Here is a 288,358-nt window from a genome sequence, read left to right as displayed (position 1 = left end):
ACCACCAATATCAAGAAAACACAAGCCCTTTTAAAAAAAGTTCCTTATCATACCTTTTTCTATTTCTTTTATAAACTCTTTTTGCTATAAAAATATAATATATATATACTATTCAAAGGTATTTATAATAAATAGTAAAATAACAAATTATATTGAATAATTAGCTTCTAGTTCGATAGAGAAAAAGAAAGGAAAGATGGGTAATATATCTTAAAGATAATAAACAACATTCTGTATTACAATTGAACAATTCGTATAATTGTGGTAAACCCCCTATAATAAGCATACAATATCCCAATCAATATTTCTAATAACAAAGAGAACAATAATAATAAGGAAAAGGAAAATAAACCATCGACTACATCTTTAAGAAAGTGAAAGGCAATAAGGAAAATAGAGGAAATAATAATAATGAAAAAGGAGCCTAGATCTTTAAAGATAAAGAAGCAAAAGAAAAGAATAAGAACAAACTTGAGAGTAAGCTATTTCTCAAAGGAAAAGTAATATAACAATCTAGTCTTAGGCCTAGATTAGTTATTCATTTGCCTTACCTGACAGATCAAATCTCGCTTCACTCTTGGTCCCCTCCTGATCCCTCCGGATCTATAAAAGCCTTTTACAGATTCACTCTTTATACAATAGTTTGTTATTCTCTAGTATCAATAATTGATTCATTTACTATCATGCCGTGAACCTGTTGTCGTCACAGATTAGCTTCTCTTTGTTGTTTTTTCTTTCAAGGATTCTATTCTATATAGTAATAGCTTTTGCTTTATTGATTTAGGATTATATTAGGAACCATTTGTTATTATATACTGATAGAAGTAAAGAATAATAAAAGATAAGAAAGATTTATATATTCTTTAATAATTGAATAAAACAAGATTGTGGGTAAACTTTAATGATTTTATAAGATCTGATTTATTTATCATTTAGTTTCTTTATTTTTCGAGAGATTTTTATATTTTTTATATTAACGAATATCTTTTATTCTATATAATATCGGGGCGAGTCGGTTTGGTATCGATTTGTATACTTTTTGTATATATCTATAGCTTGTTTAGCGAGTACTTAAAGTTAATTCAGAATCTTCTCTATTCTATCCACTATTTTATTGTCTTTAAAGAATTCATATTTTTGAGCTAATATTATTTCTGATAGATAGAATTTGCTTGGCTCTATACTAATACTTGGGTTAAAACTGTAATTAGCAAAGAATGGAGAATATTCTGTAATTTCCGAAACCATATTGTTAGAGGCAAACTCTGCTAATAGTAGCTATTCTATCTAATCATTTTAATGAAAGTTGACGAAAGCGTGTAGATATTATTCGAGAACTGAGTTGATATGCTCTATTTGCCTATCCGTTTGTGGGTGGAAGGCTGAAGAGTGTTTTAAAGTCACTGCTAGTCTTTCTGACAATTGCATTCAGAATCCTAATACGAACTGTATGCTTTGATCTGAGATAATATTATCTGATATACTATGTAGAATATATATTCGATTAATAAATATACTAACTAGTTTTTCTGTAGTTAAGGTTCTTATATTAATAAAGTGATATATTTTTGTTAATCTATATATTATTATTAGGATATGCTTATATATCGAATTGTAGTATTTATTCTCTAGAAAAGGTATAATATAGTCAATTGATATATCAGATTATACTCGAAATGGGACTGGGAGAGGTTTTAAGAATCCTGGTGGAGCTGATTTTGATAACTTAGTATAAATACACAATGTACATGCTTATATATATGCACCAATCTTCTGGTACATATTTGGCTATTAATAGGTTCGGGAGATGATATCGATAATCTTGGTACATCCAGGATAACCAATCGGACCGGAAAAGTGCATTCTATAGATAATTTGTACTTTCAGTTTATTATCAGGCGGTATCCAAAGCTTGTCATAATAATATATTCTATTATTGGATACTCTACAATCCTGTATAACGATTCTTATAATCTTTCGGAATTCTGCTGGCCATTTTTGTATATATGGATCTCTAATTATTATTAATAATTATTGTATTATATCGGATTTTGTATAAGTATTGTTAATCAATTCATTGATAAGCTTATTTTCTATAAATATTGTTAAATCTATAGATATCAGTATTACTTTTCCTATTAATTCTTTATATAAATCAATATCAAACCTTTGTACTAATAAGATTATTCTTTCTCTATTCTTCAACCGCTTGTTGTCAGGATTTGAAAGATCTGGTCTGTCTTCCCGCTTATAGTTTAAGGTATCCGGATGAATAGCTTTAGTACCTGATCTGTATACAATACAAAAGTTATATTGAAATAGAAACTTGAATCATTTAACTTGTTATTGATTGAGGGCCTTTATTGTAATAAAATATTCTAAGTTCTTGTGATTTGTGAAAACCTCGAATTTCTGTTGCAAGCTCTAAAGTTCAGATTACTATTCTTCCATTAACTTGATTATTGCTAGAAGCTTTTTATTATAGATTTTGTAATTACATTTTGCTGTTAAATGTTTCGATAAAAAGTAGATTATTAATTATAAAATATTCTTATTATCATATTGAGAAAGCACTCCTTCAGAAACTCAATTCGAAGTATTAGTTTCTAAAACCATATATTTGTTATAATCAAAATACACAAGGATAAATACAATTATAAAAATCTATTTTAATATTTCGAAAGTATCCTTATACGTTTAATCCTATACCCAAAAGATATTCTTGTATAATAAGTTATTTAAAGAACAATAAATCTTCAAGAAATCTTTTATAAATTGTCAATAGAAATTAGCAAATCCTAGAAAACGCTGTAGATCCTTTACCGAAAAGGATTGCTCCCAAGATATAATCGCTTTGACTTTATCGGCATCCATTTTGATACCATTTGTAATAATAATTAGGCCTAAATACTGTATAAATATTATCTCGAATTCGTATTTACTAATATCGATCTATAAACCTGCATCAATGAGTTTTTGGATAATTATTTGTATATACTCCCTGTGTTCCGTCTTATTATTAGAATAAATAAGAATATTATTAAGGTATACTATATAGTATTTATCGAATTCATTGAAAAGCATATAGTTGATATAATACTGGAAAGATACTGGCATATTGTATAATTCAAAGAGTATAATAAGGGATTCAAACAATCCAAAATATATAATGAAAGCTGTTTTTCATTTATTCTTTTCTGTAATATACAGTTTGTTGAAGGTAGCGATAATATCCAGTTTGAAGTAAATCTTAGTATTGTATAATGTATCAAGAGTCTTTTATATAATAAATAAAAGGTAGCGATTTTTTATTATAATATTATTTAATCCTTAATAGTTTTAATAAATACGGATTCCGCCTCCTAGCTTTGCTACCAAAAAGAGTAGTACTGTATTACAAGATCTTGATTTCCAAATAAATTCTTTAAAGAGATTGTCATTAATTTACTTTCAAACTACTTCGAGTTTCAATGGTAATAATGGCTGGTTTTTGAAATAAGATGGTTCTTTGTCTGGCATTAGTTCGATTCTGTGGTCCCAAGCTTGTTGTGGTAGTAGTATCTCAGTGTTTCGAGGAAGGAAAGCTGGTAATTTGTCTCGAAGCTAATTAGGGAGTATATTTCATATCTCTTTATTACTGAGATCTGATTTTCCTGCTAAGAACTTTGATATATCAGCTTTAGAGATCCTTTATAGGTAAGCCGGTTTATAGTAATTTTGAATAAAGTCATATAAGTATAGTAGCATTATAGAAAGTACTTCTGTCAGACTATTACATCCCTGAAATATATCTTTATAACTTTGCTCATTTTTGGTAAAGTTGTTTATAGAGATATAATCAAGCTTATATTTGAATACTATAATCTGATCTAACTCGTTTTAGATAACTTGTATTGTATGAACATTGTCTTGTTAACAAAAAGAAACAAAGCTCGAGGTATATAACCATCGAATATCCTCTATATTTAGGCTTGTTTCATATTCTCGAATTGTTGGTAATGGTACCAAAAGGGATAATAATGGTTCCCTTATTGGATTTAGTTTTCTTCATCTTTATCCTACAATCTTATTCATTACTACTAGATATATCTTCAGCTGGTTTTGTATTATCTATGCTTGTATATCCGTATTCCTATTATAAGCCCTTATACAATAATGATTTATATTAGAAATAAGTATTACTTCAATAAACATATCTTATTCTATATCAGAGTCTTCAAATCTATAACCATTATCAAGTTTATTATTGTCCTCTATATATAATAACCAATAATCTTTTGTTTTATAAGCTTTTTGGAAACGATCTTCAGTGATAATAACATATCCAAAACCCTTTTGATCTTTGGATTAATACTTTAAAAAGTTGAGGTATTATTAGATTGTTATTAGATCGATTTGATTATAGATACTTGAGGGCATAAGCTCTTTTTGTAATAATATTATATTGCATAATATCAAGAAGTAAAAGAAAATATTATATTTACCCAATCTATATGCAGATTGTAGCATTATAATTATAGTAAGCCAAAAATGATTGATTATCGGGGAAAAGTTTTATAATAAGAATATTCAGGTTTCTAAATATAATCCTATCGCTATAGGTATAATAAAGTATTCCATAATAATATCTATTATATTGCCATCGGCTAAGCAAAGCTATTAGCGATGGGGTAAAAGTTAAATATGAATTTTATATTAATTAACAAATAATTGGTTAGCAAATGCTTTATTGAAGTACTTGCTATCAATCAGACTAGTTATATTAAAGGAGAAGTGTACATTGGAAATATAGTAGTTTGGATAAGTAGAGATTTGTTATTTATAAAGCTAAATTATAACAGCTTAATATTATCTACAGTATATCTTATCTATTTCTTGTTTCTTAATAATCTCCATAGCCGATTTATTGCAAAAATAATATATTTCCCAGGAACTTGTATATACTATTGGATAGTAATAGTAATATTGTACTATTATGTAGAGAGATATTAAAGATACTTTTCGAAAATGCTAAAAAACCATTCTTAACATAGCTATAGATTATATTAAACTATTATTGTATATAAAGCTATTGTTAATAGCTATATTTCCGAAAGTTATTTTGATTGTAATTGTTATTACTTCGATATTGTTTGTCTCAACTGAATTGTTAATTTCCTTTTCCGGTATTACTGTAATTATATTCTGATATCCTTCTTGGGGATTCTGTATTGTATCCTCTAATCATTTACTATATCAACTTGTTTTTTTGTATTGCAATTCTAAATAGAATAATCTAATTTTTTATAATAATGGTAAAGATCGAAACAGTATTCCTTTTTGTATTATTATATCTTGTTTTAGAATTTGATTGTATCGAATTTTATAAGGTTATTATATAGAGTAATAACAAATATAAAAAGGATTATATTAAATCAAAATTGATTATAATTGTTTTTTAATAAATCTATATTATAATAATCATTCTTCCGGCAATTCTGATTCCAAATTATAAATTTCTTTTTCCACCCTTCGATATTATCTAATACACAAAAACTTGAATCTATACAAATTATAAGTTTTAGTTCTTTAGAGACTTTTTGCTTTAAAGTAAGAATCATTTTTTAATCAGACTTGTGATATTAATTATCTAAATATTCCAATTATATATAGAATATTACAAAAACCTGTTTCTCCAGTATCTTGAGTTTATCGAACTGAATCATTGTTTTCTATTTGGAGTTGATTGTAATATAAAGATTATTAAGCTTTTTAAAAACGAATCGGTAATTATATGAACTGAGTTATTTTGTAAAATATTATCAATATTTTTTAATCGTTTTTGATATACATATTCTTTAATAAAGGAGACTATATACAAAAGTTTCTTTTTCTCAGTATCAAATACAATAGCATCAAACATTTAATAGATTTGTAATCCTTATTTCCAAGCTAGATATTTGTTTTATTATGCTATTACACCAATCTTTTTTTCTTTAAAGGTTTCCAGGTTTTTGGAGATTTGTCGTCAAACACCAACAAATGAGTTGAGAGTCTGAACTGGTGTGTTTTGCAATAATTGGGAAAACTGGTTTTATAATACTACATTCAGTTGTATCTGGATTTATAAGTAGGTTTGTATATCAGCCAAAGCTGTGCACTCATTGCTCAGATCTACATCTATCCTAATCTATATATTATAAAGTAACTCCAATAAATTATTAATAACACTACATAAATAATATAAATATAATTATTCATCCTCAAAAAACTAAACACTGAATTTCGAAAATCAGGATCGAAAACACTTAAAAGTTCACTCACAAGCCATTACCATTCAGCAAAAAACAGTTCGAATACTTGTTCTAAGATTGTCAAGTATTTGAACTCCATCTTCTACAAACAACAAACCAAATATATCCGTCATTTTAAAAACAAAGATAAAGATAAAGACAAAAACGAAAACAAAACGAAAACGAAAAACGAAAACAAAAACGAAAACAAAGACGAGAACGAAAACAAGGGCGAAAACGAAGTCTCTATCAAAATATTATTGTCAAGGTCGGATTACTATTGACGTATAGCAACGGAACCTTTAAAAAGATAGAATATACTATCACAGTACAAGAGATAAATACTAGATTAGATATATGATATTCTACAAAGAGGTTGAAAGTGGTACGATATAACTTTTGCCATATAATGGCAAAGATGACTAAGCATCCACTACGCTAATATACTACGCTAGTGAACCCGTGACACTTTCAGATCTATCAAGATAGAACTTTTTGAATCTTCTCAATACTAATATTATTATAATGATTAGATTTCAAAAGCTATTTTTAGAATAGTTATTGGAATAAGGAATGTGTAGTAGAAGCCGTTATTGCTCAAAAGCAGTTGGATAGGTTACAATGTCGAACTTATCGGATTCCTATTTATAATATAAGAATATCTCCAAAAATCCTATAGGAATTTTTCTTTTAATTAAGATATATAATAATTCTATAGCCTTTTTTGCTTCCAAATAAGATTGAGTGTTAGGGTAAAAGATCCGGAACCCTTGAATGATGGGATTAACCCTATATTCGAAATATAGAGATTACTTGTGAAAGGAAAACTCTTTAATAATACTGATTATTACTTAAATAAAAATATCAAAATAAAAGCCATTTTTCAGTAAACTATAGGGAAAGCCTAGAGATACCTTAAGCCCAAAATGATGAAAAAAGACTTCAAAATATCTACAAAACCTTTAAACTACCTTAAAGGTATATACTTAGTATCTAATTAGCTGGAATTAATTATTAAAGAGTTTTGGGCCTTGAAAATAAATAGTAATATATTCTATCAATTCTATATCCAATTTCTAGAGTTAGCTATAGAATCAAATCAATCAAAGGAAAACCTTTATAAAGAATTAGTTATAAAATATTCTTATTATTAAAAAAACATAACTATTATTATTATAAATAATTACCCCGAATTTCAGAAATATATTTTTTATTTAATTAATATAAATGCGAGAATACAAGCTAGTTACCTAAGAAGCTCGATAATATTCAAGTAAATATTCTAATATTCAAGTAAATATTCTAATATTCAAAAAGATTATTTTCAAATTCTTTATAATCTGATAAAGCGTTAAATCGAGAGAAAATTGCTTTTATTGAATCTATTAGGGAGAATTTTATAATTCCTGAAGTTTTATTTGTCACGGATCGCATTCAATCGTAGCTGCGATCGCTCATATGCACGTTTGCGCATATGTATGATTATGTGTATATAGCTAATATATAAAAGTGTTCTACAAGCGTTTTGCTCTTAATTCTATAGTTATAGATTTTAAGAATAAATTGTACCTTACTCTTACAGTTTTTCTAAAGCAAAATATCACATTATCTATAACTCATTATACGATTATACGGTTATCTAATGGCCAATCAAATAATACCTTATAATTATAATACCTTTTTAAGTATATCAAGGATATTCAATATTACTTATAGGAAGAGAATTGATTTTAAATAAATCTACTTAATAAAAAATAACAAACCCCTAATATATAGAGTTACAAGTATTGCTATTATATCCGACTTATTTATTTCAAAAAGACTCCATCGCTTTCCCCCTCTCACCAGCCAAACGCCCCCAGCCAATGATAGTCAATTTTAATGGAGCGACGGTTATAGTCCTTATAGTTTTAATGTAAATATTGGTAAACATGGAAAGGATAAACAATCTGGAAACAACTTCTCAATCGAGGTATTAACTTTTAAGGGTAGTATGTCGATGTATATTCTTTTGTTATAGAAAGAACAAGTACCGATTCTTAAAAACTTTGAAGACTTACAAAACGAAATTGTAAAACTCAAAGATGAATTGCTATAGTATAGTCTTAATACCATTTATTCATCTCAATCTCCAAGATACCGATAACAATATTATGTAGATTCCCTTGCAAATCGCGGAGTCCAGACTCCTAATATTCCAGTCGATTCTATTGAAAGGGTATCTCCTATTATCAGAAAAAGGAAAAAACAAAAAAAACCCCTACTCGCGAAGTTAGTCCTTCACAACGATCCCTTTCGAGTATTGATAACAAACCCCTCTCAAACCTGGTTGCTTTACCAAGCAACCTACAAATTCACCAAACACCCCATTCTCATTTATTTATTACTACAATAAAGCATCCGTACATTCCAAAGCCCACCAATCTTTTATCCAAATTCAAAGATAATATAGAGCCGAAAGCAAGCCTTTGATAGCTATTAGTTATCGAGCGATTTGAATTTTATGAAAATTCGTTTATCTCGGAAGTGCAATGGTAATTTTATATAATAAATCAAATAAAAAGAAAAGTACAAAAATATATATTCTTGTTGTATACTCAAGTCCCCTATTTGATAGGATAGTAATTGATTAATCAATTCACAGTCATTTATAAGAACCCTACTGAAGCCGATTATATACAAACTGAGTATGAATATTGGGTTATGTTTAATAACATTTAATAAGAAAACTTCCTAGTATAGTATTACAGGTTTAGATTATTAGCTATATAAACAGAAATCACTAATCCAATAACTCTCCTCCACAATCTGAAAAGAAAAATATCCGATTTCCTTTGACAAGCTATTAACCTCTATATCAATAAATGCTATATTATTGAAAACCTAGCTATCAAACTTATTAAGATTGACAAACTCGAAGTTATACTTCAAGAATATAATTGTTATAAAACAATTAAAAAAATATCTCTTAAAAAGCTGTTTAGTAATATCAACTCATCAACTATTCCTAGAAGCATTCTTCGTTTATTAGATAATTCGAATCTATCTATTCAGTTTTATATCCAATATCCTTCTTACACTCCTATTAGCTATATAAGAATCTTTAAGCTAAACAATACTCTATTTCCAGAAAACAATTTCAATTGTAATACTACCGCCTCTGTATCGGAAGTGAATTGTAGTTTTATGTTATGTATAGATAATGTAAGCGCTATGGTTGAGATTCAAGAGATTGAAGAAAATAAAGAGTTCTACAATATAAAAAAGAATACTGAAGAAAATGTAAATCAAGAAATACAAGTGGAAGCTATCGAGTCCGCTCGTATTACCAAAGATTAATATTTAAATCAATATGCTTAAATAGAAGTTTCCTTTTAAGCGCGATTCGGAATATAAGATTCCTCGATTTGATAAAACTAATGAAAAGTGATTCTATAAATCTATTATACACACTTTCGAAAAACGGATATTTATATAATACTCAATCTCTCATAAATTCCAAAGCAAATAGCTTTGTTTTTATCAACAAAACACTCCTTTTATTATTATTCCCTATATTTAAACCCTACTTTATATTATTCAAACTACCGATTGAAGTCAAAAGCTATAATAGTGTATAAAGTGAAGCTATCATTTATTTCATATTTCTTAATTTTATGATTAATGCTCGATAACAGTTTTATTTGTTATTTCTTATTATCGATTTGGGTTTATATAGTATAATCCTAAATCGCAAATAGTTAGTAGAGATTTGAGTTAAAGTCGATTGTTTTAATCAATACTTCGAATAACCTTCCGAGTATCCTTTTACTATTTTTTATCAAAAAATATACTTTTAATTAGAGATAGTCTTTAATAATCCAGAATCAGTTACTTGAGATAGAAAGATATTAATAATCGGAATACCCGATTGAAAGAGATATACTATTGATTTGATAATAGACAACCGATTATAGTATCGATTATACCTGAGATATTTATTATCTCTTCTCAAAAGATTAATATAATAATCCCAGATGTGATTGAAGCTCAGGTTCTAGTTAATCTGAAGAAGAAATCTATTTTTGGTCAAATCTTTATTTAATCTATTTACAAATCCCTTTTACTTCATATCTTTAATATGTTCGATATTTATGCATTTAAGCCAATTTAATTTTAATTTATTTGTAAGAGAAGTAAGGATTATAAGATCTTTATAGTTATATGTATAGAAATTGATGATATCATTTCGATTTATAAATCTAATCAAGATAATAATTATCGAATCTCAACTACAGTTGTTGTTTTAAATAGTTTTAAATCAGAAACTATTACTACTCTCAATCGTGTTATTGTAAATATCGAAACAGAACCTTCAATTCTTAAAGCTTACCAGCAATATCACCAAGCATTCTCCAAGCGCAAATCCGATATCTTACCTCTTTCCCAATCGTACAATCACAAGATTATATTTAAAGGAGAAGATAAAAAAGCTTTTAAATATAGTCCTCTGTATAAAATATCACTCAAACAGTTTGAGGTTATTAAAGAATACATTATAGAAAACCTTGTTAAAGGATTTATAAAATCCAGCCAAGCACTATTCACAACGCCGATTCTTTTTGTGAAAAAGCCAAATGAAAGTTTAAGGTTTTGTATAGACTTCCAACTATTTAATTCTTTAATACGTAAAGATAGATATCCTTTACCTTTTATTAACGAGATACTCGCACGACTTGCTGATGTGAAGGTGTATATCAAATTAGATATTCGATAAGTGTTTTATCGTATTCGCATAAATCTAGCTTCTGAAGAATACACTACCTTCCATATTTAATATAATTCCTATAAATGCAAAGTTTTACTTTTTAAACTAACAAACAGCCTTGTAATTTATCAACAATATATAAACAATATCCTATTTGACTATTTAAATAACTTCTGTATTGTTTACCTCAATAATATTCTTATATATTCTGAAAACGAAAATAAACACAAGAAATACATCAAATACATCCTCGAACAACTTGAGTCCACTAACCTCCAGGCAAATTTCAAGAAATACAAATTCAACGTCAAACATATAAAGTATTTAGGTTTTATTATTTCTATAAACAGTATACAAATCGATCCAGAAAAGATTAAAGTGATTGCTATTTGGATTTATTCTATTATTGTAAAGGATATCCAATCGTTCTTAGGTTTTTATAACTTTTATTGCTGATTTATTAAGAATTATAATATAATAGCAAAACCTTTTTATGAATTTACAAAAACAAATATCAAATTTCATTTCGATAAAATCTATCAAATTACATTTGATATATTCAAAGATAAATTTATCTCTGTTCCTCTCCTACAGTATTACGATTATACACTACCCTGTATACTAGAAACTGATACATTCAATGGTATAGTCACTAATATGCTATCTCAGAAGCATAGTAATAAATGGTTATTAATTACCTACTTTTCGAAAACAATAGTTGCCGTTAAACTAAACTACAAAGTTCATAATAAAGAAATACTTGTAATCATCAAATCCCTAAACTACTAGAAAACCAAACTTACCGGATTCTTGTATTAAATCAAAGTGTATATCAATTATAAAATGCTCGAGTACTTTATATCAACTAAACAATTGAATACTCAATAAGCATGCTGGGCAGAATTACTCGCTGATTATAACTTTATTATTATATACCATACTAGAAAGAATAATCTATTTACAGATGTGTTTATATATTATATTAATGAATTGGATTAACAGAATAATATTAAGAAGAAAAATTGTTTTTAATAATTTATAAAAGATGATTAGATGAATATAAAGATTATGCATAAATCTTTACAATAAGATCTAGATATAATCGCAAATATTGATATATATATAATCATACTATTTTTCGATATTGTAAATTGTATTATTAAAGCAAATAGATTCTATTCGAATTTAGAAGCTCTATATATTCAAATTACCAAATTGTATAAGTATTTTATGCTCGAAAAAGGACTTTTGTTTTATAATAATCAACTTTATATACCGGATATTGAAAATCTGCGAACCTATTTGATTTGCGAAGTTTATAATTCAATCTCCATTATATACCCTGGTATTAAAAAGATTTATGTTTTTTTGGCTAATTAATATTATTGGAAAAACATAAATAATATAATCAATTAATATATATGGAATTGCTATAAATATAAACACAACTTTATACCAAGAGATTGTATTTCCGATCTCCTTTACCCGCTCCTGATCCCTATATAAATATGGCAATATGTCACCATAAACTATTATAGTTTCAATAAAGATAAATATAATTACAACAATGTATTTATCATTATCGACCGATTGATCAAACAAGCTATTTCGATACCCTGTTATAAATCAATCGATTCAAAAAATCAGGTTCGCTTATACCTATATTATGTATACAGATATTACAATACCCCGAAAACTATAATCTCTAATTGTGATCCTTAATTCATATCCAAATTCTGGTAAGAATTCAATAATATCTTAAAAATGTAAGTTAAGTTATCTACCGCTTATTATCTACAAACTGATGATCAAATTGAGATTTATAATTAATATCTCCAATAATACTTATAATCCTTTATAAGCTATTATCAAGATAATTAATCTGAATTCCTATTAATAATGGATTATGCTTAATTCACACTTCTCTATAAATCATTAGATAATCAAACTCTGTATAAAACCTTATATAGCTATCTACTCTGCAATCCCTAGGATTAGAAACTCGATTCCATTACACCTATCAACAATTTGAATATAACCGATACTAAAGAGTATACTAAATATAATAAACTAGCACTCGATCGAGTAAAAAAAAATATCTTACGTGCACAAGAAAAGATATCTCGATTAATCAACTTGTATTACTACTTAGTTGATTTCGATATGGAAAATTATATATAGTTTAATATAAGAGACTTTCCAATATAATAACTATCCAAAAAACTAGATTACCCTATTCAAGGTAGATTTAAGATTATTAATTAGATTAGAGATTTCTTTTAATTGGATTTATTGCTTATTATAAAAATCCATTTTGTATTTCTATCTAATAAGTTTTATAAAGTGGTAAACAATCTATTTTCTGAACAAATCTTCGAATTACTGCCCTTAATAAATATTATTAGTAATATCGAATAGAAAATGGAGTGTATTCTAGTTATAAAGAAAGTATGCCGATAATTTAAATATAGAGTATTATAACTGAATACCAATAATAATCTTATTTGATACCCCGTTTTTAATTTAAAAACTGCTTTGTATTATCTCTGTGATTTCTATTTATAAAATCCTATTCTGCTAGGATCCCTTGTGCACTTATCAAAATGGATTTGTTTTTATAAAAATAAAAAGAATAATTACAATTTTATAGATAATAATTAATATATAAATAAAAAAGACAGAAAGAATTTCTTTAATTTATTATTGTAATAAAGAAAATCCTAATTGTATAAAAGACTGAAAGTAATTGGATAAAGATAAAATGTCAATAAAGAAAATCTTTTTTTCTGTCTGGTAGGTTTAAATCAAGTCAGAAAGAAAGTCCCTACGGGTATCAACAGTTACAATCGAACAAGGTATAACAGTAAAGACTGGATGGTTTAAATCAAAATATTAGTTAAATCCTTAGCTAATAGTAACGATAAGTATATATAGGACAACTACAAGTTGAAAGATAAAACAACTATTAGCTGTAGTATATGTAACAATAAGGCTAAGTCTATATTCAATCACACTCAACTGTTTGTGAGCTATTGAAAGCTCTACTTCTATTTGAGTTAGGACAAGCTGGTACTGCTATTCCAATTTGTTTTTCTGTGTTGTAATCTCCGTTATGCAATGCTTCATAACTTCTCAAGCAAAAATAAAAGGAAGTATTTCTTTCGAAATGCAATTCTTTAGCTTTTTTTGTATATCAAATTATCTTAAGAGTTAACTTTATTAAAAACTAGCAAAATTGTAACTTATCTTTACCATATTGCTGTACTTAGTAACAGTTAATCGGTATTGGAGAAATATCTTGTGCATATCCCTGTCAGGCAAACGTTTACATTTATATTTACTAGTTAGATAAAGCAGATAGCGAGATTAACTAAATAATTATTCAGAAAATTGATAGCAGACATTATTTCTCTTATCGAAAACATAATTGTGTATACAGCCAGTACAAATCCAGTTGTTTTTTTGAATGCATTGTTCCCATTATGGTACCATCTTTTTTGGTAACCTTTTGTTTAGAGATTTCTACTCATCAACATCAACGAAGCTAACGTTTTTGTGACAGGGTATATCGAATTTGCAACCAGATTGACTTTAATATAAAACCTTTAGAATATCTTCCTCAATTATCTCATTATCATTTTCGAGATTATAAAAATGATGTATTGCTATAATCAATTTATTAGTGAACTTCTTTTTGTAATTGTCAATACAATTGATCAAAGGATTATATTCTTTTTCCAAATTCTATTTCAAAAAACGATAGAATAGATATATCCAATAAGCATATCGAAAATCAATTCTATCTTTAGGTATATTACCTTTAATATCTGTAATCACATTTGTTAAACAAGCTAATTATAAGCTGGAGATACCAAAAAAAAGTCTTATTTATATGTATCTTTATTGTCCAACTTATCTTCCTTATTATCCTTCTTTTTACTAATAGAATCACTACCATTTCCACTACAACTCGACTTTTTCTTTTCCTTAACAAAACACTTGCTTTGTGTAATAGAAAAGACAAACACTTTTTTCGCTGTAAATTATAAAAAAGTATATTAATAAAGTAAATGCAAAAGAAAAATAAACAACTTATTGCTGTACACACATCCTCTTGCTATTTTAATTATATTAGTGACAATTTGCTCTTGCTATTGTATTTTTTTGATAATGTGGAAGGTATATTGATTATTGATTGAGGGATATGAAAAAGGTAAGTGACTAAAAAGATTTGGAAGAGAAAGGGAAATTCGGGTAATCTATATGTTTCGAAGGCTTTGTATTGTTGCTAGGCTATAGAATGGTTTCTTTTGTTTTCTATATGCTTTCCTATCGCGAAAAAAGCAAAATTTGTATATATATCTGTTTATTATGCTATACTACAATGTAAATAACAATACCTTATTGAGATCGCTAATATATCTATAGATTAGGTAATTGTGAAGCTTAAAGGCAAGCTTTTTCGAAAGGGGGAGTAGTATTACAGATCGCATCCAATCACAGCTGCGATTGCTTATGTGCACGTTTGTGCATATATACGATCATGTGTATATAGTTAGTATATAGGAGCGCTCTACAAGCGCTTTGCTCTCGATTCTGTAGTTGTAGATTCTAAGGATAAATTGTACCCTGCTCTCGCAGTTCTTCTAAGGCAAAGTGTTACATTATTTAATTGGAAATCTTATTTCCCTGAAGTTCTAGGAAAATGCTTTATATATAGTACTTTTAATTAGAGTAAAAATCATAAATATTCAATTAAGATTAATAAGGTTAAAAAAGTTGAAAAAAACTTTCCTATTAAAAACAATCAATCAGATTCGAAACAAATCTCTAATATCAACTCATACAAATCGGGAAAAGATTAATTCTTGAAAAAGTCTTTATTCAAGGATTTCAATATATAAAGAATATTGATCTCAAAAGCTTTATAGGAAATAATAGCTTTACTATTATCTACTATTTATAAACTTATAGTTTTCAAATCTGTTACTATATATTAACAGATATTAATGCAAGTGCTTATTTTCTTATTAATATTCAATTTGTACAACAAATCTCTAAATATATAAATATTCCTATATTTACCTTGAATTATTATATCAATATTCAAGATTACAATAAACAATTAGAGGCCTTTGTTATTCAAACTATATATCTAACTCTATAACTAAATAGTAGAATCTTTCTTCAAGTATTATTCTTAATAATTGATATGAAAAGAGATATAATTCTAAACAATAAATAGTTTAAATCTTATAACATTATCCCTCGATTTTATAACCATATACTTATATAGTTTACTAACCTACCAATCATACCCAATTTCTCTAGTGGATTCAATATTCCTCATAACTTTCTGAATAATCTTAATATTGTTAATTATAAAGATTATCAAGTAAATACTAAATAAAAAGATTAGCTTTTTGATATCAATTTTATAAACTTCTTTATAATACTTTAAACAAAGTTTATTAATCAATATAACTAGGATATTAAAAATAACCTTAAAAAGATAAAAAGATTGATTGAGTAATATAAAGATAAGAAATTTTGGTCCTCTTCGAAAACATCAAAACCAATATTTTAATCTTCTTTAAAAATACTAAAACTAATATTTTAATCTCTTCCACAGGTACCAAGATTATTATCCTTAACCATATTCTTACCGATTTCGCTCCTTTTAATTTTTCTTTATATAACTCAATAGATATTATTATTATTATTACCGAAGCCTTTAAACTATATACTTGCCATTGCAATAATATAGTTTTTGGTATTAGTATATATAAGTTTAATAGTATTTTTAAAGATTGTTTAGAAAACATAAAATCTATTGAATTTGAAGAATTACGCTTTCGAGTTTCTGCTGTATATTACAACTAGATTAATGTTTTTTTTAAAACTATATCTACCCTCCTACAGGTCGCTGGAGAGGCTGATATAGATATCATCTGTGTTCAAGAACCCCGACTGTACGATAACTTGGCAACCCAAAATCATGCTGTATATGATTAATACTAGTTGATCGATATTTGGGGGGCGGCTGATGGTTTTGAGTGTGGGTTACGAGTGATTATCTATATACGAAAAGAAAGCAATTTGAAGATCAGACAAATAAGGCAAACTGAAAGTAGGAATCTATTTTGAATCAATGTTAACAGATATTTGATCCTCAATGTTTATTATGTTTTGCTTGATTTGCTGATAATAGAATATATATTCGGATTAGAGATTGCTCCAGGAATTGGTATGGTTATTGGAGGTGACTTTAATGTTAAGTATGATTTGTGAGAACCTGAAGTAGTAATTGTTAATTAAGGTGATATATTTGTATAATGAGCTGCTGAATAGGGAATGGAGTATATCGGGATTTTTGGTGTTCTTATGTATGTGAGGGGATACATTCTGGATCTGACTTTTTCCAATCTGATTATCATTACGATGGTGATCGATAATGACTTGTATAGCAGCTTCGATTATATTATTCAAGTTATTATTATTTCGAATAAAGGAACCTTTGAATATGAGTAAGTGTATATCCGGATATATGATTCAGATTTATTTTGTTTGGTAGGCATAATGGCTAATCGCTTAGCGAATCTCTAAAACCCGAACCTTTGGTCTATTTATGATGTTGATAGACTGATCGCTAGATTTACAAGTGTACTGAGTGCCTTTGTAGTAGTTGTGGGGCAGAAAGGCTATAAACCTTATTGATTATTCTTGTGATGGATTTACAAATATAAGGAGATATATTGAATATATATATAAGTTAAAAGAATTGGAATTGCTGATGGAATAGCAATTGTTCAATAGGATTTATAGAGGATTGTGTGAATATCGAAACAAGTCTATTGAATTAAGTGCTTGAACAATATATAGAATAATCAGGAATTATATAAAGTTATAAATTAATATAAGCTGATCCTAAAAACAGGCTTTAAGGCTTTTTCTTTGATAATTGAAGGTCAAAAGATTATTGATACCAGGAAAAAAGCTGAAGTATTCTTTATAACAATATTCGACTGCTTTAAAGTATCGAACAATCTATAGTACAACCTTTTATAGGAATAGGGCTGTTAAACAATCTTATTATAAAAAAGAATAATTATTGTAGAGAAAATGGAAAAACATATAATAGGAATTAGAAGTATATCACCCGGAGTCGATTAGATAATTGTTCGTTTCCTCAAGGTGTGCTGACTTAGTATAAAGAATATAATATATGAGATTTTCGTGGTTTGTCTTAGATTTAGTTATTATTCTAATAAATGGAAATTCGCTAAAATAATTATACTACTTAAGGTTAATAAAAAGAATAGGATATTCCCGAGATTGTGGAGGCCGATTGTATTGATATTGTATATTGGAAAAGGATTAGAAAGGTATATTGCTAATCAAATTGCATGAACAGCTATAAAATATAATATTATTAGTTCTTAATATTATAGAATAGTACCGAAAAGAATCAGTATTGATTTCACAACTATCTTTACCCATAATACCAAGCTTATTTTAATAGTTGGTAAAGTGATTATACTAATAATAATAAATATACAAGATACCTATAATATATTCCTTAAAAGACGGCTTTTACAATATATAAAGAAATAGGGTTAGCTTATAGCATTCTTATAACTCATTGATTTATTCCTGACTAAAAGATATACATATAAGGCTTGAGGGAATTATAATACAGGATTTTCTGGTTATATATAGTACCCCCCAGAAATCATTACTTTTCTTTATTCTATATACCCTTTATCTTGCTAAGCTTTTCAATCAAAATAAAGCATAGTGTTTTGGATATACTGATGATATAGCTATATATCATATATCTAAGAATCTATTCATGAATATATATATACTCTATTAAACTATTTAATATATTTTATAATAAAAGATCAGAATAAAGTCTTTTTTGCTTTAAAAAAGTTTAAGCTATTTTATATATCAAGAAAACATAAAATTATAAATCTAGTTATGAGAATAAGTTAGGATCTAGTTATTATGCTAATCTCTTTAAAACTCATTAACAAAATATAACCGACCTTATACTAGCTTAATGTTTTTTTGATTAATATTTAATATTTCTATAGTATATCAAAACGCATATTGCAAAAGCTATGTGTATTGTATTCTATATCCGATTAATAGTTTATATAGTCTATGAACCATTTATAGCTGTTTGTAAAAGCAATTATTATTTATATATTCTCTATTACCCTTTTCAGCTTTGAAGTATAATTCGATAGATTATACAAATAATACTTAAATACAGGCTATATTCCAATTGATATTAGGATTAAGAAATATATTGATCTAGTTAGTAAAACGATTCATAATACGATACAAGAAGTTTTATTTATTTATAAGATAATCTTAATGATTATACTTCTCATAGAAATTAGTCTCCTAATTGGAATTGTTATATTAAAGCAAGCCAAACTGAGATTCGCATTTCAGCTTTAGATAATAAATATATAATATCTATTTATAAATCAATTGAAATTATATATTAAGAAGAGAAAATAAAATATAAATACTCTAAAAGATTTCAATACAAAACTACAAGAATAAAACAAGTAATCCTTGTTACCGAATGCCCTAAACTCTTACAATCTCACTTCTCTTTTAGATATTATATCAATTTAATAAATAGTATAAATAAAAAGGATATTGTGAAATACTTCAAGAAATAATAGGATTTAATCCTTTAAAAAAACTATTTCTATAATTTTCAAATAGATCTAAACAATATAACAAATACAATTACTACATAAATACAACTTTGTAATTTATTATAGCAAATCACAAATCAATAGCAACATAAGCCATATATACAATAGTCATATTTTTGATACTGAGACGATTAGCATATAGTAAGAATTAGCAATCTCTTCTGAACATTATTAACTTGTTTCTATAGGAATGAATATAGATATATATTGATAACACCTTAATAATCTAAGGAATACAAAAAAGCATTATTACCTTCTTTTAATAGATATATTATAAGTATTATTAATGATACAATATTATGATATTGTAATCAAATAGTTTTTTAAATATATTGAAATTGAAAATAATAAGACAGCTGATCACCTTGTTGATTAGGGTATAGCTGGGCTACTTGATCCTGGTTTATTCTGTTTTCTTATAGTTAATAGCTCTTGCTTTATTTTATATCAAATATCGATATTCCAAAAGCAAATAGTGAAAAGAAAAAAAAGATTGATTTTCGAAATATATAATATATAAAAACCGGTATATAATACCTCAAAGCTAGAAAACCTTAAGTTTCCTTGTAGAATATTATATAGACTTATAACAATACAAATTGAATACAATAACTTTATAGCTTATTATATCAAATTCAATTACAAAAATAATACAAATATCTATATATATAGAATTGAGAAAAGCCCATTATATTTCTTTTAATATTTAATTAATAATCAGATGTATAACAATTAGTTATTGTATCAAATCAATTTCAATTCAAATAGAATGTAATAATATATATTAATCATATCCTATAAACACAATATAACTTTATTAATCTTCTTACTAGATTCAGATTCTATATTAGGATATATTCAAACTATACAAAACTATTACAAATTCCATCTACTTTAATACTTCGAGGATGAGCTCTCTACTCCAATCAATTTAAACCCACATCAACTAGTTATAAATACTTTGAGTACTTTCCCGATTAATAATGATCGACCTAATTATTCACTAATATTTGAATAATATACGAAACAAAGTTTTCTGAAACAAAACCACAAACCCTTAAACAAAACAACCACAGAATCACCATAAACAATACTGAACAAGAAAACACCAGAAACAACAAAGCCCCTGATTAGCTAACATTACATTACTATAAGCAGCTGAAATGCTAACAGCCTATAAGCCTACTCCTTAGTACATCTAGAATACCCCTTGAAAGATCAGATATTAGACGTTAATCACTATAAATAAATAATAAAATAAAACTATATCTAATGAATTATCAAAACACACCCAATACAATCACTATATCGAAATTCCGAAAAATACAATCTTAAAGATAAGTCTAATCTATAATATATCAATTAAAGAATTTCTAATTATCAAAGACTATATTACGGATAATCTAAAGAAAGGATTTATCAAAGCCAGTTCCTTTTTATTTGTAGCCCCAGTCTTATTTATCACCAAATCTAATTAAAGACTACAGTTCTGTATAAACTATCAATATTTTAATACAATTATTAAAAAAAACGAATACTCCTCTACCCTTTATTGATAAAATGTAATCTGTATATCTAAAACTAGAATCTTTACTAAACTCAATATTCACCAAACTTTTTATCAAATTCAAATATATCCCGAATCAAAAGATCTTATTATTTTTTGTATATAATATGGAATATATAAATACAAGGTTCTATTCTTCAGTTTAATAAATAGTCCTGTTATTTATTAAAGATATATAAATAATATTTTATTTAATCTTCTTGATATTATTTATACTATCTATTTAAATGATATTCTTATTTACTTTGAAAATAAAAAAGAATATAAACAATACATTATCCAAATCCTTAATTGTTTATAAAAAGCTGATCTTCAAGCTAATATAAATAAATATGAATTTGAGATTATTAAGACTAAATATCTAGAGTTTATTATTAGTATCAATAATGTAAAAATCGATTCTGAAAAGATTAAGGTAATTAAGAAATAGAAACTATCAATCAATATTTGAGATATATAATCTTTCTCAAGTTTTATAACTTTTATATTGATTTATTCAAGATTTTGATAGAATTACTAAACCTTTTGTTTAGTTAATTAAAAAAGACATTAAGTTTTTATAAAATACTAAATGTAATACTGGTTTTGAGGAATTGAAAAGACAATTAATGAATACCTCTATTTTAAAGCATTATTACACTGAGAAGTAGATTATAATTGAAACTGATACCTTTAATAGAATAATCAATGGAGTTCTCTTCCAATTTTAGGAAGATAATCAATAGTACTCTATAGCTTTCTTTATCAAGATTATACTTTCGGTCAAAATAAACTATATTATTTTTGATAAGAAAATGCTTGTTATTATAAAAATATTCAAAATATAGTATACTGAATACATTATTTTACTCTATTGTATTAAAATCTATATTAACTATAAGGCACTAGAATACTTCATAATAAAAAGAACTTTGAATTAAAAATAAACTGGATAGGCTGAAATTCTATTGAATTTTTAATTTGAAATTATATATTGATTAGGATTTAGTAATATAGCTACAAATACTTTAAATTATAAAAAACAAATATTGTAAATCAAGAACTTAAATACTTGGAATAATATTGTCATGGTACGGGTAAAGACTTATATTGTACCATAAGGGTAGAAGAGCTATGGAAGAGTGAAGCCCTACTTATAGGAAGTAGAGCGCACTAGTATTCTGTACTTGAGGCACAAAGACAACTACAGATCATATAGTTGACACTATGACAGTACCTCTTGCTCAAAGTAATCAGTCTACAATCGCAATACCAATTAACCTTCTAGAATATAAAATAATATTAAAATACTCTAATTCTATTATTAAATTAAAATAAACTTTTTAGGAGTAATAATCAATTGATAGAGCTTTTTAAATCTATTTCAATCTTGATTCGGGGGTATACTTGGTATAAGTACTAGTAGGGGATTAGGAATAGTAGATCTTTTAAAATCTATTTAAATGAGTGGTTTTGATTTATCTGGATTTGTTAAGTGAAAAGCGATAATTGTATTTTCCTAGTTATAAAGGTTTTTGATAGATTATCAGGATATTGGGTAATGTTTCTATTTGATTTAATAATGAAATCCGTTCTCATTATAATAATCGAATAGTTTATTGAATTCCCATTGCTCGATTTCTTTATTTGTTTTGTTATCTCTTTTTAGAATACATTTTTGGTTCCAATGGGATTCAATATTATTGATTGTTTTTTGACTAGTTAATCTGAGTGAGTAATAGAGTGATTGAAGTAATAAATTATAAAATATTAAAAAGATCTTGAAACTAATAAAAAACTGGAGTAGATAGGCTTGTTTGTAAATTTTGATAATTTTATAAAGATCATTCTATTTGTTATCGCTTTTTTTTATTAGTCGATTAATTTTCATATTCTTAGTATTAATCTATATTCTGTTATTTTCTTTATATAGAAAAATATTAATACAAGTCTTATTAATATAATCTTCATATTTCTGAATAGACTAAGTAATTAAGGCTTTCAATTTTATTAAAATAATATCAAATCGATTCGTAATCTCATTAGCCTTTAGAAACTTGTGCCTATATTAATATAACAAATTCAAGGGAATAGGTGAAAAGGGCTCAATATCAAAATATAAATGAAAACTATACTTAGCGAAAAATAAGGATATATTAGTAGTCTTCAAGATTATATTATTGAGTGCAAATTCTGTGAGTGAAAGCTAATCGTATCAATTGTTTTAATAAAAGTTTATAAAAGCTCGAAGGTATTGTTCTACTATAGCATTTATTCTCTTTGTTTATTTATCAAATTCAAGGTGAAACAAGAAGAACTGTTTCAAAGTGATCAATAGGCACTCGGATAGATGTTTCCAAAATTCTGATACAAATTGCAAACCTCTGTTGGATATAATGTTATTAGGTAAGCTATATAAATAATAGACTTTCTCAATAACTGATTAACAAGCTTTTCTACAAAAAGTCCTATAACCGGAATAAAATAATATATTTTTATTAGGCAGCAAATGATTATAATGATATATTAATACTTTTTATTATAACGTTTACTAATTGGTAGTAATATGATGTAGTTAATAAAGATATCGAATTAGGGGCAAAATGGTATAAGCAAAGGTTCTAGAAATCCGGGTATGGCAAGGCGGGAAGCTTTGATTTGGAAATAAAGTTGATAGACTTATATATAAGTTTCGATTTCTTTTGATATATTGAATTACCAGTATATATAGGAGATAAGATTAATAGTCTTAATTCAGTTAGAATATCCAGCAGGTTTAATGAAATGTATTTAATATATAATCTGGGTACAAAGTTTAATGAAAAGAAAGAATAAAAAGGTAATTATAATAAAAGATTTTATTATTAATCAATCTATAATCTTAAAAAGCAATTCGAAAATATTTTTGAATAAATAATAGCTAATAATAGGCGGTTGAGTTTTAAAGGATTTTGTGTATAATAATAATCAATTCAGATAATTGTATACTATATCAATGAAATTGTCGATTGGCTTTTCGGTATTGGGAATAATTATATCTATAAGAATGTAATAAGATTGATATTATTATTAATTTATTAAATAAGGTTTTGAGTATAATATTATAAACAACTTTTTCTGAAAGAATTGTTTGTAGATGATTTTTGATCCGATGTTGTTAGGATTGATATAAATAGAATGGTCTTTTGCTTTTTGGTTTAATATATTAAAGCAAATTGTTTTATAATCAGGACAGTATATAATACAAAAGTTGAAGCTAGATAGGAATTCAGTTTATCTAGTTTGTTTTTGATTCAATATCTTTATTAATATAAAGTACTTTAAATTCTTATAATCAGTAATGATTTCAAATAGCTTTTGGGTTTTATATAGTTTGAGTTTTCATTTTTTTAAAGATTTGATAATAATTAGTAATTCCTTATCATAAATCTTGTAATTATATTTAACTGTATTATATTTCGAGAAGAAATATATAATCAAATATAGTTAGCCTTTATTATCATATTGAAAGAGTATTCTGCTTATAGCCCAGTCTGAAATATTTGTTTTCAATAATTGTATAATAATGATAATCAAATATTATAAGAATTGAAATGAAGGTAAAGATATACTTCAGGTTTTCAAAAGCATTTTTTTAATTAGTAGTTTAATTTCATATATTCTTTTTTTTCAATAAATAGTTTAAAGATTTTGTGATTTTAGAAAAGTTGTAAATAAAATGTTAATAGAAGTTAATAAATTTTAGAAAATGTTAGAAATCTTTTAATTTAATTAATGATTTCTATTTAAGGATAGTTTTAATCTTATCAGAATTTATTTCAATATTATTAGGAATAATGATTAGATTGAGATATTTTGTTTTTTTTGTTTCGAATTTGTATTTGTTAATATTAATTTGTAATTTAATATTAATAAATCTTTGAATAATTTTGTGAATTTGCTTTTAATAATTTGTAATATTTTCAGAGTAAATCAAGATATTATTTAGGTATATTATATAATTCTTATTCAGGAGATTAAAAAGAATATGATTAATATAATTCTGAAACGAGATAAGAGTATTGTAAAGATTGAAAGATATTATTAGGAATTCGAATAAGCTGAAACAAGTTGTAAAAGTAATCTTCTATTTATGACTTTTTGTGATTCGTAGTTTATTGAATATGGCGATGATATTTAATTTGGTATAAACTTTAGTATAGTATAAGGTATCGAGGGTTTCTTTGATTAGTGGTAGTGGATAATGGTTTTTAATAATAATATTGTTTAGTTTATGGTAGTCTTGGCAGATTCGAATATTTCCTTTAGATTTTGTAGCTAGAAGGAGTAGGATGGCTGATCGGGAATGGGATTTGTAAATAAATTCTTTATTTAGATTATTATCAAGCTATTGTAAACGATTTAGAATTTGACTGGGGATATTAAGTAATCTTTGTTATACAGGGACTCTTTGTTTGGTATAATCTCGATCTTGTGATTTTAAAAATATTGTAGCAAGAGTTTGTTGGTGAGGGAGGGTAAGAATTTAGTGAACAGATTGCAAAGCTAGAATGGTAGTTTGTTTTGAATCTTTGTTGTAGATGGTATAGGTTGGTCGGTCTTTTCCATGAACTTCTTGATATCATTTTTTATAATACTATAATATAATTGAATAGGATTATTTATTATTATACAGTATAATTTGTAAGCTCTATCTAATTTATTCCAGGTTACTTTTGTGATATAAGCTTTCTAATCTTTATAGAATTGAATAAAGTTATTAGCTGTAAGGAACTTTATATTGTTCATTTTCTATCAGATATTTCGTAAGGTATTAGTTGGTTTCTTAAAAGGCTTTTGTAGTAATAGGAGGTTCAATGGGGGTAAAATGTTTTTGTTTTGTGATAGTCTTTTATATATCCTAAAGTCTGCAATGATCTGCGTTGGGGCTAGTTTTAGGATCAGTTGGTTTGATATTATCTTGACACGAATCTTTATTTTTTTGTTGATTTAGTAAGTGTAGTAGTGATTTGAGTTAAGTAGTATTGGATTAGCAGGATTTATATTATAGAGGTTTTTATCAATATTCTTCTTTATAATTGGAATTGAAGGATTGTATTTCAAAAGTATTAATTGGTTTTAGAATAAGAAGGAGGAAGTCTAGAGACTTTTATTCGGCGATTTCGAAAGCTATCACCAACGATTTAAACACGAGGAAGCAACAATCCATTACTTATGTGGCGTATATAAATCCCCCAAGCACATCGTATATTGCTGCAAAATCCTCGCGACCTACGAAACCTGGCCCCCAGATATCAGGCTCAAATACCTATCTTACAATTGGACGGCTTAAGAACAACTACTGAAACAGTTAATGTACATACTAGCTAAGTTTGCTGAATTTATTGTTATAACAGACTTCTACAAAAGCATATGCCTTAAAACGCTACCAGAAGAATAAAAAGAGGAAATGGAATGGATCGACCGATCCGGGTGAACACAAATACAGAATAGAAGGCGACCGATATAACAAAACTATAAAGAACAAAATCGATATATACAATACACTACACTGCACTAGAATATATACAAAAGCTACCCTTACAGAATAAAGCAGCTTTCAATCAAAACATTATATAAAAGATCGGAAAGCGTGTATAGAGACGCTCAGAGGATCGGAGACAAAAGCGCAAGTGCGCTAGCTATCGCTTGGAAGGCTACTGAGGGTATTGAGACCCTACTCTTAGAAGAGGGGGATCATGTAAATTAGAGATTATCCCGCAGTTAGCCCAACCGTAATGCCCCCTGGAGGTTCGCCTATACGGCCCGGTTGAAAATTACTAATAATAATAATAATAATAATAATAGAGACTTTTATTAATAATTTCTTTAGTAAAAATATGATATGGGATTGAGGTAGATTTCTTTAAAGTAGATTTCAAAATAGATTTTCTAATGAGTGTATGTAGTATTGGATTGAATATTGTGTTTGCTGGAATTAGTATATTGTTATAATCAGGAACGATAATTGCAATAAAATTAATTAAGCAGTAATATCTAGAGCAATATGTAATGTGAATTAAAAATCATTATTACCCAATTAATGGTAGGGTTATAGCACTGAAGCTATGGAAGACCAAGGATCATAGGGTCCGCGTCGAAAAGATTAGTAATATAGAATAAACCAATTTCTTTATAATTGTTAATCCATAAATCTAATAGTATATATTGAAATAGAATATCAGAAGTCCTTTTGTCTGCAAGTAATAGATTACGGGTAATAGGAAGGGATGTGTAGGGATATTAAATTTGGATATAAGGGTTCTATTTATAAATCTATATTCTGTGGCTTTACTATTTACTAAACCAATAAGTAGGATGATTATGTTAGGCATAAGGAAAATTTCTATTGAGATTTTAAGAGATTTGCTATTTATTATTCTAAAATATAAAGAATCCCTAGATATAATCAATCTTTTAATCTATAAAGACAAATTTTCCACAAAAAATCTCGATTTGTAATTATAAATCGAAATTAATCTTTTAATATATTTAACTAAGAAATTGAATTTCTATTATTATTCAAATATATAAAGCCTTTAACGAATCTGCCCAGATCTCTGTTATCAATAGGGACTGAAAAGGTATATCGAAATGATACTATGATAATTGGGAAATGATTAGTAAATAGAAATGTATTCTAGTAAATAGAGCTATAAGTATTGTGATAGGATCTGGGATTATAATAATAATTGGTAATAGGAAAACAGTGGATATTCGAAGTATATTGATTTGTAGTAGGGGGATGATTGGGATATTATATAGTTCCTAAGTTAGTATTATATTTTGTATTGTTGCGTTGCTTTTTTTTGTAATTGAATTTGATATAATCGGGCTTTTTGTAATAAAAACAAAGGCTAAGATCTAGATATTATTCTTTATTATAATATAATAAGGATTATTAGCCTTAGCGAGTAGTATTCAGTTATATAGAATCTTTAGAGGGATTAGGTGTAGATATTATAGTAGTGATAATAGGCTTCTTTTATTAGGTTTTTTCTAATTACTGAAGTTGATATCTTGGTTTTTGTATTAATTATTAAAATTAATCTTTTTCTTTAAGTTATTATAAATATCTTGTTATTAGATTATTTATATATCGTATTGGTAGTAGAAGGTTTATTGGGGTGATTAATTAAAGTATTAATTAATTCTTATAAGACTTTGAGTTTAAAATCAGCAACTTGTTATTCAATAGTTTTTTTATATTTGATAGTAAATTGCTTAAATTTAATAATAAAATTACTAAATAAATCTTTTTCATTTTATATTTATTATAATTTATAAAAGCTTTGTATAAGAGATTTAGAGTTTGGTATTATTTGTTTAATTTATATCAGATATCTGTTATAATATACTATCCAAAGAACCAAAGATTGGAATTATATATATTATCTGTGATTGTATCAAAGTGTATCTGATTATTTGTATAAATAGGATTAGAAAATAGACTAGCAAGAAATATGATTTTCTGAAATTCTAATTCATTTTTGTAATCCGCAATCAAATAGTAATTGATTATATTATGAAAAATCGTGTATTGATCTTAATGCTTTATGTTGGTTCAATAATGAGATCAGGAATACGGGAGACGTGGTTCCCACTATCAGTAGGCCCCTAAATGTCTGTATTGTATTCTGTCTAAAGAGCTAGCTAATGAGGGGAAATAGTAGGCCTTATATAGGCACTACTGAAAGAGCTAGTTTCCTTCGCATTCGCCTAAATACCTTTGATACAGTAGCCATTGTATTGAAGTCATTCTTTTGAAGTGAATTCCCTTGTCACACACTTTACAATATCTTGTTTATCATTATTGAACTTTTAAAAGTAACGAAATACTTATAACAAGATAAAACTTGCGAATTATTGTAAACAATAATCTTCAATATTTTAATTGTATTTTTCAATTTGATAATTTTTGATTGAATATTGATAGCTTGAATTTGAACAATAGTAGCTTGGGCTTGTAATAAGTCTGTAATCGATTCGATCGATTCAAATATAGTTTGAGTGGTAGTGAAGTGTATAGTATTTGGATTATTGAATAGATCTATAAAGAGAGAAATATCAATTTCAATAGAATTGAGAATATGGTTCAAGAAAAGGAACTATAGAGATAGACCAAATACAGGTGTTTCTGGTGCAGATGCTTGTTTATCTATCTTTGATGCTTTTTGAGGCTCAAAATATCGGCAATAGAGTGTATAATGGATCAATAATGGATATAATCAATGTGATCGGGATAGGTGTTGATAAGACTTTGGAAATAAAATAGGAAATAAAGCTGTGATAGTTTATTTGATAATAATACAAACTATTATAATATAGATAAAGACTTATATTATACCATAAGAATAGAAAACTATAGAAAAGTGAAGTCCTATTTATAGGATATAGGGCATACTAGTATTCTGTGCTTGAGGCATAAAGGCAACTACAGATCATGTAGTTGGCGCCGTGATAATTAAAGATCTTATTTTTTGCTATCTCTAGCTTGTTGGAATTTTCAAAGATCCTACAAATCTCTATTTTAAAAATCTTTAAAACTATTAAAGATTGTTTAGATAGATTATATACGATCTGTATTGTTATATTCGAAATAATTATGCAAATATAATTAACGTGTTTTATCAGTGTGCGGGTCATATCAGTATGCGGGTCATTTCGAAAAACCATCTAAATCAAGCTTTTTAAAATATTAATATTTTAATAACCAATCATTATTTTCTTGAATAAAAGATCTTAAAAAATAATTAAAATCTAGGTTTTCTATTTGATCTAATTTTATAAAATAATTTCATTATTTTCTAAAAGAAAAAGGAAATTGTCACGATTTTCGTTACAAAAAAACTATTTTTATAATAACAACTTTATAAATTCGAATTTCTTAAAATTGATTAGATTTTTAAAATTTTTATATATTCAAATATTTTGTATCAAATTTTCAGAAGATTATATCCATAAATAAAGAAAGTGCACGGTTACGCACAGACGATTTTGTATGTAAAATAAGTGACCCGCATACTGATATGACCCGCACACTGATAAAACACGTTATATGTTAAAAGGAATAGAAGTTACCGGTGCTAAGCACGTGTAGTGATTAGTAATACGGTTACCTAAACGGGCTAGATTAGACGAACCATAGACAGGCATATTGATCCCCTCATATAATACTACGGGGAGATCAATATGCTTACACGTATAACTATATAGTCAATATAGAGGCCTCTTCCACCCAATCTTCTAATAGGTTATGAGACCCAGTTAACATAACCTCTGGATAGAATTGATGTGATCAATATTATATCCAGCTCGTGGAGCTGAAGAGTGTGTGGCATTATCTTATATCTAGTTTGCAGAGTTGAAGAATATATAGTATTATCTTACAATCAATACGCAATACTACAATCGATCACTATTACTAACTCATAGAGTTAAAGAGCACACAGTGCTATCTACATTTATATATTTATAATTACAAATCTGTATAGCATTGTTTTATCTATTTATTTATTTATTTATAGTGATTAATGTCTTGTGGGGGACCTCCCTAGGGGTATGAAAGACGTGGCTAGATCTAGAGTTACAAATACAGAAAGGCGCTGATACACACGCTAATAAAACCTCATAGGGTAAACCAGTTCCTTCTATATATCCTAAACAAGCCAGTGTAATGTTCGCAAATAGGGCCGTTTGATCGGCCCTATATTCCTAATGTTTTCTGCTATTTGTAAAGAGGAGTGCTGTGATTGTATAATTACTCCTATTATAAAACCATATAACAGGAGCAATATATACAGATATGTTGCTTCAAAGAAGCAGATATATGTGTGATAGTACTCCATAGGAGTGGAGGATTTGGCTATTGAGCCGTTCGAAAAGAAGCAACCGGAATGATGGTTCTGCTGAGTAGCGGAGTGGGGTATAACCACAATGATAGCAGCTGGAAAGAGGATCAGTTTTTTCTTCAGCATTCGATTAATTGTTTTTTGCAGCCCATTGTGACGATCTGGCCTCAGGCCTAGATTAGTCATAGATTTGCCCTACCCGGCAGGTCTGAATCTCGCTTCGCTTTTGGTTCTCTCCTAGTCCCCTCGTAGTCTCCTCCTAGTCTATAAAAACCTTTTATAAATGCACTTTTTATATAATAATTTAGTATTCGTTAATATTAATAATTAATTCAATTTATTATTATATCTTAAATCTATTGTTATTATATTATAACAAACTCTTAATATTCTAAAAAGAATAGAATATCTTCTAAGAAGGTTATAATATTTAGCTAGTTTATATTTACTCCGAGTTTTGAATTAATAATCTATTTTAATTCCTATTATCGTATTGTTATCAATTCACGATATTTTCCTATCTATATCAATATATTAATAACCTAAGGAAAGCCAAGATCCAAATCAGTAACTTTATTAAGAACAAGAAGTTAAAACCGGAAATGTATTATATAAGGATAACGAAAAGATAGAATTCTATCAACCCAACCCTCTCTTCAGATTTATTAAGACAGAATCTCTGAATCTCCTTAATACTAATATTATTATAATAATTAAACTTTAAAGCTACTTTTAGAATAGTTATTGGAATAAGGAATATATAGCAGAAGCTGTTATCGCTTAAGAGCAGTTGGATAGGCTATAGTATCGAACTCATCGGATTCCTATCTATAGTATAGGAATACCTTTGAAAATTCTATAGGAATTTTTTTCTTTAGTTGAGATATATAATAGCTTTATAGCCTTCTTATTTTCAAAATAAAATTAAGTATTAGAATAAAAGACCTGAATCCTTGAATAATAGGATTAATCCTATATTCGAAGTATGGAGATTATTTATAAAAAGAAAACTCCTTATATAATATCGATTATTACCCAAATAAAAATACCAAAGTAAAAGCCATTTTCCAATAAACTACAAAAAAAGCCCAAAACACCTTAAGCCCAAAATAATAAGAAAAGACTTCAAAACAGCTATAGAACTTTTAAACTATCTTGAAGGTATATACTTAATATCTAACCAACTGGAATTAGCTATTAAAGAGTTTCGGCCTTGAAAATGAACAACAATATATTCTATTAATTCTATATTCAATTTCTGAAGTGAGCTGTAGAATTAGATTAATAAAGGAAATCTCTATAGAGAACTAATTATAAAGATATCCCTATTATTAAAAACCACAATTATTATTTTATAAATAATTATTCCGAATTTCAGAAATATATTTCTCACCTAATCAATATAGATGTGAGAATACAAGCTAGCTATTTTAAGAAGCTCGATAATATTCAAGTAGACATTTTGATATTCAAAAAGATTATCTTCAAATTCTTTATAATCTGGTAAAGCATTAAGTCAAGAGAAAACTGTTTTTATCAAATCTACTAAAAAGAATTCTACAATTCTCAAAGTTTTACTTAATCAGAAATCTTACCCCCCTAAAGTCCTAGGAAAATGCTTTATATATAATATTTCTAATTGAAATAAAGATTATATTTTATTTATTTATTTATTTATAGTGATTAACATCTAATATCTGACCTCCCAAGGAGTATTCTAAACATACTAAGAAGTGGGCCTACAGGTCGCTAGCGTTTCAGCCGCTTATAGTAATGTAATATTAGCTAATCAAAGGCTTATTGCCTTTAATATTCCCTTGTTTAGTATTGCTTATAGCAATCCTGCAACTATTTTGTTTAAAGGTTTATGATTCTGTTTTAAAGAGCCTTATTTTATATATTATCTGAATATCAATAAATAATTAAATCGATTATTATTAATCGAAAAAGTATTCAGAGTATTTATAGTTGTTTAGTGTAGATTTTAAATTGATTAGAATAGAGAGTTTATCCTTAAAATATTAGAGTAGATTAGAATTTGCATAGTTTTATATAGTTTGAATATATTCTAATATAGAATCTGAATTTAATGAGAAAATTAATAAAGTTATATTGTATTTACAAAATGTAATTGATATATACTATTATGTTTTATTCGAATCGAAATCGATTTGATATAAGCAACTAGTTATTGTGCATTTGATTATTGATTGAATATTGAAAAAAATATAATAGGCTTTTCTCAATTCTATATATATAGATATTTATACTATTTTTGTAATTGAATCTAATATAATAAATTATAAAATTATTATATCCAGTGTTATATGGATATATATATAGTAGTAAGCTATCAGGAAACATCCCTGATATTGTGCCTTTTGGACAGATTGCGTGTGTGGCGTAGTGGTAAAGCTTACAACTCCTATTGTGTCCGCTTACGTAACATCCAGTTTATATTGCTATGAATTTGTATAATATTTTACAAGGAAGCTTAAGGCTTTTGGTTTTAAAGTATTATATATCGATTTCTATATATTATATATTTCAAAAATCAAACTCCTTTTTCCTTCTATTATTTGCTTTTGGAATACCGATATTTAATATATAGAACAAAGCGGGAGCTACTGATTATGAAGAGATAGGATGGGCTAGGGTTAAATGGTCTAATTGTATCCTGATTAATAAGACGATCAGCTGTTTTGTTGCTTTTCAATCTCAGTATACCCAAAGAATTATTTGATTATAATATTATAATATTATATTGCTGGATGATATTTGTAATATATTTATTAAAAGGAGGCAGCAGTGTTTTCTTGTATTTCTTAGATTACTGAGATACTATTAATATATAACTATATTCGTCCCTGGTAGGAATAATTAATAATGCTTAAAAAATAGTCTAGTTCTCGCTATACACTAATTGCCTCAATATCAAAATATATAATTATTTATATATATAACTATAGCTACTATTAATCTATTACTTACTATAATAAATTATAAAGTTATACTCTATACAATAACTATATTCGTTATATTGTTTAGATCTATCTGAAAATATAAAATAATCTTCTTAAGAAATTAAGTCCTATTATTCCTTGAATACTTTTGTAGTATTCTTTTTATCCATATTATTTATTGGATTAATATAGTATTTAGGAAAGAAGATAAGATTGTAAGAGTTTAGTGTTTATATGATATATATATAGTAGTAAGCTACAGGAAACAATCCCTGATACTGGTGCCTTTTGGACAGATTACATATATAGCATAGTAATAAAGCTTACAACTCCTATTGTGTCCACTTACATAACAGAGTATCAGGGATTTTACCTTATGGATATCGTTCTGGGATCTCTGATTCGGGCTTTTAATTGAAACTAGGTTAACAACCAATTGAAAAGTGGATCGAATTAGGGACGAGGATGTATCTGCTTAATGATTGGATATTCTGAATTTATTAATAATGGATTATTAATGATGAGGGTATTAGATAATAGAAAAATATTATTCTATTATTACAATCATATGGTTGACTATAATATAATATAATAGCCCCTGTACTAGCCTTTTCGGGACGAAAGATTAAAGAGGAGGACTCTGTTATATGGATATATATATAATAATAAACTATCAGAAAACAATCCCTAATACTATACCTTTTGGACAGATTGCGTGTGTGGGCGTAGTGGTAAAGCTTACAACTCCTATTGTGTCCGCTTACGTAACATTTAGGATATTTAATAATAAGAATCGCTTATTCTATTCTTTATAGTTTTGTATTAGGATTTTTCAAAATATCTATATCTCATTCTCTCTTTTTGATATATAGCTTTAATCAGTTTACAAATAAATATTGTATATCACTATCTAAAGCCGAAACACAAATCTTAGTCTGGCTTATTCTAATACAATAATTTCAATTGGGAAACTAGTTTCTATAAAAGTATAATTATTGGGATCGTTTTGTAACGGGTAAAGCTCCTTATATTATATTGTGAATCGTCTTACTAACTAGATTGATATATTTCTTGATCTCAATACTGATCAGAATATGACCTGTATTTGAATATTGTTTATATAGCTTATTGAATCATACTTCAAAGCCGAAGAAGGCGATAGAGAGTATATAAATAATAATTACTTTTTGCAAACAGGCTGCAAATAATCTATAGATTATATAAACTATTAATTGAATATTTATTTATTTATTTATTTATAGTAATTAACATCTATTATCTGACCTCCCAAGGGGTATTCTAGATATACTAAGGAGTGGGCTACAGGCCGCTAGCGTCCAGCCGCTTATAATAGTGTAATGTTAGCTAATCAGAAACTTATTGCTTTGATATTCCCCTATTCAATATTGCTTATAGTGATCCTATGGTTATTCTATTTAAGGGTTTTATAATTCTGTTTTAAAGAGCCTTGTTTTCATATACTATTCAAGTATTAGCAGATAATCAGATCGATCGCTATCGATCAGGAAAAACACTCAGAACACTTATAACTATTCGATACAGGTCTTAAGTTGATTGGGATAGAGAGCTTATCCTTAGAGTATTGGAGCAGATTGGAATTTGTATAGTTTTGTATAGTTTGAGTATATCTTAATATAAAATCTGGATTTAATAAAAAGATCAATAAAGCTATATTGTGTTTACAGGATGTGATTGATATATACTATTATATCTTATTCAAATCGAAATCGATTTGGTACAAGTGGTTAATCGCTGTACATTCGATTATTGATTGAATATTAAAAGAAATATAATAAGTTTTTCTCAATTCTATATATACAGATATTTGTACTATTTTTGTAATTAAATCTAATATAATAAACTATAAAGTTATTATATCCGGTCTATATTATTATAAGTCTATGTAGTACCCTGCAAAGAAGCTTGAAGTTTTTTGATTTCGAGATATTATATATCAGTTTCCATGTATTATATATTTCAAAGATCAGGCTTCTTTTTTCCTTTTATTATTTGCTTTCGGAGTGCTGATATTTGATATATAAAATAGAGTGGGAGCTACTGATTATGGGGAGACAGGATAGGCTAGGGTCCAAGCAGTCCAGTTGTGCCTTGATTAGTAAGGCGATTGGCTGTTTTATTACTCTCAATCTCAATATGCCCAGGGGATTATTTGATTACAATATCATAGTATTGTATTGTTTGATAGTACTTGTGATATGCTTATTGAGAGGAGGTAGTGGCATTTCCTTGTATTCCTTAGATTACTGAAATGCTATCAATATATAACCATATTCATTCCTAGTAAAAGCAATTAATGATACTCAGAAGACATTCTAATCCCCACCACACGCCAATCACCTCAACATCAAAAACATACAATTATTTGTGTACACGGTTATAGTTAATATCGATCTGTTATTTGCCGTAATAGATTGTAAAGCTATATTCTATGCAGTGATTGTATTTATTATATTGTTTAGATCTATCTAAAAATATAGAGTAATTTTCTTAGGAGATTAAGTTCCATTATTCCTTGAATATTTTTGTAGTGTTCTCTTTGTTTATACTATTCGTTAGATCGATATAATACTCGGGAGAGAAATGAGGCTGTAAGAGTTTGAGACGCTTGGTGGTAGGGATTGCTTGTTCCATTCTTTGTAGTTTTGTATTAGAACCTTTCAGAGTATCTATACCTTATCCTTTTTTCCTAATACACAGCTTTAATTGATTTACAAATAAATATTGTATATCCATTATTTAAAGCCAAAATGCAAATCTCAGTTTGGTTTGTTTTAATATAACAATTCCAGCTAGAAGACCAGCTTCTACAAGGAGTATAGTCATCAGAATCGTCTTATAGACAGATAAAGCTTCCCATACCGCATTATAAATCGTCTTGCTGACTAGATCGATATATTTCTTGATTCCAATGCCGATCGGAATATAGCCTGCATTTGGGTATTGTTTGTATAGCCCATCAAACTATATTTCGAAACCGAAAAGGATAATAAAGAATATACAGATAATGATTGCTTTTCACAAGCAGGCTGTAAATAGTTTATAAGCTATATAAGCTATTGATTGGATATGGGATACAACACACATAGTTTTCGCGATACGCGTTTTGATATACTATAGAAACATTAGACGCTGATCAAAAAAGACGCCAAGCCAGTGTAAGATCGGTTGTATTCTATTGGTAAGTCCTAAAGGGATCGGTGTGATGACTAGGTCCCGACTTATTCTTATAGCCGGGTTTGCAATTTCATGTTTCCTCGATATATGAAGTAGCTCAAACTTTTCTGGAGCGAAAAAGACCTTATTCTGATCTCCCCATCGTAGGATGCGTCGAACGGTTCGGCGGAGCATACGTGTATTCGTGGATAGGTTCTTAGATGTGTGGTATATAGCTATATCGTCAGTATATCCGAAGCGCTGTGCTCTATCTTGATTGAGAAGCTCAGCAAGATAGAGGGTATACAGGATAGGGGCAGAAATGAATTATATTATAACTACTTTCTAGAATATATTATAACACAAAATAGGTTCGCTACACCTACAAACGCTTTTCCGGCTCACTTGTGATAAAGCCACTAGTACTAGACTTCTATAAAATCTTCTGATTACGTTAAACTATTTATTATATGATTACCTTCGAAAATTCTGATTAGAATCAAAACCATTCCTTTACGCCTTTATTCCTGTTTACTCCTTAAGTTTATCTGATACCTCCATTATACCCTCTACCCTATAGTATCCAATTATAGACCAACACACACATCCATCCTCTCAAGTCATATAAACAGTATTGCTATTGCTGTCATTATATACTACACCTTGCAACTAATAACTATTTCGCATTACCTTACCAGATCTCTCCTACACAACAAGGCTGACTATATCTTGTAGACTTATTATTTCAGATCTCTAACCAAACAGTTCTTTTATAGTATTTCTAATCTACTAACCAAAACTCTACTTGTAAAATCCATTCCCCTAATATATAATTTATAATTAAAAGTAGAATACTAAAAGTGTATTGTATATATATATTATAGAATTAGCCTTTACTTGAGATCCTTTATTATTATAATACTAATCAAGCATTATCGAATATGGTTTGCTAAAAGCATTCTTTCTATACTGGAACTCCTTTGTTGCTATATTGCTTTTGTATACTTAGAGGTAAGATATTAAAAATATCCCTTCTCCTACTCTATATATACTCCTACCAGTCTTAGTAGACACTATCCTAGCCTTTATATACTTTCTACTACTCCCCTTACCATTTGTAAATATCCAATCCGGTATACCCGCGGATCGTACATATTATTGGATTGTGAAAACTCTGTACACTAACACCCCAGAAGTGTTCTGTCGATTTTCGTTTGTCAAGTTAAGGATATCAGCCCTACTCCTAATATAAACTTCAGTTAGATTTAGCTATATTATAAAAGTTTTATTATTCATTGTTTCAAAAGTTAGTTCTGTTTTGTAAACACTCTACTGCAATATGCTCTGGTTTTGCTTCTTATACCGATTTGTAAAGGTATGGTTTTATATCAATTTTGCTTTTATCTCCCTTCCATTATCAAATGGTTTTTATCTTTGTTTTGTTAGTAATCCTTTATTTCGAGCATTTTTGCGATCACCCTCTGGTGATCAGTTGTATGTATCTTTGCTCCCAGTATGGCCTTCGATTAGTGTACAACTACTACCCGGTTTCAGCTGACTTTACTTAGCTCTCCGATCGCATGATCGAAGGTTTGTAGGATATATCACGTACAGGTGAGAGTCATCGTATCCCTATTGATTGAATATGGGATATAATATATATAGCTTTCATAATATATATTTTGATATACTATAGAAACATTAGATATTAATTAAAAAAGATACTAAGTTAGTATAAGGGTTGGTTATACTTTATTAGTAAGTTCTAAGGAATTAGTATAATGATTAGATCCCGATTTATTTTTATAACTGGATTTGTAATTTCATATTTCCTTGATATATAAAAGAGCTCAAATTTTTCTAAAGTAAAAAAAACCTTATTCTAATTTTTTATTATAAAATACATTGAATAGTTCAGCGGAGTACATATATATTCGTAGATAGATCCTTAGATATATAATATATAGCTATATTGTTAGTATATTCGAAGCATTATGCTCTATCTTGATTGAAAAGCTCAATAAGATAAGGGTATATAGAATAGGGGAAAGTAATAATCCCTAAGGGGTATTGTATATAACCAAGAAATCCTATATTGTGATTCTCTTAAACCTTACATACATATATATCCTAATCAGAAATAAATCAATAAATCACAAGAATGCTATAAGCTAATCCTATTTCTTCATATATTATAGAAGCCATCTTTTAAGGAATACATTATAAACGCCTTATACATCCATTATTACTAATATAATCACTTTGTTAGCTACTAAAGCAAGCTCAGTATTATAAGTAAAGACAGCTATGAGATTAATACCGGCTCTTTTTGGTAGCACTCTGTAATATTAAAGGCTGATAATATTATATCTTATGGCTATTTATATAATTTGACTGATAATATATCTTTCTAATTCTTTTTCAATATATGATATTAATACAATCAGCCTTTACGATCTTAGGGATATCCTATCCTTTTTATCAATCTTAAGCAGTATAACTACTTTAGTGAGTTTCTATTTGTTAAGATAATAATTAAGCTTGAGATAGATTGTGAAAATCTTATATATTATATTCTTTATACTAAGTCAGTATGCTTTAAAGAGGCAAACAATTACCCGATCGACTCTGGGTGATATGCTCCTAACTTCTATTATATGTTTTTTCATTTCCTTTACAATGATCGTTCTTTTCCATAGTAAGGTCGTCTGGCAGCCCTGTTCCTGTAAAGGGTTGTGCTGTAGATTGTCCGATGCTTTGAAGCGGTCGAGTACCGTTGTAAAGAGTGCTTCCAGAAATGAATTATATTATAACTACTTTCTAGAATATATTATAATACAAAGTAGGTTCGCTACACCTACAGACGCTTTCCCGGCTCACTTATAATAAAGCTACTAGTACTAGGCTTCTGTAGAATCTTCTGACTATGTTAAACTATCTATTGTATGATTACCTTCGGAATTCCGGTTAGAATCAAAAATCATTCCTTTATATCTCCATTTCTGTTTGCTTCTTAAGCCTATCTGATATTTCTATTATGCTCTTTGCTCTATAGTATCCGATTATAGATCAACATACATATTTGTCCTTTTAAGCTATATAAATAGTATTACTATTGCTATTATTATATATTATATCTTGCAGCTAATAACTATTTCGCATTACCTTACCAAATCTTTTCTATATAATAAGACCGACTATATCTCACAAGCTTACTATTTCAGATCTCTAGTCAAACAGCCCTTCTATAATATTTCCAATCCACTAACTAAAGCTCTGCTTATAAAATCCATTCCCCTAATATATAGTTTGTAATCAAAAATAAAACGCTAAGAGCGCATTGTATATGTATATCGTAGGATTGGCCTCTACCTGAGATCCTCCGCTGCTGTAATACCAATCGAGCATTGTCGAGTGTGGCTTGCTAAAAGCGTTCTTCCTATACCGGAGCTCCTCCGCCGCCATACCGCTCCCGCGCACTCGGCAAAAATGAATTATATTATAACTACTTTCTAGAATATATTATAATACAAAGTAGATTCGCTATATCTACAGACGCTTTCCCAACTCACTTGTAATAAAGCTATTAGTACTAGGTTTCTATAGAATCTTTTAATTATGTTAAACTATCTATTATATAATTACCTTTGGAAATTCCAGCTAGAACCAAAACTATTTTTTTATACTTTTATTTCTATTTATTCTTTAAGTTTATTTGATACCTTATTATATTCTCTGCCCTATAGTATTCGATTATAGATCGATATATGCATTTATTCTCTCGAGTTATATAAATAATATTACTATTGCTATTATTATATACTATGCCTCGCGACTAATAGCCGTTTCACATTACCTTACTGGATCTCTTCTATACAACAAGGCTGACTATATTTCGTAGGCTTACTATTTCAAATCTTTAGTCAGATAGTCTTTCTATAATATTTCCAATTCATTAATCAAAGCTTTATTTGTAAAATCCATTTCCTTAATATATAGTTTGTAATCGAAAGTAGAATGTTAGAAGCATATTACATATATATATTATAGGATTGGCCTTTATCTGAGATTCTTCGCCACTATAATACCGATCGAGTATTATCGAATATAGCTTACTAAAAGCATTTTTTTTTATACCAAAACTCCTTCACCACTATATTGCTTCTATATATTCAAAGATAAAGTATTAAAAATATTCTTTCTTCTATTTTATATATATTTCTATTAATCTTAGTAGATATTGTTCTAGCCTTTATATATTTCTTATTACTCTCTTTATTATTTGTAAATATTCAATCTGATATATCTATAGATTATATATATTATTGAATTATGAAAACTCTATATACTAATACCCCAAAGATATTCTATCGATTTTTGTTTATCAAGTTAAGGATATCAGCCCTGCTTTTAATACAAATTTCAGTCAGACTCAACTATATTATAAAAGCTTTATTATCCACTATTTTAAAAGCTAATTCTGCTTTACAAATACTCTATCATAATATACTCTAGTTCTATTTTCTATACAGATTTATAAAAGTATAGTTCTATATCAATTCCATTCTTATCTTCTTTTTATTATTGAATAGTTTTTATCTTTGTTTTGCTAGTAATCCTTTATTCCGAGTATTTTTGTAATTATCTTTTAATGATTAGCTATATATACCTTCGCTCCTAGTACAGCCTCTAATTAATGTATAACCATCACCTAGCTTCAACTAACTCTACTTAGCTCTCCGATCGTATAATCGAAGGTTCGTAGGATACACCACGTACAGATGAGAGTCATCATATCCCGAAATAAAGATTATAAATATCTAATTAAGATTAATAAGATTAATAAAGTTGAAAAAAACTTTTTTATCAAAATAATCAATCAGATTTGGAATAAATCTTTAATACTGATTTATATAAATCAGAAAAAGACTAGTCTTTAGAAAAGTTTTTACTCAAGGATTTCGATATATAAAGAATATTGATCTTAGAAGTTTTATAGAAGATAATAGCTTTATTGTTATTTATTATTTACGAATTCACAGCTTCTAAATTTATTGTTATATATTAATAAATATTAATACAAGTATTTATCTTTTTATTAATATTTGGTTTATATAATAAATCTTTAAGCATATAAGTATCCTTATATTTATCTTGAATTATTATATTGATATTTAAGGTTACAATAAACAGCTAGAGGTCTCTATTATTCAAGCTATACATCTAACTCTATAACTAGATAATAGAATCTTTTTTCAAGTATTATTCTTAATAATTGATATGAAAAAAGATATAATTCTAGATAACAAATAATTTAAATCTCACAATATTATTCCTTGATTCTATAATTATATATTTATATAACCTACTAATCTATTAGCCATACCTAATTTCTTTAGTGGATTCAATATTTCTTATAACTCTCTAAATAATCTCGATATCGTCAACTATAGAAATCATTAAGCAAATACCGAATAAAGAGATTAGCTTTTCGATATCAATTTTATAAATCTTTTTATAATATCTCAAGCAAAGTTCATTAATCGATATAACTAGGATATTAAAAATAATCTTAAAAAATAAAAAGATTAATCAAGCAATATAAAAACAAAGAAATTTTAGTTTTTTTCAAAAATACCAAAATCAATACTTTGATTTTCTTTAAGGGTATCAAAACTGATATCTTAATTCCTTTTGTAGATACTAAGACTGCTATTTTCAATTATATTCTTATCGATTTTGTTCTTTTTGATTTTTCTTTATATAATTCAATGGATATTATTATTATTATTATTATCAAAGCCTTTAAGTTATATACTTGCTATCACGACAATACAATTTTTGATACTAGTATATATAAACTCGATAGTGTTTTTAAAGATTATTTAGGAAATATGAAATCTGCTGAATTCGAAGAACTGTACTTTCGAGTTTCTATTGCATATTATAATTAGATTGATATTTTCTTTAAAATTATATCTAATGAATTATTCAAATATATTTAATACAATTATTGTATCGAGGTTCCGAAAAACACAATTTTAAAAACAAGTTCAATCTATAATATGTTAATTAAGGAATTTTTAGTTATCAAAAATTATATTACGAATAATCTAAAGAAAGGATTTATTGAAACTAGCTTCTCCCTATTTGCAGCTCCAATCTTATTTGTTGTTAAATCTAATAAAAAGCTATGATTTTGTATAAACTACCAACATCTTAATACAATTACTAAAAGAAATAAATATCCTTTATTTCTTATTAATAAAACATTAGCCTTATTAGAAGATTGGGTGGAAGAGGCCTCTATATTGACTATATAGTAACGCGTGTAAGCATATTGATCTCCCCATAGTATTATATGAGGGGATCAATATGCCTGTCTATGGTTCGTCTAATCTAGCCCGTTTAGATAGCTGTATTACTAATCACTACACATACTTAGCACCAATAACTTTTATTCCTTTTAACATTCCCCTATAAGAATTACCACCTTTGATCTCCCTGATCTTCCGTATCTCTATTATCTCAATTCCAATATGTTTTTGAACCTTTCGAATACTATTCTTACTAAAAATTTAATCATCCCATCTATTATTATATCCGATATATTAATATAACTAATTATCACCTTTTCTTTTTCAATAAGATTCTTGATAAAGTGATAGTATATATCGATATACTTTGATTGTTTATATAAATATAGATTCTTGATTAAAGCAATTATTCCTTAATTATCATCTAACAGTTAAACAGTATCTCTGTATACAGATATATATTCAGTCTTTCCAAAATCTTTAAGTACTTAAACTAATTATTTTTTTTGCTTAATAAATATTATTATTAATATATATTCAAACTCAGTATTTGATATTATTACTGAATTCTGCTTCTTATTAGCCTACGATATTAGTCTATTATAGAATATAGCAACTCCCCTAAAAATACTTTTTCGATTATATCGATCATTTGTTTAGTTTGTATTAATAAAGATTTTTATAGTATCTATTGATAGATTGTATTCCTTTGTGATTTGATATTATACTCCCTTAGGTTCATATTTGAGTTTCTAAGTAATTATAGCTCTCAGATATTGCATTAAGTTCTTTATTCCTATTCCATAGTATTTCACTAGCTTTGCCATATACTATAATAGTCGGTCTAATACAAAGGAGATATTTAGTCTTATATATACTATTAAATGAATAAAACTATTTATAGCTTATTGATATTCAGTAATATTAATTAGTTTATTGTTTTTTATAATAGGTTGTAGATATAAGTAATCAGTAGTAGGTATCTTCTTAATATAATACTAAGTATATGAGATTCCGAATTTTGTAAATATAGTTTCCAGATATTCTTTTTGATCCAATATAAGAGATCTATTTGCTCAATCTTTTATAACCCTAATATTTAGAATCTTGCTAATTTCCTTTAGGTTCTTAGTATTGAAATATAATGAAAATATTATAAAAAACTAATTAAATTGATCTTTTAAGGTTAAGAAAGTAATTATATTATTAATATATATTAGTAAATTAAATTAATAAGCAATGTACATATAGAAATACAAATTAACAAGATTTTGAATAAAGTCCCAATTAATTAATTGAGATTTTAAAAATTGACTTTAATTTTATTTAGCTTATTTAAGGTTATATAAGCTTTTCAATATATATAAAATATATCCATCTAATATCTTGAATCCCTAAGATAATATAAGGTATATTTCTTTTTTAAAATAGAATTCTATAAAAATATTCTTTATATCAAAATATTAATATTCCAAATTCTTTTTTATAATGATTGTTAAAAATAAATGGAATATATTGAATCATATTATAGAAGCAAAGGTTTTGTTATAATCTTTTCTAAAAATTTGATTAAAATCTTTTATTATTAATCATACCTTAAACCTCTTGATCTTATTATTCTTTATTTTTATTGTAAATATTCATTTTGTTAAAACAAGATTCCCTTCTTTCGATAAAATATACTTTTTTTAAATACTATTTATAATCAATAAATTAATTTCTTCTTTAATAGCTTATTTCCATTTTTCTTTATATTTAAAGTCCAAAACCACTTAATAATATATAGTAGGAATAAGAATTTCTAGAATCTGTTCTGCAAGGAAGGTTATATTCTCATTTGTAAAGTTTCCTAAGATTACTTATAGATTTTCGGATAGTTTTATTTTAATACTCATATCGATCCTTAATGTAAGTGGTATGAAGATTATAGTATATTCAATAACATTTCTATCTGAATTTACTATAAGCATTGCTATTATTACTCTAATCAGTTTCTGGATATACTTATCTAATCCATTATTATCTCATTTGCATTTTCGAAAAGAGTATTTTTTAGAAATATTTATATTTATAGGTATAATCAGGGTTTCAATTGAGAATTGAATTGTAAATACAGTATTTAATATCTCTACCTCTATTATTTCTAGAGATAGTATTAGATCTTTAGATAAATTGATCTCGATGATATTCCTTTTACTATTTTTATTAAATTCCTGAATATTATTTATCTTAAATGCATTAAGGATTATTATCTTTAGAATCTTGAGAATAATAGTATTTTGTAATGAATTAGATAAGCATTCTGATTTCTTTTGTACTTTGTAAGATTTATTTTTAGGTTTTTTATTAGAAATAATATTCTTTATATCTTAAAAATCTAATATTGAGTTTCTTATTTCAAATCTAGATCTTCTTCCTTTTTGGATTTATCTATAATTATTTAGCTTGTTTATACAGTGTAGCCTAGTTTTAATGAATATATTTTAATATGTTTATTAGTTATAATCGAGTATTCTATAAAGATATCTTTTTAAGTTGTATTTTATAACTTATTATATTATTAATCCTTTAGAATTATCTTTGAATTGATATATATATAGTATTTGCTTTCCCATATTCTATAATAATTAATATTCAAGATTGATTTTATAAACATTTCAATCAAACTGATTATATTATTATCAATAATCAATCTAATATTTGTTCTGTTTCTATAGTATGCATTATATTCAATAGCTTTGTTCTAGAATTCCAATGGCAATTCGAACTCCTTTAGTATAACTCTTATATCGGCTTTGACAATACCAATATTTTTTTTGGTAATTTTATTCTGATAAAATGATACTATAATTGTTAATTCTAATTGAATCCCAAAATTCCATTTTTTAATAGTTTAGATTAGTTTTGGTATATTATTATCCAAGCAGCTATTATCTTATTACTAATATCGAATTCCAATTTGATTTTCTATTTCTTTAATTTTAATATAGCTTTATCTTTTGTTTTTAGGGTCAAAATCCAATTCACTTTATTCAGCTATTTATAATCAATAGGAAATAGTGATTTCCTTATAATGATTTTGGGAATAGGTTAGTAATATTAAAGTAAATAAACTTTAATCTTTTTGTCTTATAAAAACTAAATTGTTTTGAAATTAGATTCTTCATTTTAATAAGTATATAAACTTTATATATAAAGATCTTAAATAAGATTTTAATTAACTTTCCTAATATAATAATTTTATAAAGATTCCGTATTTTCTTTAAATCAAAATAATTAAATCATTTATATTATAATAAATAAATTTCTAAATCCTTTTAGTTTTATTTAAAAAGATATCTAAAATAATCTCATTTAACTTAATATTATTAATAATCTCTATATTCAATAAAGCAATATCTTTATATCCTTTTGCAATATTCGAGATCATATAAATTCCTTTATTCATTTTATTTTAATAATATTTATTCTATTCTTTCGAAAATATATATAATCTGAATTGAATCTACTCTTGAATCTAGCTTTATAGATTTTCTTATTAAAAAGGAGATTAACTTCTAATTTTAATATATACAATATTTTTGAAAATAAAACCATACCCCCATTTTCCAATTCCATTATAATAATATTTATTCAATTACAATATATAATTTCTCCATCAACTTTTATTATTTTTCTCTTTATCTTCTTAATATTCTAAAGAAAGAAAGTTAATTAAATATATATAAGGAAATATTAATATCTATATATTAATAAAAAGAGATAATCTTATAATAAGTTCTTTAGATATATAGCACTTTTTATTATTAAATTCTTTTTTGCTTTCTAATAAATCAAGATCAATTAGAAAACTCTTATTATTTATAAGATAAGCTTAATTATTTTTTTTAGAAAATAATACTTTAATTATCTTTTTAAATATTATTTTCTATTATTAGGCTTTATAATATTTGTAGATTAGAGTTTATATAAATAAAAGATTTTTATAATTATATAAAAAGTATCCTTCTTATTTATATAGATAATAAACAGAGGATTTTATATCATTATTTTATTTTTACTTTTTAAATAAGCTTAATCCTTTTGTATTCTCTTTATGATTTGGATTATATATTTCTTTCCACTAATAATATAAACTTATTCTATCTTTTAATACTAAGTTCTTTAATTATAAAAATTTGATCTTATTTTCGATTTACTAATATATTTTAAATACTTATAATATTAATTATTATTTGATAATCAATTAATAGGCTCTATAAGAATTAAAAAAAGAGCTTAATTTTTATATAAATCTTTAAATATTAGAATTAGCTGTATCAAGTTTGTATTGATATTTCTTAAGCTTATTCTAAGCTTCAATAATAATTATTCTAATTGATTTGAGAATTGAAAAGTAAATGTTTAAGATTATTGTTAGGTATAAGTTTACTGTAATATTATTTATTTTGAATATTTGGATTTTAGATAATTCTATAATATATATACTTATTGTATTTATCGGCTAGCGGTTTATTATTATCATTAAAGCGATCTGTATATATATAAAAGTATACTAAACTTCATCTTTAAATATACAATTTTCTTTTCAATATTGAATCTAATATACATTATTGTAATATCTTCAGTAATCGAGAAGATCTCAATGCTATCGATCTCCATCCCAAGTTCTCCGATCCTTATATAATCCTGAAATATAAATTTAATTATATAAAATCAATCCTTTCCTCTCAATTGTATTTTCATTTGCTAAAATCATTTTTTGTGAATTTCTTGAATAAGAATTGGGATATACTTAGCTTGCTTTTTGATATTATTCATTTGATATTTATATAGAGAATTTGTAGAGTTTTTTTCTTTTTTTTTTTTTTTTTTTTTTTTCTTTTTTTATATAAATAATGCTATACAGATTTGTGATTATAAATATATAAATATAAATAGCACCACATACTCTTCAACTCCACAAATTAATAATAATAATCAATTATAATACCGCATACTAATCGTAAGGTAATGCCATGCACTCTTCAACTCTACAAACTGGATATAAGGTAGTGCTATGTACTTTTCAGCTTTATAAGCTGGATATAATATTGATTATATCAATTCTATTTAAAGGCTATATTAATTGGATCTCATAACCTATTAGAAGATTAAATGGAAGAGGCCTTTATATTGACTATATAGTAATATGTATAAGCATATTAATCTCCCCATAGTATTATATGAGGGGATCAATATGCCTGTCTATAGTTCGTCTAATCTAGCCCGTTTAGATAGCTGTATTACTAATCACTACACGTGCTTAGCACCGGTAACTTCTATTCCTTTTAACAAGCCTGTATATTTAAAACTAGAATCTTTACTAAACTCAATATCCATCAAGCTTTCCATTAAATTCAAATGCATCCCGAATCAGAAAATCTTACTATCTTTTATACACAATATAAAACATACAAATACAAGATTCTACCCTTCAGTTTAATAAATAGCCCCGCCATTTATCAAAGATATATATCGACAAAAAGACCATTGTCCTCCGCAAGGAGCCTGGCTGGTTCAGTGGTAGAGTGATCGGGTCACTCTCCTACTGTTCTACGACTTATGGCTATAGCGATCTGATCCACATGGATCCACCCTATATGCCGCCTCATAGGCCACCTTAGTGTGGACCTCCTGACACAGCTCCACTGAGCTCCGACAATCTACCGCTAACCCTAATAGAGCTTTTCTATTATGGGCCGCAAAAGCGATCGATCGAATGCTGAGGGGGAACTGATCCCCCCTCCAGCCGCCACCACTGCGCCTATGCGCCATTCCGCTACTCAGCGGAACCATCGTTCCGGCTGCTCCTCTCGAGCGGCCCAATAGCCGAATCCTCCGCTCCTCTGGAGCACCATCACACACACACCCGCTTCTTTGAAGCGGCACACCTGTACACACCGCTCCTGTCCATAAAACATGGTTCTATGACAGAAGTAATTGTACAATCAGAGCGCTCCTCTCCATGAGCAGAAGGAAGCGCTAGGAATATGGGGCCAATCAAAAACGGCCCTATTTGCGATCATTACACTGGCTTGTTTAGGATATATAGAAGGAACTGGGTTTACCCTGTGAGGTTTTACTAGCGTGCGCATCAGCGCCTTTCTGTATTTGTAACTCTAGATCTAGCCACGTCTTTCATACCCCTCGGGAGGTCCTCTACAAGACGTTAATCACTATAAATAAAATAAATAAATAAAATATCAAAGATATATAAATAATATTTTATTTGACCTCCTCAATATTATCTATACTACCTACTTAGATAATATCCTCATTTACTCTAAGAATAAAGAAGAATATAAGCAATACATTACCTAAGTTTTTGATTATTTATAAAAAGCCAATTTTCAAGCTGATATAAATAAATGCGAATTTGGGATTACCAAGACTAAATATCTAGAGTTTATTATTAATACTAATAGTATAAAAGTCGACCCTGAAAAGATTGAGATAATTAAGGAATGAAAACCACCAACCAATATTCAAGGTATATAGTTCTTTCTTGGGTTTTACAATTTCTATTACTAGTTTATTCAAGACTTCAATAGAATTGCCAAACCTCTTATTTAATTGATTAAAAAAGATATCAAGTTTTTATAGAATACTGAATACAATACTGGTTTCAAGGAATTGAAAAGACGATTAATGAATACCTCTATTTTAAAGCACTATTATGCCGAAAAGCAGACCATAATCGAAACTAACACCTCTAATAAAGTGATCAATAGAATCCTCTTCTAATTTCAGAAAGATAACTAATAATACTCTGTGGCTTTCTTTATCAAGACTATACTTCCGGTCGAAATGAATTATACTATCTTTGATAAGGAAATGCTTGTTATTGTGAAAGTATTCAAAATATAATATACTGAGTATACCACTTTGCTTTATTGCATTAAAATCTATACCAACTATAAGGTATTAGAATATTTCATAATAAAAAGAACTTTGAATCAAAAACAAACTAAATAAACTGAAATCCTATCGAATTTCTGATTTGAGATTGTATATCGATCAGGACTCAGTAATATAACTGCGAATACCTTGAATCACAAAAAATAAAATACTACAAATCAAAAACTTAAACACTCGAAACAATATACTCAAACCCTTTTACCAAATACAATTCTCGATAAAAAGATTGTTAACAAACTTAATATAAAGAGAAAGGAAATAACAAAATTATTAGCTATTGATACCAAAGACATAAATTTAATAGACAAAATTCTAATAGTTAACCGAAATCACCCTTTTCTATAAGCAGAATGCAATTTGGCAATATACCTGAAAAAAGAATACTCTATAAGAAACGGTCTCCTTTTATACAAAAATTGTTTTATTGTTTCTGATATAGATTATTTATATATTAGCCTTATAGAAAAAGCTTATACCCAAATCTCTTCAGTATATTCTGGAAAAACCAAGACGAAGCTGATTTTTCGAAAAAGATATTTCTGGAAGGGAATATTAGAATTCATTGATCAATATGTTGATAATTGTACTACTTATTATAACTTCTATACTTCTAGAGCAACTATCGGATATGCATACAATTACATTGTTTATCATCAACACAAACAAGCTCATAACAATCATATCTACGAATATCCCGAAATCATATTATACAATACATACCAGCGCAATCGCTATAGTGCTCCAAGCTGCTTGGCTCGAGAATGCTGTTGTAGTAGAATCAGAGAGAGCCGGCGAGCCAGCTGTCATTTATAGGGATAACAGGCTCCCCAATCAATCTCGATAACTGCTTTTTAATTATTATTTTGAAAAGAGTGCGGATTAATAACAAAAGCACTAATCTCTTTTCAAGCTTATTCAAAAGCAATCAGAACATTATTGAAATAGCTGTGAAGATAGTTATTCAGAAAAAGATCGATATACAATAAAAGCGTATTGTAGATAAGGCTCTAGTACTCATTAGCTTTAAGACAATCCTTGTATAGTTTACAGTGCAATTTGCGGAATAGGATTTGAGCTGATTGGTAGGAGAACTGGTATGTAGAGTATTAATAATCATTACAGATGGTATAAAAAGGATCTTCAATTTGAAGTTAGTAATAAAAAGCATGAAGCCAATTATACAAATGTATATAGAGATACTTCAAATCCCTAAAACTGCGATTACTATTCTCTTCGGTTCAACAATGAAAACAGGGGCTATAAATAGGCTTAAGTAAGTGATTAATAAAATACCGAGATTAGAATATATAAACAAAAGATTTTTTCTCTAACTCAACAAACAAATCAAAATAGAGTTATCCTTATGGGGGATCAGACAGGTGTTAGTAAAGGTAGTTTTAGAAATTGTTATTTTAAAGGCTAAAACTATTACGGCAGTAACAACTACCCGAACTGGATGGGCAGTTATAGTTTCCCCAGAAGCCTGTATAGTCCTTTTTGTGAATAAGCAATAGGCTATAGCAGCTACTAAAATTACAGATCTTGCAATCAATGAGCTATAGTATATATATATAGCATTAGGGATTCTGATAATTATTATCGATCTTCTGGGAATACTTACAGAAATTGGGAAAAAACAAATAAGGGAAGAAATCTGGTATCAGACGGAACTATATCTAGTATGGGTAATAAAATCCAAGTTCGGAGTAGATAAACAGAATCGGATTATCTGGATATTATCTTTCCAGAAGTAGTTATTTTGTTGTAATTTATTCAACGAGATTTGAATGTTTCTAGTAAATAGAAGACGAGCCTTGGGAAGATACGATCTAGGGTGTTAGCAATATTATGAAAGCTGGAAATACAAAAGAAAAGCGGTATACAGAAAGTGCATATATTTGTTATCTATTTATAAATCAATTAGGGATTATAATTATTTAATATAATGTACAGAATACTGCGGGCCCTTTCTAGTGGATTATAACAACTACTTCATCAAGCCCTAGCGGGTGAATGGCAAGACAATATGTTCGGATCGAAAGCAGATCCAGATTATCCGATGAGTAGGGGAGATCAATATTATTATTGTCTTAGCACTAACAATAACAATTCAAATACCAATGATAGTGTAAGGAAGGAAAAGGAAATTTAGGATGGATGCAGTCTTTCGATATGAAGATAATAGTAACTCAAAAAGCGATACTGAAAGAAAGCAAGTAAACGATATCTCGGGGAGCTCAACAAATAAAGAGCGGGATGCATAAGGCCAATATATCACCTATAATAGGGTAGTAAAGATTAATAAGAATCTCAATCTTGAAGTTCTAAGTAATCAGGTTATAATTAGGGGATATGATATAATAATGGAAAATCTATATGAATAGATCGAAGCTGCTATCTATTATCTGAATAAACATATAGAAAAGCCTTATACTGTATATAACAGCATTATAGCAAGCATTTGAAGAAAAGATCAATATAATATGTATACAAAAGCCCTGAATATCTAATACATACATTCAAATATATAACGAATATCAATACCTATCCCCAATGATCTTCTGGAGAGGGAGCGGGATGTGTGAAGAAGGGTAGGAATGTTTACGAGTAATGATATATATCAGAATTAAGATTAGATTATAAGTGCTATAATTAGTAGGAGAAAAGTATAGAAACTATATATAGTTTTCTATAAATGGAATTAAACTACTAAACCTATACAGGGAATTGAATACCTCAGGAGTCCTGGAGATGATCCTTGATCTAATATCAACTGGGGACATAATCATTAGGGGAGACTTCAATGCTCATTACACACTATTCAAGCTAAATGTGAATATAGTACATGGTGGTAATAGACTTGTGGAATGGTTTAGTAATAGAAGCCTTAAGTTTACAAATATCCTGGGGCAAGCGATATATAGAGCAGGACATGTAATCGATCTAGTCTTTTCCAATATCCTAGGAATATATACAGAAGTCAGGGCTGATATATATTATAGATTTGATTACAATACCCTTTTTATTATTATACAAAGAGCAAGCTTAGTATTAAGATTCCAATATGTGTATCACATTAGGGAAGAAGATCTATCTCTATTTCAAAGAATGATATCAGTTAACATAATAGGAATCAAACAGAAGGCACAAACAACAATCACAAGTATAGTCCTGGATCGAGCTGTTGAAAATATGCAGAAGGTATTACAATAAACAATCAAAACAACAGGAAAACCGGATCAGAAGATAGAAAAATCAGTCTTCTGGTGGATACCCAATTATACGATTACTCGAGATATATATCTCCAGAGCTGTACAACCAATAGCGATTATTTTACAGAATGTAGAGTATTTCTATTATATATACAATAAGCCAAAAGAAGGTATTAGAGGAAATTCCTTAATGAGATGAAATCAGATTGAAACCTATATAGAGTGATTGGATAGTATAACCTAAACCTTACATATCACTCTCCACCGATTATAGTAAGCGAATACATTGCTATATCGGATAAAGAAAAGGCCAAATTGCTATACTTAGAGATTTTGTAGCGCTTCAAAGCTATTGATAATCTCCCGGACTCTGAACACAATCAAAGTGGGGAAAAACTACCCTGAAGGAAGCTCATCTTTATAAAGAAAGTGGAATATAACATTATAAGGGTCTCAAGTATATCCCCGGGACAGATTAGATTACAATGAGATTATTGAAAGCTATCTGAATGGAAATAGGCCTAGTTCTATATACCATTTTCAACAAGTATCTACAGCTCAATCACTTTCCTATAGTATAAAAGCAAGCAAAGATAGTTATACTACTAAAAGTGGGGAAAACAAACCGAACATCCCTACGATCATAGCGGCCTATCGCCCTCCTCTCCTATATTGGGAAGGGCCTTGAAAGGATTATAGCAAGATATCTAGTGTGAATAGCTCTAACATAAAAAATACTCAGCCCATAATACTACAGTGCTCTTCCGAAACGATCGGCTATGGACTTAGTAGCGTTGTTCGTTCACAATGCAGAAATAGCGCTCAACAAAGGCTATAAGATTACAATGGTTATATTAGATATATAAGAAGCGTTCAATACTCTACTTAAAAACAGACTCCTGAAACGAATAAGAGGACAGGGATTCCCACAAAACCTGATCGTTCTGATTGACTCCTTTTTAACCCAAAGGCAACTCAGGGTTAGACTTAACGAAGCAATAACTGGCTACAGTATAATGGAATGCGGTACCCCATAAGGCTTACCCCTTTTGCTAGTTTTGTATATGCTTTATCTTGCAGAGCTACTCCAACAAGACTCTAAACTCTGATTCGGGTATACAGATAACATCTGTTTATACCGATCATCGGCAAGCGTTCAACAAAACGTTGCAATACTAGCAAGAGATGTGAAAAGCATATTCCGCTGAGAAGTTAGGAACAAAATAATCTTTGCACTTGAAAAGATGGAGATGATTTACATAACACGGCACAAGCATTCTATCAATCCGGTATGCGAAATAAACCGCGATTGCATTATCTCACCGATCACATCAGGATCGGCTCTACGATAGCTAGGCGTATGGTTTAATCACAAGCTCACATTCAAACAGTATATCGAAACGCAAGCAGCCAAAGACCGGAAATTGGCTTATCATATTCAAGGGCTAGCTTGGATCACAAATGGATCTCCAGCAGTATCCTTATGGAAAGCAGTGATCACTTGCTTATACCCAGCCCTATTCTATGGGGCAGAGGTATGGTATGCAGGACAAACAAAAACCACTGGATAGCATCGAGATGGGACACTAGTAGTAATGAGCGTTTGATTAGGAGGAGCGATTTTAGTTATCAATAAGGTCCTATGAATAGCAATCAGAGGAGTCCTTTTAATCTAGCGAACAACCCTGAATATAGTAATAATGAGGAACAGCGCTCTCCCATTAGCAGAAGTAGCATTAGAACAAATAAAATGGAGAGCAGCCTTCCATGCCCAAACTATTAATCCAAAACATTTGCTTTATTATTGAGGGATAAGAGTCACCTATTCCTCTGGTAGTAGGGAAGGCCAATTACAGCCAGCCAGAATAAAGGTCCAGGTGATCAGTTAGTGCCTTTCCCGAATCAAGGAGACAACTTTAGTAGAGCCTTATTATACATTAGGGTGTCGAACGGATCCCATTAGAGGTTTTACGAAAGAGGTAGTGGCAGAGCAGTTTCAGGAATAATGGAACAAGTGTATACACAATTAGATCACTATATTCTTTGATGGATCGGAACAGACTGATAAGGATAGTAGGCGAGTAGGATATGGATATGTTGTATATAGAGGATAGATGGTAGTATGTGAAGGAAATGGTGGATTGCATTATAACTCTTATGTATTCGATGCGGAAGCGATCGGGGTATACCGAGACCTCCAAGCAGCGATCAGAAATATTATTGGTATAAAACAAATGGAAATCTGTATATGTATTGATAGTATATTGGTGATATGGGGAATGAGAGGTATAGCCTTTATCATATCGCAATGGGCTTTCCTCAAATACCACAAACTAATGTAAATGCACTCAATTCAAATCAAATAATCGTTAGGCTATATAAAGATCAAAGGAAATAAGCATACAGATGTATTTGCTAATAAAGGAATAAGAAAATCAGCCTCAGGGTATGTAAATCGATCTATAACAAGTGGTATTTGTTTTATAACAAAAACTATTATAGAATTAGTAATACAAATATAATAAATCAAACAGATATCAACACTCTCCAAACAATACCAAAAATAAAATCCAAAGAATACAAACAAATACTCTAAGAAACTAGAACTCTCACAAACAACTTTCCACCACATACTAGCGATCCGCTCAGTACATAGCAATTTCAAAAGCTACCACCAACAATTTAAATACAAGGAAACAATAATTCATTACTTATACAAAATATTCAAATCCCTCAAGCATATTATACATTACCACAAAATCCTTGCGATCTATAAAACCTGGCCTTCAGATATCAAGCCTAAATACCCATTCTGCAATCAAGTAGCTCAAAAACGACTACTGAAACAGTTAATGTATACACCAACCAAATTCACTAAATTCATTACTATAACAGATTTCTATAAAAGCATATACCCTAAACACTATCAGAAAAATAGAAAAAGAAAAGGAAAGAGATCGATTAATCCAGGCGAACATAAGTAGGGAGTAGGAGGGGATAAATCTAGAAAAGCTATGTGGAAGAAAATTGAAGTATATAGCATACCATACTGCAATAGAATATATACAAAAGCTACCCTTACAGGATAAAACAGTTTTCAAATAAATACTATATAGAAGATCGGAAAGTGTGCACAAAAGCGCTCAGAGGATTAGAGATAAAGACGCAAATGCGCTAGCTATCGCTTGGAAGGCTACTGAGGGTATTGAGACCCCATCCCTAGGAAAGGGGGATCATATAAACTAGAAGATCATCCCGCAGTTAGCCCAACCGTAATGCCCCCTGGGAGGCTTGCCTATACGGCCCGGTTGAAAATTACTAATAATAATAATAATAATATACTTCTAGAGATAAGACGCTAGGATTTCTATAACTATTATCTATATTCTCAAGACCCTGGGCAGATATATCTATGGATTTCAAAACATTTCTTGTTGATAAGTTTGATTACAACAATATTTTTATTGTAAAAGAGTAGAAGGTGGTAGGGTCGTAAAGTAGTCCTTCGCAAATACCACAGATAAGTCACTGAGACGTAGCGCCTCTGGCGGAGGAGAGGAGGAGAAGGCTCTACATAACGTGTTACAAAATGTATGAGAAGATGGGTGGAAACTAACTACTTTCTCTAAAACTATACAAAAAAAACCTATAAATACTAGCTACAAAAAGAGGTCACGTGACCAATACCAAGTTTCGCTTACATTCCTCTTCACATAGAAAGGTTGATCATCCCGATCAAGTTAAAAGAAAAAAAAAGTATATCCTGAAAGGAAGAGAAACAAGAAGAACAAGATGAGGAAAAACACAGACACTGATACTCCTAAAAGTAGTAATTCGTTAATCAGCTTTTGATATCAATCGATATAATTTTACTGAATTTTAGTAAAATTATAATGAACTAACAGTTCAATAGCTTAAAATCGTTTCCGGGACCCTTTGTTAAACCCAATTGCTCTATCGATTTAAAGTTTCAATACTTTTGTTCTATTTGTATTACTAAGGAATTCTCTTTTGTATTTCAAACTCCAGTCCTTTCTCTATCTCCAGGATTCTATTACACTTAGGCCTCCTGTATCTTAGAGTACTCGAGGGTCCAGCTTTGCCTTGACCTGAACCTGGATCTGGGTTTTCATCCAAATCTTCATCTGAATCTTGGCCTGGATCAGGATCAGAGTTCTTGTTATTACTAAACGGAATAAATCCGATTTCTTTTTTATTATCCAGTTCAATGTATATGTTTTCATACTTATTCTTTGAAAGATTCTTAATGATTTCAAAGTAAGATTTGTTCCTATAGCTTCTTTTAACAAGTTTAATATCGTTAAATACTTGTGTAAGAAAAACTTTAATAATTTTTGTGTACTTTTTATACCACTAATCGAAATCCTGATCATTCATAATGAAAAGTCTTATCGTCTCGTTGAGGATAGATATATTATTCTAAAAAAATTCACCAACGAGAACTTGTTTAATAAGGTTTTGTAAAGTTAAGTGATATTTAACCAGAAATCCGGGAATTTCGTATTGTTTATTACTAATAACGTATTTGTTGAAGATAGATTTCAAGTTGCGGTAGGCTTTTATAACGTTTTTGTATTTCATTCTATTTCTGAGAATAGGATTTAAGCTACTATCAGGAGTTAGTTTTACTATAGTATATAAAATGATGGATACAATAAGCAGTCTATTTCTTTAGCTATTCATACTCCGCCTAAAGCTCATTGGGTTATTACCAACAATGAAAGCCCAAAACGCGTTACTCACTTTATCGAATTATCTAGACTTGATTAGTTTAGTATAGCCTGTATACTTCTTTTTCAAGGTTATATTTTAAAAGTACTTCTTTTCGAAAAGCCTATTAAACTTCCCAAAAGTTTTCTTAGCAAGTTCACACTACATCACATCTTACTCGGTTTCCGTTTTTACCCTACCATAACGAACTTTGTATATCGATTTGTTAATACCTTTGTTTGTTGAATGGATAATGTACGCGGTAGATTATTAGCATACATTGTATTGTCTTTTACATACAATTCTTTTACATTGTTATACACAAAGATATAATTAAAAACTTTGTTAATTTGTACAATAACTACAGGAAAAGGAATAGAGATCAAACAGAACTCTTGATCTATACGTTATAGCACAATATTTCGCTAAATTTTTAAATCTTGTTGGAAGGTTTACTGCCAGAAGAAATAATAATAATAGTAAACAAAGCTGAAGCTTATCTTTTCGTAACAATTATAATAACAATATATTTTTATAGATTCTTGAATTAATAGTGCAAAAGTCTTCTTATAAAATAGAAATATTATTTTTTAATATATAAACACCAATCTTATGAACATCAATTAACCCAGTCAGAGAAGTTTATACCAATACTAGTACAATAGCATTTCGATTAATAGATTTGAATTTGAGAATATCAAAAAGTTTATCTCTTTATTCTTTACTAACTACAAGGTTTTTTTGAACTAATAGAAATACTTTTTGTGAATACAGATATTATCAATTCGATTCTGGTTTTTATACATATATCGAAGGTATTTGAATAATACCTTTTGGTTGATACGGACCGCTTTGAGACCAAGAATACTAGTAAATTAATAAATATAATATCTATAAAGATTAGAAAGCATTTGATTAATTAGTATTATCATTACTTACTAACCGATTTGCTTTGCAATATACTTCTTTTTGAATACATAAAATCAATTCTAGGAGTTTAGTACCTTCTGGCTATACTTATAGACTTTGGATTAGACGATATCTGTCTTTTTTTTATTCTTTGATGTATCATTTTCCTTTTCTGAAAGATTATCTTATCGAGGTATAATCTTGTCCATTAGGCATTTCTAGAGAAACTCGGTATTTTCATTAATTATTAGTATACCAAATCTCTTCCACCTTTCCAGGTTGGTGATAATGTTTTCGAAAAGTGGAGGAGGTGGGATATCTTGAAATTCAATGATAGAATTTCCAATAGATAGGGTATCCTTAGAGTAATCTATACTAACCTCTTTCAGTATACTAATTATGTTATATTGAAGGTTGAGTTTATATTATTGCTTATCATCCTATTCAAAAGTAATATCGAAAAGATCTTTATTAAGAATTCTAAGGGTACTTTTGAATTCAGAAAGCATTAAATGTTTATTAACCCAAACACCTGCTTTTGGTTTTGCTGTCAGCCTACATATAAGTTCTCCATTGACTAATTCCAGTACTATCTCAGGATCGGCTATTCTAGCCAGCTTGAAAAGCTCATTCTAAAATTTAGTTTTGTAAATCATAATAAGGATTGTGATAAATATGATGTTTTTTGAGAGTAATCTTAATATATATTAATCTTGCTAATAGCCTTTTACTTCAATTTACAGGATTTTTCTATTTGCATAAGAATGTTTTTATTATCAATCTTCATCTGCTTTGTTGTTATATACACCTTAATATATAGATTGTCTCATAGGATTAGTACCATAGCCATTTCCATCAGAATATCAGCTTCGCCTTTTGCATTTCCACTTAGACATTAAATTCCATAAACTTTGTGTATTAAAATTCCTTAGAAAGTTTTCAAATAATCTCAAAAGCATTTAATATATTAGTTAATTAGATATTACCGATTATTATTATTACATTATGTTGTATATATTGTAATTAGATATTCGAATATTGAATAACTAAATCCATATCTTCAGATTACTCTAAGACATTGTTATCTTTGGGTTAATCCGTTATTATAAAGGATTTTTATATAAAAGGTAACTTTACCAAAAAATAGTAAAATTATAAAAACTCTTGAAATAACTAAAAAGAAAGTCGCTTTGAAGTAAGTAATAAATATCTTTTCTTAGGTAAGATAAAGGGTTATGATTAAGGAGAAAAGAAATTGTGAAGAAAAAAGAACTAATACAATATGAAAAGAATGAAGTGAATATAGATAATCAATCTTAAAAAAAAGAAAAGATATTTATTTCTTTGTAAAAAGCATTTTTATTTAGTTTTTCCAATTCTCCTTATTCTTTTATAGAATAAGAGAGAAGGTATACTCAAAGGTGAATTCTGAAAAAAAAAAAAGATTTTGAAATTTTCAAACAAAAATAAGGACAAACACTTTTCCCTATCTAAATTTTTGATAAACATTTATTTTTTCTGTTATACAAAGAAAAACACTGTTCTTGTTAATGGACTGATAACCGGAATTTCCATAAATATATGATTAAAACCTCCTGAAATAATTATCGAGGCTTTAGGAGTTTTGTTTGTTTATATATAATCTATTATTATTTCTATATTATTAAAGCGTTAACCTATTCGATTCAATTAATATAATTCCAACAAAGCTTTTAATAAATCCTTGTATTCCAATTGATTGTCCTTTTCCTTATTTTTTTCTTCGGAAATAGATAGATATTTTCTTTCTCTTTTGACAAATTTCTTAAGACGGAAATTTGTATAAATTCCATCAATTGGAATGCCATCCATTTCTTTTAGCATGCGAATGCACTCGCTAACAAAGGGACAAGAAATCAGCCTCAGGGCATACAAATCGACCTACAGCAAGCAGTATCCGCTCTATAACAAAAACTGTTATGGAATCGGCAGCACAGATATAATAAATCAAACAGATACCAATGCTCTCCAAACAATACCAGAAATGGAACCCAAAAAGCACAAATAAATGCTTTAAGGAATTAGAACTCTCACAAGCAACTCTTTATTGTATATTAGCGATCCGCTCAGTATATAGCGATTTCGAAAACTATTATTGATGATTTAAACACAAGAAAACAACAATTTATTATTTATATAGAGTATTCAAATCCCTTGAGTATATTATGCATTGCCACAAAGTCCTTGCGATCTATAAAATCTGACCTTTAGATATCAAGCCCAAATATTTATTCTGCAATTAAGTAGTTTAAGAACGATTATTGAAATAGTTAATGTATATATTAGCTAAATTCACTAAATTCATTATTATAACAGATTTCTATAAAAGTATATGCCCTAAAACACTATTAGAAGAATAAAAAGAGAGAAGGAAAGGGATTAATTGATCCAGGTGAATATAAACAGGGAGTAGGAAGGGATAGATCTAGAAAAACTATATGGAAAAAAATTGAAGTACACAGTATACCATACTATAATAGAATATATATAAAAGCTATCCTTACAGGATAAAATAGCTTTCAAACAAATATTATATAAAAGATCGGAAAGCGCGTATAGAGGCGCTCAGAGGATTGGAGACAAAGGCATAAGTGCATTAGCTATTGCTTGGGAGGCTACTAAGGGTATTGAGACCCCATCCCTAGAAAAGGGGGATCATATAAACTAGAAGATCATCCTGCAGTTAGCCCAACCGTAATGCCCCCTGGGAGGCTCGCCTATACGGCCCGGTTGAAAATTACTAATAATAATAATAATAATAATAATAATCCATTTCTTTTAGGATATAAACACTTTTGTTCGGGTTAGCAGTCATTATTCGGTATAGCCCAAGCTATCGGTATACAAACTTCCTTTCTTGTGATATATCAATTTTTGACTGTAGGTTGTATTGGAATATAATATCCCCTGTTATGATATTTTTATTTGTTACATTATTATTTTTGTTAAAGTACACTTTCCCGTTCAAACAGTAACACTTTTTCAGAATACAGCTTTTTTTATATCAATATCCCGTGTTTCCAGGTGTCAAAGGCGTAATGCTAATAATTCCGTTTGGATTGTTACAGATTCCTAATTAAGGATTCTCCAGATATAGAACCTTATTTTAATAGATAATATTAATAGCAGCCATAAATTATATAGAATAGGGTGAGATTAGTTAATCGATATATTGTAACCCTGTTAGCAAATAATATTATATCAAGATATCTAAGCCAATCTCCCTTCCTATTTATTACTTTAAATAATCTATTAGCAATGGGTTAGTGTTCTTTCTCAATTTGGTTGTTTGCTTTAGAGTTGTATGCGGAAATTTGTATTTGCTGTATATTATATTTTTTCAGGAAAATATCTATATATACTTTGTTCTCTAGTTCTCTGTCAATCAAACCTTATCAAAAACGGAATGTTGATAAATAATATTCCAAATGAAAGTAGTTATAGCTTGTGAAATCGTATTCCGAAATACCTTTTCTTTTACCTATCCTAATAAATTATTTCTCAAAAGTATAAGATATTTATAATTATTATTAGGAGATATATATATAATATCTAAATTATATTTTTGCTAATATATACTTATTTATATAGAATGTAAGAACTCTTCTTGAAGGTTCAATTATTGAAATTGATAGTTTGGATAGGAATTAACAAATTTCTTGATAGTTTCATATATCCCTATCCAGTAATATAAATGGAATACCCTTGTCAAAAGTGCTTTCCACACTTTTGTGGCTTATACGCCTTATGTAGATTTCCGATAAGCTTATTTTGTTCTTTCTGATCATTAATCACCTTCCTTAAAAATAACTGTTTTGTACCAATCTTGAAAAGACAATTATTGCGGATACAGAAACCAAAAACTCTCTTCTTGAAATTTCTGAAGGCCTTTTTTATCATACCTTCAGGCTTTTGCAGCGTATTAGATATTTAGCTATTTCTTAACTATCCTCATTGTAAATCAATTCCAATATATAACTTTACCGGTTTTTAGCAAAGTTATAAGGAATAAGGATATCTTAATATTATTTAGCTCATCGATAATCCATTTATTAATATTATCGTCTTAAGCTTTTTTCTTGTTGAAGTTCGAATAGAATACTCGGTCTACAGGAAAGTCTATTCACTACAATATGGATTGTCCCTTTTATGTATCGAACTTTAAAGTCAAAGAGCCTAATCTATACAATCCATCTTGTTACTAACGCCCTTGGGAAGTCTGTTATAGCCCTATTCAATTAAGCAACAAGAACTTTAGTATTGGTTTCGAAAATGAAATAAACTCTGTACAAATCGTATCTACATTTTCGAAGGGCTTTAAATATCCCTTTACACTCTCTTTTTGTAGTATTGTAGTTCTTTTCCGTATCATTCCATAAATCACTTTCAAATCTAGCTATTATACACTTACCATTAAATTCTTAACCTAAAGTTACATTCTAACCATCAAGACTAATATCTACACCTAAAATAATCATTCCGATGATCAAGACATCTCCGTAATTTAATAGCATTAGGGCAAGGGGTTTGGTTAATTCAGCTTTCAATAACTCCATAGCTCTTGCTTGTTTTCTTATCCAGATAAACTCCCAATCTTTTTTCAATAAGTAATATAATAGTTCAGCTTTCTAAGCAAATTTCTCGATCCATATACGATAATACACATATACTCCCAGAAATATTCGTATTTCGATAATATCCTTAAGTTTAGCTAATCTATAATCCAGGCGATCTTCAATTGTTATAAAATCCGCCCCTTAGAACTAACTATATATCCAACGATTTTTATATTGTTATAACACCATTTTGATTTGTATTAATCGAATATTCTGCTTTTTTATATATTCTAAAATTTTATTGATTCTTTGAATATATTTGAGAATAAATTTTTGTACTCCAAAAACTACTTTTTTGTTATGAAGTTAGTTTTAGATTCCTTTATCCCTATATTGTTTAGAAACGGTATTACTGTTTTGGATATTAGATTACCCAAAATTTTTATAATGATTTTGTAAAATTAAACAACAGAATTTGTAATATCTTGAGATAATATGATATAACACAGTAATCCGAGAGGTATTTGAAATATAATTATATTACGACTTTCTATAGCTAATAGAATCTGATTATAATCTGAGAAGAAATCGATTAAAGATGTAATTCGATATCCTGTGAAATTTTCTGTGAAGGTGTTAATATTTGGAGGTAAGTTAGTATTTTTGATTGAGTGTTTATTGAATTCTATTATTATATTTATCAGTTGATAAGCACCAGAAGTCTTTTTTTAATCAAAAACCATAGATTTCTATAAAGACTATTTGTATACTTGAGAACTTCTTGGTTTATTTTTTTACAAAGCATTTTCAAAACAATTTCAATTAAAGCTTTTAGAATTGGAAAATCAGGTATCTGCTATACTTTATAAGGGATAATCCAGATTTTCTGTGAAAGGGCTATTTCTTTTGTACACATCCTATATAAATCTAATCAAAAGTAAAAGCTTTTTTTTAGTTTAGTAAACATACAAACAGTAATTTTTATTCCTAAACAAAAAGTATTTCCCCAAAGTCAATCTTTTTCCGTTTTCTGAAATTAATCGATAGTTTTTCGGTTCTTTGTTGAATCGAGGGATAAGGTAATCTTTCCATTTCCCTAACGGATACAGATAAGGATTCTATTCCCTGTATCTTTCTAGCTAATTGCTTTTTTCTTCCGGTTCTTTATCTGTTAGGTTCCCAGATTGATTTAAAGAAAGCACCTTGGTCACCTTATTTTTGTATAGAGTATTGATATGTAACTTAATATAACTTTGTTAGATTTTAGTAAAGTTATATTTTAATGAGGAACTTATATCCACTTTGATATACTGCCTTTTGAAAGTATTAAACTCTAATTTCTTATAAAGCGAAAAGAAACGGAAGTCTTTTGCTTAATGTATTATACACTCATTTGATTCTCTCTATTGTTATCTATAACCGTAATGTATTAGCTTCCATTTTTGTATGTAAAGGTAACTTCACCCGCAATAATCTATAGCATTCCTAAAAGCAAATCATTATATATATTCTCCATTACGAATAAATTAACAATATTTGACATGTCACTAAGAGATACTTGTATGTCCTTATAAAATCCTTTGATACTTGTTTCTATAGGGCTAATATCAATAACCATAACTTGTATTAGGCTTATCAGGAGGTTCAGCTTTATTGCTAGATTAGTATCAATTAAGTTGATTGTTAATCCGGAATCTGGGATTGCTTTAATAGATCCATAATTATTAAGAGATACTCTAATATGAGGAAGGTTTTCTTTGTCATTCTGAAAGAGTATATTTACCATATTGTAGATAGCTTCCGGATAAATTATCTCTAAAGCTCCAATGTGTTCTACCGGTTTGAAAGGAATAGGAAGTTTATTGATTATCTTTATCGTGAAATTATTAAATACTGAAGATTTTATTAAATTGTCTACCTTCATAGTCCATCTCTTTTATATATTGGGGCATTCCTTGATAATAAAATCTATAGTAACTGAAATCTCGATTGAAAGTATTTTTTGATTGATAATTTCCATTATATTATAACCATTATTCATTATATAAAAAATCATTTTTCGCTTTGATTTTTTTGGTTTTATCTAATATCTTTTCAATCATAATCTTTATAATAAAGTCTTCTATATTGTAAGGTTAAATATCCCTAGAACTTTCTTGTACAATATTTTATGATAATATATCAATGATAGGTTATTAACAATTAAATTTAAGGATTTTATTTGTAAATGAAAGTAAAAGGTTTTTGAAAAAATATTTGGGTATACTTTTGTTATCCTATTTGAATTGTTATATAATAATCTGCCTTACCTTTTTTGTGTATCTTCTGTGGTATTGATATATTCTTGGACTATATATATCTTATCATTTATTAGGGTATTGATTAATTACCCTTTATATCCACAAATTATATAATTTCCTTATTTTCCTCAAGCTTTATTCAGTTATTTTGAAAAACTTATATTCTGATTTTTTTGACTAGATTTGAGCTGCTTCTACTATTATACATAACTGGAATAGGATTATTTGACTTGTTCCTAAGTTCTCAATTCAATTAATCTATTTTGTCATAATATACGAATTCTCTTTCAATATATTTTCGAAAGATTAAATAATCTTTTTTAAAATTGTATTCCTTATCTCCAGATTATTCATTATTGCAATTATAATATATCTTCTTGTAGACTGAGTATACAGCTTTCAATATTTCGAGATTGGTAATGGTATTGTCGGTAACTGTATTAACAATAGCAGGGGGGGAAACCTGAATTGGCTTATGGATTGTAATCTGAGGTACTTCTATAGTACTAGGATCAAAAAGAATCCTTCTTGTCTCAATCTTTTCTCTAGCTCTAGATCCTGCTATAACTCGTTCCTTCAGAAAGAATGTGAGATCTTTTAGAGTCTTAGTTATTTTTTCTATCTTATTTACCCTTTGAACTATTGGAACTTTCTTTCTTTCTCGTGTCTTCTTGATTGGAGTAGCAGATTCCAGCAATTCATTGAAATTAGAATCCTTGTTATCGCTGGTATTAAGGAGGATATATTGAGATTCAGATTCTGTATATTGTATTACCTAATTATATATTCTATCCCAATCCATTGTATTAGATTGTTTTATGTTATATTTGACTGTAGTGATATACCTTCAAAAAACTTTGGACTGTATATTCTTGAAAAAGAGTTTAATAACTTCACTCTTTATTGAGGCTTTGTTTTAATAAGCTGTTGTATAATTTGATTAAATTGTTGAGTGTAGTAATTGAGGTTCTCAATTTCTGTACCTCCCTCTTTTTTATACTTTTTGGTAAGTTTTTGTAAATAATCGTGGGAGTATATCTTTTGAATAAGGTTGTTGTTGAGATACTCTTTAAGAAAGGTAGGTTTGAAACACTTCTCTCAATTTTATTTTTTTGCCTACTATTTCTTTATAGCTTTAACCTTTTCTTGAAGTGAGTATTCTATTTAAAAGATATGTGTATTCGAAAATCTTTGGTTTGTATTCAATAATTTCGAAGAAGGTGTTTCATCCCCTTACATTATTCAGTAGTATTGGAACCTTTGAATTATGGCATTTTAGTTATTTCAGGAGGAGAAAACTGGAGGTACAAAAGCTTTGAAGAAGTAATTTAAGCAGGCCGTGAGCTGTTCGGTATTGAGGTTCCCTTTTATTTGTTTTGGGTCAAAACTTTTGTTGGGTTTCTTGCTATCACTTGTTTTTCGATTAGCTGAAACTGTACTTGGTTCCGAAGAATTCTTTTCTTAATTATCAATACTGATAATATCAACACCGAGTAATAAGTTTGAGGATTCAGATTTTGCAATAGATAGATTATCATCCCGAAACTTAATTCCAAAATCGGGAATAGATATATTATTAATTGATTGTTATTTTGTACAGGACTATATTGATATAATATAAGGAGTGATTGAGTAGTTGAATAAATAGTATTTCTGAATACAATATAAGTACAGATTCTCTTATTCTCTTTTCTAATAACTTTATCAAATTTAGCAAAATTACATTCTTTATAATTTTTATTCTCTCAAATCTTATAAAAAAAAAAAATTAAAAAAATATAATTTGGCATTTTTGTTATGAGAAGCCTCAACTACAGGTTTCTCTCGGGAATACTTCTGGATATTCTGATCTTGAGCTGAATAAGTCTTTTCTATGAGTAGTCTTTTATTTAGATTAAATAACAATTCTCCTTCAACCTTACTATGAATTATTTTGAATTTCTTGGAATAATCAGGTTTTATTTAAATATAAGTGATATTGGAGGGCTAGAAGGTTTCTTAGAGAATTCAAAATTTTCCATATCTGAGTACAGGGAGTGAATCTTGTTTAATTCTTTTTAGATTCATTTTGTGAGAGAGAACTTTCCTTTTCAAATCAAATTGTTTATTCAGGTTTTTGTAAGTATTGTTGAAAAGATTCCTATGAATTGTTCTTGTAGTCTTTTTGTAGTGATAAGATATAATCTATTTAAGGATAACACTATCCTGTTTTAAGCTTATACAAGGCCACAAATTGGTTTTGAAGAGGGGGTTGCTTTTCCCCTCTCTATCTGTTATTGGACTAATATTGTCCGACTTTTTCGCAATACTGGATAACTCCTTGTTTCCCTATTTCCTATCGACTTTTCCAAATCAGTGACTTTCTGTTTTTTGAAGTAATTCAAGAGTTTAGGTTTGTATACACTTCCTAACCTTTTAATATTCTTCTTCCTATATAGATTATTAATATAAAGAATAAAAGGTAATAGAATTATAAAATAGTCTTTTGCAAATATTATAGATAAGTCATTAAAATGTAGTACCTTTAACGGAGGAGAGGAGGAGAAGCTTTACATAACGCATTACAAAACGTATGAGAAGATAGGTGAAAACTGATTGCTTTCTCTAAACTATACAAAGAAGACCTATAAATACTAGCTACAGAAAGAGGTCACGTGACCAGTACCAAGTTTCGCTCACATTATAGTAATAGATAGATTATCGAAATAATCCATTTCTATATTATATTATAAGACTATTAATACTAGAGATATAACAATAATATATCTAAAACAATATCTATCAATAAAAGGGTACTTCAAAGATTATAACCTCCAATAGAGACTCTCAATTTATATTTCTCTTTTGGAAAGAATTTATTCGAATTTTGAGTATTAAGCTGAAACTTTCTATAGTATACTATTTTCAAATAGATAGCCAAATAGAGATTATAAACTAATATCTAGATTAACGCTTATATCTTTATATAAATTATTATCAGAATAATTATTAGAGCTTTTGTATATTATAGATTATATTCAATTTATCCTTTTATATAAAGCCTAGGAATATCCCTCTTCGAACTTCAAAATGGGTATGGACTGATTATTTCTTTCGATTAGAATAGGTTTTTTATTGTTTTTATTATTCAAGAGAAACTTTTTTAAAGAAAAGTATAAACTTTGCTTCTAGAATATATAAAGTCTAGAAGGTAATCAAAAAAATCATCCTTAAGTTTTAAGACAAGAAAAGAAGGGATATAAATAAGTATAAATAGACTATTAACTTTAAGGTTGGTGATAAGGTTTTATTATTATAAAGAATTTTGTTATTAAAAGATCTAATCGAAAGCTTAATCTATAAATAACTGATTTTTATATTATTTTTTCTAAGGAAAGCTATTTATATCTTTTGATTTATTAGATAATATAAAAATATATAAGGTATTCTCTTCAAATAAACTTTGAAAAGTATTAGACAATTCTATACTTAGTTAAAAAGTCGATCCCTTATCTTTAATTGTAATTATTATATAAACGCTGAATTCAAGATCTAAGATATATTAATCTCGAAGATTATTCGAAAAGAGGTTCGTTATAAGATAAAATAAATAGACTATAATAACGATTCTGTATAATACTACTACAAAAATGTAATATATATACCCTACAAAATTAAAAGCTTTTATACACAATACCCACACGCCACAAATCCTCCTGAAAACTTATCAAAGTAAATAAAAAGCTAGAAAAATGATATCGACAATTACAATAATCTATTAAATGGAAAACCTATGAATATAGATAAGAAACAATCTATTTAATCTATTTATCTTGAAAAAAGTAATCTAATATATAGACCTTTTTTTATTATCACAAGAATATATTTGCTTTATATTTATTTTTATTTGAATTTTCTATATTTTCTCTTACTATACATTTTACTTTTATAAATCAACTTTATCTAAACCAAATCAACTCTTCGATTCAACTCAAAAAAGAAAAATTATTAATAATATTTCAAGCTCTATACAATATCTTTAGCTTCCCCACACATTTTATTGAACAACAAGCTTAGATAATGTTACTACAATCCCCCTTGCTCTTTTAATTATACTTAACATCAAATAATGAAAAACAAGAACTACTAAATTAACAATTGAGAGCTACAACTTCTATTTCGTTATTTATAAACTTGTTTATTCTTACTCTCACTTTCAATAAATCTATTTATTTATTAATATCCTTTTATATATCGATTTATATTCAAATTTTCTAAAGTTTCAGTAAGCTGAAATAATCGAATTCAATAAAAAATAATCTATAAAGCTCGGGTATTAGTTTGAATAACTTTGTTACTAAATTATAAGCCTATAAAATAAAAAGAAAATTTTATAAATATTTGAATATAACAAAAAAGAATTCAAAGGTTAAGTATACAGTTTTTTATAATTATAGCTGTTTATAACAAACACTTATAAAAAGATATTGAACTTGTTATCAAATAACTAAATAGCCTTGTAAACAAGAAAAGTCGATATCTAGATTAATTTATTTGAAATAATACCAGGTGAAAGAATAATATAATTGGAATTATAGTCTTTGCTTGGTTTCTAAAAGTTACTCCAAATAGTCTCACTGTTTACTATATATTAAATATAATAGTTATCAAACGATTTGAGAAAATCAAAAACCACTAATAAGATAATGTTCGATTTCCAGGACTCATTATTACCAATATCAAGAGAGTATAAGCCCTTTTGAAAGATATTCTTTATCAAGTTTCTCTTTGTTTTTTTTGTAAACTCTCCTTATTATAAAAGTATGGTATATATATACTACTTGAAGATATTTATAATAAATAGCAAAACAATAAACTATATCAATAATTAGCTTTTAATTCAATGGAAAAGAAAAAAAGGGAGAATAGATAGTATATCTTGAAGGTAATAAACGATATTTTGTATCATAATTGTATAACTTCTACAATTATAATAAGCTCTTTGTGATAAGTATACGATGTTCTAATCAATATCTTTAATGATAATGATGATAATAAGGAAGAGGAGAATAAGCCGCTTGCTATGTTTATTAAAAAAACGAAAATTAATAAGGAAAGTGGAGGAAATAATAATAATAATAAAAAAGAAGCCTAGGTCTCCAAAAACAAAGAAATAAAGGAAAGAATAAGAATAGATTTGAGGGTAAGTTGTTTCTCAAAGGGGGGATAATATAACGATCTGGCCTCAGGCTTAGATTAGTTATACATTTGCTTTACCCGGTAGGTCTAATCTTGTTTCGCTTTTGGTCCTCTTCTGGTCCTCTCCTGGTCCCCTTCTGGCCTATAAAAACCTTTTATAGGTTTACTCTTTGTATAGTAGTTTGTTATTCTCTAGTATCGATAATTAATTCAATTCATTATCATGCCTTGAACCTATTGTCGTCACACTCATAATAAAAAAGCTTTATTAGAATTAGTGATAGATTATTAGAGCTTAGTGGAATTGTATCAAGAGGTTTACATTAAAGTGGCTTATAAGACAATATATAGAGTGGATCTATATGGATCAGATTGCTATAGTCTTAAGTTGTAGAATAGTGGGAGAGTGGCCCGATCACTCTACCACTGACCAGCCGGGCTCCTTGCGGAGGACAATGGTCTTTTTGTCATAGCATTGTTTATATAGAAAAAGAGAAGGAAAAGGAAAAACTCTGTAAATTCTCTATATAGATACCAAAATGGATAATATCAAGGAGCAAGCCAAGCATATCCCAACTTTTATTTAAAAGATTTACGAAAAATGATTTTGATAAATGAAAATACAATTGAGAAGAAAAGATTGGTTTTAATAATTGAATTTATACTTCAGAATTATACAAAGATCAAAAAAAAACTTGGAATAGAGATTGATAACATTGAGGTCTTCTCAATTACTGAAGATACTACAACAATATATATCAAACTTAATATTAAAAAGAAAACTGTATATTTAAAGAACAAAATTAATGCATTTTCATATATATACAGATTGCTTAGTGATAATAATAAAGTGCTAGTTGATAAATACAATATAATATATATATTATAGAATTATCTGAAATCTAAATACTCGAGAATAAATAATATTATAGCAAACTCATACCTAACAATAATCTAGATATTTACCTTCAAACTCTCAAATTAATTAAAGATAATCATTATTGAAATCTAAAACAAGCTCAAGGAATATGATATAAGCTCGGCGCAGTTAATCTGTATTCAAAGATTTATATAAAGATCAAGTTCTTTTTTTAGTTTTTATAAGAAGCCTACCAATTGATTATTAAACAATAATTGATATTATAAACATTCAAAGTATACTAATAGTTGAAAACAAGATTAAGTATTTTATAATTAAAAAACCTCAGTATCAAAAAAATAGAACAAGCTTATATCGCTAATAGAAAGTATATGATCCCGGATCGATAAAGAGAATATAAAGGATTAAGTTTATTTGAAAAGCAAAATAAAATGATAATATAAATCCTCTACTTATCACCTATATAAACAAAAAGAACACTTTTTATATAATTACAAAAATCTTTTACTTGTATAAGCTTTGATCTGTAAATATTATAGAGTTTAGTAATAGAGAATAATACTTAAAAAGATAATCAAAGTGTTATTTTCTAAAAAGAGTAATTAAGCTTATCTTATAGATAGCAAGAGCCTTTCAATTGATTTCGATTCATCAAAAAGTAAAAAAGAATCTGATAACGAAGAATATTATATATTTAAAAAGCTTATTTATAAAATTATCTTTTTTTATTGGTATATAGATACCAGTGCTTCTTTATATATATCTAATCAACTTTCCCTTTTTAGAAATATCAAGAAGATAAAGAGAAAGACAATAAAGTTAATGGGAGAGTTATATATTGTAATTGGATAGATATTGTTATAATGGAGCTGGAAAATGAGGGTATGGTTTTATTCTCAAAAACATTGTATATATCGGGATTAGGAATTAATCTCCTTTCTAGCAAAAAGATCTGTGAAGCTAAACTTAAGGGCAGGTTTAATTCAGATTGTATATATTTTTGAAAGAATAGAATAAATATTATTAAAACAAAAATGAATAGAGAAATTTATATGATCTCGAATATCACAAAAGGATATAAAGATATCGTTCTATCAAATACAGAGATCATTAATAATATTGAGTTAAATGAGATCACTTTAGATATCTCCTCAAATAAGATTAAAAAGGATCTAGAAACTTATTTATTATAGTATAAACAATTTAATTATTTTGGTTTAGAAAAATACAGAATCTTTATAAAGTATTATATTGGAAAAGCTGATTAAAGTTCTATTCAAGATCTCTGTATACAAAGTTTGTATACTTATCAAGATAAAGAATCTAATTCCGAAAACAATTCAGTTTTTACAAGACAAAAGACTAGAGCTTATTCACTTTGATATTGTTAGTTTATTCCCAAGATTATTACAAAGAAATCGCTATTTCTTATTGATTATAGATAACTGGACAAGAGTGAATTGAATTTTGATTCTAAAAACAAAAAATAAAGTTATATCAAGATTGAAGGGATAGAAAACCGAATTGGAATTTGATATTGGTAATAAGATAGTAGCTGCTTGAATTAATAATATATTAGAATTGATTCAAGCCATTAAAGAATAGAACTCTGGGATTTGATTAGACTTGATAATTATAGTATTATTTCATCAAAAACGGAGCTGTCAAAAGAAATATTGGTACTGTCAAACGCTGATATAAGAGCTATACTAAAGGAGTCTGGATTACCACTGGAATTCTAGAATAAAGTTGTTGAATATAATGTATACTATAGGAACAAAATGAATATTAGATTGATTATCAACGATAGCATAATTAGTCCAATCAAAATGTTTACAGGATCAACTCTGGATATCAGTTATTGTAGAATATAGGGAAACAAATGCTATACATATATCAATCCAAAGATAATCCTAAAGGATCAATAATATAAACACTTTGTCTTAGAAGAACTGTGAGAGCAGGGTACAATTTATCCCTTAGAATCTATAATTACAGAATCGGGAGCAAAGTGTTTGTAAAGCACTTCTATATACTAGCTATATATATATGATTGTATATATACACAAATATGCATATAAGTAATCGCAATTGTAATTAAGTGCGATTTGTAATACTATCCCCTTTTTTGAAAAAGCTTGCCCTTAAGCTTTATAATTATTTAATTTGTAGATGTATTGGCAATTTCAATAAGGTGTTATTATTTATATTGTAATATAATATAATAAATAAGTGTAATATACAAATTTTGCTTTTTTCGTAATAAAAGGTATATGGGAAATGGAGAAAACCGTTCTATAGCCTAGCAACAGTACAAAGCCTTTAAAGTATATAGATTACCCAAATTTCCCTTTCTCTTCTAAATATTTTCTAATTACTCATTTCTTTATATTCCTTAATCAATAATCAATATATCTTTTATATCATTAAGAAAATATAGTAGTAAGAGCAAGTTGTTGCCAATACAGTTAAAGTAGCGAGAGGATGTGTATACAACAATAAGTTGTTTATTTTTTTTTGTATTTGTTTATTAATATACTTCTTTATAATTTATAGTGAAAAAAGTATTTACCTTTTTTATTGCACAAAGCAAGTATTCTGTTGAGGAAGAGGAGGAGTCGAGCTATAATGGGAATAGTAGTAATTCTATTAGTGAGGAGGAGGATGATAAGGAAGATAAATTAGATAACAAAGATATATATAAATAAGACTTTCTTTTGGTATCTCCAACTTGTGGTCGGCTTGTCTAATAAATGCAATTATAGATATTGAAAGCAATATACTTAAGAGTAAGATTGATCTTCGATATACTTATTGGATATATCCATTCCATTATCTTTCAAGGCAGAATTCGGAAAAAGAATATAATCCCTTGATTGATTATATTGACAATTACAAAAAGAAGTTTGCTGATAAGTTGATTGTAATAGTATATTATTTTTGTGATTTTGAAAATAATGGTGAGATAGTTGAGGAAGATATTCTGAAGGCTTTGTATTAAAATCAATCTGATCACAAATTCGATATATTTTGTTGTAAAAGTATTGGTTTTGTTGATATTGATAAATAAGGATTTCTAAGTAAGAGATTATCAAAAAAGATAGTATTACAATAGGAATAATATATTTGAGCGGACAGCTGGGTTTATACTGGTTGTCTATACAATTGTGTTTTCAATAAGGGAAATAATATCTACTATCGATTTCCTGGATAATCGTCTGGTCAATCTCGCTATCTGCTTTATCTAGCTAGTAAGTATAAATATAAGCACTTGTCTAACAGGGATACACATAAGATGTTTCTCTAATACCGATTGGCTGTTGCTGAGTACAGCAATATGACAGAGGTAAGTTATAATTTTACCAGTTTTTAGTAAAATTAACTCTTGAGATAGTTAGATATACAAGAGGAATTAAAGAATCGCATTTCAAAAGAAATACTTTCTCTTACCCTTACTCGAAAAGCCGCAGAGCATTGCATAACAGAGGTTGCAGTGCAAAGAAACGAATTGGAGTAACAGTATTAGCTCATTATAACTCAAATGAAAGCAAAGCTTTCGACAGCTTGCAAGCAGTTGAATACAACTGAGCACAAGCTTAGCCTTGTTGTCACACATACTATAACCAACAATCATCTTATCTTTCAGCTTATGATTGTCCTATATATACTTATCGTTGCTATTGGCTAGGGACTTGGCTAGTATTCGATTTAAACCATCCAGCCTTTACTGTTATGCCTCGTTTGACTGTAACCGTTGATACCTGTAGGGGCTTTCTTTCTGGTTTAGTTTAAATCTATTGAATAAGGGAAAAGACTTTCTTTATTGATATTTTATCTTTATTCGATTGCTTTTAGCCTTTTATACAATTAGGATTTTCTTTATCACAATAATGAATTAAAGAAGTTCTTTCTATCTTTTCATTTATATATTAATTGTTATCTATAAAATCATAATCGTTCTTTCTATTCTTATAGAAACAAATTTATTCTGGTAGATATACAGAGAATCCTAATAAAATGGGATTTTGTAGATAAAAAGTTACAAAGATAGTACAGAACAGTTTTTAAATTAAAGGCAAGATACCAAATAAGATTATTATCAGCATTCAGCTACAATATTCTATACTTAAGCTATTGATATACTTTCTTTATAACTAGAATATATTTTACTTTCTATTCAGTATTACCAATGATATTTATTAGAGATAGTAATTCAAGGATTTGTTTGGAAAATAGATTGTTTGTTGTTTTGCAGAACTTACTAAATGAAAATACAGGATAGACTTTCATAATAAGCAATAAGTCTAATTGAAAGGAATCTTTAGTCTGACTAATAATCTTGAATCTACTTTAAATAGAGTAATCTAGTTTTTTGAATAGTTGTTGTATCGAAAAGTCCTTTATACTGAGCTATACATAGTTTTCTATATCGAAATCAATTAAACAGTGATATAAGTTGACTAATCAAGATATCTTTTCTTGTATATACAAGATATTTTCTTTTACTCAATTGAATACTAGTTTATTGTATTTGATATACTTTTTAGTATTAGTTATATTCAAATTATTGATAAGCGTGGTGGAGTCGGGTTTCCAATCCTAGGGATTATGGGGTAGATAGTTATATAAGATCTCATACAGAATTTGATCACCTAGTGATTTATAGGAAAGTATAAATTAAGTATAATCCATTATTAATAGGAATTCAGATTAATTATCTTGATAATAGTTTATAAGAGTTGCAAGTATTATTGTTGGTATCAATTTGATGTTGATTAAAGTGTAAAGTACTTCAGTCTTATTAATATGATTAATTGTATTATTTGTCTTGATCATTATTAATTATGGAAGCTAGTATTTAATATAGTAGAAGTGCTAGCGCTAGTGTATATGCTAGTATATATGCTAGTGTAATACAGTGCCCTCTTAGATCATATGATCGATATCCCGACACTGGCAACTCTTAAGTTGAATGGATTATGTGCTTTAAGCCTAAGTTTATTATTCAATCTTAAGTATAGTGTTCTATTCCTATTCTTTTAGCTCCCCTTTTACTATTCTTTTTCCATTTAATGTGTTATTTTAATGACTATTTTATTAATATTAATCAAATCTTTTAAAGCTTGATATACATTGTTTTTAGTTATGGTATCCGTAGGATTCGATTTCCTGTTAATCTATTTAATTTCTGTGATTTTTCTATTTTTGTAGTATTGTTGTAGAGCTATAATGTCGATTAGAAGTCGTTTTTCCGTACTTGTACCAAGTTTAGTTAATAGGTTATATAGTGACTTAGAATCTATATAAAGTATAAATGGTATTTGCTTTTTAGGTTTGAGAATAGTATTGATAGTATCCTTAATAGCAGCTCCGATATCAAAATCTAGAATTAGTGCATATAGCTCAGAAGCTAGTATGTTCCTAGTGATTCTCTTGCATTTGACCAATATCCAATGGATGATATTAGTATTGCTGTACTTGTCTATAAGGCATATAATATAGCCGATTTACGATGATAGATCAGTATTGTTAGTAAAGGATGTGTTGATAAAGACAACTAAGTCAATAGAATCTATATCGAGAGGTATAAAGGTTAATCCTCTTCTTGGATTGTTCATTTGCTATTTGATAATCTTATTGAGCTTAATAGTATCTTCTTCCTTTGGATCTATTACCTGGGTAATAACTGAAAGATGATATAATACCTCTAGTTGATATATTATTGTAATATATACATCTCTCGCATATTGAATAACATATTGATTCTTCGAAGTGATATTCTTTCAAATCTTTCCTCTTGTTCTCTGCATATCAATATTCCCCAGTATAACCATTTGGAGATTATTGTATTGTTTCTTTTGATTCAAATAAATTCTATTATCCTTAAGAGTAATTAAACTATTATTAAACTTAAGTGAATAATCTTTAGTGAGTTGTTCTCTGTTTTTAGTCATAAATCCGGCTTTTTCCAATTACTCTTGTTCTAATTGTGCAAATCTTTTGTTTGCAACTATAAGAGTATCATCAGTTTGTAGTTCTACAATATTAATATTGTCATTAAAGTAAAGTAAACAGGGATTGTATATAGATTGTGTTATATTTAGCTTATCCCTATGGTGATTGTAGTAAATTCCAAATCAATGATTTCCTGCTTTTGGTATATCATATAAGGGCTTTATAATGTATAGTATATATCCGAAATCAAGTCTGACTTTTTCTGATGCTTTTATATAAATAGATCTGTTTAAAGTTGTGGTTGATTGGATGTATATCTATATGATGTTTTGTAAATAGACCTGAATATGTTTGTTTGATACTTGCAAAATAGCGATAAGTGTAAATATAATATACTAATTAATATATTGAATAGTCAGTGATTGTATTAAAACAATGATTTTGCCTGTATTTTGGTATATCTAAATCATTAGTTGTGATTTCGCGTATATTTTATCAATACCTTCTTCTTTTATTTCGTCAACAAATCGTGATTTAAATAGTTGTATTCTAGATAGTATATTAGCTTTTGAGATGATTTTAAAGACTCCATTTTCTATTAGTCTGTTAACTTCCTTGTGTTGTAATTCCTTATATTGTGTAGGTATATTATCTTACAAGAATACAGTTAATTGTAGTGATGGTAGCTTAATATCGATATTTGTTAAATTAATTATATTAATCAAGTTGCTTTTTATATAATAATGTAATTGTATATCTGGTTGTATTACTGGTAGTGGTGTTTATGATTGTAGTATTTTTATTTGTGATGTATTAACTATTATAGTGTCACTGTTGTTGTTACTATTTGTATTATTACTATTATTCGATTCGATTTCTTTAGGTTCTTTATAAAAAGGTTGTACAGATATAGATCGAAATTTAGTCGGTCCACTGGTGAATTTCACTTTACATATTTCCCTATCTATTCTAATCAGAGTGTATAGTCCAGTTTACTTGCTTGATATATTATTATCTTTTTCTTCTTTTTATACTAAAATTTATAAATTAAGCAGTAGAATAAGGATTGATATTGTAGATAGTCCATTCCTTAATTTAAGTATTTCTATGATCTGTCTCTTAGTTTGTATATAACATACTTTTACTATAGTTTTCTTTGTAGCTTTCATGTATTGAATGATTATCGGGTTGGTGGGTTAATATTATTTAATCTAGGGTATATCCCATAAACTAGCAATATAGGAACAAGCCTATTCGATCCGGCTATATCATTCACAGTTTTCACTGCTATTTGCAGGATCATTGCTTTCGTCAAATTGTTATCTTCAAGTTCTTTAGTCAAGATCTTGTATATACAACATAGAGGGTGATGATATCTTTTCACTATGCTTATAGAGTTATATACTTCAACTGATACACTCTTAATGATGATTAATATAGATTTTGCATTTTAAACAAACTCTTTACTTACAAAATTCTTTTCTATATTATAAATAATATAATCTGGTAATTCTATATATATCAATCTAGCATTCTCGAAAGTATTGAATATATACTTAGCTGAAACATTTTTAAGGAACCGAGCTGCTTAATAGCATGTTACCTTATCAATAATATACAGAATTGGTTTGCCTGTAATATATATAACATCAATGTATATAGTATAATTAAATTCAGTATCCTTTAATAGAGTAAACCTGAAACGTCCAAATGACTTGCTATATATTTGATAGTACTTACAGTATTTGATGAGATGTTTTATAGCATCATTGCTCTCGTTATAGCCTGCACGTTATAGTACATTATAAAAGTGTTGTATAGATAGATAACCGAATTGTCAATATAAACACTATAGCTCAATAATCGTTAAATAGCAGTCATTCTAACAAATAGACTCTTGAATAAACTGATTCATATTCACTTTCTATATCAAAAATACATGCCCGCATCTCCTAATAACAGAATATTGATCGGTTGGATTAATGAATTTGTTAGTAATATTGTTATAAAATGCTTTAAGCTAATCCATATCCTCAAGTCCCAATAAAAATGGAATATCGGCATCTACAATATAAAAAACAATATATCTAAATAGTATATCGACATGAAATAATCTATTGACATCGCAGTCCCCTTCCCAAAACATACATTCACCACTCCCACTATTTATAGATTATAATCACTAGGCATACCTGTTGCTATATATGATATTATCCAATCCCAACTATAGATTTACCTGCACAAACTGTATCGATATATATACCAAAGAACTCCTTATTGTGTAATTTGCGTAAAAGATGTCTATTACACTTTCTGCTGGTAGAATAGCTTCAATAGGGTCTCTAATTAATATATATCATATTGTATGACTAACAAATTGATTGAATATCTCTTAGTTATTTACAGATCTAAAACTGACGAAAAATGCTTCTTCTTCAGTATTATCAATATCAAGATCTGCAAAGAACTATTCCATTTCGATTTCTAAATCAGAGTCGCATTAGTAACTTCTCTCTCATATTCGATTAACTATTGATCGTAGTGTTATTAAACATATTATTATTATTATCCTTAATCTTTTCCTGATATTCATATCGGTTTTTATTCTATTCCTTTTAGGAATACTTTATTAATCGATATTTCTCTTTCTTGTATATCTAATAAACGATTTTGTTGATTTGAAGAATTAGATTATTGTCGAAACCTATTAGTATTGCCCTTGAAGCTGTTGTTTCTGAAATTACCGCTTCTAAAAACCTCTAGAACTATCTAAATTATTCCAATTATTATTACTACAAAATCTTTTATTAATGAATAATACTATATCTTCTTTCTTATATAATCTCTCCTACATATTAATAGATTATCGCAATTGATTGATTAAACCAAATATCTTCTTTTTGGGATCGAAATAAGCTAGATTATATATCTCAATGTCTTCATATACCAGTATAAACTTATTGTATAGATATGACATCTGTTATATAGTAAGATCAAGTTGATACTGTAGCATATGTAGCTGCTTGATTATGATAATAAGATATTTACTAAATAGCTTGTTTTTATATTCCTTTTTATCGATTTGAGAATAATACTGTTCCATTTAGATAGTATATTGTGTTGATACTTTTCTCCCTTAAAGTTACTCTGCAGATAAATGCAAAGCTCTTTGAATATAGATAGTAGTGTTTCGTAATTGATATAAAAGAATTCGAGCATGTTGTTCTTTAATATAATTAGGAATATCTTGTATTACATATCCATAGGCATCTTTGCATATCATGAGATTTCATAGAATATCGAGAGTTTGAAGTCGAAATTATTGTCATCCCCGTTATATTTCTTTTTATTGATATAGAATTTCGATAAACTAATAAGAGATTATATATTAGAATATATCGATAGTTTTTATTTCTATTGCATCGACCTCTATTATCCTTCCTATCATTATTATCATTATCGTTATCATCAGAATCTCCTTCTTTATTATTCTTTTTATTATCTTTTCGATTATCTTTATTATATTCGAAATTATTATCAATAAATCTGTTGATTATTCCAGATTTAAACTTAGATTCTTTAAGATTATAATCTTTAGAACTTTCTGAACTTGGTTTTTCGTCTATATATTTATAATAGATCTACGTGATTGGTTGTATAAAGCTATAAATGCTTTTTAATACCTAATTCGATATTTATACCCCTTGGGCATATAATACTATTTGTAGTTTTCATATATCCAATAATGAATCTCGCGAATGCCTACTTATGAATATAGTGAAATTATTATAAAAGATTTTAACTAGCTCGTTATCATTAATATCTTTATAATTATATTGCTTGTATTTGAATTTGATATATTTAGTGAATTCCTTAGAGTCAAAATCAATAATTCTATTATTAGTCTGTTGTTTCTTTAATAGGCTTAACTATTCTTTATAATGCTTCTTTTCCTTTTTCGTGTATAATTCCTTGCTAATAATCTTAGAGATAATCGGGGTGTTGTCGCTGTCCGATATGATAGGGTGTGTATAGGGTATTTCGAAGGCTATAGGTATTTTGAAGATTATAGATAGGTTATAGGTATTTCGAAGGTTATAGGTATATTATAAATATAAGAAGTATGAGAGAATATATAAAAGGTATTTAGATAAAAGGTTTACCTTATACAACATACAGTATAAAAATGAATACATGATGAATACAAAATCGATTCGTTATATTTGACTAATCGATTCTTTTGAATATATTTTCCTGATACAATTATCCAGAGTATATTCTTTAGTACAATAAAAAGAGAAAGCGTATTGTACCCAATACAATGATATCTTTCTTTATAGTTTCTTCAGAATTTCTATCAATCCTGTCACGGATCGCACCCAATCGCAGCTGTGATCGCTCACGTACGCGCTTGCGCATATACACAATCACGTGTACATAGCTAGTATATAGGAGCACTCTATAAGCGCTTTGCTCCCGATTCTATAGTTGTAGATTCTAAGGATAAATTGTACCCTGCTTTTGCAGTTCTTCTAAGGCAAAGTATTATATTATCTACAACTCATTATACAATCGCACAGCCATCTAGTGGCCAATCAAATAATATCTTATAATTATAATATCTTCTTGGGTATATTAAGGATATTCGATATTATTTATAAGAAAAAAGCTGATTCCGAATAAATCTATTTAATAAAAGACAATAAATCCTTAATATACAGAATTACAAGTACTACTATTATATCCGATCTATTTATCTCAAAGAAACTCCATCGCTCTCCCTCTTTTACCAACCGAGCATCCCTAGCTGATAATAATCAATCTTAATAGAGTAATAGTTATAGTCCTTATAGTTCTAATATAAATATTAGTAAATATAAAAAGGATAAATAATCTGGAAACGATTCCTCGATTGAGGTATTAATTCTTGAGGGTAATATATTAATATACATTTTTCTATTATAGAAAGAACAAATACCAACCCTTAAAGACTTTGAGGATTTGTAAAACAAAATTGTAAGATTTAAAACAAATTGCTATAGTATAATCTTAGTATTATTTATTTATCTCAACCTTCAAGATATCGATAATAATATCATACAGATTCCTTTACAAATCATGAAGTCCGGACTCTTGATATTCTAATCGATTTTATTGAAAGGGTATCTCCTATTATTGGAAAAAGAAAGAACAAGAAAAACCCCTGTTCGCAAAGTCAGTCCTTTACAACAATCCCTTTTAAATACTAATAACAAATCTCTCTCAAACCTAGTTGCTTTACCAAACAATCTACAAATTCATCGAATATCTTATTCTCGTTTATTTACTACTACAATAAAGTATCTATATATTCCAAAGCCTATTAATCTTTTATTCAAACTTAAAGATATATAAAATTAAAAACAAGCCTTTAGTAGCTATTAGTCATTGAGCAACTCGAACTTTACAAAAATTTATTCATCTCGAAAGTGCAACAATAATTTTATATAATAAATCAGACAAAAGGAAAGATATAAGAATATATATTTTCGCTATACATTCAAATCCCCTACTTGATAGAACAGTAATTGATTGATTAGCTTGTAATTATTTACAAGAACCCTATTAAAGCCAATCATGCACAAATTGAGTATAAACATTGGGTTATGCTTAATAACACTTAATAAGGAAACTTTCTAGTATAGTATTACAGATTTAGATTATTAGTTATATAAATGGAAATCACCAATCCAATAACTCTTCTCTACAATCTGAAAAGAAAAATATCTGATTTCCTTTAACAAGCTATTAACCTTTACATCAATGAATACTATACTATTAAGGATCTGGCTATCAAGCTTATTAAGATCGATAAACTCGAAGTTATACTTCGAGAATATAATCGTTATAGAATAATTAAAAAAACACCTCTTAAAAAGCCATCTAGTAATACCGATTTATTGATTATCCCTAAAAGCACTTTCTGCTTATTAAATAATTCAAACCCATCTATTCAGTTTCACACCCAATATTCTTCTTGTACTCCTACTAACTATATAGAAACCTTTAAGCTAAACAATACTCTATCTCTAGAAAACAATTTTAATCATAGTACTATTACCTCTATATTCATACTACATCACATATATCATATCACTGCTCATCATATCAATACATCAGCGAGCTTAGATCGCACTAAGCCGCACCTTCCGACTACGTAAGCTCTAGTATCAAATACAGCTATAGTCGTTGCCAATAACGTGAACGCTATAGCGACTATTCTTACAAAAGCACTAATCGTAACCGATTCCCGGTTCACTCGCGATCGATTATTACTTTTACCCTTACCATTTTAACTACAACAGTATAAATACTTATAGCGCAGAAATTGCGAAAACTGTTATATCAAGCCTATAGGTAACAAGAGGATTCTTTATTGTAATACAACTCAATGCTTTTGATGAGCAAGTACGATTCAAATACAAGATCTACAAAGTATTCGAAATAATACTTTATCAATTCGAAGCTAATAGTATATCAAAGAAAGCAGCCTTTAGTAAAGAAGTATACAATATAATAATAAACAATATTAAAGTCAGATTATTATAAAGTACGATATAATCTATAACTAGAAACAAAACCAGCAACAATCTAAACCATATCTACACGGATATTATAAAGATTCCAAAAAACTCGAGTGTGTTTACAAATGCGAATGTGTATATGTAAGGACAGATTAATAAGTGGAGATCAATCAAACCCTGGAAAATCAGAATGGATACCCGTTTATTAACAGTAGGAATTGCTATACTGATAATAAGCCGTCTAAGTGTCTATATATTAAGAAAGGCGATTGATAAAGTTATTCCTAGTCTAAAAGTAATCGATATAACAGCTATTATCTCTATAGCTATTAATTGGGCAGTATGTGCTACCAGCAACACTATACACAATAAACTCCTTAAAGCCGAGAATGCGAAAAAGATCAAGAAGATCCTAAACTATAATAGCCTAGAATGACCTATAACCTGGTATCGCTATATACTAAAGGAAATTCCAATTTCTCTTGATAATCTAAATAGAGATAGAATACTTGTTACTAAGGAAATAATAACCAAAGAAGTATTAATACAAACAAACACTTCCCCAATCAACTATTAAATTACCATCCGAATAGCCAATTTCTATAAGCAGACCTGGATTGTTAGCCTACCGAAAGAAGTCTCTTTCTTCAGGCTCTTTGATAGCTCCAAATGAGCTCGGTACATTAAGCCCAAACAGCGTATCATTTACCATAATCCAAGATACCAGAGTTTCTATAACCCAACAATATACAAAAGCATCCCAAGATACAATAACTACAGTATTCTATAAACAAATTACAACAGCCTGTTTAGGCTTGAATATAAGGCCAAAACTGAATATACAAACTATATAAAACCATTCTAGATCAGATATAACAGCTATCCTGCGATACCACACCGAGTCAATGGGAAAGTTATACGCCTTACGAAATCCGAAGTTTATGAGATTAAGAAATACAGCCGAAAAAACTTGTCTGATCATTGAGGCATTAGTCAACAAAACACCTGCCTTGATTACAACAGCTTCTTGAAGTGTTATAATAGAGATCCCCCCCCGATCTACGGAAATGTATTATTGTATATAAAAATCTGAGCAGCTCCCAATATACCCCTCAGAACACCTCCTCAACTAGCAGCTTACCCGAGAATCCCTATCGCCCTAAAAGAAAGTGCTTAAATAAGGGTAGCCTGAATAAGAAGATACTCTTTAATATTATGTTATTATAGTATACTAGTATAAATATCGATTATCAACCTGAATGAATAGCTATTCCTTTCGGTACTACGATACCAGCCGCCAAACAGCCACAGCCTGATTCATACAGATCAACTGAGCAAATGTATAGAAAAAGACAGGAGTGTATATTGCAATACTACAAATGGCATACAAACAAGACTTGGAGATTCTATGTATATAGGAATCCTTCATATACCCTGGAACTCGGACCCAGAACCATTCGGGATATAATCTCTTTGCACTAATAGATAGCTGGAACAGCCTGGATAGCTTCAAAAGAGAAAGAGAGAGACCAAGAATAATGATATATATATACAAAAGCAAGCAACTACATGTTTTAACAAAAATATATTTAATTATACCAGAATCTTCTCTAAATAGAAGTAAACGGCATACAGATTATTAATATATATCAATAGCCAGATACCAGGAAAATGATGGATCTAATAATCTCTATAGTATTCCCTGATCACATAGTAATAGACAGTAACTTTAATGCCAAGTATGATCTATTCGAGTTTGGTATAGCTTTGGCCAGCTAAGAAGTTCTCCTTACAGAATGGTCCATTTCGAGTGGGATGGACTTTATTGGGATCCTAGGAGTCCCTACCCACAAAGCAGGTTATACAATTGATCTAACCTTTTCTAATATCTTTTTCGCTAGTACTGTTGTTGATATTAATCTGAAAAGCGGCTTTGATCATGAAATATAGGTAATTATGATCCCAAACCCCATCTCATCCATTACTAAGCCCTTTAATTATATAATCAGCAAAAAAGGCCTTTTAATCTTTTAGGGGATTATAAAGAATAGAATTCCCTATTTTCCAAACTCAGTGAATATACCTACCAGGCAGATCAATGAATTAATAGAAATACTGGATTTTTTATTTGAATCGGCAATTTACTTAGCAGAAAAGGAGAAAGGCGTCTTTGGACACTCTGCCCCCTGGTGGACGAGCAAATGCAGAACGGTATATCAAAACTATAGAATAGCTAGAGCTGAGGGTACCGATCAGGCAGAACAATGGCGGTGGGGATTGATAATTATGATCAGAAAAGCGAAATGCTAATACTGGTATGGGATCATTGACGGGGTAAGCTGTGATAGAGATCTATACAAAGTGATTGGCTGTATAAGCTCGCTGTTAACCTCAGAGTGCTGCCTCTGATCATCAATGGCATAGCGATTGAAGACACTGTGGAAAAAGCCTGGGTTTTATAAAAAAAGATCCTCGAACGCTTCGATAGCAGCGACAATCTTATGATGGACTCACTCCGGCTAGGCTGCATATTTAACGAACTCTTATAGAGTACAGAAGTGTTCTTCGAAGAAATGGAAAAGAATATTATAGAAGTTTCGAGCACCTTATTAGAGCCCAACCAGGTTATTGTTCACCTTCTAAAGGCTTGCTGGAACTCCATTGGACTAATGATCGCTGGGATCTTCAATAAATGCCTGCAACTTAGCTACTTCCCAGACAGATGGAGACAGACAGAGGTGGTAATAATCCCTAAGACCAGAAAGAAAGACAAATCGTTAGTACGATCCTAGCGACCGATAGCCCTACTCTTATGCATCTCGAAGGGTCTGGAATGTATAATCGCTCGACGCATCTCATGGATCGCAATGATAGCAGGTATACTCAGCCCCCAATACAGTGGAGCGCTCCCCAAGCGAGTAGCAATAGACCTAGTCACTTTGTTTGTACACGATATTGAAGAGGCCTTTGTTTGTAAATAAGAAGTCATGATGGTTACACTGAATGTACAAGGTGTATTCGATGTACTCCTGCCGAACAGGTTATTGGAATGTATACACTAATAAGGGTAGCCCCGTTCCCTTCTATAATTAATCTAAGCTTTTTTAAGCAATCGTTTAATAAGAGTTTGACTGAAAAACACAATTACAAAATATAGTTACGTCAAGTGTGGTACCTTGCAGAACTTTCTACTTTTACCTATACTATATATTCTATATCTTGCTAAACTTTTGAATCAAAACACTAAGCTGTACTTTGGGTATACTAACAATATCTGCATTTACCGCACATCCAAAAACGTTTGCAAGAATATTGATTTTCTCAAATACAATCTCCATTAGATTTTCCAATAAAATAAACGAAATTGTATAGTGTTTGTACCAGAAAAGCTAAAGATAATATATCTCTTTTGAAAAAGAGAAATGTATACCCCGTATTTGGAGATAAATGATGAAATAATGATCCGCTTAATCAGTAAAACGGGTAATGAAATTGTTCAACCAGCCCTATACTGGCTAAGAGTCTAGTTTGATTGGAAGCTTACTTTCAAAAGATATATAACAAAACGAAAAGCGAAAGTCTACAAGGTTGTGAGGTATATTAAAGGGTTCGCACAGATATGTTACAGCCCACCAATTGCAAGTACTACACAAAGGGGTGATTATTTGCGTTTTTCTTTTTGCCCTTTATGGATTCGAGATATAGTATACAGGCCGAATAAAACTAAACCAAATAGGGGGAACCGTCTGTGATACAATAATAAGTATAAGATTAAGCAATCACATCACCAAAGTCGATCGAGCGATTATCCTAACAACAAGAAAAGTTCTATCCACTTGATACACAACTTTGATCATTGCGATCCTAAGAGATTCTGGACTACCATCCGGTAAGCTAGTATTCAAACAAACACGAATAAGATTCGCACTCCGACTCTGCAAGGTAAACGAAAATCACCCACTAACAATTCGTTTAGCACGGACATTTCAACACAAGATAAACAATATCAACCTTCGCAGACTAGCCGAATTGATCCCGAAAGCATCAAGACTAATACTCTCCCCACCACACTTCTCCACAGGGAACCACAACAACCCTACAAAAAGTGTGAAAAAAGAAGCAACCACGTTTGAATTCACATAATGGTGGAACTGTCTGTCTGACAGCTATATCACAATCTTCTCGAACAGCACTGAATAGTACTACCGAGAGCAAAAGATAGTTAGCTATAGCTACACAATCTACCAGGAACAATTTCCAATAGCATCCAACCATAAACGATCAACCCGCTTTCATATATCTTCAACGCTGAGATAATAGGTACTCTAAAAGATCTAAAGCACACTATCCGACTAGAGCCGGCTGGATAGATTACTATATGCATCGATAGTATTTCAGTTATTTGGTATATCAGAGGCAACACCTCCAATTTATCCTAATAAACGTTTTTATACTATCATAAGATTATAAGAAACAAGCAAGTAGCAATCCGATAGTCGTTTGGATATATTAAAATCCTTGAAAACAAAAAGGCTGATTGGCTTGTTAATCTAGATACTTGTAGTAATCGCATCGAAAACAATAACTCATTATTCCCTATTATCAATAGGATAAGTTCAATAGCCAGAACTCTCAGATAAAAAGCAGAACAAAAATAATGAAAATGAAATAAAGTTACCCTCACCAATCGATACTGTTGCTAATACCTCAGTTATCAAGTTAAAGAACCTAAGGAACTTGCTTTCCCCCGCTTTATTCTTTAGTGATTAGTAGTATTCAGAATTGGACATGGAAACTTTGTATTCTACCACCAACACTTTCAGCATGATAATATCATCTTAGAATACTCCTGTGGATACAATAAAGAGCCTAAATATCTAATACTTTGCTGATATTCTTATACTTAATTCAATAATTAATTAAACAAACCCGGCTCAATTCTGTAAGATACAAAAAATGCAATCGACTATTTCTCTTTTCTTTTGAAAACCTTAACAGACTTTACAATCTTCCTAACGATTACCAATCACTTCGAACAACTACGCTTAGTCTCTCTGAAGATCCTCTGATCTCCCACTTTCATATTGCCAACCAGGGCTGCACCCCCTTCTGAAGCCGCTTTCCCCCTTCTATTACTATATACAAACTGTACCAAACAAAAACTGATAATATAGGGCCCTCTAGCCAGCCGCAAACCTGAGCTACCCAGCATGAAGTGAGTTGAACAGCACCGACATTATAAGCAGAAGACAAACAGCAGAAACACATACAACACTCCTAGCCGCTTCTCCCCGGCCTGCATCACAACCATAGAAGAACAGAACGCGTGACTATACCAGCACCCCCACTAGCATAGTCCATCCCTAGTACCCCCTGGGAGGTCGTGGCGAGCCCCTGCGGCTTACCCCCTGGATATAAATTAAAATAAATAAATAAATAAATAAATTACCTCTATATTAGGAGTGAATCGCAGTTTTATACTATGTATAGATAATATAAATGCTATAATTGAGATTCAAGAGATTGAAGAAAACGAAGAGTTCTATAATATAAAAAAAATACTGAAAAGGATATAAACCAAAAAATGCAAGCGAAAACTATTGAATTTATTTGTACTGCTGAAAACCAATATTTAAATCAATATATTTAAATAGAAATTCTCTTTTAAATGTAATCTGAAATATAAGATTTCTCGATTTAATAAAACTAATAGGAAATGATTCTATAAACCTATTATATATACTTTCGAAGAACGGATATTTATACAATACTCAATCTCTTATAGATTCCAAAGCAAATAGCTTTGTTTTTATTAACAAAACATTCCTTTTATTATTATTCCCTATATTCAAACCCCGCTTTATATTACTCAAACTACTAATTGAAATCAAAAGCTATAATGATATATAAAGTAAAGCTATTATTTATTTTATATTTTTTAATTTCACAATTGATACTCAATAACAGTTTTATTTGCTATTTCTTATTATTGATTTAGGTTTATATAATATAATCCTAGATTGTAAATAGTTAGCAGAAACCCGAATTAAAATTGATTGTTTTAATTAACATCTCGAATAACCTCCCGAGCATTCTTCTACTGTTTCCTTATCAAAAAATATACTTTTTATTAAAGACAGTCTTCAACAATTCAGAATCAATCACTTGAAATAAAAAGATATTGATGATCGGAATGCCCGATTGGAAAAGATGTACTATTGATTTGATAATAAACAACTAATTATAGTACCGATTGTACCTGAGATATTTATTACCTTTTTCTAAGAGACTAATACAGTAATCTCAGATGCAATCGAAGTTTAGGTTTCAGTCAATCTGAAGAAGAAATCTAGTTTTAATCAAATCTCTATTCAATTTATTTATAAATCCCTTTTGCTTTATATCTCCAATATATTCGATATCTATATACTCAAGCTGATTCAATTTCAATTTATCTATAAAAAAAGCAAGGATTATAAGATTTTTATAATCATATATACAGAGATTAACAATATCATTTCGATTTACAAATCTAATCAAGACAACACCATCGAATCTCAACCATAATTACTATCTTAAACAGTTTTAAATCAGAAACTATTACTACTCTCAATTACATTATTGCAAATATCGAGACGGAACCTTCGATTCCCGAAGCTTACTAGTAATATTACTGAGCATTCTTTAAGTGCAAATCCGATATCCTACCTCTTTCCCAGTTATACAATTATAAGATTATATTTGAAGAAAAGATAAAAAAGCTCTCAAATATAATCCCCTATATAAAATATCGCTCAAATAGCTTGAGATTATTAAAAAATATATTATAAAGAATTTTATTAAAGGATTTATAGAATCTAGCCAAATATTATTCACAATACCAATTCTCTTTATAAGAAAGCCGAATAAAAGCTTAAGGTTTTATATAGACTTCCAACTACTTAATTCTTTAATACATAAAAATAAATACCCTCTACCTTTTATTGACAAGATACTTATATAACTTACTAATACAAAGGTATATATCAAATTAGATATTCAACAAATATTCCATTATATCCGCATAGATCCAGCTTCCAAAAAATACACTACCTTCCATACTCGATATAATTTCTACAAATACAAAGTTTTTACCTTTTGAACTAACAAACAGCCTTGCAATTTACCAACAATATATAAACAATATCCTATTTGATTATTTAGATAACTTCTATATTATTTACCTTAATAATATTCTTATATATTCTAAAAACAAAAATGAATATAAGAAACATATCAAACACATTCTCGAATGACTTAAATCCGCTAGCCTCCAGGCAGATCTTAAGAAATATAAATTCAATATCAAATGTACAAAGTATTTAGGTTTTATTATCTTTATAGATAGTGTACAAGTCAATCCAGAAAAAATTGAAGTAATCACTATTTGAACTTACCCTATTATTATAAAGGGTATTTAATTATTCTTAAGTTTTTATAACTTTTACTACTGATTTATTAAGGATTACAATATAATAGCAAAACCTCTTTATAAACTTACAAAAACAAATATCAAATTCCATTTTAACAAAATCTATTAAATTATATTTGATATACTCAAAAACAGATTCATCTCCATTCCTCTCCTACAATATTATGATTATACACTATCTTATATACTGAAAACTGATATATCTAATAGCATAATTGCTAATATACTATCTCAAAAGTATAATAATAAATGATTATCAGTTATTTACTTTTCGAAAATAATAATTGTTGTTAAATTGAATTACAAAGTTTATAATAAAGAAATACTTGCAATCATTAAATCCCTAGGCTATTGGAAAGCTGAACTTACTGGATCCCTGTATTAAATCAAAATGTATATCAATCATAAAGCACTTGAGTACTTTATATCTATCAAATAACTAAATGCTCAACAAGCATATTGAGTAGAATTACTTGTTAATTATAACTTTATTATTATATATTATACTGAAAAGAATAATCTATTTGTAAATATATTTATATATCATATTAACAAATTGGATTAACAAAATAATATTAAAAAGAAGAATTGTCTTCAATAGTTTATAAAAGATAATCAAATAAATATAAAGATTATATGCAAATCTCTATAGCAAAACCTGGATATAATTACAAATATTAATATATATACAATTATATTGTTTTTCAATATTATAAATTGTATTATTAAAGCAAATAGATTCTATTTGAGTTTAGAAGCTTTGTATATTCAAATTACTAAATTGTATAAGCATTTTATGCTTGAGAAAGGATTCTTGCTTTATAACAATCGACTTTATATATTAAATATCGAAAATCTATAAATCTATTTGATTTGTGAAGTTTATGATTCAATCTTTACTATATATTCTAATATTAAAAAGATCTATATTTTTTTGGCCAATTAATATTATTGGAAGAATATAAACGATACAATTAACCAATATATACAGAATTACTATAAATGCAAGTACAGCTTTGTATCAAGAGATTGCATTCCTGGTCTCCTTTATTTGCTCCTAATCCCTATACGAGTATAATAATATATCACTATAGATTATTATAATTTCAATAAGAATAAATATGGTTATAATAATGTATTTATTATTATTGATTGATTAATCAAATAAGCTATTTCGATATTCTATTATAAATCAATTGATTCGAGAGATCAGGTCTGCTTATACCTATATTATATATATAGATACTACAATACCCCGGAGACTATAATCTCTGATTGTGGTTCTCAATTCATATCCAAATTCTGACAAGAATTCAATAATATCTTAGGAACACAAGTCAAGTTATTTATTACTTATTATTTATAAATTGATAGTCAAACTGAGATTTATAATCAATATCTCTAATAATACTTGTAACCCTTTATAAACTATTATTAAAATGATTAATCTGAATTTCTATTAATAATGAACTACGCTCAACTTATACTTTCTCATGAATTATTAGATGATCAAACTCTATATAAGACCTTATATAACTATCTATCCCGCAATCCCTGGAATTGGAAATCCGATCTTATTATGTTTATTAATAATTTGAATATAATTGATATTAGAGAGTATACCAAATATAATAAATTAGTATTTGATCGAGCAAAAGAAAATATCTTATGTGTATAAGAAAAAATATTTTGATTGGCTAACTTATATTATTATTTAGTTGATTTCGATATAGAAGATTATATATAGCTTAATATAAGGGACTTTCTGATATAATAATTATCCAAAAAACTGGATTACTTTATTCAAGGGAAATTCAAGATTATTGATCAGGCTGGAGATTCCTTTCAATTGGACTTATCATTCATTATAAAAGTTCACTCTGTATTTCCATCTAGTAAGCTCTACAAAGTAATAGATGATTTACTTTCCAAATAAATCCTTAAATCATTGCTTCTAATAAATATTACTGGTGATATCAAATGAGAAGTGGAATATATTCTAATTATAAAGAAAGTATACTGATAGCTTAAGTATAGAGTATTGTAACTGAATGCTAATAACGATCTCATCTGGTATCTTGTTTTTGATTTAAAAACTACTCTGCACTATCTTTATAATTTCCATCTACAAAATCCTACTCTGCCAGGACCCTCTGTGTATTTACCGGAATGGATTTGTCTCTACGAAAATAAAAAGGATGATTATAATTTCACAGATAATAATTAATATATAAATGAAAAAGATAAAAAGAACTTCTTTAATTTATTATTATAATAAAGAAAATCCTAATTATACAAAAGGCTAAAAGCAATTGAATAAAGATGAAATATCAATAAAGAAAGTCTTTTCCTTTATTCGATAGATTTAAATCAAATCAGAAAAAAAGCCTCTATAATTATCAATAATTATAGTTAGACAAGGCACAACAACAAAGACTAGATGATTTAAACCGAAATATCAGCCGAGTCCCTAACCAACAGTAATGATAAGTATACACAGAACAACTATAAGTCAAAAAACAAAACGATCTTTAATCACAGTATACACAACAACAAAACCGAGTTGACACTTAGTTGCACCCAATTGTTCGCGAGTTGTCGAAAGCTTTGCTTTTATTTGAATTATAACGAGCTGGTACTACTATTCCAATTCGTCTCCTTATATTGCAACTTCCGTCATGCAATATTCCACGGCTTCTCAAACAAAGATAAAAAGAAGTATTTCTTTTGAAATATAACTCTTTAGCTCTTTCTATATATCAAACTATTTTAAAAGTTAACTTTACTAAAAGCTAATAAAGTTATAATTTATTTTTGCTATATTATTATATTTAATAATAGCTAATTAGTATTAGAAAAACATTTTATACATATTTCTATTAAATAAGCACTTATATTTATATTTGCTAGCCAAACAAAGTAAATAGTGAGATTGACTAGATGATTATTCAGAAAGTTAATAACAGACGTTATCTTTTTTACCGGAAATACAATTATATATATAGCCAATACAAATCTAATTATCTTTCTAAATATATTGTTTCTATTATAGTATCATCTTTTTTAATAATCTTTTATTTAAAGATCCCCACTCATCAATATCAACAAAGCCAACACTTCTATAACAAAATATATCGAATTTATAACCAGATTGACTTTGACACAAAGCCTCCAGAATATCTTCCTCAACTATCTCGCTATCATTTTCGAGATTACAAAAATGATATATCACTACAATTAACTTATTAGCAAACTTCTTTTTGTAATCATCAATACAATCAATCAAGGAATCATATTCTTTCTCCGAATTCTGCCTCGAAAAACAATAAAACAAATATATCCAATAAGTATATCGAAAATCAACCTTACCCTCAAGTATATTACTTTCAGTATTTATAATTATACTTATTAAACAAACCAACCATAAGCCGAAAACACCAAAAGAAAGCCTTACTTATATACATCTTCATCGTCCAATTCATCTTCCTCATCATTCTCCTCCTCACCAACAGAATCACTACCACTCCCACTACAGCTCAACTCCTCCTCTTCCTTAATAGAATACTTGCCTTACACAACAAAAAGACAGATGCTTTTTTCATTACAAACTATAAAAAAGTATATTAATAAAACAAATGCAAAAGAAAAAATAAACAATTCACTACTATACACATATTCTCCCATTATTTCAATTGTATTAACAATAACTTGTTCTTGCTATTATATTTTCTTAATAATATAAAAGGTATATTGATTATTAATCGAGGAATATAAAGAAAATAAATAATCAGAAAAGATTTAGAAAAGAAAGGGAAATTCGAGTAATCTATATACTTTAAAGGTGTCACGGGGTGATACTAAGCCCTTTCTGTCCTGTCCTGTCCTGTCCTGCTATATATGTGAGAGTAAGGTAGAACTTCCAGTTCTACCTCCTAGTCTTTTGGGCGTTTAGCTCAGCGGTAAAGCTTCTGAATACTCCTAGAAGTGATCCCGTGACAAAAGGCTTTATACTATTACTAGGCTACAGAACAATTTCCTTCGTTTCCCATATACCTTCCCATCGCGAAAAAAGCAAAATTTGTGTATATACCTGTTTTACTACGTTATATTACAACATAAATAACAACATTTTATTGGGATTGCCAATATATCTATAAATTAGATAATTGTAAAGCTTGAGGACAAGCTTTTTCAAAAAGAGGGGTAATGTTACGGATTGCATTTAATCATAGCTGTAATCGCTTATATACGTGCTTATACATATGCACGATTACATATACATAGCTAGTATATAGGAACACTCTACAAACGTTTTGCTCCCAATTCTGTAATTGTAGATTCTAAGGATAAATTATACCCTGCTCTTGTAGTTCTTCTAAGGCAAAGTGTTATAAATCCTAAATACTACTTCTAAATACCTAATACTTTCTAATAGAATTCAAGGCCCTAATTTGTGATATCACTAATTAGTGTTGATATCAATTTGATATTGATTAAAATATAAAGTACTTCAGTCTTATTAATATAATTGATTATATTATTTGTCTTGATTATTATTAATTATGGGAAGCTAGTATTTAATATAGTAGAAGTGCTAGCGCTAGTGTATACGCTAGTACATACGCTAGTGCAATACAGTGCCCTCTTAGATCACATGATCGATATCCCGACAGTTATTAAAGATATTGATTATAAATCTTAGTTTGATTGTTAGTTTGCGGGTGGTGAATAGTAAATAACTTGACTTGCATTTTTAAGATATTATTGAATTCTTGCCAGAATTTGGATATGAATTGAGGATCATAATTAGAGATTATAGTTTTTGAGGTATTGTAATATCTATATATATAGTATAGGTATAAACAGGTCTGATCTCTTAAATCAATTGATTTATAATAGGGTATCGAAATAGCTTGTTTGGTCAATTGGTCGATAATGACGAATATATTGTTGTAACTATATTTATTCTTATTGAAACTATAGTAGTTCATAATGATATATTATCATACTTATATAGAGATTGAAAGCGAATAGAGAAGATTGGGAATACAATCTCTTGATACGGAGCTGCGCTTGTATTTGTAGTAATTCTGTATATATTGGTCGATTGTATTATTCATGTTCTTTTAATAATATTGATTAGTCAAGAGAGTGTAGGTCTTTTTGATATTAGGATGTATAATGAAAACTAAATTGTGAACTTTGCGAATCAAATAGGTTTACAGATTTTGATATCCAGTATATAAAGTCGATTGTTATAAAGCAAGAGTTCTTTCTTAAATGTAAGATATTTATATGATTTGGTAGTCTGAATATACAGAGCTTTTAAATTCGGATGGGATCTATTTGCTTTAATAATGTGATTTATAATATTGAAAAGCGGTGTAATTATATATATATCGATATTTGCAACTATATCCAGATCTTGCTATAGAGATTCGTGTATGATCTTTGTATTTATTTGATTATTTTTTATAAACTATTAAAAACGATTCTTCTTCTTAATATTATTCTATTGATTCAATTTGTTAGTATAGTATATAAATATATCTACAAGTGGATTATTCTTTTTAGTATGATATATAATGATGAAGTTATAATCGGCGAATAGTTCTGTTCAGCACACTTATCAAACATTCAGCTGTTTAATTGACATAAAGTACTCAAGTGTTTTATAATCAATATACACTTTAATCTAATACAGGAATCCAACAAGTTCGGCTTTCCAGTAGCCTAAGGATTTAATGATCGCAAGCATTTCTTTATTATAAACTTTGTAGTTCAGTTTAGCAACGATTATCGTTTTCGAAAAATAAGTAATTGATAATTATTCATTATTATACTTCTAAAATAGCATATTAGCAACTATATTATTAAATATATCGGTTTCTAGTATACAGAATAATATATAGTTATAATACTACAGGAAAAAAACAGAGATAAATCTATCTTTGAATATATCAAATATAATTTAATAGATTTTATCAAAATGGAATTTGATATTCGCTTTTATAAATTTATAAAGAGATTTTGCTATTATACTGTAATCCTTAATGAATTGATAATAAAAGTTACAAAAACCTAAAAACAATTGGATACTTTTTATAATAATAAAATAAGTTCAAATAGTAACTATTTCAATCTTTTCTGGATCAACTTATATACCGTTTATAGAGATAATAAAATCTAAATACTTTGTATGTTTAACATTGAATTCACATTTTTTAAGATTTGTCTGAAGGTTAGCAAACTCAAATCGTTCGAGAACACACTTGATATATTCCTCGTATTTATTTTCGTTTTTAGAATATATAAGAATATTATTAAGATAAATAATACAGAAATCATTTAAATAATCAAATAGAATATCATTTATATATCATTAATAAGTTGCAGGGCTGTTTATTAGTCCAAAAGGTAAAACTTTGTATTTATAGAAACTATATCGAGTGCGGAAGGTAATATATTCTTTGGAAACTAGATCTATATAGATATAATAGAATACTTATCAAATATCTAATTTGATATATATCTTTGTATCAACAAGTTATACAAATATCTTATTAATAAGAAATAAAGGGTATCTATCTTTATATATTAAAAAATTGAATAGTCAGAAGTCTATATAAAATCTTAAGCTTCTATTTGGTTTTCTTACAAAAAAAATCGGTACTGCAAATAATACTTGGCTGGATTTTATAAATCCTTTAGCAAGATTCTTTGTAATATATTCTTTAACAACCTCAAGCTATTTGAATGATATTTTATATAAAGGATTGTATTTGAAAGCTTTTTTACCTTTTCCTTCAAGTATAATTTTGTGATTATACAACCAGAAGAAAAATAGAATATCGAACTCACACTTGAAGAATGCTTAATGATATTGCTAATAAACTTTAGGGATCGGAGGTTCCGTTTCGATATCTGCAATGATATAATTGAAAGTAGTGATAGTTTTTGATTTAGAATTATTTAAGACAGCAATTGCGATTAAGATTTGATGATTATTATCTTAATTAGATTTATAAATCGAGATAATATCGTCAATCTCTGTATATATAATTGTAAAGATCTCATAATCCTTACTTTTCTTATATTTATTTATTTATTTATTTATTTATAATGATTAACATCTAATATCTAACCTCCAAGGGGTATTCTAGATATACTAAAAAACGGGTCTACAGGCCGCTAGCATTCTAGCCACTTATAGTAATGTAATGTTAGCTAATCAGGGGCTTATTGCCTCTGGTATTTCCTTGTTTAATACTGCTTATAGTAATCCTACAGTTATTTTATCTAAGGGTTTGTGATTCTGTTTTAAAAGGCTTTGTTTTGTATATCATTCAAATATCAACGGATAATTAGATCGATTGCTATCAATCAGGAAAGCGTTCAAAACGTTTATGGCTGTTCGGTGCGGGTTTTAGATTAATTGGAATAGAGAGTTTATTCTCGGGGTATTAGAGTAGATTGGAATTTATATAGTTTTGTGTAGTTTGAGTATATCCTAATATAGAATTTGGATCTAGCAAAAAGATCAGTAAAGCTATATTATATTTACAGGATACGGTTAACATATACTATTACATTTTATTTGAATTAAAGTCGATTTGGTATAAGCAGCTAGTTACTATACATCTGATTATTGATTAAATATTGAAAGAAATATAATGAACTTTTCTCAATTCTATATATATAAATATTCATATTATTTTCGTAATTAAATCTGATATAATAGACTATAAAGTCACTATATCCAGTCTATATTATTATAAATCTGTATAGTATTCCGCAAAAAAGCTTAAGACTTTCCAGTTCCAAGATATTATATACCGGTTTCCATACATTATACATTTCGAAAATCAGGCCCCTTTTTTCCTTCCATTATCTACTCTCGGAACACTGATATTTAGTATATAAAATAAAACAGAAGCTGTTAACTATAAGGAGACAGGATAAGCTAGGATCAAGTAGCCTAGCTATACTCTAATCAGTAAGGCGATCGGCTACCTCGTTGCTTTCAATCTCAATATATTCAGGGGATCATTTGATTATAATATTATAATATTGTATCGCTTGATGGTACTTGTGATATATCTATTGAGAGGAGGCAGCGACACTTCCTTGCATTCCCCAGATTACTGAGGTGCTATCAATACATAACTATATTCGTTTCTGGTAGAAGCGATTAATAATGTTTAGGAGGCATTCTAGTTCCTGCTATATGCTAATCGCCTCAGCGTCAAAAATATGTGATTGTTTGTGTATACAGCTGTAGCTGCTATCGATCTGTTACTTGTCATAATAGATTGTAAAGCTATACCCCACACAGTGATTGTATTCGTTGTATTATTCAGACTCATCTGAAAATACAGAGTAGTCTTCTTGGGGGATTAAATCCTATCATTTCTTGAATGCTTTTGCAGTATCCTCTTTGTCCATACCATTCGTTGAATCGATATAGCACTCGGGAAAGAAGTAAGGCTATAAAAGTCTGGAGCACTCGATAACAAAGATTGCCCATCCCATTCTTTACAGTTTTATATTGGAACCTTTCAGAATACCTATACCTTATTCTCTTTTTCTGATATACAGCTTTAATTAATTTACAAATAGATATTATATATCCATTATCTAAAGCCGAAACACAAATCTCAATCTGGTTTACTCTAATACAACAATTCTAATTGGAAAATCAGCTTCTATAAGGAATACAATCATCGAGATCGTTTTATAAATAGATAAAGCTTCTTATACTATATTATGAATCGTTTTACTGATTAGATTGATATATTTCTTAATCCCAATACTAACCGGAATATGGCCTGCATTTAGACATTGTTTGTATAGCCCATCAAACCATACTTCGGAGCCGAAGAGAGCGACAGGGAGTATACAGATAATGATTGCTTTTCGCAAGCAGGCTGCAGATGGTCCGTGGGCTGTATGCAGAAATGAATTATATTATAACTACTTTCTAGAATATATTATAATACAAAGTAGGTTCGCTATACCTATAGACACTTTCCCGGCTCACTTGTGATAAAGCTATTAGTACTAGGCTTCTATAGAATCTTCTGATTATGTTAAATTACCTATTATATGATTATCTTCGGAAGTTCCGGCCAGAACCAAAACCATTCCTTTACACCTCCATTCCTATTTACTTCTTAAGCTTATTTGATATCTCCATTATGCCTTTTGCCCTATAATATCCGATTATAGATCGATATACGCATCCATCCTCTCAAGCTATATAGATAGTATTACTATCGCTATCATTATATACTATGCCTTACAACTAATAATCATTTCATATTATCTTATCAAATCTCTCCTATACAACAAAACTAACTATATCTCATAGACTTGCTATTTCAAACCCTTAGCCAAAACAGCCCTTCTATAATGTTTCCAATCCATTAATCAAAGCTCTATTTATAAAATCTATTCCCCTAATATATAATTTATAGTCAAAAATAAACGCTAGGAGCATATTGTATATATATATTCTAGGATTAGCCTCTGCCTGAAATCCTTTATTGCTATAATACTGATCAAGTATTGTTAAGTGTAGTTTACTAAAAGTATCCTTCCTATATCGAAGCTCCTTTGCCGCTATATTGCTCCTATATACTTAAAGATAAGGTACTAAAAACATTTCTTTTCCTACTTTATATATACTCCCACCAATTCCAATAAATATTGTTCTAATCTTTATATACTTTCTATTACTTCCTTTATTATTTGTAAATATCTAATTCAATATACTTACAAATCATATATATTATTAGATTGTGAAAACTCTACACGCTAATGTTTCAAAGGTGTTCTATCGATTTTCGTTTGTCAAATTAAGGATATCGACCCTACTCCCAATACAGACTTCAGTCAGACTCAGCTATATTATAAAAGCTTCATTATCCACTGTTTCAAGGATTAATTCCATTTCACAGATACTCTATTACAATATACTCTAGCTCTACTCTTTATATAAATTTATAAAAATATAATTCCACATCAATCCTATTCTCATCTCCCTTTTACTATCGAATAGTTTTCATCTCCATTTTGCTGGTAATCCTCTATTCCAAGCATCTTCGCGATCACCCTTTAATAATCAACTGTGTATACCTTTACTCCTAATATAGCCTCCGATTAGTATACAACCACCACCCGGCTCCAGCTGACTCTACTTAGCTCTCCGATCGCATGATCGAAGGTTCGTAGGATATACCACGTACAGATGAGAGTCATCGTATCCCTTACTTTTCTTATAGATAAATTGAAATTGAGTTGGTTTGAATATATAGATATCGAATATATTGGAGATATAAAGCGGGAGGGATTTATAAACAAATTAAATAGAGATTTGATCGAAAATAGATTTCTTTTTCAGATTAATTGGAATCTGAGCTTTGATTATATTTGAAATTATTATATTAATCTTTTGGAGAGGGGTAATAAGTATTTCAGATATAATTAATGCTATAATTGGTTGTTTATTATCAAGTCAGTAGTATATCTCTTTTAATCAGGTATTCCGATTGTCAGTATCTTTCTATCTCAAATAACTAATTCTAGATTGTTGAAGACTGTCTTTAATTAAAAGTATATTTTTTGATAAGGAAACAATAGAAGAATGCTCAGAAAGCTATTCGAAGTATTAATTAAAACAATCGATTTTAATTTGGATCTCTGCTAACTATTTGCAATCTAGGATTATATTATGTAAATCCAAATCGGTAATGAGAAATGGCAAATAAGATTATTATCAAGCATCAATTGTGAAATTAAGAAATATGAAATGAGTAATAGTTTTATTTTATATATTATTATAGCTTTTGATTTCAATCAGTAGTTTGAGTAATATAAAGCAGGGTTTAAATATAGGGAATAATAATAAAAGGAATATCTTATCGATAAAAATAAAGCCATTTGTTCTGGAATTTATAAGAGATTAAATATTATATAAATATCCGTTTTTCGAAATATGTATAATAAATTTATAGAATCACTTCCCATTAGTTTTATCAAATCAAGAAATCTTATATTCCGGATTGCATTTAGAAGGAAACTTCTATTTAAGCATATTGATTTAAATGTTGATTTTTGGTAATGTAAGTGGACTCGATAGCTTCCGCTTGCATTTCTTGATTTATATTCTTTTCGGTATTCTCTTTTATATTATAAAACTCTTTGTTTTCTCCAATCTTTTGGATCTCGGTTATAGTACTTATATTACCTATATATAATGTGAAACTGCAATTTATTTTCAATACAGAAGCGATAATATTATAATTGAAATTATTTCCTGAAAATGAAATATTATTTGACTTGAAGGTTCTTGTATAGCTAATAGGAGTATAAGGAGAATATTGGGTATAAAACTAAATAAATAGATTCGAATTATCTGATAAGCAAAGAGTGCTTCTAGGGGTAATCGATAAATCGGTATTATTAGATGGCTTTCTAAGAGGTATCTCTTTAATTGTTCTGTAACGATTATATTCTCGAAATGTAATTTCGAGTTTGTTGATTTTAGTAAGCTTAATAATTAGATTCTCAACAGTATAGTATTCGTTAATATAAAGGCTAATAGCTTATCGAAGGAAATTGGATATTTTTCTTTTTAGATCGTAAAGGAGAGTTGTCGAATTGATGATTTCTGTTTATATAGCTAATAATCTAAATCTGTAATACTATATTAGAAAGTTTTCTTATTAAATATTATTAAATATAACCTAATATTCGTATTCAGTTTGTATATAATTGGCTTTAATTAGATTCTTATAAATAATTATAAACTAATCGATTAATTGCTATTTTATCAAATGAAGAACTTGAGTATACAACGAGAATATATATTTTTATACCTCTCCTTCCATCTAATCTATTATATAAGATTGCCATTGCACTTTCGAGATAAGCGAATTTTCATAAAGTTCAAATTGCTTGATAATCAATAACTATTAAAAGCTTGCTTTCAACTTTATATTATTTTTGAGTTTGAATAAAAAATTAATGGGTTTTGGAATGTATAAATACTTTATTGTAATAATAGGTGAATGAGAGTAAAGTGTTTAATGAATTTGTAGGTTATTCGATAGAGTGATCGGATTTGAAAAGGGTCTGTTATCGATATTCGAAAAAAATTATTGTAAAGACTAACTTTGCGAATGGGGGTTTTTCTTATTTTTCCTTTTTCTGATAATAAGAGATATCCTTTTAATAAAATCGACTGGAATATCAGAAATCCAAACTCTGCAATTTACAAGGGAATCTATATAATATTACTATTAATATCTTAAAAATTAAAATAGATAAGTGATATTAAGATTACGCTATAATAATTCGTTTTTGAATTTTACAATTTTGTTCCACAAATCCTTAAAGTCTTTAAAAATCGGCACTTGTTCTTTTTGTAACGAAAAAGTGTATATCAGTATGTTACCCTCGAAAATTAATATTTTGATCAAGAAATCGTTTCCAGACTGTTTACTCTTTCCACGTTTATCAATATTTATATTAAAACTATAAGAACTGTAACTATCACTTCATTAAGATTAACTATCATCGGCTAAAAGCACTCAGTTAGCAAAAGGGGAAAAGTGATAGAGTTTTTTTGAAGTAAATAGATTGGATATGATAATAATACTTGTAACTCTGTATATTAAGGGTTTATTATCTTTTATTGAATAGATTTACTTAAAATCAACCCTCTTCCTATAAGTAATATCGAATATTCTCGATATACCCAAAAAGGTATTATAGTTATAAGGTATTATTTGATCGACTATTAGATAGCTATACAATCGTATAATGAATTATAAATAATGTAATATTTTGTCTTAAAAGAACTGTAAGAGCAGGATACAATTTATCCTTAGAATCTACAATTATAGAATCGAAAGCAAAGCGCTTGTAGAGTACTTCTATATACTAGCTATGTACACATGATCGTGTATATACACAAGCGCGCACATAAGCGATTGCAGCTGTGATTGGATGCGATCCGTGACAAATAATATAACAAATTACGAGATATAACTTGAAAAAGGTATCTTTATAGGATATTTAGCTACAACTAATAAATATATTAGAATATATTTATTGAAACTAGGTTATATTGTATGAGCAAACTGAATGATTATAAATAAATCTAAAAAGAAAGGAGATCTAGACTTGAAAATAAGAAATTCAGTATTAGATCCTCAAGGTATAGAGAATATTATTTTTAATAAAAGATTTAGAGATAGATCTTACAAAATGTAAAAGAAACCAAAATGTTTATCTGATTCATTATAAGATACTACTATCCCCAAAACCCTAAAGATAATAATTCTTAGTATACTTAAGATAGATAATATCCAGAAATTCAATAAAAATAGTAAAGAAAATATTATCAAGATCAATTTATCTAAAAATCTAATACTATCTCTAGAAACAATAAAGACAGAGATATCAGATACTATATCTATAACTCAATCCTCAACCAAAATCCCGATTATACCTATAGATATAAATATTCCTGAAAGATATTCTTTTCGAAAATACAAACGAGATAACAATGAATCAGATAAGTATATTCAGAAACTGATCAGAGTAATGATAGTAATACTTATAGTAAATTTAAATAGAAATATTATCGAATATATTATAATCTCCATACCATTTATATTAAGAATCGATATAAGTATTAAAACAAAACTATTTGAAAACCTTTAAGTAATTTTAGAAACCTTACAGATAAGGATATAGCCTTCCCTGTAAAACAGATTCTAGAAATCTCTATTCCTATTACATATCATCAAATAATCTTGAATTTTAAATATATAAAAAAATGAAAGTAAGCTATTGAAAAAGAGATTAATTTATTAATTACAAATAATACTTAAGAAGAATATATTCTATCAAAAGAAAAGAACCTTATTTCAACAAAATAAATATTCATAATAAAAACAAAGAATAATAAGATTAAAAGGTTCAAGACATAATTAGTAATAAGAGATTTTAATCAAATTTTCGGAAAAGATTATAATAAAACCTTTGTTTCTATAATGCAATTCGATATATTCTATTTGTTTTTAATAATTATTACAAAAAAAAACTCAGAATACTAATATTTCAATATAAAAAATACTTTTATAAAATTCCATTTCAAGAAAAAGATATATCTCATATCACCTTAGAGACTTAAGATATCAGATGGATATATCTTATATATATTGAAAAGCTTATATAGCCTTAAACAAACTAAACAAGATTGAAATCAATTTCTAAAATCTCAATTGATCAATTGGGACTTTATCCAAAGTCTTGCTGATTTATATTTCTATATATATATTGCTTACTAACTCAATCTACTAATATATATTAATAATATAATTATTTTCTCAATCTCAAAAAATTAATTTAATTGGTTTTCTATAACATTCTTATTACACTTTAATATCAAGAATCTAGGGGAGATTAATAAGATTCTAGATATTAGAATTATAAGAGATCGAGCAAACAAATCTTTTATATTAGATCAAAAAGAATATCTGAAAATTATACTCACAAAATTCGGAATCTCATATATTTAGTATTATACTAAGAAGATATCTATTACTAATTATTTATATCTATAACCTATTATAGAAGATAATAAACTGATTGATATTATTGAATATCAATAAGCTATAGGTAGTCTTATTTATCTAATAATATATACAAGACCAGATATCTCCTTCATATTAGGCCGACTGTTACAATATATAGTAAAGCTAGCGAAATGCTATAAAATAGAAGTAAAAAACTTAATATAATATGTGAAAGCTATAATTATTTAGAAACTCAAATACAGACCCGAGAAAGTATAATACCAAATTGTAAAGGAATACAATCTACCAATAGATATTATAAAAGTCTTTACTAATACAAACTAGATAAGTAATTGATATAATCGAAAAAGTATTTCTAGGAAAGTTGCTATATTCTATAATAAACCAATATCGTGGGCTAATAAGAAACAGAATTCAATAGCAATATCAAATACTGAGTTCAAATACATATTAATAGCAATATTCATTAAGTAAGGAAAATAGTTAATTCAAATATTTAAAGATTTTGGAAAGGCTGAATATATATCTGTATACAGAGATACTATTTAACTATTAGACAATAACTAAAAAGTAATTGCTTTAATCAAAAACCTATACCTATATAAATAATCAAAGTACATCGATATATACTACCATTTTATTAAGAATCTTATTGAAAAAGAAAAGGTGATAACTAATTATATCAATATATCGAATATGATAATAGATAGAATAACTAAACTCTTAGTAAAAGTAATATTTGAAAGATTCAAAAACATATTGGGATTGAGACAATAGAGGTGCGGAAGATCAAGGAGATTAAAGATGATAACTCCTATAGGGAAATGTTAAAAGGAATAGAAGTTATCAATGCTAAGTATGTATAGTGATTAGTAATACGGTTATCTAAACAGGCTAGATTAGACAAACCATAGACAGACATATTGATCCCTTCATATAATACTACGGGGAGATCAATATGCTTACACGCGTAACTATATAGTCAATATAGAGGCCTCTTCCACCCAATCTTCTAATATTATATCTATTTAATTACTTTTCCTTGAAAATATGATATAGTTTATATATTCTTGAATTTCTTAATAATGAATTTATCCTTATTGAATCTGAAATAGATTTCAAGTTGTAAAAGAAAGGTATCAAGTTCTTGTTGACTATCTTGATATTGTTTGATAAGGCTATTTTGAGAGTTTTGCTGATAATGATTTCTTTTAAAATATCAATCATCTTGATATTGTTGGTGTTTCTGGTAGACTATCCGGTAATAGGGTTTCTGGATATTATATTTAACAATTGATTTATTGAATCGATATTTAAAATAGAAAAGGTGCTCAAAGTATTACGAGAGCTGTCTTTAGGGTTACATGAAAGTGGTTAGAGATTTCTCAAGATAATTTAGACTAAATTTCAAATAGAAATTCAATAAGATTATAATTGATTATAATTCTCATAACTATAGTAATGAAATTAATAATTGTTTTTGAGCACAAAGCTCTATATTGTAATAAAATCTATTCCCTTATATAGATCTTCGTTTTATTTGAATAACTAGGACAACCGATTGTTCCTAGAGCACTATCGTTTCTGAGCTATTCATCATAGGATACTAATCCCGTGACTCTTGGTATCCTAGCTTATTCTTTTGTCCTAAGACTAATCCCCTGAGATATTATTAATCCTAATGAAGCCTTCTTGCTTACTGTATTCTATCTTTCCTAGGATCTATTGTTCTAGGAACTATGTTCTAGATTTCTAGAATATCCTATGATTAATACTATATATATACCTAAGGCTTTCTGTTGGTTCAATAATGAGATCAGGAATACGGGAGACGTGGTTCCCACTATCATTAGTAGGCCCCTAAATGTCTGTATTGTATTCTGTCTAAAGAGCTAGCTAATGAGGGGAAGTAGTAGGCCTTATATAGACACTACTGAAAGAGCTAGTCTCCTTCGCATTCGCCTAAATACTTTTGATACAATAGCCATTATATTGAAATCATTCTTTTAAAATAAATTCCCTTGTTTACACACTCGGAACTTTCTTTTATGGCTTCAAATACAATAACTGAAAAGAAATTCGTAAAATCATAAAAATCCTCTATCTGCTGGCTAAAGTCCCTGACCTCTTACCAGCAGAATCAATCCCTTCCTTTAATCCTATTCCACTTACTTCATTGCCTTAATATCGATCTTATTTGTATTAATCAAATCAGCAAAAGCTTGATATAACTTTCCTTTTGTTATCGTATTGTCGGGATATCGATCATGTGATCTAAGAGGGCACTGTATTGCACTAGCGTATGTACTAGCGTATGCACTAGCGCTAGCACTTCTACTATATCAAGTACTAGCTTCCCATAGTTAATAATGATCAAGACGAATAATACAATCAATCATATTGATAAGAATGAAGTACTTTACACTTTAATCAACACCAAATTGATACCAACACGTATCAACTGGATTAATCGGATTATTAATCCAGATCACTTCAACGATCTCCCTCCGCTTATAGGATTGATATAGTACTATGATGTTGATCATTAATCTTTTTCTTTCTAGATTTCTTATACATAATAGGATTCTTAGGATCAGCAGCAAAACATTCGGGGTAGTAATCTTGTATATGAGCTTGAATCTGAGGTATGACTACTCGCAGGAAAGATGTTGATATAGGTATTTGGTCGTTCTTGGATAAATCCAAAAGAGGTTCCTCTGGATTCATTGTATATATAATCGCTGTTCCTAAAGGAGGTGATATAACTTTGCCGGAATTTGGCAAAGTTACCTCAGGATCAATATCATAATCCCTATCCCTACCACCTCTACCACTACCTTTACCGCCATTACCATTGCTTTTACTATTATTACCATCTTGACCACTATCCCAATTATCATCATTATCCAGATTATCATTATCACCAGGTAATCCTACAAAAGCATTTCGTATATCCCCAGAGCCATAAAATAGAGAGAGTCTATATGCCTCGAGAAGAGCAGATAGAACAGCTTTGCTGGTATTTGATAAAGTTAGGTAACCAGCTGAATTACCGTTCAGAGGTTTGATAGGAAAATCGGCAGGGAGTTCGACTTGTGGTTTCGGATCGAGTCCGACAGAAAGATAGGCTCATTTTGTAGATATAAATAGTTGTATCTCATTAATTTGGTATTTCAGAAGCTGATCCGCAGTCCAATCGTAATACTCTTTGTGGAGAAATGCTTTTATTAAAGCATTATCGAGATTTATATTCATATTGATATAAACTCCATAATATTACAAGATCTTGCAAAAGTCATATAATATCAACTTATCAATACTCCTAAATAGAGCTCATCGAATAAGCTCGAAATCGAATGTGACTATATTCTGAAAAGATACATTAATAATCCTTGTATTCGAGTATACAGCCATTCGAAAAAGAAAGTATTCATTGATCTGATACTCTATTCCCATCTTGAATATATATCCTTTGTAGAACTGTTTAGCTTTATTGAAATCTTTTGAAAAGGAATAGTTCTGAGATTCTCTTTTGAACTTCAAATCCTTAGTAGTTTCCTGAGTTTTTCTTTCTTTAGTTATTACTTTGTTAGGAATATAGGGATTGAAAGGAGTAGGAGAATAAGGAGGAATATTGGTTATATCTTCATAGAAAGAAATCTTGAACTTTTGTTGTAAAGGATTGGTGTTATTAGTTATTGTATCAATAAATCCTTCTATACTGATGGATTGATTGGATAGAACAGGTTTCTTGCCAGTATTGGGTTTCTTGCTAGCTTGCTTAGAGCTAATATTAGTGTTTGCCCGGGATGTCATAATACTGATAACAGGAAATAAAAGAAATAAAAGTAAGAAGGTATTTCGAATAAGTAAGTTAAGTAATTTGTGATATCACTAATTAATGTTGGTTCAATAATAAGATCAGGAATACAGAAGACATGATTCCCATTATCATTAGTAAACCCCTAAATGTCTGTATTGTATTCTGTTTAAAGAGCTAGCTAATAAGGGGAAGTAGTAGGCCTTATATAGGCACTACTGAAAGAGCTAGTCTCCTTCACATTCGCCTAAATACCTTTGATACAGTAGCCATTGTATTGAAGTCATTCTTTTGAAGTAAATTCCCTTGTTCACACACTTTCCTTGGGTGCCTAGTGTCCCCCGGTATACTGCAGCTGAATCACTGAGGCCTATAATACCATTATAGCCTATAAGTCAGTGATTCTACAGCCTGTTACTAATCCGTTGTAACACTAGGCTACAGAACGGTTTCCTCCATTTTCCATACGCCTTCCCGTCGCGAAAAAAGCAAATTCGCACATACACCTGTTTATCATACTATTTTACAATATAAACAATGATATCTTATTGGGATCGCTGATGTATTTATAGATTAAGTAATTGTAAAGCTTAAAAACAAGCTTTTTCGAAAAGAGGAATAAGAGGAAGGTGCTAGCCTAAATAGGCATATATCATGTATTATAAGTTCGATGCCAGAGCCCTAAGGGGTATGGCTGGTCCAATGGTAACCATGTCCATTAAAATAAAATCCATTTTTCTGAATAGTATTATGGATTGCACTCAATTATAGTTGTGATTACTTATATATATACTTATATATATATACGATTATATATATATACTTATATATATATACGATTATATATATATAACTAATATATAAAAACGTTTTACAAGTACTTTGCTTCCGATTCTGTAGTTATAGATTTTAAGAATAAATTGTACCCTGCTCTTACAGTTCTTCTAAGGCAAAGTGTCACAATAGGGAAGTATCTTCTAGTCGATATTATAGTAAGTATGGAAGATCAGATCATAATTCAAGAACTTGTCAAATCAATGTAATAGATTTTAGATTATTAGATTCTTAATAGTTTCAATCAATTGATTTGATAGTTGTGGAATAATATAGGTTTAAATACGATAATTGAGGTGAAAGTGGCCCATATGATGATATGGCCCACATGATGATAAACCACGTTAGTTCTTTTATGTAATTGTTGATCTTTGAAGCTATTCTCATATCGCCTCTTGTAAAGCGCGTGACATATACATATATATACAAAACATTACAATATATACTGTGTGAACAAGGGAATTCACTTCAAAAGAATGACTTCAATACAATGACTACTGTATCAAAGGTATTTAGGCGAATGCGAAGGAGACTAGCTCTTTCAGTAGTGCCTATATAAGGCCTACTATTTCCCCTTATTAGCTAGTTCTTTAAACAGAATACAATATAGACATTTAGAGGCCTATTGATAGTGGGAATCATGTCTCCTGTATTTCTGATCTCATTATTGAACTAATACTAATTAGTAATATCACAAATTACTTAACTTACTTATTCGAAATACTTTCTTACTTTTATTTCTTTTATTTCCTGTTGTTAGTATTATGATATTTTGGGTAAGTGTTAGTATTAGTTTTAAGCAAATTAATAAGAAACTTAATGCTGGTAAGAAACCTGTTTTATTCGATCAATTCATTGATATAGAAGGATTTATTGATACGATAACTAACAATACCGATTCTCTATAATAGAAATTCAAAACCTTTTTCTATAAAGATATAACTAATGCTTTTTTTTATTTTTTTGTTTCTTTCAATCCCTATATTTCTGACAAAGTAATAGCTGAAAAAAGAAAAACTCAGGAAACTATTAAGGATTTGAAGTTCAAAGAAGAATTTCAGAATTATTTCTTTCCAAAAGATTTCAATAAAATTAGATAGTTCTATAAAAGATATATATTCAAGATGGGGATAGAGCATTAGATCAATGGATACTTTCTTTTTAGTTATTGTATTTGAAGTTATAAAAGAGAGTTTCGAGTATGTGAACAAGGGAATTCACTTCAAAAGAATGATTTCAATACAATGGCTACTATATCAAAGGTATTTAGGCGAATGCGAAGGAGACTAGCTCTTTCAGTAGTGCCTATATAAGGCCTACTATTTCCCCTTATTAGCTAGCTCTTTAGACAGAATACAATACAGACATATACGATAACTAAGTCTCTAATATCTTATATTTCATCGATTTCATCTATCTATATCTCTTATAAATCAAAGAAAATGAAAATAAAACGTAAAATTCGACTCATTACTTGATTTCTTCTTTTCTGCAAAATTTAAATCACAAATCTTACACCTCTTCCCCTTCCTCCTCTGGCTTCCCTTCCCCCTTCTTTACCTTGATCTCTCGCTTCATTTCTCAACCCACCATTGATACTATATTTCCGTTTAATTCGTACTTCTCGCTCTATTTCCTCGGAAGTGTTACCGGAAGTGGAAGTGCTCGATGATGTGTCCCTGCGTTTATGTTTTCCTCTAATCGTACTCCCATTCCTCCCTCCATCACCGCGAGCAACATGAGAAACACGAGGGAGATAGTAAATCGTTTTTTTCTTACTCGTACTCGTACTTTTATCTTTTTCTCTACCTCTCAAACTTGATCTCGACCGCGATCTTGACCTTGACCTTGACCTCGACCTCGACTGTAATAGTGGTCCATCTCGAGGAATATCAATTATCCTTGTTATATATCGAGTCCTCTCTTTAGTGTTCTCTATTTCTTCTTCTCTTGATTTGGATTTGGATCTAGATCGAGATCTGGATCTTCTCGGACTTCGGTTCCGATTTCGACTCCTGAAATTCTGAGATCTCCCACTCAGTCTTGATCTTGAAACTGCATCTCTGATGGGTATTGAAATCGGAGAGATATAATTATATTCCAGCACTCTCTCGCTCTCTACATCCCTCTCACAACTTCCCCTTCTCCTTTCTTCTCTCCTTTCCCCTCTTCTACTCCAACTCCCCGTCCTCCTACATCCACACCAACATCCATCCCTACACCTACACCTAATAAACCCCTCATAATAAGGCGTGGGTGTTCGATTTCTTATACTTTTCCACCCTTCTCTTTCTCTTCCTCTTCCCCTCTTTTCCCCCTCACACCCTCCTCTCTCACATTTCGTTTCTCTTTCCCTTTCCACAGAAACTCTAACATCTGCTTCTCTTTTGCTGTTGTGTTGAGTATTGAGATCGATGTTTCTATTTTCGTTGTCTTTGACGTTTTTGATATGAACTCGGGTTGTGTGGGTTGTTGGTGAGGGTTGCGTTGATGATGATGATTGTGATGGTTGATAGATACGATAGGTATATCTCTCATACCCATCACATTCACACCTCCCATCCCTATCCCTATCCCTATCCTCATCCCCACACCTCACACACCTCCCTTTCATTCTCTCATCCCTACTCCTACTCCCATTCCTACTCTGACCCCTGGCATCATCATACCAATCTTCCCCACTTCCAGAATTCGAAGTTCGATATATAACATATGGAACATCCTCTCTGTATGAATATCGAATCTTTGGACTCAGACTTCTGGGACTGATGTAAGAAATCGATGTTTTCGGTTCTCTTTTTGGCGCTTTAATATCCTCATCCCCATTCCGATATCCTCGATCATACCCTTGAACATTTATAGGTCTAGGTCCACTTCGCAGTATCGATACAGAGCGAGTTCTGCGAAGACGTGGCGGAGAGGGGGAGGCAGATGAAGATGGAGATGGAGATGAACTAGAAATATAACAATCCTCCCCTTTCCCTCCTTTTCCAACTTTCCCAGCCTCATACCCAGGGCGATGAGAAGTGGTATCGATATACGTGTATTTATATCTAACTGGAGAAAGAGATTTCATTGGCGATGGAGATGAAAAGTAGTGTCGGTCCGAGTCTCGCAATGGAGAGGGAGAAGGAGAGCAATATCGACGTGTCGAACGGGTTTTGGTTATACGGGACATGGTTTTATGATGTGGGGATCTGAGTTACGAGTTGAGAGATGAGGATTGGCTGGGTTGTTTGATCTAAAAATTGGTTTGGGGATTTGGTTTGTATCTGAAAATTGATTTTGGGTTTTAGGACTTGGATATGGATTCATATATCTTGCCCTTCCGAAGTGCAAAAATAATCTCCTCCTATCGGACTACTTCTTATCTTCCACGAGAACAGAAGAGAAAAGAAGAGAGAACACTATGATGAATCTAATTCACGATATATGGAGATAAAACAGAGTGAGGACAACAGCAGAAGAAGAACTAGAATTCATGATTATACGCTCGCTTCCTAGTTACTAGCTAGGAATAGGCCGATGAAAATTATCAATGGTTCGATTAGAGGGAGTGAATAATCTCGGATCAGAAAGGGGGGCGAGATGAAAGGAATATTTGATGGTGGTGTGTGTGTGTGTGTGTGTGTGTATGTATTTTTCGATATATCTATAAAAGTAAAAGACTTTTAACAGAAAAAATATTACAACAAAAGAAAAAAAAACCCAATACCATAACAAATGAGAACCTATCTCGAAATTCTATAAACTCCTCCAATGAAACATATGAAAAATGATATATATGCGATGAATCTTCATCAACTCCCTCGCTATGACATCCTATCCTTGACTTTTCCTCAAATACTCAATCGCACATTTCAGATCGCATATCCCCATCCCCATCTCGATCGCTATCTCCATCACCTAAACATTGACCCTCTTCAACTTAACCCACAAATCCGGTTTCTTCCACGACCCATAAATCCGATTCCTCTCCAACCAACTTTCACTATCCCTCGCCCCCTCCAAATCAAATCCCCATACCACATTCCCCAGCAAAATTCTCATTTCGGCATACGCCAAATTCTTCCCAATACAATTTGCGGGTCCCGTACTAAACGGTTGACGAGCTTTCTTATCATCACCCTCAAACATTTTCGGATCAATTAGCTTCATATCCGGGAACGCTGATTTCAATTCCACGATATCTGCGGCACTGAGCCATCTCTCAGGATGGAATTCATATGGGAGATGGAAATTCTTTGCGGAAAGTTGGGAACTGATGGGATTGACACCGACGGTTGCTCCGGTAGGAACGTATTGGCCAGCAACTAGACTTCCACCATTTGGGACTATACGGGGGAGAGTAGATGGGGCGGGAGGATACATGCGGAGGCCTTCTTCGAGGACTGCGTTGAGGTATTTAGATGAAGCGAGAGCGTGGAGAGTAAGATCTTCTTGGGTTTGGAAGGTAGTTCTTAATTCGATAGCAAGGTTTTGGAGAACGGTGGGGGTTTTGAGGAGATGGTATGTTAAGCCGTTGAGAAGGGATGCAGTCTTAATCGTGTTAGTAAGGTTATTCAAATCAATGAGATGGAGATATTAAATACCGTTTCACTACCAGCAAGGATTAATATAGTTGCATTTTCTCCGATTTCCTCACGAGTCATTCCTTTATCTGTATCATTGTGCTTAATGATATAGCTCATGAAATCGGGTACAACTCTCGGTGTATCGAGTCGTCGATACGCTTTTTCCCTTGTGAGTTGATTAACACGTGGAAATCTACCAATTATATCTTTCGGAACCAAAAAGAGCGCGATAGCCCCAATAATTGGGTATTTTTTTGCCTCATTGACCAAAGTGTTGATTTCGAAGGCTTGAAAGATTAAGTCAATCCAATGATGTGTTTCTCCAGTCCTGACACAATCAAAAGGCTCTCCGAATGCAAGGTCACCAATCAAATCGAAGGTAGCAAAGTTATACCATTGACCGATGTTAATGCTATTGTCTGAATTGAGAGAAGAAAACTTGATAAGTCCAGAGATAAATTGTCGAGCATAATCTTGGATAAGAGGTTCCTGTGATGTGAGGGCTTTGTCGGAGAATATATGTGATTGAAGGCGACGAAATCTTCGATGATTTTCTTCGTCTGCTGTTATTCTTTCAATCACGAACATTAGCTCTTACAAATCTAGTACGTCGGAATGATAACTTACATATTTTGGACTTGATTATTTACCGTGGAAGTTCGTTCCGTGAGATTCTTTGGGAAATTCTTCTTGTGATTCTCTTTCACAAAACCATAAATGTCTTCCCAGGCGACAGATGAATCGTAATCTAAATAGTTGGGAGCAACTCTAACCGCATCACCATATTGGTCATGAAGTTCTTTGATCTTGTATGGAAGAATACCCTTGAATTTCCAATATGAGAGAGGTATTCTGGAAGCTGCCCATAGTCTTGGCCCTGGGAAGGATTTCAAAGGGTGAAAGAATAGGTTATAAATGCAACAACCGAGAAAGTGTAATAGGGGTGCTATGACCACTGTGATGATAATAACGATGAAATGCATTTTGTATCGCTCAAGCTGGATTATCTTAAAATGTAAAGTGATTTAACTATTTTATATTTCAAGATATCACCAACTTATATACGGCACTTAGTGATATATCAACTATAGCCCCTGGTTACAACCACGGATACGGAGTTTGTTGATATCGGCAGTTTTCCACCATTTGTAAGTCCGCGCCGACTTTCCGTTACACCTTTCAAACGCCGCCTCGCCGATTGACGAATTAGATGTTAAATAAATACGGTTGTAAAGACGGTTATAACACAACGTTCCGTCTCTTGCTGAGGGTGCATAGCCATGCAATTTCTGATATCTCACCGGCTTCTTTCATATCCAGCAGTGATTTATGCATTTTTTGGTGCAATGTGCCTCAAGATAATGATGGATAGCCAACTTTGACATTCAATACACATAATTATGCAAGACTACTGCATTTCTCCGCTTGAACAATGACCAATGAGACAACAAACGAGAAAGGTATGTACGATGATATGAAGATCACTTCATCGTGCATTTCGGCATTGAAGATCAATCCCACCTTGCCCATGTCCATAGGAACCCTCATCTAAATCCAATAGTATTGGGATTTCCCGGCACTGAGCGCGCGAAAATGGATCGATGGTAAATGCGCCATCAAGTACAAGATATTACCTAGTCTCGTGTAATTCCTGTATATTATATCCTCATGGCAAAAATCTTTTGCGCCTCATCCAATAGTACAATATACAGTACTAGGGCACTTCTACTTGGTCGACAGCTATTTTGCACCAAAACTCATTATCTAAATATATATAGTTTTAATAAAAATAAAATATTTATTATAAAGATATTTATATTTTTATAATATTTCTATACACTATTTTAAAAAAAATTATTCGAATTATTTTTAAAGAATTTATGTGTTGTAAAATCTTGATTTATTATTTATTATTTTATTTATAGTGATTAACGTCTTGTGGAGGACCTCCCGAGGGGTATGAAAGATGTGACTAGATTTAGAGTTACAAATACAAAAAGGCGCTGATGCGTATGCTAGTAAAATCTTATAGGGTAAATCCAGTTCCTTCTATATATCCTAAACAAGCCAATGTAATGATCGCAAATAGGGTCATTTGATTAGCCCTATATTCCTAATGCTTTCTTCTGCTTATAAAGAGGAGCGCTTTGATTGTATAATTATTTCTATCATAGAATCATATTTTATAAACAAAAGCAATATGTATAGGTATACCGCTTTAAAAAAGCGAGTATATATATAATGGTGCTTTAGAGGAGCAAAAAGTTCAGTTATTAGACTGCTTAAGAAGAGCAGCCGGAATGGTGGTTTTGCTTGATAGCGGAGTAGTGTATAGGCGTAGTGGTGGTAACTGGAGGGGGGATCATTAGTTCCTCCTTAGCACTTGATCGATTGCTTTTGCGGTTTATAATAAAAAAACTTTATTAGGATTAGCGGTAGATTATCGAAATTCAGAAGAGCTGTGTTATAAGATTCACACTAAGGTGGCTTATAAGACGGTATATAGAATAAATCTATGTGGATCCCAAAGATAAGGATTAGCCTATATATACGAAAATTTCGTTGCTATAGTCTTAAGTCGTAGAACAGTGGGAGAGTGGCCCGATCACTTTACCACTGAACCAGCCGGGCTCCTTGCGGAGGACAATGGTCTTTTTGTCTAAAATCTTGATTTAAAGTTTTAAGATTTTGGATTATTAAAATTTATAGCAAAAATAAGCGAATTTTCAAGAACTTTTTGATATCAAGATTTCAAAAATATATATCATATTTTGTAATAACTTTAAATAAAATTGGATTTTATATTTATTGTTTTTATATAAAAAATAATATAATAATATATCTTTTTATATAACGTAACTTATGGTGAACCGGGTCATATGGGGGACCGGGTCAGGTACCTTTACACCAAAATTTGTATGTAAAGGTACTTAGAGCGATTTTTTATAACTCTATAAATACTAGAGATATAGTTTCGATATTTTGAAGTATGATATATTCAATATAAATATTTAATATAACAAAATTGGATAGAGATATAATCTTTTTAATAAAGATATTAAAGTTTCTTTCAAATTGTTGTTTTTGTCTAACAAAAATTACTATGAGAATTTTTAAAATCGTATTAATTCAAGAACAATATTACTAAAAAGTGTTCTGTAACTTTAATACTACATTTTTATTAGATGTTAAGCCTAATTATCAAAAAAATTAAAATTATCTTTAATATCCATAGAGATATAAAAAGTCGCTCTAAGTACCTTTACATACAAATTTTGGTGTGTAAAGGTACCTGACCCGGTCCCCCATATGACCCGGTTCACCATAAGTTACGTTATATATAGTTCTATATTCATATAGTATACTAAGAGCGAATCACAAGATCACATGATCAAATCACATGATCGTCGCTTAAGAGAGCTCTTAGCCCAGAACGGCCTGAAAATCAATTCTTTATTAGCTCTTTATTAGTTCTTTCAATCCATTCGTAGTAAGATCGACATAGTACTAGCGAAATCGAATAAGGAATAAGAAAGAAAAGCTTTATTTGATGGAATGGCCGGATTAGGAAGAGATCTACGAGAGATAAACGAAAGTGGAAAGCTAGATTAGTAGGAAAAAGCATAAAATAAGGCCTTTTCCCCTCGAATATAGAAAAAGAAAATAAGAATATCATATACTGTTTCATGAAAATCACGTGTTTCATAGCTATTTAGTTATTAATACGAGCCAGCTTCTCATAATAGACTAATATTAGTCTATTCCCTCTTATATACTATATACTCATATACTAGCTCATGACCTACGATAATATTCAATTTTATTAATTTATAAATTATCGATTTCATAAATTACAATATAATAAAATTATTCAAAAGAATCATAATCTATTTATTAAAAAGTAATAAAATGGCTTTTGTTGGTGTATTTTTGAGATCGACCAAGTAGAAGTGCACGGTCACTGTAAGCCTGGTATATGCCATGATATCCTTCCAACGCCGATGCTCGTGAAATATATGCAGTTCATCATAAATGTTGCGGATCGAGTTTTCCCCGATCATAATCCCATATCTTCGTCCTCACTATCTCCGTCACCTCCACTTCCGGCACCTTCTTGTTCTTTTTCCCGTCTGGAAACTTCCCTAGAAGCTCCTAATTTGCGTAGTCCATCCATGACACCTGTGATGAATCCTCGTCCCTCACTAACCTCCATTGCGCCAACACCTTGTAGACTGGTGAGCCCACCCCCTTCTACCACCAAAGTACTGCTTCTCATTTTTGCCATCCTCACTTCCCGTAGATCTCTAAGTAGTTCCCGAACTTTATCTGGGTCTTGTATATCATCACTTGCAGCTTCCAGTAGAATTTCACCCATATCAATCCAATGATATGGTAAATAACCAGGCTCTGAGTCTGCGGTATTCGACGGTAGAAATGGCGGTGATACTGTAGATGATGTGCTATGGTCGAGTGGTGGTGGAGGAGAAAAGCTCTCAGGATTATCAGTCTCCATTTTGAGTATTCTGTCAAGGGAATGAGGATGAAGCCATGGTGGTGGTATGATATTGGCACGACGTTGTCGTTTGAGAAGTAGAGCTAGCCATAAAGGTAAGGGAGCACGATGCGGCGGCCTTAGAGAAATTGTCTTGCCCTATAGATACCAAATTGATATAAGTTTTAAGTTTTGGTTACTGTTGTTGGAGGGGTAATGGCGGGGTAGCTTACACCTAATAAATCGAGGCTCTCAAGGCGTTGCCGAGGAACGACTGTGACCATTTCCATTTCGCATAGAAATGCAACCTCCATTGGCGTTAAACCAGGTGGTAAAGGTAGAGCCATATCGAGTGACTTAGGTATGTTCCTCTGTTGACTCCACCGAGTTACAAACATTGCGATCAAAAGCGGACGCGCCTCGAGCTTGGAGTATTTGATGCCTCAGGCATCAAGAGCTTTAGTTCCACCCTGAAGTCAGCTTGAGGACATCATTACCTACCTAATTACTTCAGGAGAACTTTCTCACCACGTTCACTTCAATTAGAAGGTCACAGATGTAACTCATTGCGTACTTTTACTCCGAAACCCTATCTATACTTTATTTGTCTCTTCAAAAATGACAGCTCGATTGGTTTCACAACTTTCCATGCATTTTTAATCACGAAGCAAGGGTGCAGCAAGTGCAGCACAAACTGTCATTGGGACATGTCTCAAGATGATCGATATTCGGTATATCTTGGTTCGAAAGATGGTTCATCTTATTCTTTCTCGCCAGAGGGACCACTGTGTATTCATGTCACACATTATATTCAAGCTGAACCTTTTGTTGTGCAGTAGTACGTGGTGTGTACAGGCATTTCCAAACCATTTTCGTCGCTAAGATGTTGAAGGCTCCATGATCATACTAGTATCTCACGTAGGACCTTTTTCATTCTCGTGGCAACCTGAAACCTGATTCGCTTTTTTGTGGTGAATTTCCCTCGAGATACTCGCCCCATTTGGATGACTTTATCTTCATCATGTCGTCCCAGCCGCTGGTTACATCTGTCGTTGGACATTTGATATCTTCTCTGTCACGTTGTATCCGGATGCTTCCGTAATTGAAATTTTAAAGAGCATCTCAAAAATCAAAGCTCTCTTCCATACGCTCGTGTCCATAAAGAATATTCTTTATTTCATGTGTTTGTTTTTCACAACAATCATCGAGTAGCGTTGGACTCGCGACCTTCTGAAGGTTCATTAGTGTTCCAAATGAGTTGTCTATATGGCAGTTTCGAAGACTCAATGGACACCCAAGACGCAGGTGAAATACTTGCAGCTTATAAGGTCACTTCACAATCTGCCTGCATACTAATTCACGATGTTTACGTCATTTTTCTCTTTCACTACAGTAATGTGCACATGCACTCTGTTGCGTTGCATGTTGCTATATTTTATAACTTGTGTTGAATCTCATTTAATGTGGTTGGTTGCTTGGGGTTGCGTATGTTCACTCAGTGCGCCCCCACGGTGCCACTTTATGCCATATCAGAAATCTATTAATACTTCATAAAAACCCTATGATACCGGAGATCTCATTCCATACCTAAAATTTAATCTTGAACCAATAAGCAATATGTCGACTGCCCTTCACAGAATAAGTTCAGGCGTCCTTGCCGGACTACAATTTTACGATGAGGAAGAAACAATTTCAGAAGGACACGATAGAATGAGTTCTAGAGTGCCTGATGGAGTTCAAATTTATGTGGAAGAGAAGATGTCTGAGTCCCATTCTGGTGACTCTATAGCTGCTACAGGATTTGATGATGCTGCGACGAAAAGCCTGGTTCGGAAGCTTGATATACGTCTCATCCCAATTCTTGCTACTATATATCTGTATAATAATTTACCAATTTGTCTAGTTTTACTGATTACTAACACTGGGCAGAGTATGCTTTCTTGATCGTGCCAATGTTGGCAATGCACGACTTGAAGGACTGGAAAAAGACCTTCACATGACCGGCCTCGACTACAACATCGCGTTGTCTGTATTTTTCCCATTTTATATTGCAGTCGGCGTTCCTAGCAATATGATAATCAAGAAAGTTCGTCCAAATATATGGTTGACGGGAATTGTATTATTTTGGTCAATTGTTATGGTATGCACGGGCTTGGTGCACGACTATGCGGGCTTTCTGGTTGCCAGATGCTTTTTGGGCGTCGCAGAAGGTGGCTTGTATCCAGGTGTAGTATATTATATCACCATGTGGTATCCTCGAAATGAATGTGGCTTTCGCACAGCACTATTCTTTTCTATGGCAACAGCAGCAGGAGCATTTGGTGGGTTATTCGCCCGTGGGATTTCCGAAATGTCTGGAGTAGGTGGTAAAGATGGATGGGCATGGATATTCATCGTCGAAGGGCTTCTTACCTTTTTTGTGGGGTGCATATCATACTGGGCCATCGGAGATTACCCAAATAAGTATATGACAAGTCCCCATGTCATTTTTCATGCATATCGTTGGGTGTAAAACTTACGTGAACTTAGTGCAAAATTCCTCTCGGAAACGGAGCGAAAAGAGGTTACGAGACGACTTGCGATTGATCGAAATCTTCTCTCTGATGACTGGAATTCAAAATTCGTCTGGCAAGCTTTGAAAGACTGGAAAATATATGTCAACATGGTGTTGAGCTTTTGCTTGTCCACGCCAGTATATTCATTGTCTTTGTTCTTACCCACAATTGTGAAAGATATGGGATACACCAATAATGCTGCACAACTGATGACTGTTCCTCCTTACGTCGTCGCATGTTTCTTTACGATCTCTGCCAGCTTTTTTGCCGACAAGATGCAACACAGGGGTTGTTTTATTCTAGGGTTCTTGGCTGTGGGAATAGCTGGCTCCGCACTACTTATCACCAGTAATAAGACACCTGTTCAATACACGGGCACTTTTTTTGCAGCGCTTGGTAAGCAAAGCACCATAACCAAATCAAACTATATACTTATGTCAATAATCGTGTAGGTGTCTTTCCAACTCTTTCCCTTCTTACCACTTGGGTAGGAAATAATCTAAGTGGAAGTCTAAAGAGAGGAGTCGGTTTCGGTATGGTCGTTGGCTTTGCCAACTTCGGGGGTATCGTAGCAGCTTTCATCTATCCGCTCCGTGGATGGTCCTAGGTAAGATTTTATACCACTTTAGTGCATCAATTCTACTGGCAGCTTCTCAGTTCTCCAATGATTCATCTATACTGACTATTAGTTTTAGATTCATCGAAGGACATACAATATTCATCAGTCTATTGTCTTTGGCTTTTGTTTTGACAGCTTTCATGATGACCTATCACAAGATGGAGAACGATCGTAGGGACGCTAGAGATGCGGAACGAGGCTTAACAGCGGATACCTATACCCCGGAAATGAAGCTTCAGCAAAAAGATGAGGGAGATGATGCAACGTTTGGAGATACACCATATAATATGGGAGACGAGCTAGACCATGAAGCTCGAGGATTACCCCCAAGAAATCCTGATGGTATCTGTATGATATCAAAAGTACTATAGCTTGCCTTCCTTTTAAGGTCTCATATCTCGTTCTTCTCGATACATGGATACAAGCACGAGCGAATCTAGGTAGAATGTGCAGATCTAGCTGAATATTAAAGATGATCTACGCCAACTTAGCTAAGCATGCTAAGCGTCTATACTTTCAAAGTCTGATTCTAATTGGATCACACATTCGCGCTTATTCTTCTTCGACGTCTCCAATAAAATTCCAGCTGCTAGTACTCCACTTCGTCATCTCTGTTTATATATCGTTATCACAATCAAGTATTAAATCTTGTCTTAATAACTTTAGTTGCTACTAACTCGAATGTATAGACTGGAGCTGAATAATATAGAATTAACCTTATCAGATACTTAAGGTCGACTGTCCCCATATTTGTGTGGGATAATACAAGACTAACGATTAGCACTATACAATGCCTACAAGCGCGTTACTACGGAGAAAAATGCAGACAGGAAGATCGTACTACCATATATACAAAACTAATCTATTTACATCTGACAACCAATCGAAAACCTTCAATGACAGTCTCTCTGGCCCATAATTTAATCTACAAGTTAGGCTTGGGCACCATACCCCTCTCTTTAACAATCCTGGCTCCTTCGCTTCTCAACTCAAACTTCTTAACCTTTCCACTACCCGTCTTTGGGGTTTCCATTTTCAATCCCTCCTCTCCAAACCAAAATACATGGTGAGGAGCTTTGTGCCATCCCAACTCTTTTCTTGTCCATTCTCTTATCTCTGCATCCGATAACTTCTTTTTGACGGCGGCTGAATCTTCTTCAATATCTAGGAATGCACCAACAACTTCTCCATATTTGGGGTCTGGAATCCCAACGACAATAGCTCGAGAGATGGCAGGGTGAGCATCGAGACGAGTTTCGATTTCAAGGGGATAGATATTTTCACCACCTAGTCAATGATTAGTTTCATAAGAAGAATCGTACAACGGGAGGATAACTGACCTCGGATAATAATATCCTTGAAACGTCCAGTGATGGAGCAATATCCTCTCTCGTCGAAGGAAGCTTCATCTCCTGTCTTCAACCACAGGATTCCATCTTCATCTCTAACCATTACTTCTGCCGTCTTCTCCTCATTATTCCAATATCCTTTTTGCAGCGAGTATCCAGATATGCAAAGCTCTCCTCTTGCACCTTGTGGGACGATATTTCCATCTCGGTCGATAATTTTAGCACGAAGATGTGGAAGGATCTGTCCAACGGTTGCCAGACGAGTGTCGATAGTATCATATGTATAGGCATTGAAGCAAGTGGGCGAAGTTTCCGTTAATCCTATCGAATATGTTAGTCATTTGCGCTTCCATCATGATCTTTATAGCTTACCATAACTAGAAGTGTATTCTCTCATATTGAGTTCTGTCAACAATCTCTTCATTAAAGGTCTTGGTACTGGAGCACCTGCTATTATTCCTGTTCTCAGACTGTCACAGTTAAAGCCCTCTGGTCGTGGAAGACTCAAAATCTCCTCGAACATGGTTGGGACACCATGGAGTGCAGTACACTTCTCATCTGATACCGCGCGCAGTACCGCAGAAGCATCGAATGTTTCCGCTGGGAGAATGATTTTTGCGCCATGTGTGATAACTGCCAATACTCCAAGTACGAGACCAAAGCAGTGAAAGAGCGGTGGTGGACAGCACAAGATATCTTGTGGTGTGAAGGCCAATCGGTCGCCGATTGAGTTGGCATTGTTAACTAAATTGCTGTCGAAAACTGTCAGGATCTTTTTCCCGAATCCAGATAAAATTATACTTACAAGTGTGTAAGCATTGCAGCTTTTGGACTTCCAGTCGATCCGCTTGTGAATTGCAAGTTTACGATATCGTCCGGCTTTACCATACTCTTTACTCTCTCGAATTCTGCCATTGAACTTTCTCGGCCTTGACGTTTCAGTCCATCGTAGTTCATAAATCCATCTCGAGCACCCCTCAACATCACGACCTTATCCAAGAATTCAGAAGTGCCATTGTGCTTTGGCAATGGCCCTAAATCAGAGATAAGTCTTTCGGTGCTCTGTTTTCCAATCTTTGGTACTGTAAACAAGACTCGACAACCTAACGTTCATCAGCGGCAATGTTCAGAAATCTGAGAAGCCGCCTTACCAGCATGCTTCAGCCCGTTCTTGGCCTCTTGAGTTGTGTATGTATTATTCAAAACCACCAATATACATCCCGTATAAGCCGCGGCGAAGAACACCGAAATATATTCCGCACAGTTACCAGCTAGTATTCCAATTCTATCGCCCGATTTTATACCTAAAGATATCAATCCACGAGCCACGGCAATACTCTCTTCCTGTAACGTCCCATAGGTCCACCTCGTTCCCAGTGAAGGGCAGACTAAACATTCATTTCCAGCACGAATTCTTGTTTGTTGATCAAGCAAATCTCCTAGAGTAAGTGATAACAGCGGAGGACTTGACGCTCCCTGAACAATCGACAAACGAGGAGTCTCATTCTCAACTTCGTAGAGAGATTGCATGGTGAAAGAGAAGCTGAAAATCTACTAATTGAATTGCAAGTACAAAAGACACACAAAGAATAGATCAAAAAGATCAGATAAGATAATAAAACCAAGATGCATACAGGAACTAAACAGCCGCCAAATGCCTAGGTTGCCCCACGGGACAGAACATACGGTATGAGCCGTGCATTGGCATGACTAAAAAGCTTCGTCGGGGAGAATCTAGATGAGGATTCGGAGTTCCGCAAGAAGCGGAACCATTGATTGTTGAGCAGTTTTGCTATAGCGGACGAAATTTCCACATGTCAAATGAATATGCATTTTGTGACGTAACGAGGCAGAGAGATCCACTGCATCCGTAAGTAACTCAGGCAAGGGTTCAACACGAAGGTTAACTTGGTGTGAAGTACGCCTATAGATCAGCACCATCTTCGAACCGAGCAGCTTCCTGATATGGGAGAATCCAACCATGAGTCGTATAGCAACCATTCACCCCGAGGGAACCGTTCATGCGTCGGGAGTATGTATCCAACTCGGAGTTCTCGTAGGAAAACAACAAAGTCCGCTCGGAATCTATCACATCATCCGCGAAGAAAAAACCTTTTCCACCTCAAACTTGGCTCCATTGAAAAGATCTCAGATCGTCACTCATGCAGTAATAAAAACTAGCCAGTGAGACCCAAAATTCCACCCGTATGAACCCCGAAATATATCCCAATGCTCCTCTATCATTCGTTCAATTAAGTCTCAAAAACGAGAATCCCCATCAACTCCGTCATCTAAACCCAATGCGGCAGCTCAATTCCACCATATGCATTCAAACTCTGCATATGATATCCCGGACGTGAAAATTTTCATCTGATTAGATCGATTGATAAGATTAAGCGTTACGAAATGATCCACTTTATTTGCGCTAGTCGATTTTTGCCGGGAATATACCACAGAAATGATGTTATCAGATTGAAAATTCCGGGCTCGGAGAAGAGATTATGAAATTGACGGGTGTTTGATTTAGTGAGTGGGTAGTTATTATGAAAAGGCGGGCAAGGTTGCCCCTGATATTGGCCGGGGCGTCCTGCAAGACGATGTGGAGACTTATTTTTTGAGATTTGTGCTGCGTGAGGTGTTGAGATATTGAGAGTGCATTCAGCCTGAAAAGATTTTGGTAAGCTTGACAACTCTTGAAAGCTGTCAAGCTTCTCGGCTTTGGCACTTGGTTTTGATGCGAGTTTACAATGTCACGTGAGAATGTACTTTTCCTTCTTTGGGTTCCAGCAAAATTATAAGGGGGGGCTTCAAAATCCTACCACTCAGCAAGATGATGTTGTGATATCTCGAGGTAAAAGTTGAGAATCGAGATATGGTTCAGAGCGTGCTTTGTGTACTACCTGTATGAGGCATGAAGCCGTCCCTTGCGCTTGATCAATCTCATTCACAACATCTCTTCTCGAGACCTAAGATACCTACCTATGTGCTGTTCTCTCTGAGCAAGGCTCCTCTTACGCATAATCTTCATTTCAGTCTCCTTTTGCTGACTTATTTTTTACCGCAATTTCGATCTGTTTGACTCATGCGTGAGGGTTTCCTGCAAAGCTAGCATTTTGCCGGTATCTCTCAAGAAACAGTTGGAAGAATGACTGGATGAATTTCCAACTTCTAAATAAGATCAAGGTATATTTATATGGACATCAAATGTTCACACACACCCCTCTGCAATCAACAAAGAATCCAGGAACTTTTATTGAGACTTCCCTCGGATCATCCCCATTATTCACGTCACAAAATAAGCATTGCATACATTTAAATGACACTACTCCACAAATGCCACTGTCCCTGGTACACGCTCCGCGCATTCATATTGATGAGCTTCGTATTTACCCCCGCAAGATGTAGGGAGAGATTATTCCCCTCTAACTTACTTGTTTCATGACTCAGGTTATGTTCAGAGTCGCCGATCTCATGTACTTGATTTATTCTTTGCAAGGATTGTAAGAATTGTTCACAGCACATGCGAGGTTCAAAACGGAATCTAGTTGGATAGGAAGGAGAAAAATTAAAATGCTATTGGCCCTTGTGTTTAGCTACGGGGTGCGATAATGATGATAAGCATGGAAATCTGGTCAACTTTAGTTTGAATAACAATGACTATAGCCAAAGAGCGTGGCCAGGGTTTTCCTCAACAGTTGCTTATAGTAGTTGGGTTAGATCAAAATCACATCCTGAAGCTTATCCGAATTCCATTCCTCACCATCCATTATTCCATGCACATAGCAGTCTCCAATTATCTTATATTCCTCCTCACCTTCCATCCGACGTAATATATACGGTAGTTTCCCGCCCTCGAGTAGGAACAATCGATCGCCAATCTGCGCATCCATTGGTACAAGACCTATCCACCTGGGCTCTTTGGCTATGAAGAATCTTCTCATATGAGTAGCGAAGCAAACCAAACTATGAAAGCGAAGGATATCAGAGTCTGCGTTTTCGGCGTTTAGCAGCTGCTTCCCTCCGAGACGAGGAGTGCCCTCGATCTCCGATTCCCACCAAGAGTGGTAACTTTTGCGCGCTTGCAAATCGTTCGAAACTCTTCTAAAATAATACTCGCATGCTGAATTATTGCTTTGGGATAACTCAAAGCTTAAGGCTATTGACATACAGAGAGTTTGAGAAAAGGCATCCGAGTAGGTCATAGCTCGCGAGGAATTCGGATACCGCTGATCGAATTGGGTCTCACTCTGCGCCAATTGCCTCCACTCTCTATATGTCTCAGCCATTTCCTCGTCATTATCAACCTCAACATCGTTTGCTCTGCCGAGAACCTGAAGAGAGTTCAGAAACATGCCGCGTAGTGTGATTCCTGATTTTCGTCTTTCTTTCACTATGGCAGAGCTTTTGCCGGAGGCTGAAAATTTAGGAAACAATCTGTGACGCTCGCTTACAGTATCCACTAAAACATGAGAGGGTCTTTCTGCAGTCCAGTCTCGGATCCAAGAAGGGCCTTTACCAGCCAAAATTCCCGTGCAATGCCACTTTCTTGGCCACAACTGGCTAAGAATATCGAGATTCCGCGCCTCATTGATTATATCCACTACTGTATCTCCATACAATAGGGCAATATCAATGTCATAGTCTGGGTGGATAGAATCGACTTCTTTAGTCGCAAGAATACCTAGTAGGCCGTATATCTTGTCTCGCGGATCTGAACAACGCCGTTCCCCAAATACATTGAGAAGTCCTTCCAGACTACTTGATGCACTGCCATCTCGATATTCACGGAGAAACCTCATCTTCATAAATGAAGTCGTAATGAACCCACTTTTGCGTGGATTACAACCGTCTTTGGAATGTGCAAGTTGACTAGTGAAAATAGCCGACAGGTCATTTTGCAATATGCTTCTCCGTCCTGATATCAAGAGGGTATCTTTCCCTAGAAGAGCCTCTTGAACCGTCCACATTCGGTCCCACCAAGGGTTCTCGAAAAGTCGAATGATCCCGGCGCCTGTACGCAAGTTTTGAATTGAAAATGAGGCAACGTCATCGTTATCACTTTCCCAGTGAGCTTCGAGATCTTTTAACATCATTTCAAATGTATCGAAAACCAAATCGTTATCCCTCTCCTCGTCAATGACATCTCCTTCCGGTACCAATTTATCCATCCATCCAGCTGTGAGGCTTGAAGTCAAGCATTTGTTCGTTTTTGGTTCCCCCAGCCAAGCAAGGACGATTGATGATTTTGAGTAAATTGTGCCCATGTATTTGACCTGTGAGTTGCGCTCGGGTATATCTTCTTGGTTGATACAGATTGCGTCAATCCACAAAATTCTTGGTAGGTCGTAATACCTCAGATGCCGAAGTGCAGACTCCAAATTGGTGGTTATTGGAAATGACACGCCTTGAAGGTTGATATCGCATTTGTTCATCGGATTCCCCCAAACATATGAGAGAGCCTCGTAGAATGGCTCATCTATCAAGGAGACTGTTGTGAGAGTACAAAAAATATCGTTTGAAAAGTCTCCAGGTAGCAAAGTGACGAGTCTCACTTCTTTTTTGGAGACCTCAAGAGTATGATATAGCTGCGTTTCTTCCATCATGATGGAAGTCTTTCGGTTTTAGAAATTGGCCTTTCGATAAAAATATACCTCTTTTCCTCAAGAAAGGGCCTTTTATTAAGGGAGATCCATCTCATGGTGTGGTAGCAGATAACTTAAGATGACGAGAACTGTCGTGTTACCATATTCACAATGTAGTACAATCATCAGCTTCTCGAGTAGCGTCTGGGCATTTATCACGGTTAACCAATCAAGCGCAGGCTGCTTTGCCTTCTGGATATTTTTGCATCTTGGCGACGACGCCCTGTTATAAAGAGCTGAGCTTATCGGAAGCAGTTTATTCCGAGAAAAAATTATATCGCAAAATAAGCAGAAAATTAGAAACTGTAATAAGAATTGTGAGCCACATCAGGGATCGTCGTTCCTACGCGTCTATAGCCGCCTCATTCAAGCACAACTACTAGGTAGCTACCATATTTACAACTTCCTTCTATAATGGTACTCTGCACTTCATACAGTTTGAGTATCTTCCAAGTACTGGTTGCAGTAAGACAAGATGAGAATGATATACTGAAATAAAGCAATGCTACCTTGGTCCAAATTTAAATTTAGTAATCACCCCCTCCAATCGTCAGTTTACGAAGGAGATTCGGAGGGACGATGTATACAGAAGATATATATTGCTGCGAAGCTTCTTTGATTTTAGGAATTGATCTCCTCTATAAGTGACTACGATATCCATAACTTTGACTTTAGAGTTCCCAGGTGGTCATTGAATCAGAGTGCACTCCAATTCCCCTATTCACAAACTCATGCTGCAAACATTCTAGCATCTACAATTACCTGATACTTTTGTTTTTAATTTGTCAGATCGATGTCCATTGAATTCTCTTTCATTCATCTTAACTGCCGAATCCGTTTTTCTACGAACGCAGCGCCCATTAGGTGCGGATCTTACCAAAATTCGCAGTCTAAATATTTCAGAGACCAACTTCCGTCGATTCATTCCCATTTCTGATTCAAATACCTCTCCACGACACTTTGCAACTATACCATGTGTGTACAACGCAACACTGTTTACTTGGGATGCGGTGACGCCACATTCCGGATCTATGGCTGCATTAGACAACTACAGCTACGATTTAGTCCTCCAAATTGCCCTCGGTTTCAGATACAAGTGGTGGAAATTCCTGGAGTTTGTTCTGGCTGTGGTGATGGACGTCGTCGTCGTGCCCGTTGTAAAAGTCAGGATTCTGCTTGAGGGACTGAAACTTTGGGCGAGAATGGGATTTTTGACAGAAAATGCTGGATGGGAGTTGAGATATTAGTTGTTTAAGCCACGGATTTCCTGGCGGGGGCGACTCTGGACTGACTGACCGTTAATCTGCATATAAAGTAACGGAATCTGAATCCGAAATAGCTATAGTATATTCACGGTTCTTTCCCCATTTTTCTAGATTCATTCCCGTGTGTGCACTGGGTAAAAAAAAGAAAATCAGCGTCCTTCTCAAATCAAATTATTCATATCACGATTTCGTTTCGTATTTCTTTGATAAATGATGAAATTCATGAAATAATTGCCAAGTGATAATGTGAATGAGCGAGTTATAACTTGCAATCCATCATATAACTTGAATGGCGGCATTTCCGTTAGTGTTATTGTTCATGTGAATCTTCTTCTGAATTTCATTTCAAACTAGTTTTTCCGGCGCCAGATACCAAGTGTCAATTTTAACTATCTAGGTAATTAGGCAGTTATGCGATGCTTAACTTGACATGCATTCACTCAGTCTTGTATGAATGAATCGTAAACGCCACTCCAATCAAACTTTTACCACATGCCTCCTATAAAAAGACACTCCAGCCCTGCTCTTTTCTTTTTCAACCACAGAAACTCTTCCACAGCCTAAACTCTCACATTCCCCGGGAACTAAATTCTCAAGTCATCAAAATCACTCTCAAAACACGGCAGCAATGTGCATAGAACAGTGGACAATCTTCCCATGTGGGCATAAATCCATTAGCATACAAGGATGTCTCCAGCAGCAGCAGACAAATTGCCATCCTCCTCTTTGTCCGTTTTACCAAATAACTTTTTTCAATGCCCCCATGGTCTTTCAACCAGTGCCGGATCAACAAAATGAGGGACTAAACCTATCGAGCTCATAGTTTCTAGGAATTGATGGTAATAGGATCGAGGGTGTAACTGAAGTATAATCAGAGACTAACGAGAAGATGGCGAAGGATGGGTAGATGGAGATATAACAGATGAGAATCTTGGGTTCTAAGCCATCGTCCAGAGAGCATTTTGACACTGGTGGCTGAATGCCTTGTATCAAAAAAATTTCTTCTGCGACACTTTAAGATAGATAGAATCAAAAACGTTGCATTTTAATCTCTGTAGATATGTGGTGTTAATATCCGTGTGCTCGCTCTTTTACAAGATTCTCCCTCGATGCTTGAAATGCCGTACACGAGTGAAGCAGACAACCCATTCATGATTCACTGGAATGTATATCAGATGCCAATAATCTTGATTGCTAATTTCGGCATGCTGTAGTAGATGAACACTAATTATCAAAATCAAAATTAGAAACATTCACCTCAACATTTGCAATTTCCCGTGCTGATTGACATACAGCTACCCCCATCAGCCATCTCTATATCAAGGTTAGAATCCATTCTTGAATCATAATTTTCCATCCCCAAGAACACGAAGATTCAAAGTCCCCAAAGTCAAAAGGTCCAAAGTCAAACTTCAACACCTTCAAACAACGCCTCATCAAGCAAGGGTCCTGATCACTTCGTCAGCTTCGTCAATACCTTCACATTTCCTCACAGATAAATCGTCGAATATCTCAATTCAATCTACCTCACCATGTGTTCAAGCTTGTTAACACACTTCGCCTGCGGACACGCTGGCATGCGTAACACCGAGAAATGCCCAAAATTCAGCCAACTCCAGCTCAATCATGTAGCGGCCTGTCCAGACTATAAGGCATACCACCAAGATCAAGCTGGAAAGTGTTTGGATTCCAAATACAATTGTCACTGAATGGATTTTGTGATGAGTCATCGAGATTGTGGAGGAAATGCTGTCAAGAATGGGCGAGAGGTTAGATAGAAATGGCGGAGTTGGATGACAGGATAAAGAATGGGAAGTGAAAAGGGCAAAGATGCTGATCTGATTGATATTTACAAAGAGGGCTGGGACCTGGAATTTCTGGTGGAGAGACGATGAGACGACGACATCAAGGGGCAGCTATTCATCTTCAAATCACAGAGCAGGAACTCTACGAACCTGGAAGAAGGGTCGAGATTGAATCAAAGTGAACATATAGCCAATAAAAAAACATGCCAATCACAAAGCACTAGCTCATAGATCACAAAGCAAGACTGGAAGTGACTTTGATGACCCCACAGTCCCCATATGTTGAGAATCCACTTCCCCACATCAAATCCATTCAAATCATTGTACTCGAGTGCTCTCTTGTACATCTGTTTTTCTCATAATCGCCCTTGTACACTTGAACTTTGTCTACCTCAGCTAGTCTAGAGGTATGGAGCTGATTACACTATGATCGCCACTTTTCTCTCCCCCCATTCCCTCTCCTTTCCGACCACTTACAACGAGATAATCTGGGAAAAGAGGCTAGAAACTCTTCTTGGGAGAGTTTGAGAATGCATGCAGTCAGTTTCCATCTTCAAAAATGTACAAAACTACCAAATATCAAAAGTAATTGCCTACTACTGGAATCGAACCAATGATCTTAGCATCGCTGAAATATCTTCCATACAAGTGCTACGCGTTACCACTGCGCCAAGCAGGCTAAACTATTAATTTCCATGGCGTGAATTCAGTATATGTTACTGCTAGACAAGACGTTTTCCCAAACCCTCGGCAAAGCCACCGAAACAGGAATCTCACGAGGAATTAAATCAATTCCTTTTACCATACCATGAGAAGCTGCATCGAAATCTCCAAGTTTCTCACCGCTGAATGCGTGACCCAGAGGTTTGTGCGTGTTGACAGGCGTACGTCGAAGTCGATGGATCAGCAACATGCGATCTAGTACCCTGAATTCCCGTTGAGATTGTAACGGCCCTCCACGAGGTCACTATTCCAGGTACGGAAATGCAATCTGGTAATGACAGAAACCGCCGATTTTGAGAATGTGACCTTGTTAATGTCAGAGAAACCTGATCTTGTTATGAAGCGGCGTCTAATATTCAAGCCTTCTGGATGTCAAAAATGCAGAGAAAATGTCTTGACTTGTATGTCTCGTTCGAAGGACTTTCTAATACATCAGTTTCTCCAACGCCAGAATTTCGACCATGTATATACGTTCGTCGTTCCACAAACTCCTTCCCAGGATCCGGATGAAATTCATCTATCGCATCCCGCACAATTGCAATCTCAAGTTCATAAGAATTAGCCCCTAGACAGAGATACGCCATCGAAACTCTTTTGTGTAACCGGCAAAAGTATCTCGGATTGGGCTACCATTAACCACTGCAAATTATCCCAGATGACGAGTTCTACCTTCCTTCTTTCTTTCGTCCTGAGTCAAAACTCTTGACTCGGCAGTTTCACCCCACATAGAAGCAGGGGAGGAACGGAGCGATCCCACCTGCTCCACTTACAGCGGTATCGGGAAGGTGGGGGTTTGATACAGAGACACCCAGCTTCGAGCTTCCCAGCCAAGACCTTATTGCAGGATAAAGCTTTCAAGGACGAAGCTTGCTCGTCGGCTGTCTGAGCTGCATGCATGGCTTGATATGTGAATCGTTGTCATACATGATGCATCGTGTATCCCTTCCGGATTTGTCGAAAACAAGTCGGCAAAATCTTTTTTTTTTCTCGAATACGAGTTTTGAGCGAAATTCGTGGCCAGAATAATAGAGTAAAAGGGAAAAACAGTGCTAAATTGTTAGGACGTAGATGTTTCAAAGCAAAGCTAAGCATCAATAATTTCCATACTATGTACATTGATGTTTTCAAAATCTAAAAGTTCTACTGGTATTTGCACCAGAAAATGCGCCGAAAGGAATCAAATGAGGTCCCTGAACACCATCCATCTATCATTCAAAATCGTAATAATTGAGCCAGCCCGAATAACTACAGCAGTGCTCTGACCATTCTGCTTGCTTGTTCTTTCTCGTATTGAGATAGTAACTTCTCGTTTTGTGTTGTGAGTGCCGCTAGATTCTATTGGAGACATGTTAGGCACAATACGCAGGAATATCTGAAGGAAGAAGGTAAACTTACAGAAGATGAAGCTGCCGCGCACAAGTTTTTGCCAATGCATCTGTAGCTTGGAGTAGGTCTAAGTCCTCACTTTCATTTGCAAAGGTCATAGACTCTTCACTCCTATCCAAAATTCTATCCGCCCTGAACATCTCTCCAGAAACCATAAGATCAATGGCTCTTCCATTTCCTCTTTGCTCGGCTCCCTCTACGCTACCTTCAGAGAAGTCAACCCATCCTTCTTCCCTAACAACCTTGGCACACCATCTAGCATATTCTGTCACACTCTTTCCACACTTGGATTCATTTCCCCTCTGGTCATCCATTCTCCCAACATCCCCTCCTCGCTCAGATAATTGAGGAATGTATATCGACAAGTTGGATCTAAACTTGTGGCAAAATCTTGCATGAAGACAGCTTCATTTTTCAAGCCCCCAAGATCTAATTCAGGAGTTTGACTCAGGAATAAGATTGACAACGGACTCCGTTTCACCGTCGCGATGATAGCGAGACTGAGTTGGGCGATGGAAAAGTTTGTCGAGATGATGTCGTATGCGCGCGTGCGGTTTGTGAGATGGGGATGGGGCCGAGGAAGGGATGTTTGAGGGGGATCGTAGCTGGGGATTTGGAGAGACATTATGCTTTTGTTCTTGTTTCTTGTTCTCGGTCTTCTTTTGCGCTGATGGTGACTGAGTCGTTGGAAGTTTTTGGGAAGTTTTTAAGGATTTCGAGGGCAACGAGACTTGGAATGGGGTGGTGGAGGTGGAGAGAGGTATGATGTTAGATGTTGAAACAGAAGAACAAACTAGCATAGCAGGAGATTCGGTCAAGTAGAATTCTAGATGGGAGGAAATTAATGTTGAAGATTATTTGTCCGATCAATATCTACCAAGTCGGAATCGTGAAGGCGGTCAAAACATCAATTAGCTTTAGGTAATCTAACAATAAAGTTTGATAAAGCAGGGTACAATTTTTCCGCTGGGAAAGGAAGGGATTAGAGAGAGAAACAAGAGTCATGCCATTTTATCACATGAGATGGCAACAGCTCCTCGAGATCCCTACCTGTTGAACTGTTAGTTGATGATGTAGTCGCCAGTATCGGGACCGATGCCTAATCCATCATGATTCTTTTCAGACAGACTAGATTTCAGGTGCTCGCTGCGGTGATCATGCCATCGTGGTGGCTAAACTGACACTAGCCGGACTACGTCCAATGATTTTCAATCTGATAACTTAATACGCTCCACAATTTTAGGGTTCCAAAACCTTGCAGGAGAATTTCCATCTGATAAATATCCTTGGTTTTCTAGCCCACTTCCAGTCTTCTACCATTATTTGTCCTGGCTTGACACTTACTTTCCACCAAGACGATGCGGTCAGTACGATAAAAAGCTTGAGAGCTCGCCTGAGCCCGATTGAGTTCTATCTCCGAGGTTCAAGAAATACATGTAAATTTTTCAATGGTTCTCATCTGATAAGATCAACTTCTGCTTGCGTTGCAGTGGTTGCACCACATTACCCACAGGCAAAATGCATGTTCCTTGTAGATGCATCTGGCTCTGAACCCTGCTCATAAGCAGTAGACCCGCCATCGGCCCGGTACTGAGGAAAAATCGCAACATAAACCTCCATAACATAAGCTTCTGTACTCATGGAACTCGACATAAGAGAATGACAAGATCCGACAAGCCTCGGGCCCAGCTTTTCATAGAAAGAAACTTGTACCCGAGCTTTCTTTTCCAGGAAACTTGGTGCTTTAGGTTATATATTAGATAAACAATCACGTCCTCTTTGCCAGTACAAGCATTCAATGAAGGGATTGAACACCGTTTGTAGGTAGGCTCAATGTCTCTCTAGGTTCGAGTAGTATTGCGGCTGTGGTTGTCATGAAATTTGGAGGCTGAGTTTGTATGACTTGTTCAAACAATCGACATTTGAAAATGTTCCAACTGAGAATAATAGCCGCGAAATTGCTATCTGATAAGATATGGACGCAAGTCACGTGGTACAGTTCCGGCTTGAAATGTGCTGCACTTAGAATCGGTCCTCTGCAACGTTAATATATCGTATTATTATTGGCCATGCCTATGCAAATGAATACCGAATACATCAACACGTTCAGATGGCTTCGTGATGATTACACAAGACTAAGAGATGGAACTGAACTGTTTGAACGGGTAAACGAATGCTATGCAAACGCAAATTGTGATGGTCCAGGCAGCAGTGTGGCGCAACAAGATCCGAGCAGTCTGAGGAGCGGCGACCACGATTTTTCCATAGATTCAGAGTCTGCTGGCAGTTGTAGTAACACTCGTCTGGTGGACAATATTACTGTTAGCCAAGATTCCTCTACAGGATGGCCAAGTAACGGCACGAAGCAAGATGAGCCCCGCAGACCTCGCAAAGGGCACAAAAAGTCGAGACGTGGATGTTACAATTGCAAGAAACGTAAAGTAAAAGTATAGGTCTCACTTCATAACATGGAATCTATTTATGTTAATAATTCTAGTGTCAAGAACCCTACCTTCATGTCAAAATTGTGCACGAAATCAACTGTCTTGCAGCTACCCTACACTTCCACCTCCAATATTACCCTTAAAGCCTCGCCAAATGTCTAATCCAAGCCCGGTCCCGTATGGAAACTTGCAAGCTACACCTACGATATTCTCTCTAGATGACATGTTCATTTTTCATCATTTTTTGATGCATGCTCACCCGTATTTGCCCGTAGGGAGCAAGGAAAAGTGGGTTCGTCATGTTCCAGTTCTGGCTCATCATGTGAGTAGTTTCGCTCCCTACACTTTTGAACGGATGTGGCCTAACAGACTATCTCTCGCAAGAATTCTTTCTTACTACACGCTATTCTTGGCTTATCAGCATCCCATATTTCGAGCAATTCACCTTTTTCTCCCTTTGATTCTGCACTCGACTCAGGAAGTCCTGCCAAAAGCTATTACATACTGTCACTCCATCACCGCATACTCGCCATCTGTGGGCTGTCCGCACTGTTCACCAGACTCGATCTCTTGACCGCGACGGAATTCCAAAGACAAACAATACAAGCAACTCTCTACTTGCTGACGTTTCAATCTTGCTATATGTCTGATCTGTCTGGCTTTTTTGAACTCTTATATTTTTTCCGTGGCTGTAGCATTCTACGTGATAGCCTTCTCCTCGTCAAGCAAGACAACAAAGGGATAGAAATGTGCTTTGATGGGGATGGAGATCATTGGCAACAGATGGAGGGGCGACTTGTTGATCTGCCTAAAATTCCCAATAATTCCACCCAGGATGCTAAAAGATCGTTGAATCTCGTTAAAGATATATGCCAGAGAAGTAAAATCAATATGGAATTCTTTGGAATGCTTTCAGCCGTTGTCGAGCAATGGGAAACCTCTTCTCTATCTGGTATTCTTCTCCTCACTATAACTTCTCCTTGTTACCTCTTTCGTGGCATATTATGACTGTCTAACACCTCAATAGCGTATTTCAAATTTGTTCAAATCTATCTTGCGATCAGTAAGATGAGTAATCGTACCTTCTGCGCTTTTATAGATGAAGCAAATCAAGTGGCGAGGGTATTAATTGCTCATTTTTTAGCAGTACAGAAGATTATGGGGCCTATTCTTTGTCGTGAAGCTGAAATCAGTAATCCTAGTAGTTCAAGCAGTGGCCTTGGAGTCGGGGGTGAGATCAGAGGTCATCGAAAATGGGTGGAGGGAATTTGGAGTCAGTTGACCCGGGACGGTGAAGTGAAATGGAAGGAGTCAATGGAATGGCCAAGGAAAGTTTTCCGGAGTGAACAGTCGGATAACCTTGAAGATTCACGAGGTTCGTGATGTGAAATTCACACAAATTTTTAACTGTACTGTATCTGTGCATAGACATACGTCGATAGATTATAATTCTTAGGGTTAGCAGGCGAACTATTTTAACACCACTACTACGGAATTAGTAGAACATGGTCAGATTCTTGTACATGCCATTGGCGGTTGCACCTGATTATTCTCTCCAGAAACTATATGACAATTCTATCTTGCGCAATTACTTCCTTGTGAGTTGCATTCTAGATCTCTCTTTAGAAACTTCAGTAAAATCAGAATCATCCCTCTATACAGAAAGCACACAGATTACTTCTTCTAGTACCGACGCATTCAATTTATTCTCGAATGATAGTCCTTGTACAATTCAAAAGCCTATGTCACTTACTTCAACATAATAATGCTGTCAAACTCAGATGCCCGACAAGCGAAGCAATTTAGATTGAAGTAGAAGAAATTTTTTTAATGCATGTAGTCGTGTATTGATGATTCCGAAGGAATTTGCTAGAATGTGCCTTCTTAAGTTCACTTAGATCATCGTTAATAGCCACTTAAATGTTCTTAAACTAAAAGGTTTATATCTATAGTCTCAGGTGCGAACCTTCTTTATTCTTACCTTGATAATAGAACTCAGCTTATATCATGCAAGCAACATGTCAGATGCTCAGACTATAAAATTGTTGATGCGGGTATGAAAATGATTGATTATGTTGATGTTAAATGGAAATATTGTAGTATAAGTTGAGTCAATTGAGCAAACCAAAACCTTCTTTATTCAAGTCTATGCCTCACCGAGAAGCGAAATATTCAGCATTGAGAATTCATTGTGTATACCTAGATATCAAATGACCTGAAATGGTTAGTGTAACTAATTAAATCATTGAGGTTTCGTTGTTTAAGCCTGAAGAAGATCTAAAGAAGATCATCTTGAGTGCTCATAACGAATGCTACCCAGCCCCCACAAACATCAGACAAGAACCCCTGAGTCTCGCTTATCCTATCAAACATCTAACAATATCAAAAGCAGTAATCATCAGATGAGAATCACTTTAAGTTTTTGTCTTTTTCATCTATCGGTAAAGTCCATTTGTTCACCTCCGCAACTCATCTGTCTTATCAATTCACCTGTTAACCTTACCCACATGACTTCCAATCTCCGAGGCTCAAAGCAGGTAAGGATCAGAATCTTCGAGGTCCGTGTGACTTGTTTAAAGGTTACCTACTGTATACCAGGTCAATTTTGATTCTAAAGAATTCGAAAAACAATTAACTGATATGTCACAAAATGTTTCATTAACTATCAACCCTTCACCATCGTTTATCTGATTTGAAAATTCTTTCATGCTAATGTAACTTTGCACAGTACAAAAGGCGCGCGTCTTATTATAAGATACAATGGAAGAGGAATATCAGAATCCGTACTACCCTATCACCGACCATCAGCGGTATCCTTCTTTTCCTCCCGAGAACGGAGAAGTCCATGCTCAGTCTGGCCAAAATGTTGATCTCCAATTTCAACACCATCAACTTCAATATCAGTGTGATCAGCTTCAAATCCAAAATGAGCAGGTTCAATCTCAATACAACCAACTTCAAATGCAGCATAATGACCTTCAAACTCGGCACGGTAACCTTCAGAGTCAGCACAATGGACTTCAATCAAAGTATAACCTACTTTACCTCCATGTCCGCCGTGACCCAATTACTCTCGCACGTGTCCACCACTCTTTGAGCCAAATTCGTGGTGCCAGTTTCTTCAAACGTGATAATGAGCATGAAGCGCCTGCTGAGAAACACTGCGCCTGCTGAAATCACTGCGCCTGTTGGCGTTCATCGCTACATAACAAGGAGCACTCAAAAGACCCAACCTGTTGTCATGGGAGAACGTAAGATTCGATTCAACCCACCATTTTATTACCTTTACTGATTGTATATAGCTGTCGAAGATGACCACTCCAATCTTACACCTGATCGTGAATATACCCCAGCTCAGCAGGTTCCTCCGATGAAGAAAGTAAGATCAGATTACACATGACAATGGAAACTCTTGACTGATAACTTTCCATAGTGGACGATGAAGATTACGAACCTACTCCCAAACCAGTTGCACGTCCAGTTGCACGTCCAGCTACTGTTGCACATCACGAGGTTAGTTCACCGTGAAGAGGGATCGTGAACAGAACATGCTAATATACCATCGCCAGTAGTTTGCATATTGCGAAGTCTTAATGACGAGAGAAGAATTGTACCATGTTAGAGGAAATAATTATGTTGCTCCACAAATCCTTCTACGCCAGATAAAAATGATAATATTGAGGATCACAAGCGCCTTCGAATCACCTGGGCTGAGAGGGAGAGACTTAATGCGTAAGTCTCATTTCATATTCGATCTAATTACTTATGATCTGAGCTAACACATCAAAGTTGGCGTGTCAGACATGGACGCAAGCCACATGAAATCCGCGAAGGTACCAAGAATGCTACTACCAGAGAGCTTTTGGTATGCCAGTTCTGTCCACAGTTCGAGATGATTGTAAGGATGACCCCAGAGGAAAACAGGCGAGAAAATTTTGGAGAAATATAAAAGATCCCCTAGTATTTTTTAATACTGATATGATATTACTTCTATTTCTATTTGCTTCTGACATATTACCTGTTGTGAAGCTTGTTTGATGAAGCATACTTACTGTAGATTTCTATACCCAAGCACGAAACAAGTAGAAAATAATGACATCGAACTACATTTTGATTCTCGTTATATCTCAGACGGCACAAGATAGAAGAGTGATTAAATGATGGAAAATAATACTTGTATACTGATATGTTCCATATTCGATTACAGTAATGACATCTTCCTCGAAAGCTTAGTGATTTCTTCTTTCTGTTCCAAAGAATTTCTCAAATAAGAGTTCATTCTTTTGCTTTGTGAATCTAGAAAGTATAATTGGTCTTCATAGCATCTCATACTATTTCGCACTTTGAACTTCATATATTTATGATTCACGCAATCAAAGATGAGATTTTCTGCTTCTTTTCACGACAGTAATCGAACATCCATAGCTTTCGATTTTGTCTCCAATCCAAGGTTATGCTACTGTTTTCTGGCTTCTGGATCGAACCCTTGGCCTGTATTGTCTTTCAAGTTAGATCTACAGCAGTATTGATGATATCCTGATGCTTTAGAGGCATCAGCAGCCTGAATACATCATAAAGAACTTGATCGTTTCTGACACAGGAAGAGGACAAGCATGCAATTCTGGAAGCCAGGGCCTGGATTACTTGGCAAATTATGGGACTGTGTATACTTTGATGACCTTTTTCCTGGAGAGCGTTCATTAATCTATCTGATTTTTTCGCCCTACAAGTTCTAACTGTGATTGGTAATCCAATGTGTGGTTCTTATGTCTTAGGAGTGAAATGGTGGTGGCGTTTGGTCTTTGGCTTGAGCAACAAGTTCATCACACAGTGACAACTTCGAACGATCTTCTTTCGCATATTTCCAAGTCAAGTGCTTTCTCTCCTGCTGATCCAAAATCACCATTCATATGCGGTGATCTTGCAGAGTGAGACTCTCGAAATCAGACCAAGAAAATGATTAGTTTTTTATTGAGAATGTCTAGCTTCCGAATCTTCCGAATTGGATTTTCATTTCATTTCTCTACAGATCTGCTCCGGGCATCGCCTGGTCTCCTGTACTGTAGGGGAAAATCAAAATCGCATTTCTAGATCCAGGATTGATCATTCTGTATTGGTTTGGAGAAATAGTAAGCAAGCCACTGCCTACACACCCCGCTATTTATGCACGGCATATAACCCCCAAATGTCTTTAAATTCGTCACGAAAAGGCGAACGTAATATATTTTCAGCCGGATAGACATCCTAGTAATAATTCAGGAGTCAATAATTTACGAGATTTATGCCCATTTATGGATGCCTAACTTGCATGTAAGGGGCAATCGACGCGCAAATCAAATGGTAATCCAATTATATTAGCTAACTCATGGAAGTGTAATCGGTTTATGATGCTCTCGCAATAGTAATCTGACAACGATGATCGCTCTATGGCGTCTCGTATTGGAGTATCGTAGAGTGAATGTTGTCTTCCACGCGAAACCCTTACCTCATTCGGAGTACGTATAGAGTAATCTTTAGTGTTGAGTAACGTGGAAGTGAAAATAAGCTTTTGTCTTCCCTGCAGAAATGTATCAGAATCCATATTAGACGACTTGCATAAGATGTCTGCGCTAGTATTAAATGAAGAATTTATAATCGGAGTTAATGTGGAATGATGATGCAAAATTGCCATTCTCGACTGAAACCTCAGCTTACCCTCGAACAAGTGGAGTTGTGATCTTATACCTGTCAGATTATATCATCACTCAATTTCCAGATTAAGACAATCGTAAAATTATTGCATTACTACCTACCGAGGCAGTTTAAATGAGCCTGTTTCGTAGGTACATCAAAAATCAATCTTTGTAAATCTGCTGTTCTTCAGATATCTCGATATTTATTTATCCAACTCAATTGAATCACAAACAAGCTACGAAGATACTAGAACTATTTTGGTTGATTTGAATATAAAGAAAATATCAACAATATCATATTTGAAGTAGACCTTGCAATTGTAAGGATAAATTAAAGTGAAACAGGTGAAGAATGACGATATTTGGTGTTTCTTGGGCTTCTTTCAATCGTTAGCCACTGAGCCACTATAGGTAATAATCTACACTTGCTGGTTTCTTTCTCTTAAGTCGATATTAGGAATGTGAAAAGGAATACGGTACGGCGAAGGTACCATGGTCTCTATCAACTTCGAGCAATATCTTGCTAATCTTCATGTCAGTGCTCTTGAGTGACTGGCTGAATCACCGACATTTAGTCCTATATCAATATACATCATTGACCGTGATTTGCAAGTTCGGCGATCATATGCTTATGCTTCAGCCATGTTGACTAAACGTTCACTGCGCCAACAATGCATCGCTAACGTGTTGACATGTCAAGAATATGGATGAGACACACTCAGTTTTCGATCCGCTGACACTTGCGGCAGCTAATCTCGGACAGGCAAAAGATTGATACGCAATTAGCTTTATCAATAATCAGATTGCGAGGAACGAGGTTGAAAGCAAGATTGCAAATCGTCAAGACCCCTCATTTAATAACCGACGGCGAAAGCATCCTTGCTCCTAATCTTTAGAAATTCTATAAAGAGATCATGGATGTCCCCCTCTAGAGAATCACTTCACCAGCGAACATCACATCTACACATCTCCAATCGATCAAGCCTCCCACAAGAAGGAAACCCTCAGATATATTTATACTAACAACTAATTTCAAAATGAAGTTCATTTACACTACCAGCATCATCACCGCCATCTTGGCTGCTGTTGTACCAGCTCTCCCTGTCGCAGATGCCGAAGCTAATGCTGCCATGATTCTCGAGAAGAGAGGCAGTACTCAATTCGCAGTCTACACTGATTCTTGTATGTCAATCTCACGATAATTTTCCTCCTTATCACCCTAACTAACTCTTGAATGACAGCTTGTGGTGGTGGTGCCGTTATCTTTACTGATGGAGCTGCTACTACGAAAGGCAATTTTGGCGCCACTCAACATAGCATCAAGATCTTGAGCTTGTCCCCAAACTACCACGTCACCTTTTATACTGGTATCAACCAAGGAGGTGACAGTTCCCAGTATGGAACTGCTTCAGTTGGAAGCTGTGTTGCAAATGTCGACTTTCTGAGTTACGGATTCTACTCCGGAGCTTAAGTGAAAGGTCTGAGAGGACATAAACGAAGGCTAGGATTGGAAGATGGTGTTAAAAAAACTTGAGGGAAAATGAAGGAAATAGAGGATTGAAGAAGTAGCGATTTAATCAGCCATTCATTTATTTGGCTGGGAATGTCTGTCTCCGAACTGCAGCGGGGAACCTGCAGACTTCTTATGTCCATCTAACCACTCTTTAACGAAATCATATAACAGCTGTTCACTCTATCTGTCTTGTTGCAACTGATTGTAGGAAAAGTGAGATGTGATTCAATTCTTCCTCTTCCTCTTCCTCTTTCTTATATCGAATCCAAAACCATCAAAACTCATTCCAGTATTTTGTATCTTTTGATACCTTGATTATTTTGATGATATTTACTCTTACTAGAAGTGTCTTCAATGCAATACATGTCTATCATTAGATTCGGTGCTTTATTCCCTACATTCATCAGCCTTCCACCTATCTCGTTTCTTAGTCTCGTCAAAGTGAGAGGTTTGAGGTGTGAATAGCCCTCGTTGGGTACTGGGTGGTTGTGTTTGAATCGCTGCGAATCCGTCAGTATCCCTTTCACAATCTCGTAGTGCAAAACAGATGGCGTCAGTACAACAAAGGGAACACTGATTAGAGCTCTCAGCTTGTTTATAATCTGGCATATCGAACTTCCATTAACCTGCCTTCCTCTGTGTATGTGGCTCTAGCGTCATTCCTCTTATCCATCCTCCACGCCGGTCAATGATTTACCCATATCTTACATTCTAGCGCACGAAAGCCCCACTGCGACCATTGTAATTCTTACCTCTTCCACCCCAATAGTTTGTTAGAGTAATATTTTGTAAGAAAACCTGGATTCCCAACAAATCAGCAATCTTTGATGGTCCTTTTTCGACTCCCCGTCAGAGAGTCACTTGTGATCCTGAGTCCATGCAACTTCATTCATCTTTTTATGTTTGTGAAACTTCCCATACGTTTGCTTGAGCCCTTTTGGTTCGCCACAGGATAAATGAAGGGGGGTAAAATTACCGAGGCCGATTGAATCATTTAGCATAAACCCCAAAAATAGATTTTTACCTGAGCTACAAACGTATTTAGAATTTAGTGATGTGCTTTTATACTAAAAGTATTCAAATCAGTATAAAACTTTAAAGGAATTGATAAATGAAAGAGGGAGAAGGATAATCAATAATTAGAATTCAAGGAATCGATTGATATAATTCTTTTTGAATTATCTCAAAAATTGAAATTTATATTCAATATAATAATATTCAAAGAATAAAGGACTTGATATTGAAACTTACCTAGGTACAATTAAAAATGAATCGCAATCATGGTGGTCCTCTCGGCGCTCACACAAAACCCACTTGTCACGGAGTTTATATGCAGCACGATAAGTGAGTGCTGCGATGAGGACCACCATGATTGCGATTCTTTTTAATTGTAAGTCTTTACTGGACACATTCTAAAGACTACATCTACTTCATTTTCTATGAGGCTGATATCTGTAAGCTCTACAGGTCTTATTTCCAAAACTCGGTCCCAGAAGTGATGGCGATGGCGATCGTTCTTTGCGGCACCAGAGAAAATCGATTGTCACAATTTGATTCCGTGGAGACTTTCTCATTTGTATCGACATGTATAGATACAAGTAAGTTCCAACTCAACACCACACAATTCATATCTTGCTAACATCACCGAAGCAGATCCATACTTCGTAGTACTTGGAGGACTCAATACACTTGCGAACGAGGAAAGAGGATGCTTGGTCCCGCAGTGCTTGCTGGTCGACAGATTAATCGACTCAGGAGATTCTCCGCTCTGAGAACTCTTATATTCTGGCGCCGCGGAGTCCGCTATTATATATCACAACTGTTGTTTGCCGCTTCTGCTGGGGGATATTGAATCTATATCATTATTGTATTAATATTGTGGCATTCGTTCAGTAATCAATAAATTTTGAACTTTCTACCTTGGTCCATCACAATCAGGAATTACAGCTGAGGTGTTCTACATCTCGAGTGCTGGAAGGTACTTGCTTAAACATTTTGTGAAAGCTACCAGATTGTTAGAATATGGAGAAGGGTATGAGTAAACTATGCGCTATAGACAGCCGAGTGATACTAAACAATCACTAGCACTCAGACAAACATCGACAAAAAAGCTTGTAGGGGTCCACGATGTGCAACAATCCCACATATCATTTGACTTTACAATAAGCAGAACGCCAAGGGAAGAGCGACGCATAGGATCTTATATAGTGTCCAAAACGTTACAGGGTCCCGCGATTTGCAGCAAATCTCGTCTGGACCCGTGCCAATGAGATATAGTACCATTCGCTGGCTGACCCCTCCTACCTCGACTTTCAACCTGAAGCAAAAATGGAAAACAATCAAATGCTCACCACCAAAACCACTCTTACCTCATCATTTTTAACCAGCTTTCGCCCCAGGGAGTCAGGATTTTCAATCCTCCTCAACTCTCAGGTCGCCAAAGCTCAGAAAAAACTTGTAATATTTAGAACGTAAGGAGTTGATAGATTCGACAGGGTAATCTTAAATAGTGACTTTGTGTTTGCATGAAGGCATTTCATCTCATCAAGGCATTGAATGATTCTTCATCGTACGAATACAGTATCTGTTATCTTTATTGCTAACGTGTCTTCCTTGAAGTTGTACCTAGATACCTCAATCCGAACTGTTGAAAGCCTCAAACTATAATATGAGCTCAGAAGAAGAAGGAGATGGTGACCAAACTTAATGTTTGGAAGCCCGTCTAAGGCAAGTGCAATCCCTCAATCACCTAGTTGAAGAGTCTGCTCCTTTCTAGATTTCAATCTCCGGGATTCGAGACAACTTTTACAACCAAAACTTCTATTTATGGCGACCATGTCTATGTGGGATTATATGCATCTTCCTCCTATGAGGATGGAGTTCCACCTTTTAGCCTTAGCGCGAAGAAGTAGCATTTCTAAGACAGAAGCAAATTATCTTGGGAAATGAATTTGAAGGACAATGGAAAATTAACCCGGGGTTTTTAAGTAAGTTACCCTTCGTACATGCGCAAAATCGTGTACGCCAATTACTAAGTCTGTTTCAAATAGGTATGAGCTATTGTGAGAAGCAAAAAGAAGTTCCAGAAGGCTCAATACGAGCAAAGAAAGGATCAATCCAATCTTTCGTTATCATCGTACCGGTTGATGCGTCCGCCTTTCCACCCATCATACTTCCAGAGAGCACGTTATGTATGGCTGCTCTGTTGAATATTGGTTGGACGGACGAGGCAGCGGGGACAATCTTTGACTCTTGAAAGATAACTCCAAACCTAGGAAACTGATGGCGTGTGATGATCGGGATCCCACTCTTATCGAGTGAGTATTTCATTGCGTAAAAAACATCAGGAATATACTGACCCTCTGCATATAGCTATGCAATTTCCATAGTTCAAATGAGAATGGACCAATTGACCATTGCGAAGCAAGCAAAAGTCGATGCAAGAAAGGAAATGACTATCCTTGGACTATCCACCAAATTCCAGGACGCTATGCTAGATCAAGACAGCGATCTTCTCGGTGGTCATGTCAATACGATGGATCTTTGTTTTTGGATAATAGATGCACTGGGCAAGCGATACAGGAACTTGGTATTGAGCTTGAGATATCTGAAGAACTATGCGGCAACGGGCATGAAGGCGATGAATTGGTGATGGAATGCAGCTCAAACATGAAACAGACATAATGGGAACGCGAAATTGAATGCCACTGGGCTTTCTGGGTTTTACAGATTGGATTAAATACCGTTGTTTTACTTGAATACTCGCAGTAGATAGATGTTGTTAATGCATTCTAAACATTCATGATTAGAGAAGACAAATGGTGTGCAAAACGTTTCGTCCATGGGTGTGGAGGTGGGCTGTTCAGCCACACTTGCACTGCCACGGTTTGAATATGGCCCGGGGATCATGGATGTCCACGGGTTTTAACAGTTTTAGGGTCCAAAATCATCGTTATTTCTTACGACAACCAATATTTTCGTGAGTTTCATATCATACCGATTTCCATAGTATGCTAATCATATCTGGCCAGATAATCAAATTTCAATTATGATACCAAGAACTTCGCCGTCTTCATAAGATAAATTCAAGCCACATCTCGCAAACGCCAAAAGGTGTCCTCATGGCCGGTGCTATCTCCACTCTCCTCGTGGGATTTCTCGCTGCCGTCGGCAGTTCAGACCCAAGTTCACGGAGAGGACTAGGCCGCAAGACCGCTCTTGCCGTTCCATTGACTGTGGCTTCTCTTGCCGGGTTCTGGGAATATCAGGTGACTAAGAATGTTCCCGAACCTTATTTGGTATAGTTATCTTCATTTGGACCTCAATTTGATGCACTGGCTCATATTATCCAGGATGAAGTATTCCATATACCACAAGCTCAAGCATACTGTAGATGGGACTATGGTACTTGGGATCCAAAACTTACTACACCACCTGGATTGTATGATCTTCGTTCAGACAATATGTTATCCTAAACATCACTGACCAGAAACTAGATATTGGTGGAGTCATTTCTTGAGCATAGTCTCTGGATTCACAACATGCAATGTACATTTTCTTCGGACAACAAATGTCATTGCCCTCACATCTATTATGATGCTTGCCTGGAAATGTCGGAACCTCATTATTCGGGCCGGGGTCGAAAACCCCACAGATCAAGTTCCTAAGTTGAGATCTGCAGATTTATTACATACAGCTGCAAACATTGCCTTATTCCCTCCTCTATTCTTCTTCTCGGGGTTGTATTATACGGACGTGCTGTCTACTTGTGTGATTTTATACCTGTACAAGCAATTCCTTGAGCAAGCAGAATCTAAGAAGATTCACAAATTGTGGAAAAGTGGTGCATGGTTTTACCTCTGTGGTGTATTTGCTCTTTGTATGAGACAGACGAACATCTTCTGGGCTGCCGTATTCTTAGGGGGGATGGAGGCTTTGAGGACGATGAAAGGCACGTATCGTCCTGCTACTCCGTCTCTGAGACACCTCCACGCATCGTCAATGGAGGAGTATCTGAAAGAGGTTGGTGAGCTTATAAAATCGGAGCATCCACATGATCCACCTCTACATGCTGCTAGTCTCGAAGGTAATTCCAATTCCATTCAGATTTCTCCGCCAGTTCAAAATTTCACCCTGTTAGCAAGAGCTAATAACCTCCAGATTTCATCCTCACACCCCTTTCAATCATCTGGACCGCCATGACCCGCTTCCCGACTATCCTCCTCCGATTAGTTCCCCACATCTCACTTCTAATTACATTTGGCGCTTTCGTCTTCATCAATGGCGGTGTTGTCCTAGGTGATAAATCAAACCACGTCGCTACCATTCACCTCTCACAACTCCTGTATCTCTGGCCCTTTATTGCCTTCTTCTCATTTCCACTACTCATCCCGGCTCTCTTCTCATTCCTCCTGAACTCAATCGACAATATCCTCCATCCATCCAAATTTCTGACTTCCTCTCTCAACACGCAAATCCGGGCCCTCATAACCTTCAGTCTCATCCTGGCATCTCTCCTCAGCTCCCTCGTAATCATAAAATACAACACCATAATCCATCCATTCACCCTCGCCGACAATCGACACTACATCTTCTACGTATTCCGATACAGCATCCTCCGACATCCTCTCATCCGCTACCTCCTCGCACCCATCTACATTTTCTGTTTCTTTCTAATCTTCAAAACCGTTTCTGGATCTCCATCCGAATATACATCACCACCCAAGAAAGGCGCACCCAGCAAAACCCACAACCCCTCATCGATTCCCACCCCAACCTCCTCCTCACTCCTCCCCACCACCCCCCTCTCAACACTCTTCCTCCTCCTCCTCACCACCGCCCTCTCCCTCATCACCGCCCCCCTCGTCGAACCCCGCTACTTCATCCTCCCTTTCATATTCCTGCGTTTACATTTCCCCACCCTCACAATTTCCGCCTCCCCCAAGATCAATATCCGTTTATACGCCGAGACGATATGGTATCTATTGATCAACGGGGTTACAGGGTATATATTCTTGTATCGAGGCTTTGAGTGGACGCAAGAGCCGGGGAGGGTGCAGAGGTTTATGTGGTAGACATGTTTTTAAGGGGTGGATGGTTTTTGAGGCCTAGGGGTGTGGAAGCTGGAGGGGAGAAGTTTGAGGAGTTTAAGAGATCCGTTGGGAGAGGGATTCAAGAATAAATCGGGTTGTTATGGAATGTAATCAGTTAGCGATTTAGAGCGCGAATGTACGTTGTTGTCGTGGAGCATGTTCATATAGTTGTAAGATAGATATAGATAAACCTTGAAGGACATATTTCTATTCTGTATCATCTCACTGCTTCACCAGGCTATACCCACCTTTCCTAATTTCCTGCGCTCACCCACTCTCTGACTTACTAACTCACTTCCCAGCCAACTCATATACAGTATTGATTCAATATTATTTTTTCATTTCATTCCTATTTATTTATCTGATTGGAGTCTTGCAAGTTCCATTCTGATATAATGTTACCAACGCCCCAATCCCCCATATTCAGTTCTGTTCCATATGTTTATAATATGATGTAATATAGTGTAACCAATCCGGTTCCGATGATCCAACACCCCTTCCGTATCCCATCACCAACGCCCGTTCATGAGCAGTAGCCCTATTCTCAATCTTCTTCGGGCACTGGAGTATACGCCGTCTTCGTATGGTGTTTTAATATTCTTATTTCCAAATCCCCGATGCATTCGCCCGTTGCTCCACTGAACAAGATACACAGTTACGCACGAGATTCCTCATCGTCCAGACTGTAGACTAACAAGAGGTCCTCTTGTTGCATCCATTTCGAACGTTCAAATCATCCAAGTGACTGAGTCTACTTTGAATATTTAAATTATCTCCGAAAATAGACACCTTGAGCGTCATATTATGTTGGGATATTTATGTCATACCTATTTCCTTTCCTTATCTCACATCACACTCCATCACAAACTCAATCGATCCAAACTTATCTCCCCTCCACTCCTTCTCCTCTTTATCACTCCGAGCTGGAAGTATCTCTCCTCTCCGCCCTGCGTGCGTCCCCCAATATACCATTTTTCCTTCCCTATTACATCTCGAAAGCCTTCCGAGCTACTATCGCTTCCTCTCCTATCTGCTGACGTTTTAAAGCCTGCATATTTGTTTGTATGGTATGGTGCATTTTGATTTGAGATTTGATTCGAACTTGAGGTTGGAGATGTGGGATTCGATATATTTGAGTTCGCATTTGCATTTTGATTTTGATTCAGATAACTCGAGGCGGCGGGGCTAGGACTCGAATCGTAGCTTCCCACAGGACTACTTCCGCCGTTCGTTCCACGATTTCGATCGATTCCTCTTAGAGCACTTGATGTAGCGTTCGACTTGGTGCTGGTACTTATTTGGCGCGGTTGTGAAGGTGTGGATTGCGAATGTGAATGTGAGTGAGCAGGTTTTTGGTGCGAGGAAGAGCTATTGTTGCTTATGATGGGAGTAGAGGAGAGTTGGGAGGAGCGGAAGGAGGCGAGGAAAGTTGAGAGAAAGGGACGGGATTGTTGGGCTGGAGGTGGCATTCTGGATGAGATGGGTTGTGTGATGTTGATGTTGATGTCGACGGTTCAAGGTCGTTGTGTGCCGTATGATCTATGAGTATTTATAGACCGGTGGGTGGCTGTCGTGTTATTGCTTGACCTTTGAGGAGTTCAAGGCTATTAGTATTGAGAGATATCAGATGGAAGATTGTGGATCATGTATTTCATGCGTGGAGGGAAATCGTGGGACGATATAATGTATGGAGGCGGCTGCTGTTGATGTAGTGACCCGCTCAAGTACATTAGATCCGTCCAAGCGGATATATGTCTCAAGGTGGTTTTTAGTGGATTCCCTTCCTGTTCTGAATCGTGTGTATGATCGATGAAGTGGCAGATGTGTTGGTAGGTTCGTTGTAGAAGTAAAATTGCTGTAAAATTTGATGGTAAATGCTAATCCTCGCGGGTGATTTCGATGAATTAAAGTATATTTGATTAAGGTCGACCTTATTGTTTTTTGGTGTTGTGATTGAACCTCGGGTGTACTCGGCTCTTGCACTTCCTTCCTGGTATTCCTTGTCTGGCTGTGTTTATGGCTTAAGTCACGAAATTGAATAGGAATTAAATGTCAGACCCTCGTTATCTTGTCAAGGAGTGGAAGATGGAATACCAAAGAGAAAATGAGGGGAACACGGGATGATTAGTTTCTTGTCTACTCGTAGCATCGACTGCTGTCCAACGGTAAATATGTTTATACTGCACAGACTTTTTGAATTTCGTGAATATCTAAATCGTAAATTACTCTTTCCTGATACAGAAAATGATCGATGTCGGAAATAAGCGGAATAGGTTTCGTTCGATCGGATGCATGTAGATTATGCGGGACGATTAGACCATAAAAAGTAATAACGCGGGGACGAATTAGAAGCCGCTGATTTGAAAAGTTAGGTACGTAGGTAGTAGAAGTTGAAATATTTATTAGGAGAAATGTTATTAGTTTATAATTTAGTCGACAATATATCTTAACCTTAAGTTCATTCGACGATAATAATGACAAACATCGTTGTACAGCAAAAAGGACCGTAGAGTGGTTACGAGCACAACTCTGTGTCAAGTGGAATGAAAGAACAATGAGATTGTGGAAAGGGTTTTCTTTTACCAATCATAGACCCGAGCATGAGGAAGCGGCGAAACAATGCCATACATCAAAAGAACTAGGTATTCAGTCTACTTTCAGATGATAGAATTCGGCCAACGCAGAACGTCAAAATGCACGTTCAATACCTAGGTAAGTTTCGCGGCAAAATAAGGCACACGGAAGTTATATTGAAGGGGTAAAAATTTGTTTATCGGACGAAAGGGTCGGTGGTAATGGGAAGTATTGTGAAGAATAGTCTACGCAGCTAAATTGGCTGAAATATCACATGAAATGTAACAAAAAACAATCCGAATAGAAGTTGCAGATGACTTTTGTTGTTCACGAAAGGCTTACGGAGGAGACCCCGAGTCAATATAAGCAATGATTCATGGACACCAGGGCCAAAGTACACCAGTTCACTCCCACCAAAGCATATGACCCTGATACGTCTCGAAAAAAAATCCTTCGCAAACCTTTGGATTCTAGGAGGAGGATGGCGGGGGGGAGGGGGGCGACTGAGTAGCAACGAGAAAGATATTGGTATGTGTATGGAAAATCTCTTGTTCGAACATTTCAGCCTTGGCTAGGGTGTTTTTGGGAGCAAGTCTCAAAACATTTCTGATACTAGGGAAAAGTTCGCTTGTTTAGATAGGAGAAAAGCAGCAGTACAGTAAACGTGCAAGAATTGAGGTATATCGCCCACTTGGGAATATAAAATGAAGCACGGAATACAATATTAGAATAGATTCGAGCCATTTTTGAAACTTCTGATCTCTAATAATGGTAAAAATTAATAGATGAGTAAATACAACGCTAAATGTAATCATATTTTATTTTTTTGAAATGTTCTGAAAAATTGAATGGAGGACGGACGGTGACGGTTTTGAAATCTCGAGAGATCATCGATGCTGAAAATGATTATGTAAAAGTGCCTGAGGCTAATAATAAATCTTCCGGCTACCGCCGACTAACATTCTCAATAACGAATATATCGTCGACCTCAAGATTAGCATTGAATTACCAACCATACATCCTCCTCTTCAAAATGGGCAGCAACGGCGATGTGAGTGCCTCCTGCCAGCGCCACCCGCCCCGCACATTTTACTGACAAGATTTGCGCTTTCAGTTCCACGTTTCCACAGGTATCACTCCTCCAAAGGGACCTGTCTCATACTCGACATACAAGTCTCCCTATGGACCTAAGTACGATGCGCCATTTTTTAAAGAAGAAACAGAGACTGATAGACCCTCAGATACAAGATTCAACCGAACATCGCCGGATGGACCCCAAAGGCAGCTTCCAAGGTGTATGTAGATTTTTTTGAACGGGCACGATATTCATAAGCCGGGCCGTGTGAAGTCTGGAACTACGATACTATACATTTAGACGATACATTTCATGCTATACTTATGAATGGCAGAATTGAGTTGGGAACCTGGCTAATATTGGCATGCAGTGGCCTTACTTTAGCAGGATTTGGTGCTACCGCTGGATTCTTCGCTCTTTTCTTCTTCTCCGACATCCCTAGAGTACGAAATGATATCATGGTTGTAAGTTGTCGTACTATGGTATATTACAATATCTTGGCTTATAATTAAACAGAAAATCCCAATTATTGGTGACCGCTGGAGAAAGGAAGTCCCTGCATCTGACAACGTACGTTATTTTTATTTGTTTGACATTACTGGAATTGGCGGTTGGTTCTTAGGCTAGGAGAAGGAAGATCTGATTATGGCAAATCATTGGGCTATAAAATTGCTATCTATAACGTCAAGAAGCCGATGTCACAAGTGTACATCGGCTGCTTCCGTCCAGACTCTTTTTCTGAACCGAGTTCTTGACCAGAACAAAATCTCCACGCCAGTTACATATCATTTATTCGGCTACAAGCTGACATTGTTTTCTTCTAGCCTTTTTAAAGTTTGTGTCGCTGGTCCAGGGTTGGGAGGATGGAGTGAAGACAAGAAGTGCATGGTAGACAAAATATCGAATTGTACAAAAGATTATCTGAATTAGACTTCACATTCACACTCACCCTCGCCAAATTTCTATGCCATTTACATGTAGCATTTACCGCCCAAAATTATATAAGATGTCGATTTGCAGGTAGCTCTAGAAGTTTATAGCAAGGCTGTTCTCGAAGTTCTCGAACCTTCCAAATTTGGAATTACCAATCCAAGCTCTCGCAAGGCTGACATTTACCATCTCCAATAATATTCAATGCCAACACTCATCGTGAACCTACTTTTCCTTCTTATCCTTAAATTAATATCATTAAATTTGCTCGTAATATGATCCTTCAGTACAAATTCGTTCCTTTCAGATTACGTTTCAATAATATCCTTAACAGCACACCCCTCTTGTGTAAGGAGGCTGAAATCATCCCCATAATCAATTAACGCAAACAAATACTTTACACCGGCATACCGAACAACATCTTCTAAGTGAATAAACTGGACGGTCTAGTATCTATAAATTCTAGGTCTATATCGCTTTAGTCGCAGACTCTCAAACTCACAGTCGGTCCAATCATCGTCTCCGCCGTAAAGTGGCATCATGGCAGGATCCGATCTACCTCACGATCCCAAAAAAGCTCTCGAATTTAAGAACAAGGGAAATGATCATTTTCAAAACAAAAACTATGAGGCTGCTGAACAATTTTATAGTAAAGCGTTAGTCTACATTCTTGATTGATTTCCCTAGTCTTGCGCACTCCCTCAACCCTTCTGCTTCCCACCCCTCATTGTCCATATAGCCAACCTTATCATGTCAGATAACCCCATCTAACCCGCCACTCCTCAGCATCTCCCTCGACCCTCTCAATCCGATTCTCCACACGAACCAGTCCAAAGCCCTCCTCAAACTTTCCCGCTACCCCGAAGCAATCGCCTCCTCAGAATCCGCCATCGCAGCTATCTCCTCAGCTCCCATAAATAGCGTATACATGAAAGCCTATTACAACATCGCACAAGCATACCACGCACTACGCGACTATGATTCCGCGCTCAAAGCGGCGGAAAGGGCGAGGGAACATTGCATAAAGGATATGCCGATCGGAGGGAAAGGACTAGTGGGGAGCGGGAAGAGTTTACCGCTTATCTTAGAGCTGGGACTACGGTGTAGGAAGGAGGGGTGGGAGAAGAAGGAGGAGAGAAGGAGAAGAGATAGAGGCTATTTGTTGGGAGAGGTGACGGGGTTGATGAGGAGGGAGATGGAGAGGGAGGGGGGAAGAAAGGAAGGACATGATGGGGAAGGGAATGGGGATGCGATGGATCTCGATACTAAAGTAATCACAGAAGAATGGGAGAAAAAGATTGAAGAGGTAGAGAGGGTATTCAGACTTGTGGAAACGCAAGGAAAGGAAGGGAGGAGGAGAGAAATGCCCGATTGGGCAATTGACGGGATTAGTTTTAATGTTATGATCGATCCTGTTGTGGTATGTTTTTTTTTTCATCTTCCGTATTCTATATTCTTGCCTGAAAGTCCCTCCATCGACCCTATTTATCATCACCATTGGAAGATACTAACAGCTTCCTTCACAGACCAAAACAGGCCAATCCTACGAACGCACAAGTATCCTCCAACATCTCGAAAGAAGCTGCACCGATCCCCTAACAAGAGAACCCTTGCTCCCAAGTGATCTAAGACCCAATCTGGGATTGAAACATGCCATTGAAGGGTTTTTGGAAGAGAATGGATGGGCTGTTGAATGGTAATTGGACGTGAGAGACGAGGAAGCGAGGGAGGGGTGGAGGAAATGAAAGTGGAATTTGAAATTAAATGATTGTTAAGCGAGCGCTGGTTAGCATAGCTCTTCTGCCTGTCTACATGCTTACATCAAGCGGTGCATTTCTTGGATCTTCTTTTCTAGACTGGCTTATTTGTGTGTTGGTTAACAGTCGTGGAAATGCAAGGTGAGGAATACGGGGCGCGTGGAATTATGAAGTGCATTTGAAATAGCTATTTGGATCATTTCTTGAAAATATGGAATGGAATGGAATTAGATCTTTACTCTCTTCCCACATCTTGTTAATCTATGGGTTGGTCAGCGGTTGAATAAACATAAATTGAAGGTTTGACTCTTGTGCGCGATGTGCTCTTCCTTTTTTGAGTATGGCGCTTGAGAAATGGGAGTAGAGAGATGGATTCACGGTTGGATATAACGATGAATAGATGTTTTATAAACATTTTAGACTTTCTGAAAGGAAAGTGGAGAAAGATTAGTGTTGCCGAAATCGCAGCAAGTGATGAAGATCCTAGATGAGAGGAAAGAGGAAACAGAAAGGTGAGGTGGTAATGAGTTAAAGTACCCAAAATAAATTGTTAGTTAAACAGGCAGGGAGGAATTAGTGGGAAACCATGAGAATCCGTATTGAAACTTAATTGCTTCTTTGAGATTTGGGATACTGATATATAGAGCGCCATTGGTAATATATTCAAGTAACTCAGATAAGTCGCGACCTTTTATTTACGCGAGGATATTATACTCGGAAGTTCTTAGGTTCATATTGGATAATCGAAATGGAAAATTTACAGGTGGGTATGTGTGAGAGGAAAGAGGGCGGAGGGGATATGAAGATGTACTGATAGCAGTTATCTCTTACCGACTAGTCAAGATCCAAATATCTATATCGGTGCATCTTGATAGCAATTAAGGATCGAACTTGCAGCTAGTTCAAAACATGGTGTGAGGTTGTTAGTGGAAGCTGTATTTGTGGTTGTGAAATCGCGGGAGCAGATGGATTTCTCGCTGTGCTGTTGATATAACGGTATAGTATAGACAGTAGTTACCAGAGCTTGATTGCACATTGTTTCCTTCAAGATTTTCATTTAAACATATGTCGAATGGCAGAAAGTACCATTTCTTCACTGAAAGATCAAACTTCAAATTTTGCTAAACGGAGTGTGATAATCAACATGCAGAAGTGTGAGTTGTGTTACTAGCTAGACACAGCCTAGAAGATTCAATAACTAGAAATAGAAGGAAATTTCTCCCGCATAGCAAACTTTTTCCTTCAGTCGCGGAAATCCTCAGTCTATCTTCTTATGTTGCCGGCTATATAGCACCAAACGATATTCGTTGTACATGTTTGATAGTACTTGAGATAGAGAATAATAGATAGCGAGGCGAAAAATGAAAAGATACAAGTAAGGTAATTTCAATCCAGTGAAGTAGTGCCGAAAATAAAATATATCAGCATAGGCTGCGTATGCGAGGGCATTTGAACAATTTTACTCTTCTTTTCTGGTAATAGAAGGTAGGTCATAAGCCGTTTCCTCCACAAAGAAACATTTGTACAAAGATTTTTTTCCATTTCAAATCACAAAAATAAGATAATCAAAGATCCGTTCGTTTGATGGAGGCCATGATGAAAACGTCTGTAGTAATTAGGATCGATTTCTCCGTGCGGGAATCCGTCTTGTTCGGTTTTAAAGCGGTAGTCGTTACCCAGGACACACCCCTACAGATCACCGTGGATAAATAATGTAGCTTGGTGCATAACGGGAAATTTTGAATGAAGGCTTGTGAGGTTAATGATAGGACAAATGGGCGATATATGTATCACAAACCCTGTAACCAATTCTGCAAGTAGAATGGGGTTTCAAACAACTTACAGAACATGCAACTTGTGCGAGCCTTAGTCGGTCTCTTTGGATATATCAGAGAACCAAATGTGTTTCGATAATTCCAGAGCAGTGCTTCGTTCCTCAGGTAGGTATCTGAGGGTCTTTCGGAGTAAATCCTCGAAAATTCTTGCTTCAGCAGTAGATATCTTAATGCCGGATGGCTCAAGGTAACTATGAGAATGTTCAGGACCGCAACGTTCGACCTCAGTAGAAGCTGCCATACTCTGAGTCTCATTATCTTCTGAATCGGACAGATTGGCAGAGGTTTTCGGCTTAGGTTTCTCTGCCAGTGCGGAGAATTTAGTGAAACTATTTTGAGGGGATCGGCCTGTTGATAGTCCCTCAGAAGATGGTGTCTTTTCCGAGCTTTTAGCATCTGAACTCCTGGATTTCGAACTCTTGAATTCCGAACTCTTGTCTTCGGAACTCTTTGGATTTGACGGAGATTCCTCAGCGGAACCATTTTCGGCTTTGTTGGAATGAGAAACAGATATTCCTTGGTCAATAGCATTCACTGACTTGAGAATAGCATCCGCCTCGCTAGTTCTCAACTTCTCCGCCATCTCCACGAGTTGATCTGTTCCATCGAGCATGTCATTCCGAGGACGCTCCTTGAATTGCTCGATGAATTCCAACGCTTCGTTTCTAAGCTTTTGTCTGTGAGGAGGAGAATCACCATCGTGTGTACCGGTCTGCAAAATTTGATCAAGTATATTTCCTGCTGATCTTGCATCAATTTCTGTTTGTTGTTTATACCATTTTAGACCTTCTTTCCACGCAGCCCACCATTCATCAGGGAGGGTGCCTAAAAGTCTCACTGCAGCTATTAACATCTCGTCCCTTTTAGGAATGCCATCATATTTGAACAACCGAGATCCTGTACGAATCTCAAAAGTCGTACATCCTAAAGCCCATATATCCGAAGCGACACTTCTGTAACAACCGAACAAGAATTCAGGTGCACAATAGCTTTTGGGCGTGCCAAGGTCAAACGATGGGGCTGTTTGGAGAAAGGCGATACCGAAATCGATTATTACGATGTCATTTGCTATCCACTTGGGATTTACCTCCTTCATGTTAATTGGAGCAACGGTATAATCAGGAAAGGAAGAATCAGTTGCTGGAAGCTTGGAGTTGGTATATATAATCTCTTCTTTCTGAGGAACACCTAGTCTTTCATAGATTTGTTCCTCGGTCCACTCATCGATGTTGGCAAGCTGTAGCAGAATGTTGGCAGGAGTAATATCTAATTTTATGGTGAGCTGATCGAAAGTAAGAAGGAATTTATATGGCATTGCAAACCTCCATGAACGACACCGGTGCTATGGATATATTTCAAGCCATGTATGGCCTGCAAGCAAACATTCCTTGCCACAGACGCTTCCAACCGTCGGCTTCCTTTACATTCACCTGGACAAGAATTGAACTGTTTGATGCTAGGTCCTCCAACTTCAGAGACCAAGCATAAATGGTCTCCATTTGGGCCCTTGTGGGTGAAATGATCTAGCAAAGACATGACGTAACATCTTCCGTCATGCTCGGGACTGATAAGATGCAAAATTAGTCAACGCAAGCAAAAGTCTTGAATGCGAAACTGGATTTTAAGTACGGAATAACATAGAGCACCAATGAGAAATTTGCGGTTGAAATCTTGGGTTTCGCAATGTGATTTGTTAATTTCAAGAAGACTTCACTCGCCTTGACTTCATCCGACGTAACATGTCAACCTCTTTTGAAGTACTTGACAATCGTGCTGCAAGAACTTTTAAAGCAACATATCTTTCTCGCTTAGTATCTCGCGCAAGCCATGCCGTCGCGAATCCTCCATGTCCTAATTTGTGTATGACCTTGTAGCGATCATGCTTGAAGGTATCTTCGAGATGTATGGGATGGAAGCCCCCTTTGCCATAGTTTGTTTCGGCAGACTGTACTCGAAATTTGACATCATCCATAGGTTTGGCATGCTTTGGATTGGAATGAGCATTGGCATCGTCCGTAGATTCAACATGCTTCACTTGAATATTGGCATTGTTCATCGTGATACTTTGATTTCAATCTCGATCTTGGTTTTGCATCAAGTAGGATGAAATGAAGTAAGTGAGACTGTTATTTCGATATAACTGGTCATTGATGTTAATGTATAAGATTGTCTCAGTATGTATTAATTGATATTGTGTGAGGTCGATGAAAGGTGTATGAGGTCGTTTCTAATCAAGTTCGCCTCAATTAAGACAGCCTGCTGACAAAGCATAAATCGGTTGATCATTCTTCCGTGACTAAATTTAACGTCCTCCTCGATATCAAAGTGATTAATGACAACGACAGTCATGCAAGTTGTGTTTCATTAGTTGATGCTCAACTTCATAATCGGAAGATCGCAGCAAAGCCAAAATGCCATTATAATGCTACTTTGTGAAAAGATTCCTCACACAAACTTTGTAAAATCTAGATCATAACTTCATCGAAATGACAACGACGATGATATATTGTTCACTCGAATTTGATATTGATATTGTAGCTGCAACAATATAGGCAAGTAGTAACTACAAAGTCTAGATTAATAAACATACCTAATCTATTGGTTCAACTCATCCTTGGGGTCGGTGGCATATTGCTAGTGAAGTTCAGAAGAAGGATATCTCGAGAAGAAAAAAACGAACAGCAATTCGTCACCTAGCAAAACTCTTTCGCAATCCATCTGGCCCCTTTCGATTGTTCTCAAAAGTGTTTTTAGATGTTGTACTGGAGAAGTTAAAGTTCATGCTTTCGAAATCAGTCGTTCTGCTAACAATCGATTTATCAGTGTATTTTGGTTGAATTGCCACTGTTTTCTCTTTCAAATAGGATGAATGATGATTCACTATCTGTTGTTTTCACTGGCAGTGATTTTCGCTTCACTTTATTTTGACTTCTTTTCATTTTGCCTTACTGCTACCACACTTCAACTTTTTCGCGGTATGCTTTATTAGCTTGGAATACTATACAACAGATAATTTCTAACTTAGATTTTACTTCGTTTGCCAATCTGTCTGAAAATTTCTTCACCGTCTACTTCAAACACAAAAAACCTCTTTTCGCCGAAGGGCGCATTTTGTAGTTCTGGTGATTTCATTTTCATCGGACAAAGATTTCACAATCAATAGTATGGTCTGGAAGATTAAGGAGCTGCGTAAAGATGACGACGAAGCGCGGCAAGAGTGAGCTCTCTCTCTGTGATTGTGCCTCATCTCTGCTAACATAACTTCCTTCAGAATCTGGCGTGCTAAGCTTTCTTATCCTACGTACCGACCAATTTACACGCGTCGCCAAGGAGTATTCTGGTGTTATCGACATTGTTTCGAACCTCCGTGCGAATGCTCAGAATTTGTCCAACAATTTCTGTCTCAAGAAGCTCAAAAGCACCAAATGACGACGTATAGTTTTGTACTTGCTGACGTTGAAGCTCGACAGAAGGCTGCGGAATTTGCCACAGACATAAGTAAGAATCTAGTCTATCTGCGACAACAATGCCAAAACAATGGAGATTCAATAATCAAGAGATGGAAGAAGAAGAGTCGCAATAAACGCGAGGCCCTCTTACGCGATATTGATCCCAACTTGTATCCGCATCGGTGGCCTCTTGCACACCTGAATAAAGCGTTTCAGGCTACACTTCCTCCCGATGACTGGATTAGCGCAGACATCACACTAAGTCGGTATATGCGAGAGTATCGTAATGCATGTCTACTGCCTTACATAAACTTGGAAGGATTAATCGAAAACCCTGTGATGTTTTTGAGTCTGTTGCAAAATCGCACCCAGCATTCCCCTGAGCAGTGGGCTCCGTATGATAATTTCATCCTTGACAAACATTGGGACATAGGCTCTCTGGCTCTCGATTAAAACAGCCATAGCATAATTCTGACGGGTTCGGCATATGGAACGCTGACGCAATGGAAAAGTGGAGAAGCACATAGATGGACGTCTGTCAAGTTTCCAAGAGCAATCCTCATTCTCGAGGCACAAGCACATCTTCTTTCATTCCTTCGATCCACGGTTGAGCGAATTCTTGGTTCCACAATTGGCTATTCTATGGAAAGCCAAACAAGCTCATTCGATGAAATCTCCAAATGCGGCTCAATGACGTTAAATAGACGATTTGATAACAAGCCGGGAGCAGCTTCCTGCTATTTGGACCAGCCATTCTTGGTGCCGCCCATTTTTGACATTAATTCTGTGTTGAATGTCGCCAAGACAAGAGAAGCTCTACAAGGAGATCATCTCCGGTTTCTACAGACCAATCCTTTATATGCTAGGCGCTATATTGAACTCGTCATGGCCAGTAACGTGGGGAGAGAGCTTGGGAATTATCATAAGTTTATTATCGCATCGTCAATTCTACTTATTCAGGATATGGTCATGTTCTGGTCCTGGGGTTGGATTGTAGACGAGGTTGAAAAACTAAAGAACTTGCAAGTTTCTTTGAATGAGAGCCTTGATCCACTCAAGCCTTTCTCGAAAGTTTACGATGCAGCGTTAGGGTCGCTCGAAGCATTGTTGTTGGATCAAATCCGCCGGCGTTCAAGATACCTCGGTTATTTATTGCCTATGTATTTGCGAGAGTACAAACTAACCACTATTTCCAGTAATTATGGCACGTTTCCTGCTTGGCAGCGAAGAGACACAGTCTCCCACCCCGAATTTTCCAAAGACAGATTGGACTTTTGCTTGGCGATGTTGTTACTTGATACCAGCCCCGGTTGTAAGCTCGAGGAAGTTTCTCCTCTTACGCCTGCAATGATATTTGCTATGCTCGAGGAGCATTTGGCCAAGTGCCATGAAACCAAAAACTTCAAAGAGCTCGCTAGACTGGATGAAACTGTATTTGCAGTGGTCTCTAGCCTTGCAGCAATGTATCAAATGCTTGAGATGGTACGATTACATCGCCCTCGAGCAAAGAGACGAGAAGCCGAGGACGTTGCAAAACTCGAACATGGTCGTGGGTGGCGTTACATCGAAAAACATTTGGAGGATCAATACTTGTTGAGAAATTACAATATTGTGACCGGGCTCCCCGATGCGATTATTCCCATGGGGGAAAGCCAGAGCCAAAGAATCAGGGCTGAAAAGTTATTAGCAGACCCCACCAAGATATTTATGGAGACACCAAAACCAACTGGAACACGTCTCAGCCAGCAATGGCTCGATAATGATGAGCAACAGAGAAAGGCACTTAGTCAAATATGGGTGCAAGTTCGAGTTCGTCATGAATATACTCTCCGTCGTCTAGGTTTCGGCCAAGAAGATATAGACCATGATCTCGCAATTCTATCTGCGGATAGTGACTCGGAATACCTCGCATCGATTGAGAAGCGAAATGCTGAAATACACACAGAGATAGCAGCCAGACACGCGAAAAAGGTTGCAGCTTTTGGAAATTTTATCGATCAAGAGCAATGGGGCACTGAAAAGCCAGAGAAAGTGGGCGTTCCAACTCGCTCTAAATTCAAAACCAGGAAGCTTCCCAACACAGATGACGAAAAGAACTCTGTGGAGATACTTAGTGAACTGGCCGCAACTCCTGCAACTTCTGCACCTTTACCATCGCCTAAAGTACTTGTCAAAAAGAGTTCATATGCCATATTCCAAACCATGTTCCCGAGCCGAAATTTCGAGGAGCGCACTAAAACAGTACCCTGGGACTCTCTCGTTAACGCCATGGCCGAGGCTGGATTTATAGCTCGCCATGAAAGGGGAGGATCAGCCGTTCAATTCGAGCCTGATACTAGCTCGCCATGGTTTGGACAGGGTAAGATAGTCTTCCACAAACCCCATCCTGAGCGTGTTGTGGACACAGTCATGTTGGGAGTGATGGGAAAGCGGATGGAGAAGTGGTTTGGATGGAGCGATGAGACTTTTGAAGTGGGTAAGAAATAATAGAGGTTTTTTTGTCTGGATGGGATCGCACAATCTATCGATTTGTGTCGTTTGACTCGGGGGGACAGTTAGATTCAACCTCGTTACAAAAAAAGGCAAATCAAAAGTCATTACTGATTACAATAATACACGATTTGCACTCTATCCCTCAGACACCTGGTATCAAAGCCATTCTAGATACCAGTAAAAAAGATCTCATATTCAAAAAACCCAAAACTAATCGCCATGAATTTAACAACTCAATTACGTATGAATATATCTAGCTTAAAAAGGATCATCCCATAGAATAGATAGATAGCCATGGGAGTAACATCCGTTTTAGGACCCAGTCACTACCATCGTTCACCATATCACAATTTCATAAAACAGCCGCATTTTATTTTGATCTTTTAATATTACTAGACAACTGAAGTAAAGAAACACAAACATGAGATCTTGTGCAAGCCATGCCTTTCCCAAAAAACAAAGTAAACCCTAAAACATCTGTACAAAAAAAGGAATCTTTATTATCAAGGCGAGATTTGTCCCAAATAGAGTTTTCATATGCGATGCAGAGTAGTCGAGATCCTGATACAGAAGACTGTTAGAAGTGCTACCTCTAGTATTGCGTATTTGTTTAACTTTGTAAGATCCCTTTTTCTGCACTGTATTGAATTATTGGAAAATAGAATGAAATGTCATCCTCCCTGAGTCTTCCCTGGTTTGGATCAAAAGTACTCAATCATTCAACATCAACAATTGAAATCTCAACATAGATCATCATTCTCCATTTTAAGCCATGGTCTCGGCCATTTGCGTATTTGTGAAAAACCTGCTGACCAACACGCGGCCCATATTTCTTGAAAATTGGATGGTAAACCCAGACAGTCTCCAAGGTAGTAGTAAAAACATCCTTTTCTTTTCTGCGTTGTGGGTTTCGCATTTTCTCAGTAACTCCTGGGGTATCATATGAGATAAAGCGATTTGGCTTGTCAGGGAACTGTCGTGCACGCTCGACCTGCGCTCTGTATGATGGCGGAAGGTCGTCTCTATTGAAGCTCTTCTCACAGCTATAGATTTTGAAGCCTGGCAATGCCTTGTGTGTAAAGATTTCCCTGGCAACATCCTCAGGCGAACAAATTTGGAAGAATGCTACTATCCTCTCGAATTCAGTAGCAGGAAAACTAATGATCGTACGATTTTGAACATCTTGGGGGATGTGTTTCGGGAAGAGCTACTCAATGTCAGCTGTTGTTACCGGTGGAATTGTGAAAGTGATGAACAAACGTTGTTGAAAGTCTTGTACATCTCTTCTAGCTCATCACGGGAGGCAGTGTAAACGATCTCTTGTTTCTTACGCGCAACGTTCAAGTCGTCAAGAGTCTTATTTTCAAAAGCCACTTTCCGAAATTCAGCCAGCAAAGCTCTTGAAGCATTTGGGAACTCCTTTTTGAAATTGGCCATGTTATCTTCCTACAAGAGACATGAATTTAGCATTGAATTCTCGAAGCTGATCAAATATTGATACTCACGATCAAAATACGGTTTTTAACATGAGCTTCCTCCCTTAAAACATCAATGTCTGTAAGCTTTTGAAATTTTTCATACCGAGTTGCTGTAAGTGCGTGTAACTTTGACAACCAGAATTTGACATCTGGGTTCATGTCAACTGTAATTGTTGAATTTTTGTCCATCGTTCTGATTTGATCCTGCTTTACTTTTGCCTCAGGGAGGTTCTCCATTGTGATGTCAGAGGCCTAGCTAACAAGACCTGAGTTGATGCCTTGAATTGTGTGAAATGAAAATTGATGAAAAAAAGTTGGTCTTGTACACAAAATTAAACTTCAAAATGGTTGTATGTTAGAAGAAAACAAGAAGAGGATTTCTAGAAGCAAAGCCCCCTCCTTAAAGAATATTCGTAATACGGGTAGGAGTGAATATGAGTGAGGCAGTTTCAATGAACTTCAGGTGAGTGTATTAGTGAATATCGAATTTTGTTAATTTGAGTTTTGATTTGTTTTACAAAGCTAGATGAGCAGTGTGAAGGATAGTATTGGACACACATACTAGGCAGGACAAGAAACAACAACTCGACTCTACCGTCACATGGTGCATGAGAACAACAGAAACCCGAGATTTTGTTTGTCATATTGAATTACGTTGATTGAATTAGAATGGATGAAAGAGTAACAAATATTCAGAGTTGAACAGCTTGTGTAAGCCATAAATTATGAAAGGTATAAACGTGTCTTGAAAGAGAAAGGAGTAATACTCGAGTAGATCCAAGCATATTAGGAGAGGCGAGTCTAATTGTAAATGAGAAAGCATACAGAATAGAGCGCAATTGAGATTTCAAAGAAGAGGAGGGGGTGAAGAAGAAAAAAAGGAAGAAGTGAATAAGAAGAGACTCCTCTCATTGTATCTCTATATCACTCATCTAAGAGATATCAGCCAAAAGGGTGGCTCTTAAACTTTCCAAGATACATCACTTCCTTTTCTCTCCAATCTTCCAGCCACTTCGATGACAGAAATCCAGCGTTCAGCCAAGAGAAAGAGTCGGAAGCTTCAATCAAAACAATAGCAAAATAGAGCCCATATCAAATCTTGCTCTCTCCATCCCATTTAGAGTTCTTGTCCACTTAGAAAACAAGCAAGAAAGTCACACGAGATTGATCCAAATTTGGATCAATCTCATCGAAGATAGATTGAGTGAATATGGAATGGTGTGGTTGGCAATTGACATCGATTATCACCGACCAGGTGATTTGTGGCAGTCAGTAGTTGACAATCAATCAGTTTCTAGAAAGCCAATACAAATGTACTAGCACTTGATCATTTGTAGGTTTTCGACTCCGTGAAATACCTGTACAAAAAGACCTTCTGTTAAATTCATGAAAACATGACCGTTGTGTTGATATGCTCGGGGTAAACATCAAAGATCGTGGGGTGAAGTGAAGTGGATAGCTTCGAACGGAACGGAATAACCACCTACCCGAAGACAGATTAATTATTACGCATAGAACAACATTTTTAAACATCCCCGTTAGCAAGTAATCCGTCCCTCCATTTCCTTCGTACCCGGACAGACATTCGATATGTCGAGCCCTCTCTTGCGCACTCTGCGTACATCGCGACCAATTCTCTCCTCTTCTCCATCCCGTATATCTACCAAACGCTTCGTATCAACCACTGCCGAAACATCCCCAGTTCTTACCCGATCCAAGAATCTCCTCGTTGGAACCTCGATAGCTCTCGCTCTCGGCTTTGGCTACCTATATATTACCGATACCCGAGCTAGCGTTCACCAATGGCTTGTGGTTCCTGCATTGCGTGCCATATATCCCGATGCTGAAGAGGCCCATCATGTAGGAACCAAAGCTCTCAAAACACTCTATTCATTCGGTCTCCATCCCCGCGATCGAAGTTTCAGAAACGGTAATACAGATAAGGCAGATTTGAGCGTGGAAGTATGGGGACAGAGATTACAAAATCCAATTGGTACATCTGCGGGGCTTGACAAATTGGCGGAGGTTCCAGATGCCTTGTTTGCTATGGGTCCTGCGATTGTCGAGGTCGGCGGATGTACACCACTTGCTCAAGATGGAAACCCAAAACCTAGAGTTTTCCGTATACCGAGTCAGAATGCTTTGATCAATCGATATGGACTTAATTCAAAGGGTGCAGATGATATGGCTATGCGATTGAGGGAACGGGTTCGTTTTTTCGCATATCAAAATGGATTGGGTGTAGGTGAAGATGCTGAGAAGATGGTTTTGAATGGAGAAGCCGGTGTTCCTCCAGGAAGTTTGTTGGACGGGAAATTATTGGCCGTACAAGTTGCCAAGAATAAAAATACCAACGGTGATGACATTGAGGCCGTCAAGAGAGACTACGTACACTGTGTTGAGAGATTGGCTCCGTATGCCGATATTTTGGTCGTCAATGTCAGTAGCCCAAACACCCCTGGCTTGAGGACATTACAAAAAGTTGAACCATTATCCCGAATCTTAGAAGGAGTGGTCGGGGCCGCTAAATCCGTAGATCGGAAAACAAAGCCTAGGGTTATGGTCAAGGTATCACCCGATGAAGATCAAGACGAGCAAATTGAGGGTATTGTCGAAGCTGTTTGGAGAAGCGGTGTTGACGGTATAATTGTGGGTAATACTACAAACCGAAGAGACAAGCTCATCCCAGACGATATCAGAATTTCAGCCAGAGAACGCAGGGTTCTTGAAGAACAAGGAGGATTTTCCGGACCACCAATGTTCGAGAGAACACTCTCTTTGGTTAAGAGATATAGAGCTTTACTCGACCGAGGACCACCGCAACAAGATACCACTACTGAATCAAACGACGCTGGTCTTATATCCACTATCGCCGAAAAGGCAAAATCTCTCACGGGCAATAAGACAAATGAACAGAAAGTAATTTTCGCTACTGGCGGCATCACGAATGGAAAGCAAGCACTAGAGGTTTTGAATGCAGGTGCAAATGTCGCCCAGGTTTACACAGCAATGTAAGTGTCCCACCTCATTCTAACTATCATCTCTACGTGGAATATAAGAAGAGCGCAAATATTCTACAGTGTATACTAATATATTCAATAGGGTCTATGGAGGTGCCGGCACAATAACTCGTATAAAAACTGAGATGAGCAACGAGATTTCAAAAAAGTAAATAGAGTTAATAAAATAGTAATATACCCAAAAATGTAAGAGTTGAGGCTCCGGCTTATCACACACTACCCTTTTTTGTAACAAAATCCCTGCAAAAAAGTCGTTTTCCCATATAAACTTATTTCTTTTATAATTTATTTAATAATTCAAAAATCGATTTAAAAATCTCTTATATAAGAATTTACTATATTTGAAATCTTAAAAAATAAATGAATTATTTTTAATATTTTTTTTTTATATAGTTATAGATTTTTAAAGTTGAAAATTTTCAAAATTTATCACATATAACACTTTTCCTATACAAAAAAAAATCGATTTTTTTGAATTTTTTGGAAATTCTAACTTTGAAAACCTACAATTATATCAAAAAAAATATTAAAAATAATCTATTCATTTTTTTGAATAATTTCAATAATTAATTATCATATATATCAATTTCAATAATTTAATTTCTATATATATCAAAATAATATATAATTCAAAAATTGAAGAAATGAAGGTTTTTGGTGTGTTTTCGGCTAGTGTGCGATAAGCCGGGGCCTAAACTCTTACATATCGTTCAAGCGATTAAATTCATCGAATTCACGTTCCAATAATCTGTAAATAAAGTGTTCATGTAATCAAATGTCCGCGTCCACCAGGTCACAAATCTCGTTAGGTGGAGGGACAAATTCAATACGTATTTGGAATTGATTCATCTGATAGTCTTGCTACGGGGTATATAATATTTAGTTAACGAAAGAGTAAAAAACAGACTCGCTCAAACGCCAATGTCCCTGATTTTCCCAATGAGACTTATCCAAGACCGATTTGAACATATTCCAGCTAAACTCATGCACTATTGAACTCAAGTTCAGACGACTTCCATTGCTTCTAGACAAGACAACGCCTTCATGCCCTCGGCCTCAAATGCTGCTACCATACGCTCGCATTCGTCAAGAAGCTTTCCTTGAGCAACTGTTGCTGTATGGTAAATCCATTGCTCCACCGACATTTGGCTCTCCGCTTTGGTTAGATTTCCTGTCCTGAGATTCGACATTGCTTCCAAGAAATGCTCATGTTCTTCTTCGCCGAAAAACATCTCAGCATCTACGGGCTCCCATTGCTTGTTAGTTTTAGGTGCTATGGAACCTTGATTTTGAGGAGTGTTGGGTCTTTCAGGGAACTGGTTTTCCGCATCGGAAGATTGATGTTCTGTGTCTGAAAATTGGTTGTCCGCGACTGAAGTTTGAGGTGGGGACAAGGGGGGTGGAGATCCGGGGGGTGATTCCAGTGGGGATCCTTCCATCCAAAGCAAGTCCGAAGCTTCTGCCTGGTTTTGCAAGTCTGTAAAAGTGGGTGCTCGTAGTGGTGCAGCGGATGCTTGAGGAATAACAACTTGTGCTGTACTAGCCCTTGTAGTACGTTTTTTAGGTTGGGGATTTGGAAGGTCAGGTTGAGACATCTCGTCGTCGCTCTTCCTCTTTCTCCCACGATCAGAAGATGCCGTTGGGACTTTAGGAGCCTCAATTGGTTCGACCTTCTTAGCCGTAGCCTTGCGACCCTTGAGTGCAGATGTCTTCACTTTTGTTGTGGCTATAGACATGATACTGCCCCCCTCTGCATCATCTGCATCATCTGTATCACTAGCGACGTCAATGGCGGGTTGGGTAGACGATTGAGATAAGGCGGCCTTTTTGGCTGGGGCCTTTCGGCCTTTGAGTGCAGATGTCTTCGCTTTCGTTGTTGCTGTAGACATGATACTGTCTCCCTCTTCGGCAGCTACATTACTAATAGCGTCAATAGCTGGCTGTGTAGATAATTGAGCTGGGACTGCCTTTTTAGCCGAAGGCTTTCGACCTCTGGGCCCAGATGTTTTGCCTTTTGTTGTGGCTGTAGACATGATGCTATCCCCCTCCGCAACATCTGCATCACTAGCTACATCAATAGCGGGCTGTGTAGATAATTGAGCTGGGATTGCCTTTTTAGCCGAAGGCTTTCGACCTCTGGGCCCAGACGTTTTGCCTTTTATTGTGGCTGTGGACATGATGCTATCCCCCTCTTCAACATCTGCATCACTACCAATAGTAATAGCGGATTGTGTAGATAGCCGCGATGCTTTCGATGTTCTGCCTCTCTTGGCAGTTGACTTTTTCAAGGCAAGTTCAGAGTTATGTTCGTCGATAAGTATGAAGAAAGGACATTCGGGTGATCGATTAAAATGTTCATCCCTGAGGGTAGTCAGCTTCTGTAGTCATTGGAGAGATTCCCAAACATACAATGGCTTGTCAGATGGCTCCCATCCATCTAATGCCAATGAACAATAAGTACAAGTCGCCATATCGTTCGATTCTTCAGTTGGAGTATATTTCCATCCAGCGTTGACCAACTATTACCTCGTCAGTATAAATGTTGCCATGAATAACAGACAGTCCATACCTGTTTAGTCTTGCATTTCCAACCCCTCTTTGCTTCGTGAGGCCATTTTCCTGCAAATGTCGCAGTTCTAGCCTCGACCATTCTCAAACTGGCGGGGAATTCCCTGCTCAATTCTTCATCTTGTGCCTCAATCGAGGCAACAATCGCCCATCCACAATTTGGTGAATGCTTCAAATGTTCTTTCAATGGGTCATCACCTTCCTCCCAGGCATCAATAGATCTATGGCAGAGAAAACAAGCGCAATTGTCGGGATTGGATTGCGAAGGATAGTAAAAGAAACCTGCTTTCGCAAGCTTTGCGCAAGGTCAGCGAGCGATAAGTAAACAAAAATAGAATACTTCATACTTCTTCTGGTAGCAAGGATTTGTGCGGCCATTTAAGACTTTTTGGAGCTTTGGATCCAGTGGTCGACGTCCTACGACCAGTAAGGGGTTGCGCACTACGGTAAGATGCCACTCTACTTTCGAAAGTAATGTAGCCCGGGGCAACATCGTGAACAGCCATTGTAGCAACACGCGTCGCGTCGATAGATCCTTTTAGATATTGCAATGCAGAAGTTTCGTAATGCGAAGTAAGTTTCAATGTAGTGACCTTGAGCTGAAGTTTATCAGCTGTTGTAATTGACGCGTTGTATTATACGAAGCTTCAAGAATTGTTTATTGTCGTGGGGAGAAGAGATTGGATTCGTTGATATGTTTATTGAATATATTCTGCCATTTCGGATGAAGGCGGTGTAAGTAACCTTAGTCAGCCGCCTCTAAGGTTCACCAGTTGGTGGTTACTAAAATATCCCTTGAACGTTAATAACTCTGACGCAGGGTCTATCGAATAGGATTGCAGCACAAGCAGTATCTCCAGAATCACGCAAAGAGCATTTACAGGACGGTTTCTTGACTAACACATTAAGACAGTTAATCTACGTCTTAATTTTCCGAACTTGTTCTAAGGCGGGTGCCATATCAGAGACGTACTTCATACTCTTTTCGGGTTGTCTGGTACTCCTTGAGTATCGCAATCAGAAAAAGCTATGATGAGTACCTAATGATAGGTATAATATAGTACTGCTAAAATGTCTTAAATCAAATTCCCGACCATCTGGAATCCTCCTCTAGCTTAACATCATGGTACAAGATCTCGTCCTTGGGATCTGCACTCCTGCCAACGATGATCCGATAGGTCCCCTTCTATGAGAGCCACTCTCCACCCACTTCATTCCAGAAAGACATAGCGTACTAGTCAAGGCTGACGGCGACAGATTCCGAGGTGCCCATCCGAATCCAAACTTTCGAAAATGCTTTCAATTCTTTCTTGAGCCTTGCTACTCGGCTCTCCTTGCTAGAAATGCATATCTGAACCACTTCCCAGCCGTCATGATCACCGGTGTTCGTGATGTCTAGCGACGCCTCGAATGTCAGGTCCCGCTCGAGTTGAGCAGAGCTAGGTGCACGAAGGTTTGAGTGCCTTGCTATGTGACTCCTAATCTCAATATAATTGTTGCCTAGAAGACGTATACGTATTCTAATCCGAGTAATCGAGACACCTTCCATAAGACTATAAAGGCTGAAAAGCCAGTCTCTTCGTCTCAGTCACGACATAACCTTGGAATTCTCCGACCGTATGCTGAGTATTCCAACCGGTACTCTTTGCTTTATCACCTGTTGCTTGGATACTTGCGCCCCAGAAACTGATCTGATTCTATGTTAGTATAATAAGGATGGTGTATAAGGAAAAAAATTATCACTTTGTACTCGTTCAGTTCTTCTTCGGTGTAAGTATTTGGAGATGGTTCCTCGGATAACCCTATTGAAGAGAGAGTCTCTGCCATAGCTCTGAAGACATCGCGGGCTAGAACGTAACCTCCATCAGCAAAATAGAAGCCGTCTTTTCGTGTCCCTTTGTAGTATCTTCCAATAATGTCATAAATAGATCCGCTACTAAAAGAATCGTCAGCAAAGCCCGGCCGGAATCGTTTCCTAGTATAAAATTGAGTTCGGGAGACCAACCATCATTGACGTGCGATATCATCCACGGGTTCTCACCAGGTCCAAGTTGTCCCACGGCTCTTCTATCCACAGAAACATGAACGAGTCGTGGAACAGGCATAGATGTTTGGTTACCAAGCTTGTGTTCGTAGATTAACCCGTAGCGGTGCCATACACGGCAAATGGTACTATAGTAAAGGATAGTAAATCACCAGCCTCATCAGCTTTGACAATACTGTGGTCGACAACGCGATCTTGGATTTCTGTTACTTAGAAATCCCAAATCTAAGAAGGGTCTGCTTACGGGGTTTGCTTATTGGGATATCATTGATGAGGTCAGATTCCATGTCAGAAATGATTACATGGGACGAATAGCCATTCATTTTTTCCTCGAAAAGAAACGCTAACACTGGATCAACTTGAGCTACAAGGTACTCGTGCTGCCAGAAAGTATGCAACTCTGGCGCTAAATACACTATATCAGTCTTAATAGGCCAATGGAATCCACTGCTTCTTTAAATTACATTATATTAAATGGAGATTTGGAAAAATCAATCAATTGAATGGCTCGCTTATATTGAAGCTCTACTACTTTCAGTTCAAATTTCAAAGATTTAAGCCCTTTCCAAGCTCTAGTGAGCTTCCACACAGGGTCTTAATCCTATTGAGGCAGGAGTCGCATACTTTCTGGTAGCACGAGTAGTTGGAGAAAACTTACCTCCCCCTGACTTGATAAAAAGTTACCATTAGCAAACGCAGTTTGACTGTAAAACTAGCGGACTTACAGCATGATAGAGAATTGGCAGATATCCTTTTTTTTTCTTTTCTCGTCTTCATTCCTTTCAGAATAGACTTGGTGCCTTCGAGAGCATCACAATCAGCCTTCGCAGAATCAGCTGAATGTATCTATTTCCCCAAGAGTATTAGGAGGTGCGAAGACTGACTAGTTGGACTATAATGTCATGTTTCTCGACCTCCCTTTCAAGCTTTACACCATCATTAAGCGTAACATCCGTCGTCTCGATGTTTCCCAATAAGTCCCTTAGTCTTCTAGCTTTCTCAGGACTTCGAGTTGATGCTGTAAGTTTATATCGTGGTGATGGAGATGTGAGATATTTGTTGCTAAAGCGGGACAGAAACGCTGCTCCAATGTAACCCGTGGCTCCAAACAAGAGCACCGAATGGGACTCCATGCTCGTAATATTAGCAGTCTGTAAGCTTTTCTTCTCCCTGTCTTGATCGAAAACCCAGGCGTTACAAATGATGAACAGGAACTACCTAATGTAGAAAGATCGGAAATGCGAGCTCATCAAGTGCGTGCACCCTTTCGCTTCGTTAGAAACATAAGCAGGCTGCAGCTTTCGGTTAAGGCTTGGCTACGACGTGCATATCTCCCTGCAAGTTAGAGTTTCTGGGCTCATGCAGCCTGCTTATGTCTCAGAAATATCCACTTGGTACCTGACTTGCTGTGTATCTTAGCCATTATATGAGATGCTACGTACTCGTGCTGCCAGAAAGTATGCAACTTCGACGCTAGATGCACATACCACAAGATGGTAAACTACAAGAGGACTAACCTGGTTTTCTTAGCACCGGAGTTGCATACTTTCTGGCCGCACGAGTACGGAAGGGGGTTTCAAGTGGGACTCGCGCACCCCATGTATTCTGTTTACCATTTGAGGGAGGGTTGCTTACGTTTTATCTTGCCATTGGGGAATACCTCTCGCCACAGCCATGGGGTACGCGAGCCCCACTTGAAACCCTCTTCCGTACCAAGGCCACCGGATCCTTATTGCCCTTATAAGGAAGATGGTCCCAGGTGCCGGTAGGACTTCGTTGCTTTCCATAACCGGTGAGGTTTTTGAGCGATTCAGATATATTGAAATATGGAGATAGCCTCACTTGAAAACCCTGTTATACTATATGCCACAATTTGGCCGATAAGCTCCCCGATATTGCTTAATGATGCATCAATGACATTCCCGGTAATGTGGGACTAAGCATAGCACGCATAATTTTCTGGCGATATAAATAATGAGAGGATTAGCCAGAAAAGACTATTATTCTTCCCTCAAAGTCTCCTTACACAACCCAACAAACACAGCAACATCTATTCTACCCCAAAACTCTCAACATAAAGGCCTCTATTTCTCTTGTAGTTCTCGCCTTGGCTGCTTTTGGCATGGGCTCTGCGATTGAAAGCCGCCAGAATACCTGGGGTCCTTATACCTGTCCCACTCGGGAGCAATGCGAAGCTTCGTGCGAAGCTGCTGGACTTGCACGTATTTCTGTTGATGTAGTATAAGACTTTTCAAACTAACAAATGCTAGGTGTACGCTGCCAGCGACTGTAACAATGCATGGACCAACTGTGCTTGCGATTATTAGGCAGGCGAGGGTCACACATTGAGAACGGGAGGAGGAGTAGAGGCAAGGTTTTGGATGAATGAGCTGTTTTCGGTTGATGGAGGGGGGATGGAGGGGGCATGGGTTGTGGAAAGGCGAGGGAGGAGGGATGGCTGGGGTAGCGTGGAATGGAATATTGGAGTAGAATGAATGCAGGATTTGTTGATGTTTGGTTTTGAGATTGATATCGATAACGTTGTGCTTGATGATTTTGACAATCTTGGTTAAACCGTGAGGTGATGACTTATATAAATACAGATTTAAGTATCGGTGACAAAAGTGACCGAGTGGTTATTATCCTCTTTCTTAAAGAATGTGAAGATGTGAGATTTTGGAGGGGGGAGGTGAATAACATAGATTTTTCTCGTCTGGAATCTAGATAGAGATGTATGTCTCCTCTTCTTCCTTTCCTTTCCTTTCCCCTCAATATCTCTTTGCACTATACGCTTTTAGTATCACTCGTATACAATTTATTTTCACATCTTTCTCTTTGTCGATTATATTTTCCTTACAATTCGCTTTATTTCTAACCGTGGCTTCTTACAAAAGAATTCTCCTTCTCCATCTTATCGGTCTTCTACCTCTATCGCTGTAGTATTCGAAACCCGATGGTACCTCTCAATTGCAAGTTATATATCACATAATGGAAAGTAAACGCTGTGTACCATACCACGAACCAATATCCTAATATGTGCATGTGTCGGTTTGAGTAGAACACATGTGCCATAGAACCTAAATGTAGAGTCTAGTTATCAATGTCTTCATTGTCTAATTAATCATGTCTCATGTAAGATTACATATCCCCTCCTTCAACTCGAGATCGTAGGTATCAAGGAGAAGATCAGCTATTCTACGAGTAGAAATTTGAATATGCATGCTTGCGCTTCATTTCAACTTTTCATCACGAAGCAGATTAACTAGTTCCATTCTATTCCTAGATCTACTTTCTCAAGCCCCTTAACAAGCACATAAAAATCCCCAAGACGCTGCTGCAAGTTCGCTTAAGAACTCGGCTGCAACATGCCTATAATACCATGATATATGATATATGATGCTGAGAATCTTTCTCCTACAACTGGCTTTCTTATATCGTTTCTGACATGATAGTGTCATGAATCAAGATAAAACTCACAAAGTGGATGGTATAGTTAGTACCATGCTATAGAGCGCAGTTGATAAAATGCGATATTTCAGTGCTGTTGTATTCATACAAACACCATCTTTTCTATATCCAACCAGCATTAAGCCGTCATTTTTGTGACGCTCAACCCTGGGCCTTTATTTTTATTGTGAGGGGAACTATACCATGTACTGCTCCCTTAACTACCAAAAACTGTCTCGTCTATGCACATACCTATCCAAAAATCGCACCAGATCCTCCTCAAAAGTATCTATATCGAAATCCCAAGCATCAAATTTACACGTTTCTCTACCTCATCCTCCGTTCTTGAGCGAACTCCGAAACCATTTCCCTGCCTTGATTTAGTATTCAAGTTCTCCCTACAACATCGGAATGTTAAGAAACTTCATATCAAGGAAGAATTGTTTCATGGGATGAGAATGTAGTAATAAGCTCGAGTCTTTCTCAAGCTTGCCACATGGTATACTTTGCTCTGACAGACAGAAGATATCTACACCTACCATTTCATTAGATCTCCCCTTTTAGACCTGGGAAATTTGGAAACTCTCCTATTCCATTCACTCAATAGTCTTTAATATTCGAGCTTTTAGAGACAATTGAGCAGTGTCCCGATGAAAGGCCGACAAAGTAGTCTTCTGATCCCAAGACTAGAGGTGTATACAAGCAAAAGAGTTTGTAACATTCGGATGATCAACCAGTATCACAATCAAAGTTGAAAAGCATCTGGCCAAAGTGGAGTTCATTGAGAAACTATAGCCCTTGAGAAATACCCTTGACTGAAATCCATCGCAATCCGAATATCTCCGCATCCTAGTATCCCTTTCAGAATTCCCATATAAATTGAATAAACCAAAAGTCTTCGCATCCTAAATATCTTCGTGTCTGCATGTACTAGTATCCCATATAATTGAGCAGAATTAAAATCATCGCTTCCCAGATGAACTGTATGTGGGTGAATAAATTCACAGCGCAACCCTTGCAATCGCTAAAAAGAGAATCTCATACTCAATGATCGTCGCATCCTCAAAGTATCACCATCATTTCAGTTCTTATTGAACAATTCTTTGGCCTTCTCCAAGCCCTTCTTCAATGCAGACTTACCCTGGTCATTATCACCATATCCACTGGAGGTTGACTGATCATTGTCATCATAATCTCCCTCTCCATAACCAGACTTGGCGGCTCCATAACCACTGGAGGTTTGGTTGTCATCATCACCATAGCCTCCAGATATAGTATTATCACCACTTCCACCCAAACCTTGAGAAACACTCTTGTCTCCACCATATCCACCTGAGACGTCAGAGTCAGCAGTAACATCATCACCGTATCCAGAAGAGCTAGCCTTCACTCCTCCAAATCCATCAATCTTGTCATTATTATATGAACCACCTCCGGTGCCAGTGGTAGAGCCAAATACATCACCTGAGGATGTGACATCATCGTTGTAGCTGCTGTTTGCGTCATCCTTTCTGGTGCTGCCATATGTATCGTCAGATGATGTATTGTCTCTTCCAGTGCTACCGTATGTATCTCTGGATGAAGTGTTGTCGTCACTTAAGCCACTTCTTGTATTGCCGGTTCCAGTACTGCCATACGCATCTCCAGATGAGGTAATATCTTGACCATATCCACTTGCCGTATCATTGCTTCTGGTGCTGCCGTAAGTATCTCCAGCCGAGGCACCATCATCGTTCAAGCCGCCACTCGTGTTCTCATTCCAAGTACTACCATAGCTATCACCAGACAATGTATTATCCTGACCAAAGCCACTGCTTGTGTCATCCTTTCTGGTACTACCATAACCATCCTACTTAGTGCTACCATAAGTATCACCCGACTCAATATCATCACCACCTAGACCACTGCTCGTATTATCTCTTCCTGTACTGCGATATCCTGCGTCGGTGAAATCAGCCTCACGCCATACCACATCACGATACCATATCCAAATTTTCATCAAAACGGAAAGTGAACATCAACAAAAAATACATACCACCAGACTGAGTATCATCATCTCTACCTCCATAACCTGCCAAAAGTCAGTAATTGAAAGCGAAGCGGAAGGGATAATAAACAAATCATACCACTCGCCTGTTTCTCACCGTAGGTATCAGTTTGTCCGCCGTAACTGTCAGATTGCTCTTCGTTTCCGTAGTTGGACATGATTGCTTGTATATGACTGGATTTGATAGTGGGATTGAAGGGTTGGAAGTAGTATATATGGAAAAACGTGAGGGATTGTTGTTGTTTTGTTGTTGTAGAAAGTTGTGAGATTAGAGAAAGTTGCGAGAGGTCGAGGTTGTAAGTAAGAGAAAGTTATCAATCTTGCTCTCGATAATTATTCAAACTCTACGAGATACATCCAGATTCCAGAGCGGGGTAATTAATATAATCCAAAATCCACAATCCACCTCACAAACTTAGAAGGAGCAATGAGGGGAGTGACGTAGGTAATTTCTATACTTATTCATTCAAATCACACATCATCCGTTATCAAATGTTACATACATACACAAACCGTCTCACCACAGATTTCTCCGAGAAACCCCAGTATCACGAAATCGCCATATTAACTAACCCCTCATTGCTAAATCGAGTAATGGTTTTACTATTCCAATTCATATCTATCTATTTAGTATTCCTCACAACCACAACCACAACCACATTCTCTCCGATCAGAAGACTTACCATACTACCTGAAAGATATCGCAGCCCATCCCATTCCATCCCATCCCATCCCATCTCACCCCATTACCCCTCTTTCCCAATCTAGCTCACTGTACCTCCCTCCATCCTACTTTCCTCATCCTACCTCGAGATCCTTCACCCCTCACCCCCCACCCCTCACCTCAAATCAAAAAATTCCCCAGAAAAATTATTCCTCAGATCATTCTCCCACAATACCACCACATCACCAATACCACCACATCACAATACCGACACGAAGCCTCCATCGTACGATTCCCTCACGTCTTGAATTTTCAGCAGGACCAGGATCATCGCCCTCACACAACACCCTCACACAGCACCCTCACACACCACACAGCCACCAAACCATAACCCCCAATCCCACATCCCGCATCCCACGAATCAAATCATCACGAGGCTTATATCCGTAAACCCCCTATCCTATCCTACCCCCATCCTACCATATCATATCATATCAATTCTCACTCCATTCTCTCAAATTCAAAGCTAAAAACATCCTCCTTTCCTAAACGAAAGCTTGATAAATATCTCATGTAAAATATCCCTACAATGCCGTTTCAAAAGAAGAAAATGTAATGCATATCATGAAGAAAGTAGACTGTGATATGATATGTATGTAATAGCCATCCATCAATCAATCTATAATCACGACTTAAATGATCAAAATAGATAGACAAGAAAGTTCATGTCATAATCTCAAACAAGCTGGTTATTGAGTATATACATACATACATATACTACACTACAAGAAGAAAAAGAAAAAGAACAGCGTGAAACGCTAGGTATCAACTCAAAGAAACGCTTCCACCATGCTCCAACCATTACTCTTCCACCATGCTTTGAACCCCCCTGTGTGCACCTATGTACTTTTCAAATACTCTTAAAGAGCATGCAAAAAAAAACAAAAGAAATAGAAGAAAAACAACTCCTGGAAAAGAACTCCGTTCCTTCCTGAGCCCTCAACCTTCAATCCTATCCCATTTTTCATGCTGTGCTTTGTCTTGCTTCATACACCCCATTGGCAATCTTCCTACTAGTCTCAATTTCAACCCAATTACCTGCCGTTGGAGCTAATGATTCATCTGCAAATGGATCTGACTCTTCAGCACCTTTAACTGCTTCCAGTCTTGAAATGCTGATACCACTACCAGAAATAGGGCGTTGAACTTCCCATCTGACTTCCGCGTGACCTGGTTGCTGAACCGCGCCATCTGAACCGGAAAATAAGGCACTCATTTTATGCCATTCATGACCGAGAGTAACATCGCCAAGACGCCAAACAATAGCAGACTTGTCACGGTAGTGGGTGCCAGAAGGTTTGGATTTACACACTGCAGCCCCAGCACCTGTGTATTTACCTACGATAACAAGGTTGTTGAAAGTTATGGCATCCGAGGAGAAAGCTGGATTAAGTGCATACTCGATAATCAGACCAAGCTTTTCACCAACTGGTTTCCACGCCGGTTTTAACAATAATGGCGAATAACCAGCCATATCCTTGTCATCAATGTGCACTCGGTAAGTAAATGCGGGCGATGTTTTGTGCGATACTGACGCAAGGTCCACTGTAAATTCATCCGATTTCTCTGCTGATACTGGATGAATGAATGTTCTATTAGGACCAATAGCCTCTAGAGCGGGAAAGTTGTTGATTCTGATTGTTTCGGTTCCTATATACGTTAGACTTTGCAGCTGCATGTAGTGAGGTTGACTTACCTGAAGCTGGCAACGAAGCATCGTTCGGTGACGAAATATAGCTTAAAGCAATCTCCCCACTAACCTTAACTGTCTTCACTGCTCCGTTTTCTAGTGTGGCGCTGACAGTCTCTATCATTGACGCATTGAGGCCAGGGTGATGCATATCAGCATGTTTTACCACAACATTATTGGAAAGAGAATGCCCGGAACGAATTGAATTTGCATCAGATATACTTGGCGCAGCATGGCCATGCTCCGAAATAGCTGCAAATGCTGCAGCACGTGCTCCTCCGGGTGTGAAAGCCGGTGAAGGAGGCAAGTTGTTTTCTATGGTACTAACATCAAGATTAGGCGAAGGGACATAGACTGTGTTTCGAACATCTCTTCGACCTCGGACGGTACCGACTTTTCGACCAGGAGTGGTTAATTGAGATGAGCGCAAAGTATTGGCAACACTTGATAATGCAGCTTGTGCATCTGCATCTTGCTCGGGAATCGGTTGATCTCGGATATCAAGTTTGAACTGAGGTTCATTTTGCTCGTGAGCTTCATTAAGAGCTTGCGAGATAGGATCGTTCATGGCTGCTGGCACCGTGAAGCCTTCAGAATCTTTTTGGGCTTCTTTGAAATGCGATGGAGGTGGGCCCGATGGTGGTTCCACTTCCGACAGATCCACCATTCCCGGGCTTGGTACACCATTGGAAGTAGCTGGTCTAATCGCATCTGATGCACTTAATGAATCTTGGCCCATACCATGAGAGTTGCCATTAGGTTGCAAAGTATCGCGATTAGATGGTGATTCGGGAAGAGCAGAAAGTCGGTTGTCTTGTGAATCGCGCAAGTTGTTTGATGAAGTATGAGGTGAAAGGGTTGGTCGTCCTGAACTGCTGTTGGAATTGCGATTCAAACTCGCGAATCCCTTGTTCGGTGATGGGGCGCGAGCAAATCCTCCATGAATGCTTTGGCGTCGACGTTGAAGCATCGTGCCAAATCGGCTCTTTAGCTTCGAATCTAGATGTCGTAAGTTAGCATAAATCACATAATTGTGTAAAGCAGTGTTCTTTATAGAAATAGCAATAATTCAAGAACTTTAGCTTACCACTAGAACCTTCTTGTCTTGATATATCACTAGCAGCTGCTGAATGTGTAGACCGTGGAGTAGGAGGAGGTAATGGCATTGCGCCACTGTCTCCAGCGCTCGAAAGTTGTCTAACGGGTCGTTCCATGACGGGCCTTCCCGTCGTAGATGCTTCAGACCAATTCCTAATTTCCTGGGCAGTATCTACCTCCAACAATGCTGTCAAGGTTTGCTCAACGGCCACTCGACTTCTCTCAATTCTGTCGGCTTCATGTGTTTCGAATTGCGTGAGGACATCGCGGAGGTGGTTCAATCGTCTTTCATCTACTGCCTGAAGACTCTCATATATGAATGGAGCTTGTGCTTGCCATTGTTGTTCCGCATTCTGTAATTTGGCGGCTGCATTCTCCACCTTTTGCGTACTTGCTTTCCCCCCCTTCTTGCTGAGCTTGTCCGAGGCATGTTGCGCATCTTCCAACTCCTTAGCCATCGCCGCGAGATTCCCTTGTATTGTTGTCATTCCCTGCATTTCTCGATTTTGGGTAGCGAATTGTCGCAATGGTTGCTCAACATCCTTGGAGATTCGTTCAGCCAAATTGTGATGAGAATCCGCGATCGATTCGACCGAATTCACAATTTTTCTCCATGGTGTATCGAATACCCTAGGTCCCGGTTAGTTCATGTTAAAACCGAATGTCCCAACATGCCATACCCCAAATCTCCCCCAGTTTCTTGTAGAGGTTTGCGCGCAAGCTTTCGGAGACCGGAAGCATATTGTTCTTCCACTTTGCGGCGCTCCTATTGAATGTGTAAATAATATGCCATCGCAGCCATCCGATAATATATGTACCTGCAACCAATCCGCGATTTCCGTATTCACTTTATTTATCCTCTTCACACGCTCATTAAGTTTTACTGCAGCTGGCCCTGGTTGTAATCGATCCTAGAATTAAAGAATTAAGACTCGGTGTGCTGTGATTCTGTGGAAAAAGGAATAACTTACCAGCATAGCCGGATACTCTTGTCGGTCTACTGCATCCATATTTGTGATTTGTTGTAATCCTAACTTCCCAATGAGTTGATCATCTAGTGTGACTAATGATTGTTCATGTTCTTCTGCTTTGTAGGTCAGGATGAGCAGTTGTAGCTGCAGTGGTACTTGTTGTAAAAAGGAATGAATGGAGAATTATTTCTGGCAAATATAAAATTGTATGTAAAGTACTCTTTCTTATAAAAAGGCCCTATGGAGTAAACAATATAATATCAATACATGATAAATAATCATGCGCTCTTGGAATTAGAAGTTCTCCACGATTCCAAGCTCGAAGGAGTGAAAGCGGCTCTTTCTCTTTCTGGAATTGATTGGTCGATGCTTTGTCGGTTGCTTCCATCCACACATAATCCTTGCTGGAGAATCATGCAAAACAAAATGAGCAATGCAAATACTTGCTGCATGCTAGATTGAAAGAACACGTGATGTGTCACTTCTTCTTCGTGTAAGAAATTATGAAACCTTATATCGTTGAAGGAGGTAGAGGTAAAGCAGGTAAAGCCAGTCTGAAATAACAAGTCAAGCAAGTAATGCTTATCAAACCTGTCGGTTGACCAAATATTTGAGAGAGACAACAGGGGAATAGTCTGGACATTCTGGATGCTCTACGTAGTAGGTAGTATCCATAGTATCCATAGTATCCATCATCTAATATCTAATAATATTCACGTATCCACTGCATCTGATCTCCTCACTCACAATACTGCAATACACTACATGCTCAACCAGAGACAAGGCTTCTTATATTTCCAATAAGACACATCCGAACTTTATCCGAAAACGAGAGAGATCAACTCCTATCCAATACGAACTAATCACCTCGGATAAAGCATCTTTGCAGAGGAACGCAGTCTACAAGACAACACTCTCTATATCTAGTTTATCGTTGTTGACATCATCTCAAATCAACAACATGAGCTCTACACCAGATTGGAAGCATGATTTGAAAGCTTCTGAACGATATGATAATATCTCAAAGCTGTAAAGTGGCACCACTCCCTTTCAACACATAAATTGACATGGCTAATCTTCCTAATTATAGAAAGAAATATCTCTCAGTTGGTGGTCTTGGCGGCAACACGCAGAAAACTGCATTTGAAATAGAAGCAGAGGCTTATAGTTCTTCGTCATCAAGAGTGAGTTTATAGTTTCAAATATAAGCATTCTCTGTCACGTGAGCAATATGTCTTTCCCCTTTTCTCGTGATACTCTCTGCTTCCATAATCTTTTCTTTGTAGTTCGCCAGGAGAAAATCCCTTGACTCTTGAGTTAAGTGAACGCTCAATTTATTGTAACTATCTTACTGATACAATACATAGGCTGCCTACGATGATTTATGTAATCCTACTCAGCAAAATGGCGAGGCCTCTTTATCGACAACATTGCCAACACCCGAAAGCCCCGGTATCACCATAGGATCTTATAAAAACTGTCACCATATATCGAGTGGTGCTGTCTCTCAAGTTTACAGGTGCGACAATGTAGAGGCTTCCTATGCCTTAAAAGTGATAACAGAAACTCATAACATGGAGCCACATTCTCCCACTCGTGAAATTGCTATCCTCAAAACGCTCTCACACCCTTCAATAATATCACTAATCACAACAATGTATGATCAAGAATCAAGATTAGTTCTGATACTGCCACACATGCCACACACATTAACAGATCTACTATCAAAAAGTAGCAACGGTCTCAGCACACGCACAACTAAAAAGATCTTCAAACAAGTGTTATCCGGGCTCGCATACCTTCATGCAGAACAAATCATTCACCGTGATATATCACCATCCAATATTCTTTTACCTCAGGATATCGATGGTCAAACTCCCGTTGTCATCGCCGACTTTGGCACCGCATGGCACCCAACCTTCTCCTCATCTGCTGAGCCCTCTGACCAAAAATGTCTTGAGGTTGGTACCACATGCTATCGCTGCCCCGAGACTCTCTTTTCTAACACGGCTTACACCACGTCTCTTGATCTCTGGTCTACGGGTGTTCTTCTCGCCGAATGTCTCCGCTCGCCTCCTACGCCACTCCTCGAAAGCCGACGCGGCGATGAGGATGGGAATCAATTGGGTCTGATTTTGAGTATGTTCAAAACCTTAGGGACACCAACTGCGCAGACATGGCCGGAAGCAATGAAGTGGAAAACGAATCCGTTTCAATGGTGGAATATTTTCCCAAGCAAACCATGGGAAGAATTATTACCAAATGCAGAGGAAGATGGGAGGGATTTGGTCGCGAGTCTAGTTGTTTATGAAAGTGGTAACAGATTAACTGCGGATGAGGTAGATTGCATCTGAAGAAAAGCCAAAGCAATTCGCTAACCCTTATTATCTAGGCATTGAAACATCCTTTTTTTCTTTGAATAATCTAATTAAAATATAAGCAGCTTAGTTGCGAATATACTTTCACAGATAAGATAGCTTCCGAACCGGGTCAAGTCATTCAATGCTTATTGCTTCTCTCACACTTCAACTCATGTCTCACGTCTCATGTTTCACATTGACCAGATTCATCATTTTCATGCCCCAGAGGTTGACAGACTAGTACCCCACAAGTTTTTTCCATTGTTACCTAGGTATACCGACTACCTATCTAAAACGAAAGTGACATCGTTCAATCCCAAAACAAAGCAAGAAGCACCACTTCGCATGCTCAAATCGAGATCACTCGCCCAATTCCCTCACAATCCAAAGACCACAACAAAATTACCAAGCCAACACCCCTCTCAAAACCAAAATACCCACCCCCTTCTTCCCCTCAACTCCATCCCAAACCCACCATCCTCTAACCAATCCACCTTTCCTCCCCAAAGCCCCGCCTTAATAACCAATCCCCTACCCACCACCAAATCCCACAAATTCTCCAAACCCCTCCCTAAATAACCACAATCGGCGTCGTAAAGTAAGTCTGATCCTGACAATCCGTCTGATGACAACACGTCATATTCGCTGCGTCCAACGCTGGATAACAATCGACGCCGTATGGATACGGCGCGGTGTTGTTTCTGCAGAGAGTGCCGGAGGTGGAGGGGTCGTATTCGCAGCAGTTCCAGTGGCACTTTTTGGTTGGTTAGTTTTGTTTGTGTGAATGGGGAAGGGGTGAGGGGGGTGAAGGAGGTGAGGGGAAAAGAAGAGTGGGAGGAGAAGAGGGGAACGGAAGGAAGGAAAGAGCAAAGAGAAATAACAATACGTACGGTAGATTGATCTCCACCACCACTTCCATTGGGGGGAATACCCTGAGGAACCGAGAAAACAACGCCTGCGAGGAATGCTGCAGCGATGAGGGTTTGTGTGAGGAAATGCATTTTCTTATCAAGTCTTTTTAATATTTGAATTTTCAAAATGGATATAAAATCAATGATGTGCTTTCCCCCCCAAGTAACGCGAGGGATCTCTCTCTATATAGATAGATAGAAGAACCCTCTTCGACCGAATCGCAGGTATAGTACATTCCTCCCCATCAACCGTTTTTCTCCACCACCATGCACAATCGTTTATTCACCAGAATAGGAATGTGGAAGGAGAATACCGAAAGGTGTTTCATCTCATACCTTTCTTACCTTTTTTCCCTTTCCTCAAAGTTGGGAAATCAGAATCAGATGAGCTGGAGAATGTACGATGGTGGAATTCGATGTAAGGGAGAGCAAATGATCAGAATAGATGGGCTAGAAGTCTCGATATTATCTTCTGTGGTATTTGGGACGTTTGGATGCTGGAATTGAGGGTTTGTGTCGGGATGTTAGGGGTTTGTATATGGATGTATTAGCATCGGTGTTTTGTTTTCGTTTTTCTTTAATATGTTATTTATACAAGGAAGATTTGTCAATTAATATATCTCACCACCTCTTTTCAATCCCTCGATTTAAATTCAAATTTCCCACTTACACATCTCCCCCTTCACCATCTCACCCTCTCAAATTCTCAAACCCCAACTCCGACAAAAATCTCCATCCCAATCCCAATGACGCGGAAACACATATCCTACATAATCCAATAAATCCACAAAGTAAGCCGAACCCCAACTCACTCCAGTTCCAACGCCTCCAAACTCCTCCTCATGATCAGACATCATCTATTCATCGATGGGCCAGCCCGTTTCTCAATCATTGATTCCAATATCACAAGATTACCAAGCATTGAAGAAGGAGGAGTGACATGCTGCGATCTCCTTATATCTTTTATTATTGTAAATTTTCATTCTTTTTTTTTGTCTTACATACACATACCTACTCAGACTACCAGAAAATACCGCGATATACCGTAAGTTTTGATACTTTTATGTCGAGCTGACTTTAATTTCTTACTACTGAGGAGTAGGTACTCTATATGTCTCAGCCTGGCATCTCTATGATCCAGAGAAGCAGTTACTAAGGTTGGAGATGTTAAGATTCTCTTTCAGATCTAGACTTTTTTACTGGCAGTTTCCTGAGTCGAAAATCTATACCTATTGCAGTCTTCTCATATCATGATATCGTTCTTTTCAACAGTAACACTTGCAAAGGATGAAACTCAAAGAGAAACTTCCCGTTTCAATACTTCCATAATTCTACAATCTCGCCGTATACAAGCCATATCCATATCACATCCCCTACTATCCACCATATTCAAGTCACAATCACTACAACTTACACAAAAAATTCACATACACATATTCACACGCACAATCAACACCGCAAAGAAAAATTAACACCATCGCATTAATTCCAGGACCAGCCCAGCTCTTAAGATACAACTCTATAATGAGCACTTCTTCCATACCTCCATGCTATGCCATGTATCCACAACGCTAATTACTCAGTATTTCACTAATGGAAGAATGATATCCACTACCCACTGCCCATCGTTCATTACCATTATCCATCAACCATTTATCAATGACCATGTACCATTAACTATTAACTCATGAACGAAATATCTCCATGGGACTGAATATCTGCAAAAAAAAGAAATCGAAAAATAGTGCACCCGGTAACCGTCTCCTTAGCCATAAGTGATCCATTCTCCATGATCCCGAAAACGCAGAGAAAAACAAAGGAAAGGAAAGAAAAGAAAAGAAAAGAAAAAGGGTCGAAAAATAAACGTCTGATGATATCAAGTCTTGTGTCTATGTCAGTTACAGTAATGGTCCAGCCATATGATAGGGTTCCTCGTATCTATCTCGTAGTAATGTTGTTCAATTCAAATAGCATCGAAGTCGTGTTCAATTGTATGTTCAACAGATTCGCCAAAGTTGATTCCATCGGCGATAAAAGTATTGACCTCATTAAGGAGATCATCATCCCACATTTGAGCTTGCGGTTGCATGAAGTCGCAATCACTGGTACTGGCGTAGTCATTGAACTCAAGAAGTTCGGCAACGTCGCCGCTGATCTCGAAGTCCTCAAGATCTTCCTCGATTTGTTCAAGAGAGTTGTTGTTGCCACTTGAGCTCATCTTGTTGGCGCCGTGGCTGCGATTGCGGTTTCTGTTACGGCGAGGCTTGAGATTGCTAATGGTAGTTGCTGGGCCATGTTGATCACCACTTGAGTGGCTGGTAGTTGTGGTTGAACTCGCATTAAAAATCATGTTATAACCGTCGAATGAGTAATTTGTGGGTGTCACCGGACTCATCTTGAGAACAACATTGTTTTCGCCGACCGAGTAATTGGTGGGTGTTACTGGACTCATCTTGAGAATAGCACTATTTTTGCCGACCGAGTATTTGATGGGAGTGACAGGGCTCGTATTGAAAGTGGCATTGTTGTCGCCATATGTAGATGATCCTTTTCTTGACGAACTTCCCGTATGACCAGAAGAGCTCGCATAGCCGCTGTCATAGTCGGTTCCCAGTGTACCAGTGTTTTCGGCACCATTGTCGAAAAGATGATCTAAGATACTGACCTTCCAGATATCTCCATGGGTGGTGCACTTCCAAGCACTACATCGGTCGGCAGGAGCTGCCGTGTCTCTTAACTCCTGAATCCATCCCAATTGCTCAACTGCGCCCCCAGGCAAAACCTCCCAATACTTCTTCTTGCGGTTGATGATGTCACCAACAAAAAGTCGCACGACCGGATTCTCTCCCATCTTTTCGACTCTGTAGACCCGAGCTCCGGAAAGGAGAAGCATCGGAATGCGATGATCTGGATTGACTGTCTGTGGCACAACACGCTTGCGACCACTGTACAATGGCTCTTCAATTGATTGTCGAGAGTAATGCAATGTAAATTGGCGAGTCGCATACTTATAATCAACTTTGCACTCATGTACACAAGTTGGAGACTGGCAGCAAAACACAGCCACATGCTTCAGGTGCGCATGCGGATGCATAGGATCAACAAATGGCACCTTTGTAGATGACTTTTGAGATTCGACCTTGTCGTTTGTATTGCCGAGTCGGAAAGATGAAGGGGCTCCACCGTTGTCAAGAGGGAATGAATTGTAATCGTTTGGATTGGGGATATACTCAGCAAAGTCGCTACTTGAATCATATTGATTTGTTAAATTAATTGAATATGAAGCTGGGACTGAACCTGGGAGATTTGTACCCAGAGCCAATGAAGGATCAACCTCCAAAGAAAATGGATGATTGAAATCTGGGGCGACAGAAGGATTGATCGCCTTGCTTTGCATCAACTGTGGGTCAATTGCTTCTTCCAGGCCATGCGCATCTTGAGGGTCGCGAGTTTCTTCGAGGTTAGGATTGAAAGGAGAGTTTAAAAGAGATTTCTGAAGAGGTGTGACGGGGTTTGAATGAACGATCGTGGGAAAGATATCCTCTTTCTCAATGAGTCCCTTACTCTTTGAGGAGGAATTAGTTGCTTTAGCTCTAGGTGCCATTGTGTTGCTGGTTCTAGTTATTGTTAATGATTGTTGTGTAATGATTGTAGTTGTTAGGAAAAAGGAGTGGAAGCGAAATCGCTGAAGGAGGTACAATATGTGGGCGATCGCTTAGAACAAACTTTATCAAGGTGTCTAGATGGCACTGCCTAGCCATCAAGAGTGAATATTCTATGTCATCACAATTTCAAGGTACAAAGATTCGGAGGTTGCCGTGCGCTGCACTCAGATCCCAAAGTGTCATTCAGAATGCTTCATCTTTGCTCTTGATATAATCATCTCCAGTAATTTTGAACTATCCAAGACAGAAATCACTTCCTGTGAGCCTAAACAATGAAGGCACAAGTCTATGGAAAGAAACGAGGCCAATTTTGAGCACTCAGATGATAAGAAAGACAGCATTAAACTCATGCTCTGGAAGCTCTGATCATGCAAAATCAGTGAAGTGAAAAGCACTTCAAAAAAAACGTCCAAGTGCCATGTTCATTGTACTAGCCTTACTGGTACTTTGAAACTGGGGGATAGACAGGCCAAAATGATGACGAAACGTAACATTCAACTCGAAACAAAGAGAGACTCATTGTGAGAAGATGAATATAAGAAGTGGTAGTCAAAGCTCGGGTAAAAAAGCTTCAAGTGAATATTGAGGATGGTCCGAGTATAACAACAGGCAGCTCTTGATAGGCTTTAGTTCATCTCGTCCCTTCCTTGTGTTAGTCATACCTTCTGAATTATAGCTTCTATTCCGTCCAGATAAATCCCTCAATAGGTACCTCGTGCCTTCTTTATTGGATATGAGTGCTCCTCAAAACTCATTGTTTGCTGAACTTGACTACCAGTCACATCTTTGCAGCCTCAGGAACGGATCTAGTTCCTTGTTTCCCCTGAATTTTCAGTATTCATTATTTAGAAGACGGAGAGTTTGGATTCGTCTTAGTCAGAGAAAAGGAAAGATACAAGAACTGAAACTCAAGCAAAAGAAAGATTCAAGAATGGATCAGAAACAAAAAAGAAGGACGTGAGAGACTTTTCAGTAGATCTAAAATTGCATTTCCAATGCCTAGAGCTTCATAGTAGTATAATCCTTAGATTTCGCATCGCCAATCAGAAGTCGTTTACCCAAATTACCATTATTCCCCAGATTACCCATTTTGAAATTGCCTTCCCTCAGATTACTTTCCTCCAAGCAGACCAATATGACTACCACCAAGATGTTCCTGCCTTTGACCAAGAGCTACACCTAAAAAGTGATTTATTTCCCCAATCCTCACACGCCCACTCCAACCCCTTCCCAACATTGGGAACAAACATACCCTGAAGCCATTCCGGCAACACTGCAGGTTCCGACGGGCGACTTAAAAGGTGTCGGTCAATCTCTACGAAAATGAGACGGCCATCGTCGTCAATGGACTCGACTAGGAATATCACCCTGTAGAGAATCTCTACTCGAACCAAATACTGAGTTCTGCGCATGAGCGGCCCGAGACGTTCAAGAGCATGTGGTGGTTTATGGACGATTCTTCTATTGGAAGCTGCGAATAGAAAGGGAAACCAAGGGTCGTCCATTGCTGGTAGATCTCCGTAATAGCGCACGAGAGGTAGTTTCTTTCTCATTTCTTCGACATTCTCGATTCCTGGTGGAGGAATGGTGCGAGCCTGGTAGACCGTGTTAGTTAGGGATGAGCGTGCCGAGATATAATATACTTACTTCCACGAAATGATGCAAGAATACCTTGCGAAGCGCAGTTAAGTGTGCTATATGATCACTATCCTTGACTTCCATCATATTTGAAGGTTGGATTTCCGGTGTGTGGGAAGTGTACGTGTCTTCAAGAGATACATGTGAGGTTAATGATTATATAATGATAAACTACGTCGGCTGCTCTTTTCCCAGCATCGTCATTAGAAGGCCAATTTACACACTAGAATTGAAACTAACATGCCACAAGGAAGATGGTATATAGATCTTCGAGGCACTAAAGTGAATTTCGAAATCAAGATGGACACCATTCAACACTTCAAAATCACATCAAACTTCTATCCTCAATCACCACGACGTATCCTTATACGAATTCAACAATCACATAATTCCCTGAATCAAAATGCTTTTGTCTACATGAGGATTATATCTGCTAAGATATCCATATCATCACGAAAGGATGCCGTAGACATTTAAGGCACTAGTGCCTCCAAGTCCCCAAACACCAGGTGTCAATTATCTCACGACATTGTCGATCCCCCAAGTCCCAACTATTTTGTGAAATTCCAGCCGAGATTTGGTAATTACATACACTACAGACGTCCATCTTACCTAATAAGTTCTCTACTAAAACAAGTATAAAGTTCATCACATACTCGAGAACACAAAAGTCAACAAATGAGTCAAGTCACGCATTTCCTGTGCAAATATGATTTCCCTTCAAGAATGAAAAGAGAACAGGGTTTTTTCCCCTCCGAGAGTCGCTGTAACAGTAAATGCCATGAGAAATGTCTATGAATTTGACTTTAATTTATGCCCATCAAGATTTCGTGACCTGAATACTGCACGCAATATTGTGATACTGAATCCTGTTTCACAAAACCTCAACTAGATATCTACCAACAATCTTCTCAATATCATCTCGCAGTCACTTTATGGGATACATGTACATCAAATCAAATCACGCGTTGAAAGGGTACGCTACCTTACCACAAGAATTAATAACTCAAAATTGCAGAATCAATGAATCATAAAACGCGCTGTGTTATATTCTGACTAAGGCTGAAATACATTCAAAGTTGCTCGCTATTGTTCAAATCCCATCCATCTAACTATTGTTCTGAAAAGTCAGGTCGAATGGCTGAATAACTCCCATCTTGGTTTAATGGGAATTGCCAGTTCAGAAATTCGTTTGCCCATTCTGAATTGGTGTTTTGAGGAGACTCAGAGCCCGCAGCTAAATTTCTCTCATCTTGAGCTACTGAAGATCGGGATTCTTGGATTCGATTTCCTTCCTCTGCATCGCTGTCTCGGCCAGTCCCCGAGCCAGTTGGTGAAATACTCTCATCTTGAGTTACGGAAGGGTGCGGTTCTCGGATTCTTTCTGGTCCTTCTAAACCGATGTCCCGAGAAGCTCCATAATCGGTGAATGCAATGTTTTCATCAACAAGAGTTGAAAATTTGTCATTATTCACCAGTTCATTCTGGCTTTTTGTGTTGGTCTCCTCCTCAATTCTTGATAGGCCATCCTCGCCTTCCAGTGACTTGATATGATCTTCCTTATCCTTACTATTCTTTGCGGCTCTTTTAGCTTCTTCAATGACTAGTCTGGTGTCATCTGTCAAGGAATCAAATTGAAGACCAGGATTCGCCCAGGAACTCGACTCAGAATTCTCCTTCACCTTCGCCCTCGACTTTCGATCATCATTAGACGAGTTAGCAGTGATCCTTTCCGTATATCTCTCCTGACTCTCCTTCCTCTTTTCTGTCTCCGACATTCGTTTATATAATCGTACATTCCAGCTCTGGTCAAGGCTATTCTTTCCTCCTCTAACACATCGGCATGTCATGCGAACATTAATTGGATGGACATACGGAAGGAGACGGAAGTCTCTTATAGCTGCTGTGCCCTCCACTGTCGTGCATGAATTGTGGCAATTTCTGATCTCATCCATTGGACAAAAAAAATGTCCCGGATAGACTTGAAAAGGTCCACCATAGCACCTCCAAAAGAGCTTATTTTTATTGATTCTCCTCCTAGAACGTGGTTCTGGGCTCATTGGATCCCAATTTCTAGGAACCCAGAAATATGAATGCCACCTTGTTTCGTTTTTAGAAACCTCTTGGTCTACAGTTCGAATTTCGAATAAATAATCCGCAGTGGAGTTCATGTCTAAATATTGCCTCAATCGTTGAGAAACATGCATCTTGTTTGCACTGGACTTCCCTATTATAGTGGATTGTTTGCTCAAGAATCTCCGCAAGGATCGAAGCTTGTTGGGCAACTTATGTGTGCCACCGTCTGGTAAGTCGTAATCCGCTACATGCTCGCCATTAGCACGCATTGTTAAGAATTTAACGCAATTCTTGAGTCTTAGATCAGGATTTTGTGTCGCAGGGTCGATCTCCAGTTTGGCTTTACGACACACTTCGCACTTTGACATAGCAGTAGGCTCTTGGATCTTCCTACGCTCTCGGATTTTAGGGATGCTGAGTTTGCGGCCATTCCCTTCATTTTCAATCGAAACCGTGGTTTTAAATGCGACATTGCTTTTCGCGTTATTTACGGATCTGTTAGCGCTATCTTTCCTGTCTGTACCATCTGTAATCCTTATGGAAGCTATATCGCCATCCTCGGTAAAGTGATCAACATAGACCTCAACAGAAGGTGCAGCTGATGAAAGTGGTCTTCTGGGTTCCTCTTGTGGTTTATTTGATGACTTGAAGAAACTAGTGAAGCGAGCCATGGCTTTGATTTTGGGGCGAAACACGATGTACACAAGGTAATGGAGCACGAGGTTTGACTGTTGCAATGCTGAATTCCTGTTGCTTTTAGACAATAGATATCGTGGAATATAAATGTAAACAGTCTTGCTTCTGCTGGAACATTGCAATTAACGAGCTGAGAAGTCATACTGGACAAGTAAGTCTTACCTATTCTAGAAGCATCATTAAGGAATGAAGTTGGCAAGTGAGTGATAAGTATGCTATTCCAAGCTTATAATGAATGAGTTGAATGTTTGTTATGATGAGAAGTAAATTGTCAAAGGAAAACTTGTAAACAGAAAATGGGAAAGTATGTATGGAACCTTTGATTGCACTCGCTCGAATTAGAAGGATCACTTATTACTACTGAGTTGCATCCCTTAAGCAACCACGCTCATTAACAAATGCTTCACGGCCATGATTGGCAACTACAATACCACACCAAGCCCCTTCATACCTTCCAACGAATAATTGATATCATGTGGCCTCATCCCATTGAATATCATGTTTGCGAAATCCATCGTGGGAAAAAATCATAGACTGATGTTCTTCCTTTGTCTTGGAATAGAATCTATGTTCCTCTCCATCATGCCATTTCTTTAAATCTCAAAGTTATTGAAACCCATTCATACATATATCATGCCACTAACATGCAACCACTACTTCCGAATCAGTCGGACAGTGCATAATACTTTCAGCCGAACAACGTGTAATACATACTCTTTTCTTCATAAGAGCAACCAATTACATATAATTTGGAGTATCGGTATAGCCAGGACACTCAACAAAACAGCCCTTCCCGCAACTCAACACCACGCCGGCATTGTCAGAATTCTCAGCCATCAACCTGTTTTCATATCTCAATACTACCTCATCTCCCTAAACAGTATGATCTCACATTTTTTTACTGGTGGGATCTGGACAGAGGTGCCATTTTCGATATATAATGCAACCTTTGGAGAGGTAAGATATCTGCAAAAGTGCCAAGGTATTCATTTATGAATGATATGAACTTCACGGATGAGTTTAGAGTACTCTCAAACTTCTTGTTGAACTGCGATAAAAATCTTATCCTTCCGAGGTTTGAATCAGTAAAGTCACAAATATACTGAAGCTTTCTTTTCGAGTCTTGGCCACGACTGATTGGCATCATACATCACGTCGATTCTCTTGCAGCAGAAAACCGTTGTCTGACCGCCTGAGAAGTTCAAAGTTGGCAGAATTATTTATCTTGTGGCTCTGGGGCTGCATTAATCCCATTACAGCTAGATCGGCTGGTGCTAGAAAGTGGCTAGAATATTACTAAGCACAATGCAATCAGATTATTGGTCAATTTCTATCTGAACCACCACCCCACCACCACTTCAATTCCGTCATTGATTGTTCGGCCTTTGAAATTTCTCCACTACCTAGATACTTGTAAGCCTATCTCTCCCCTCCATACCTCAAGAGCAGATAATCCTTATACTTCATACAAACTATCTTGTACCCTTTTCTTCATCGAAACGTCTGCATAATATGGGCAAACGACAATTCAAATCGCAGGCTTCTAGCACTCGTGCTTCAACTGCCACTGGCGCCGGCTTCGGGTTTGGCTTTACCACAAAAGCTACCAGATTATCATACCTTACAGAACCATCAAACCTCTCTTCCATTAGTGATGCAAATGTCATTCTATCATTTAAGAATCTTTCGAAGAAAGATGCTACAACGAAGTCGAAAGCTCTAGAGGATTTGCGAACGTTCGTTCAGAATCAGCCAAACGAGCAAGGAGGCACCGAAGAAGCAATTTTAGAAGCTTGGGTAGGATGCGCCGAGGGAATCTTAGAGTGCTTCTGCTAACACAACATACAGGTTGATGCCTATCCTAGGATTTCCATAGATAATTCACGTCGTGTTCGCGAGCTGTCTCACAGCATACAATATGAGCTTCTAAAATCAGCCCGGAAAAGAATGGAAAAATATATACCCAAAGTCGTAGGAAGCTGGCTGGCAGGAACATATGATAGAGACCGAGCAGTGGCACGATCAGCGATGGATGGTCTAACATCTTTCCTCGATACGGATGCTAAAATGAATATGTTTTGGAAGCGTTGCCAGAATGAGATCCTCGACTACGCCGAAGAAGCTTTGAATGAGACTCCTAATACTTTAAGTGACGAGAGATCTGTCCCAACAGAAGAAGCAAACGAAAAGTACTTCCGTGTGAATAGCGCCAGTGTATCCCTTCTCGCCAATCTGCTAGCCAAGCTAGGTGATGATGATATGCTTAAGCATCAAGACAGGTACGAAAAGGTTATTTTCGGCAACAAAAAACTATGGACGCTGGCATCATGCGAAGATGCTTCCGCAAGAAAAAGTACTGATAAATTACTCGTGCTTTGCCTAGAGAAGCAAACTCAACTGGTCGAGAACAACCTTGAGACTATCAGTCGTGCATTCATATCTGAGGCATTGAGATCTCCTCAATTAACATCTGCCTTGCAACTATTGGAGACTTTGCACCAACTAACCAAAAAGTTTCCTCAAGTATGGACTTCTGCGTATAAGGCTAAACGATTTACTGCTACAGGCGACCTGATCTCTTTTGTTCAAAAAGGCTCACAAGGCTCTTCCGCTGCTTATTGGCAAACATTGCGAGCTCTTGTGGCAATTTTACCAATAGATGTTCTGCCTCAAAACCCCAATTCTATCCTGGAGTTCTTGGAGGTATTTCGCAAGAGTATCAACCAGAGGGAGGAGAGTAGGGCCAACTCTTCAGAAGCATGGCTCGCTTACGGAGAAACATCCAACATCTGTATCGTAAGCCTGTCAACTTCTCAGCAAGCGGAGATTGTCCAGAAATCTATATATCCCATGTTTGAGCATTATTTACATCCATCCCCAGAAACTTCCGAATGGCTCATCAGAAACAATACACCATCTTCAACTATATCTGCTTGTATCTCTAGCTTAGCGAAGAACTCCAACTTACAAAATTCTCTCGCCGAAGAATGGCAAAAGCTCGCCCAAAATTTTATCACAAGAATTCAAACATCAATGCCAGAGCAATCTAAAGAGTATTCATCTTCTCAAGATGCTGTCATGGCTGAAGGCCACCGGTGGTTTTCACTTCTGTCTGACGTCTTCAAATTAAAGGATCTTACAGCTGATCAAAACCCACTCCTTCAACCTTCGAGCAATATTATAGATAGTACTCTCCAAGTAATTATCAACAGGAATGGGAAACCCTACTCGGCTGGGGCAGTACTAGAATCGGCGCTGAGATACTCTCCGCAGCTAATGGAAGCCTCCCCCTCAGTCTTGGAAGCCGTCAAATCGTTCATGGACACCCATCTTCCTAAATTTCTTTTGTCGCCATCATCTTCATACTTAACTTCAGCTTTAGACCAATTCAGTTTAGTTCCTGGGCAGCAAGACTCTTATAAGAGTATCTGGCAGACGGCTATTGATGCTCTGCTATCGACCCCCAAGAATCTGCAGCGACAGAAAACGATCACAGCTCTGATATCTTCGAATGAAATTTCGGATTTGGTTCGTGATGACCAAGCTCTCCAAGATGTTCTCCTTGAGACTTCTCGTGACGTGGTCGAAGGCAATAATGAGGAATGGGCACTATTCGAAGCGGCAGTAATTTTTAATGGGTTCTCCAAATCAACAGAAAAGTTATTGCTTCAAAGCCTAATCTCTGTACTAAATGCTTCTAACCCCAATGTAAATCTTGTCTTTCAGGCACTCGAATTACTATCCAAAAGACGACCTGAAGCTATTCGAGACGGAGAAGCGCATGTAGATTTAATCACGAAACTTTTGGCATTGACAGAACTCTCAGATTCTGAGCTTGGTAAACGGGCTATGAATTTACGATCGGTAGTCGACAACGAAAGTGGTGTCACTACTTCTTCTGTAGTTCATATACTCAAAGGAAATCTGGAAAACGCAAGTCCTCAATCACTGACGTGAGTATAATCCTTGAAATGCTTAACCGCAATTAATAACTGTGCGGGGGAGCAATGGCTGATGTTAATTTTTAGTATCGATACACTTGTCCAACAAGCAGAAGCGGTTATCAGCACCTTGGACGACAGTTCGCACCATCCCGGACTCTTTCCAAGTGTAACTAAATGGTCCGAAGCTTTAGCCCCTCTGTTGGATCAAGCACCAAATGCTACTTTGGGAGTGATGAGACCATTTGCGGGAGCTGTATTCTTGGCGCGCGCACAAAGTGGTAACAATAGTAGTCGCCCTGGCAGAGATCTAGATGGCTATTCCGTAGCTCTCAGAATGGCAATGTATTCGGCACATTTAATTCGAGACCATCCTGATCGGTTGTCAAAGGATGCTCTTGTCGAGATAATATATCTCATGTGCTTGACTGTGGAACTTGCCAATGACCAGCTCGATCTACTAGAGAACAACAAGCTTTTCGTGTTATCGTCGGAAGAAGCTATTGCTGGCGTGCGCGATTTTGTGGACCGAATATATCAAGATTCATGGTCATTCATCGTACTACACTCGAAAGCTTGGCAAGATGGTTTCGAGTCGGAGTCACCGCTTGAATTTTCGGGTATTGTTCACATCCTTATTTCAAAGCTGATAAATGCTTCCTGCGGCGATACATCTACGTCGTTCTACTCAGCTCGTGTGTTGAGCCATCTACTACCCAAACTTGTTGAACAACATGGATGGCAAGTGGGAGGCGAAGATTGGATCTCCAGCCTCGAAATTCTCAAATCATCTACATCGAACATTCTTGGGGCTGTTGCCATCTTGACAGGGCTTCACGAGACCCTCAGTACTAGCCAGCTTGTCAGCAACCTTTGCAACCGGATCATTAGTGATGTTGCTAGTGCCGATGCTCAATCTGAAAAAACTCTCGGTCAACTTGTTCTCCTGAATGCAACATTATCCGTGTACGATAATGATGATCTTCCTGTGGCACAAAATCGATTAGTGTTTGCGGTCAAGCAAATTCTTTCATGGACCCCGGAAATTTCAGACACGAATTATCAGCTCTCTTCTGAGTCTTGTCTTGCTTTACAAAAGTTGCTCCCGGCGATCAAATCAGTCTACGGATCATACTGGGAGAAAACCCTCGAGTTCTGCATCAAAATTTGGCAATCGATGGAAAATAAAGATCACCAGGACCAAATGCTCCCCATGATGGGGATGTCTTTGAAACTATTCTCAATTTTACAAAGCTTACAAGATGCCAATGATGACCTTGAGGATGCTCGAGCTCAATATGGAGAGACCGCATCTCATTGTCTGATCAAACTCACCAAGTTATCCAGATCTAAATCAACGCAACCAGTCGAGTTTGTTGATAATATTTTGTCGCGGCTAGTAATTAATATACCTTCAAGTCATATTAATGACATCTCCGAGTTCTACCCGTTGGTAGCTTCAGAGAATAGGATGGTCCAATCTGCAGCATTTAGTATTCTTCATCGGGCTATTCCTGCAGAGCAAGAGGAAATCTCGGTCAATGCCCTTCTTGAAAAGAAAGATGCGCAATTGCCAGAAGAATTGCTATCTCTTCTCTTAGACGCACCATCTATTCGAAACTTTGATGACGAAGAGCTCGCAGAATTTCCTCCTTCGATTCGTAGCTATTTACTTTCGTGGCATTTAGTTTATGACGCGTTTAGCACAGCGTCTTGGAAAGTGCGCAAAGACTATTGCAATCACCTCCAGTCAGAAAACTGCCTTGGATCATTCTTAACATTTTTGTTCGATGTGTTAGGCCATTCGAATGGTACGCCCCTCAACCTTGAGAAGGCACATTTTGATGAATCATCTATTCGCACATACGACACATCACTAGCAGACAGTGAAACAAACGAGCGAAACTTTCAATGGCTTCTCATTCACCTATATCATTTATGTCTTAGACACACTGGCGATCTTGCAAAGGCTTGGTTTTCTGACTGTCAATCCAAACAGACCCGTCAAGCAGTTGAGACATGGACAGAGAAATACTTCACTCCACTTCTGATTTCTGACAAACTTGATGAAATCGATGAATGGGCAGTTTCGAAGGAGGCTAAAGAAGGAGGCGAGAAAGAGCTCGAAATTAAAACATCGAAGGGCGCACGTTCCATCTTTGCCAGCTACGAAATCGATGATACTAGCATACAAATTGTCATTCGATTTCCATCCAACTATCCTTTCTACAACGTTAAAGTCGAGGGTATCAATCGTGTTGCCGTACCAGAAAAAAAATGGAGAAGTTGGCTACTCATCGTTCAGGGTGCCATCACATTCTCAAATGGTAGTCTGATCGATGGATTGACTACTTTCCGTCGTAATGTTGAAGGTAGTCTTAAAGGACACACCGAATGTGCTATCTGTTACAGCATCATATCGAGCGACAAGAAAACGCCGGATAAGAAGTGCGGAACTTGTAAGAACACATTCCATGGACAATGTCTGTTTAAATGGTTCGCGAGCAGTAACCAGAGCTCGTGTCCATTGTGTCGTTGTGCTTTTAACTATGGTCGTTAGGTTATTAGATATGGGAAGAGGAAAATATAGATTAAAGAGATGGGTGAAAGTATGTTATGGTAGCTTATTAGCTTCTAGATGAGAGAAGAGGAATTTGGAATGATTGGGTTTGGAAAAGAGAGATTAGATTAATGACGAGGAGATCTACTCTTCACTTCAATTTGTAATTAGAATAAATCGATATCAAGATGACATATTCATATTCATATTTCCTTTGTAAATATCCAATTCAAGTACCTCATTGAATGTTCAACAGTAATAATAATAAGACACAAACTGTAATATCAATCTTCCTACCAGCCAGCTTGCGCATGTGATCTCCAACCATGCCTCAGGCACACAACCCCACCAACAGCCAACAGCCAACCAACCAACTTTGTCCCGCGCGGGAAAGGCCGTGCACCAGCCAGACACAAGGGAAGCACCCTGGAACACCCTGACACTCCTCCATCCAGCTCGGGAAACCTCGGGGTTAGCATCCATAGTGGATCTCCTAATCGTATTACCCCGCAACCAAAGTGCATGAAAGGTGGTGGACATACCCGCATGCTACCTATACCGAGCCATACTCAGCCTTTGAGCTATCCTCTTCTTGATCGTGTGGTATCGTATTGATTAAGGTAGGTAGGTGAGGTTAGGTTAGGAGGTTAGGTTATCAACTGATGCTTTCCTGATTGCTTCTTCTTCTTCTCTTCTTCTCCTTCTTCTTCTTCTTACTCTTTTACTTTACTTACTTGCCGGTATCGATATCCATATACCCTCACTGCGAGTTGGACGAAGAAGAGACAGACAGACGTACTTGAGAGAGTTTTTCCGTTGGCTGTTTGCAATCATAACATATTATATCATACGCGCTTACTTCATTTGTTGATTTGATTTGATTTGATTCGGTATCTAATCAGTTCATATTGGGCAATCAATCAATCAATCGGTCGATTAATCAATCACAAGCAAAAGAAAGGAAATCAAAGTTTCCTGCCTTCCGTTCATCCATTCATCCATCCAACAAGCACCGGAATAAAGCGACCAATCTGGTAAGTTTTCAGCTCTTGGTTTAAATATCACTGCATTATCCTTTGTGTTTTTCCTTTTGACACTTCGTCTCTATATACCAAAGGGCTTTTGATATTCAGAGGCCATTTCCTTGTTTAAAGTTATTCCAATGTTCCGAGAGCTCTTATTGTTATGTCAAAAGGACCATTCCGACAAGTTCGCCATTCTAACTTAAATAGCATCATCTCTTGATTATAAGATTGCATTTGAATTCCCCTACTTCAACGCAATTCCTGCCAAATAGCCAACTTTAAAGGCTGAGTTGAATGAAACTTTATTCGTGAGTATAATTGTCCCTGGACGTATGTCATTTTGTTAAACCTTATTTAGGTCCCCGAGCATGATACGATCGGAATAATTCTTCGAGATGCTGTCCCAGCTCACCACCTCGGTCTCGCAGACCACATCTCCTCTGATTCGATATGGATCTATTTCTACCTCTACCAATCTACTCCGAGTATCGAATCGTAGTTGGCACAATGCACAAGGATTATTCTTAAACCAAGGTCCGCACAATCAAACACGAGCATTTCGAATGGGTTATTGGTCTTCATACCTTGATGGAGTTGAAAAAGAGCTCAATCGCCGTCATCGACTCTCAAAACAGAAGTATGTCGAGGCCAAAAGCGTTAAGCGTGATGAGCGTGTTCCGGATTACAAACGTGCCATGCATAACTTCATGCGCAGCAAAACAATCTATTTTTCTCCCGCCCGCTCCAAGTACACATTCAAAGCCGATGTTGAAGGTACGGATGGTGGTGTGGAATCAATCCGATTATCGCAAGCTGACGAAGCATACTGGAGAAACTTGAAGTCCAAAAACCAGTTGGACGATGAATTCGAGCTGGAAAATGAGAACTACCAGATAGACCCGATCACAAATCGAAAGGTGTTCAAGAATGAAAAAGCTGTAAACATTCCAGTAACGAAGTTTAAGGGATATCGTCAGCGATTTCAAAATTTAGTCCCGCCAGATGATGCCACTCAAGCTGATATTGATGCCTATAACAAACCATTCATGTACAATGAACCTGATGGGAAATTCCCCGAGCAACCTGACTCTGTACGAGAATCTCTGAAGGAATACGAGAGTAAAGGATACAAGGCATTTTTTCATAACGAACCGGACGGACAACCGTCACTAAAGGCCGATCCCGTACAAGAAGGACTCAAAGATTATGACTGTTGTACATCTTATAACGCTTTTCGATATAGAGAGCCTGATGGAAAGCTGCCAGAGCAACCAGATTGTGTTCAGGAATCATTGAAAGATTATGATTCACACACAACTTATGGGTTCTTCCGTCACAACGAGCCTGATGGAAAGTTGCCCGAACAGCCAGATGCGGTTCGAGAGAGTTTGAAAGATTATGATGCCGATACTTCTTACGGATCGTTTCGATATAATGAGCCTGATGGAAAATTTCCTGAGGAGCCAGATGCAGTACAAGAATCGCTGAAGGAATATGATACAGGCAATTCATATGGATCCTTTCGATATAATGAGCCGGATGGAAAACTCCCCGAAAAGCCCGATTCAGTTCGAGAAAGTTTGAAAGATTATGATGCGGATACTTCTTATGGATCGTTTCGTTATAATGAGCCCGACGGAAAGTTTCCTGAAAGCCCTGATCAGACACGCGAAGCATTGAAGGAGTATGATCAGAAGCAAGCAAAAGTCACCCAACATCCTGGCCCCGAAAAAGATGTAGAAACAAAAACTTCCCTATCCTCAAAATTCTCGCGCAAATACCCGGAGCCAGATACAAGAGAAGATCTTGACCTGCTTCGAGCAAGTGACATACGCGCTGCTTCGGGTATAATCAAGAGTACAAGGAAAGAAACTCTTGAAGAGAAGTCTGCTAAGAGAGAGCAACTGGAAAAGGCTTTTAAGGAAGCGCATCAAAATGTAATTAAATATGCTCAAGACATTGCCTCGGAGCAGAAATTGAAAGGACAGACACAAAACAAGACACAGGAAACTCCCGGCCCCTCTGCCTTCAAGACTGCGGAAGATCCAGAGACCCTGAATCAAAAAGATCATAAGAATGCAGGACAAGTCGAGAAACGAAAAGTCACAGGAAACTTTGTTCGGGATTTTCCAGAAAAATTTGAGAAATCTTGGTCGCAACAAAAAGATGGCACAGGAGAATTGATGCCAACAGTGTCTAAAGATGCTTGGGGTTATGACAAGTCGCCCAAGGGACTAGAGCTTTCCTATTCAACGGAGGTCAAGCAATCTGTTCAGAAGGCCGAGAAGGAATATATTGAAGGTCTTGGTTCGAAAGAAGCATTTTCTCGAAACCCAAACACACCAAGACTTCAAACATCCTTGGATCGATCTGCGACAAAGTCGAAATCTCTTCAGCCCAATTTGCCCAAAGCAATAGCAGAAACTGATCCGTACTCGAAGGTACCTCAAGGTTTAGAGACGTCATATAAAGAGGAATGCGCAAACCAAGGCGAAGGAGATTTATCGGTTTATGTTTCATCTTATGGAAAGCCCAGAAAGCAATCTGGTAAGGACAAAGATCTAGTGCGCGAAATCCGAGGAATCTATGAAGACACTTATGGGAAGATTGGCTCCAAACATCGTCAAGTACCTACAAATGATGCACCAGCTGCAAGTTCATCCGGAGAAAACCCTACATCGGGCCCTGAGCCAACCACTTATAAGGTTTTGGCTTATGACTCGACAATGCAGTCCATCAATATCGCTGAAACAACATCTATTGTGACTGATACAGCATCAGCTTTGACTCCTGCAGAGGTTCTCCTTCGGTTGTCTAACCCCGCGAAGTTCTTTCCACACTTCCAACCATTGCAGGCTGAGGGTTATGAAATTGTATCTGGAAGTGGTGATGTTCTTGTATTCCGCAAGGTACGACCAGCAAGACGCTCGTCCTCGCAGGCTGATCTGAAGAATAATACAACAAATCCAATAGATGGTATGCAGGTGGCAACGGCGCGATTCGCCAGTCCTACAGGTTTCGTGAATCATGATTTGCCAGAATCAGCAGAACCACCGTTCAAATCAAACATTGACGTTCGACGCGAGGAACCGGTATTCAGTGGTAAATCTTCCTGGAAAGATCACTCGGAAATTAAGAGCAAGAAGCCTGGCAAGGCAAAGAGAGTGTTATTAGGCGGTGCCATTGTAGGCAGTGGATGCTATGCGATTGGCGTGGTAACAGAGTTCTTCAGAACTGGAGGCCTGGATGGAAAGGGACCGCAGGGATTTTGAAGCCCGAGTTGATATTGAGTTTTATTGGGGAGTTAATCTGGTGGCATATTAGCTTCATATTCTGTTTCTATATGATGAAGGGGAGGGACAGGAGTTTTCGGCAACGGAGTTTTCGATGATATTTGAGTTTATAAGCATTGGTGTTATTGGGAGGATGGACATGCATTGCAAGTCGCTAGCCAAGTTACTTTTTTTCCATTTATATGAGCCATTATTCCCTCCTTCCTAGCTGTATCTTTAGATCATATGCCACTCGATCTAACATTGATATCATTGTTTTATGTGACCATTGAATTCTGTATAGCAATATATGTGTCCACATTTTTTGAGTGTATGATAGACAACGATGATATTGGGAATCTGTTGTCTGAAATGGTATTACCATATGAAGAAAAATTGTGTGCATGGAGGGGAGGAAAGTCCCTCCAATAAATAATTTTTAACTTTTACTGTGCAGCAAGACCCCACTACCCCGGAGTGGGGGGTACTGACTGTCCGATGTAAGGATACTGTGGATCACGTGAATACTTTCTGCCTAGTCAACAAATGATTGACCGCCTATAAGTTATTAGTCATGATCAGTAACTCCAACATTCCAATCACTCCGAGCTGATTTTAGTCTTTCATCATTCACTATCTAGTTTACGTACAGAATTATCAAATTGAGGTCTGAATCAATTCTATCATTATTTTGACAGACCATTGGATATTTGGTAAATTCCCTCCGTGTGAATAGAGGTGTCAGAAAGAGAAGGATTGCATTTGGGTAGTAGTGAAAGGTTGCCAGAATGACGGACAAAACGGCAAAGTACAAGACGGAGATCCAGCAGGTCAGTTGCTCCTTTGTTTGAACAGTCATGCTCGATTTCTTTATTGGCAATGCCTTGGGAATTGGCGATGGGTTGAGGTTGGGGAGGGGGATTATGAGGCTATATCAAGTGATTGCTGGCGGTGAGGTGTTCGCTTCTCAGTCATAGTGAATATGTTTTTGCGAGGTTTTCGCCCGTAGGCTCTTTTGATAGTTGGGATATCTCGATTTTTGTAAATAGCTTTGACGAAAGCAAATTATCAATAATATGGCTTCGAAAATGGCTAACGTCAAGGTTCTTCGTTGGTTTGCACAGATGATGTATGTTTCTGGGGAAACGGCAGAAGCATCATCTGAGACTACTGGTATGATAGAGGAGATCGTTCGACAACAAGTTATTGAAATGGTTAGTAGAACTCTTTAGGCTTACTCCTCTCCTCTCTCGGAATTCTTCCCATTTCTCCAGTCGAATCACATGACCCTAACTGTTCCAGCTTCGTCAATGTACTGAACAAGCATCTCGCCGCGGTAGTCGTTCAATATCAACCGACGATTTAATCTTCCTGATTCGCCACGATCAAGCTAAAGTCTCTCGTCTTCGCACCTTTCTTTCCTGGAAAGACGTCCGTAAAAACGTCAAAGACTCAGACGAAAAGGGCGGCGACGCAGACATCGGAGCCGGTGACGAATCCGTCGGAGCCAATGCTCCCATCCCAGATACCACGAAGAAGAACAAGAAAGCCAAGGTCGGTCTCCCATGGGAAGTCCCCTCGTTATACAGCCAAGAGGTACCGGAGCGCGAAGACGAAGAAGATGAAGACGAGGAAGAAATGAATTACGCAACTTTACAACGTCTCAAGAAAGCCGACGAACGCACCAAGGCCATGACGAAGGAAGAATATGTGACCTGGTCTGAATACCGTCAAGCTTCGTTTACCTTCCGTAAAGGAAAGCGATTCAAGGAATGGGCCGGCTTTGGCGTCGTCACGGATTCAAAACCTAACGATGATATTGTCGATATCCTCGGTTTCCTGACTTTTGAAATCGTGCAGACATTGACGGAAGAAGCTTTGAAAATTAAAGAGCAAGAAGACTTGGGCAAGGAGAAGAGCGGCGGTGAACAAACCGGCAAGAAGAGAAAGGTGCAAGGATTGTTTGATCCGCCAAGTGAGGGAAGGACTCCGGTCGAGACGAGACACATCCAAGAGGCATTTAGAAGATTACAGCAGAGACCGACGAAACAGAGAGCGATGTGTAACTTTACTAGAGGTTTGATTAGGACTCCTTTGAAATTGGTAAGTTGGATTGGCGAGTGTGGGAGTGTGAGATTCTTTTGCTAACACTTGGTAGTTCTGAAGGTATTATGAGGGCTGTTACTTTGAGACGCAGGCGTATGGAGACTCGGGAGAATTATGGATATTTGACATGGAGGCGTTGCGTATACATCGGATTGGCGTAGCAAAGGTGTAACAAAGTTAGTTGGTTCTGGGCACTGAGTGTTGGGATGCAATGTTTTGTACACTGCATAGGATATCATAAGCGTGTCAGAAGGTATTATTGACATAATCTTAAGACGATATAATTTAAAAAGCTTCCTCGCATTGCAATTGATTAATTAATTGATAGCATTATTCATAATACATCCCATCCCTAACCATAGGAACAGATAAATCGTCTCCCAGCCACATCTACTGAACCATTCCCTGGCTAGTCCTCCAAGTCTGAATCTCACTCTCACTAATTTCCCTTAACTTATTCACACTCGCCGCCTTGCCCGTAATCACTCCCTGTGCCATCTCAGCTCCGCGCGCCAACATACTCTTGCGCACAACGGCATATGTAGCTGTCTTGGCCTCGACCTTGATAACACCGATACGGGGATCGTTGGGACCGCCATCGTGGGTTCCGTCGCCGAGATCGCCGAGCCAGGCTTTGAGGGCGGGGGAGTAGTATTTCTTGACGGTTTCGCGGTCGGTTTCGATTGTGGACATACCTGAAGTAGGATGGAGCGTTAGTGGGGGGTGGGTTTTGGGGGGAGAAGAGGGAAAGTAGGGGGAAGAACATACCGGAAACAGAAGCCCATTCGCCGGAGGAATTCAAGAATGAGATGTTGATGTGGGAATCGGTAGCTAAATCATCGGTCTTTCCAGATTCGGTATTGGTGTGGAAGAGAAGAGTGGTTCCTCCATTTTCCTGAGTTTGAGTAGTTAGTTCTTATTCTTGAAGTTTAGCGATGATGAGAAGAGAGGGGTAGATGTTCATGAGTTCAGGCTGGCAGATTCATCTGATCTAACCTGAACTCGCGATGTCTCAGATGCTGCAACACCCCCAATATACTTCATAGACACCCCAGCCCATCTTAAGAAGCGTGAAATACGACAAAAAGAAGAAACTATATACCTTTGCAGCAACAGCCATACATCTGCTCACCAACGCTCCCGTCTTTCCATCTCTCGTAGTCATCATACCGAATTTACACGCATCGATAAAGTCATTTAAATCCTCAACCTTCTCTTTCAAATTAGGAGTATCGATGTTCTTGGCCTTGTATGGATCGGCATCTTTGGAACCGGTATCTGCGTTGCTGAAAGACATTTTTGCGTGGATTGTGGTGAAGTTGTGTTTGGGGATTAGGTATGAGTATTGGTATTGGGGTTTTGCTTGTCTGGGAAGAGATGAGAGGATTAGTTTGTTGTTTTGCGGACGGGAAACTCTGGTGAGGATACGGAGACGGGGTGAGGATTGCATTGTGTTTTGAGTTTTGGTATGTAAAATGTATTGAGAAAGAGTCGAGGAGGAAGGGATTACTTACAGAGCTTGTTTTCTTGACTAAAGGTTTAATTGTAGTAGAAAAGGCAGAAAGTAGGTATCTAGATAATAGTAAGTAAAAGAGGTTGAACAGTCGATTCGTAGCAAAACAGTTTAAATAAACAAAGTCGTCATGTCATGGAACGCACATGTTGTTATAAACAGGGTAACGGGTGCTATGGGAGCTACCCCGCTTTAAGCATTGATCGGTTGAGGGGATCAACATCATATCATGACGTGACATGGGATCGGAAATCTCAATACGTCATCACAATCGCATTGCTTGACTAATCGATTTCTTGAGATTGCCATGCCTGTTCGACCGTGGGAGATCGAGGTTCATCGGATGGACGTACACGTGGATTTGTGGGTATGAGTTGCAAGGTGAAGGGTGGACGGGTGAAGAATCCAAGTCTTGTATGCAATACGGGCGGGAAGAGGTTAGGGAGCGGTCCGGAAAATCTAGCTTAATCCGCGTTACCGAGGGCGGATATACATGAGAGGCGGTATCTTTGGGTGGTTAGGGTGTTAGTTCAATTGACCCCTTTTGACTTGAAGATATATCCATTTCTATCTCAAACAGTTTCGATATCGATACATTGAGTCTGGACTCGGATTTGACCTTGCGTTCATCTGGCATGCGTTGAGGATCTACATGTGATGTCATTGTGGCTGCAGCTTGAGTGGATGTGGCGCAGGATTGTCACGCACATCATAGCTTCTCAGACCTCACTGGGATAAAGCTACTAAGTCCATATTAAAACATTACTGGTACATTACATAAAGTCACCCAGAAATCCACATTGGGGAACATCAAAATCAGGAATATTAATTTAACCCAAGGGAATTTTTGATTCGATAATCTTAGCGCTACTTTGAAGAGGACAAAAAGCTGGGAGCAATACATTTCGGAACTTCATTCATAATCGATTAGAGAAAGACCTCGGGATACTTAACAACAATCCTCCTTCGCTTATCGTACAAAATCATATCATTCTTCACGATATGACGAATTACCCCTTTGTATCGCTTCCTTGCTCCACGTCAATTCTCCACTGACGCACAATCTTTCAATCAAACTGGGAGGTATCGACTACTTGGAGTCAAAGTATGTAGCCGTCAGGCCCGCAATGCTACCACATACTATTTACAAGATACAAATGCTGAGAAACTTTTCACGATATCCGTCCGAAATCAATAAGTAGGTAGCCCAAGAGTTGAAAGCGAACCCAATCGTTAAGAATATATGGGTGTTCTCAGCTTGATATCAGATAAAGTTATTACAACATTCTTTGCCTGTTTGGTGTGCAGTCTCTCGTTAATCAAGTCTACAAATTAAGGATATCATATGCAACTCAAGAAGCAAAAATGGGTGGCCGATAGAGCTAGTGGCTGTATTTCGATACTCTCCTGAGTCTTTTTCCATCATTCGATAGTGTCGAAATAGATCGACTGAACCACTGCGGCACTTCGAAAGTCTAAACAGCCATTGTTGCAGGTGGTGATGTGAAAATTTGAGCTTTTAGAGATGCAAGCCCTGTGTTCAGGTTGTAATAATCCAATAAAGGGCAATTTCAAGCCATTTCAGGAGCCATGATTTCAAGCGGGCCGACTTGTCTTGGGAGCTATTCTTGCTGTGCTATATATCCAGCGTCCGTTATGCAGTACAAATTCAATGATATACCTTGCTCATTACATACAACGCGGCTTCGAGTAACGTTATCTTGATAGATATTACCACTTGAGTTATTAGCTTGTTCGTAGATTTCCGCGACGTAGAAATAGCTAGGTGGAAGAGAAAACTCGGTTCCAGAAGGCCGGGAGGGTAATGATAACACGTAGTGTGTTGACATGTAAGAAATGGTATTATTTCATGAATATATAGGTAAGATTACATAATACTTGCGTTCATGAAGCCCCTTTCCGAATACAACCGGTTACAACCTTCCAGTCCTCATTGATCTATTCATGGGTGGAATTAGTTTCAGACGTCGAATAAGCCGAAATCTTGAGCAGGACAGGACAATAGATTTTCAACGAAGATTTGGTAATGTGCGACAATCCGGTGTTTTGGTCGTCATTATTTGAATGTAGCGAATGGCGACAATATTCTAAATCGATAGTCGTAGGATATGACACGGAAAATCAATAACGAAACCCACGAGCGAATAACTACTCTGGGATGGCCAAACAAACAAACCATCTTCGTATTACACACCGAAATCTCTTAAAGGAGCGTTTAGTGACCTCAAGGACATTAGCAAAACGAGATTTGGTTTGGTGATGTGGTTGAAGAGACAAGTCAGAGAAGACGGAGAAGAGCTTTTGTACTAGATGTGGAGGAGCAAATGAAGAAGAGGACACGGAACGCAATTCTCTATAAACAAGATATCTTTAGCAACTTAATTAATCAAAATGGATATTAAGTATTATTATATCGGATTATTGCGAAGAAAATTTTATAAGACTTTATTAGCCAAATAAAATATTAAAAAAATCATCATAATTTATTACTACAAAATAACTATATATTCAAAAATACCAATATTTGAAAAAAAACTAAAAGTAATATTTTTTATATTTGTAGTTTTATTTATAATTATTATTATTAATTATTAAATTATTAAAAATGATAGTGAGCTTTTATTATTAAAAATCTAATTGAATAAATAATAAAAAAGAGAATATAATTTCAATATTAAAAGTCTAACTAAATAATATAAAAATATAAAAAAAACTTTAATTATAAAATTCAAGATTGAAAAAATAAGAATTTATTATTATCTTTTTACTTTTATTATTTATCACGGAGGTAATAGCTATGTCTAATGGTCACTTTGATCAGGAGATAGGTATATAGAGTGATAATAAACTAGATTGACTTGAGGTGTGATCATAAGAATCATATCTGCTTTATATACCCTGATCAGGCGATAGAGTCGCCTAATTAGGTATATAGGGTACACAAATGAACTGAGTGAAATAGTTTTAGTAATCATGGGAATAAGTACTCCGGAGGAGTACTAGGATTAATACTGTAGGGTTACATTATACGGTGAATTCCGTGACACACCCCCCAGATCGCTCGGTGTTTTGATGGTTACACTGAGGGATCTGCATAGCAAACAAAGGAAAATTTTTTTTCTGGCCGTGAGTGGTGTAAACGTTGGTGAATGCCTTATTCGGGTAATTGCTGTGATTTTACCTGCCGGGCAGGCTTATTCATCAAATAAAGGAGTGTGAGGTGTATAAAGCGTATGATTTTTCAAGAAAAGAAAAGAGTGAGTTGTATTATTGATCAGGAAAGTCTGTAAGAAAGTGACAATATTCGAATAAGGGAATTAATCCTTCAGATTGTTGTATATCAGAAGGCTTGAGTCATTTTGATTATTATATGGTTGAGTGTTTATATCAATTGATTTGATCGATCTGCGCATACGATGCTTTGTAGCGGAGATGGAATTGAATGGAATTCGATGGATTTTGAGAAAACTTAGTAGATCGATATGATTATAAGAGGGAGACAATTCTTTTTTCTTAGATTTATATTCGATAATTCCAATACATTCTTTTATTATACCTTCTCCTGTCAAAGAATTCCCAGTCTTTATTGATCTTGTTAATCGATATATAATCGTCTCTCCGCATACCTTATCGAAGAGTAATATTCAATCTAATAAATCTAATACTCAGTATTCTCCTAATCAGTTATTATCTGCAGTTAAAGTTCGATTACCCTCCAATAAATAGTTTTTATGGATAAGATTATCTTTTGATAAACATTATCAAAATCTCGATAATAGTTTTTTGAAGAAGATTAAAGTTATTCGAGATTGCTGGGCTGATGCAAACAAAGATTGTATAGTAATAACTCCTATGGATTATAGTAATCCTTTTATTGATAGCAAAAAAAAATATTATTTTTCTAACCTTCTTTTTGATAACAAAAATTCCTTATTAAAATCACCTTCCTTTTTTTTTATTAATCCCATTCTTGCTTTTAGATTAAATAAGAACTGGATATCTACTTATAAAGCTTGTAATAAGCGCAAGTGGAAAGGCTTAAAGTGTGATTTTAGGAATAAGGGTGTGCAAAATGCTGTTTCCTGTACGGAGTGTGTTCGTTCTTTTCTCTTTGATTATTATAAAGAATATAGTAAATGTTTCAAATAAAGAAATATGTCTTCTCTTTAGTATTGGAAATATATTACGCATACTTGTATACCTCTCTCGATATATTTGAAACCTTTAGATATTTGATTGTTAAAGCTTTGTGATCCTAAGTTTGTGATACTTTTTGAAAAGGTATGTTCTGATCTTTTTTATCTCATTATAATCTATTAACATACTTTTTAGAGAATTGTTCCGAACTAGAAATCGGCCTGTATTATAATAACAGTTATGTTGATGATAATTAAAGAGAATAACGAATTCATCAATCTTAATTTTCTTTTATTATTATCACGGAGGTAATAGCTATGTCTAATGGTCACTTTGATCAGGAGATAGGTATATAGAGTGATAATAAACTAGATTGACTTGAGGTGTGATCATAAGGATCATACCTGCTTTATATACCCTGATCAGGCGATGGAGTCGCCTAATTAGGTATATAGGGTACACAAATGAACTGAGTGAAATAGTTTTAGTAATCATGGGAATGAGTACTCCGGAGGAGTACTAGGATTAATACCGTAGGGTTACACTATACGGTGAATTCCGTGACAATTATCAATACAGATTATATTTCCTCCCCTACTTAATCGTTGTGATCATCCGTTTATCCTTCCCCTATTACAAGATTATTACCTCCTTCTCTAATTAGAAAACGGAGATCCTCTCCTGCTTCTCAATCTCCTGCAATAAAGCATTCGAAGGTTAATATAAAGACTTTTGCAGCAAATCCTAAAACTTGGTTACAGTTTGCTTGTATTACTTCAAAGGGTAAAGAGAAGAAGGTTGAGTTTGATATATATAATAATAGTAATCTTGATAATAAATATAATACTATTGATGAAGGGGATGTGATTGATTTTAATAACAAGTTTACTGAGAAAAAGCGGAAGCTTGAATTGATATAATTCGAGATTGAATTCGCTATAAAAAAGTATACTCTTGAAGGAAAATATATTATTTGATTTTATTGATTCTGGTGTTTATATTTTGTAGGTTTAAAAGGGATATAAAGTAATTGAACTTTTATTGTAATAAATTCTTAATTAATCTATTTGCTATCATTTCTGTTATAAGCAAATATGTAAGATAGAAATTCCCTTTTGAATATTCCTGATGTAGTCACATATTTTGTATATCGATATATCTCAATTTAATAGTGATCCTTTCGTTTTCATCTACTATTAATTTGATTGTTTACTGATTATTGCAGAAAATCATGATTGGTTGCTTGACTATAAGATTGATCTCTTTGAAAAATCGAAGAGTAGCTAATGTTTCTTTTGATATACGCTTGACATCAAGTAATTCGGCTTTGGTGATGGAAGTAGTGATAATATTTTGTCTTGAAGCTTTCCATATTACTAGTTCACCGAATAATAAGATTACGAAACCTTGAGATGATCTTTGTGATTCCTTGTTATCGGCGAATAAGGTATCTGAAAATAACAAAAACTGTGGGATCTGTTTTCGATAGTATCCAATTGAATAGTATTTCGTGTTCCAGAGATATTGAATATAATAATCAACTGCTTTCATATAATTCGGAGATGGGTTAGTTAGAAAGTGACTGAGTTGCGATACTGCAAATACAATATTTGCTCTAACTGTAATTGTAATATATAGCACTGATCCTACCTTTTCTTGATAGATTTGTATGAATGTAATAGTAGCAGTTCTATTATATTTCACAAATTCCATGATTAGTAATGGTATGCATATATTGCCATTATTGAGATTAAACTTCTTTGTAATCTTCTCAATGTAGGTATCATGTACTAATCAAAGTTTTCCTATTTTCTGATTGTGAATAATCTGGATACTCAAAAACCACTCTATATTGTCTAGATCTCTCAATTTATAGGCTGCCTTGATACCAGAAATGATATTATCAGTTATTGATATATGCTTGTGATGATACACGATCTGTATATCGTTTATAAAGAATAGTACCAAAACAATCTGATTTGGGTTTATGAAAAGATAGGGTTCCTTCTTGTATTGGTTTAGATCTAGATTCTTTAGTATCTTGCTAAAGTTCTTGAATTATAATGTAGGGGAATCTCGAAGACCATATAGTGTATGATCAAGAATTATATACTTATTTGGTTTCTTGAATCTATCCGATAAATAGCAAACTATAGGTACACCTGATGGATCCCTATGAGTATTAACAAATGTATTGACAATATCAAATTGCTTTGTTTCCAGATCGTATTTTGCTATCAGCACTATTACGATTCTAAATGATCTTTTGGCGAGTGTCGCGATATAGATTGATTCGATTATATCTTTAGCTTGAAGATCACCACAAACAACCAGTCTAGCTCGATATCGCGTTAAGAATCCCTGTTCATTGTATTTGTATATAAATACCCATTGTAATGATATAAGAGCAATTGGTACGTCTTGTGCATTGATTTCATGCTATGTTTTGTAATCCTTCAGATTGTTGATTTCAATCTCACACTTGTGTTTAAACCATTTCCCCAAAAAGTGATCCTTGAGTTGGTGGTAACGCTAAAGTGGTTTGGGCAATTCTGATAGATACAAGTTGGGTAGCTCCTCTAAGGCTCTATTTTCAAATACTTTAGGAGGACTAGGTTTTGTTTGTATAACGGAGGCGATTATATTGTATATAATAACAAATGAGTGTTCTTTCCTTTGTATATCTATATTTGAATGGTTAGGCCAAAATGTTGAATAGAAATCTTTGATACAAGAATCACCTTTAAGCGATAAGTTTGCAATAAGAGTGTCTATAAGCATATGATCGCTTATTGACAGATTATTTTGCAGTTTTTTTTATTATTGAGTTTGATAGTAGTGATCTATAGATATATTGATATCAGGAATTGTATTATCAAAATCAAAGAATTAATATTCAGATAGATTGAGAGTTGGGTGAGGAATTTCGATTCTTATAATCCTTTGTCTTTTGGGTTTTTGATTAGAAAGAAATGAAAGTTGATCTTTCTTAAATTGATTGATTATACATATCAGAGGAGATAATCTTTTCAATGATATTACTTCCTTTATGATATAGGCATTTATAATATCAATAGGATAAATATCTGGATTGCTCTTATACTCCTCGCGTATGATTTGGGTAGTATTACCAGTGTACTTATAATCTATACTTTCTGGTTGATTATTACAATTACTTAGTAATATCGGAATAAAACTTGTAAACTCCTGTGCCTGATTAGTGGTGGTTTATTTTTGAATTCGGTTTTTTGTTTTTAGGGTTTCTTCAGAGTGCAGAACCTTGTGTGTACTATTACTTTCGGTATTCATGTGTGAGCTCCTACTTTTCAGAGATACCCCTGAGTCCTGCTCGTTTTGAGGTATATTTGAAGTACGCATAGTAATATCAATAGAATTAATAGTAATATATGTCGAAGTCATTATATCATCACTTTGATCAACAATAGTACCATCGATATCGATTGTTTGCTGAATATCGAGAGCTAATGCAAATTGCTGTAGCTCTTGATCTGTATGTATATCGATGGTTTTATCTATTTGATCCATTTTGTATATTCTTTCCTCAAAGAAAGTAATGTTTCGAGTGACGATAACCCGCTTGAGCTTGGGTATCCAGATACGGTAGATTGGAGAACCTGGTATGTATCCAACGAGATATTCAATATTTGTTTTAGGGTTAGTTTTGTAAATTCTCTTGTTTATATTTAGTTCTCTTTTCTTATCCAGAGAATATGCCCTATACCCATATCGATATATTCTACTCCAGTTTGGGCGGAGATCAATAGTTAAGTGATTCACAACCACTGGAGCAGATAATCGTAGGTATTTATGAAACCAAGTATCCAGTACCTCATTTGGGGATTTGAATAATCAAGCTTTAAGAGGACTAATATTATATAGATAGATAGCAGCTTACACTACTTCAACCTATAAAAGATCAGGTATACCTATAGAGATCCGTATCTTAATCTATTTGGTGATTATCTCTTATCCTGCTCGTTCCAATCCTCTATTTGATTTGTGTATATTTGGTGGAGATAACTCAAGTTTAATACCTTCGGTTTTGATTCAATTTTCGAATACAATGTTTCCCATAATATCAATGACTGAAGTGTTGTTATCCTGTTTGATATAAACTACTGATAAACTGTACTTTCTGAGCACCCAAGTGAGGAAGTTCTGGATTGTATCAAATACTTCGAAATAAGTCTTTTGGTATAATAAAAAGCTAAAGATTTTTCTACTAAATATGTCCTTGATTACCAGGAGCCAGGATACTCCGGTATATACGTGTGGAAAGTCGAATAAATCCCATTGAATTTTGTAGAAAGGATATGGTGATCGGGATTCACTAGGAGCTCGTGATATTATTTACTTAGCATATATATGTAAGCAATCAATATACTCATCCTAGTGAGTCCTTTTATTCTCATATTCCTTACTAAGAAAACGAGATGTTCGAGAGCTTCTTTATCCAAATATCCTGATCGTTTATGCTAGAGTTCTGCAGAATCCTTTCGAGGTTTAGATGGGTCCCTCGATTAGCGAAATGATCGTTTAACGTTGGTATTGATTGTGGGATATATCAAAAGGTTTGGATTTATAGATATTGTGTTTAAATTGATTAAATAGAAGGAAAGTGATTTGTATTCTAGGAATAAGAGATTATCTTTACAAATACAATGAGTGACAATATAATTGTTTTCAAGATTGCTCTTTTGTAATGTAGAGTCTATTCTTAAAAACCATATTCCTGTATTTAAAAGCTTTGTTTCCGAGACGATATTGATATGAAATCCAAGAATATATATGATATTTGAGAGAACCAGATCACCTTTTGAATTTTAAGATTTTTAAAGGATATTCTTGATTATATGAATGCCTTGTCCAATGATTTGAATTTTTGTTGTTCTTGTTTTAATGTAATTTGATACTAATGAAGATATATATTTATATCTGTTAAGAAGATTGATATTGTTAATAAGGTGTATAACATCATTACTGTCAAGTATAGTATTATCAGAGAATTGATGAAATGGATTAGAGATAGTAGTATAAATCCCGTAACTTGTAGAACCTTGGATGAGATAGGCTACTGTTTTTGATCTAGGGTCTATTGAATTATATGATTGAGAAATATTACCTCTTGAATTGATTCATTCTTTTTGCTCCCAGGCTTTACGTATATTCAACCATCAATCTTCTTTGATCCTTTCTCATATATTATTGCATTCCTTCTCTATCAATGAGATTGAATTCCGAAAGTCACATTTTCCAATGAATACGAACTCAATTAACTAGTATATTTTGGGATAATGACTACCACCTGCCTTTCCATTCTTTCAATCAGATTTTGACTTATAAGGGTATTCATATCGATCAGTTGCCTTTTTGAAATCTCCTCTCCGAGTATTACCTTACTTTCCTTACAGATTATTAGGGTTATATTTAGATTCAGAATTGATTATCAAAAATATACTCTTACTCTTGGATACTAGAGAGTCCTGATAAACTAAGTTACCAAAAATATCTCTGAATTGCTTTAAAGAGTAATTGGAAATTCCAAGTTGATTATTGGTCTTGATTTGAATAAGTATAGTGCTTGTTCAAATAGGGAGTATATATATTTCTATAGTCTATAGGAAATTGATAATTGTTAAGTCATTCTTTATTTTGATATGATATGATTTTGTAATAGTATAAGCTTTAGTTTATTCATTATGCTATTTGATTGGATTAGTTTGACCTATGGTTGCTTGTTAAAGAACATTTTGATATTCTTGAGCAATAGCAGATTTTGCTGTTGTGATAATAGGTACAAGCTTATTCTGTAGCTTCTGAATAATCGTTTTAAATAGTAAAGCTTTTTTATCATTATTATTAAGAATAAATTCTATAAGATAGAATGAGTCTATTATTTCTGTAATCCATTTGTAGATATCCTGATATGATTTATGCATGATATTGTACTTGTCCTTCTGGTAGCAGTACTCTTCTTGAAATGCAAAGTGTTCTATTGAGATATCTTGAAAGATATTTGCTTTAGGCCTTATAGGCTTAAGTATTGATTTTTTAGAGGATTGTGATGGAATCATCTTAGTATTTCCTTTTGAGTTCTTTTGTTGAGATTGTTTATAAGTATTGAGATTAGCGAGGTATTTTGTATTGTTGTTCAAATCGTATTTTCTTATGAGATCGACGATCATAATGAGCTCAGGTGGGTCCTTGGTAAGCCAGTCTTCTTTGTTAGTGGGGATCAATTGGTGAAGAGTTTTTCTATCTTCCGAGGATTCTCTGGAACTGATCGGAGTGATCGGAATGGTCTTGAAATCAGATAGTTTGATATCCTTCCAGATATCTTTCGATATATAAAGGTGTTATAGATTCAGGAACCATCTTGATCAGTGTCTACAGATAACGAGTTTGATGACTTCTGAGGAATTGGATTTAGATATGACGAGTTTGTAAAGATGAATAGAAGAGAGTATATATGAATCAGAGTGATCAAAAGATGTATATGAATAATGAGGGCGCAGTATGAGTACCAACCGGGCTTATAACTATCACGGAGGTAATAGCTATGTCTAATGATCACTTTGATCAGGAGATAGGTATATAGAGTGATAATAAACTAGATTGACTTGAGGTATGATTATAAGAATCATATCTGCTTTATATACCCTGATCAGGCGATAGAGTTGCCTAATTAGATATATAGGGTATACAAATAAACTGAGTGAAATAGTTTTAGTAATCATAGGAATGAGTACTCCGGAGGAGTACTAGGATTAATACCGTAGGGTTACACTATACGGTGAATTCCGTGACATTATTATATTACAAGTTTATTTATCTTCATATTATTTTATTATAAAAATTATATTTTATTTAAAAATATATTATTATATAGATATAATGTATAAATCCCTTTAATATAATATTATTCCTTTTTATAAATAATTACAGTTTTGAAATCAAAGAATGCCTATAGACTTCAGCACTCAATTACTCAAGTAAAAGTACTGCGCATTGCGAAATAAGATACCATCGAGAAGTACTGTCGCAATATACCGAATCAAAGTCGAAGTATAATCATACAATCGAATTGAAAGGTACTAATACAACAATTCATGCGTGAAAAAAAAGGTTGAAGAGAATTCGTATACTGAGATTGAGCTCTTTTTCCCGCTGTTCACATGCGATAGTGAGATCTCTCGACAACTATGAATGAATGATGGTAAAGGAAATAGGGGTGTAGCAGAGAAGTAAATACGAGATTTCCGCGCCGTTGAATAACACAATCTACTTAGGTGTCGATTGTATATTCATGTAGGTCGTCGAATATCAGTCATCTTTCGTATTTCTCGATATCCTACGCTCCAGGTCTACGTTGATACAAACTTCAAATCGCGAAAGAGGCGTAGTTGTGCAGTTTGAATCCTTCTTGAAGGATCACGCGGCTCGGCCTTTCGCTCTTACGCTATTAATCATCAATTCGCCTCGACGTAATTGTTTTGATCGTAAGATCTTACATGCGTATGAACTTCATAAATGGGCTTTAGATGGGGGCCAAATACTCTCATTGTCCTTGTTGTATCTCAGGTACAGCTGCGGCACATCTTCTTTAGGACTACCTTCGCTCTTTCGGCTTTCAGCTGATGGACTCTCCTTAATAATCATTGATGCAAATGCGGAGAATTGCTACAAGGTAGCAAAATTGTGCAGTGACATTATACACAGCAAGGGTTTTCGTGTGTTTCGTGAATAGCTTCACATTTTGTATAAGTAGAGTACCATTTCCTTGGCTTTTTTATAATCACCTCACATCTTCGTATTTCTACATACATATCTTCTACACAACACAAGATTATCAAAACGTTTAATGCCCAAACCATTCAAGAACGTCCTTAGATCTTTCACCCATAGCAACGATAAAGCTGTCGTTGAAACTCAAACTTATTCTAGCACTACTATCTCCTCCAGATCTACTTCAGCAGCAACGATGTCTACTATTCCACCACCCCGCGCCCTAGTAACCTCGCACACCGCCTCCGGCACCGCCGTCATTTCCTCTGATTCTCAATTTCCTCTATTTCATCCTCTTGGTCCTTCGGCCCCGGGTTTCACCACCATTCACACTCTTCCTTCTCTCCCTGCCTCTCTAATGACTCCTATCGACCCCAATCCCGAACAATCAATCCCTCGTCCACCCCCAGCTGGTTTGGTAGTTTGCACAACTGATTACCCGCCGCGTTACGTTACCCCCACTCATCGAACCATCACCTGTGACTACATGATTGTCATGAAAGGTGAACTTGTCCTACATGTTGATGAGGGAAAGGAAACCGTTTTGAAGGAGGGCGATATCTGTGTCCAGAGAGGTACAATGCATACTTGGGAAAACAGAACTGATGAATGGTGTCGTAAGTTTGATTTTGCCTGAAATGTTGTAGGTACGAGACTGACTGTGGAATAGGCTGCGTGTTTGTTATGGCCGGTGGCGAAAAGATCGTTATGGCGGATGGAAAGACGTTGGAGCAAAGTTATACTGCACCAAAGCCCAAGAATTAGGCGGATGATCTAGTTGGTGTTTAGGTCAGGATATGCGGTGATGATTGGACGGTTGTATAGTAGAATCGTTTCATAAGAGCATTATCAATGACGATAGAAAGTTCTATCAACGGTGCTAGGGGGGGTAGTTTTGTTTTCTAAAGGTGCGCACTACACATCATCGCAATTGGCACATTCAACTATCAAGCAATATCACTATTTTCTATTTATGGTTTCTTTCTTTTATGCATTTATTTTCATGATGTATCACCATCGTGATAGCGCATAGTTGAGTAAAGATGTTCTTTAATGATATGAGGTGTATCCAGCATCTTGCACACTATGTTGACCTGCCCTACTACTTTTTTTTGAACTCTGGATCGGGTAGTATTGTTACAACTTTGCATGGAGATTAGTATTTTGAATGATATGAATAATTTCTTTCTGTCATCGAATCGTAAGCGCAACATTAAGCAAATGATGCAGATCCACAACATACACTTTCAAGCGAATGTTGGAAGCTAGATTGTAATGATACTGATATTTTGCGGATGTTTCCTTTCGTTATTCTTCATAGAACGCCAGAGTCTTATTGTCAGGACTTTTTCGAGTCGAGTGCACAGCACACCGTTTCACCAATGTTTGGTGGTATCGAAGTCGTGATAAAGGCTTTTGCGAATTAGGTCTTCTAGGATATTTATACATGTCTTGGTTGTGCAAGGCGATGACCTTCTGCAAGGAGTTCTTCTGCGGTGAAGGGCCTTCTTTTGATTCGTTAGCCTGTCGAATCTTTGATCCCTTCGGTGCGCTCCAACTCACTCTTCTTCTCCTTCCTCCTTAACGTCATCCTTCATCTCTTCGTCTTCGTCATCGTCATCATCATCATCATCCTCTTCGTTATCTTCCGCATCTTTATCATCATCATCATCGTCATCATCTGCAGTACTCTCTGTATCTTCCTCGATATCCTTCGTATCCTCTTCCGAACTATTCCTAATCTCTTCATCCGAGCTAGAATCCTCTACAAGAATAGCCTCATTTACGAGGTACTTTTTGAGATTTCTAGACTTCCACGGAGCCGCCATCGATGTCTTGCCACGAGCAACTTCAACTGACAATTTGTGAATTTGCTCAGCAATATGTCCACCACTATTAATAAGTCTCCTAAAATTCGAATCCTTGAACCCCACAAACACGATCACATCCATGATAAACTTCAACATCTGTTTATTTCCCCAATACACCAATCCAATTTCCACCGAGCACCCACGCGCCCTATCAACCTCAAAATTCGTTTGATCCCAACATCGATTCAACGTCGCCGCATCAAAACCAAAATACTTAGTAATAACCAACGAAGGATTATTCTCCGACGCCTTCGCACACAGCGCTCTCATAACATCATTCTGATACCTCGGCGCCCGGAACGCTTCTCCAAACATCCACAAATCCCACAACATCCATCCCCCAATATCGATATTTCCAGTATACAGCCACTTTCCAAAATGATCCATGAGATCGCTTACGGCGGAGCGAAACATCTTAGCTTCGAATTTCGTCTGGGGTTCGCCGAGACAATCGAGGATGCTGAGGGATTGGTGGGGGGCGTGTTTGTCGAGGGATTTGAAGCGGGTGGAGATGGCTTTTAGGATGGTGATGGGCCAGTGAGTGGTGATGGACGTGTGGTTTTTGAAGTAGCTGATGGAGACCATGTTGCCGCGGAGGAGGTCGGAGAGGAACTCGGGAGGGTTTTCTTCGATTAGTTTGGAGAGGACCATTTTTGGTGGGTTGGGAGGGGGTTTGGAAGTTGGAAATAGTTCGAGGATGAGGGTTTGAAGGAAGAATAAGAAAAGAGAAAAGAAACGAGAAGAGAAGAGAAGAAGAAGAAGATCAATCCACAAACCCTTCGCTCAATTACCCCGCTTTGGAAATTAGTAAATGGAGAAGAATTTTCAAAAATTCACTTTGCAAAACCGGGCTATTCACTGCTCGAATTCAGATTGGAGAACTAAACTGAACAGAAACTGATATTTTCGCATGATGTTTATCATGTTGGTTTTCTTTCTCAAGGGTATGGAGAGATGTTTGATTGTTATTTTATGTGTTTCTGAGCTTGTGTTTGTTGTTTGCTTGAGTAAATGTTTTTGTTATGTGTTGTTATTTTTCGTCTTGTATGGATGGTTTATTGTGTCTTTATTGGAATTATTGAAGCTGTAATGATATCAAGTTTATTTCTCAGATGGCCTTCGCCCTGCTCCTTTTTTCCTACTAGTGATCTGGAAGCTTTACATTCCCTCATCCTTTCTTGTTCTTGCAACTAGCTACAATAATCGTTCTTTAGCTATTGATAAATTCAACTTTATCATCTAAAATTCTGCAATTTGTTAATTATCTTTCCTTTCTATGGACTACCTAGTAGTTTTAGGAAAACAGTCAGATATACTGATTTTATACTATTCCTTGAATGAACTATTCTATACTACTCGGTTATTCCACTTCCTATTCCTGTTCTGTTGCTTTGAGATCTCTAATCCTTTCATTTCAATAAATCAAACAGAACACTATATCTATTAATGAACTCTCGCAGTATCAATAATTCAGTTTTGACGTTCTGAAGTCTTTTGATACAATAGTCATTCATTCATATCTATTCATGTTTAGCCATCAAGTCTATTTTCTTCGAAACTATTCAACATAAAAGCTGTTCATGTGCATCTATTCTATACTTTATCTATATAACTAGCATCACACCTCAACACAGAAGTCAAAATCAGTATATAAGGAAAATTGAACATTAAAGACAAGTTAGATAATCTATAGCTTGTAAATCAAACAACTTCACACCCTTCACAAATTTTCAAAGAAAAAATCACACTTAGCGAGAACCCATCCTATGAATCACAATCGTGTTAAATTGAAATGGGATTACACCACCTCTAAACTTCTCAAGCTCCTTAAAGTTCGAATACATTCCTCTCTAATAATTTAACAGAGTAAAATATTATTACTGACAACCATACACCCACTTATTGAACCTCAAGAAGAAGATCACTTAGTGTGGGTTTTTTTTCTTCTTTTTTTCTTCTTTTTTTTCTTCATGAGTTATATACAAAATAAACTTTCCAAGATTATACACACATATGTATAGAGAGTGTTAGTATCTAAACTAGCATACAGATACCAAAGCTTAAAAGCGGTGGGAGCCAGGGATATACAATGAGATGATACATCGTAACTAGTAATTTGAGCTTTTTGAGTAGATGATCCCGAAGCTAAGCTATGGAGAATGCTATGCGGAATGCTAAACGGGACACTAATGAGTTCCGGATTCCATTGGTAAGGAAATAGTATTGTCCATTACAGTTCACAAATACTAAAGATTGTGAAGTCAGTTAATTACATGAGAGATGAAGTTCATGATACTTGTATTGGGGTCTGTATGATCTATAGTCGTTATATATCATACATACATGCTTTGCTCTCAAGCTATATTTTGGAGCTGATATGAAGCTAAGAGTACTGAGATCTGCTAGGGGTATAAAGTTGAGTTGAGGATAGTTCCTGTCACTTCTGAATCTTTCGTGTTACTCTATAAGTCTCAATTACTAATCATAATATCTATCTCGAAATCAACATAGGAATTGAATCATCGTTAAGTTAGATTAGCCTCTGTAGATGGGCTTGTATTTAGATTACATCTATACTAAGCAAATAGTTTTCCATTCGGCGTCTTGAAGAAATAGATACTCATTTGATTCCTCGTTACCCAAATTCATGTACTTAGGGTCCTCTTCTGAAATTAAATTATCATTTTCATCCAATAGAACTTCCCAATCCTCGTGTAGTCCTCCATTTTTGAAGTTTCCCGTATGAGGATCATAGTTTAGGATAACAAGTCCAGCCCGCTCGTACTTTCCGTCTGCTACAGGATGAAGAACGATGATGTTGTAGACACCTTCGTAGTAGTCACCGCTTGGTAGTACCAGGCCCAATTTGTGCAATTCAAAATCATGTTCTCTATCCCAACACACCAGGGTGCCAAGAAATATACCTGGCCTTGCGAGAAATGTTGGAATAATTTTGGGTAACGGGTCACTATGAACTTTACGAAATCGTAGCGGGATAATGAATGAGGTAATATGTAATTCCTTGGGCTGTATTCCGCGATGTAGATTCAACTTACGTTCCCGACAGAAACTATATAAATCAATAGTCCTGTCCTCAAGGGAAATCTGTATCCGAAGAACGCGCTTTCCTGAGGAAGTCACTTTTTCATTCTCATCTGCTGCCAGCTTCGCTGTAGGAACCTGTATTTTCAATGCAGAATCTGTAAACGTGACCGAGCCACCCCAACCTGACCAAGACCAGCTGGGTAGACCATCTCTTCGATGGGCAATAGCTTCATGATCCCACATCAGTTCAAACATTACCAATACCTCTCCCGGATAATGGTGCATCTGTAATGGAACTCCCCAAAGGTGGGAAAATGATTCATGGCAACGCTCTGCAGCTGACTCGTAATGCCTCAGGATGCCAGAAAATGCATTCAGGCTATCACAATCGTGGGATAGATCTCGCCTGCTGTATACCTCTATCCTTGACATGAGATCGCGAGAATGAAGCCGCGAATACCGTTGAGGAGTCAATGACTCGAATTCATCCCCGTTAACCCCGAACGGATAAAAACCAACACCCCAAATCGTCTCCTGTGCCATTTCCTGGTTGCAAAGAAACACTACTTCGCTGTCTGCAAATATCAGTCGCCTTCTGGAGAAGTACCATTCTTGGTAAGTCCACCCCCGCGTAGACCATTTGCTGAGCGTGATTTCTTCCACAACGTTAGAGACTTGAATTAGGTGGGTCTCGCCAATATCTGCGTGGGCTTGATAGCGTGGTACACTGATTCCTGGTAAGCCATCACTAGCACTGTTACCAGACGCTGCGACTATCGTGGCGCGGGCGTTGCTATAAACAAGATCCATCTGGTTAATCATGGACTGCATATGAGGGGAGTTCGGATTTTGGTCGATGCACTGTGGTGAAGCTTCTATTAGTTCTATCGTTCACCGTCATACATGGAGTGCATCTTGCAATAGCTGTAGTGACTCACATATCGATCAACCCATGGGTACCGGTAGCCTAAGGCCTCAGTGACGGTGAAGGCATCTTGTACAACTTGTGGAAACTCTCCTTGGGTACTCTTGCAAGCAGAGTCATCGCCCCAAACATAAGATAGAGCGATTATTCAAAATCTGGAAGAGCCTGGCAAATCCTTTCTGTGGTGACATCAATGACACGCAACCTCGCAACTTCAACCCTTGTATACTGGCACTCTTTATGATCTTTGAGGCATTTGTTTAACATTTGTCTAAGGAAATCAAAGTTTACTCCCAAGGGTTCTAGAGTGCGAATGCCCGCGATCTCATTGTTTTGAATTTGTGAGCTATTATGGAGCGGGTGTATTCATAGTGGCCCTCTCTTCTCTCAGAAACATACCCAAGGGATCGAACTGACAGTTCAGTCCCTCGGGCTCGCTCTTCGGAACCCCACGTCTTAACTTTCAAACATACATGCATCGGTTGGTCACCTAAATCTAGAGACTGATTAAGAGCACGGCTACCAGAGTGAAAATTGACAAGACTTCCAACAAAGCGGCAGACGCGACAACTCGAGTTGAGCAGTTGGTTACGGGATTTCTTCTCATAGGCTCGGACAGGGTCTCTATGACGTCCATTTGGGCAAACTGACAATGATTCTGACAATGATTCTGACAACTTAAATTTTCTCAAGTCTGTAAGATTTGGCCAATCTATCGCGCGACATTCTTGACAGAGGGATTCAAGGCTTGTGTCATGATTGTTATCATTATAGCGTGTTCTAGAGGAAAACTGAGCAACGGCTCTCGGCGCCGAGGATGATTGATCGACAGGCGTACTGTCAGAAGAAGAGATCAAGCAATTTTTAAAGAATTTAGTCATTGTATCTCAATCAACATATCTAAATGTCCGGAAAATAACAGAAAAGTTCATGAAACATTGCGGCTGAATCAAATTGCTACCCCTCTTTATAGTGTCATTGTTGTCGAGCCAGCTGGCGACCGGCTAATTTTCCACGGCCGAATCACCAATCATAAGGCCGAGTATCTTCCTGACCTGTCAGACCCTAGATTGCGTAATCACCAGTATATGATTTTGGGGCGGTTTTAATTAGCATACTCAAGTCCATAGGTTATGAAGAGTATACAGGGAGTGATTAAAATAAACTTTCATCTATTTGAATTCTATACAGCATATCAAATTGCATAGCTACCAGCTTGTCTTTGAGTACAACGATCTGAGCTATCAGATTTAGTAGGTTCGATAACTATCTCACGCAGCCTTGATCGCTAGCTGATAAGTCGTTCAGCTCTTATACGCTCGTTCTCCTATAACCCCAGAAAGCCCCAGTCCAATTGAAGTCCTTGGTCTCATGAATCTAGAAGGTGGGTATTGAAACAGTAGCTTTCAAAGCGTGACTTTTTGTTCGTCATATCATACATCTTTAGAATAGATCATCTATAAAACACTTACTGGTAGATGTAGATACTAGATTATTTAAAACACATATGAATTTCAATGCACTGACCCAGATACTCTAGAGATATCATCCTCATCTCTCATCTAGATAGGTAACAAATCCACAAACATCTCCTCCTCTCTCTCTGAAATCACACTAAAATCATATCAAACTAATAAGCGAGTTTAGTTTCCTTAAATTATGTGAGTGTTTCCCAACATATGAATTTCATTCTCAGAAAGGTTCTTTACTCTTCCTTGACCCGAACAATTTTTCTTTATTTTGTCTAATAATCCCTGATTCTCGACTATATTTTCTAGTAGAGTAACGTTACGAATTCAAGTACTCCCAGACACGATATACTCATACCTATAAAAGACGTTATACACACTCGCCTCAATAAACCCTAAAAAAAACATGTATGAGTGAACATTGCCTCTAGAGTCTAGACGAAAAACTTTTCCTCTTTCCCGTCTCTTTACACGCATATATCCAGGCGTAAAATACAACAACTCCCAATTTTCCAAAATTCGAAGAATCTACCATGTATAACAGGACTAGTCAGTCAACTCCTATATTTGGTTCTCACCTGCCCATTTCCACACCCCATTATCTCTACTCTTACCATCCCCTCAAAACATCCGCTCGATACTCCATGACTTCTCTTCCCCTCTCACAACACCATAACAACTCACCAGCACCTCATCTCTACCTCAAACTCAAACCATTCAGTACACACTTCTCAACACAAAACCACACAACCTCAATAACATCCCTCTTCTCCCCATTCTTCTCCGTCAAGCTTTCAACTTTCAGCCTCCAACCTTCAACCTTCGCCCAAATCTTCCATCACCAAGCCCACAAATTCTTCAACCAATTCCAAGAGTAAAGTACTTCTTTCCACCTCTCAGACTCCAGAGCAGAGCACAGAGCATAGAATACTTTTATTTTCCCATCCATCAACCAATCAATCAAAAACTACCACCACAACTCCCATACTCATACATCTATACATTCACACCAAGATATATGGATCAAAGTAGATCAAAGTGACGAAATACATCTTCTGATTTCTTTTCATCCATCTCCTCTCCTCCTTCAAAAATACCGATTATTCCATCTCTGATAGATGCATTAGATAATTCCTCTATCTATATCTGCATTTATGTCCGAATTCTCCCGCTCCTCCTTCCCAGCCCCAAACCCAAGTCGAGACCAATTCACCTCAGATACCTCAAATATCTCAAATACCTTTGATTAAACACGATGATCGGGAAACCTGAGAAATATATATATATACCTACCTAGAGATTTAGGTCTGCTCAATTTCCTAACCGATCTATGACCGGAATGATATGTGTAGAGTTTCAGATCTTTCTTTTATATCCTTCTTTTCTCACCTCTCACTCCACTCCAATTCAATCCAATTCCTACTCTACCTCCCCCCTCCTCCTTTCACCCTACCCAAACCCAACCCAAGCGAACCCAAGCCCAAGCGAAACCCAACCCGATCAACTCAATAACTAAAACCTACCTACCCCCTATACCACCATTTCAACCATCCCCTTCTCTCCCCTTCCCTCCCCTCCCCCACTTCCCTCTCCACTCTCCAAAGTCCCTATAAAATCCAGCATCTCCCCCCTCTTAATCTATCCAACTATCCACCCAAACTCCAAATAATCTCACCCCATCTCCATTCTCATCCTCATCCTTATTCCCTACCAACATCCATATAACTTACCTACCTACTTCCCTCACACTTCTCACTAACTAATCAACTAATCAGCCAACGAAGTAATCAATCAATCACCCTCCACACCTAACAAATTTCTCACCCTAACCCTATCCCTCATTATTCATCATTCATCATTCATCCATCATCCAACATCCAACATCCAACCTCACCAACCATCATACACACTCCTCACTCCCTCCTCCCCCTTCCCCCTCCTATCCCCATCCCAACTCCCATCCCAACTCCCATCCTAACTCCCATCCTCCATCTCACTACCTTCCCTACCATCCATTTCAACACCCCTTTACTTTCACACCTACACCAGGAATCCTCTGTATATATACATATACATATACACTATATCAACCACCCAACCATCAACCACCCAATTACCCACCTCAAAATATCAGATGACTTTCCCTCTCCTCTCCCTCTCCCTCTCCCTCTCCCTCTCCCTCTCCCTCTCCCTCTCCCTCTCCCTCTCCCTCTCTCCCTCTCCCTCTCCCTCTCCCTCTCCCTCTCCCTCTCCCTCTCCCTCTCCCTCTCCCTCTCCCTCTCCCTCTCCCTCTCCCTCTCCCTCTCCCTCTCCTCTCCCTCTCCCTCTCCCTCTCCCTCTCCCTCTCCCTCTCCTCTCCCTCTCCCTCTCCCTCTCCCTCTCCCTCTCCCTCTCCCTCTCCCTCTCCCCTCCCCCCAAAAAACCAAAGAAACAACCCCCCCCCCCCCCACCAGATTATCATAAATCAACATACAAATACCATGTAAATCCACCCTGCTCCCTCTTTCAAAGGTGCTACATCCGGAGCACAACAGATACATAGATTTCATTCACAGAGGCCAGTTCCCCGGGTGTGCATATCTTTGAGTAATATCAACAATGATAAATTGAATCAAACAAAGAGCTGGTATCAATACCTAACAACCTACCTACTAATCTCTCGGTTAGTAACCTCATTCACTATACACAAACACCTTGCAAACCCTTGACCTAACCATCTTCACCTCATATCATAACTCATGCATAGATGACACACAATATGAATTTCATGAAATCTTTATTATTAGACTTTGAATACACGCCACATAAAACAAGTGCACAAAAATAACTCCCTCGCTGCAGTAAAAACAAAAAGAAGGGAAGCAGTCCGGATACCAAGTACGCATACATCATCCATCCTCACTGCTCACTCTTCAATTTTTCAAGCTTTTCCTACTATCCGGAATAAAAGACCCTAGACAACTAATCATGATGTATAAACCACCCGGATGTATGCAGTCCCCTGATCCATTTGATTCATCATTGAATTGCTGACAACACTCGCTTTTGAGTTTTCATATTTGTAATATCCTTCCCAGTCCAAAGATCATTCCTTTCGTGCTTCACCTACACGTCCAGAGATCTCTCGACAGGTAAACTAATCTTGTATTTGGATCGGCAATTTTCGTTTATGAAGTCTTCTTTTGAGCTTGAGCACCGGCAACATACTTTCCGACGTCGGTAGCATCGTGGAAAGTTCTAGCACCACCCTTAACAGCTTCCCAAACTTGTCTTGCGGCTGGAGGAGTAGATTGAGCACCAACAAGGCTATCGATTCTTGCCTCTACTTGTCTGAATTGACCTTGAACAAATGCACTTTGAGCGAATCTTGAGCGGAGGAATGCAGTGTAGATAACAATCAAAATCCAGGAACCAGATTGGAATGCAATAGCGGAGAGGAAGATACGAGCCCAGAGAATGATTTCAAGAAGAGCAACAAGTCCCATGGATGTATCATAGTATTCCTTGACGAACTTGCCAATGGTATCGGCCATAGCGTTTGGCTTTGGAGCAGCCTTGGGGTCGGTGCCGGCTGGAGCTGGTTGGAGAGTTGGGATGAGGTTGGTACGGGTGTAAGTTGCAACGTGGAAGACAGAGTAAACACCGAATGGGAGCATGGCAAGAGGGTATTGTTTGGAGAAGAGCCATACGAGTGCCATGGCTATCATTTGTTAGATTCTAATCATCAAGGCGAGGAGAAAAAGCACGTACCCAAGTACTGAACATTCTCATCGGCGATAAGAGAGATCAAACCAGCTTGATTTGCTTTTCCAGCTCTGGCGCGAGCACGGAATGCCTTGTAAACCACGATCCCGTAGGTAACAGCGGCGGAGATAAAGGCGGTACGATAAGAAAAGGTAGCCCATCTCGAGTAGTAGTTGAAGGTTATGTATGAAAGACCATATCTGATGATGCAGAAAAGGAGGGAGAGATGTCTATTATTGAGAGTTAGTATCTATCACAGAATCGTATGTCATCATGTTGCGCAGATAGAATCCTGAGCTTTGTTCATGAAGCAGTTTGGAAAACTGCGAGAAAAGACCACATATTATCCAAGCTCCAAAGAGCTGACAGCTCTCTTTGACGCGGGGAAGAAACAATCAGAAATTCGACATACCCTACGAACCAAGCAACTGTAACAATGCCATAGTCAGTATATATCCTTATGCATATTTTGAGACCAGCTGCCACTTACACTGTAATGTTTGCGCGAGTTGTATGAGCCTTTGCTGGAGTGGAAGAGAGGCAGAAGGTGGGGGAGCCATTTTGAAGATGTTGATGTAAGTTTTCTCCTTGTTGAAGGAATCAAGTATCAAGCGTATGACACCTTTATTACGTTGATTGAAGTTGTTCTGTGATGTATGGATTGATGTGTGTAATTGTGGTTGTGATTCTAATTGTGATGTAAAGGTGTTGATGGTTGTGAGGAAAGATTGGGAGATTTTAATGTAGTTTTGGTTAGTAGTTGCAGCTGTAATTGTGTCAACAGGTTTCTTGGTTGATAGGAAGAAGCTACTGGAACATGGCTGAACTAGTTGAAAATCCCTGTACTGCGTCACTTTTATTTGTTCATTTATTCATTCATTCATTCATTCATTCATTCACTTATCTACCAAACAAGTACTTACTTGCTCGATAATCACTCACTACTCAAGCGATTGTGAATAGTTTGCCTGATTGGTTTGATAGAGTTTGATGGATGAGCTCGGATTCTTTACTTCTTTCTACATTCAGTCAAGTCGAGATGAATTGAATTTTTCTTCTTTGTGAAGGGATATAAGAAATCCAATTAAACTATGAGAGATATACGAGTATCAGTCAGTATCTAGGAGTAAAAAGTCAAATGTGAAGAGAGAATTTAGGAATGATTTACATTACATTTACATTTGGCATTTACATTTACATTTACAATAGCATTTATATGCTTGATTATATTTACATTCACTCAAAAACAAACAACTACTCAATTCTCTACCAGTACCTATGTCCCTCATAGGTGCTAGGAAGTTGTTTTCATATTTCCAGTCCCTTTCCTTGATTCCAACTTTCTTTCCATCATACATACCATAGATCAATATCATACCTACATACCTACACATACTCACCATCTAGACTCCATACCCATTACCGACCTACCGACCTACCCACCCAAGAAATCTTCACAATGTGGCTTGGTCAACCATTTGAAACTTGGGTTGCGTTGCGCAAGAAATCGTCATAATCCACCCTTTTCAACCCTTGCCTTGGGCCCCGATTGATCTTCACATGCTATTAATACCTACTCGAGTACATGACATACTACCTACCTTACCCGCAACTTTTCCCTTTCTTTTCCTTCCCTTCCTTGCCTTCAACTCACTTAGAACACGGCTCGCGTGCCACCGACTAAATACTCCCAACGAATCAACGTAAAGTTACTGTTTAATCCAATCATCTTATCGAATTCAATTTCCATGATAACAATAACAATTACAATAACAATCATTACCTACTAGGTACGTATGTATACCTATCTATAATCGTTGTACATGGAAAAATTCAAATTCATCTTCAGGAATTTATTCAAGTTATATAATAGAATTCTATATTCGTTGAATCCCCATCGTCCATTTAGATGTACATCTACCTACTATTGATAATAAGTTGGTATCTTCCCTTTCGCTCCCGAAAACTCCCAAAACCTCCCATGAAGCATCCCTAAGACTCCTATTATGCATTGCTCTTTTGAAGATATCCCCCTTTAACCGAACGCCATACAATATTTTCTTGTAATGATCTTATTTTGTCATTTTCATCATCTTCGCATCCGTTTGTTAAAGTGCCGATAATCTCGTCCATGTCCATGGCCATGTCCGTGTCCATGCCCCCCATGATGTCGTCCATGATGTGGTTCTCTTGGAGTATGATGGGTGGGTATTGGCTCCACCGGCACCGTCTCTTCCACTTCCACTTCATATCCCTCATATTCATCCCGAAAGTATGTATCGACCATGTCTCTCTCGTTCTTGGCTTTAACCACATCCAACATATAACGTACCGTACCATTCTGACCACGAATACCCGTCGGTGGTTTCGAACCTGAACTTACTGATTTGGGGCTCAGGTTTGCTGGTGATGCAATATGTCCATTAAATCGTAAGTCTGCTGGGCTGGCTGGTGTAACAGGAGTATTCGGTGCATGTCGCACGCCATTGTTTCGTGGTGCTTCGTGGTGCTCGGTGTGTCTTGGTAATCTTTTCTCTTCCAGCTCTTGATTGATCTTAATCCGGATACCAATAAACTTCTCGATATTGTGTAAAGGACCAACGATCGACTGCTTCTGATAATGTGTGTAAAGATCTAATAAATCTAACATCGTTTCCACAATTTCTGATCGACTAGTCCACCACTTTTTATAGCTTGGGCCTCTCCAACCCTTTTGCTTCTCACAAATCAATGTCGCTAGTTCAACACAAGCAAAGGACATGGTGGAACAGGTCTGCTTGAGGGGGGCAAATGTTCGGTAGAGATCTAGCATGACTTGATAGGCGACTTCTGCAACATCACGTTGAATTCCACCGTTCTTCACAAGTTTAATGAGGTGTTTTTGCGGGTAACGAACACGAAAGTCGAAGCTAGATGCTTCGAGCATAAGACGTTCAAGGCCAATGACAACCTTAGAAGGAGCCTCAAAGATCTGCTTTAATTAGCAGCTATCCATAATCAGGACGTGGTGAAACATACAGTGTCGTCGGAGCTTAAGTGTTCTGCCGCTGAATGTTTTAAGTTGTGTGCGGCGCAAATGATATCCTTGGACTTCTTAAGGGTATCTTCAATCTTGCAAGCCGTTAAAAGTGCAGCAGCTGCTGCATCTTGGTATTGATATTCAGTATCTTTGTGAACAAGCCGAAATCGATGAAAGTAAGTAGCAGCAGTACAAAAAGTTCGCACTGGTCTTGTAGAAGTTAATAATTTGTGTCTGCGCAAGTGAGGGTGATACTGACAACTGTAAAGCAACTCTAACGTCATTAATCCAAGTCACCCCCTGTAACCTAAACTGATCTTCACGCGTAGGATTTGCCCCAATGGTCGTGAGCTTGGTATTGACATGTTGCTGGAACATATATGGTTTGGCGACTTGAATGAACGATGGGTGAGGACCCGTAGGGTTGACTTGGGTAGGTTCTGGACCAGGCGCCATTGGTGCGGGTGCCATTGCAAAAGAATTGGAAATTGATGAAGTAATATGTGGAACGATAGTTGAGGATTTTCGCGAATAAGTCGACCAAGGGGCCCCTCGCATCTACGTTCGGTTTCCCGTCAGTCTCTGGTAAAGGCTTGCCTCAAATCTTTTGTACAAGAAATGACAAACGGTTGCAGTTATAGCTTTCCAGCTCTCCAAGTTTGACTATGTAAAACTCGGGCGAACTCAAACTCGCGATAATCTGAACCTCTCGCACTGCAACTGGTAACGCGCTCCAATCAATGTCTTCGTAGTCGAACTTCTATATTCAGCTCTCTGTCGCAAATCGATTTTGATGGTAAATTTTCTTTCGGTGCAGTTTTCGTTGGTCGCCGCTGAAATGAGGCTCCCTCAATAATCCAAGATTTCCAGCTCGTTCTTTGGTTTGATCGGAAGGAAGATACGGTGCGAGACTTTGATGCAAAATAATTCAATTAGCTTGCGTACTGATATATTAAGTGATAAATATCAGACGGATTTACTATCTTCCTCTGTACGGTAGAATATCGGTAAAAATGTATCTCAAGGTCTCTACTATAAAGCGGCTTTGTGGGGATGGCCCATCAAGGTCTCAAGTACTAAGCCCCAACTTCAGCTGGAACATCAATAAGGTCATCTTCCTCAGCTGAACAAGCAGATTCTATCTGCGATATATATCATTCCATCACTTTAGCCCACAATATTCAAACAGTTTACAGCTTCTGGTAAATTGTTACACCAGTTAGTATCAAAACCATTATCTTCAGAGCTCCAACCTTTACACCCGCCACCAAAGCTCTCCAACATGGCGCCCATTACCAAAATCATCTCGTTGCTCAGCAGCGCATCACTCATCAACGCTATCGTTATGCCTGAAAGTATCCTTGAATTTCCCGTCGCGCATGATGAACATGCCTCTGTCTACGATAAAAATAGTCCCCTTCCGAGTATTTTCAACCTCACCTTATCCGGAAAAGCTCGCCAAAGCACAAAATCATCCAGCGATGACGATGACACTCCACTACCCTTGATCATCTGGCATGGACTCGGTGACAACTACAAAGCGGATGGTCTTGCGCAAGTTGGAGAATTAGCTGAAGCTATTCATCCTGGAACTTTTGTCTATAATATTCATGTAGATGATGATGCATCTGCAGATAGGACGGCTACTTTCTTTGGAAATCTCACTCGTAAATACACCTTCTAGTTCTCCTAAAAATAAAATACTAACTCTCTTCCCAAGTTCAAATCGAAAAAGTCTGCGAAGACCTCGCCTCCCACCATATCCTCTCTACCGCGCCCGCCGTCGACGCAATCGGATTCTCCCAAGGAGGCCAATTCTTGCGCGGCTACATATCCCGCTGCAATTCTCCACCCATCCGCTCTCTCCTAACCTTCGGTTCCCAACATAACGGCATTTCTTCCTTCCAAGCCTGTGGTCCTACCGATTTCCTCTGCCGGGGTGCTCAAACCCTCTTACGTTCGAATACCTGGTCAACATTTGTCCAATCTCGTCTCGTGCCCGCTCAATACTTCAGAGATCCCGAAAATCTCGAATCCTACCTTGAATTTTCTAATTTCCTCGCCGATATCAATAATGAGCGTGTTCTCAAGAATGAAACATATAAATCAAACATGGAAAAATTGGAACGATTCGTCATGTACGTCTTTGAAGACGATACAACCGTCATTCCTAAGGAGAGTGGATGGTGGGCTGAAGTCAACGGCACGGAAGTTACACCACTGAAAGAAAGAGCCATTTATAAAGAAGATTGGGTAGGCTTAAAGACATTGGATGAAGCCGGAAAATTGGTTTTTGAAACCATTCCAGGAGGTCATATGACATTGGGAGAGGAGATGTTAGAAAAGGCCTTTAAAGAATACTTTGGTCCGGCAGGAAGGAAATTTGGGGAGAAACAAACCGAGATGACCGGTCATGAAGAGGAATTGTAAAGGGGCTCGGTGACGACCCTCTGGGCTAGATGGGATTGATTTGTTATTTTAGGAGAATTTTCAAATTGGTCATGTCATGGAGTGGAAGGATAGCATTTGTAGTTTTAGATACCGGGCGTAGGCTATGGGATGCGGGCGTTTGTTCTCACGGTCGAAATTGATATTTGTAGTAGTCTGAAGGATAATAATTTGGTAAGATTACATACATTCTGTATGGGAGTCACGGAATTGATGAATATACTTTTAAGCTTCATTCTATGTATGTGTGGAAATTTGCATTCATGTGAAATTCGATTGAAATTCAATTTGATGAACCAGAGATCTCGACGTTCAAATACTTTCACGACATGTCTTTATTTTAACTTAGTTTGGTGTACAATTTCTTTCTCTTCCTCTTTCTCTCGTCTATCGATCGTGTCGACACCTCGCGTAAGGTTACAGCAATGTAAGATAGGTATGTAGGTATGTAGGTAGGTAAGACTTACATTTTCTTTTCTCCCCTGACCTACCCTACCTAGTATCATAGCGATCACCATAGCGATCACTCAAAACCTGATAGATAATAATCATTCAGAATTTAGATGATACAATCAAATACCCAGTACCTATGCTATGCTATGCTATGCTATGCAATCCATTACAAGATTTCCTTTCATTACGATAAGTCTAATCTACTAACAAACATACATACATAGAGATACATTTGCGCCGCCAACGCCTTCTTATAGTATAAACCCATTTTCTTTTCCTCCGTTCTCGAGCCGGAAAACGAGAAACGAGAAGCGAGAAGTTGAATTTTTGAATTGATCAGAACAGAACGGAACGGAACAGGACTGAAGTTAAGTTAAGTGAAACTGGGTAAGCTAAGCAGCAACCTTTTTAGTCTTCTTAGTCTTCTTCACCACGACGGGAACGGCATCCAATTCCTTCGCCGCATCCTCCTTCTGCTTCTTCAACATTTCCTTTCGTAGCGCGATCTCCTGGTCTAACTTATCATCATTGCTCTCCAACAATTTTTGTTTCTTCTCCTCTCCTCCTTCAAGCTCGCTTGCGTCCATACCCCTATTCTTCCTCTTCTTGTTCTTCTTCTCCGAAACTCTCTCTTCAATCTCCTTCACCACGCTCTCATCCAAAACATCTTCCTCCTCCACCCACAACTCATCCGCCAACCAGATGGGGAGCGCCATGGTCTCTGGACCCTTGACGTGGATTGCACGCACGCCTCTCCATTTCTTAGGAACATACTTCTCAATCACAGTATCGACCACGACCTCCAAGTTCTCCGCCAGCTTCGCCGCATCCCAGCTCGCATACCCGATGCGGATAGCCGAGTTCGTCGAGCTGCTCAACGTAACCAATGCGCTCGAAATAGCCTTTTCGATCTCCGCAGCGATTTTCTTAGGTTCAGCGGATTTAGGTGCATCTTCGCCCTTGGCGCGTGCGATTCTCTTGCCGTCGGTTTTGGGACGTTCGGCTTGGATGGCTACGGGGATGGGACGTTTGGTGGTAGATTTGTAGAAGGATTTTCCGAGCAATTTGGGCAAGAGCGTGATGACTCGATCGTCGGCGAGGAAGATGTCGTGCTCGGCGAAGAGTTTGCGCTGGGCTTCGTATTGCTTGTATTTCTTCTTGAGTTTGTCGACGCCGACGACTTTGGTGATGCGCTTGGAGAGTTCGGCGGGGAAGGCGGCAGATGCAACGATATCTTTGTAGGTGCGTTGGGGATCGGCGACGATGAGACAGATGGTCGTGGTGGTGGAGGTGTTGAGGGAGTGGGGGACGGTTACTTTGGCGGGCTTGAGCTTGGTTTTGTCGCTGATGTGTTTCTTGGTAGTGAGAGTGAGCCAGATGGGTGTGGATTCTGCGTCGTCGTCGTCGTTTTCGGCGAGGAGATTCTGGGCCCCTCCCTTTTTGGCTTTTTCGGCCTCGCTGGTGGAGATATGTTTGAGGAGTGCAGTGGATGCTTTCAATACCTGTTGTGATTTGTGAGTATATGTCAATTGGAACGGAAGTGAAAATTGAAAATGTACCTGATCATGATTAAGTTGATATGGAGAACCACTCTCGACCTTTGTGGTCAAGGTAGTAGATTTAGGTGCCATTATTAAGAACTCTGGAATTGAATGATAGATTCTTTTTCAATTGGCAATTTCCTGATTATAAGAAATGACAGAAAATGCAAATGTCAAATCTTTCTTGGAGTTGATAGAAAAAAAAAAGTTATTGTACAAATCTCGCAAGCTTCTTACGATAAGATTTTTTGCGATTTGATTTTGATAAATTTCTTTGGCGTCGGAATTTTCTTTGCAACTTCTCCGACGAGGCTTTGAAGTTGCGTTGGTGCTTTTCCTCGTTTGCCGTACCTTATCGCAAGGCTTAGATATGTCGATGCGAGGCTACAATTCACGATAAGGAATTATGAATGAAGCTGCTATAGACCAATAATTATGAGAATGATATGAATAGATTCATTCCTACCTAGTACGGTCTCATTTGACCAAATCTACTCGTATCTATGACAAATGTATTCAATCTCAGACACATCAACTTGTCAAAACCCCGAGTAGACATGCAGCTTAGGAATTCCCGCTGTCCATTCATATGATCCTCCGCCCAAAATAAGAACTCACACCGACTTCAACTCAACTCAATCTTTGAATTGTCTCAATTCGTAACCTACGCAGCGGTCTCCATCCACATGATTCAAATGCATGTATCAAGTGATATGTATGTAGGTAGTAATTAAGTGCATGAGAAATCTGCAATCATGAGAAAGAGAGGTGTCCTTACATATCTTGTCAATCCCAATGTGCATCCACCGCCGTGCTCTGATTCAAATCTCGGAAACACATTCATTTACCTGTCTACCTAGTACGGTGCATATATATAATATATATAATCTGATATAATATAACATAAATTGTCCTCTGTAGCTTATTACTCAGGACACCCATATCTCCATACATCACCCTCTGCCCAAAGTATTTCCAGTCAATCAGCGCGTGAGAAAATCTTGCACCTCGCGTTGGGAACGCACCAAGCACAAGGTATGAAAAGCACGCACGCACGATTACACGAGCACGAAACGAAAGTAGAGATTCAAAGGAGGCTGAAGTGGAAGTTGGAACTGGGTTTTGTGTCGCGTGTGTGGAGTGGTAAGGTATGGGTATGGGATGCGTGTGATAAATGGCGGGATGGGATGGGATGGGATGGATGAGATATGAAAATTTGCTGACTGGGCCTTGGAAACTCGCGGTTGGTGACGAGAACTGGAATGAATGGACGAGAGACGAGAGAATGTAGAGGATAAAAAAGCTATGAAAGAATGTTATTGGACAGACGGTGTAAAATCTGGTATAAACATAAAATACCTGTATATATAGGTAAATTTGTATATTCCGTACGAATAGGCTCGAGAGTATTGGAAGGTTTTGAGTTTTATGTATACCTAGTAGTATTAGACATGAATTATATAGTGAGATATAAAAATGAGCTTTGGTAAAAGTTATTACTTGAGCTGCTAGGAAGACGTGGTAGAGAACTATCTAGTAAGAATAGAGTAACTAGAGTACTACCTAGTAGATAGTTATGAAGATGGAATATCTATCCATGTACCACCTGGGCAGTACTATACTTTCCAATTGACTGAAATGAAAGTCATCCAAGTCATTTTTAAACCATACTTATACAAGTGAATGACACATGGAGAAAATTCAATCACTCATTATATAAATTCACCATCATCTTCTCAATCCAGAAATTGTATTATATGATTTATATCTCCATGTGAAAAGTGCATGTGCAGTTCAATGCAGGTCGTAGAAATAGCAGAATTCATAATCTTTTAAAGCGGCCAATGAACATTTTTAGACTCCAACGCGGGTCGCGTCTGGGTACCGATGGGTCTGGGAACTTTCTTAACCTCCTCTTCAACTTTCCCGATCCTCCGTCTCTCAATCAGAGACCTGGTCGGAGGCCCATACAAAACTAAGTCTCGTCTTTCTACAATCTTTCCATTCTATTTCGTACATTTTCTATTCTTCTAGTTCGGTCTTACCCAATCCCTCTACCAAAATCTTCTTTACCGTCCTCGCCATCTCTCAAAATCTTATGAGCCTCGCGTTAGAATCTCAACTCGCCCACCGCGTTTAGGTCGCGGTCTGAGACATCCACCTTGAAGAATATTACAGTTACCTTTCATCATTCGTGATCAAAGGATATTCATCATGATGGACTCTTCACCAAGTAAGGCTAACGCTCAACCTGCCTTGCCAGCCCTGGCGGGTACAAAACGTCCAGCACCAACCTTACTTCCACCCTTTGAGCCACTTCCTTCTTCCTCTCCAAGTCTGCCAGGACGTAACACCAAGAGAATTCGTACATCACCATCTGCATTCGAATCAGCTTACACCAAGTATCCAACACCAATTCCTACTTCCACGACTGGCATTCTTTCATCCTCTCCTCCTCCAGGGGTACACGCTCGAGCCGGTCTCCATCGAAGTCGATCCTCTGTTGAGAGGGCTCCCCTTTCAGCTGTGCCAACAATCACTCTACCTGAAGATGGAGAGTCTCTTCTCATGGGTAGATCAAGCAATTCCTCCCACTATCAATTGTCCGCCAATCGTCTCATCTCTCGTGTCCATATCAAAGCTAGATATATTGCTGCTACGGTTCCTCTCGAGTCGAATAAGATTGAGATTATCTGTTGTGGATGGAATGGAGTAAAGTTACATTGTCAAGGTCGAACATGGGAGTTGGCAAAGGGAGATAGTTTCACCTCGGAAACGGAAAATGCTGAAATTATGTTGGATGTTCAGGATGCAAGGGTTCTGGTTGCTTGGCCACAAGGTGATAATCTTGACTCTGCTGCTCCAACAGAAGTTCCTTCGTGGAGTGAAGATAGTTCTCCTAGGGGTAAAGTTACTGCCGTTACTGCTCAGGGTGACATTATTCATTCAAGTCCAATTCGTCGTGTTGAAAGTCATTCGTCACCAGTATCACCAACACCTGCTCGCCAAACCCTTTCCTCTGCCAATTTGGCCAACCTCTTTGCTGATGATGCAGATAAGACCTTCATCCAAGTATATGAAGACAAATCAGAGCCAGCTCCAGCAATCGAGTCTAAAGATCCTGAGCCAGTATACTCACCAACAGTCGCTGCAGCATCATTCAGTGCATCATTCCCAGCTAGTCAAGAGAGTGAGTTGAGTGAGCCAGACGAAGACCCTGATGAAGAAAATGATCCCATTGTTCACTCCTTCGGTCCATTTGGCGCAAATTTATCCTCGAGAATGGCCAAATTCACAGCTGGACATACCCCAGAAGTTCGTGGTCGTGATGAGCACAAGTCTAAGACATCTACTGAGAAGCGATCGAGCTCTACATCCACTGACGAAGGTGCTATTACTCCTGTCATTAATCATGTAGCCAATCAACTTGCCTATTCTCGTCTTCAATCCATGCCATTGTCAACTATCCTCAGAAACCTTCCATCCAATCTCAGAGGTATTAGTCCTTCAAAGAAGGAGAACAAGGGCCTCACAAAGGATGATCTCCGAAAGATGCTGAACAGAACATCGTTCATCGGCGAAATCCATCGAGAGGGCAAGGACGCTGCGGGAAAGCCACTTGAGAGTGAATATTACTACATCCCAGACGAAGATACCGATCAGTCAAGAAAGGAGACAGTCCAAGAAGGATTAAGGAAACCTAGTCTGAGAAACTGCAGAAAGCAGCACAAGGTAATACTCACTCATGAATTGATCGATTTCTCTTATCTAACCTTTTCGCAGCAATATTATTGGAAGCGTCCAAGAACTCCATAGATGTGCGTAAGTACGACGGACGACTTGAGGTTTCGCTCAAGGAAAGAATCGAATTGTCATGAGATGTAAAGGCTTCATAACTTCAACATCGATTCGCAAACTGTAACATAAACGACATTCATGATGATCGTGTCCCGGTATGGTTGGATTGCATAATGAAAAAAAAAACTGTTTGTATACGATGATGGATGGATGATAGATATCAGGCGATGTTCCGGTCCCCATACCCTTTTATTTGCATAGCGAGGCGTCAGTTAATCATTTCGCGTTTGTATTCTGCTGGTTGCATATCTCTCGAGACGGTCTTGTACAGTCAGCGCATCGAGAGGTAAGAGTAACTTTGAAGAGTTTCAGACGAGGTTATCATGTATTAAAAACATCAAAAAAGCATTTATGAAATCCGTTCCGTTGTTGCAAGTGAATGGCGCAAGTAGATTGAGTACTAAAATGTTGGTATCTGATAAGACATAGAGAAGTATGAAGATATTGATGTAATGGTATGGTTTGCGACAATGAGTGAAAGGGAAAACAAACATAAATATTGAGGAAGTCGCAAGGTTGTTGTTGTTGTTGTTGGGTGCACTGGGCAGCGAGTGGTTTTAAAGTGGCGATAAGAAAATAAAAATGTTATCGATTAGATCCCCATAATTAAGGTTAAGCGACCCCGCATTGCGCTAGTACACGTGCCTCCAATTGAACCCGGACTTCGATTCAATCTCGAGACAATCCTGACGTGGATAGATGTGAAGCTTGTTTTCTGGAAACACATGTTTTGAGAAGGGAGATGTGTATGAGAGAAAACGTGTCATACCACTCTTGCGCCAATGTATGAGGGAAGCCCGTTTCCCCATCAGGTCAAAGGATTTCTTTATTGGTGAGTGAATGAATATTGATTGGATTTGAAGGATAGCTTGGGGAAGAGGGGTAAGATCATCAGTAGGAAGCTAATTTGGCTGTTGAGGACTGGAGATCGTCATTACTATTTATCATCGTTCTTGCTTTGTGAGGGTGTATTGATATTGACTGGCTTGTTGGCTCGCTGATTGGATGTCTATATGTGAATAGGAGACGGGTATGTTAACTGGTGGCATGCTAATTGGTGGGATGCTAATTCATGGTGTGATAAATGATGGTATGCTAGATGACGGTATGCTAATCTAATTGACCTCTCGTGATTTTAAAATCCTCGGTCGAATGATTTTTGGAGGGGTATTTATATTCGACTGAATAACTGATAATTGATGTCTATTTCTATTCACCATTCAACACCTTTACATTACAAGCACGAATAATCAAAAGTTCAAAAGCACAAAAGCTCATCGCAGCTTCCATATTTGGATAGTATATCTTCTACAACTACCGACGTCATTCGAAAAATCAAAACATCACGAACAAAGCTATCTTACCATTTGCTCAGGTTCAATCGATTTCTTGCAATCAATCAATCAATAGTAGACTGGGCGATTTCCTCGTTGGATAATCTACCCATTGATCAGTCTCTCAATTGAAAATTCCAAACAAATCTATACTCTGCTCAACTATTGACTCGTTCAATACCTTCAATACCTTCAACCTCAAAGCCAACCTCAAACAAAACGACATGACATCAATCGCATCTCAGCAATCCAAACCCACCTCCGACTCCACAGCCTCTCACCTCGCCGAGATCATCGAAGTCTCCATCCCTGATGGGCGTCGCAATTCTGGCGGGGAAACCCTGCCATCTTCAGTCGATACCTGGAAACCCAATCTTGATAGACGTCAAAGTTGGAATCATCAGGATCTTAAGAGATTACATGTGGAAGAGGGATTGAAGAAGGAGGATTGGGATAATGATGCTGGAGCAGAGGCCTCGGGATATAGTTACGAGGGAGGTGAGGAGGGGAAGAAGTGAGAGCATGGCTGGGGAGGGTGTACGGAATGGAGGATGATTGATGGGGATATGTCGAAGGAGCATTATTGGGAGCGATTGGGTTGAAAAAGCATGATATTTGGAGTTGAAGCGATGGATAGCAGTATGAAATGAGATGTGGGTTTTGCAGGCTCGAGCTAAATTGATATGAAGAATGAAGGAGAAAAGCACATCTTGGCATCGGCGATTGATTCTCAAGGAAAAAATTAACTGTGGTCTCGATCTATGGTTTTGGAGGAGATAATGCTTTAGTGTAGCATATAATAATGAATACTATTCATCTCTGTCTAACTCTCTACTGCCGTAATAATTCTCACGGTATGGGAAACAGGTGTCCACTTTGTCAATATCTGACCATAAACTTGATTTTCTGTTAATTCAAAAGCGGTGGGCGGCGGAATACCTCAATCCTGATCTCACGAAGAGGTTCTCCATTTAGTTTTACAGATGAAGGGATCTCTAATACATATGGTGCCTCAGCCCCTTGGTAATCCTTTCTTCAGACCTCCAAGATTGAAATCCATCTCACTCCTAATTGAAAGATCACAGAAGTCTGTGATTTATCGAGTATGTAATGCAGCAAATCTTTTAATCCTTACATTTAATTTCGAAGGCACATACAGATATATCAATCTCTTAGATCTAGAAATCCTTCGGGTAAATTGTTGTCTGAAGACTTGGAGCAGACGGTCACAACCAGCAAGTCATTTTAGATGATTGTGGTCAGAATGCACACAACTCCAGTACTGAGAAGACCAGGTTACCCCCATAATGTCTGCTCTTATGTGTATAAAAGCATCGAAAAAGAGACTCAAGGAAGGCGGAGCAAAGGCTTTCTTGTTACATACGTAGTATTAGTTGGAGATGGGGCTAGCTATACAAGAGCAATACTACTTGAAAGACAATAAAGTAATGAGTTACAAGGGGCTTTTAGTTTGATGCTTGTGTTTACACCGTCATGCAGTGCTTGGAACATTATACGTCATGTCACTCCATCTCCACGGAATGACAATTGAAACTCGTATAAAGTCATAAGAAGTAATAGCATATGTCATTGTATAATATATTCATCAGTCGCATCCTCCTATCTTGCAAACATTCTAATTAAATCAACCTACTTCGATAAAGGATATCCCGTGCCAACCAAAATAGCCGGCTCCTTAATATTGTGATGTGCATAACTCATAATACCAATCGCACCCGGCTCCATCATCATCTGGAATGGAAAGTCCATAGCATAGCGAAGCCATCTCTTCGTGAACGCGCGCAAGATGTGACCGTGAGCAACCTATCAAAATCATGATCAGCCATATCAAAACAAAAGTTCGACGAGACATCAAATCTTACTATCAAAACATCAGTAGGCTCGCCACTTTTGCCATCTACACGAGGACTCTGCAGCTCATAAATCTGGTCGATGAGTCTATCCAGACGCGCTTGTACTTCTTCTGCCGATCTGGATCAAGCACCAAATGTTAATCTCTATGCGAAAGCCAATCACCATACCAACATGCGCACGACATATTTTGCTCACTCTCCGCCCTCACAGCCTTGAGTCCAGATATCCCATTTTGGTAGGTCTCTCTTAGCTCTGCTTTCTTTAATCTCATCCGGTTTCAGGCCTTCATAATCTCCATAATTCCACTCTGCGATATCCTCTGTGGTGGCGATTTTGTTCTCCTGATCAAGTCGATCTTTATGTGCAGGCCCGAGCAACATCGATAACGTATCAACAGCCCGTTTGCGAGGTGAAGTAGAAACATGTGTTAGTTTGGAAGGGTCAATGAGTTTGCCAGCACCGACAAGGACTTCGCCCGTGCCTTGAACTTGAGCAATTCCGTTTGCGGTGAGAGGAATCTTAGCCTTGCTAGTGCAGCAGCCGTTGATGGTCCATTCTGTTTCACCTTGGATGTAATGGGAATATTAGAATTGGGCTATTCTATTTCCATTATAAAGTCTGAATGTCAACTTACCGTGTCGAGCGATGAAGACTCTTGGTGTAGTTGCGTTTGCGTCTAACATTGTTGTCGAATATCCAGGTAGATTGTTTGGGTAATTTGGTATGTATTGGATACAAATAAGAAGTCAAAATTCGTGGAGAAATGCGGGTTATTTAATGCATTCTGTAATTAAATGAAATTGATAGAATCAATCGTCGCTCTATTGTTTGCTGACACGGAACAATCCCAAAAGGTAGCCGTGAATCGCAAGTCCTTTTAGCATGGCTTGCTCCTCCCCTGTCTTTTAATGCACTATCACAATAATATTTCACCTGTTTAGGCGTTACAACCTCTGTTGGCTGCATGTATCTCTCAATTCCCCTCAGTACTTTAGCCACTGAGAGCTCGAAGGAATGAGCCAAGCCCTAGCCCTTGTGGTACTGCCAGAGCTTTTACTTCGAGAATCACAGTATGAGGCTACGATAAACTGATGTTACTTTTCACGTTCACATTTTGCTCGGTAAATTTGACGAAGAGCATGGTTCTTCATTTTAAAATTGATAGACACTTTTGACCTCTCAGTATGTCAGAACTTCGATCGAGAGGAAGCTGCAAATTTCAGAAGAGTCGATTATTCTTCTACGACATGCTCTCTCACAAGTTCAATCCTATCACCGTGGGGGCCATAGTTCTCTGCACAGGCTCCTCTCCCCTCTCTCTAACCCACTCCATCGTAACTCACGAGTCAATAATTTGCTTGGGATGGAGAAATTTGCGATGAATGTAAGAACAGAAACCCGGCTGCCAAATGTAAAGCTGTAAAAGTGCAATTTGAGAAAAAGGTTCACCCTACCTTCGTAGCCACCGGGGAACTTTTACGATCAAAGTTCTCATAGTTTCCTTCGCCCTGATTTGTGTTTTTAACAAATACTGAGCAATTGAGCAAGTAACGTCTAAACTCACATATTCCGGTACTTTAAGTTCTCAGAAAGCAAGGCTGAGCTTTTGAGATCCCATCGACTACTCCTTACAGATAGGAGAGCATATTGCGGTCGTCTTGATCTTCCTCTGGGCCAGATACTGGAAAATAATGGAAGTATGCCTTCATGTATTGCTTTCCAATTAAGTGTCGTATTGATCTCCAAGCTGCCATTTCCACTGAGTATAATTATTATTATTGGTTACAGAATTGTCTCTTGAATGAATAAACTATGAATAGAAGTAGGGAATATCTCATCTGCCTTACATTCGCCGTGGGCATACAGAGCAGCTGAATCGTAAATGATAGGCATGTTAGTATCAATATTCCAGGAAGTATTCCCAGTCCAGAGATCACCGTGAATAAGACAAGGCTGTATCTGGCGGTCTCCAGTCTCAAGTGGTCGCAACAAACGTGGAATGACTTTTTCGAGGATTCCTTGGCAAAGTTCTTGCCTTTCCTTATCGATTCCTTGAGACTTTTCCTCGGCATATTAATCAGCAGAAGAATTATATGTCTAGATCAGAGGCGTAAGTGTCACTTCCAATTGGCTCTGGCACAAATTTTGGCAGAACCTGATAAATAGCTATCATCGAGGCAAACTCGCCAAGAACCATGCCCTTTCCATTGTCACCTTGAGAAACCTAGCATGACATAAGTTTGGAGTTGAGATATTGTGTGAATGATGAGCCACCTTGAGAAAGTAAGATCTTGAAGTGCCATCTGGCATTACAGTCGCAAGTTCAGCGGTTCTGGTCCAATAGCTGGTGCCATGAGGATCGATGCTCTCAATCTCGGTGACCGGTGGAAATTTTGAGCTTGTCAAACGCTGCTGCTCATAAAACATGCTGACCCAGACTTACTCGCCTTGACATTTTCATCCACGAAACTGATCCATTTCTCGTCGACATCGATGGGCTTACCCCATTCTGCTGGGGTCATGACGTGTAAAACTTCCATAGGGGTCGCCACGTTTACGTAAGAGGGACTCCTAGGTGGGATTGTCAATAATGTATGATATGAATAGTTAAAACAGGATTTTAAGGGCCACAAACGGAAAGGACAACAAAATGCTTATTAACTTTGAGGCTCAAGATCCAAGTGTCTTCCTGGTCTTGTAATGAGTGGAGAAGAGGTGCAGAACAGTCAGAAAGTCTGATCTTCTTACATGGCAGTCAGTGGGTATGTGCTACCAACAAGAGTTCTGTAAAAACAAATCGTTTCGCACACCATTTCTTCTTCCCGGCCGATTGGCTAGATACAACAAAAGACTCTTCTTTAACTATGAAAGTAACCAAGAAAGGAGATGTCTTGTCAAAGAGGACGAGGTTGCAATTGTAAGGAGAGGGTTACTTACTTCTGAATTTATGCCAGGGGGTAGCAATCTTTTGGCACCAGCTGTGAATTGATACTATGGCTATTGAGATTTAACAATAGTAATTCAGATACATGATGACAACAATGGAGTGAACCCAACTTGGTTGATGACATCGAATTAAGATAAGCTGTCTCTTCAAAAGAAGAATGGAAATAATAACAGATATTGAGATGGAGGGTACGGTACTGAAAAGTAGGAAGTAATCACAGTTTACATATAAAATTAGATAGGGGAATAATTTAGGATACTATGCAAACCGGAGTTTGCAATTTGAGATTAGAGAACGATTGGGTTACAGGTGGGTGAAACTAATCAATCATGCCTGTATACACCCCGAGAAAGTAGTTCTCAAGTAAGGTGATACACTTCTCACGTCTGTTCAGAGAAGTAAAATAGCCACAATAGTATAGACAGGGTCTGTATCACCAGTTGCTCATAAATAATTAATTCTTTCCTTCCGGACATCTGGCAATGAACGATGTCAAAGCAGAGCCCAAACATGGTTCATATATGGATTGGAGAACTAAACAGCGTTTATAGAGCCCTTGATTGGGGACAAAATATGTGTTGTGACGCTGGCAAACTTCGAAGCACAAGTTTAAGTTACCTAGCAATTAGCATGGCATAAGACACTGTGAGATACTAAAATAAACCTGAAAATAATCGCAAATGCAGGAAAGTTTTCAGACGCGGAAGTCTCCTTTGAAACCCTTTAAAAATTAAGAATGCCAGTACACCCCATGTGCGCAAAGAGTTCACAAACTAAACAAAAACCAAGCAAAGAAACGATTATCTTGTATTAGTGATAATAGAAAATCATTGTTAAAACTAGCAATTCGCGCTGTTAAACACCACCATTTAGACCCAATGTCGTCCAGAGATCCCGAAAGTAAACTATTATATTCTAGAAGTCATCACTTCGTGGGGGGAATGGGATCTTTCTGACGATGCGGAGCAAGTTGACCCGTGAATTTACGACTCATTTTCTTTAACTCTTTACCGGTCTTGTTATCTTTAGCCACGAACGAGGTATCACTTCCCGATGACTCTGTATCCGAAGAAACATGAATTGCATGGGTGGAAGCTTTAGAGTCTGCCTTCTTACGTGTCATATCGACTAATAACACCGACCAGGTGAAAGTTTCGAGGAGATGTGGAATTCAGAATAGAGTAGTGCTGTGATCCTTGAGCTTGATTGAGATGAGTGTAGTCAACCAAGAACTTGTGCTACTCATGGCATGTACTTATACCAGAAAAGAAGGCTGTATTCAAAATTTCCTCGCAGATAAGGTCATGTATACGGCGGTTTGGGTTGCTCGAGAACTCTTCCGAGCAAGAATTTTCTCCAAAAATAAAACTAGACCGTTTGCTGGCACTTCTCCGTAGAACAGTATCCAGCGCCCCGGTACCAATCAATTGCAGACCAGCATAGCGATTCAACGTACATAAAAAGAAACATAAAATGGAGTCGTGTGTGATAAAAGGCGGCTGTAACCACTAAAGGCCGAATTTCAAGCCGGAAAGGCAATGTTCTTTTTGCAGGCCAATGTTGAGGTCTTGCAACAGAGACTTCGTCAAGCCAACAACTATAATTCCGAGGTTATGGGCCGAACAGACAATTCTAATAGTATGGTATACTGCATTGACAACTTGAAAACTACCGGACGTTGTGGATGCGGACGGAAATTCTCGAAGATCTTGACTGAAAAGAACAATGTTCGCGACATCATCTTGTGCAATTCTGTTTAAATTTGCCTTGCTCCCACTTCTCCCGGATTATTGCGAAAGCTGTCACCAGAAGAAAAACTTGCAACGTGTGAACGGAATCAATGCGTTGATTGAATGAGGTGTCAAAAATTATCTGATCGTTGAAATGTTATGTATTGAAGAGGCTGTTGCGATTTCGAACTTCGGCCAAGGGCTTTCCCATGTTTTAATGCAGCTATGTGACAAGTCAGGTGGAAGATATGTACGTTAAATTAATTTCTCTGAAGTCTCAATGATGTGAAAAAGCATATTGCATGGACGGGACAACGAACCAAGGGGTCTACCGAGGAAGCTCACTATGAAAATGCTCTTAGTTGTCCAAGCAATCTGATAAAAGTGTGGACTCAAACAAGCAGAATTAAGGTTAGTGATAGACAGTAGAAGAATAGGCAATTGGAGCGACAACTCGTTCGGTAACTTCCCCTGATTACGAAGGATGGAGCACTCCGCCAGCCTTTCATCATTGTGGATTTAAGGGGGGAAACATCGGACGGATTTTTTTTAGCTTGTCGATCTCGTTTGAGTGAATTGCCGCAATATATACATACCTACTCTTAAGAAGAACTAACGGTGAGAGCTGAGTTCAATTAAAGCTCCAGAAAATTCTCCGCTGTCAGATAGCCATGGTACAAATCATTATTGATGTCTCGAAGCCTTGGCATTTGAAATCCAATGATATCGAACAGCCACGATAGTAATATATGTTGTGTTCAACAATCAAATTGAAATGAGAATTTCGGCAACAAAATGTGGTTCTATTCAACTTCTCGTATTGTAAGTTTGAATAATCAAAGATTTTTCTCAGTGATGATCTTGTATCAAAGAGACAACTTGACACAACCTTGCTTACTTGGCTGAAGTTTCTGGTTCGAGATTTTTACCAAGTCAGGGATATTTATATTGATGTGATAAGGTCTATCACTGTAAGAATCCTTGCTACTGTAATGGTAGGGGGTCAACAAGGTTGTTCTTCCCCAGTCCGTGGAAACATTTGATGGAATGATTGGACTGATAAGAACCGGACATCCGAAGCAACCGCTTGTTCTTTGCATATCACAATCACAGAATGAAGATCCGATCTGAGGAAACTTTTCGATGGTGGTTATGATTGTGATAGTGATGGTGTTGTTGACTCGGTGGCCATGGAAGCCGTGAGCCTGCACACGATCTTTTGGCTTCGAAGGCGGCTCGACTGCCTAGATTGAGATGCGGTATCACAGATTCGATATTGTTGAATGCAAGTAAGCGCGCCTCTGAAGCTTTATCAAGTGAGATTCTAAAGAAAGAGTATTGATGGCGTATCCTGAGTATCTTGTCGTCATAATCTTGACATTTGGTTGGAACATTTCGAATGAAATATCTCGGCCTACTTTATAAATCGTCAATTCGAAACGTCGTTAATCAAATCCACTATATTAAACGATGACGTTTAACCTATTTGGGACTAGTTTGATGCATGTATCCTTGAATGTCATTAAGAAATCTAGAACGAAAGTTTTCCCAACCTGTGCCAACCCACCATAATCCAACATGAGATGATTTTCATATATTTCTACCAGTAAACTCCCTGGTTTTTCCCCTGAGGGATTGATAACACATGTCTTGCGGTTTTTTCAAAGAGATTGGTAACATTATAGTACAAATGAAGTCAATCTTATACGATTAATTATCAATGAAACAATTCAGCGGCGGTGAGATTGGTAAACGCGGCTGGCTACAGCTACAATCTTGCCAGGGGAAAAGAAAGAAAACAGCCAGCCTGTTTTCTGTTTTACATGTACCTCCAGTTCATTGCGATTAGTTGATAGCAAGTGCTGAAATATGTCCCGAGCTTTCAGTCAAGCTTCCTGATCCACCAGATCAATATACCTTAAATTATGGAGGGGCGGCTGTTGAATCGACCCACACATTTCAAATGATCTGGAATCATCCACTGTCATTTTATTGCTGTTCAAATACTTATTTGTCTCTGTTGTTTTCACTTGATTTTTTTCTCTCTTTACCAGCTTTCGAAGTATCTCACCTTCAGTCTCTCTTTCTTCAAAGATCTGCTCTTAACACAATCCCTTGGCTGTGCCATCTCTTACGTTCTTCTCATACATCAAGAATACATTAGTAGGCCAGATCCTCTGTACCAAACAAAAAATAAAGATTTCGACAATCATACCTCAACCAAAATGAAGTGCAACGCCGTCATCCTCGCCAGCTTCGCGCTCGGCCAATCTGTTATGGCAACAAACATCTATCGTCCTGGTGGCCAGTAAGTACAACATGCTTTTCATATCCAATCCCTACAATTTGCTAAGTACCGCGATAGTTACCAAGTCCGAGCCTTCAATGAATCGGAGCCAATCTTCCCATCTGGATCTGGAGCTTCATCTGGTTTCGCTCGCCCAACCGGAAAGCCATCCCACCACACCTCATCCAAGAAGCCCTGCAAAACCAAGTCATCTTCTACAGTAGCATCTTCAGTCGCAGCATCATCTGTGGCAGCAACTTCCGCCGCAGCAACAAGCTCCGAAGCTTCTGTCGTGACCTCCGCACCAGCAGTCAGCTCCGACCTTGCCACACCAAGCACTGTCTTGTACACAACTACCATTACAAACCACCTCTCTGAGACTGTCGTTGTCACTGTGACTCCACAACCCGCAACATCTATTCCAGAAGCCTCCGCCTCCGCCTCTACCACTGCCGCTGTTGTACCAACAACCTTGAAGAGTGCCGATGTGGATACATCTTCAACATTCGTTGCTCCATCCTCTTCCAAGACCTCAGTCAACTCCCTTCCACCATACCCAACAACTTTGTCAACTGGCACTTCTTCAACTATTGCTTCCACTGGCTTTGCTTCAGGAACTGGTGGTGTTGCCTACCCAACCGGCAGCACTATCGCTGCTTACTACCAGTGTGGAGGAATTGGTTATACCGGATCCACCACCTGTGTTGAGGGTACCCACTGCCAGGTCCAGAACCCATACTACTCTCAATGTATCTACCAGTCTTAAGTATGCGGATTAGAAAGGAGATTTCGTGGGTTCGATAATTGGATGCGATAGAGTTTGTTTCACCTTGATGGATGACAGTGTAGAGGTTCACTTCTTGTTCTATCTTACGATAGCCGTTTTTACAAATATAAATGACTTTTTACCATGATCATGAATTACTGCCTCATCTCTCCTTTGGTCCTGATTGAAATTAATTTGTAATGTGAAAATATAATATTCTAGAATTCTTTTGTTTCCTATACGGAGTATGTCATCATGAAACCACCCCCTAGATGATCTTATCAAGGTTCTCTAGTGCGTTCCCAATCATGAATGTTAACTCTGAAATGTGACACCTGATGATCATGATCATGTTTGTAGAACACATAGTAGAAACACACTATCTGGAGTAATCCCCAGTAAAACTTTAGAGAAAAGACTGAGTTGTCCAGTTCGTTACCAACTTGTTGAATTTTTCCCAATACAATCAAGCCATTTCAAAATATCACCAGTTACAAGACCTCCTCAATACTTAATCCCCAATCCTCAACGTCTTTTTTCTGCAAAAAAAGAAAGATCGTATAAATCGGTTATCCTACTTTCAGACCACCAAGGTTTTGGACCACCCTTTCACACCAAAAATCACTTTTTAGGCCTATTAATATCTCTATCAATATATAATATAATTTGATAAAAATTTATAAACATATAATTTAGATTGATTTAAGCTTCTTCTGAAAATTTTAGATTTTTAGGATTTTTCTGTATTAAAATCTAGAACTTCAAAATATCGATTTTTTAATTTGTATGAGAATCACATACAAATTTAGAAATTTTATAAAATCTTTAATAACTTTTTAACAAGAACTATTAAAAGAAATGTGTGAACAAGGGTATTCACTTCAAAGGAATGACTTCAATACAATGACTACTGTATCAAAGGGATTTAGGCGAATGCGAAAGAGACTAGCTCTTTCAGTAGTGCCTATATAAGGCCTACTATTTTCCCACTTAGCTAGCTCTTTAGATAGAATACAATTAGACCTTTAGGGCCTACGAATACGTGGGTGCTACGTCTTCCGTATCCTTCTCGAACCAACAAGAAAACTGTATATCTTTTTGAAAGTTTTAAATTCAAATCTATATAAAAATTCAAAAAAAAATTCAAAAAAATTAACAGATATAAACATATAGTATACGGTGAGTTTAGAATAGTATAAATAATCCCTGTCATTTTGAAGGTATCTCTTTAAATATTTATTTATAAGAAGTTTTCTATTTTTTCTGAATCTTTGAGATAAATTATACTATAAATTTATAATAAAATTTTGTAGTTTATTTTTAGCAATTTTTATTAGAAAGTTATTAAAGATTTTATAAAATTTTCAAATTTGTATATAATTCCCATACAAATTAAAAAATCGATATTTTGAAGTTCTAGATTTTAATACAGAAAAATCCTAAAAATCTAAAATTTTCAGAAGAAGCTTAAATCAATCTAAATTATATGTTTATAAATTTTTATCAAATTATATTATATATTGTCACGGAATTCACCGTATAGTGTAACCCTACGGTGTTAATCCTAGTACTCCTCCGGAGTACTCATTCCCATGATTACTAAAACTATTTCACTCAGTTCATTTGTGTACCCTATATACCTAATTAGGCGACTCCATCGCCTGATCAGGGTATATAAAGCAGGTATGATCCTTATGATCACACCTCAAGTCAATCTAGTTTATTATCACTCTATATACCTATCTCCTGATCAAAGTGACCATTAGACATAGCTATTACCTCCGTGATATATATTGATAGAGATATTAATAGGCCTAAAAAGTGATTTTTGGTGTGAAAGGGTAGCCCAAACCCTAGTGGCCCGAAAATAGGATAACCGACTTACGTACCTGCATATGCAATCAATACCAAGCAAAAAGCAAAAAGCGAAACGGAATCCAGATTATCACATCATCTTGCGCGTGCAAATTTCGGGAAAGAATATCCCAGCAATCTAGAAATTATTCCGAATTCCGAGCCGTCCTGTCATTTCCCGTAGCCCTACCGACCCCCACAATACTTCGCTTAATCATGACATTTTGGATTTACCTCTCCACTTCTTGACACAACCATTCTTTCAACAATAATATATATTCACACAACGCCGCCCAATCATAACGAGTTCCTTCTAACTCTCACATCATCACTCAGTCGATCTTGTTTCATCAAGTCGGTTGGTGACGAGTGGGTGTACATAAAATGGTGGTGTGGTGTAATGGTAGCACGTGGTGTTGTGGTTTCTCCTCAATAGGGCCTTCACGAAGATGAGCTGTTACAAGCTTTCCAAATCCCGCTTCAATCTGGGTTCGATTCCCAGCACCGCCAATGGTATTCATTTTGCTCTTTTCCTCAAGTTTTGAAGCCGTTGTGATGCTTTTTGGTGGCTGTGGTGAAGATTTCGTGGAGGATGTCATGGTCACGTGATCTCGCTTGGGGCTTGCTTGTACTTTTGCTCTTCATCTCTGTCTCTATTTTGCTGTAATTTGGGATGGTATAAGGAGGTTATTTTATTGCCCTGGAAATACAAGAGGAGAATCAAATGATGGAAGTGGAAAGCAAGCTGAACCATCATTTCTTAATCTAACATTATCACTTCCTTTCCTCTCCTTCGTTCCCACGCACCATACGGAAAAGCAAAAATTGTAGTTGGTCAATTCATCATATTTAACAAGTGTTGATTTTGAGAGCCTGAAGCGGCTTTGATTCAATATTACAACTTTCTCTCGGGCAGCTTGAAATCACCCTTTGAAGGCTTAGCCAGGGTATCCAATAGTCCGGATTGCAGTCCAACAATGAAGATTATCAAATCCCTAAACCAATTGGAACATTCAAATAATTTAACATATTAAATTTGATTAGAATATCAAACTGTTTTCAAATTTTCAACTACTTTTAGATATTCAAAATCTTTTATCATTGGATTGTAGTTTGAACTATTGGATACTCTATTCGAAGCTGTGTACATTCTAACTATGTCATCTTTATATGTAGATTGAATTTTTGTAAATCTAGTAAGTATTCTGTCGATCTTCAGTATATCAATGTGGTGCTTGAAAAGATTTCATTCTTTGATCCAGGTTTCCCGGAGCGATTGCATTTCCAAGGGCAAGAACCATCTTTTCAAGGACTCTGTTTCAAACGTTTAATAGCAATCTGCTTAGAGATTATCCACATATTGCGAGGATAGTGAAGTAATTTCAAATCGCATCGAACTTCTCTTCTAGCATAAAAATTTGATGTACTCAGTGATCACGATAAGAAACAGATCCAGAGTCCTCGCATCACTTCCAAGACGGGCACACACAGTGAAAGGCAGGAGAGGGGGAGGTGGAGTGAACGGATTGAGAAACATGTAGCCACTGCTCACTCAGGAGTTACTGTTCAAAGCCGGTTATCACATGAAGAAGAAATCTGAAATCCAAACCCCAACTGCTCCATGCAGTATACTTTCAACAATTGGAATCTGCTCTCACTCCCATACGTTTAGTCTTCTATATATCTAATATTCACTACCCCTCCTCGACTATCTCTATCTATCAAGTGCCTCAGAATACATACACGTGTATAATTCTCTCAGAAAAAAAAGTAAAACAAAAAAACGAACAAGCTCATTGAGTCAAACTCACCATGGCCCACTCTCCCATATTCAATGTCTGATGTCCATCACAACCCAAACATTCCTCTCTCCCAAAAATAAAGTCAGCCAACCATACAACCAACCATACAAACAAGCACACTGTGAGGATTCATAATAAGTCCGCTAAATCACTCATTAATATCTTACTAATTAAGAGATATGTTAAAAGGAATAGAAGTTACCGGTGCTAAGCACGTGTAGTGATTAGTAATACGGCTACCTAAACGGGCTAGATTAGACGAACCATAGACAGGCATATTGATCCCCTCATATAATACTACGGGGAGATCAATATGCTTACACGCATAACAATATAGTCAATATAGAGGCCTCTTCCACCCAATCTTCTAATAGGTTATGAGACCCGGTTAGTATGGCCTCTGGATAGAATTGATGTGATCAATATTACATCCAGCTCGCGAAACTGAAGAGTACGCGATACTACCTTATATCCAGTTCGCAAAATTGAAAAGTACACAGCACTATCTTATAATCAATATGTGGTACTACAATCAATCACTACTATTAACTCATGGAATTAAAGAGCACACAATGCTATCTATACTTATATATTTATAATCACAAATCTGTATAGCATTATTTATACAAAAAAAGAAAAGGAAAAGGAAAAACTCTACAAATTCTTTATATAAACACCAAAATAAATAATATCAAAAAGCAAGCTAAACGTATTCCAACTCTCATCCAAAAGATTTACAAAAAATGATTCCAGCAAATAAAAATATAATTAAGAGGAAAGGATTGGTTTTGTCACGGATCGCACTCAATCGCAGCTGCGATCGCTCACGTGCGTGCTTGCGCATGTACACAATCACATATATATAGTTAGTATATAGAAGCATTCTACAAGCACTTTACTCTCGATTCTGTAATTGTAGATTCTAAGGATAAATTGTATCCTGCTTTTATAATTCTTCTAAGGCAAAGTGTTACATTATCTATAACTCATTATACAATCACACGGCCATCTAGTAGCCAATCAAATAATACCTTATAATCATAATACCTTCTTGGGTATATCGAGAACATTCGATATTACTTATAAAAAAAGGGCTGATTTTGAGTAAATCTATTTGATGGAAAATAACAAACCCCTAATATACAGAATTACAAGTACCGCTATTATATCCAATCTATTTACTTTAAAAAAACTCCATCACTCTCCCCCTCTCGCTAGCCGAGTGCTTCCAGTTGACGATAGTTAATTTTAATGGAGTGATGGTTATAGTCCTTATAATTCTAATATAAATACTAATAGATATAGAAAGGGTAAACAGTCTAAAAACAACTTCTCGATTAAGGTATTAACTCTTAAGGATAGTATACCGACATACACTTTCCTGTTACAGGAAGAACAAATATCGACTCTTAAAGACTTTGAGAATTTGCAAAACGAAATTACAAGACTCAAAGACAAATTGTTACAGTGTAGTCTTAATACTATTTATCCATTTTAACCTTCAAGATACCAACAGCAATATCATACAGATTCCTTTATGAATTGCGGAGTCCGGATTCCTAATATTCTAATCGATTCTATTGAAAGGGCATCTCCTATTACCAGGAAAAGGAAAAACAAGAAAAATCCCTGCTCGCGAAGTCAGTCTTTGCGACAATCCCTTCCGAGTACCGATAGCAGACCTTTTTCAAACCCGGTCACCCTGCCGAGCAATCTACAAATTCATTGAACACTTTACTTTTGTTTATTTATTATTGCAGTAGAGCATCTATATATTCCAAAGCCCATTAATCTTTTATTCAAACTCAAAAATGGTGTAAAGCCAAAAACAAGCCTCTAGTAACTATTAATCACCGAGCGACTCGAACTTTATGAAAATTCGCTTATCTCGGAAGCGTAATAGCGATTTTATATAGTAGATTAGATGAAAGGAGAGGTACAAGAATATATATTCTTGTTATATACTCAAGTCCCCTGCTTAACAGGATAGCAATTAATCGATCAGCTTACAGCCATTTACAAAAACCCTGCTGAAACTGATTACATATAAACTGAGTATAAATACTAGATTATATCTAATAATATCTAATAAGAAAACTTCCTAGTATAATATTGTAGGTTTAAACTATTAGCTATATAAACAGAAATCACCGATTCGATAACTCTTCTCTATAATCTGAAAAGAAAAATATTCAATTTCTTCTGACAAGCTATTGATCTTTATATCAACAAATACTACACTATTGAGAATCTGATTATTAAGCTTACTGAGATTAACAAACTCAAAGTTACACTTCGAAAATACAATCATCACAAAACAACTAAAGAGACACCTCTTAGAAAGTTATTTAATAATACCAATTCATCGACTACCCCTAGAAGCACTCTCTGCTTATCGGGTAATTCGAACCCATCTACTCAGTTTCATACCCAATATCCTTTTCGTACTTTTATTGGCTATATAGAAACCTTCAAGCCAAACAATACTCTATCTCCAGAAAACAATTTCAATTATAATATTACCACCCCCATATTGGGAGTGAATTGCAATTTCATATTATATATAAATAATGTAAACACTATAACCGAAATCCAAAAGATTAAGAAGATAAAGAGTTTTATAATATAGAAGAGAATGTCGAGAAGGATATAAACCAAGAAATACAAGCGGAAACTATCAAGTCCACTTACACTACTGAAGATCAACATTTAAATCAATATGTTTAGATAAAAGTTTCCTTCTAAATGCAATCTGGGATATAAGATTCTTCGATTTGATAAAACTAATGAAAAATGATTCTATAAATTTACCATACACATTTTCGAAGAATGGATATTCATACAATACTTAATCTCTTATAAATTCCGGAGCGAATAACTTTGCTTTTATCAATAAGATATTCTTTTCATTATTATTTCCTATATTCAAATCTTGCTTTATATTATTCGAATTATTGATTGAAGTCAAAAGCTATAATAATATATAAAGTAAAGCTATCACTTATTTCATATTTCTTAATTTCACAATTAATACTCAACAATAGTCTTATTTGTCATTTTTCATTATCGATTTAGATTCATATAGTATAATCCTAGATTGCAAATAGTTGGTAGAAATCTGAATTAAAGTCGATTATTTTAATTGATATCTTGAATAGTCTTCCGAGCATCCTCCTACTATTTCCTTATTAAAAAATATACTTTTAATTAGAGATAATCTTCAATAACCCAGAATTAGTTACTTGAAATAAAAAGATACTAATGATCAGAACGCCTGATTGGAAAAGATATACTATTGACTTGACAATGGATAATTGACCATAACACTGATTGTATCTGAAATATTTATTATTCCTTTTTAAGAGACTAATATAATAATCTTAGATATAATCAAAGCTCAGGTTTCAATCAATTTGAAGAAGAAATCTATTCTCAATTAAATCTCTATTTAGTCTATTTACAAATCCCTCCCGCTTTGTATCTTTGATATATTCGATATTTATATATTTAAGCCGATTTAATTTCAATTTATCTATAAGAGAAGTAAGGATTATGAGATCTTTATAATTATATATATAAAGATTAATAATATTATCTCGATTTATAAATCTAGTTAAAACAATAATTATCGAATTTCAATTGTAATTATTGCCTTAAATAATTCTAAATCAGAAACTATTGCTACTTTTAATTGTATTATTATAAATATCGAAACGGAATCTCTAATCCCCAAAGTTTATTAGTAATATCATTAAGCGTTCTTCAAGTGTGAGTTTGATATCCTATCTCTTTTTTGATTATATAATTACAAGATTATACTTAAAGGAAAAGATGAAAAAGCTTTCAAATATAGTTTTTTATATAAGATATTATTCAAACAGCTTAAGATTGTTAAAGAATATATTATAGAAAATCTTGCTAAAGGATTTATAGAATCTAGTCAAATACTATTCACAATACCGATTTTCTTTGTGAGAAAGTTAAATAGAAGTTTAAAGTTCTATATAAACTTCCGATTACTCAATTTTTTAATATGCAAAAACAGATATCCTCTATCTCTCATTGACAAGATATTTGTACAATTTGTTAATATAAAGGTGTATATCAAATTAGATATTCGATAAGTATTTTATTATATCTACATAGATCCAGTTTTTAAAGAATACATTATTTTCCATACTCGATATAATTCCTATAAATACAAAGTTTTACCTTTTGGACTGATAAATGACCCTATGATTTATTAATGATATATAAACAATATTCTATTTGACTATTTAGATAACTTTTATATTATTTACCTTGATAATATTCTTATATATTCTGAAAACGAAAATAATATAAGGAATATGTTAAGTATATCCTCGAATAACTTAAATCCGCTAGCCTCTAGGCAGATTTCAAAAAGTACGAATTCAATATTAAATATACAAAGTATTTAGATTTTATTATCTCTACAAACAGTATACAAATTGATCCAGAAAGATTGAAGTAATTACTACTTGGATTTATCCCATTACTATAAAGGGTATTCAATTGTTCTAGGTTGTTATAACGTTTATTATCAATTCATTAAGGATTATAATATAATAACAAAACCTCTTTACAAAACTTATAAAAACGAATGTCAAATTCCATTTTAACAAAATCTGTCAAATCGCGTTTGATATACTCAAAGATAGACTCATCTCTATTCCTTTTCTACAATATTACAATTATATACTATCCTATATACTGGAAACCAATACATCCAATAATATAATCGCTAGTATGCTATCTCAGAAGTATAATAACAAATAGTTACCAATTGCCTATTTTTCGAAAACAATAATCGTCACCAAACTGAACTATAAAGTTATAATAAAGAAATACTCGTAATTATCAAATCCCTAGACTATTAGAAAACCGAATTTGTCGAATCCCTATACCAGATCAAAATATACATTAATTATAAAACACTCGAATACTTTATATCTATCAAACAGCTAAACACTCAACAAATACACTAAGCAGAACTACTTGCCGATTATAATTTTATCATTATATACCGTACTGGAAAGAACAATCTACTCGCAAATACACTTATACACCGCACTAACGAGTTGGATCAATAGAATAATACTAAGAAAAAAAATCGTCTTCAGTAGCTTATAAAAGATGATCAGATAAATACAAAGATTATATACAAATCTCTATAACAAGATCCGAATATAGTTGCAAATATCGATATATATATAATCACATTGCTTTTCGATATTGTAAATTATATTATTAAAGTAAATAGATTCTATTCAAATTTAGAAGCTCTGCGTGTTCAGACTATTAAATTGTATAAACATTTTATACTCGAAAAAGGACTCTTACTTTACAACGATTGACTTTATATACCGGATATCGAAAATCTATGAACCTATTTGATTTGCGAAATTCACAATTCAATCTTTATTGTATATTCTGGTATTAAAAAGATCTATACTCTTTTAACCAATTAATACTATTGGAAGAACATAAACAATACAATCAACTAATATATACGGAATTACTACAAATACAAGCGTAGTTCTATACCAAAAAATTACACTCCCAGTCTCCTCCACCTGCTTCCAATTCCTACACAAGCATAACAACATATCATTATGGATTATTATAATTTTAATAAGAATAAATATAATTATAATAATGTATTCGTTATTATCAACCAATTAACTAAATAAACTATTTCGATACCCTATTATAAATCAATCGATTCGAGAAATCAGACCTATTTATATTTATATTATATATACAAATACTATAATACCTCGGAGACTATAATCTCTAATTGTGGTTCTCAATTCATATCCAAATTCTAGTAAAAATTTAATAATATTTTAGGAATACAAATCAAGTTATTTACTGCTCATTATCTACAAACTGACAATCAAACTGAGATTTATAATTAATATCTCCAATAACGCTTGTGACCCTTTATAAGCTATTATCAAAATGATTAGTTTGAATTCCTATCAATAATGGATTACGCTCAACTCACACTTCCCTATGAATCACTAGGTGGTCAAACCCTGTACGAGACCTTGTATGACTATCTACCCCGCAATCCCTAGGATTGGAAACTCAACTCTACTATGCCTATTAACGATTTAAATATAACCAATACTAGAGAGTATATCAAATACAATAAATTAGCACTTAATCAAGCAAAAGAAAATATCTTGTATATATAAGAAAAGATATCTTAATTAACTAACTCGTATCGCCGCTCAATCAATTTCAACATGAGAGACTATATATAGCTTAGTATAAGGGACTTTTTGATATAACAACCATTCAAAAAACTGGATTACCCTATTCAAGGTAGATTCAAGATCATTGGTCGGATCGGAGATTCCTTTCAATTGGACTTACCGCCCACTATAAAAGTCCACTTCATATTTCCATCTAGCAAGCTCTGCAAAGCGATAAACAATCCATTTCCCGGACAAATCCTCAAACCACCACCCCCAATAAATATTACTGATAATACCGAATAGAAAATAAAACATATTTTAGCTGTAAAGAAAGTATACCAACAGCTTAAGTACAGAATATTATAACTAAACGCCAATAACAATCTCATTTGGTACCCCACTTCTAACTTAAAAACTACCCCACACTATCTCCATAACTTCCACCTACAAAATCCCACTCTATCAGGACTCTCTATACATCTACTGGAATGGATTTGTTTCTATAAGAATGGAAAGAATGATTACAATTTCATAGATAATAATCAATATATAAATGAAAAAAACAGAAAGAACTTCTTTAATTCATTATTATAATAAAGAAAATCCTAATTGCATAAAAGGCTGAAAGCGACCGAATAAAGATGAAATATCAATAAAGAAAGTCTTTTCCTTTGTCTGATAGGTTTAAATTAAACTAGAAAGAAAGCCTTTACAAGTATCAACAATTACAGTCAGGCAAGATATAATAGCAAAGACTGAATGGTTTAAACCGAAATACCAATCAAGTCCCCAGCCAACAGCAACAACAAGTACACACAGAATAACTACAAGCTGAAAGACAAGACAACCCTTAGTCGTAATATATACAACAACAAGACCGAGCTAGTACTCAATTACACCCAACCGCTTGCAAACTACCAAAAGCTCTGCTTCCATCTGAGTTACAACAAGCTGGTACTGTTATTCCAATTTGTCTCCCCGCATTACAATCTCCACCACACAATACTCCACGGCTTTTCGAATAAGAGTAAAAGGAAGCATTTCTTTTGAAATACAATTCTTTAGCTTTTCTTATATATCAAGCTATCTTAAAAGTTAACTTTACTAAAAGCTAGTAAAAGTTATAACTTATCTCTACTATATTGTTATATTTAGTAACAACCAATCGATATTGAAGAAATATCTTGTACATATCCCTATTAGATAAGCGCTTATACTTATGCTTATCAGCCAGATAAAGTAAACAGCGAGATTGACCAGATAATTGTTCAGAAAGTTGATAATAGATACTATCTCCCTTACCGAAAACACAACTGTATATACAGCTAGCACAAACCCAACTGTTTTCCCGAATATATTGTTCCCATTGTAATACTGTCTTTTTTGATAATCTTTTACTTGGAGATCCCTACTCATCAATATCAACAAAGCCAACACTTCTGCAACAAAGTATATCGAATTTGCAATCAGATTAACTTTGACATAAAGCCTCCAGAATATCTTTCTCAACTATCTTGCTATCATTTTCGAGATTACGAAAATAATATATCACTACAATTAACTTGTTAGCAAATTTCTTTTTGTAATTGTTAATACAATCAATCAAGGGATTATATTCTTTCTCCGAATTCTGTCTCGAAAAATAATGAAACAAATATATCCAATAAGCATATTGAAGATCGACCCTACCTTCAGATACATTACCTTCGATATCTATAATCACACTTGTTAAACAAGCCGACTATAAGTTGGAGATATCAAAAAAAAGCCTTATTTACATATATCTTTGTTATTCAATCTATCTTTCTCATCATCCTCCTCCTTGCTGATAGGATTATTGTTATTTCTGCTATAGCTCGACTTTTCCTCTTTCTTAACAGAACGCTTGTCTTGTATAATAGAAGAAGCAGATACTCTTTTCACTATAAGCTATAAAGAAGTATATCAACAAAGCAAATGCAAAAAAAAAATAAACAACTCACTACCATACGCACATTCTCTCACTGCTTTAGTTGCACTAACAACAATTTGCTCTTGCTACTGTGTTTTCTTGATGATATAAAAGGCATATTGATTATTGATTGAGGGATACAAAGAAGATAAGTAACCAAAAAAGATTTAAAAGAAAAAGGGAAATTCAGGTAATCTATATACTTCAAAGGCTTTGCGCTATTGCTAGACTACAGAACGGTTTTCTCCGCTTTCCATACGCCTTCTTGTCACGAAAAAAGCAAAATTTGCATACACACCCGTTTACCATGCTATACTACAATATAAACAACAATGCTTTATTGGGATTACTAATATATCTACAGATTAGATAATTGTGAAGCTTGAGGACAAGCTTTTTCGAAAGGGAGGGTAGTGTCACGGATCGCATTCAATCGCAACTGCGATTGCTTACATGCATGTTTGCGTATGTGTATGATTATGTATACATAGCTAGTATATAGGAATGCTCTATAAGCGCTTTGCTCCCGATTCTGTAGTTATAGATTCTAAGGATAAATTGTATCCTGCTCTCGCAGTTCTTCTAAGGCAAAGTGTCACAGGTTTTATATAATTGAATTTATACTTCAGAATTATACGAGGATTGGAGAACTTGGGATGGAGATTGATGGTATTGAGGTCTTCTTAATCACTGAAAGTGTTACAACAATATGTATCAGATTTAATATTAAAAAGAAAACTGTATATTTAAAGGACAAAGCTAATATACTTTTATATATATACAGATCGCTTAATAATGATAATTGTGACGATTGCATCATTTAGAATACTAAGGTGAAGAGCTAGAAGAGCTCTTCGGAAGGAAGTGGTAATATACAGGATTGTGGATCACGTGAGGACCTAGCCGATCCACTAATATGACAGGATCGTCACAATAATGAAGTACTAGCCGATGAATACAATATAGTATATATATTATAAAATTATCTGAAATCCAAATACTCAAGAACAAATAATATCACAGCAAACTTATACCTGACAATAATCTAGATATTTATTTTCAAACTCTTAAATCAATTGGAGATAATCATCATTAAAGTTTGGGATAAACTCAAGAAATATTAATACAAGCTTGGTATAGCTAATCCTGTATTCAAAGATTTATATAAAGATCAAGCTCTCTTTTTAATTCTTATAAGAAGTCTACCAATTGATTACCAAATAACGATTAATGTTATGAGTGTTCAAAGTATATTAGTAATTGGAGATAAGATCAAGTATCTTATAGCTAAAAAACTCAATATTAAAGAGACAGAACAAGTTCACATTGCTAGTGGAAAGTATATAATTCCGGATTGATAAAGAGAATACAAAAAATCAAGTTTATTTAGAAAGCAAGAATAAAATGATGATGTAAAATCCTCTATTTGTTATCTATATAAACAAAAAGGACACTTTTTATATGATTGTAAAGATTTTTTATTTGTATAAGTTTTGATTCGCAAATACTATAGAGTCTAACAATGGAGAGCAATATTTAAAAAGACAACCAAAGTGTTATTCTTTAAGAAAAGCAATTAAACTCATTTTACAAACAATAAGAGTCTTTTAGTTAATCTCGATTCATTAGAAAGCAAAGAAAAATCTAATAACAAAGAATGCTGTGTATCCAAAAAGCTTATCCATAAGATTACCCCTTCTTATTAATATATAGATATTAGTGTTTCCTTATATATATCTAATCAACTTTTCTTTTTTAAAAATATTAAGAAAATAAAGAGAAAAACGATAAAAGTTGATGGGGAAGTTATATACTATAATTGAATAGATATTATTATAATAAAGCTGGAAAATAGGGGTATGGTTTTACTTTCAAAAATGTTGTATATATTGGGATTAAGAGTTAATCTCTTCTCTAATAAGAAGATCTATAAAACTAAACTTAAGGACAGGTTTAATTCAGATTGTATATACTTTCGAAAAAATGAAATAAATATTATTAAAGCAAAAATGAATAGAGGAATTTATATAATCTCGAATATTGCAAAAGGATACGAAGATATTGCTTTATCGAGCATAAAGATTATTAATAATATTAAGCCAAATAAAACTACTCTAGATATCTTTTTAGATAAAATCAAAAAGGATTTAGAAACTTATTTATTATAATACAAACAATTTAATCATTTTGATCCAAAGAAAATACAAAATCTTTATAAAATTATTATATTGGAAAAGCCAATCAAAGTCCCATTTAAGATCCCTGTATACGAAATTTGTGTACTTATTAAGATAAAAATCTAATTTCGAAATAACTCAGTCCTTACAAGACAAAAAGACTAAGCTTATTCACTTTGATATCGCTGGCTTATTCTTAAGATTATTATAAGGAAATCGCTATTTCTTATTGATTATAAACAGCTGGATAAGAATGAATTGGATTTTAACTCTAAAAACAAAAGATAAAGCTATACCAAGATTGAAGAAATGGAAAACCGAATTGGAACTCGGTATTGGTAACAAGATAATAGCTGCTCGGACTGATAATGCACTAGAGCTAATCCAAGTTGTTAAAGAATGGAACTCTGGGATCTGATCAGAATTAATAATTATAACATCATTTCATTAGAACGAAGCTGCTGAGAAAAACATTGGTACTGTTGAAGCCGATATAAGAGCTATGCTAAAGGAGTCCGGATTGTCACTGGAATTCTGGGATAAAGCTATTGAATATAATGCACACTACAGGAACAGAACAAACACTGGACTAATTATCGACGATAGTGTGGTTAGCCTGATCGAAGTGTTCATAGGATTAACTTCGGATATTAGTTATTGTAGAATATGGGGAAGCAAGTGCTATATATATATTAATCCAAAGACAATTTCAAAGGATTAATGATATGACAAATTACGAGATACGATTCGAAAAGGCATTTTTGTGGAATACTCGGCTACAATCAATAGATATATTAGAGTATATTTACTAGAACTAGATTATATTGTACGAGTAAGCCAAATAATTATAAACAAATCCAAAAAGGAAGGAGATTTAGACTTGAAAATAAGGAATTTAGCATTAAATTCTCAAGGTATAAAGAATATCATTTCTGATAGGAGATCTAGAGGTAGATCTTACAAAGTGTAAGAGAAATCAGAATGTCTATTTGATTCATTACAAGATATTATTATTCCCGAGATCCCAAAAGTAATAATCTCTAGTGTATTTAAGATAAACAATATTCAGGAATTTAATAAAGATAGTGAAGGGAATATTATCAAAATCAATCTATTTGAGGATCTAATACTATCTTTAGGAATAATAAAGGCAGAAATATCAGATGCTATATCTACAATTCAATTTTTAACCAAAATCTCAATTATACCTATAGACATAGATACTTCTAAAAGATACTCTTTTCGAAAATATAAGCAAAATAATAATGGATTAGATGAGTATATCCAAAAACTAATCAGAGCAATAATAGCAATGCTTATAGTAGATCTAAATAGAAATGCTATCGAATATGCTATGATCTTTATATTGCTTACATCAAGAATCAATACAAGTATTAAAACAAAATTATTCGAAAACCTGCAAGTAATTTTAGGAAACCCTATAGACAAGGATACAGCCTTCCCTGCAGAACAGATTTTAGGAATCCCTATTCCTATTATATATTATTAAGCGGTCTCGAATCCCAAATATAAAGAAAAATGAAAGCAAGCTATTGAAGAAGAGATTAATTCATTAATTGTAAATAACATCTGGGAAGAGTATATTTTATCGAAAGGAGGGAATTTTATTTCAATAAAATGGGTATTTACAATAAAGACAAAGGACAATAAATCGAGAGGTTCAAGGCACAATTAGTAGCAAAAGATTTTAATCAAATTCTCGGAAAAAACTATAACGAAATCTTTGCTTTTATAATACAATTCAATACACTCTATTTGTTCTTAGCGATTATTGTGAAAGAGAACTCGAAATACTGGTATTTTGATATAAAGAATGCTTTTACAGAATCCTATCTCAAAAAAGAAATATACCTTACACCACTTCAGGGATTCAAGGTATCAGATGGATATATCTTATATATATTGAAAAGCTTATATAGCCTTAAACAAACTGAATGAGATTAAAATCAACTTTTAAAATCTCAATTAATCAATTGGGGCTTTATTTAAAGTCTCGCTGATCCGTGTCTCTATATATATACTACTCGCCAACTCAATCTGCTAATGTATATCGATAACATAATTGCTTCCTCGACCTCAAAAGATCAACTCAATTGGTTTTCTACAACACTCTTATCACACTTCAATACCAAGAATCTGGGGGAGATTAGCAAGATTCTAGGCATTAGGGTTATAAGAGATCGAGCAAACAAATCTCTCACATTGGATCAAGAAGAATATCTGAAAGCTATACTTACAAAATTCGGAATCTTATATACTCAGTATTATATTAAGAAGATACCTGCTACTGATTATTTATACTTATAATCTGCTACAAAAAACAACAAACTGATTGATATTATTGAATATCAACAAGCCATAGGTAGTCTTATTCATCCAATAGTGTATACAAGACCAGATATCTCCTTCGTGTTAGGCCGACTGTTACAATATATAGCAAAGCCAGTGAAATACCATAAAATAGGAGTAAAAAACTTAATACAATATCTGAAAGCTATAATCACTCAGAAATTCAAATACAGGCCCGAGAGAATATAATATCAAATTGTAAAGGAATATAATTTATTAGTAGATACTATAAAAGTCTTTACTAACACAGATTAAACAAATAATCGGTATGATTGGAAAAGTATTTCTAGAGGAGTTACTATATTCTATAACAAATCAATATTGTGGGCTAATAAGAAGCAGAATTCAATAGCGATATCAAATACTGAATCCGAATATATATCAATAGCGATATTCACCAAGCAAAGGAGATGATTAGCTCAAATGCTCAAAGATCTTGGAAAGGCTGAATATATATCTGCACACGGAGATATTGTTCAACTGTTAGGTGATAATTAAGGAGTAATTGCTTTAACCAAGAATCCGCATTTACATAAACAATCAAAGTATATCGATATATACTACCACTTCATCAGGGATTTTATTAAAAAGAAAAAGTGATAACTAGTTACATTAATATATTGGATATGGTAGTAGATAGAATAACTAAATTCTTAGTAAAAGTAGCATTCGAAAGGTTCAAAAATATGCTAGGATTGAGATAATAGAGGTACGAAAGATCAGGGAGATCAAAGGTGATAACTCCTATAGGGAAGTATTAAAAGGAATAGAAGTTACCAGTACTAAGCATGTGTAGTGATTAGTAATACAGCTATCTAAACAGACTAGATTAGACGAACCATAGACAGGCATATTGATCCCCTCATATAATACTACGGGGAGATCAATATGCTTACACGCGTAACAATATAGTCAATATAGAGGCCTCTTCCACCCAATCTTCTAATAAGATATATTAATAACTAATATATATATAATATGATCTTATATTATAAAATCATATTATTATATAGTTATATAATAGTATCTCTTATCAAATTGATTTATAATGAAATAAAATAAAATGGAACTAAATAGAAGTATATAGGAAATATCGTTAAATTGATTGGTTGTATTTTCTTTTTATTGTATAAAATGATTTTATAAGATTCGATTTAAATCGATCTTATTTATAAGTATAGAAAATACTGGAATTTTATTATAAATTATATAAACCTAGAATATTCTTTAAAGAAAACCTAGAAAAAATAAGCAATTTCATTTCAATTCAGTTTAGCTCTTCTAAATTGACTTCAATTCAACTCTTATACTATATATTCGATTCGTCCCTATAGCTTAAACCGACTAGATCTTCCACTATTATTATAATAATAATTATTCTTATTATTATAAAAGCTAACCTCTAAGACACACAAACACACTCCTTCCCTCTACACTCCCAAACACCCACCCCCTTGCACCTTGGCAAGCGAGCCAAATCTCAACTACAAGAATTACTAGTCCAGCCAAGAAACCTCCAGATATGCAACAAATCCCATACTTTCCTTGGCAACTCTTATTTCCATTCTCGTTGCTTTTCATCATAAAGTTTATGAACAGTCTCAAGCCACAGACGAAGTCACCGCTTAGCCGATCCCCCCTTAGCTCTCATACACCCTTGGCGAGCGTGATAACTGTGGGATTAGAGTATAGCCAAGGACACATGAGATATGCAACGAAATATTTTATTTTTCTTGGCATCTGGGGATTTCTTGGGGTTAAATTAATGGAATTTTGGAATTTTGAATTGTGTTTATGTTGTTCGGATGTTCTGCCACCAGGTAAGTACCTATTGATCCATCTATAAAATTACCGTTGGTCATGCCAAATTAATCGACCCTGTATATACTGTCCACAAATGCATCGTTATCATCTTCTTGTGCCAAAATTCTCAAATTCGTAAATAAGTTTTATCTGGGGGTTCTAGATAGTTTTTAAACATGGCAATACACAAAAAGCTATGATTCACGGACCGCAATCCAAACTATTGGATACACTGGATTATCTGAAGTAAGAAGCCACCTCCTCTTCTCTCAAAAACTGCTTCCCTTGTCATAATTCACATCCCAATGTCCATTTCTCCATCCTAGCGATCCTCTCAACTTATCCTCCGCCTCCACAACTCTTCTCGGCAATCCCCTTCCAAGCCCAGTAAACACAAAAATGGCCCACTTCCACCTGAATGGATTGATCGCAATGCAAAAAGTGAACCACCACACCAATTCCAGATATGTAAAGAAATCAAATGCACCTGTTGGGCTGAACTTCTTCAAAATTCTGGTCATATCAATCCAGCATTCCATCCAGAAGGGTCTTGGTCTTGTAAGGGGATCCGATAGGAACATAAGGAGGATACGTGTGTAAATTCCTATATGCCAGTTGCCCACTGCACCGATAGCATTGACGTAAGTGCAGTTGTTGCAGCAGACGGAAGGGTGTGTGGGAGGGAAGGTTTGAAGATACCAATTTGGTGGTGTGTAAGGATCCTGGAATGTGTCGGGTGGGAGGAAATCAAGAGACGGTCGCTCGAATCCAGTTGCCATTACAACGATATCGCCCTTCACGAGCTTTGTTTTTCCAGGGCCACCGGGAGGAACACCTTTCGCTCGAAGATTGAAATTGATTCCATCTTCAGTGAATCCTTTGATATCGCCCCGTAGCCATTCTGCTTTTCCTTCACGGATTTTATCCATCACGTCGGAATTGACCATAGGAGTGCCTGTAAAAATACCTTTATCCGCTGGAGCAAGATCTTCCAGATCTCTGTAAAAGAACTTCTTAAGCAGCATCTCTGGTATCCAGCTCAAGAAAGTTTCCTGTCCAAAAATATTCAACGCGAGTAGCATGTCTACGACAGCATTCCGAGGGATGATCCATTTATCACTTCTGGCCAGAATTGTCGTCTCAGCCGCTTCTTCATGGGTTGCAAATTCTAGTGCCTCGACTGCACTTGCACCACCTCCAATGACTATAATTTTCTTTCCTTTTGCGTCTTTGCCCGTCAGATCGCTTGAATGATATATCTCTCCCTTGAATTTATCCATCCCAGGTATATGTGGAATTTTTGCCTCTCCACAAGTACCAACAGCTGCAATAATGCCTTCGAATCGTCCTTCTGATGTATTATTAATTATCCATCTTCCTTTGTCGTCTTGGTATACTTTCTCGACTTTAGTATCGAATTTTGTTTTCTCCTCTAGACCATAACGTTTCCAGAGTTCGGTGATTTGAGATACAATTTGTTGTTGATTTGGATAACCACCTTTCCATTGAACGGAGGGATGGAATCGATACATTAACGAATGGATTTGTAGACCAGATGTACTGTTAACTCTCTAAATTATCGTATCAGCATAAATTTCCTTCGCTTCTGGGGGTTTTTGTGCCCAATATGTAAGGGAGAAATGGTAAACTTACACTCCATATACCACCCAATTGACTTCTGGGACCAGCCTCAAAAATCTGCACATCAAATCCATGACCAACACAGTGAGAAGCAGCAGAAACACCCGTCAATCCAGCACCAATAATTGCAATCTTGGGTCTTCCAAGTTTTTGACCCTCAACCGGTGGTGAAGGAGAAAGGAGTTTGGCGAGAAAGTATTGCCATACTCGGTAAAGAAAGAGGAAGGGATGAAATATGGGATATGATAACTCCATCTTCTGAATTGGACGTTTTTCAAAAAAGAAGGAGCGGATGTTGTATTAATCGATGAAGAAAGAGGAAGAGAAGAATATTTATTACACTCAGAAAAGAGCTTTGCTTTTACTTTTTTGACATGTGCAAGTGGAATACTGCATGGACGGGGCCGTGCGGTATGTATGTAGATGACGTACCTACTTTCTGGTGAATAAATATGGAACACTGAACGACCAATAGGATTGATTAATTGAATTACAAGCCAGGCGAACAATTCCCGATTATTTCCAATTGTTATTTTCAACACATGATGTTCTAGACCCCCTGAATATCCTCGGCAATCATAATCTCGATCGCCGCATCAATTGTTTTCGAAATTTATGTTATTTCTGTGATTCTCTCTGTAAATTTTTGGAGAGAAAAATTTTGGTTGATTGAATGGCGTTGATCTTTATTGAAAGGAGACATTTTTACAGTAGGACAGCGGGAGTAGGATATGTAAGAAAAATCGTTGCCCCTTAGCCTGGCCCCTTAGACAGCATGCATGTGGTCAAGAGACATCGAAACCTAAAATTAAAGCAAACAGACAAACAGATGACAGATTACAGAAGGAAAAACACAGTATATTTCTTTATTTTGGCTGCATAAGTAATCATGATCAAGGACTTTTGAAGTCAACTTTCACACTCTCAACGGCAATGATATGGGCTATTTCAGAAGCCAAATGGTCAGTTCGAGGATTCTGAGCTCGCCCTGATTATGCTTGAGTTCAATGCTATCCTGTGAAGATTATTTAACCTGTGAACTATCATAAGTTCTTGGGATACGACGCAAAAGAATACTTTGCAATATGATAATAAACTCTCATATTGAGTTTCGGAGTGTACCGTTATATTCAAGTCAATCTATTATCATTAATTTTGCTGTGTACCAGGTAAATCTGTGATGAATATCCATAAATTTTGTGTGTGAACCAGGCCTTAGGTTATCACAGTCCCATCCCACTCCACCCTTTTACATGCTCTGTATAGATCGTAGCGAGTAGAATATAAGATATCTTCTGTTTCACTGGCGCATTTCATGAAGCAATTCTCTGAAAGTACGCTCTTGTTAATGCCAAACAACTAACCGAATTGTTCCTTTGCTGAAAGTCAGAAGTCAATGTGTCATAAGAAACTAAAAAAGCTTCAATAGAGAACAATAGTATCAGTAGACGTACTCCTCCGAGTCTTTCCCAGCCAATAATGAGTTGAGCAATATGTTCTAAGAGTTTAATGTACTAAGAGTGAATGTCATCTAATCCCGTGACTTCGTCTTAGTATCTTCTAAACTAGCGTTCTCAAAATGTCTATTTAAACTCGAATTCCCCCCACAACTTTCATTTTCTTTTCTTTCTTCTTTATACCACCTCGCCTTTTACAAAGATAAGTCGCACTATGATGGGGGCCTATACCATCTGTGGTGGGTGTCATGCTACAGAGTGGTGAACTTCCTTTTACGAAGTGTTGAATCTCCTTCACAGAGTGACTATCACCTTCCTTCGGGAAGCGCTGAATACCCTCTCCGAAGTGTCGAACCACCTTCACAAAGTGGCACTCCCCTCCCCATTATGCCGCTCACTGCAGAGAGTATAGGCCTTCATCAAAGCGCGGCTTACCTTTGTAAAAGACGAGGTGTAGAGAGTCCATCTTTCGATCAAGAATGTTAGATGGGACGAGCTGGTTCGCCGGCCCGGCAGTCTGCGGACTGCTCTCATAATTTTTGATTCACACCTTCCAAGAGGAAACTTCTTCTTAATTGGTCCAAGATGACTCACTTTTTCCATTCATCACGAGATTGACCACAATACTTTATCTAATTTCTTTTGTGGGAACGTACCTTTCATTAGTCTTCGGACTAGCGATTGGGACTGTGTTTGACTTTTTTATTTGTCGATGTGGCCTTTTCGCTGCACTAAGAAAGAAGTAACGGCAATGGCGATATTATGATGATCCTGGGACAGGGGAAGGAGCGAAAGAGCAAACATTCGGAATTCCGGCAGTTTACGTTTGCGTTCATGTCTTTCTTGTAATTGGCCACTTGGCCATGTACTAGTCTTCATCATTTGTCAGGAAGTTTAGTTATTAGTCAGTTCAATCGATATTATACACATGATCCAACTCCCACCCCCTGACAAAGCTGTGTTACTTCTTTACTTCACTTACTAATAACACTGTTGTTCCTCTTCCTCACCCCCTTCCCCACCCGAAGCGACTGTTCTCTTCATAGTCGATCCCCTCCCATCTCTAAGCTAAACATCAAACTTTCAAAAACAAATCTTCTGCCACTATCCCAACCCTCTTCGTACATCACACCATTTACACTTCCCCGGGAAATCTCTGCCGCCCTCTCTCAATAGTAAATTAGCCAGATCGTGATCTCGGGAATAATCCATTATAGGCTGAAAAAGAACCATTCAATTGTGACTGATCTATGGACAATAGAATTTATGTTAACTCTTTCATGTTACTATTACCTTACTAATACATCATCAAATCATCTCTTTAACACCGTCTTCTCATTTACCATCAAACACACCCTAGAAAGACTCGTCCCACCGCATGGCAAAGATACATCAATTGACGTTCAATGCATGTTCTTATTATTCTCAAAGCTGTGTTTATGAAGAAATCCCGATTAGCCAAAACTTTCCGAACTGATATTACCAGATACATGACTTGAACTCGATCTTGATACTTCTCTTGACACAATGAACCAATCATCGCCCACTTATTCCATAACAATAATTAACTTTGGTTTAAAGGGATCTACATCAAAATCTCCGCCACCTTACGGACAAGTACCAGCTCCTTTCATGTTGTGGTTATGAATGAAATCAAAGCAGGACAGGGAGTTCATAGTCAAGGAGAGAAAAGATAGCGGATTAGAGAAGCAAGAAGCATGAGGTCTGTAAGCGAGGGTGAACCCTTCAAGAGGAGGGGTTTACAAGTCATGATTTTCCCACTGCTTTACTACAAATACACTTCCTATATCCCTCAATACGTTTTCCTTTTACACACAACCCAAAAGATACCCCACAAATTTTAAGGGAGCAAGAAACTATCCATAGGCACTTAGTATAGCAAATTGCATTGACTTCATCACAAACACATCCGATCATACAGTCGCACAAAAGCTATGAAGGTTGTAAATGACACGAGTTTCGCATGCGGTGGTAATAATAATCAAATAATGATGATAACAATACAATCAATCAAAAAGGCAATGAAGAATGTTCGAATGGGTTAAAAAGTTGATAGTAAGCTCAAATTCAGCGTGCACCCTTAATTCAAAATTGATATTCCGTCTCAGAGGACTCTCGGCAACTAGGAAACCCCCACAAGTAATATTCTTACCATACGTAACGAAATTCAGGTTATAGAAAGGAAATTCGATAGTTCAAATGCAAGAAAGTTTACAAGAAAGGATGGGTATAGAAGCGTGTTTTGTGTTTTGAAAGATTTGGCAAGTATCACTATCTCTCCTCCATATTTCCAGTAATGAAATTCGATGCGACCCAGTACTTTTCTGGAGCATTTGTAGACAATCGAACAGAAAACCTGACTGGACTAGTATACTGAATAGCATTGCTAACAGCAACAAAAGAAAAATAACGAAGAAATTCATGTCCTACCATATTGCCAACACTTACTCTCATTAACACATGCAAAAGGAATAATTCAAATCTATATCCGTGATACAAACTCTAGTATTCCGCAATACTGTATATGGACACATAGACATAACCACCATTTGGGAATATAAACATCAAGCATGTCGAATTTAAACCAGTCCAACTCCAAGCGCCATACTTGTTGATGATTGTCGCGACGAGGGAAATCCATCCGCGCCGATATTCAAGAAGCGCAATCTTCCGTATTCCTTCCAGTCATCACCACACCTATCTTTCCATTCCTATTATTGCACGGATCCCTCTCGCTTGCGCTTGTGATTTATTGGCCATTCCCATTCCCCACATCCTTTATTCGACGTTCGTGTCCGAAGATTGTTGGATGTAGGATAGTCGATTGATTTTCCGAGATTGAATCCTCTCAGATTTAGATGTTTCTCATGTCCATCCAGCACTTTAGCCTATCCCATAAAGATCTCACTGTATTCCCAAACTCCCCCTGCCACATTGACCCACTCTCTACCATTACGCCCTAACCAATCCATAGAATAAAGTCCAGGTCAACACAAATCCACTCAGACCCTCTACTAACCCTCCCGACCAAAACTCCCACGCGCCTCTAAAATATCGATCTCCCTTGGTATCTTTACTCATGTGCGGAGCTATCCGAAATACATATACGAGTGCACTAGTGAGGAGCGTAAAGAAGATGTAGAACAGGAATCCAGGGTAGGATTCAAGACCGAGGATACCAGCGGCGACACCAAAGAGGGAGGCTGTGAGATTGTGGAGAGTTGCGAGAGTCTATAGCAGATGATGATTAGCTGATTTGTGTGTGAGAGAGAGAGAGGAGGTCTGTGAAGCTGCAATTATGGTAGCTTGATAAACATCGAGACTATTTCATGCTCGCTCGGCGCAGTTCACCCAAACGATGCCTCCAACTTGAGCTTGACAAATTGGACAACGAACCTTTGTATTGTGTATCACAGACTCTTGCACAATCGGACTTATTTGCATTTCTCGTTCTGCAAGCATGATGTTGGAATTACTTTTGCTTATTGCCGTGGTAAGGTGACGAAGACTATCGAGAGATATGCGAACTTCAATAAGGGAATTGGAGATTGTGTTGTGTTGTGTTACTGGGGAGGTATTCGTAAATTGGAGGTGCCACTGAAGCTTTCCAGGTGTTCTGGAGCTTACTTGTTGGTGCCTTAACCCCAAGGCTTGAAGACCACATCGCAGGTTCTAGGATTAACAGCCACATTTAGCCACAGTTGGGGACCTCGGGAGGGGACATCCATGTGCATGTCGGGTCCACTCGTGGATACCAAGCAAGATGATATTTTAATACGAGATATATAATTGCAGAAAGCTATTACAGAAGCAAAATTTCTCGTCCCTTCTCTTGAAGTCTCTGTCAGATCCAAACTTATCGCCACTTTCACATGAGGTGTCAAGTATGACAATGTATGCATTAATTGCAGTAAGATCAACCCCTACCTCACCTGTTGTCACCGACTGTTCATGATCACATCAAGCAAATCCTTCGGGCGTGTATAGCAGAAACTGCTCACCTCATCTCCCGCAGCTACAATTTTGTTGTGCAGGAATTTCCAAGCTCGGCTGTAAGCTTGATCCGTACTACATACGCCAACAGCATCTTCAGCTTCCAGCTATCTCCGCGTGTCTCTTGCTCTATACTGTTGTGCAGATTTCCATACTTACAAGATCAAAATGTCTGTAGCTACGTACTGAAATATTCAAGTCTTAGATATCTATCTACGAGAATGGATATTCATACTATTCAGAAACTCTTATTCTATTCGAGATTCAAGGACAAATCACAAATCATTCTTTCTATTCATTTAGTCCGATGTCTACTCCGTACCTACGACTGAAGCCTATCACTCATACACACATTGCAGCCGCGAGCTATCATGCCGAGTATCATAACCATTCATTCACCGCGCTTACCTCTCATACTTAAGCGCAATCCTCCCAGCCCTATTTATGTTACCGGGAGGATTTTTCATTCCGGAAGGATCTAGACAAGGAGGGAGTCTCGGGAATCACCCATCTAGTTGGGTTTTATATCACGTGAATTAACACCTTTTCTGATATCAATGGGATGAATTATGTTGAGCGAATCATGTAAGAAAATAGAAAGTGTGCAAGAAATTTGTTTGCTATTCTAGCTATGCTAAGTTTTCAACAGTACAGGTCTGCTGTTGCAGCTTATAGGATAGACTCAGGTAGAGAGAAGTGAAAGAAATTGTAAAAAAAAATATGACGAGAAAGGCAGAAACAGAAAAAATGTGATGCCAATAAAAAGGAAAGACATTGCCCAAAAAGAAATCTAATCGACGCTGTTCGTCAGGAGTGTTAATACATGAAAATTCAAAATCAGAAATGATCTGCTCTATAATTCAAAACTGTTTGCCCAATATCCAATCACCGCTGCTATGCAATCTTACGCTGTTCCTGAAAATGCTGACAATGACTCCGAAAACTGAATGCTGTTGTTGTGTACGCCGAAATTCTCAATATCGTACAGTGTGTAAAAGATGCTGGAGAAAAAGGTATGAAAGGATGAAGAAGTTAAGAAACATATCTTCCATAATCATCAAGATATTGTTGCATATGCTCCGATAACTGATACCCCTGTGTTGTTTCTGCACGACGCAAATATCGGATTGCTTGAGTGAAAGCATGTTCATCTGCTGGAGATGCAGATACGTTGCCTAGACTCATATGTGATTCTGCAGCCTGATTAATTGTTAGATTAGATTCTCTGGACATGCGTGAGGGCTGCGACTTACGGAAGCCAATAGGTCACCAGTAGTATATCCAAGACCATCAGCGGCTCGAATGGCCCGAGTGAAGAAATCCACAGCTGGTTGTAGATAACCTCGAGCTTCGACATAGAGGGGTCCTTGTCTGCGGGGGTCATTGGGCGGTGCTAGAGAAGATGAATTGTCAGAATCGTATTCTAAGAAGTAAGTTTCTAAGTCAGAAGTACCTGTGGTATCATTTCCTTCTTCGTAATGAATGCGGGCTAAAGTTACTTGAGATCTCTGAAGCCAATTGTTACCCAGCCCTAATATGATAGTTGTGTTAACAAAATGTCTGTCTAGAGACAGTAAGATATTATGTTGACTTACCCGTCAAGACGTCAACATTATCCGGGTAGTTTCTCAAAACTCTCAGCCATCCATTCTGGCAGAAGTCTGCAATATCTACAACACTTCCATTATCTGCGTCATAGAAAGCAAAGCTTTGAAGTCCCTGGATGATCCAGACCTGCTCAGCAAAGCGTGCTGGGTCGCGAAAAAAGCGAACATGTTCGAGAGCAGTGACAGCTGAGCGAGCAGAGGGAATATAGGTTTCACATTCATGAGGTCTAGATGAGACAACTTCGTTCAGTAAAGTGATAATGCTCTTGACTTGCTCCACCATATCCTCGGGATTGCCCTCGGTGCTTCTTGATTGATGACGGGAAGATTTTGAGTTGCAAGACATAATTGAGTGGTGAAGTTATAGTGTTAGATGGAAAAGTATGAAGATGTAAGGATGGATAATGACGGTGAAGTCGATGAGTGTTAAAAGTATTAGCTGCGATGTTGGAAAGATCTGTTGATGTCTGATGTATTGAATAACGAAATCAGTGAGGATATCTCTTCATCTATATAGATACTCTGAAATGAAATGCACGAAGATAGATATCTGATAATAGCATTTACTCCATCATGGCATATAAAAAGCTCAGCTTGGGCAAGATCCCAAAACGGATTAGACAGGAATCGAGGAATCCTGCGGCACTCATGGCAACAAGGAGGTACCGAGATGGTGAATCTGAGCTGACTACCAGCACTAGTTACATCGAGCAGTTTCGATACCCGAACTTGGGATTCTGGATCTCGATTGAGATGCAGTGAACCTTATGATTCATATATTACACAGCCCACGATGAATACGGAGCATTTCATGAAAAATTCGGCGAACTGAAGATGCAACTACTATGAAGAGCCTATTCGCGATGCATCCTACAAGAGTTGTATGGTATCCATGACTGCTAACGATATATCATTGGTGACGCGGATGAGGACACAGAACAAACGGTCGTTTGTACTATCCCATGAAAGGTCATTCCCAGGACGGGGAGGCCGTAGCTCAATTGCTGATATATTAGAAGACTAATGCAAGTCACTTATATCTAAGCATTTATGTGTATATCTTTATGATGGGCTCATGAATTTGTCATGATGAGAACGTGCAGCGGAAAATTGATCGTTAGCGAACCGTCCCGTGATGAGTTTTGGTGGTCACCGAGTCACCGTGCAGGGGTAAACCATTTTGAAGTGCCTTGGGAATTCTTATTCGATTTTTATTCATCCCAACTACTTTGAACTCAAATTGCTTTGGAAGGATAACGAACATACTCCGTATGGGTATCAAAGGTATCAAAAGTATCATGTTTACCATATTTGTCATCAACTAGGTTAATTTCATCAGCATTTTATTCTGTACGAAGTTCCAGGATCTATTCGTCCAGTTTCTTTCGCTTTCGCTCCCTCCTTCTCATCCATCGATTTGACTAAGGTAAATCTAGATCTCTGAGCGCTATGAAATTTTCCTTCCCTCATTCATGTTGAGGTATCCACCAAAGATTATCGGAGATCTAAATTGATTTGTAAGCTCTGATGTATGCGTGTTGATGCTTTCAACATGTGTAGTAAGCTTTCATTTCCCTGGTACGTCGACTTAGGTACTCATTGCTCAGCCTTACGGATCATTGGATTCATCAACCTCCTTGGGATCTAAACGAATATTTACCAGAAACGTTACAATATGCAAGACAGCTCGGAAAAGGAATATATTTGGAAATGTAAGTACGAGCGCCCTCTGATGATGGTTACCATCGTATTTGCATGCAACAAGAATCGTGTACAATACGATCAGATCCACCATCACGACAACTTCTAATGCTCACCAAAGGATTCAAAGAGTAAATCATTATTACACCAATTCTACCACTCATCTATCTTTTCACAGGCATTGAAGCTCCTGGCAGAAGAGGCAAATGACCATTGTGGAATACCCATCGCACTCGGATTATGATTATTGCCATTTCGGTCTTCGGTCATCACCTCTCTGCGCGCATCACTCACGAAATAATCGAAAACGATTATATTCTGGAAGAAAGAAGAACACATATGACTTTACCGCAAGTTTGGGATCTGCTTACATGGCCTGCAGCGACACTGTAACCTTATATAGCTGGAAATGCGAGAAATATTATTCGCCAATTATCTTATCCTTTTTGCGTGCTAATCTTTCTTCCCATGGCGGCTTATGTTGCTTGCCAGTGGTAGGTACTGAGGCTGGAGATAGACTGTAGATGTGGCTGACTATTGAAAGCTGCTTGAAAATGATGTTTATAATGACATGAGATTTTCCATGGCTATGACATAAAATCCTACTCAAGGCCAAGCATTATTGATCGAGCAGAAGTCTCGAATGACTGTATCTCTATGCTTTCAATATATGACGGCACTTGTTGTAGTATGCTTGGGATATTTTTCTCAAAAGTCCTTTTGTCGAAAAGATTGATCGATTGGTCCCAAATCCGTAATGACTTAATAGGGGGCGACAATGAAGTTCGGTTATTAACGTGATGTGACTAATTCTAGGAGGTTTACAAAATGTATCAGGAAGGGCGTGATCGTTATCTTTTCAATGCCATGTGGCTCTGCACTCCTTCCCTCTTGGGCTAGCTTATTTTAACCGTAAATCTAGAAGCTTCTGGTTTTGGAGTTCACCTTATATATCAGACTTCGTCTACAAATCTCTAAGATATTATATCAGAAACTTTGATACCAGAGTCAGGAAAGTTGTATTCTGATTGTTCTTTCCCTCGGATAAGCGTCGATTCACCGAGGCTACCACAGACTCTCGAAAGGAATCTGAATTGGATGAAATTCCTGGACTTCATTTCACTTCTCAACCCAAACGCTTCAGTCAATTCCAGAATTAGAAGTCGGCCAGAATTCTCATTTAATCCCTCAAATCTTTCAAATCTCAAAAACCATGACCGAACGCACCCATCTAGCTTTTCATCATGACTCACATCTGTCTACGCTCCAAACCACAATCACATCCATAAGTCCTTTCCTGACGCTTTCCGAGGAAAACAGATTGCTTTTCAAAGATGGCAAGGAAGACTCATACGTCATCATAACCAAGTCTACCATTTTCCATCCCCAAGGCGGTGGTCAACCATCCGATGAGGGCATTATGGAGAACGAAGAAGGAAGCAAATTCATCGTCCAAATGGTACGTATGAGCGCCACCACCGACGGAGAAGTTCTCCACTTCGGTTCATTCACCACTCCCACTCAATTTCTCCCGGGTCAAGAAATCACCCAGAAAATCGACCAGGGAAAACGTCTCTTGTACTCTCGTTACCATACCGCCGGCCATGTTCTCGGAGCTGCAGTTCGTCATCTCGTTTCCTCTTCTGTTCCCAATTTCGACGAAACGAAAGCTTCGCATTTCCCCTCTTCCGCTGCGTGTGAGTTTGCCGGCCTCATAGAAAGTACCTGGAAAACACCCATCCAGCAAAAAATCGACGAGTATATCGAGGCGGATATGCCCGTTGAGATTCACTGGTGGGATGAGGCAGATTTCGTCGCAAACGGAATGGAGAGATTGATACCCGATCGAGCAGCTATGGGAATGACGAAGGAGGAGAAGTTCAGAGTGGTGAAAATCGTGGGCGCGGAAACTTATCCTTGTGGTGGCACACATGTGGATAGTACGAACCAGTGTGGAAAGACGACTGTGAAGAAGATTGCGAGATCGAAGGGGACGAGTAGAGTCGGATATACGCTTAGTTGATGGAAATGACGTCAAACTATGCAATTCCGTAGCTTTTAGCGAAGCAACTACAATTGTAGACAAACGTGGAAAAGTCGTCCAAGAAAGATGGATATGACGATTCTGAGAATGTGGCGCCGTTCAGCTTATCTAGTATGCTATTACTGTCACTGCCAATTCCTCAAGCGTTAATAATTTGTTTGCTAGTTGGATTGTACGGAGTCAAAGCATGGTGGACTTTTTTATATATAAAAACTTAGATTTAGAAACTTTCATTCTGATTAGATGCTATTTGGGCGGGCTGGACGGTAGACGCGTTTGAGGGGAGGTTATGATGGGACAAAATAGAAATGACTACGTGAGAGAGGCAATCTTTTAGTTCAATTCTCTTCTCGCAGGAGATGGAGAAAGAATGGCTTTACCCCTCTCTACATTTTTTTTCGGACGGTGGTGGAAGACGAAAAGTGTTTTGGCTTCGGACGTTCCCTAGATTTCTTGATCAATTGAACTTTGAATGGGGCCGAAGATTGAAAAAATAATTTTAGCGTTAGAATGCTGAAACCTTTCTTAAAAATAAGCGTCGTCTAAGTGTCCCAAATAATCAGACTATATACCATATTCGCCGTTTCCCCGTCCCTCAAAAGCAACCAGCTAAATCAAGGAATCATCGCTATTGACAACATGCAAAATATCCGCTATCCAGAGCCCGGATCCGAACGCCAGTAGGTATTTCCCCTCAAACTCCTTCAATCCAATCCATTACCCCATCCATCACACACTACCCAACACCCAAACTAACCCGCTCAATCCCCCGCATCCCTCCTGACATCTCTTTCTTTCTGCACCTTTATCCCCGCCAAATCCTTCATCCCATTACTCCCCCTCTGTTTATCTCCCACCCCCACCCCACCCTTCTGAGACGCATATCCATAAGCATTTCTCCACCCCTCAATCTCCGTCTCTATCTGCGATTCCAAGTCCGCATCTACGACTCTCACGCCCAGGCTCTCTCCAAATCCACTATCCCCACTAACCCCCGTCCCCGAACTACCATTTCTTCCATGTCGCTCGATCTCCGATGGGGTTGCCGAGTTTCTCTTCGCGTCGTCGAATCCAAATACGGGCTCTGTGTCTAAATTCATGTCTCGCTGTTGTCTGGGAAACAAAGTACCGGTAGTTCTTGTTCTGCTGAGAGGGTATTCAGGGGATTCTTCACTATCGCTTCGATTCTCAAAGTAATCGCGCCGCATTTGGCCGAGCAAGGGGCGGAAAGTCGGGATCGAGGCGACGAGAATCCAGAGGTTGAGTTCGATTATTGCCCATAGACCGGCGTCTACGTCGTTGACTATTGCTTTCTTAGTTGATGGTTGAGGAGTTCGCATGTAAGATACTAAACTTCATAGGAGAGCGGTAGAAAATGGCTTGGAAGTTTGACTTACAAGTAGGATCAAAGCCCGGCAATCTTTGTGCAACAACCAGCCGCCATAGTCGAATTGCCGAAACTACCGTTACCCTACATTTTGGATTAGGGTGTTTGACCAGGTGACCATTATTCGATGAAACACTCACACAAGCCCTAACAAAAAAGTGCTGCTAATAGTAATCCGCTCCCCTATACTTCTCTTGATTTGCGCAATGAACCAAACTGGGATGGATAGAACCACAATATCAAAAGCAATTGTAAACGCTTCAT

At 35.7% G+C, this 288,358-nt stretch overlaps 51 protein-coding genes across 51 annotated transcripts in view; 22 read left to right on the top strand and 29 right to left on the bottom strand.

Annotated features, from left to right (window-relative positions):
* Positions 1-115,595: 115,595 nt before the first annotated feature.
* On the bottom strand, positions 115,596-117,246 carry EAF02_009679 (uncharacterized protein; the record flags this gene model as incomplete). Its single annotated transcript, XM_038905727.1, has 3 exons — positions 115,596-116,228; positions 116,282-116,834; positions 116,891-117,246. 3 exons carry the CDS (start codon positions 117,244-117,246, stop codon positions 115,596-115,598), a joined length of 1,542 nt encoding a protein of 513 aa, XP_038754467.1.
* Positions 117,247-120,087: 2,841 nt separating this feature from the next.
* Positions 120,088-121,102, bottom strand: EAF02_009678 (uncharacterized protein; the record flags this gene model as incomplete). The annotated part of the gene is made up of 2 exons (XM_038905726.1): positions 120,088-120,914; positions 120,989-121,102. The coding sequence occupies 2 exons, from the start codon at positions 121,100-121,102 to the stop codon at positions 120,321-120,323; spliced, it is 708 nt and encodes a 235-aa protein (XP_038754466.1). The 3' UTR covers positions 120,088-120,320.
* A 1,270-nt stretch (positions 121,103-122,372) lies between these two features.
* Positions 122,373-124,300, top strand: EAF02_009677 (uncharacterized protein; the record flags this gene model as incomplete). The annotated part of the gene is made up of 6 exons (XM_038905725.1): positions 122,373-122,632; positions 122,685-123,218; positions 123,285-123,706; positions 123,763-123,797; positions 123,886-123,917; positions 124,006-124,300. The coding sequence occupies 6 exons, from the start codon at positions 122,373-122,375 to the stop codon at positions 124,298-124,300; spliced, it is 1,578 nt and encodes a 525-aa protein (XP_038754465.1).
* Positions 124,301-124,854: 554 nt separating this feature from the next.
* On the bottom strand, positions 124,855-126,808 carry EAF02_009676 (uncharacterized protein; the record flags this gene model as incomplete). The annotated part of the gene is made up of 5 exons (XM_038905724.1): positions 124,855-125,216; positions 125,270-125,599; positions 125,651-126,030; positions 126,084-126,381; positions 126,430-126,808. 5 exons carry the CDS (start codon positions 126,806-126,808, stop codon positions 124,855-124,857), a joined length of 1,749 nt encoding a protein of 582 aa, XP_038754464.1.
* Positions 126,809-128,991: 2,183 nt separating this feature from the next.
* On the bottom strand, positions 128,992-130,881 carry EAF02_009675 (uncharacterized protein; the record flags this gene model as incomplete). The annotated part of the gene is made up of 1 exon (XM_038905723.1): positions 128,992-130,881. One exon carries the CDS (start codon positions 130,879-130,881, stop codon positions 128,992-128,994), a length of 1,890 nt encoding a protein of 629 aa, XP_038754463.1.
* A 453-nt stretch (positions 130,882-131,334) lies between these two features.
* EAF02_009674 (uncharacterized protein) lies at positions 131,335-132,167 on the top strand (the record flags this gene model as incomplete). Its single annotated transcript, XM_038905722.1, has 2 exons — positions 131,335-131,385; positions 131,670-132,167. The coding sequence occupies 2 exons, from the start codon at positions 131,335-131,337 to the stop codon at positions 132,165-132,167; spliced, it is 549 nt and encodes a 182-aa protein (XP_038754462.1).
* A 3,874-nt stretch (positions 132,168-136,041) lies between these two features.
* On the bottom strand, positions 136,042-136,413 carry EAF02_009673 (uncharacterized protein; the record flags this gene model as incomplete). Its single annotated transcript, XM_038905721.1, has 2 exons — positions 136,042-136,048; positions 136,109-136,413. The coding sequence occupies 2 exons, from the start codon at positions 136,411-136,413 to the stop codon at positions 136,042-136,044; spliced, it is 312 nt and encodes a 103-aa protein (XP_038754461.1).
* Positions 136,414-138,168: 1,755 nt separating this feature from the next.
* On the top strand, positions 138,169-140,085 carry EAF02_009672 (uncharacterized protein; the record flags this gene model as incomplete). The annotated part of the gene is made up of 4 exons (XM_038905720.1): positions 138,169-138,535; positions 138,597-138,865; positions 138,913-139,495; positions 139,571-140,085. 4 exons carry the CDS (start codon positions 138,169-138,171, stop codon positions 139,924-139,926), a joined length of 1,575 nt encoding a protein of 524 aa, XP_038754460.1. The 3' UTR covers positions 139,927-140,085.
* Positions 140,086-141,682: 1,597 nt separating this feature from the next.
* On the top strand, positions 141,683-142,439 carry EAF02_009671 (uncharacterized protein; the record flags this gene model as incomplete). The annotated part of the gene is made up of 5 exons (XM_038905719.1): positions 141,683-141,794; positions 141,846-141,881; positions 141,977-142,056; positions 142,116-142,275; positions 142,333-142,439. 5 exons carry the CDS (start codon positions 141,683-141,685, stop codon positions 142,437-142,439), a joined length of 495 nt encoding a protein of 164 aa, XP_038754459.1.
* A 2,813-nt stretch (positions 142,440-145,252) lies between these two features.
* Positions 145,253-145,686, top strand: EAF02_009670 (uncharacterized protein; the record flags this gene model as incomplete). Its single annotated transcript, XM_038905718.1, has 2 exons — positions 145,253-145,397; positions 145,457-145,686. The coding sequence occupies 2 exons, from the start codon at positions 145,253-145,255 to the stop codon at positions 145,684-145,686; spliced, it is 375 nt and encodes a 124-aa protein (XP_038754458.1).
* Positions 145,687-148,673: 2,987 nt separating this feature from the next.
* EAF02_009669 (uncharacterized protein) lies at positions 148,674-148,984 on the top strand (the record flags this gene model as incomplete). Its single annotated transcript, XM_038905717.1, has 2 exons — positions 148,674-148,707; positions 148,779-148,984. The coding sequence occupies 2 exons, from the start codon at positions 148,674-148,676 to the stop codon at positions 148,982-148,984; spliced, it is 240 nt and encodes a 79-aa protein (XP_038754457.1).
* An 865-nt stretch (positions 148,985-149,849) lies between these two features.
* Positions 149,850-151,802, top strand: EAF02_009668 (uncharacterized protein; the record flags this gene model as incomplete). Its single annotated transcript, XM_038905716.1, has 4 exons — positions 149,850-150,026; positions 150,081-150,169; positions 150,225-150,814; positions 150,889-151,802. 4 exons carry the CDS (start codon positions 149,850-149,852, stop codon positions 151,800-151,802), a joined length of 1,770 nt encoding a protein of 589 aa, XP_038754456.1.
* Positions 151,803-152,680: 878 nt separating this feature from the next.
* Positions 152,681-153,289, bottom strand: EAF02_009667 (uncharacterized protein; the record flags this gene model as incomplete). Its single annotated transcript, XM_038905715.1, has 1 exon — positions 152,681-153,289. The coding sequence occupies one exon, from the start codon at positions 153,287-153,289 to the stop codon at positions 152,681-152,683; it is 609 nt and encodes a 202-aa protein (XP_038754455.1).
* Positions 153,290-155,427: 2,138 nt separating this feature from the next.
* Positions 155,428-156,302, top strand: EAF02_009666 (uncharacterized protein; the record flags this gene model as incomplete). The annotated part of the gene is made up of 6 exons (XM_038905714.1): positions 155,428-155,445; positions 155,509-155,585; positions 155,636-155,689; positions 155,840-155,933; positions 155,986-156,039; positions 156,294-156,302. The coding sequence occupies 6 exons, from the start codon at positions 155,428-155,430 to the stop codon at positions 156,300-156,302; spliced, it is 306 nt and encodes a 101-aa protein (XP_038754454.1).
* A 637-nt stretch (positions 156,303-156,939) lies between these two features.
* On the top strand, positions 156,940-158,099 carry EAF02_009665 (uncharacterized protein; the record flags this gene model as incomplete). The annotated part of the gene is made up of 3 exons (XM_038905713.1): positions 156,940-157,055; positions 157,186-157,819; positions 157,926-158,099. 3 exons carry the CDS (start codon positions 156,940-156,942, stop codon positions 158,097-158,099), a joined length of 924 nt encoding a protein of 307 aa, XP_038754453.1.
* A 1,923-nt stretch (positions 158,100-160,022) lies between these two features.
* On the bottom strand, positions 160,023-162,047 carry EAF02_009664 (uncharacterized protein; the record flags this gene model as incomplete). Its single annotated transcript, XM_038905712.1, has 3 exons — positions 160,023-161,257; positions 161,314-161,555; positions 161,710-162,047. 3 exons carry the CDS (start codon positions 162,045-162,047, stop codon positions 160,023-160,025), a joined length of 1,815 nt encoding a protein of 604 aa, XP_038754452.1.
* A 1,108-nt stretch (positions 162,048-163,155) lies between these two features.
* Positions 163,156-165,927, top strand: EAF02_009663 (uncharacterized protein; the record flags this gene model as incomplete). The annotated part of the gene is made up of 3 exons (XM_038905711.1): positions 163,156-163,208; positions 163,263-163,835; positions 163,899-165,927. The coding sequence occupies 3 exons, from the start codon at positions 163,156-163,158 to the stop codon at positions 165,925-165,927; spliced, it is 2,655 nt and encodes an 884-aa protein (XP_038754451.1).
* A 721-nt stretch (positions 165,928-166,648) lies between these two features.
* Positions 166,649-167,648, bottom strand: EAF02_009662 (uncharacterized protein; the record flags this gene model as incomplete). The annotated part of the gene is made up of 3 exons (XM_038905710.1): positions 166,649-167,140; positions 167,194-167,379; positions 167,439-167,648. The coding sequence occupies 3 exons, from the start codon at positions 167,646-167,648 to the stop codon at positions 166,649-166,651; spliced, it is 888 nt and encodes a 295-aa protein (XP_038754450.1).
* A 1,353-nt stretch (positions 167,649-169,001) lies between these two features.
* Positions 169,002-170,735, top strand: EAF02_009661 (uncharacterized protein; the record flags this gene model as incomplete). Its single annotated transcript, XM_038905709.1, has 2 exons — positions 169,002-170,422; positions 170,514-170,735. 2 exons carry the CDS (start codon positions 169,002-169,004, stop codon positions 170,581-170,583), a joined length of 1,491 nt encoding a protein of 496 aa, XP_038754449.1. The 3' UTR covers positions 170,584-170,735.
* A 700-nt stretch (positions 170,736-171,435) lies between these two features.
* Positions 171,436-173,505, bottom strand: EAF02_009660 (uncharacterized protein; the record flags this gene model as incomplete). Its single annotated transcript, XM_038905708.1, has 4 exons — positions 171,436-172,792; positions 172,841-172,950; positions 173,001-173,294; positions 173,347-173,505. The coding sequence occupies 4 exons, from the start codon at positions 173,503-173,505 to the stop codon at positions 171,436-171,438; spliced, it is 1,920 nt and encodes a 639-aa protein (XP_038754448.1).
* A 3,364-nt stretch (positions 173,506-176,869) lies between these two features.
* On the top strand, positions 176,870-177,370 carry EAF02_009659 (uncharacterized protein; the record flags this gene model as incomplete). The annotated part of the gene is made up of 3 exons (XM_038905707.1): positions 176,870-176,968; positions 177,061-177,282; positions 177,314-177,370. The coding sequence occupies 3 exons, from the start codon at positions 176,870-176,872 to the stop codon at positions 177,368-177,370; spliced, it is 378 nt and encodes a 125-aa protein (XP_038754447.1).
* Positions 177,371-179,571: 2,201 nt separating this feature from the next.
* Positions 179,572-180,695, bottom strand: EAF02_009658 (uncharacterized protein; the record flags this gene model as incomplete). The annotated part of the gene is given in 4 exon segments (XM_038905706.1): positions 179,572-180,325; positions 180,344-180,428; positions 180,526-180,561; positions 180,617-180,695. 4 exon segments carry the CDS (start codon positions 180,693-180,695, stop codon positions 179,572-179,574), a joined length of 954 nt encoding a protein of 317 aa, XP_038754446.1.
* A 1,218-nt stretch (positions 180,696-181,913) lies between these two features.
* On the bottom strand, positions 181,914-185,283 carry EAF02_009657 (uncharacterized protein). The gene is made up of 6 exons (XM_038905705.1): positions 185,021-185,283; positions 184,868-184,960; positions 184,730-184,815; positions 184,039-184,679; positions 182,958-183,950; positions 181,914-182,911 (listed from the first exon to the last, which is right to left on the bottom strand). Exons 1-6 carry the CDS (start codon positions 185,057-185,059, stop codon positions 182,226-182,228), a joined length of 2,538 nt encoding a protein of 845 aa, XP_038754445.1. The 5' UTR covers positions 185,060-185,283; the 3' UTR covers positions 181,914-182,225.
* A 698-nt stretch (positions 185,284-185,981) lies between these two features.
* Positions 185,982-187,439, top strand: EAF02_009656 (uncharacterized protein; the record flags this gene model as incomplete). Its single annotated transcript, XM_038905704.1, has 4 exons — positions 185,982-186,049; positions 186,111-186,204; positions 186,388-187,359; positions 187,413-187,439. 4 exons carry the CDS (start codon positions 185,982-185,984, stop codon positions 187,437-187,439), a joined length of 1,161 nt encoding a protein of 386 aa, XP_038754444.1.
* A 512-nt stretch (positions 187,440-187,951) lies between these two features.
* EAF02_009655 (uncharacterized protein) lies at positions 187,952-188,381 on the bottom strand (the record flags this gene model as incomplete). Its single annotated transcript, XM_038905703.1, has 2 exons — positions 187,952-188,134; positions 188,271-188,381. The coding sequence occupies 2 exons, from the start codon at positions 188,379-188,381 to the stop codon at positions 187,952-187,954; spliced, it is 294 nt and encodes a 97-aa protein (XP_038754443.1).
* A 1,873-nt stretch (positions 188,382-190,254) lies between these two features.
* EAF02_009654 (uncharacterized protein) lies at positions 190,255-191,895 on the bottom strand (the record flags this gene model as incomplete). The annotated part of the gene is made up of 1 exon (XM_038905702.1): positions 190,255-191,895. The coding sequence occupies one exon, from the start codon at positions 191,893-191,895 to the stop codon at positions 190,255-190,257; it is 1,641 nt and encodes a 546-aa protein (XP_038754442.1).
* Positions 191,896-193,095: 1,200 nt separating this feature from the next.
* On the bottom strand, positions 193,096-193,681 carry EAF02_009653 (uncharacterized protein; the record flags this gene model as incomplete). The annotated part of the gene is made up of 2 exons (XM_038905701.1): positions 193,096-193,551; positions 193,604-193,681. The coding sequence occupies 2 exons, from the start codon at positions 193,679-193,681 to the stop codon at positions 193,096-193,098; spliced, it is 534 nt and encodes a 177-aa protein (XP_038754441.1).
* A 1,025-nt stretch (positions 193,682-194,706) lies between these two features.
* On the bottom strand, positions 194,707-196,341 carry EAF02_009652 (uncharacterized protein; the record flags this gene model as incomplete). The annotated part of the gene is made up of 1 exon (XM_038905700.1): positions 194,707-196,341. One exon carries the CDS (start codon positions 196,339-196,341, stop codon positions 194,707-194,709), a length of 1,635 nt encoding a protein of 544 aa, XP_038754440.1.
* A 1,537-nt stretch (positions 196,342-197,878) lies between these two features.
* On the top strand, positions 197,879-202,867 carry EAF02_009651 (uncharacterized protein; the record flags this gene model as incomplete). The annotated part of the gene is made up of 3 exons (XM_038905699.1): positions 197,879-198,163; positions 198,215-200,319; positions 200,395-202,867. The coding sequence occupies 3 exons, from the start codon at positions 197,879-197,881 to the stop codon at positions 202,865-202,867; spliced, it is 4,863 nt and encodes a 1,620-aa protein (XP_038754439.1).
* A 1,420-nt stretch (positions 202,868-204,287) lies between these two features.
* Positions 204,288-207,164, top strand: EAF02_009650 (uncharacterized protein; the record flags this gene model as incomplete). Its single annotated transcript, XM_038905698.1, has 1 exon — positions 204,288-207,164. The coding sequence occupies one exon, from the start codon at positions 204,288-204,290 to the stop codon at positions 207,162-207,164; it is 2,877 nt and encodes a 958-aa protein (XP_038754438.1).
* Positions 207,165-207,952: 788 nt separating this feature from the next.
* On the top strand, positions 207,953-209,328 carry EAF02_009649 (uncharacterized protein; the record flags this gene model as incomplete). Its single annotated transcript, XM_038905697.1, has 4 exons — positions 207,953-207,994; positions 208,289-208,378; positions 208,467-209,267; positions 209,323-209,328. The coding sequence occupies 4 exons, from the start codon at positions 207,953-207,955 to the stop codon at positions 209,326-209,328; spliced, it is 939 nt and encodes a 312-aa protein (XP_038754437.1).
* Positions 209,329-209,548: 220 nt separating this feature from the next.
* EAF02_009648 (uncharacterized protein) lies at positions 209,549-210,927 on the bottom strand. Its single transcript, XM_038905696.1, has 4 exons — positions 210,785-210,927; positions 210,373-210,637; positions 210,039-210,165; positions 209,549-209,965 (listed from the first exon to the last, which is right to left on the bottom strand). Exons 2-4 carry the CDS (start codon positions 210,565-210,567, stop codon positions 209,661-209,663), a joined length of 627 nt encoding a protein of 208 aa, XP_038754436.1. The 5' UTR covers positions 210,568-210,637; positions 210,785-210,927; the 3' UTR covers positions 209,549-209,660.
* A 12,016-nt stretch (positions 210,928-222,943) lies between these two features.
* Positions 222,944-223,512, top strand: EAF02_009647 (uncharacterized protein; the record flags this gene model as incomplete). The annotated part of the gene is made up of 2 exons (XM_038905695.1): positions 222,944-223,364; positions 223,418-223,512. The coding sequence occupies 2 exons, from the start codon at positions 222,944-222,946 to the stop codon at positions 223,510-223,512; spliced, it is 516 nt and encodes a 171-aa protein (XP_038754435.1).
* A 676-nt stretch (positions 223,513-224,188) lies between these two features.
* Positions 224,189-225,269, bottom strand: EAF02_009646 (uncharacterized protein; the record flags this gene model as incomplete). Its single annotated transcript, XM_038905694.1, has 2 exons — positions 224,189-224,252; positions 224,311-225,269. 2 exons carry the CDS (start codon positions 225,267-225,269, stop codon positions 224,189-224,191), a joined length of 1,023 nt encoding a protein of 340 aa, XP_038754434.1.
* Positions 225,270-227,189: 1,920 nt separating this feature from the next.
* Positions 227,190-228,473, bottom strand: EAF02_009645 (uncharacterized protein; the record flags this gene model as incomplete). The annotated part of the gene is made up of 1 exon (XM_038905693.1): positions 227,190-228,473. The coding sequence occupies one exon, from the start codon at positions 228,471-228,473 to the stop codon at positions 227,190-227,192; it is 1,284 nt and encodes a 427-aa protein (XP_038754433.1).
* Positions 228,474-228,937: 464 nt separating this feature from the next.
* On the bottom strand, positions 228,938-229,469 carry EAF02_009644 (uncharacterized protein; the record flags this gene model as incomplete). The annotated part of the gene is given in 2 exon segments (XM_038905692.1): positions 228,938-229,048; positions 229,062-229,469. The coding sequence occupies 2 exon segments, from the start codon at positions 229,467-229,469 to the stop codon at positions 228,938-228,940; spliced, it is 519 nt and encodes a 172-aa protein (XP_038754432.1).
* A 3,755-nt stretch (positions 229,470-233,224) lies between these two features.
* Positions 233,225-234,361, bottom strand: EAF02_009643 (uncharacterized protein; the record flags this gene model as incomplete). The annotated part of the gene is made up of 4 exons (XM_038905691.1): positions 233,225-233,757; positions 233,808-234,031; positions 234,214-234,229; positions 234,292-234,361. The coding sequence occupies 4 exons, from the start codon at positions 234,359-234,361 to the stop codon at positions 233,225-233,227; spliced, it is 843 nt and encodes a 280-aa protein (XP_038754431.1).
* Positions 234,362-235,890: 1,529 nt separating this feature from the next.
* On the bottom strand, positions 235,891-237,291 carry EAF02_009642 (uncharacterized protein; the record flags this gene model as incomplete). Its single annotated transcript, XM_038905690.1, has 3 exons — positions 235,891-236,772; positions 236,820-237,030; positions 237,080-237,291. The coding sequence occupies 3 exons, from the start codon at positions 237,289-237,291 to the stop codon at positions 235,891-235,893; spliced, it is 1,305 nt and encodes a 434-aa protein (XP_038754430.1).
* An 811-nt stretch (positions 237,292-238,102) lies between these two features.
* EAF02_009641 (uncharacterized protein) lies at positions 238,103-239,250 on the top strand (the record flags this gene model as incomplete). Its single annotated transcript, XM_038905689.1, has 2 exons — positions 238,103-238,487; positions 238,541-239,250. The coding sequence occupies 2 exons, from the start codon at positions 238,103-238,105 to the stop codon at positions 239,248-239,250; spliced, it is 1,095 nt and encodes a 364-aa protein (XP_038754429.1).
* Positions 239,251-239,819: 569 nt separating this feature from the next.
* EAF02_009640 (uncharacterized protein) lies at positions 239,820-241,647 on the bottom strand. Its single transcript, XM_038905688.1, has 2 exons — positions 241,281-241,647; positions 239,820-241,223 (listed from the first exon to the last, which is right to left on the bottom strand). The coding sequence occupies exons 1-2, from the start codon at positions 241,350-241,352 to the stop codon at positions 240,114-240,116; spliced, it is 1,182 nt and encodes a 393-aa protein (XP_038754428.1). The 5' UTR covers positions 241,353-241,647; the 3' UTR covers positions 239,820-240,113.
* A 1,829-nt stretch (positions 241,648-243,476) lies between these two features.
* On the top strand, positions 243,477-245,078 carry EAF02_009639 (uncharacterized protein; the record flags this gene model as incomplete). Its single annotated transcript, XM_038905687.1, has 2 exons — positions 243,477-244,994; positions 245,046-245,078. 2 exons carry the CDS (start codon positions 243,477-243,479, stop codon positions 245,076-245,078), a joined length of 1,551 nt encoding a protein of 516 aa, XP_038754427.1.
* A 1,600-nt stretch (positions 245,079-246,678) lies between these two features.
* Positions 246,679-246,972, top strand: EAF02_009638 (uncharacterized protein; the record flags this gene model as incomplete). The annotated part of the gene is made up of 1 exon (XM_038905686.1): positions 246,679-246,972. The coding sequence occupies one exon, from the start codon at positions 246,679-246,681 to the stop codon at positions 246,970-246,972; it is 294 nt and encodes a 97-aa protein (XP_038754426.1).
* Positions 246,973-248,104: 1,132 nt separating this feature from the next.
* On the bottom strand, positions 248,105-249,012 carry EAF02_009637 (uncharacterized protein; the record flags this gene model as incomplete). Its single annotated transcript, XM_038905685.1, has 4 exons — positions 248,105-248,278; positions 248,338-248,446; positions 248,525-248,894; positions 248,964-249,012. The coding sequence occupies 4 exons, from the start codon at positions 249,010-249,012 to the stop codon at positions 248,105-248,107; spliced, it is 702 nt and encodes a 233-aa protein (XP_038754425.1).
* Positions 249,013-249,957: 945 nt separating this feature from the next.
* Positions 249,958-250,756, bottom strand: EAF02_009636 (uncharacterized protein; the record flags this gene model as incomplete). The annotated part of the gene is made up of 4 exons (XM_038905684.1): positions 249,958-250,088; positions 250,177-250,393; positions 250,485-250,553; positions 250,604-250,756. 4 exons carry the CDS (start codon positions 250,754-250,756, stop codon positions 249,958-249,960), a joined length of 570 nt encoding a protein of 189 aa, XP_038754424.1.
* Positions 250,757-252,201: 1,445 nt separating this feature from the next.
* EAF02_009635 (uncharacterized protein) lies at positions 252,202-252,399 on the bottom strand (the record flags this gene model as incomplete). Its single annotated transcript, XM_038905683.1, has 1 exon — positions 252,202-252,399. The coding sequence occupies one exon, from the start codon at positions 252,397-252,399 to the stop codon at positions 252,202-252,204; it is 198 nt and encodes a 65-aa protein (XP_038754423.1).
* Positions 252,400-255,231: 2,832 nt separating this feature from the next.
* Positions 255,232-256,059, top strand: EAF02_009634 (uncharacterized protein; the record flags this gene model as incomplete). The annotated part of the gene is made up of 2 exons (XM_038905682.1): positions 255,232-255,314; positions 255,372-256,059. The coding sequence occupies 2 exons, from the start codon at positions 255,232-255,234 to the stop codon at positions 256,057-256,059; spliced, it is 771 nt and encodes a 256-aa protein (XP_038754422.1).
* An 18,453-nt stretch (positions 256,060-274,512) lies between these two features.
* On the bottom strand, positions 274,513-276,139 carry EAF02_009633 (uncharacterized protein; the record flags this gene model as incomplete). Its single annotated transcript, XM_038905681.1, has 2 exons — positions 274,513-275,814; positions 275,897-276,139. 2 exons carry the CDS (start codon positions 276,137-276,139, stop codon positions 274,513-274,515), a joined length of 1,545 nt encoding a protein of 514 aa, XP_038754421.1.
* Positions 276,140-279,497: 3,358 nt separating this feature from the next.
* Positions 279,498-280,824, bottom strand: EAF02_009632 (uncharacterized protein; the record flags this gene model as incomplete). Its single annotated transcript, XM_038905680.1, has 2 exons — positions 279,498-280,593; positions 280,759-280,824. 2 exons carry the CDS (start codon positions 280,822-280,824, stop codon positions 280,315-280,317), a joined length of 345 nt encoding a protein of 114 aa, XP_038754420.1. The 3' UTR covers positions 279,498-280,314.
* A 1,563-nt stretch (positions 280,825-282,387) lies between these two features.
* On the bottom strand, positions 282,388-283,308 carry EAF02_009631 (uncharacterized protein; the record flags this gene model as incomplete). Its single annotated transcript, XM_038905679.1, has 3 exons — positions 282,388-282,555; positions 282,609-282,886; positions 282,951-283,308. The coding sequence occupies 3 exons, from the start codon at positions 283,306-283,308 to the stop codon at positions 282,388-282,390; spliced, it is 804 nt and encodes a 267-aa protein (XP_038754419.1).
* Positions 283,309-285,876: 2,568 nt separating this feature from the next.
* EAF02_009630 (uncharacterized protein) lies at positions 285,877-286,686 on the top strand (the record flags this gene model as incomplete). The annotated part of the gene is made up of 1 exon (XM_038905678.1): positions 285,877-286,686. One exon carries the CDS (start codon positions 285,877-285,879, stop codon positions 286,684-286,686), a length of 810 nt encoding a protein of 269 aa, XP_038754418.1.
* Positions 286,687-287,468: 782 nt separating this feature from the next.
* The window catches only part of EAF02_009629 (uncharacterized protein), a gene marked incomplete at its 3' end in the record, with an annotated part of 1,733 nt that continues 843 nt past the window's right edge, over positions 287,469-288,358 (bottom strand). The window contains exons 3-5 of the mRNA XM_038905677.1: positions 288,235-288,358; positions 288,105-288,178; positions 287,469-288,010 (exon numbers count right to left, since the gene is read on the bottom strand). The exon at positions 288,235-288,358 is cut by the window's right edge and continues 97 nt beyond it. Coding sequence (XP_038754417.1) covers positions 287,469-288,010; positions 288,105-288,178; positions 288,235-288,358 — 740 coding nt within the window. The remainder of the gene's footprint in view (positions 288,011-288,104; positions 288,179-288,234) is intronic.

This window comes from Botrytis sinoallii (genome assembly GCF_014898435.1).
Source record: "Botrytis sinoallii strain Bc 23 chromosome Unknown BSIN_021, whole genome shotgun sequence".
Classification (NCBI taxonomy): domain Eukaryota; kingdom Fungi; phylum Ascomycota; class Leotiomycetes; order Helotiales; family Sclerotiniaceae; genus Botrytis; species Botrytis sinoallii.
The sequence above is the reverse complement of the archived record's forward strand: the minus strand, read 5'-3'. Positions and strand labels throughout refer to the sequence as shown.

What these genes read in the sequence shown, in the direction of transcription:
- EAF02_009648 (XM_038905696.1), bottom strand. Translation starts at nt 210,567, where the DNA reads ATGTCTTTCAGCAACGCAGATACCGGTTCCAAAGATGCCGATCCATAC. An exon ending in GTATGGCTGTTGCTGCAAAG is followed by an intron (nt 210,166 to 210,372) that starts GTATATAGTTTC and finishes ACTCAAACTCAG; the next exon opens with GAAAATGGAGGAACCACTCT. An exon ending in CGAATGGGCTTCTGTTTCCG is followed by an intron (nt 209,966 to 210,038) that starts GTATGTTCTTCC and finishes ATCCTACTTCAG; the next exon opens with GTATGTCCACAATCGAAACC.
- EAF02_009640 (XM_038905688.1), bottom strand. Translation starts at nt 241,352, where the DNA reads ATGGCACCTAAATCTACTACCTTGACCACAAAGGTCGAGAGTGGTTCT. An exon ending in ATCAACTTAATCATGATCAG is followed by an intron (nt 241,224 to 241,280) that starts GTACATTTTCAA and finishes AAATCACAACAG; the next exon opens with GTATTGAAAGCATCCACTGC.
- EAF02_009657 (XM_038905705.1), bottom strand. Translation starts at nt 185,059, where the DNA reads ATGGATGCAGTAGACCGACAAGAGTATCCGGCTATGCTG. An exon ending in GAAACTGGGGGAGATTTGGG is followed by an intron (nt 184,680 to 184,729) that starts GTATGGCATGTT and finishes ACCGGGACCTAG; the next exon opens with GGTATTCGATACACCATGGA. An exon ending in TGCTTCGTTGCCAGCTTCAG is followed by an intron (nt 182,912 to 182,957) that starts GTAAGTCAACCT and finishes TAACGTATATAG; the next exon opens with GAACCGAAACAATCAGAATC.